Genomic DNA, 288,358 nt, shown 5'->3' on the forward strand with positions numbered 1-288,358 from the left:
TTTCTTTGGATCTAGTTCACATCTGTGTGTTTTCTTTGGATCCAGTTCACATCTGTGCGTTTTCTTTAGATCTAGTTCACATCTGTGCGTTTTCTTTGGATCTAGTTCACATCTGTGCGTTTTCTTTGGATCTAGTTCACATCTGTGCGTTTTCAAGTCCCAACATATCTCCTGGGATCTGACGAAAGAACCTCATATGCCAAAGGTGTGAGCCTAGGTTCACACCTGAGCGTTTTCCGGTTTGCAGAAACTATAGTCTGTTTAACATGGTTTTCTTTGGATCTAGTTCACATCTGTGCGTTTTCTTTAGATCTAGTTCACATCTGTGCGTTTTCTTTGGATCTAGTTCACATCTGTGCGTTTTCTTTGGATCTAGTTCACATCTGTGCGTTTTCTTTAGATCTAGTTCACATCTGTGCGTTTTCTTTGGATCTAGTTCACATCTGTGCGTTTTCTTTGGATCTAGTTCACATCTGTGCGTTTTCTTTGGATCTAGTTCACATCTGTGCGTTTTCTTTGGATCTAGTTCACATCTGTGCGTTTTCTTTAGATCTAGTTCACATCTGTGCGTTTTCTTTGGATCCAGTTCACATCTGTGCGTTTTCTTTGGATCTAGTTCACATCTGTGTGTTTTCTTTGGATCCAGTTCACATCTGTGCGTTTTCTTTAGATCTAGTTCACATCTGTGCGTTTTCTTTGGATCTAGTTCACATCTGTGCGTTTTCTTTGGATCTAGTTCACATCTGTGCGTTTTCAAGTCCCAACATATCTCCTGGGATCTGACGAAAGAACCTCATATGCCAAAGGTGTGAGCCTAGGTTCACACCTGAGCGTTTTCCGGTTTGCAGAAACTATAGTCTGTTTAACATGGTTTTCTTTGGATCTAGTTCACATCTGTGCGTTTTCTTTGGATCTAGTTCACATCTGTGCGTTTTCTTTGGATCTAGTTCACATCTGTGCATTTTCTTTGGATCTAGTTCACATCTGTGCGTTTTCTTTAGATCTAGTTCACATCTGTGCATTTTCTTTGGATCTAGTTCACATCTGTGCGTTTTCTTTGGATCTAGTTCACATCTGTGCGTTTTCTTTGGATCTAGTTCACATCTGTGCGTTTTCTTTGGATCTAGTTCACATCTGTGCGTTTTCTTTGGATCCAGTTCACATCTGTGCGTTTTCTTTGGATCTAGTTCACATCTGTGTGTTTTCTTTGGATCCAGTTCACATCTGTGCGTTTTCTTTAGATCTAGTTCACATCTGTGCGTTTTCTTTGGATCTAGTTCATTTCTGTGCGTTTTCTTTGGATCTAGTTCACATCTGTGCGTTTTCAAGTCCCAACATATCTCCTGGGATCTGACGAAAGAACCTCATATGCCAAAGGTGTGAGCCTAGGTTCACACCTGAGCGTTTTCCGGTTTGCAGAAACTATAGTCTGTTTAACATGGTTTTCTTTGGATCTAGTTCACATCTGTGCGTTTTCTTTGGATCTAGTTCACATCTGTGCGTTTTCTTTGGATCTAGTTCACATCTGTGCGTTTTCTTTGGATCTAGTTCACATCTGTGCGTTTTCTTTGGATCTAGTTCACATCTGTGCGTTTTCTTTGGATCCAGTTCACATCTGTGCGTTTTCTTTGGATCTAGTTCACATCTGTGTGTTTTCTTTGGATCCAGTTCACATCTGTGCGTTTTCTTTAGATCTAGTTCACATCTGTGCGTTTTCTTTGGATCTAGTTCACATCTGTGCGTTTTCTTTGGATCTAGTTCACATCTGTGCGTTTTCAAGTCCCAACATATCTCCTGGGATCTGACGAAAGAACCTCATATGCCAAAGGTGTGAGCCTAGGTTCACACCTGAGCGTTTTCCGGTTTGCAGAAACTATAGTCTGTTTAACATGGTTTTCTTTGGATCTAGTTCACATCTGTGCGTTTTCTTTGGATCTAGTTCACATCTGTGCGTTTTCTTTGGATCTAGTTCACATCTGTGCATTTTCTTTGGATCTAGTTCACATCTGTGCGTTTTCTTTAGATCTAGTTCACATCTGTGCGTTTTCTTTGGATCTAGTTCACATCTGTGCGTTTTCTTTGGATCTAGTTCACATCTGTGCGTTTTCTTTGGATCTAGTTCACATCTGTGTGTTTTCTTTGGATCCAGTTCACATCTGTGCGTTTTCTTTAGATCTAGTTCACATCTGTGCGTTTTCTTTGGATCTAGTTCACATCTGTGCGTTTTCTTTGGATCTAGTTCACATCTGTGCGTTTTCAAGTCCCAACATATCTCCTGGGATCTGACGAAAGAACCTCATATGCCAAAGGTGTGAGCCTAGGTTCACACCTGAGCGTTTTCCGGTTTGCAGAAACTATAGTCTGTTTAACATGGTTTTCTTTGGATCTAGTTCACATCTGTGCGTTTTCTTTGGATCTAGTTCACATCTGTGCGTTTTCTTTGGATCTAGTTCACATCTGTGCATTTTCTTTGGATCTAGTTCACATCTGTGCGTTTTCTTTAGATCTAGTTCACATCTGTGCGTTTTCTTTGGATCTAGTTCACATCTGTGCGTTTTCTTTGGATCTAGTTCACATCTGTGCGTTTTCTTTGGATCTAGTTCACATCTGTGCGTTTTCTTTGGATCTAGTTCACATCTGTGCGTTTTCTTTGGATCCAGTTCACATCTGTGCGTTTTCTTTGGATCTAGTTCACATCTGTGTGTTTTCTTTGGATCCAGTTCACATCTGTGCGTTTTCTTTAGATCTAGTTCACATCTGTGCGTTTTCTTTGGATCTAGTTCACATCTGTGCGTTTTCTTTGGATCTAGTTCACATCTGTGCGTTTTCAAGTCCCAACATATCTCCTGGGATCTGACGAAAGAACCTCATATGCCAAAGGTGTGAGCCTAGGTTCACACCTGAGCGTTTTCCGGTTTGCAGAAACTATAGTCTGTTTAACATGGTTTTCTTTGGATCTAGTTCACATCTGTGTGTTACAAAGTATTTATGAATGAAGTCTGCAGACAGTGATTGCAGGCTTTATTCAGAAAGATGCCAGCTACCAGTAAAAATTAGATGGATGGCAAACCCTGTTGTCGGAGTTGCAACCAATTCCCTGTTCAGCTACAGGTCAAGGTGCGGAGCTCCTGCAAAATCCTAGATTTGCCATAAACATGCATTTATTAAAAGTAACTGTATGTTACGTATAACATAAATATTTGTATGAACTATGGGTCAGCTGGCTAAAAATGTATTTTTTTGTGAAAAATGGGCACGTGCAGAGGAGCTTTGTGGTATTTTGTACTATCGTAATGTTTACAGAGCAGTTAAGACTTGTACAGGTTTATTATCAGAAATGGTTGCTAGGAAACTAGGTGGATGGAAATGTGCTGCTTGTGATGCAGAGAAATCAGCTGATAGGATCTGAGAAACATCAAACACCAAATATCTCATTGGTACCTGGGAGCGCCGGCACAGATGCCTGAATTGCCTCTGTTCTATCTAGTGGAGCTGAGTACTAGGGAACGTTGGCTTGTGATTGCCTCAATCAAGCTCTGATCTGCACCTGCTAGACAACTAAATAATTGTAGTACATGGAAATTCCAATGGTTTGGTAATGGATACAAGCACACAAATGAACATTTATAAAACAGTGAATGAGACTTTCACCAAGCATGAATCAATCACCCATTAACCACTTGCCCTCCAGAGGATTTAGCCCCCTTCCTGACCAGGCCATTTTTTGCGATACAGCACTGCGTTAATTTAACTGACAATTGCACAGTCATGCAATGCTGCACCCAAATGAAATGTACATCCTTTTTTTCCCACAAATGGAGATTTCTTTCAGTGGTATTTGATCACCTGTGCGTTTTTTATTTTTTGCGTTATAAGCAAAAAAAGACCGACAATTTTGAAAAGAAAACAATATTTTTAAATTTTTGCTATAAAACATATTCAGTAAAAAAATTTAAAAAAATCTAATTTCGTCATAAATTTAGGCCAAAATGTATTCTGCTACATGTCTTTGCTAAAAAGAAATCTCAATATGCGTGAATTAATTGGTTTACGTGAAAGTTATAGCGTCTACAAATGGCGGTATAGATACTGGAATTTTTTTTTATACTAGTAAAGACAACGATCAACGACTTATAGCGGGACTGCGGTGGTCATTCTGACACCGGGGGGAAACTGACTAATTGCCGCTGACATCCCCAGTGACACTAATACAGTGATCAGTGCTAATAATAAGCACTGACACTGTACTAATGACACTGGGAAGGAAGGGGTTAACATCTGGGGTAATAAAAGGGGTTAACTGTGTGCTGTTTTACTGTGTGTGCTGTGTGTGTTTTACTGTGTAAGCATGCTGCTTTGTATTGCTCTGCTATGCAGAGCAATACAAAGCAGCATGCTGGTGCTGACAGGGGTGAGATCTGTATTGTGCCGGCTGGGGTGATTGACAGCTGTAGCTGCCAATGGCGGTGCGGGTAGGACGGCATGCGCGCGCCCCCTACACGGAAATGCAAAATCTTGTGTATATATACGTGATTTTGCACAGCTCTGCCACATTGTAGCAGTAGTTCTGCTATTTGGTGGTTAGGAAGCAGTTACATTGACTCTGTTAAAAATAGTAAAGCTAGCTAGTATAAAGTGAAGTTATACCTTCACGGCCGGTTCATACCATGAATCACACGGGAAAACGCGATACATTCCTGTGCAATTCACTTGGTTCTGTGCAGTGCGATTTAAACTCATTCATTTTGAATGGGTTCAAATCGCACTGCAGCACACTGCACCAAATGTAGGGCGTGCACAAAAAGTACCATGTGATACGGGGCGGGCAGGTGCAGGCAAGCGCACTGCGTTTGTGACTTACATTTGGGGTGTTGTTAACTTTGTATTGATATACAGAGTGTTCCTGTGCAATTCATGTGTGGGCATGGTGTGAACCGGCCCATGAGAGCTTTCATTGCCCCCTGTACACTTGAATGTCAGTTGTTCAGGTGGGGCACTTTCTGTGCTTCCTCATCTTCCACAAATTCATGCTGACCAGTAGGGCAGCCCATCACATTGGTGGGCCAACAAAAATCTTGGGGGGCAATTAGGTGATTGCATGTTATATCTGCTATGATAGTATCTGGATCTGAATCTAGTGTCTCTGTTGTGTCTGGCAATGGCTCTTCCTACTGAGTCACTTAAAGTTCTAGATAGCTCCCTCTTTGATCTCTTGATCGCTCCTCATTAGTACTTAGTTTTTGACTGAATGCTGAACTTATTGTTCCTCCCCTGAACTTTCTATTCAAGCCATGTGCTGTTGCAAGGCATACAAAGCATTACAGATATACTGTACATACAACACATGCTCAAGCTACCTAACATCCTTGCAAATGAGCATGAACTATGGTCTGTATACAATCAAAATAAAGTAAAAAGTCACATAGCCCAGGGTATAGTGGCTTCATGGTTTCTGTAGGCAACCAATGCTCCAGGCTATGCAATTAGAGAAAACAGGCTCTCTTGTTGTGTAGCTTTTGTGTAATCCTCACGTGAATTCCCTTCTTTGTTCATCTAGTGGTTACAGAGAACCCCTTGCAGCCTTTGCTGCTAGCCTTTTATTTGGGAAGTTTGGGTAGCCATTCCCATATGGGTGTACCCTTTTCTGCATCAGTTTCTATGAGGAAAACTTTTCCAAACTCAAACTCTAGATGGCACTGTTGTATCATACATGTCATAGGTCAATAATGTCAAAAGTGCAAGCTATCAGTGACCCTTATTGACATAGCTTTGGACCCAGTGTTTGACATGATGTTCTCTAAAACAATGGAAGCAGATAAAATGTGCATATTGCCCAATCAACTCATTAACATTTGACCAGTCAGCTCATTAACATTTGCCTAATGTACAATAATAGCATCTGTTTTCCAATCAGGGGCGGACTGACAACTCATGGGGTCCCCTGGCAATAGGGGATCATGGGGCCCCTGTGTCCTTGCCCAAACTCAAAAAAGCCTATGAAAAAGGTACCAGGCAGTGCCCTAGTTTCCAAATGGTCAGTCCGCCCCTGTTTCCAATTGTATTAGAGCAGGGGTCTCCAAACTTTCTAAACAAAGGGCCAGTTTATTGCCCTTCAGATTTTAGACGGGCCGGATTGTGGTCAGTGGAAAGAGAAAATGACCTGGGGTTAGTGGGAGAAACAATGCTTCAGCCTTAGGAGTAAAAAATTACATAGCACCTGTGGTCAGTAGGAGGAGGAACAGTGCCTCATCATTGGGGAAGGCACTATGCAGAGCAATACAAAGCAGCATGTTGGTGCCGACAGGGGAGAGATCTGTATTGTTTACATACAGACCTCTCTCCTGTCAGTGTTCCACGGCGATCGCCGGGTGTCGGCGAGGAATTTCCAGGCGGGACCAGGTGATCGACAGCTGTAGCCGCTAATGACCATAAACCAGAAATGCAAAATCATATATATTCGTGATTTTGTGCAACCCTGCCACCCTGTAGCAGTAGTTATGCTATAGGGCGGTGGGAAAGCGGTTAATATGTGACTGGCAGCATAGGATTAGAAGCTCCACCCTCCAATGCATGAAGAGAAGGAATATTGTAAATGTAGTGGGACCCCTGTAAGAGCCAGCTGTTAGGTCCCTTGGGTCTTTTCCTGTATTCTGCCCTGCAGCCAAGTACACAAACAAGTAACTTGGATCGGGATTAGGGGAGGGTGGGATGCTCCATCTGCAGCACTTTAAGCACAGTCCTTGCAGGGGTCAGTCCTTGCAGCTCCCCTGCTGTGTATTTCTCTGCACATACAACACATGGACAGCAGAGAAGTACACAGCAGCATGTCTCCCTAGTAAAACACCCACAGCACATCATGTAAAACAGCTCACAGCACACTTTTAACCCTTTGATTGCCCCAGATGGTAATCCTTTCCTGCCCAGTGTCATTAGCACAGTGTCAGTGCTTTTTATTAGCACTGATCACTGTATTAGTGTCATTTGGATGTCAGTGGCAGTTAGTCAGTTCCCACCCAGTGTCAGAATGCCCACTGGGTTGCTGATCGCTGTCATTACTAGTATAGAAAAAATAAAAATTCCAATATATATCACCATTTTTTTGGTGCTAGAACCTTCACATAAACCAATTCATTTACACATATTGGGATTTGTTTTAGCAAAGACATGTAGCAGAATACATTTTGGCCTAAATTTATGAAGAAATTTGATTTTAAAATTTTTTTATTGGATATGTTTTATAGCAAAAAGCCATAAATATTGTTGTTTTTTTTTCAAAATTGTCGGTTCTTTTTTGTTTATAGCGCAAAAAATAAAAAACGCACAGGTGATTAAATACCACCAAAAAAAGGCTCAATTTGTGGGGGAAAAAAAGACATAAATTGTTTGGGTATAGCATTGCATGACTGCACAATTACCAGTTGAAATAGCACAGCACCAAATAGCAAAAAATGGATGGGCCAGGAAGGTGGGGTAAATTAATATCACTTCTGCTTTTGCTTACTCCTACACCACCTGTTTGTGTCCCAAACCTGGCCTGTTAATAAACACAAAGTAGCCTGCTGGACTCTGAGCTTAATCCTAGATTGTGACATGCTAACAGGTTTTCTGAGTCAAATTGAAAATGTTTTATTTATTTATTTCAGGTAGTTATATAGCGCCATCAATTTACGTAGTACTTTACATATAGGCGGCACAGTGGCTAGCACTTCCGCCTGGCAGTACTAGAATCGTTGGTTCGTAGCCCAACCACAGCACCACCTGCCTGGAGTTTGCATGTTCTCCCTGTGCCTGCGTGGGTTTCCTCCGGGTACTTCGGTTTCCTCTCATACTCCAAAGACATGCAGGTAGGTTAATTGGATCCTGTCTAAATTGTCCCTAGTATATGTATGTATGAATGTGAGTTAGGGAACTTAGATTGTACACCCCTTGAGGGTTAGGGACTGATGTGAATATACAATATATATATATATATATATATATATATATATATATATATATATATATATATGTAAAGCACTGCGTAAAATTGATGGCGCTATATAAGTACCTGAAATAATAATAATAATATATATTCTGTACATTCACATCAGTCCCTAACTCTCAAGGGGTGTACAATCTAAGGTCCCTAACTTACATTCATACATACATATACTAGGGCCATATTAGACAGGATGCAATTAACCTCTACCAGCATGTCTTTGGAGCGTGGGAGGAAACCGGAGTACCCGACGGAAACCCACACAGGCACAGGGAGAACATGCAAACTCCAGGCAGGTGGTGCCATGGCTGGGATTTGAACCAATGGCCCTAGTACTGTCAGGCAGAAATGCTAACCATTTAGCCACTGTGCTGCCCAGTTATAACAAATCTTTGTCTATACTGTAGCAATCTGTCAGAATTACAGTGTAATTTTCTGACTTGAACTGCAGACATGTCAGCTGGATGCTATTTGCAACAAGAGAGACATTTTTCCTATAAAATACTTTCCAAAGAGAATTTTTCACTTCCATAGCCTTTTCCTTTTCTTCAAGGGAGAGGAAAGCTTTGTGGGATATGCAAGCATAGGTAATGTTTGCATAAGATGAATCCTTCCCATAGAACACTGAATTTTACATATTTTCTCTGGCTGAAAAGTATCATCTTGATCAGTTTAGTTGTAAATGTTTAACTGTTTAAACTAGTAAGAAATTCAGTTACTATGTGATGCACAAGCATCATTAAATAAACAAACACTTCCTTTTGCTTGTGCACAAATAAAAGTTCTTGGAACAATAACTATATTTTATTGCACTTGCATGCATTAAAAAAGTTTTAAGTTTCATAAAAAGGAATCTTTGTTCCTGTATCCTGGAAAGTTTATTTGGTGCCCTATCTGAAGGAAGGACTGACAACTCAAATGAACAACAACCTTGTTGACAGAGAAAGTGAGGTCAAACCAGACAACAGCGCCTTCGTTAAGCTTTTTTTTGCCTTTGCTGTCTGCTGTCACCTCTTCTCTCCTGAGACCTGTTCACTCATCTGAGTCAAGGAGTCTTTATCCGAACTGACACTCCTTGCTATGTGAAAATTTCAAGTACATAAAAACATGCTGGGACATTTCAGGTACTAGAAAGATGTAATACACATACAAAATGTAACTCTTTAACTTTCACATAATACCCTGGTTGCCCTATCTTTCAGAATTTTACATATATTACACATATTACACGTAAGCAGGTATCATTTTGGTCTTGTATGCTGATTGTAATGAAGGGGCCTGGGCAAGTTCAACATCATTTTCTGCGTCAGTTGACCTCAAGAACATAGTAGTGTCAACTGTTAGAGAAATGTTAAAGGCTTGCAATTCCCTAAGCTGCCCAGGAAAAAGTTCAGTAGGAGATAAGACAGGGGAGTCTTATGCCATGACACAAAAAAAGGATTCTTTGATCACAATATACAGTAGATCCTTAGGTGTAGCATCCAGAGTCCTGCTAATAACTGACAACTTCCAAAGAGTTCGTATTCTACTCACAGCAATTACATTTGTAAAGTGTTATTGCTCTGTGTATTTAAAAGGTCTTTTTAATTTTTTTTTAAAGTTACGTTTTGTATTGCAGTTACAAAAAACGAAGAAAATGCAAACATCACAGGGTAGTTACACCTACAGTACTTGTGACAGCTAAACCTGTTGTGCTCCACTCCTAAATCTCTCGCCACTCAGAACTCTTCATATTGTTTGTGGTAGTAATATAGGGAAATCAGATGACTAGGACTATGTAAGATATTGAATTATATTTATCACAAAGTTATACTAAACGCAGATTACACAACTCAAAGGAACAAATATACAACCAGCAGCGGATTTGCCGGGAATGATCTTAACAGTTTTGTTTAGGGAAGGTGCTCATTAGTAGGGGGGAGCATCCCATACTTCTACTGCCTAGTATTATTGCACAGTTAAATTGGAGACTAATGGTGCTCCTCACAGCAGGGAACCTTAGCTCAATGTCACAGTGCCTGAGGACTCCAGCCATTGGGACCATATCTTTTAAAATTTGGCTAAGTAACCTTTGCTTTTATATGTGGCTCTGTATGGGGGAGAGTAGAGATAATCAAGAATCTGTCCTAACTGCCCAGGGTGTACTATGCACAGAGGAGACTTTATCCATATGATTTGGTGTTGCCCAAAATTAACCAAATATTGGACTGAGATCCTGTTTTATATAGCTCAGGATCCCTTAATCTGCTTGCTGGGCCCTCTAGACCAGGAATTGTTTCAACCTGGGGCTTATATTATAGCTTCCAGATTGTTCTATCTTGCTAGAAAATTCCCACCCCTTGGACCAGAAAACAATGGGAAGACTATGTCTATTCTTTATTGTTCAGGGAAAGACTCACATACCAACACTGTAATGCCCACCATAAATTTCAGACAGTCCGGCAAGGCTGACTGGATGTTCCTGGGCTTGCTCCGTCTCAATAAGTCATGGAAAAGCTGTTGCAAGTGTAAAGTCTTATCTACAAGTGTGTACCAAAGTGCGCCTCTACTTCAGAAGTAGTGTTGACCTACTGAATTGTTGTATAGTTGACCCGTTTAATGTGTCATTGTTTCGGATACCATGTTGAAAATCGTATCCACTGGATGATGTTTTAATTTTTCTGTTACCATTGTGTTGCATAGTGTCTTGTACATTCTACATGTAATGCTTCTACTTTTATAACAATAAAAGTTGTTTGGATTAAAAAAAAATCAAGAATTTGTCCAGAGTTGGAGGAGTTGGATGAGTTTGGAGGAGGTTTCCAGAGAAGTACAATTTATTTCCTGACATAAAATAAAATAAATGAATGCCAAGGGTTCCGCTAGGCCCATTAGACAAACCTGGGGGATCAAGTTAAATTAGTTTGATCAAAGAAGTAATATAGGTCCAGTAGGCACTTATTTCAATCATATTCCCAAGAAATGTGAATAAATCAACTCTTGCACAAGGCCATCTCCAGAAAATGCTAGAGGAATTGGATGAAATAATTCCCAATCTTGCTTGTGTAAGGTAAAAACGATGTATAAATTTCAATTTTATTTTCATAAGCCTGTCTTTGATTGAAATAATTGTTAGAACTGGTAATCCCAAATATCGTCCCAGTCAGCATTAGCTACAGTCATGACATCTTGTGACCATTTTTCTCTGCACTAATATATTTGAATGGACTTGTGGTAAAGACTCAACTTGAAGGGATTCCAGCCTTATGGTGGTAAGCCTTACAATTGTGAGGTCAAATTGAGAAGTGCAGTTGGATATGACAGAACAAGTACCAGTTGGGAAGAGAATATTGATATTTCTGTTCAGCTAAGGAGAGAAGCTTACCATTGACAAGCAGTAACCACAGGACCTTTATTCATTTTGACACCCAAATGACAGGTGCCGGTATCTTAAGTAGGTGGGGAAGGTTAGGATTATTCTACAATGGAGTATGAGGCGGCCATTAGTTAACAGAGGATTTGTGCAAAATGTGGGTTCTATTCCACACTTTAATTGCCGTTCTCATAGGTAAGGTGATATGGTGCATGGAAATCTCTACACAAAAGGTGCTGAAGGGTCTCATATTATTATTATTATTACATCGAGTTTATATAGTGCCAAAGGGTTTGCTCAGCGATGTACAATAGAGGGGGGGGACAATACATGAAACAGTATAGCAACAACAAACAGCACACGAGGGGTTAGAGGGCCCTACTCTTTCAAGCTTACAATCTAGGAGGGAGGGGGTAGTGGTACAGGAGGAAGTGGCTGTGAGGGATGGAGTGGTAGGAGGAATGAAGGAGGATGGCTGTTAGGTAAGGGTGGGGTAGGCTTCCCTGAAGAGGTGGGTTTTCAGGGAGCGCCTGAAGGTGAGGAGGGAAGGCAACAATCTGATGGATTGGGGTAGTGAGTTCCAGAGGATAGAGGAGGACCTGGAGAAGTCTTGCAGTCGTGAGTGGGAGGAGGAGACCAGGGAGCAAGACAGAAGGAGGTACTGTGAGGAGCGAAGGGTACGGGTAGGGTGGTACTTGGGAATCAGGTTGATGAGGTAGTTAGGGGCAGTGTTGTGAATGGCTTTGTAGGTCAGAGTTAGCAGTTTGAATTTGATGCGTTGGGCAACCAGGAGCCAGTGGAGGGATAGGCAGAGGGGGGTGGCAGAGGTGGAGCGGTTGGTGAGGTGGATGAGTCTAGCCGCTGAGTTCAGGATGGTCTAAAGCGGGGAGAGCCTGTGCTGGGGCAGGCCGGTGAGAAGGGAGTTGCAGTAGTCAAGGCACGAGACAATCAGGGAGTGCATGAGTAGCTTAGTGGTGTCTGGGGTAAAGAAGGAGCGTATCTTGGCGATGTTGCGGAGGTGGAGCCTGCATGTGATTGTAAGTGATTTGACATGAGGTTGGAAGGAAAGGTTTGAGTCCAAAGTGACGCCAAGGACTTTGGCTTGCTGGGCGGGATTGATGGTGGTGTTGTTGGTAGTGATGGACAGGATGGGGGGGGGCGTGGGCAGGGGAAAAGATGAGGAGCTCGGTTTTGGAGAGGTTAAGCTTGAGGAAATGGAGCGACATCCAGTCTGAGATGTCGTTTAGGAGGTGAGTGATGTGGGCGGAGACTGTGGGGGTGAGGGGGGGAGAGGTAGATTTGAGTGTCATCAGCGTAGAGGTGATAGTTGAAGCCGTGGGAGTGTATGAGTTTGCCAAGGGAGGAGGTGTAGATGGAGAAGAGAAGGGGTCCGAGGACAGAGCCTTGGGGGACCCCAACAGAGAGGGGGAGGGGAGGTGGCACCGTTGTAGGAAATGCTGAAGGAGCGTTAGGATAGATAGGAGGAGAACCAGGAGAGAGCGGTGTCTCTGATGCCAAGGGAGAGTAGTTTATTAAGGAGGAGGGGGTGGTCAACAGTGTCGAAGGCCACGGAGAGGTCCAGGAGAAGGAGGACAGAGCAGTCGCCTTTGGCTTTGGCGGTTAGTAGGTCGTTAGTGATTTTGAGGAGGGCGGTTTCGGTGGAGTGTTGGGGACGGAAGCCGGACTGTAGTGGGTCAAGGAGGTTGTTGTCAGTTAGGTGGGCGCTCAGGTGATCGTAGACTAAGCGCTCAAGGAGCTTGGAAGTGAGTGGCAGCAGGGAGATGGGTCTCAGGTTGTTTGGGTCTGTGGGGTCCAGGGAGGGCTTTTTGAGTATGGGGGTGATGTGCGCATGCTTTAGGGGGGAGGAGAATGCGCCAGTAGAGAGGGAGAGATTGAAGATGTGGGTGAGGGAGCGGATGAGGGAGGAGGGGGGTGACCGGAGGAGATGAGAGGGGATAGGGTCCAGGGGGCACGTAGTGAGGCGGGCTTCTGAGAAGACCCTGGTGACTTCCTCAGTGGTAGCAGGGCTGAAGGAGTACAGTGCTGGGGGGGTTACGGTAAGCGGGGCCTTGGGTGTGGTGGGGGGCAGTGCGGTTGCAAGGTCAGAGGAGGGGAGAGATGGGGGGGTGATGGGGGGGAGGCTAGGTGGGAAGGTAGATTGCGAGTTGACTATGTCCTTGCGGATTGCGTCAATCTTGTTGTGAAAATGGGTGGCAATCTCGTGGGCGGTGAGTGAGGTACTGGGTGGAGGAGGGGGGGAAGCGAGCAGGGAGTTGAAGGTGGAGAAGAGTCGGCGAGGGCAGGTGGAGAAGGGGTTGATCAGGTTTACGAAGTAGGTCTGCTTGGCGGCGTGGAGGGAAGAGGTAGAAGTGAAGAAGGCAGATTTGTAGAGGGAGAACGCACGAGGGGACCTGGTTTTGCGCCATAGTCTCTCCAGCACACGACTGCGACGTTTGAGGTGTTTAGTATGGTCATTCATATAAGCCCAGTCATGTTGTTCCACTACAACTGAAGCATTTTCTCTCTTAATGGTAAGTCATTTATGTGCATGTTTTCCTGCCAGAAAGTACTGGAAGAATTTGGGGACAGCCATTCCCCAAATTGCTGTGATTGTCTTAATACAGCTAGACAAAGGCAGCCTGTACATTAATCATTTTTTTTGTTCAACCAGTAAGAGAAACTAAAAAAAATTACCCGATTCCCTCTTCCACATACTCAATGTGGATGGGGGAATGCTTCCTGTTGAGTTATTGTATTCTGACAGTGGGGACACTTCCCCTCAGTAAAAATACACTGATGAGATGCTGGCTATAGCTGGTGGCACTGATTTATCAGGAAAAAACCCAACAGGGTGATTGTACAGAAGCTGATTGGTAAATCAACTTCTGTAAACCAAACTGCCCATACATAGATTGAAATTCTGCCAGTCCCTGCTGAACTGGCCACATTTTGATATTTTTTTTATAACATAGAGATATTAGAAAAGACCTTCACATTTGAAAGTTAGCATTTAGGGCAGCACAGTGGCTAAATGGTTAGCACTTCCACCTGGCAGTACTAGGGTCGTTGGTTCGAATCCCAACTACGGCACCACCTGCCTGGAGTTTGCATGTTGTGCCTGTGTGGGTTTCCTCTGGGTACGCCAGTTTCCTCCCACACTCCAAAGGCATGCTGGTAGGTGAATTGGATCCTGTCTAAATTGGCCCTAGTATATGTATGTATGAATGTGAGTTAGGGACCTTAGATTGTATGCCCCTTGAGGGTTAGGGACTGATGTGAATGTACAATATATATGTAAAGCGCTGTGTAAATTGACAGCACTATACAAGTACCTGAAATAAATAAATAACAAATAAATTAGTGAGATTTAGAAAAGGTAAATTCAGTTATATAGTCAGCCACATTATTTGTCACTTGCATGCCAAAATTTATTTTTGTCAACAACTGAAGGGGCAGGGTCATATTTTGTGCTGCACTTGAGATGGACTGAATAGGGAGAATTAGTGATTTCCCAAATTTAATTTGAGGACGGAGAAAACAGAGAATTCCTTCAGTATTAATATGGCAGACATCAGTGATGAGCCCAGATTTTGTAAAAGCAGAAGAATATTGTTTATGCACCTGGAGACCTCTGACTTTGGAGTTGGTTCAGAGTGCTACTGTTATAGTCTCCATCATTAAAATAGTAGCTTAGTTATTAATATTTTGGCTTTGCAGCACTGGTATCCCTGGTACAAATTTGTGCATGTTCTTTAATTTCCTGCCTGATTTTCTTCCCAAAAACATGCTGGGTGAATTGGCCTTACTATGTATACATAAGGTAGGGACCTATGATTGTAAGTATACTGTATGTAAAGTGCAGTGTCAATTGTCAGCATTATATAAATACTTGTAATAAATAAAATAATTCTGTGGAGACCAGCACTGATTAGTTTTTTTCTGGTCAGTCCAGAAAAAAGGCTGGGTACCCAAGGAGACTTACTCTGGAAACTTACAAACTCATCTGTTAAATGAAATGCTATAATTGATACTGCTTCTTGATTTATTAGTGATGTGCCAGGCAATGATTCATCACTGAGTCTAATGATGTCTATAATGTTTAAAAATTAAGATTGAAGATCTCATTGGCAATGTCGGCATTACTCGTTTGTTTTAGAGCATTCTGTAGTGTCTGCAACTGGGCCTCCTTGCCAGAAGTATTCCTCCATGTCTGCAGCATGTCTAGGATCTAGGAGTCAGAGCAAAGTGCTTTGTTAGATAAATCAGGGACATCAATAAAAATAATTAACTTATTCATATGTAAATGTAAATACGTATATAAGTAAACTCTTAGGTTCATTTAAAAGCTTGCTTATTTACTCAGTCTTGTACTACAAACATAGAAGGCGTATTGTATTTGATCTGTATGTATCATTACTCTTTTAAAGAAGACCATGTTTGCTAACCAGATCAGCTCACCCCTAGTGTCTGGTCCCAAATGAGGTCCCCAGATTGCCACATAGTGTATGCAGTACATTATATTAAGAATATACTTTATTTGGTTCACCTTCAGCAAGATTTTCCAAAACTCCCTCTATGCAATTCCATATCTTCTGGATAGTATATACTAGCATTCCTCCTGCTTCAAATGCTGCACATTCTCCCTTTTACATGCAGGTGTAGGGGGGCCTTTCCATAAAAACCGCTGGCCCCTTGTTCCCCCTCTATCCTGCTATTTGCAGGGCGGACTAGACATTACGATTGTGCGCACCCTATTATCCACTCCGGGCTGTGCAAACTGTGTGTGTGCACCATGCGCTCTCTCTTACTCTAGCTGAACCCAGTAGAGTGCACAGCATATGCGCAGTATAAAATAAATAGGGGATTTTTGACAAATCTTGCTGAAGGTGAATTTGCACTTTAAAGTATACCTTTTTTGTACATTTAAGATAGATAAAAAGACTTGCTCAGTCTTGTACTACAAACATCAAAGGCCTCCTGTATATAGTTAGGTCCATATATATTTGGACACAGGCACAATTTTAGTTTTTCAGGTACAGTATTTACCAAAACATATTCAAGCTATAGTTATATGATGGATATAGGCTGAAAGTGTACACTCAGGTTTAATTTGAGGGTATGTACATCCAAATTGAAGGAAGGGTTTAGGAATTACAGCTCTTAAGAGTAGCCATCCCCCTTTTTTCAAGGGACCAAAAGTCAATTGAATCAAATTCTGTTTCATGGCCAGGTGTGGGCTACTCCTTTGTTATTTCTTTATCAATTAAGCAGCTAAAAGGTCTGGAGTTGATTCTAAGTGTGGTATTTGCATTTGGAATCTATTGCTGTGAACCTACATCATGTGTTCAAAAGAGCTGTCCATGCAAGAAAAACAGGCCATTGTAAGGCTTCAAAAACGAAACAAATCCATCAGAGATAGCAGCAACATTAGGAGTGGCCAAATCAACAGTTTGGTACATTCTGAGGAAAGAAGAACGCACTGGTGAGCTCAGCAACATAAAAAGGCATGGACGTCCTGGAAGACAACAGTGGTGGATGATCGCAGGATCCTCTCTATGGAAAAGAAAAATGCATTCACAACATCCAAGCAAATAAGGGACACTCTCCAGGAGGTGGGCGTATCAATGTCAAAGTCAACAATCAAGACTTCATGAGAGCAAATACAGAGGGTTCAACACAAGGTGCAAACCATTCATAAGCCTGAAGAATAGAAAAGCCAGATTAGACTTTCCCAAAAAACATCTAAAAAAGCCAGACCAGTTTTGGAAAAACATTCTTTGGATGGATGAAACTAAGATTAATCTGTACCAGAATGATGGAAATAATAAAATGTAGAGAAGGCTTGGAACAGCTCATGATCCAAAGCACACAACATCATCTGTAAAACATGGTGGAAGCAGTATGATGGCATGGGCATGAATGGCTTCCAGTGGCACTGGGTCATTGGTGTTTATTGATGATGTGATAGAAGACAGAAGCAGCCGGATGAATACTGCAGTGTTTAGAGATATACTGTCAGCCCAGATGCAGCCAAATGCAGCAAAGTTGATTGGATGGCGCTTCACAGTACAGATGGACAGTGATCCAAAACACACTGCAAAAGCAACCCAGGAACTTTTGAAGGAAAAGAAGTGGAATATTCTGCAATGGTCTAGTCAATCAGCTGATCTCAACCCAACTGAGCATGCTTTTCACTTGCTGAAGGCAAAACTAAAGGCAGAAACAAAGAACAACTGAAGACAGCTGCAGTTAGAACCTGGCAAAGCATCAGAAAGGAGGAAACCCAGTCTTTGGTAATGTCCATGGGTTCCAGACTTCAGGCAGTCATTGCCAGTAAAGGATTCTCAACAAAATATTAAAAATGAACATTTTAATTATGATTATATTTATTTGTCCAATTACATTTGAGCCCCTGAAAATGGAGGGACTGTGTAGAAAAATGGTTGCAGTTCCTAAAATTTGTACTTGATATTTATGTTCAACCCCTTAAACTAAAGCTGAAAGTCTGCACTTTAAATTCATTTGCATTGTTTCATTTTAATTTATTCTGGTGGCATACAGAGCCAAAAGTATGAAAATTGTGCCTGTGTCCAAATATATATGGACCTACTGTAACTCTATATCATTACTTTTTAAAGAGGACAATTACTGTTACAAGACAAGCTGCGGCTTAGGGTCTGGACCCCAACTAAGGTCCCCAGATTGCCACATATGCAGTACATTGCCTAGGAGACCACACATTCCAAATCATTTACTAAATATTGCACTTTTAGTCCCAGAGCAAAGGTGCACTAACAATTAAGGTCAGAACTTTTCAGAGATTGAGAACCATCACATTAATAAATCAGAGCTTACACAGAAGAATTTTTAAGCAATTTTAACCACAATCAATCAGTGTTTAGTAGTAAAAATAGCTATATGGATCACTGCAACCTATTGAAACTAAAATAATTAAACTTATTGAAGTTCATGCCTTCTTATAACCTGGCTAACTATGTAACAATTGGTGGAAGTTTGCCTTGATCATCTCAGTCATTTTTGCAGTTGAATGCAAGATAAAAGTAGTTGGAATTGCCTACAAATGTCTGTGTTTATTACTTGACATATGTGGATTAATGTGCCTCCGAAGATGGTGGAGGTAGGGAGACATCTCCTATCTTTGATCTTGCTGATACTTCCTGCAGTTTAACTTTGGATTCAGCCAGCAATATTTTCTTTACATCAATAGCCTGCTATAGATGTGTTTCAGAATTCCTCTCCTGCATCATGAGCAAGGGTTCCTAAATCACCAGACTAATAATGGAAAAGAGAAGGAAATGCTGCGGGTGACACTGATTGAAGGAACCTTGTGATTTGTGAAAGTGATTTTTTTCATTTAAAGGTTACTTTTTTGGTTTGTTTTGGCTAGTGTAAATCTTTGAATGCATTTGTGCATTTGCTATAAGTAAAATGGAGGGTATCATGGGAGAAATAAATTCATACTTATTTTAGCAGTTTCTTAAGTTATTTATACTGTGCAATATATTTATTTATTTATTAGCTATAACTTCATTACCTTTTCTCTGAGTTCAGAATGGTTCTGCTCAAAGGAAATAGAGTCTTTTTCTAGGAAGCCCAAGTTGTTTGCTAGGAGTCTCCAGTCTCTTCTTCTTTTAGCCATTAAGAAGGCAACCTGCCGAAGCTGCTCATCACGTACTCCCCACTTGTCATCCAAATCTGTGCTTGGCTAGCAGATGGAACATATCAAGAACTACTGTAATAGCTGTAATACTGGCTATACACATAACCTGTGATCAATCATAGATTTAGGTGTTTCAAGTGATCTTTAATTTGGAAAACTTTATCTGATGTAGCAAAAACGATATTGCTTGGTTACAATTTAATTGGAGTACCACCAGGACTGACTGAACCACTGATTTAGTGCAACTGATTTCTGAAGGATGTAATTGTTTAATAGAAAATCAACAGATTTAATCATTATGCGTATGACCAGCAGTCTATGAAATATATCCACTATGGTTCACCCTGTGGATTTTTTTTTTAAACATTTTGATGGCCAATTCACCTAACATGCACCTGAAATTCTTTAGGAAATGTGCACTTAATTTATAAAGCAAATTTAGTGGACATTCAACCAGAAAACAAAAATTCATTATTTAGTTAGCAACCTCTGTTCTTCAATAGGAGAAAAAAGATGCAGTCCTCCTTATCCATCTGAGACTCTCTCAACCTGCTTGTCAATAATATGCATCTGATTGAGCTATGAAATTATTGCATTTGTTTACTGAAAAACGTTTTAACATGTGTGCAGCAATTCTTGGGTTAAATGTAATATTTTTTAAGGTAAAATAATAAATACCTAGTATTGCCCTGGCCCCACCTTCCCAAAGCTAAACAGACTGGCACGCCAGGTATGCAGGATGATGCACACTTTTAGGCTTAATATGCTTCTACAGATTAAATGGGCCACTTTTTAATGTAACATAGGCTGCCTGTATGCAGCTCCGGGCGATTCCACCTGCATAAACAACTATGCATTCATGCTGTATGGGCCACAACGTCCATGTGAATGAGGTCTAAGTATAACTTTGCATTCACATTTTAAACAATAAACAATGTACATAGTTTAAGTTTAGGGCATTATCCTCTACTGTGTATTTAGCATTACTTACAGATATATAGGGTAAGGCTCTCTCTGCAGAAGGTGTTCTATCTGGTGGTAATATTGGGAATTGTAGTACTAAAGACACTTGAGATTGAGGCATACTTTGGACCCAGGAAACAAATTGGTCTTCATCAATTGCTCGTCCTTGCCATGTAGAAACGAAAGAGATAAGATATGTCAAAATAAGATTTTATTTATAAAAATAAACAATAAGTAAACATATGGGATTTTATTTACTAAAGGCAAATAGATGGTTCACTTTGCAAGGGAAGTTGCGCATTGCAAGGACATTTTCTCCAGAACTTAGTACATGAAGCCATCATTCAATCAAGCAAAAATGTGGTTTTATTTTTCCATGCACATAATTGGATATTCTCTGCGAAGTGTGATTTGTAAACAGATGATAGGGTCTGTGATGCAGCACGGGCTGTGTCAGAGCGCAGGCAGAAACAGTGTGCTTTCTGAGGCACAGGTAAATTTTCACAGCAGACAGTACAGAGTGTATGGTAGGATATTGAATTCTGCTCTTTCACTGTGTATTTCAAATTCTGCTTTATGCAATTGAACATACATTATATTGCCAAAAGTACTGGGGCACCTGCCTTTACATGCACATGAACTTTATTGGCATCCCAGTCTTAGTCCGTTGGGTTCAATATTGAGTTGGCCCACCCTTTGCAGATATAACAGCTTTAACTCTTCTGGGAAGGCTATCCACAAGGTTTAGAAGTGTGTCTATGGGAATGTTTGACCATTTTTCCAGAAGCGCATTTGTGAGGTCAGGCACTGAAGTCGGGCGAGAAGGCCTGGCTCGCAATCTCCACTCTAATTCATCCCAAAGGTGTTCTATCGGGTTGAGGTCAGGACTCTGTGTAGGGTAGTTAAGTTCCTCCACCCCAAACTCGCTCATCCATGTCTTTATGGATCTTGCTTTGTGCACTGATTCACAGTCATGCTGGAACAGGAAGGGGCCATCCCCAAATTGTTCCCACAAAGTTGGGAGCATGAAATTGTCCAAAATGCCTTGGAATGCTGACACCTTAAGAGTTCCCTTCACTGGATCTTAGGGGCCAAGCCCGATGCGTGAAAAACAACCCCACACCATAATCCTACCTCCACCAAATTTTACACTTGGCACAATGCAGTCAGGCTAGTACCATTCTCCTGGATCATAAGATTGCCAGAAAGAAAAGCGTGATTTGTCACTCCAGAGAACACGTCTACACTACTCTAGAGTCCATTGGCAGCGTTCTTTACACCACTGCATCCGACACTTTGCATTGCACTTGGTGATGTAAGGCTTGGATGCAGCTGCTCGGCCATGGAAACCCATTCCATGAAGCTCTCTATGCATTGTTGATTTGATAATCTGCAGGCCATGTAAACTTTGGAGGTCTTTAGCTGTTGACTCTGCAGACAGTTGGCGACTTATGTGCACTGTGCGCTTCAGCGTGCGTTGACCCTGCTCTGTTATTTAAAATTTTCAAAAGCCAATTGTCGCAGGGACAGAAAGTGAGGTGAAATCCTCTGAACATGGGCACAGACAGCAAAACAAACATTACAGGGGTGTTAACCTTTCCCTATGACATCCCAAAAAAAAAAAAAAATAATGTTTTTGGCTAGAGCTACACTTAAAAAAAAATGTGCCTGTTCCAACTTACATACAAATTCAACTTAAACACAAACCTACAGACCCTATCATGTTCGTAACCCGGGGACTGCCTGTACTTTAAAACTGGAGTTAAATGGAGCTAGCACAGGTCACTTATTATCTGCAAACACTGATGCAAAATGAACTGTCCTAACCTGCACTAATTGACTTGCTTATTCCTAATCAAAGTTAATTATAGATGTAATAAACAAGCTAAATGCAACATGTAAAGTACAATTATCCATAATCATCTTTATTTATGTTTCATTCACATAACTTGAATAAACATAAACAATAATTATTGATGTGCATAACTATATTTTGAATCTCCATACTGTTTTGCATTGCCTTATAAAAGACACCTGTTTATGTGCTCTTAGTTTTTCGATTAGTATCTTTGAATACTGGTACCTCAGTGTATGTTAATCAAATACCTGCCTTTACTTGTCTCACGTATATATATATCTTCTAGCTTTATTTAAAGCCAAAGATTAGGTATAAAACTTTTTAAATAGTTATAATGGGCCAGCTTAGGCCATAATTATGTACAGAATGTGCCACACCTGTGTGATACCTCTAGAAGCTGAAAATCACCATAGTACACACTGCTACTTCAGTGATCTCCACTAGTTTCCGGGTCCCTTGTTATGCAGATGCACTGCTGGATTGTGAACACAGGAGATTGCCTGTTCAGCATGGGCTCCTTTCAGGTACACTTTGCATTTTCTCAATTATTTCAAAACATTCTCTGATTGGCATTTGACTTTGCATTCAATGAGAAAATGCAAAGGGGTCTCTAAATGGCACCTGTGTCGAGCGGGCTACCTACTGCGTTCTGTAAGCAGTATGGCAGCCACTCGCCATGGGACCCAGAAGCTAGAACAGATCATTATAATAGTGTCTAATAAAGTGATTTACAGCTTCCACAGGGATTCCCTAGGTATGAAACATATATTCTTACTTTGGCCCAAACTGGACCAATGTACATAACTATGGAAAAATTTAACTTCCCTTATATGATTACATTTAAAACATCAAATTAGCCTTCAAACTTTTGAACCAGGTACATCTTGATAGGTATGAGCTCCATATGACTGCCGTGCCATAAATGGGGCTATATGTGAACTTCGAATGCTATGATCTGCACATAGTCTTGACTTTACCATTGAAAGAAATTGTAGCTATGCTTTCTTTATACAGATAAAGGAATATCAGGGGGGTGATGTTGGAATTAAGCAAAAAATGTTTGTTGTGGGCAGTTCTACCATTCATTACTCTGTGAATGTTTGATCCAAGTGTAGCGTTACCCTCGTGAGGGCCGCTGTATTGTGGGTATCCCTAAGCTTCCCACTACACAGCCAGACAACAGGTATTTTTGACACAGACTTGCATCCAAAGACAGTGACCAATCCATGAATTTGATTTTGTTGTTTTATTAGGATATTTCAACTTGGATAGGGAAATAGGGATTATGGGATGCCCAAATTGACATGAAACAATGGAAGAGGGACACTTCCCTCCTATGTACAAAGCAGATCCTGGACTGTTCTTTTCCTGAAAGCCGTCAGTCATTGCTGATCAGCAGCAGCTGCCCCTTACGGAAGAAGAACTAGCAGCCCCTCAAAAATCACTTCACTTCTCGTAGCGTAGTCTTCTCTCCCCCTACAGACCTGCTCCCAGCTCCATAGCCTGCAAGCACGGCTTCTCGGAAGATCTCCCGGGTCAAGGATAAAGATTTTAGCTCAATGGTGTCCTTGGAAAGCTTGCTACAGTTGGCAGTCTTTCCCCTTGAAGATCCCAAAGTGTGCTGCTGTACTGACACTTTCCTCTTTGCTCCCTGCTGCTCCAGGCCTTGATCCCAAGCATGCCTCTCCGTAGAATGTATCCTGCTGAGCCAGCCCAAGCCTAGCCTAAAGGCCAGCTTCCCCCAGATCTCAGCACTCCATCTTCCACCCGACTCCCGTCAGGCTGACTCTCCCATATTTATAGGCCAGTCCACCAGGGCCTCCAAACCTGGGATTTGTTGAACCCCCCATGAATATGCAGATTAGGCCTCCACCCCTTCCTTCTTACCGACCCTGGAAGGTTCTATGGTCCTCCAGAGTCAAGAGGAGGCGATAGAGCCACAACCTTGAGTCATCCAGCTGACCTGCAATAACCCAACCTTAATTACATGACCCACACAACTACCATGAGTCACACAATGATTTTGCCTATAATACACTACTCTATTTTAGTAGCACACTAGAGAGTGCTACACAAGGGTTTATGATCTCCTATGTAGGATCACTGTGAGAAACTGAGTCCACTAAATCATCTTACCACATACATGTGGATGTCCCAAGGACCTATGGAAGTTCTTTATATTGTTTGAATTTGGAAATTGTAATTGCGTACGCTTCTTTACTGTGGCTGCAGTTCTCATTTACATGACTGATACCTATCTTCCAGAGATCCCCCACGGCATCCATTTCCTTTATGCTTTTGTCCACAATTTATCCTGCTCTCTCAATGTATTCCTTTGTAACAATCTATTCAGATGCCCTGAGAGCAGAGAGTGTAAATGATGGTGAGAGTCAAAAAGCACATGCCAAGCAAACCTTAGATGAGCATGTTCCTCCCTGCTGGACACTGGATGGTACAGACATGCTAATCAGTTGCTTGATTACTATTTTAGAAGTGCATCTGATTTAAAAAAATCAAGACACTGCTGAGCAGACTACATAACCAAATTCTGCACCATCCAGTGGCCAGCTCCCTCCCTGGAACATGCTGAAACAGTCTGCAGAAATACTGGTTGCAGGATGTTAAATGGCCACAAAAAGGCAGCATTCTGCAGTCCAGCTATACAGACTCTGCCAAAAAAAAGCTTTGTGGGACTTGTAGGCTGATAGCAGGACTTCACCATTTAAATCTCCCACAAGAGTTGGCTGATGGGCGAGGGCAGATAAATACAAAAGCTCATGAACCCGAGAGGAAAGTGGACAGTGAGAGCTTGAGGGGGAAGGTGTTCGAGAGGAGAGCTGTGTGGGACTCAGGAGGTCCAGGCTGGGTCAGAACTGCAGAAGGTGTAGGAGTGAGAAAGAGTTGATGACCGCTGACTGCTGGCAAGCTGGACTGGCAACCTCATGAGCAGGTGGTCCAGGTGCTGTCATCTGGAGTGATTTGTGTCGGAGGGCTCCGGAGAACAAGGGGCCCCCTTCTGCAGAGAGACTATCCGCTACCTGACCGCAGCCACAAATCAGGTGAGAGAGCTCCATACTTCAAATTATGGAAGTGACAAAGGACATTGCTAAACTCAGTTATACCTTTCTCAGCTTAGTGTCCTCCATCCTACAAGTTACACGTTACAGACTAGATTGGCCCATCTTACCTTGCGCCAATTAATCATTACACACTCTCAAGATACTAAATCACAAGAGCCTACTGCAATATCTGCACTCTGCGTACTAAGCTGCCTTGGTACCTCAGTCTCAGTTTGCACCACTCACCAGAGAACCTTCCCATTCAAGTACAGAAGTGTGGTCTGCTCCTCCCCCTTTTTTTCTCATTCTCAGCCTAATTTCATGTTTTCACCCCGGGAAGGCTAAAGGGACACAATCCTGGTTCAGCATCACTTAAGGGAACTGCTTTCCTCACTTTATGTTCACCTTCTTTGCAGAACTCCTACCCTTGAATCAAGAGAGATTGAAGTCTTTACGTGCACCAACTAGGGCCCTATCAAGCACACAGAAGATTGAACTTTGAAGTTTAAAAGGACATTGATCCATTCTTTTACAGAACTCTTCCTCTTTCAGAATCAGACCAAGGCAATAATACCTGAGGGCCCAACGTGCGTTAGTCTATCAATTTGATTGCTTCCCGTTCTGCTCACTTGGGAGAAAACATCTCAGGGCTGAGGCTATTATTTGCATTCTGACTTGCACAACAACAAAAACTGATTTGAATGTGCTGTGTTGCAACCCTTGTTTGAGTTTATTAAGAGTTTTAACTGTCATTTCATGCATATATTTTCTTGTCAACTTATTGTGCCTAATTTTACTGTGCTTATCATTTGACCTCGATATAATCAGTGTCAGTTCAGTCTAACCTGTGTGTGAGTCTACTTTATGGTAAACCAGAGGGTTCTTCTGGCCACAGGTTTAAGGTGGTGTCAGCAGGGGTTTGGCTCCCAAGGCGGGATCAGGACAGACAGGGAACCCAAAAACAACTCCGCAACCCTCAAGGGGGTAGTGATGCAATGCACATCAAAATGGTGCCCTGTGATGTGTTCTTTTACTTCTGCAATCTGCAGAATGTTGATGTATCATTCCTCCCTGCTGCGTGGTATGAAAAGCCGAAAAAACAACAGCTGCAGCTACAGGGACTGAGGATGTTCATAAATTTTCAAACTAAGAAAAAATATTTTTGTAATACTACAATTTGTGTTAGTGATTAATGCCCTTTATTAATTGTTAATGGACTGAGTGTGACTTTAGTATCTCATTAACAGAGTCAAATGAGTGATGGCTGTTGTCTTTTATGAATTTTTCCATGGTTTTTAATTGTGTGTGTCTTTTTATACAATGATCCATTATGTGGGAGATGGGAAGCAATTTCAGGCTTCTTTATTAGAACAATAATGAAAAATCTCTTTGGATATATCTATAACCTTTAAAGCTTTGTGCAGTCCACATAACAGGTTTTGTATGTGAGTTGCCTGTATCAACTTTAATTTGTATCAGCACAGATGGCTCTCCAATTGGCCAGTCCTCTGCCAATCACTATCTGTCAGCTGGCCCCACCCCTTAATAGCCTAATATATGTCCCCTGAGGAAGAACCTGAGACACTGGGAAGGTGAGCAGCTGGTCATACACAGTCTGTCATTGAGAACCATCAAGTTCAGCTGCACTGCACAGTAAAGTTCTTTTTTTTTAAATCTTTTTTTAATTTTAAACATATGAAAAACATACAGACAACAGACACCCACGCAGGGGCAGGGTCAAAGCCCAACAAAGTGTACATAAAACAACAACAGTGCAAAACAACCAAGAGAGAAACAAATAGAAGGGAGGGCGGGAGGGGGTGGAACACACATAATAGTCAAGGCCTAATCATGTATAGACAATATAACAGGACCATAACATATAGAAGGGAACCCAGCTCACAACAGAAAAGGCAAGGCACCTGGGTGACTATCAATCAATCAATTCCCCACATCAGCTGCCCCAGTAGCGGTAGATACATCATCAAGCCAGCATAACCAAATTTTATAAAATTTGTGGGGGAATCCTCTGTTAAAATAGGTAGTCTGATAAAGGGGTAAGTTAGAATTCACCAGCTCTTTCCAGTAGGTCATGGCAGGGGGGGACCTTTTTTTCCAGTGTAGAGTAATCGTTTTGCGAGCATAAAACAACAGGACCATTAGTAAGGTGCGCTGAGCTACTGCAGGAGCCAGCAATTCTATCAGCCCCAATAAACAGAATTTCAGGTCAAGGGGAACACTAATATGTACTACTTTTTCAATTGTATGTAATACCTGCTGCCAAAAAGACATTATAACAGGACAGGTCCAAAAAATGTGAAAAAACTTTCCGTCTACATGAGAGCAACGTCAGCATACTGGAGAAAAAGAGGGGTTCATTCTATTGCAGTAAAGTTCTTTACATTAGTAGCAGTCTATGCAAAGTCGCAGCTGAGAAGTGACCCTACTGAGGCTGAGCTATGTAGCATCAAGGGGAAGGGGGGCAGGCTTGGCATGAGCCATATGACTAGCCTTGCTACTTTCCTCTGATTCAGATAGTGTGAAGCGAAGGTGATGCCTCCCAATTTGACAGTCATGTGGGTGTGGGTGCATGCGGGTCCTCAAAGTACACAGTGTGCATTTGGGGACCCGTACTTGCACGCACCAGCTGTGTCCCAACTGACATGAATCAGACTGCACAGAATGCCTGGAACACCAGTGCAACCCCGTGGGGACAAACACAGTGACCCTACTGAGGCTGAGCTATGTAGCATCAAGGGGAAGGGGGGCAAGCTTGGCATGAGCCACATAACTAGCCTTGCTCCTGTCCTCTGATTCAGATTGTGTGAAGCCAAAGTGATGCCTCTCAATTTGACAGCCATGTGGGTGCGGGTGCATGCGGGTCCCCAAAAGTAGACAGTGTGCATTTGGGGACCCGTACTTGCACACACCAGCTGTCTCCCAACTGACATGAATCGGACTGCACAGAATGCATGGAACACCAGTGCAACCCCGTGGGGACAAACACAGTGACCCTACTGAGGCTGAGCTATGTAGCATCAAGGGGAAGGGGGGCAGGCTTGGCATGAGCCACATAACTAGCCTTGCTACTTTCCTCTGATTCAGATTGTGTGAAGCCAAAGTGATGCCTCTCAATTTGACAGCCATGTGGGTGCGGGTGCATGCGGGTCCCCAAAAGTAGACAGTGTGCATTTGGGGACCCGTACTTGCACACACCAGCTGTGTCCCAACTGACATGAATCGGACTGCACAGAATGCATGGAACACCAGTGCAACCCCGTGGGGACAAACACGGCCCTTGCACAGGTATATGCTTAAGTACACCTGTGTAAATGAGGCCAGTCTATATTTTTTTTTTTGTGTAATGCAACACTGACAAATAAACTCCATCTGGAAGCACTTAAAAGCACTCTAGCGTCTGGATTGCCTCTCTGCAAGCTCTCTAATTATTGTTTGCAAATGTATGGAAACGTCTGTTTTTTATTAAAAGGTTAAGTTAACTGGGTGCCTATCACTACCCAGCAGGTCTTAATGCTGGGACACTTTTGTATTTGGCATTTATTTAAAGTGGAACTTCACTCAGTCAACATTGGCTATTTTTAATCCTTAGGTTGCTAGTATTAGTAAATAGATAGGAAAGTCTATCATATTTACTTGTTTTCAATTTTTTTTTACATTTCTTTAGTTACTTCCTGGTTTCCATGCCTAGGCAAATGATGTCATGCATCCCAGGAGTCTTCAGGAGTTGAGGAGGGGTTTTCTCAGATAAGCACACCCTCCTGCCTGCAGGCCTAAGCTAAGGGCAGATGGATTCCAGGAAGTAAATGCTACATGAATCATCTGCCCTTACTTAAGATGGCCATTGCCAGAAATGCTAGGAGATGTTTTTCAAAGTGATTTCTCAGCTAAATAAAGCATGGAGACATGGATGGATGGATGAGTTTGCTTTAAATATTAAAAATGAATTAAATAGCGTTTTTATTTTGTGGTGCTCACATGCAGTGTAGTTCTGCTTTAATAGCCTCTCCCAATCTGTACCTTCTGAGTAGCATAGTGTTCTTTTAGACCACCACCAGGATGGATACATTGTGAACTTTATTAATCGCTTTCCTCTTTATGCCACTCTAATTACTATAATAAATGTGTTATTTTCCCATCATTTTTTGGCAACATCCTTCTAGCTCCTGTGGTGTAACAAGCACCGTGGGTGGCAAAAAGCATCTATATTTGAATTTTATCTAGAGAACGCTGAAGGTAGACATAAATCTGCATTATATTTTCTTGACAGGCCTCATCTTTAGCCTTCCTCTATTATACACAACTTCTGGGAAATGGACACAGAGCTGCCAGGAACAGTGTATGATGTATGGCCCAGGCTCATCTAAATACAGTAAGACATTCCCGGGAACTGGGTGTTAAACGCATTAGGAGTGGTGTTCAGTTTAATTATGCCTCATTTTTCCATTCTGCTAAACCAAAGTTAAATTGTAAAAAACGTACTCACCTTTATTCTCCTTATCAATTTCTGACAACATAAGATGGCACAGGTCACTGATCACTTTTGGTTCTTTATCAGGGTATAAATCAGAAATCAGAATCTGTAGATACTCATAAGTCAGTGTACTTGAGGTCAAAGTTTGGTAGAACCCTGTGTAAGTAAAACATAACATAATACATACGGCTACTAGTATATAGAAATGTGTTCATTAGTAGAGACATAAAAAGTAGAGTAAAAAAAAAAAATACAACAGGACTTGTCCAAAATTGTCAGTAAAGTCCATTTCTGATTCTATTGTTGATGCTTTGCAGCTATTTTAATTACTGTATTTACCAGAGGATTATCCTGATTCTTTCCCAACTCAAAGACATGTTTTATGGTCCTATGAAATGCACAGTAAGCCCCATAGCTTTGTGGGAAGTAAGTGACTCACAATTGCAGCACATTATAGTGACAGAGAACCAAGTAACAAAAGCACCCTCTCCGCATGCACTTGTTTTGCTAGTCACAAATGCCAGTGCTCCTAAGTTTAGCACACTGGACAGAATTTAACATCCTTATCATAGATGCAGAGGCTGCTTAATGAAATTTTTGTCCAGACACCCTCTGGTTCTACCAGGTGGCTTCATATAGAGTCACCTAATGGGAATCTGGGAATGGCAATCTAAATGGGGGAGATGCTCTGTAGCTCAAAAAGAGAACTGGGAGCAATGCCAACTGATAACAGTCAACAGATGTTTTCAGCTCTCTTGGCATCAGGCAGGATCAACAGGTATTTTTTTCATTTATTAAACAGATGTACAAAACACCTATTCCATAGTATATTTTACGGGCCAAAAGGGAGTAAATAAGACAAACTTATTGTAAGGGTTTACATTAACTTTAATAATAACATTTTTGCTGGAGCGTGCAGGATATGTTATTATGGTGGGAAGTGGAATGGCTTAAAGGTGGAGGGTAAATTGTTTTATTCATTTTATTTAAAAAAATAATAATAACAATAATGACAGAATATATAACACACTTAATTTAAAAAAAAAAAAAAAAAAAAAAAAAGGACACTAGAAACAAACATAAATCTTTAGGGTGCATTCACACCTGCGAACACACACGCACTGTGATTAGCTGCAGGAGACAGAGCCACTGAAAGCAATAGGAGGCTGTCAACTCCTGCAGCAAATCATGGCCACATGCATGTAATCACTCATGCAGGGATCACTTGTGAGTGATCGGCCCTGGACACAGACTGCCTGCATCCAGGGCCGATCACTTGCGTGTGATTGCTGCATGAGAGATTACATGCTGTGATTAGTTTTGGGAGCCAGCAGCCTTCCATTGCTTTCAGTAGGGGTGTCTCCCACTGCTAATTGAAACTCAAGAACCCCTGTTGGGGTTCTTGCTTCTAATCACAATGCGCGAGCATTCACAGGTGTGAATGCACCCTTAAAGTTTGTATTTGCCTACTGTAATACACATACAGTACAAAATGGAAGCCATTCACATGACTTAAACTACATCCCAGATAACTAGTATTTCGGCTTCATGTTTTTACTTGTTCTGCTTAATCTCTCTAGATCAGTAGTCTCCAAATTGTTGCCGGGGGGCTGACAATTGGGCATAATTCCCCCCACTAACACCAACAAAGGGGCACAATTCCTCCCAACACCACCAACGATGAGGCTCAGTTCCTGCCATTGTTTCCAAAGATGGGGCATGATTCTTCCAACTCATTGACACCAATATTGGGGTACAAGTCCTCTCACTGACACCAAAGATAGGGCATTGTTTACTCCCACTGATGTCAGGACATTTTCTTCTTCCAGTGGCCACAGTCCAGCCCCCCTAAAGTCTGCAGGATAGTAAACTGACCCCTGGTCTAGATGATCCTATCTCTTCAGGCTTTACACTTGTGTTCATGTTATGCAGGGCTGAGGACTCACTCCCTATCCCCTTGTGACAGTGCTGTTAAACCACCTAGCATCTGCACTTGTCAAATGGCAACAAGTGGAATGGGTTTGATGCTCTCCCATACCTGTTAGTACCAGGTATTTTTCTTCCCTACTGGCAGCAGATCACAGAAGTGGGGGAAAGAAAAAAAAAAGGTATGTGCTGCTGGTGGGACATTGAAGTGAACCTGTTGCTTTGTCCTCAATTAGAAAAGCACAAGTCCCATCCTATGATTCTTACATTACTACTGTATCCAATATTCACATTGGGATTGGGGGAAGGAACCACAGCAAACCACAGGACAAAGGCAGCTGACAATCCCAGAAGTGGCAAATGCTGAAGAATCTGACAGAGGCTGCAGGGCTGGAGGGGAGGAAAATTAGGAGAAGCAGAATGCCAGAGAGATAAGTGTAATACCACTTCTATTGCAGGAAATATTCGTTAGCATTTTTTAATTGCTGCTTACAATTATTATTATTATTATACAGTATTTATATAGCGCCAAAGGGTTTGCTCAGCACTGTACAATAGTGGGGGAGGGCAGAACATGAGACAAAACAGTACAATACAATACATGAGGGGTTTGAGGGCCCTGCTCTTACGAGCTTACAATCTAACTTTAAAGCAGACCCACATGGAAGAAAAATATATTTGAAATATATTTTAAAAATTATTCTTCCCAAATATATTGCCATATATTTGAAATGCTACAATTTTGGCCATATTCAATATATTTCAATAAAAAAATAAAATAAAATAAATAAATATATATATATATATATACTGCATGTTGAAATGCGTTTTTATTACACAATATATATGAAAAATATTTTTAAAAATACATTTCAAATATACTGTATGTCTTTAAAAATACAAGTCTACATTTTTGGAATGCATTTACAAATATATGTAAAAATATATGTTAAAATTACTTTTTTATATGTTAACATTTTTTTAAAATATATTCTTCAGATATTTTTTAACATATAAATAAGTCATTTTAACATATATTTTTACATACAGTCATGGCCGAAATTGTTGGCACCCTTGATATTTTTCCTGAAAATCAAGTATTTCACACAAAAAAGGTATTGCATTAACACATGTTTTGCTATACACATGTTTATTCCCTTTGTATGTATTGGAACAAATATAAAACAGAGGCAGAAAAGCAAATATGACATAATGTCACACAAAACCCCAAAAATGGGCTGGACAAAAGTATTGGCACCCTTAACTTAATATTTGGTTGCACACCCTTTGGAAAACATAACTGAAATCAGTCGCTTCCTATAACCATCAATAAGCTTCTGACACCTCTCACCCGGAATTTTGGACCACTCTTCCTTTGCAAACAGCTCCAGGTCTCTCTTATTGGAAGGACACCTTTTCCCAACAGCAATTTTAAGATCTCTCCACAGGTGTTCAATGGGATTTAGATCTGGGCTCATTGCTGGCCACTTCAGAACTCTCCAGCGCTTCTTTGCCATCCATTTCTGAGTGCTTTTTGACGTATGTTTGGGGTCATTGTCCTGCTGGAAGACCCAGGATCTTGGACGCAAACCCAGCTTTCTGACACTGGGCCCTACAGTGCGACCCAAAATCCTTTGGTAATCCTCAGATTTCATGATGCCTTGCACACAGTCAAGGCACCCAGTGCCAGAGGCAGCAAAACAACCCCAAAACATCATTGAACCTCCACCATATTTTACCGTAGGTACTGTGTTTTGTTCTTTGTAGGCCTCATTCCGTTTTCGGTAAACAGTAGAATGATGTGCTTTACCGAAAAGCTCTATCTTGGTCTCATCTGTCCACAAGACGTTTTCCCAGAAGGCTTTTGGCTTACTCAAGTACATTTTGGCAAACTGTAGTCTTGCTTTTTTATGTCTCTGTGTCAGCAGTGGGGTCCTCCTGGGTCTCCTGCCATAGCGTTTCATTTCATTTAAATGTCGACGGATAGTTCGCGCTGACACTGATGCTCCCTGAGCCTGCAGGACAGCTTGAATGTCTTTGGAACATGTTTGGGGCTGCTTATCCACCATCCGGACTATTCTGCGTTGCAATCTTTCATCAATTTTCCTCATCCGTCCACGACCAGGGAGATTAGCTACAGTGCCATGGGTTGCAAACTTCTTGATAATGTTGCGCACTGTGGACAAAGGCAAATCTAGTTCTCTGGAGATGGACTTGTAACCTTGAGATTGTTGATATTTTGCCACAATTTTGGTTCTCAGGTCCTCAGACAGTTCTCGTCTCCTCTTTCTGTTGTCCATGCTTAGTGTGGCACAGACAGACACACAATGCAAAGGTTAAGTGAACGTCTCTCCTTTTTATCTGCTTTCAGGTGTGATTTCTATATTGCCCACACCTGTTACTTGCCCCAGGTGAGTTTACAGGAGCATCACATGCTTGTAACATTCTTATTTATCCGCAGTTGTGAAAGGGTGCCAATACTTTTGTCCAGCCCATTTTTGGAGGTTTGTGTGACATTATGTCGAATTTGCTTTCTTTCCTCCCTTTTTTTGTTTTGTCCCAATACACACAAAGGGAATAAACATGTGTATAGCAAAACATGTGTTAATGCAATACGTTTCGTGAGAAATACATGATTTCCTGGAGAAATATCAAGGGTGCCAACAATTTCGGCCATGACTGTATATTTGTAAGTGCATTCCAAAAATGTAGATTTGTATTTTTAAAGAAATACAGTATATTTGAAATGTATTTTTAAAAATATATTTCATATATTTTGTAATACAAATGCATTTCAGCATGCAGTATATATATATATATATATATATATATTTATTTAAATATATTTCAAAATATATTGAATATGGCCAAAATTGTAGTATTTCAACTATATTGCAATATATTTGAGAAGAATATTTTTAAAATATATTTCAAATATATTTTTCTTCCATATGGGGAGTGCCACCCAAAAGGTGAAGTTCTGCTTTAAGGCCTCTTCCTTCACTCCATGTTAAGGATTAGCGCCTTTGGGGAGCGGGTACCCAATTTTGGTACCCTCTCCCACTTTCACTGCAATCCACTAGGCGATCGGAAGTGGAAGTTTCCCTCCCTCTGTAGTCTTCTGACACACGTGACAGGTCCCAGTAGACTACAGGGTCATTCAGAATGTGAATGTGCTAATCACACATGCGCAGTGGGCACCTGGCTGTGAAGCCACAAGTTGTCAAAGCCCCACTGAAGATGCTGGCGCCAGGTACAGAGGACTGTCAGTAAACCAAGCTACGGTGTGGACACCACGAGATCAAGGGACAGGTGAGTGGTAGCTGCTGACTGTTATATTTTATATGGTGACTGGAGCTTCGCTTAAAGGTTTCATAAATGAACACAAGTTGTATTGGTGCGTGTTGACATGTTTAAAAAAACAACAAAAAAAAGATATAAAATAGTGAAGTACAGGTTGGTGCATCCAAATTGTAATTAGGAGGTTTTTTTTTTTTATCAATGCAGTGCAACCCACTAAAATTAAACCCTATTACAAGCCATATATTTTCTCATATCTATTTACCTGCATTGGAAAATGCTTGATAGGTTCTGAGAGACTGTTACAGTTGCTGAAAAGAGATGTCGCAGCTAACTGATGAACCATTCTTTTTTATTATTATTATTTATTTATGTTTAATTACAATTTTTTTTAATTATCCAGGACATTTTTTAATGTAGTATGACAAGCTTACCACTAGGTGGCAGAGACATTTTAGCATCAGAGATAAAACCACATTTCCATAACTAATCTAAAGTATTAACTATGCTAAATTCAACTCCTTTTTAAATATAGCTATGATAAAATATTGTAAGAACCCATTTTAAAAAAAGAGAGATAATAAAAGATACATGTTGTCTTTGAAGGCATAAAACTTCCTTTTGAAGCAGTATTTGCATTAAATTGGTTCCAAAGCCTGAAGGTTATTTACTTTCATGCATTCTATGCATGAAGGTTAAAAACCTTCAGTGTGCAGCGCCCCCTCTGCCCCCCAAATACTTACCTGAGTCCGATCCAGATCCAGTGATGTGCACAAGAGCTCTCGGGTCTCTCCCTCCTCATTGGCTGAGACACAGCAGTGGGAGCCATTGGCTGTGAATCACAGCCAGTGATGGGGAAGCAGGGACAAGGTCAAGCCGTGCTCTGTGTGTCTCATAGACACACAGAGCCGGCTCGGGAGCGAGCATGCCTGAGTGCCCCCAGAGCAAGGTCCTTGCAAAACCACTGCACAGAGCAGGAACAACTACAAATGCTTTAACTTAAACAAGGACATATCTTTACCTGGAGGTCCCAAGTGCATGCATTGTGGTGGACAGCAGCCCAGGGAACCCAGTATATAAAGATAATAGTTGAATTAATCAAAGCATCAGGGTTTGGCACAAGTCTCAAAGTTATAAACCTTGATAAAACTTGTAGGATCCTTCCAGGGGCGGACTGACCATTTGGAAACTCAGGCACTGCCCGAGCGCCCGGGGGCAGTAAGGGGCCCCATGAGATGCCCCTGGTACCTTTTCCATTGGCTTTTTTGAGTTTGGGCAAGGACACAGGGGCCCCATGATCCCCTATTGAGGGCCCGGGGTCAGTAGGGGGCCCCATGAGATGCCCCTGGTACCTTTTTCATAGGCTTTTTTGAGTTTGGGCAAGGACAGAGGGGCCCCATGATCCACTATTGCCCGGGGGCCCCATGAGTTGTCAGTCCGCTCCTGGATCTTTCCTATGATTTTACTGTGAGACCAATTATTTATAGTTACAGCTAGAAAGATAAACTACTGCAGTTTAGAGATTTTATACATTAACATTTTAACTCTGGCTACAAAAAGAAATAAAATTGCCTTCTCTTCTCATCAAGAATCAATTGCTTGTTTCTGCATGGGAATAGGCTAGCACACGGTACTACTCTTATAATTCCAGGTTCTGAGATCTTCCATCCTCCCACTTTTGGTTGGGACAACATGTATACAAAAGTTGCTCATCATTCTGGTTTCCAACCAGCTTTATTGCCATCCTTCTAGCCATCTACTATAGTTGATTCCTCTAACCCAGTGGTCTCCAAATTGTGGTCCAGTTGCAGGATACGGCCCTTTGCTTGCCTTTAGCTGGTAATTGGGGCACTATTCCTCCCACTGACATTAACCCCTTCATGCCCAAGGGTAAAACAAATCTTAATGCCTAAGTAAAATTTTGCAACTTTGACACGTGTTAGTAAAATCATACCAATCATCATAACTACTTTGTGTATCCAGGTGGATTATATTTTGTTTTTTTTTCAGGATATTTGGTGGTAAATGGTAATGGATAGCTCCTGATTTTTTTTATTATCAAAGGAAAACTGGCCCAAAATAGTAAACAAAATAATTTTTTTAAATTTAGCTGTGTGTTTCTTGTTACTACCTTAACCTACCACCAAACAGGTTAACAATAGGGTATACTTCCTGCCACTGATACCAACAGTGGAGCACTATTCCTTCCACTGACACCAATTATGGGGCACTATTCCTCCCACTGACACCAGCGATGTGGCACTATTCCTCCCAATTACACCAATGATGGAGCATTATTACAAATACTAGGCCATTTTCTACTCCCACTGACCACAATCTGGCCAGCTCTAAAGTCTGAAGGATAGTAAACTGGCCCTTTGTTTAGAAAGTTTGGAGAACCCTGCTCTAACCCTTATGTCACTACTACTGTTTGTCCTGTAGTGACATAGGGGAGGGAGCAAATGTTTTTAAGCCGTTAGAAACCAACCTAAGGCTTGGTTCACACTATTGAGGACCGTGTGGCCTGCATTTGTGCAAGCACGGCAGTGCATAAATTTGAATAGGCTGCTGTGCCCGTGTTTCACGCAAGGAAAAGATGCAAGCACCGTTTCCAAAATGCATCCACATGGAATCTGCATGGTCTTTTTGACCATGCAGTTTCTGTGCAGTTCCCACACCCATGATCGCTCCAAAATCACGCTGCGGAATGAGATGTGTAAGAGTGCCATTCAGAATAAATGGCACCCCCCAGCACCTTGCAACAGAAATGCAATGCAGCTGTGGGTGGTTGCTGGAACAGATGTAATTCCTGCACCCACAACCAGCCTGCAGCCGCAGTTATAGTGTGAACCAGGGGTCAAGTGATATTAAACCAAAAAGACATTTTATTACAGCTTATCAATAATTAGATGTGGTGGCTGCATTAGGTTTCTTTTCTCTGTTTTTTTCCCCTCTGTTTTCTCCTGGTGATCTGGCCAGTAACATACATACCTCCAGTATTAGTGAGACGCCACTGTGGAGGACTGAGCTCAAGACACAGTATACAGCAGCACTGTTAGTCTGGGGGGGAGTGTTCAGTGTATTAGCAGATTTGAATATAATAGCAAATTGAATTTTTTTCATTTTGGGATAAAGGTTTTACATATAGGTGAAACTCGAAAAATTTGAATATCGTGCAAAAGTTAATTTATTTCAGTAATGCAACTTAAAAGGTGAAACTAATATATGAGATAGACTCATTACATGCAAAGCAAGATAGTTCAAGCCGTGATTTGTCATAATTGTGATGATTATGGCTTACAGCTCATGAAAACCCCAAATCCACAATCTCAGAAAATTAGAATATTACATGCAATCAATAAAACAAGGATTGTACATAGAACAATATCGGCCCTCTGAAAAGTATAAGCATGCATATGTACTCAGTACTTGGTTTGGGCCCCTTTTTGCGGCAATTACTGCCTCAATGCGGCGTGGCATGGAAGCTATCAGCCTGTGGCACTGCTGAGGTGTTATGAAAGACCAGGATGCTGCAATAGCGGCCTTCAGCTCCTCTGCAATGTTCGGTCTCATGTCTCTCATCTTTCTCTTGGCAATGCCCCATAGATTCTCTATGGGGTTCAGGTCAGGCGAGTTTGCTGGCCAATCAAGCACAGTAATCCCACGGTCATTGAACCAGGTTTTGGTGCTTTTGGCAGTGTGGGCAGGTGCTAAGTCCTGCTGGAAAATGAAGTTAGCATCCCCATAAAGCTCATCTGCGGAAGGAAGCATGAAGTGCTCCAAAATCTCCTGGTAGACAGCTGCGTTGACCCTGGACTTAATGAAGCACAGTGGACCAACACCAGCAGATGACATGGCTCCACAAATCAACAAAGACTGTGGAAACTTCACACTGGACTTCAAGCATCTTGCAGTGTGTGCCTCTCTATTCTTCCTCCATACTCTGTGTCCTTGGTTTCCAAATGAGATGCAAAAGTTGCTCTCATCAGAAAAGAGGACTTTGGACCACTGAGCAACAGACCAGGTCTGTTTTTCTTTAGCCCAGGTAGGACGCTTCTGACGTTGTTTGTTGTTCAGGAGCGGCTTGACAAGAGGAATACGATATTTGAAGCCCATGTCCAGGATCCGTCTGTGTGTGGTGGCTCTTGATGCACTGACTCCAGCCTCAGTCCACTCCTTGTGAAAGTCCCCAACACTTTTGAATGGCCTTTTCCTGACAATCCTCTCCAGGCTGCGGTCATCCCTGCTGCTTGTGCACCTTTTTCTTCCACACTTTTCCCTTCCACATAACTTTCTATTAATGTGCTTTGATACAGTACTTTGGGAACAGCCAACGTCTTTTGCAATTACCTTTTGAGACTTTCCCTCCTTATGGAGGGTGTCAATGATGGTTTTCTTCACAACTGTCAGGTCAGCAGTCTTTCCCATGTTTGTGATTCCTATTGAACCAGACTGAGAGACCATTTAAAGGTTCAGGAACCCTTTGCAGGTGTTATGGCTTAATTAGCTGATTAGAGTGGGACACTTTGAGCCTGGAATATTGCACCTTTTCACAATATTCTAATTTTCTGAGATTGTGGATTTGGGGTTTTCATGAGCTGTAAGCCATAATCATCACAATTATGACAAATCACGGCTTGAACTATCTTGCTTTGCATGTAATGAGTCTACCTCATATATTACTTTCACCTTTTAAGTTGCATTACTGAAATAAATTAACTTTTGCACGATATTCTAATTTTTCGAGTTTCACCTGTAAATAAATAAAAAACTGATCATTTTAATCAGCCCACAAATGGGTTGTCTCATCCATGTAAACTGATACATTCTTCTGGAGTGTTTGAGCTTATGAAACACAGCAGACTTGTTGCCTGCATGAAAGATGAAAATAGAAGAAAGAAAGCCTAAAAAAGGAAACTAATACAGCCATACCATCTAAGAATTGGTAAGCTAAAATATAATAAATGTTTGCTTTTGGGTTTAATAATGCTAAAGGTCAAGTTACAGTCTCTGTATTGATCTGTGAGGATCCTAAAGAACAGGGGTGTTGCTAACAGCTGGTGTGGCCAAACTTCAAAAGAAAGTGATAAATGCCTAAAGGGACATACAGTGAAGGAAATAAGTATTTGATCCCCTGCTGATTTTTAATGTTTGCCCACTCAAAAAGAAATGATAAGTCTAAAAATTGAATGGTAGGTGCATTGTAATACTGAGAGGCAGAATAGCAACAAAAAATTCAAAAGAAATGTAAGTCTAACAAATTATGCACTGATTTGCATGTTCATGAGGGAAATAAGTATTTGATCCCCTTCACAAAACATGACTTAGTACTTGGTGGCAAATCCCTTGTTGGCAATCACAGAGGTCAGACATTTCCTGTAGTTGGCCACCAGGTTTGCACACATCTCAGGAGGGATTTTGACCCACTCCTCTTGGCAGATCCTCTCCAAGTCATTAAGGTTTGGTGGCTGATGTTTGGCAACTTGAACTTTCAGCTCCCTCCACAGATTTTCAATCGTATTAAGGTCTGGAGACTGGTTATCCTGTTCCCTTAGCAGAAGAACACCCCCAAAGCAGAATGTTTCCACCACCAAGTTTGACAGTTGGGATGGAGTTCTTGGGGTCATAGGCAGCATTCCTTCTCCTCCTCCAAACACGGCAAGTTGAGTTGATGCCAAAGAGCTCAATTTTGGTCTCATCGACCACAACACTTTCAACCAGTCCTCCTCTGCATCATTCAGATGTATAGTGGCAAACTTCAGACGGTCCTGGACATATGCTTTCTTGAGCAGAGGGACCTTGAGGGCACTGCAGGATTTCAATCCTTGTCGGCGTAGTGTGTTACCACTTGTTTTCTTGATGACTGTGGTCCCAGCTGGCTGGAGATCATTGACAAGATCCTCACGTGTAGTTCTGGGATGATTCTTCACTGTTCTCATGATCATTGACACTCCACGAGGTGAGATCTTGCATGGTGCACCAGACCTAGGGAGACTGACAGTTGTTTTGTGTTTCTTCCATTTGCAAATGATTGGACCAACTGTTGTCACCTTCTCACCAAGCTGCTTGGCGATAGTTTGTTAGCCCAGTCCAGCCTTGTGTAGGTCTACAATCTTGTCCCTGACATCCTTGGACAGCTCTTTGGTCTTTGCCATAGTGGAGAGTTTGGAATCTGATTGTTTGATTGCTCCTGTGGACAGGTGTCTTTTATACAGATAACAAAATGAGATTAGCAGACCTCCCTTTAAGAGACTGCTTCTAATCTCAGCTTGTTACCTGTATGAAAAACACCTGGTAGCCAGAAATGCTGCTGAATGATAGGGGATCAAATACTTATTTCCCTCATGAACATGCAAATCAGTGCATAATTTGTTAGACATGCATTTCTTTTGAATTTTTTGTTGCTATTCTGTCTCTCAGTGTTACAATGCACCTACCATTCGCTTTTTAGACTGATAATTGCTTTTTGAGTGGGCAAACATTCAAAATCAGCAGGGGATCAAATACTTATTTCCTTCACTGTAGTTAAATAAAATGAGAGCCCACACATTGTATGCTCACAGCACATATATTGCACAGTCCTTCTTGTGATGAGCATGCGGGTATATTCATACTGCACTGCCACGTCTCTCAACTGTACCCTGCCCAAAGTTTTTCTAGCTCGTGGGACTGCAATCTGGGTGTCAGTAGACTAAGAGTTATTGACACTGGTTTTAATTAACGGAAAGGGATCAATGAAAGTACTTAACAAAGTCCTGTTTTTTTTTGAGTTCTGGTAAAGTTTAGTCAATGGTAATAAATTGGATCAGAATGTTGGCTCTCATAAAAGAGACTCTTAGTCTTTGCTGATGTTCTTCATTAGGTGGTAAAGGAAAGCTCAGCTATTTATATACTATGGTTTATTTGAATACACTATCTCATGCAGCGTGCCATAAATGAATATCTTAGAATACTATAACACATGCATAATTAATTTAGAAGAAGTATTTGATAATAATACTTCAGAATATGCAGAGACGAGAGGTGTTTTTATGCAGCTCAAAAACATTCTAGTAGCTGAGATGCATGCACCATGGGATATTTTTTTTTTTAGAATGATACATAGCTGAGAGGATGATACTTGGGAGTCTAAGGCGGAATATTTTTCCTGATAAAGGAGATGATAAGCTAGCAGAATGGTTTCAATATTTCAATGACGTGGGTATTGGTTTTTTGGAATTTCTGCTAACCAAGAGAAAGTAAAAAGGTCACTAAATTAAAGAAGGAAATCAATGAAATTAGGGAGAAGCTAGCTCCTTATAGTAAGGAGGAATCATATCTTCTATACAGTAAGAAGCTTAACAAACGTCTTGTAGGTGAGGAAGAAGAGCAGAGAATTAAAAAAATGGAAGAAGTACCTGAGGGATGTAAAAGATAAGTCCAAATGTGTTTTTAAATGGCAGGAAGGTTTGGAAATAGTACTTATAATACCCAATCGGTTGCAAATCTTGGTACATCTGAGGCATCCCTACAAATAATACTACCACACTTAGGGAGGGGGGTGGAAACCCTCATAGGAATCATTTTGGGCATCACCTCTACTCCAAACAGCCCCAGCGATTTTGGAAGTGGGGGGGGGGGGGGTGAACATACACCTTGGCATCATTATGGAGGGGGTGGTGGTAAACCGTACCCTATGAGACCTAGGGAGGAGTCTTATGGTCATGGGTATGATGGATACAGTCGTGGCCAGAATCATTATCCATTGTCTCCTTATATGAACAGAGAGCCATGAGGAGGGATCACTTTGATTACATGGAAAGATATGGGGGTCCATCTAATAGTCAGAGGACCTCAAATGTCCCCTTATATAACCGATTTGATCCACTTTATGACTTTAGAGAAGACTATAACTAAAGGGGTGGTTTACCTTTTAAGTTGTTCATGTGGTCTCTAATATGTGGGGAGCACCACAAGGTCACTGAACATTCACATTGGTGAACATTTGGCTAATATCAGGAAAGACTTTCCTGCTGATAGTCTTTCCAAATATTTTGCTTTACACCATGGCAGAGATTCTTCTTCCCTGCAGGTCATAGGAATTGAAAAATACACCCCACACTGTAGAGGTAGTAATCTGAAGAGGGAAATTTCTCGCCATGAAACGTGGTGGATTTTTGACCTCAAGACTTATCAACCGTGGGGACTCATTATGGAGTGAGATGCTAAATCTCTTATTAATAAGAATTAAAGGATATCTTGGCACTGTATTTTTATGTGTTAGGACACATTTTCTTTCTCTTCTTGCCAGTACTTTTTATCTAAGTGAGTTTTTTTTATGATTTTATTATAATATTTTCCATGTATTCTTATTCATAGTAAATTTTATTCTTTCGAATACATATATTTCTTCTGAGGTACATATTATTTGATAATTTGCTAATATAATGTTTGTGGTATAATTCATATTTTTAGATAGTATTTAATTTTTTTTATATACTATCCTATTTTTACTTTTATTTTCTAATGATTTTGTTAGTTACATTATGTTTTCTGTATTCTGGGTATGTATATTTTGTGTATATCATTTTGTCTCAGGTAGTACACATATACAGCCACAAGGTGGAACTATTTTCATCTGACCTTGTTGTTCATCAATGCGGAACATTAGCTCCAATACTAGATTATTATTATTATTATACAGGATTTATATAGCGCCAACAGTTTGCTCAGTGCTTTACAATATAAAGGGAGACAATACAGCAACAATACAGTTCAATACAAGAGGGATAGGAGGACCTGATCCTGGGAGCTTACAATCTAAGATTATTATTATTATTATTTATATAGCGCCAACAGTTTGCTCAGCGCTTTACAGTATAAAGGGAGACAATACAGCAACAATACAGTTCAATACAAGAGGGATAGGAGGGCCCTGCTCCTTGGAGCTTACAATCTAGGAGGGAGGGGCTAGTGGTACAAAAGGTAGTAACTGTGTGGTACGGATTGGTAGGAGGAGTAGATGTTTATTAATCATAATATTTGCTATTTATTGCCACAATATGAATAATTTGGAACGTGTATGAGAGGAGGTTCAGTCCCTGCTTTCAATTGGCTGGTCGCAAGTCTCTGGTTGCAAGTGCATAAGAACTTCTTTTGGTGTCTGTCTCTCTTTAAATGGTGGTTGCTGATGGCACAAACTGATCTCCAATCCCAGAGGATGCCAGTTTTGGGGAAACATGGCAGGTGGAGTCTGAGTGTGACGTCATTATGTCCTGGTGCGCCGGCTGGGCATTTTTGTGATATACTGGTCATGTATACCTCCCTGAGGTAGGTGCATAATTTTTATTAATAAATGGAAGCTTGATTTTACTGTACTATGAGGCTTCTCCTTATTTATGCTTTACATACAGTATGTGATTGCAGTGAAAGACATTTGAGGTTAAAGACTTCTATTGGCTTCATCTTTTCACTCCATCCATTTGGTTATTCATTCGGCTGATGGTTTGACAGTGAGAGTGCCAGCCTGAAGCTCCGACTCACGTGCTTTTGATCTATGTAGTTTGAGATCACCTACATTTGGTAAGAAGCCTCTTTATTCTTTAAGGAGCACATTTTTGAGCACAGGGCCACTTTTTGTGAAGAAGTTTACAAGCACGGAGCACATTTGTCAGTTTTCTGGACTATATATGATATGAACTTTTCTTTTCAGATATTTATTATATATGAATTGTGTTGTTATTGTTTTATATAGAGTTTATTTTGCACTATTGATGAATTATATAGTGTCGGTTCACATTTATGCAGAGTGGATGCCATTTGAACAGCATCAAATCTGCATGACATGTGAAATAACATTGCTTCCTATGGTGCCTGTTCACATATGTCCGGTGCACTGGAGGTGCATATTCAGTACAAATTTAAAAAGAGTCATGTATGATTTCTGAGCAGTACCTTCAGGTTCAGGTATGGATTACAGGCTATTGACTTCTATGGGAACCGTTTCTAAACCGCATATGTGTGAACAGGATATAATCCTGACCTGATCCTGTCCTGATGTAAACCTGACCTGAACTGCTGAACAACTACTGTATAAATTAGCTGTGAAACCTGAGCTTCAATCTGCACTGCACATGTATGAATCAGCTCTTAATCATTTGTTTATTCATGATTTAAAGGGACAACACACTTTTTTGTTTTGCATTTATCACTTGCATCTTGTATTCAGGATGTCCAAGTTACAGCAGTTCCTAAGGAGCGCAGGGAACTATTTATATACAAAGGAGAGCTCCAGACTGTTGATGCAGCCCCACTCCCTTCTGGTCCTTGCGGAAGGTGTTGACAGAAACGACCTGACCAAACAATAGGTCTGAGGATTGTCCAAGGGGATTCCAAAATGACTATAATCTTGCAGCTTCCCCTCTCTCAGATACACTTTTCTAAATGTATTCATATTTTCAGATGCCTACAAGTTACATTCTGGTAACTAGTATATTATTGTTCAGAATTGGGATTACCTTTTGAATGAATGCAGATACAATATGGTAGACATCAGATACCTTGATCATCTAGGAGGTTGAATGTGCCTAACCTACCTTTGGTACCTTTAGGGTACACAGCTTGAGCACAGCACTGAGAGCTCCTCTTCCCTATCTGATTCCCTTACACACAGCTAAGATCTTCACAGTTCATAGCTGGCTATTTCAACTGAGCTGCCGTTCCGTCCATGAAATTTCACAGGTCTGAACTGTAAAACAGTAGCCAGTTATACACTGTGTGGACCATGTCAGGCAATCGGATTTCAGCTCCAGTTTGTGCTGTGTGAGGAGAAGGAGATCTTAGTATATTGAAGAGATGGGAGAATGAGCTCTGCCTAGTGCACTGCAATCAGTGACCCCCTGCACTGTGCCACCCTGCCCACCCTGTGCTGTGCCCTCCTGCATTATGCCCTGCTGCCCACTCTTTGCTGTGCCCTTCTATGCTGTGCCCTCCTGCCTGCCCTGTGCCCTCCTGCGTTTTGTTCCCTCCTGCCCACCCTGCGCTGTGCTCTCCTGCCCACCCTGTGCTGTGCCCTCCTGCGTTGTTCCCTCCTGCCCACCCTGTGCTGTGCCTTCTGCCCTCCTGTGCTTTGCCCTCCTGCTCGCCCTGCGCTGTGCCCTCCTGCCCACCCTGTGCTGTGCTTTCCAGCCCGCCCTGTGCTGTGCCTTAATGCCCACCCTGCGCTGTGCCTTCCTGCCCACCCTGTGCTGTGCCTTCCTGTCCGCCCTGTGCTGTGCCCTCTTGCCCAATCTGTGCCCATCTTCCCACCCTGTGCTGTGCCCTCCTGCCCGCCGTGTTCTTCTTCCCACTCTGTGCTGTGCCCTCCTGCTCCCCTGTACTTTGTCCTCCTGCCCCCCTGTACTGTATCCTCCTGCACCCTGTACTGTGTACAAACATGCATATATATATATATATATATATATATATATATATACACAGGCCACTGATAGGCTGGGTGAGGCATTTATGACAGGGGGGCAGTGTGTACATGGAGGGGGATAGAAAAAAAAGGAGTGGCAGCAGTGTGTACAGGGGAAAAGAAGGTCAGCGTATAATAGAGGGTCAGTGTATACAGGCTGGCTGTGTCTAGAGAGGGTGGGACAGTGTGTACAGGGATGAATTTAATTTGGGATAATTCCCTAGTTCTGTTTGTTGTTTCTAGTTAGACTAAAAAGCTATGCCACATACGTAGCACAATTTAGCCACACACCCTTTTTGCGTGCCGCATAAAACCATCTCCCTGGTGGGGGCCCCAGAGCATTACGTTGCCCAGGGGCCCATGATGCTATTAAGATAACACTGTCAGGAGTGCACAATGCCCAGGATGCAGGGGTCAAGGGATGTGAATAAGACAGAGTGCAGGGGCCAAGAGTATGTAATGCACAAAATGCAGGGGACAGGGATACATAACATGCAGAGCATTGGGGTCAAGGCAGTGCAAAATTCACCCTGCAAGTAATACTCTCCCTAACTTTCTCCTCTCAGCAAAAATTCTTCCACTAAAAATCTTTGTCCTGCTTCCAAGTCTTCACCCCCACCCACAAAAAAATCTCTCTTCCCAGCACAAGTCTTCATCCTCCCCAAAACTATCTTTCAAGTACAAGTATCCCCCCCCCAAAGTCTCAGTGTAAATCTACATACCTCTCCAACCCCAAGTCATTATGGCCCCCCAGAGCAATTCCCACTTTCCTCCCTCAATTCAGCAGACCTCAGATGCAGTAAGAAATGCTGGCTGCTGCAGTAGCATGTGATTGCGGTGTCAGGAACCGAGGCACCTAGCCAGAGATGTGGGCCACGTGCTCCTGGTGCATAGCACTAACAATGCCCCTGTTAGAGAATGACTAACTTCACATTAAAAGCAGTTAGAGTGGTCAGGAATGATTTGTTGTAATGTTCTTTTACTGCTTGCCAAGAATATGTAATTAGTTTAGTGTTTATGGTCTGGGCACAGGTCCATTTAAAGCAGAAGTAAACCACCAAGGAAAATTGACAACTTTGAGCCTACAGGGAGATGTTTGTGATAATGTGCAAGTATGCACAGAAAATATGCACATTATGGCAGATTTACCAAGTAAAATGATCTCCTCCAACTGCAATGTCCATGCTCCCCTCTGTCTCTGGTACTTCCATCTTCACTGGGTCTTCTTCTGGGTTTGGAGTTTTTGGCCAACTTGATTGGCTGGTCCAGGGCGATGTAACCCCTGCACAAGTGCAGAAGAGTTACTTTGTCCCAGCAAAGAATTATGCTGAGACTTTTCCCCTGAACTACCCATACGCGGCTCAGTGTGCACAAACAAAAAAAAGAGCGACAGATAGGTAGGACCATCTATGTCACTATAGAGACACACAGTCTCTTCTGCCAGTTTGCCAGTCAGGGGTGCCTTTAAGGAGGGGCAAAAGGGGCAGCTGCCCTGGGCCCAGTCATTGTTATGGGGCCCAAAGCAGTTGCTCCATACTTTCCATCTGTCCCAGTTTACATTCCCTTGTCCCTTGAAGTCTTCTTCCCGCACTGTATCCTGATATCTCAGTGTGAAGTGCTGCCATTTATGCTGCCCAGCTGTACCCTATTGTCATGACTCACATGCAGACAGTGTCATTATTCACATGAAAATAGAGGTGGGCCAGCAGCATTGTATGTAAATAGCCGGGAGCATTCATATGTAAATAGCAACGGCATTCATATGTATATTATGACCCCCTGAGGTTCCAGCCACCATCACCTCTGCTAAATGTTTCCCACTGGGGAGGTAAACAGAGGCATGCTTGAACGTCCTGCCTGCAACTGCAGGTTGAGAGCAAAATTGCATGGGGGTCCATGAAAATGTCTGCCCAGAGTCCAATCAATATTAAAGGTGGCCCTGTTGCCAGCACTGTCTATAATCCAACTTTATTTCTACTTTAAGAGCCTGTTCAGACTGATGCGGTGTTGGAAACTGCATGTAATTTGGACATGAATCGCACCGCATCTCTGTTCAAATCACATGCGATTCTTTTGCAGTGTGATTTGAGCCATTCATTTTGTATAGCTCAAATCGCACAACGCACCTGCAAGAAACTTGCAGGACCATGTTTTTTTCTGCAGTGGATCCAATTCAGCCAATTGCACATTGTTTTGTGAACCATTTTTGGGGTGTCGTTAACACTGACACCCACAGCGGTTTGTATGAACAGAGTGTGGTTGTGATGCGTTGTAGGAAACACACAGGAACCAGCAATTAAATATAACAGTAAATACATTTATTACATTGTTAATATATGTATCACCCAAGTAACTTGAGAAAATCTATATCTCCTTCTATGGAAAAAATTGTTATTGTTTATATGGGTTTCCCATAACAGGCAAACACACATAACAGATTTAAAAAAAATAGGGGCTGTGCAAGGCCACTTTTCTTTGGCAGGCTGTAGATGTCAATGGAAGAGATGTGTAGACACAGCATGCCTCCCATACACTCCATTGAATGTAAAGTGATATTAAAGGCAAATAATTTTTTTTATAAATAACAAACATGTTATACTTACCTGCTCTGTGCAGTGGTTTTGCACAGAGGAGCCCTGATTCTCCTCTTCTCTGGTCCCCTCTTGGCCCTTCCCTACTGCCCAGTGCCCCCAGAGCAAGCAGCTTGCTATGAGCGCACCCAAGCAGGCTTGCTCCCGAGCCAGTGCTCTGCATGTCCCTTCACACACAGAGCTATGGCTTGGCTCCACCCCCTACTCCTCATTGGCTCACTGGCTGTGATTGACAGCCAATAAAGAGGGAGAGTCCCCGGAGAGCCGAGGCTCTCTTGCACATCGCTGGATCACGATGGGGCTCAGGTAAGTATTAGGGGGGCTGGTGCACACAGAAGGTTTTTTACCTTCATGCATAGAATGAATGAAGGTGAAAAAACCTTGAGCCTTTACAACATCTTTCAAGTGGATAGTGAAAAGTATACCTTATGACGCAGCTTCATGCTATGGATGGAAGGAAAAGGATCACCCCACCGGAAAGTGAGAAGAAGGGAGCATGAGTCCAAGCAATTCCAGTGCCAGCCAATACAATTGAAAGGATGGACGCTGCTCAACTGACCCCAGGAGTCCAAAGTTGAGGAATGGCCTCAGCCTCGGTACTGGCCACGCCCTCTGACGTGTTTCACCCCGCCCACTGGGGGCTAGGTCCTCTAAAGGTAGCTCCCCTCCAGCCATAAGCTCCCTTACCACCGCTGAAATCTTTATATGCTCTTCCTCTGGGATCTGTATTTTAAGCCATCTTGTTTGGCTAGCCTTGATTGACATTTATCCTAGCAAAAAGGCATGATGAGAATGTACAGGTGAAATTCAAAAAATTTGAATATCGTGCAAAATTTCATTTATTTCAGTAATGCAACTTAAAAGGTGAAACCAATATATGAGATAGACTCATTACGTGCAAAGCAAGATAGTTCAAGCCGTGATTTGTCATAATTGTGATGATTATGGCTTACAGCTCATGAAAACCCCAAATCCACAATCTCAGAAAATTAGAATATTGTGAAAAGGTGCAATATTCTCGGCTCAAAGTGTCCCACTCTAATCAGCTAATTAAGCCATAACACCTGCAAAGGGTTCCTGAGCCTTTAAATGGTCTCTCAGTCTGGTTCAGTAGGAATCACAATCATGGGAAAGACTGCTGACCTGACAGTTGTGCAGAAAACCATCATTGACACCCTCCATAAGGAGGGAAAGCCTCAAAAGTAATTGCAAATGAAGTTGGATGTTCCCAAAGTGCTGTATCAAAGCACATTAATAGAAAGTTATGTGGAAGAAAAAGGTGCACAAGCAGCAGGGATGACCGCAGCCTGGAAAGGATTGTCAGGAAAAGGCCATTCAAAAGTAGGGACTTTCACAAGGAGTGGACTGAGGCTGGAGTCAGTGCATCAAAAGCCACCACACACAGATGGATCCTGGACATGGGCTTCAAATGTCGTATTCCTCTTGTCAAGCCGCTCCTGAACAACAAACGTCAGAAGCGTCTTACTTGGGCTATAGAAAAACAGACCTGGTCTGTTGCTCAGTGGTCCAAAGTCCTCTTTTCTGATAAGAACAACTTTTGCATCTCATTTGGAAACCAAGGACACAGAGTATGGAGGAAGAATGGAGAGGCACACACTGCAAGATGCTTGAAGTCCAGTGTGAAGTTTCCACAGTCTGTGTTGATTTGGGGAGCCATGTCATCTGCTGGTGTTAGTCCACTGTGCTTCATTAAGTCCAGGGTCAACGCAGCCGTCTACCAGGAGATTTTGGAGCACTTCATGCTTCCTTCTGCAGACAAGCTTTATGGGGATGCTGACTTCATTTTCCAGCAGGACTTGGCACCTCACACTGCCAAATGCACCAAAACCTGGTTCAATGACCGTGGGATTACTGTGCTTGATGTGCCAGCAAACTCGCCTGACCTGAACCCCATAGAGAATCTATGGGGCATTGCCAAGAGAAAGATGAGAGACATGAGACCGAACAATGCAGAAGAGCTGAAGGTCGCTATTGAAGCATCCTGGTCTTCCATAACACCTCAGCAGTGCCACAGGCTGATAGCTTCCATGCCATGCCCCATTGAGGCAGTAATTGCTGCAAAAGGGGCCCAAACCAAGTACTGAGTACATATGCATGCTTATACTTTTCAGAGGTCCGATATTGTTCTATGTACAATCCTTGTTTTGTTGATTGCATGTAATATTCTAATTTTCTGAGATTGTGGATTTGGGGTTTTCATGAGCTGTAAGCCATAATCATCACAATTATGACAAATCACGGCTTGAACTATCTTGCTTTGCACGTAATGAGTCTATCTCATATATTAGTTTCACCTTTTAAGTTGCATTACTGAAATAAATGAACTTTTGCATGATATTTTTCGAGTTTCACCTGTATACTGAGCTGGAGGAAGGGGAACATTTTAATATTAGAGATATCCAGTCACTTTTGCAAATAAAAGCCTACCTGCAAGTATTTTTTCTGAGCAAGGTTATGGTCCAGGTTTTAAATGGTACAGATACAAACATTAACATACAGTGATGAGCAGTGTGAATGTGCGATATGTGAACATGTAGCAGAACATGCAGCAGAACACCGATTGCTGTATGGGACCTCTGTGTGAGGTCTGGATTCATGTGATCACTGATTGGCCAATCAGTGATCACATGAACAGTAGTAAACAAGATGTCACTTACTGACATCATTGCTTACTACTTGTGATATCTGTGAATGATCACAGAGGTCACATGGTACAAGGCTATTCACAACAGCCTTGTACCATGTGACAAGCTGTGACCAATCACAGCTCTCACAGTATTTCTCAATGGCTGCAAGAATGCAGCCAGAAAGAAGGAGAAATAATTGCTTTTACAGCCTTTATGGGTGTAAAAGCAATCAGTGTAAAAAAAAAAAACCTTCATCACCCCCCACAAGTAGTACAGTGTCACTATGGTGACACTGTACTGCTAGGGTGACAATATGTTAAAAAAACCCATAAATAATAATATAAAAATGTAAAACAAATTTTGAAAAATTATAATTTTTGGTTAAAAACTAATTTGGGTTATTTTATTTTACTAAAAAGATAGATGAATATAATTTGTCCAAGATTTATGAAAAAAGATTATTTATTTGCAGAATTTGCAAACTTTTTTTTTAATTTTTTGGACTTTTTCATTTATATAGCAAAAAAATTAAAATCCCAGTGGTGAATAAATACAACCAAAATAAAGTTTTATCTGTCTCAAAAAAATGCTAAAAAATTAATATGGGTACAGTGTTGCATGACCGCACAATTGTCATTCAAAGTGTGATAGCTGAAAGCTGAAAATTGGCCTGGACTAGAAGAGGGTGAAAGTGTCCGGACTTGAAATGGTTAATATAGGGTGAACACAATGGAAAAGTGCTGCCCCCTTAGGTGATATTACTTTTAAATAGTACCCGTTTGGCACATATGGGGTGAGATGTAAAATTTGGCAGGAAGTGGAAATGGGCAAATCACACTTCTGTGGAAATGAGTTCTTCCTTGGGCCACAGTGGCAAGCTGCAGCAATGCAGGGGCTCCTTGGTGAATGGGCACACTGTAATGGGAGCAGTAATACAGCTGGGCCTGCAGTGGGCTGATAGTGCAGTAGGCCTTTGTGATTGGATATGCTGGGACTGTAATACCTAGTAGGCTGAACAACCCTAAACTCGTGTAACTTGAGAAACTATAGTAATTAAGCTGAGTAGAAAATAACTGGATTTGTTAATGTCATGTGCAATTTAGATGGCTTGAGTATGGAATTCTCTCACCCAATCCATGGTCTCGGTCAGGTGGTGGAAAGTCTCTCTGTAGACAGGGGCCCCTGTTTCCCTGTGGTTCTTCCTCAGAGATCACTCTGGACAGCAGCACTCCAGCTCACCTGCTTGCAGGGATGTCCCCTAGGGTTGTCAGCAGTATCAATGGTCAGCACCTCTCCCTCTCTCCTCAACTTTCTGTGGTCTGGCCCAGCTGGGACCTCCGGCATCCCACACAGTCTTCTACTTAGGGCTCATGTACACTGCAGCTGATAAACGCACGTTTAGGAGCTGTTCAGCGTTTTTTACAGCAGCCCCTGAACTCTACCTAATGTTTTCCTATGTGTCCATGTACACTATGTCGTTTGCAGTCATTTACAGGCAGTTGAGTTTACAGTCATTTTTTGAACACAGAAAACTTGCGTTCAGCAGTAGATTTTATCAACGTTTCAAATGCCAAACACTTGCAAACGTGGCTAACCGTGTTTATAAGTGTTTGCGTTTAAATTTTTTTTTTAACTCTTCCATTTCCAGATGCTGTCCAGAGCCTTTTTTCATCATGAAAAATGCTTGCAAAGAGTTTTCCCGGTACTCAAATGGACCTGGTACACCATACTTTGAGGTTTTGCATGAAAGAAAAGATGTTAGACACAGCTGCAATGATTTCTACACAGAAATGAGCTGGAACACATCCAAACACCACAAAAAAAAATAAAAATAAAAAGACAGCTAATCTCAACACATACTGCTCTCTCTGCTTCTGCTCTCTCTATTTCTTTCAAAATGTCTGAAATAGTTAATTTTTTACTGTTTTTCAGTGCATTCTGGGCATTTTGGAAGGTCTCCTGAGGTTATCTCTAAAAAACGCACAGACATTTTTTAATCTACGTTTTCCAGAAGTAAGTTTCCATTGTTCAGCAGTGTACATGGAGCCTTACACTTGCTCTCCAGCTCTCTCTCTGTCCACTTCCTGTCCTTCATTCCTGGGCTTTTGTATTTATCTGCCTCCGCCCATCCGCCAGCTCTTCTGGGAAATGTAGTTTTTTAGCTCCATGTCAGACAGTGAAGTCCTGCAATCAGCCTACGAATCCCACAAATCTTTTCAACAGAGTCTGTATAAATGGGCTGCAGGACACTGCCATCTTGTGTCCATTTACCATCCTGCAAACAGTGTGTTGCACCCACTTGAAGGAGGCCTTAGGCCTTGTTTAGATTTGCAGTTGAGGGGCAGCATATATGCACAGTTGAGCTGCAAAAGGCAGTGCAGAGGGGTATTTACATGCTTCGCGCCCACTAGCCCAACTAGTAGCAATCAGTGGGCAGGAAACCCGCTGAACACTACACATTCAAGTAAATGGGGAAGCACCGCAAATGCCCTGACACAGCGTACAGTGCACATGGTTGTGCCACATTTGTCGGCATAAATGGGTTTAAAATACAGGCGGTGAGGGGGCATCACATCGATTCCTCACCGCCTGTCAGTAGCCTGTGGAGCGCAATCCGAACGCAGATCAGATAAAGGACATTTATCTAAGAGAAATCTATCCTTACCATGTTTTATTTTCAATTTTATTTTATTTTTTGACAGGTACAATTTTATTTTTTATATCTTTTGGGGAGGGGGAGGGCTTTGGTGAGATTTCAGGGGTCTAAACAAGCCACTAATGCCTATTTTTTGAGATAAAGAAAGGGACTGGAGAGAGCAGCTGCAGCTAGCGGGAGGGGAGCCTGTCAGTAGCCTCTGGAGCATTTATCTAAGGGACATTTATCTAAGGGAAATCTATTCTTACCATGTTTTTTTTCAAGTTTATTTTATTTTTTGACATGTACAATTTTATTTTTTATATCTTTTGGGGAGGGGGAGGGCTTTGGTGAGATTTCAGGGGTCTAAACAAGCCACTAATGCCTATTTTTTGAGATAAAGAAAGGGACTGGAGACAGCAGCTGCAGCTAGCGGGAGGGGAGCCTGTCAGTAGCCTCTGGAGCATTTATTTAAGCAACATTTATCTAAGGGAAATCTATCCTTACCATGTTTTTTTTTCAGTTTTATTTTATTTTTTGACAGGTACCATTTTATTTTTTATCTTTTTGGGGAGGGGCAGGACTTTGGTGAGATTTCAGGGGTCTAAGCAAGCCACTAATGCCTCTTTTTTTGAGATAAAGAAAGGGACTGGAGACAGCAACTGCAGCTGGCGTGAGGGGGTGGAAGGAAAACCAGTCTGCAGTGCTGTGGGGAGGGATGTCAGGGCAGGAGCCGAGGAACGGACAGGCAGGCCTAACAATGTAATGCACTGGCTGACGACAACCACCACCCACAGACCGAAGTCCCTCAGGGCGCGGAGTCTAAGTCCCAGGCTGCCCTTCACCAGGGCCCCTGATGGTGGGGATGGACTTGACGCAGCCAGGAACCAGGTCGCGGCCCCTGAGACACCTCAGCTGCGGTAATGGCCGCCGCCAATGGGGTGTGGCTGGTGGAAGAGACAAAAGAGTAGTCAGACAGGCTGGGGTCAACAACATCAGGACAAAACACTACAGGACAGCAGACGAGAATCACAGGTCACGAGCCGGGTTCAGCAACAGAGGGTCAGATCAAAGGAGAATACAAAGAATAGTCAAGTCACAAGCCGAATCAGAATACCAGGAGAGCCACGAGAGTCAGAACAGAGTAATAGTAACACAAAGACACAAGACACAAGTGCAAAGAGCATGTGCGGGCCACAGGCTTATATGTCATCAGCCACGCCCCTCTGGGTGGTGGACCTCAGAGACCTGAAGGCATAAAAAGGATTCCCACCATGCACAGCAGAATCCAAGATGGACGCCAGCACATGGAGTAACATAACCTCAGGGAAAAGGTAGGACCTTGACAAGGGGGCACCAGTGATTGTGAAGGGGGGGGCACTACAGGGTGGGGTTGTAGTGTCGGGGAAATGTATTTTCATATTTTTATTCCATGTGGCTGTAAGCCGTGTACCGGGGTGGGCTCCCCAGGATACAGTGAAGTCACGAACGAGGAAAGCAACCCCAACACCAGCTTTTGCCACAACAGAATTTCACTTAGATGTGGCAAAGAAACACAACCACAAAAGCTGAAAACATACAATAAATTTACATACACCCACCCCAAAGGCTGAGACCCTTGTGCTGCACAGCACGGCACCTCCTGATGGATGAAGGTAGAAGGTGTAGTAATTTACCTACTGGCGGGCACAACTAAGCTGCCACACCTTACCTGTTATTACCCTAAAATAGCAGGAATCAGTGTATGGGTGTACGGTATAGGCTAGCCTGCGGTGCAGCACAACAGCTTACAATCTTACACAAATCTACAGTATTCCCCCTCCCATAACTGGTCCTGTAGCACGTGCCACAGTATTCCTTCTGAGCAAAATGCCAGTCTGGCTTGAGTTTGTAGGATTTTATCAGCTCTCCAATGTTAAATGTCACTTTAAGTTGTGGAGTCCTTCCAATAATCAGTAACAACACTTGTGGCCTGACACAAACAGAGACCCTAACTAACTAACTATAGGCCTGGACTCAGTCTATAGGCGCCAACACTGAAATGAGGTGCGTGCACGATCTTACCGACCCGGGTCTGCTTTGTGTCCGCTGCTGACTCTGAACAGAACAACTGTCTCTCCAACAAGCATGCGGTCTTGCAGTATATGTTGCTTAGTTCCTCTGCTCTCATCAGCCTTCCTGGCAGCAATCTCATCAGCATTCCTGGCAGCAATCTCATCAGCATTCCTGGCAGCAATCTCTGGTTACTGAGGGATGCATTCACACCTGGATGTCATTGGATTCTCAGCTCACACAGCCCCTTCATTCAGCATCATCCCAAAACATGGCTGCAGTCTCCTCTTCCTGTTTACTAAACTCTAATTCTGAGTGCAAAACCCCACCTCTTCATGAATATATAAATATCTATGCAGTCTGAGCCTGTTTTAGAAAAACAGTGACATCTTGTGGCTAAACCGCAGAATGTCAGTCAAAACATTAATTCACTTCCACACAGTGTTCAAACAATGAGAGCTGTTTCCCCATCTCACATGGCTCCCCTGCAACACCAGAAGCTGGCAGGGAGGGCAGAGGAGGGAACCAGCAATTGCATGGGAGCCACGGGAGATCAGTGTTGGTCAGGGACGGGGAGGCCGTGCTAGGGAGAGAATTGATGCAGAAGGACAGTGACGCAGCGGAGGATGGGGACAATAGGGGGGAGCATTTTAGCAGCCAGTGGAAGGGATGTGTGTGGGGGGGGGGGGCAGCATGAATCAAGGGGAGAGAGGAAGAAAAGCAGATGGCAGGTGGGGGGGTGTCATATTTTAGGTAAATAGCTCATATCAGTGGCTTGTCAATCACTAATCAGAGCTATTGGATTGTCCAGCAGAGTCTACTGAACAGTTTTGGTATAAGCTCATGGGTAATGAAGTAGCAGAAGAAGGAATGGCAGGACCATGCAGCGTTCAGACCTGGCCAGCTGAAAGCAGTGGTGTAGGTCTGTAAGCTGTATGGACTTGGCAGCGAAATCTGTTAATCAATCTTTGGGATTCATAAAATATTTTATTGTGGGCTTATAACATGCCTTGCAATGCCCACAACAACAAAAAAACCCTTCAGTTGTGCAGGTAGCAAACTCTATATAATTTTCTTCTCTTTTCTTCTTGCTTCAAGATGACTATTAAGGATGAGCAAATCTGCCTGGCTTACAGCAGAGAGAGCGTCCTTTTGATGTGACTTAGAGGATGTGACTTAAGCTGTATGTGGTGTGATGGAACAGTACAACTTTCAGTGACAGCACCAGTGACACTGTATTCTGGTATTACACATTTTAGATGCTTAATTGATTTTTTAACTTTTAGATTTAGCTTGGATTTAATACACCAGCAGCACCTCAATCATGACCGTAGATTGTACGCCCCTTGAGGGTTAGGTACTGATGTGAATGAACAATATATATTGTCACGATCGCAAGATTTCCGCTACCAACATGCGACAATCCCACGATTGGGATGTCTAATATGTCACGATCGCGGCGTCACACCCCAGACCTTCTCACCAAACTCATGACTGAAGGACTAGCCAATCTAAAACTGCGATGTGACGTGCGTAACAATGCCACACCCAGCTGCACCCTGCACAACGATTTTCCAGCTAGCAGACCACAATCGATGTACTGGCAGCCTGGGCGATTGTTACTGGGTCAGGTTAATTACGCAACTAACCCTCCACACTGCCACCACCTCCTTTTTGTACAGAGAAAGAGGAAACTCGTGTTATCAGTTATAACACTATAATGATTGAAATAATCGTCTGTATAAAACAGTCCACAGACCGGTTATACAGAGGTTTAAACAAACAGTAACGTCTCTTAGAGGCAGGAATTCGTGAGTTGCAATACAGAGCTATAGAAACAGTTCAACACTTTCAGAAAGAAAGATTTTTTTACTAAAAGGTCAAACGGGTGCAAAAAAATATTTACAGAAAAGATGTAACTAAGATATATATATAAAAATACAAAGAACCATAGCACAGCAAAGAGATATCAGAGAGAGGTGAAAGGGTTAAAGTACTTGCCAAAGTCCTGGGTTAGCAGATTCAAGTTTCAGAGCAAAAGGGCACGAGTCTCTCCAGGTGGTATTGATGTTAAAATAGGAGACGTCTTCAACTTACTTCTCTTAGGCCTGACAGCCTGTTTTTTAACCACTTGCCTACCAGGCACTTATACCCCCTTCCTTACCAGGCCAATTTTCAGCTTTCAGCGCTGCCGCACTTTGATTGACAATTGCGCGGTCATGCAACATTGTACCCATATGAAATTTTGATCATTTTTTTCTCACAAATAGAGCTTTCTTTTGGTGGTATTTAATCGCCACTGGGCGCTTTACTTTTTGCGCTGTAAATTAAAAAAAGTGCAAAAAATTTGAAAAAAAAAAAAAAAGTTTATTTGTTTCTTTTATAAAATTTTTCAAACAGGTATTTTTTCTCCTTCACTGATTTTCGTTGATGAGGCGGCACTGATGGGCACTGATAGGCGGCACTGATGGGCACTGATAGGCAGCACTAAAGGGCACTGATAGGCAGTACTAATGAGGTGGCACGGATAGGCGGCACTGATAGACAGCACTAATTAGGGGTCACGGATAGGCGGCACTGATATGCAGCACTGATAGGCGGCACTGATAGGTGACACTGATGATGGGTACTGATAGACGGCACTGACTGGCATCACTTCTGGGCACTGACTGGCGGCACTGGCTGGCACAACCCCTGGGCACTGACTGGTGGCACTGACTGGCAGCACTGCTGGGCTGCACTGGTGGGTGGCACTGGTGGGCAGCACTGGTGGGTGGGCACAGGTGGGTGGCACTGGTGGGCACAGGTGGGTGGCACTGGTGGGCACAGGTGGGTGGGCACAGGTGGGTGGCACTGCTGGGCACATGTAGGTGGCACTTCTGGGCACAGGTAGGTGGCACTGCAGAGTGGCACAGGTGGGGGCACTGCTGGGCACAGGTGGGGGCACTGCTGGGCACAGGTGGGGGCACTGCTGGGAACGGGTGGGCGGGGCTAGTGGGCGCACTGCTGGGCGGAACTTGCGGGTGTCACTGCTGGGCACCGATCATCAGGGCACTGATCATCAGTGCCCTGATGATCGGTGCCGATCCCCGCTCTGACAACTGCCGGTTCTCGGCAGTACTTTCCTCACGATCTGACAGCGTGAGGAAAGTGCAGCCGAGAACCGGCACTGGCATTTCCCTGTGATCAGCGTGTCATTGGACACCGCTGATCACGTGGTAAAAGGCCGGTGGGATCGGCCTTTCACCACATCTCGTGATCAGCTGTGTCCGTAGGACACAGCGATCACGGAGATCGCCGGGTGCGCGCCCCCTGGGGCGCGCAGGAGAGCGTGTTCTGGGAGGACGTCATATGACGTCCACTCAGAACTGGCCGGCCGCGGTGAAGCCGTCATTCGGCTATGCGCGGTCGGCAAGAGGTTAAAGTCCCCAGCAGGGGGTGTCTCTGATGTAGGCGTGGAGGTCTGGGTGTCGACCTAAACTAAGCCAAAATCTTGTGTAGTTCATATTTGGGCTCATAACTTTTCCTATGCACAAGTGACATCCCACCCGCTGGTAGCTTATTAAGCAGACAAGTTTAAGGATTGATTAGATATGAATTATGAAAGTGTAGGCTAAACGGTTGACAAGATCTATTTTTCTGCTTTCCTGTGTGTCTGAGACAAGGCGAGTGACCCACCAAAATGTTTGGCTCCTCTTAGCCCATCTGGCGATATGCCTGGTTTTTATGTAAGTCTCTCATATTCCAAGATATGAGACATAGGGGAAAACATGGTTTTAACAGAGGTTATCTGATTCTATCAACTATGCTGAGCTAGGTTTATGAGGTCGGAATCTATTTCAACTCTTGAGAAAGCTTGCCTTATCTCTTAGGAGGTGTGAGATGGCACAGGGTCTTGGGACAGTGAGGCACCTCATGGCTCCCTGCTGGGATCTGGCCTGTGACACTTTTAAAACACACACATCTGTCACTGTGCCTCTCAGAGTGAGAGGGGGGGAAGAATGAGGGAATAACATGGCTACTCTTAACAAAATGGCAGACTGCGTCAGTCTCTGGTGCGCATGTTTGCGACATATGTAAAATGCTGCGTAAATTGACGGCGCTATATAAGTACCTGAAATAAATAAATAAAATAATTAAATAATGATCATAGATTTTAGTTTTGGCCTGTGTAATAAAGAATCAAAATGTTTGTGTTCGGGAAGGAAATAGGAATCACATGAGCATAATTTATTGATTCAAACGTATTAATGTTGCTAAAAACAGGAGATTGTAAAGGAATTGCAAAGCCCAAAGGAGAACTGAGCCAAAATGAAAGCCGTAATGCTTGTTATTATCAGGCACAAGTTACTCTGTGGCAGTAGGAATATAGAAAGCATTCCAATGAAATTGTTAAACTGTTTAGCCTTAAGGTTTGGAAAGAACCTGAGAAGTAAAACTATTCTCATGTATGTCATCTAAAACTCAGCTGTCAACAATTCTTTTCTGAATCTCCAAAAATGTGCTATAATTTGCATGAAGAGTAACAAAGTTCCTTGTGGGCTTTTAAAATTCGAACAAAGCTTCACATATTGCTTATAGCAGAAAGATTCCCTGCACACCATATCTCTCAGATTACTGCATATTCATTTTAAGCTGAGCCTATTTGAGTTCTTGTTGCCTTGAGACACCACTTTAAATTGTGACAGCAAAATATGCCAAGAAACAGGTACCCTGAGTGAAAAATATTATATAAGTAGACCAATTTCATGCACCTAATCTCTATGATACTATCAATGGGCTCTGGCAGAAAATGCAGATTGTAAGGAATATGTAAATAGTGAGATTGATTTACTAAAGGCAAATACACTGTACACTTTGCAAGTGCAGTTGCGCTCATTGTCAATAGGAAATGTAATGTGGTAAAGCTTCACTTTGCAAAGAATACCCAATCAGGTGCAGGAAAAAAAAATGCATTTTTGATTATACATGATTAGATGCTGAAAATCAGCAGAACTTTGCAACATTTACTGAGCTCTGGGGAAAATCAGTGCAACTGCATTTGCTAAGTGCACGGTCTATTTGCCTTTAGTAAATATGCCACTGGAAAAGAGTACACACATATGTGGGATATATGTAGAATAGCAAGTATAGAAGCTTCTCAGATCAATTGAAAACTAGTAAAAACGTAATGGTTTATATGGGCAGTGCAATATATAATGTATTACAAAAATTCCCCAGCATGCACCCCAGCGCAAAAAAACTAATTAAACTGTTGCAATGTCTACAGAAGTGTTTGCTGCATACATTTGAATACATGTCCACAATGCCTTCTCAAGGCACCACTGAAAATTGTGGTCCCTAACTAAAAACCAATCCCAGTTCTACCTATTATACTTACTAGCAAAAATGTGCCTGGGCAAGGTTAGGGGTGCTGAAAGCATGTAAGTTGCAGATGTGGAGGGAGATTTACTAAAACTTGTGCACTCAGAATCTGGTGCAGCTATGCATGGTAGCTAATCAGCTTCTAACTTCAGTTTATTCAATTAAGCATTGGTAATAAGACCTGAAAGCTGATTGGTTTCTATGCAGAGTTGCACCAGATTTTGCACTCTCCAGTTTTAGTATATTATTAATTTATTATAGGTACTTATATAGCATCATCAATTACGCAGTGCTTTACATATACGCTATATTGCCAAAAGTATTGGGATGCCTGCCTTTACACACACATGAACTTTAATGGCATCCCAGTCTTGGTCCGAAGGGTTCAATATTGAGTTGGCCCATCCTTTGCTGCTATAACAGCTTCAACTCTTCTGGGAAGGCTGTCCACAAGGTTTAGGAGTGTGTCTATGAGAGCGTTTGACCATTGTTCCAGAAGCACATTTGTGAGATCAGGCACTGATGTCGGACGAGAAGGCCTGGCTCGCAGTCTCAGCTCTAATACATCCCAAAGGTGTTCTATCGGGTTGAGGTCAGGACTCTGTACAAGCCAGTCCAGTTCCTCCACCCCAAGCTCGCTCATTCATATCTTTATGGGCCTTGCTTTGTGCACTGGTGCGCAGTCATGTTGGAATAGAAAGGGGCCATCCCCAAACTGGTCCCACAAAGTTGGGAACATGAAATTGTTCATGAAATTCACTTCACTGTAACTAAGGGGCCAAACCCAACCCCTGAAAAACAACCCCACACCATAATCCATCCCTCCACCAAACTTTACACTTGGCACAATGCAGTCAGGCAAGTACCGTTCTCCTGGCAACCGCCAAACCCAGACACATCCATCGGATTGCCAGACAGAGAAGTGTGATTCGTTACTCCAGAGAACACATCTTCACTGCTCTAGAGTCCAGTGGCGGCGTGCTTTACACCACTGCATCCAACACTTTGCATTGCACTTGGTGATGTAAGGTTTGGATGGAGCTACACGGCCATGGAAACCCATTCCGCTGACCCCGCTCTGTTATTTTACGTGGCCTATCACTTCATGGCTGAGTTGCTGTTGTTCCCAGTTGCTTCCACCTTGTTATAATACCACTAACAGTTAATGATGGCATACTTAGTAGCAAGGAAATTTTACAGATGGACTTATTGCACAGGTGACAACCTATCACGTTACACTCTTGAATTCACTGAGCTCCTGAGAGCGACCCATTCTTTCACAAATGTTTGCAGAAGCAGTCTGCATGCCTAGGTGCTTCATTTTATACACCTATGGCCATGGAGGTGATCGGAACACCTGAATCCAATGATTTGGAAGGGTGTCCCAATACTTTTGGCAATGTAGTGTGTGTGTGTGTATATGTATGTATGTGTATATGTGTATATGTGTATATATATATATATATATATATATATATATATATATATATATATTTATGTTGTACATTTGCATCAGTCCCTAACTCTCAAGGAGCGTACAATCTAAGGTCCCTAACTCACATTCATACATACAGGTGAAACTCGAAAAATTTGAATATCGTGCAAAAGTTCATTTATTTCAGTAATGCAACTTAAAAGGTAAAACTAATATATGAGATAGATTCATTACGTGCAAAGCAAGATAGTTTAAGCTGTGATTTGTCATAATTGTGATGATTATGGCTTACAGCTCATGAAAACTCCAAATCCACAATCTCAGAAAATTAGAATATTACATGCAATCAATAATACAAGGATTGTACATAGAACAATATCGGACCTCTGAAAAGTATAAGCATGCATATGTACTGAGTACTTGGTTTGGGCCCCTTTTGCAGTAATTACTGCCTCAATGCGGTGTGGCATGGAAGCTATCAGCCTGTGTTCACTGCTGAGGTGTTATGGAAGACCAGGATGCTTCAATAGCAGCCTTCAGCTCTTCTGCATTGTTCGGTCTCATGTCTCTCATCTTTCTCTTGGCAGTGCCCCATAGGTTCTCTATGGGGTTCAGGTCAGGTGAGTTTGCTGGCCAATCAAGCACAGTAATCCCACGGTCATTGAACCAGGTTTTGGTGCTTTTGGCAGTGTGGGCAGGTGCCAAGTCCTGCTGGAAAATGAAGCTTGTCTGTGGAAGGAAGCATGAAGTACTCCAAAATCTCCTGGTAGACGGCTGCATTGACCCTGGACTTAATGAAGCACAGTGGACCAACACCAGCAGATGACATGGCTCCCCAAATTAACACAGACTTTGGAAACTTCACACTGGACTTCAGGCATCTTGCAGTGTGTGCCTCTCCATTCTTCCTCCATACTCTGTGTCCTTGGTTTCCAAATGAGATGCAATAGTTGCTCTCATCAGAAAAGAGGACTTTGGACCACTGAGCAACAGACCAGCTCTGTTTTTCTTTAGCCCAGGTAAGACGCTTCTGACATTGTTTGTTGTTCAGGCTTGACAAGAGGAATACAACATTTGAAGCCCATGTCCAGGATCCGTCTGTGTGTGGTGGTCTTGATGCACTGACTCCAGCCTCAGTCAACTCCTTGTGAAAGTCCCCAACACTTTTGAATGGCATTTTCCTGACAATCCTCTCCAGGCTGCGGTCATCCCTTCTGCTTTTGCACCTTTTTCTTCCACACTTTTCCCTTCCACATAACTTTCTATTAATGTGCTTTGATACAACTTCTTTTGCAATTACCTTTTGAGGCTTTCCCTCCTTATGGAGGGTGTCAATGATGGTTTTCTGCACAACTGTCAGGTCAGCAGTCTTTCCCATGATTGGGATTCCTACTGAACCAGACTGAGAGACCATTTAAAGGCTCAGGAACCCTTTGCAGGTGTTATGGCTTAATTAGCTGATGAGAGTGGGACACTTTGAGCCTAGAATATTGCACCTTTTCACAATATTCAAATTTTCTGAGATTGTGAATTTGGGGTTTTCATGAGCTGTAAGCCATAATCTTCACAATTATGACAAATTACGGCTTGAACTATCTTGCTTTGCACGTAATGAGTCTATCTCATATATTAGTTTCACCTTTTAAGTTGCATTATTGAAATAAATGAACGTTTGCACGATATTCTAATTTTTTGAGCTTCACCTGTACACATACTATGGTCAATGTACATAGGAGCCAATTACCCTACCATTATGTCTTTGAAGTGTGGGAGGAAACCCTCACAGCCACAGGGAGACCATGCAAACTACAGGCAGGTGGTGCCATGGTTGGAATTCAAACCAATGACCCTAGTGCTGCCAGGTGGAAGTGCCAACCATTTAGCCACTGTGCTGCTCCCAAGGTTTTAAGAGCTGAAAGGGAAGACTGTGGCTAAGAGCCACTTGATGTCAAGGAGGAGTGTGCTGCTTGCAGACATGGGGTGACAGCAGGATAAGGGGGGACAACCTGGGTGGAAGAGGGGCACAGGCACAGTGAAGGTATGGGGGCACAGCTGCTGAGCACATGACTAGGGGGTTTGAGACGATGCATGGGGGAGACACTTTTTGCAATTTTGGGGTAAAAGATGGGTCTGCGGGTGGTGGTAGCGGAGGTGCAGGCATGTTGATGAGTGTGGAGCCATCTCATCCTCCAGCCGCTACTGTCTGAGGAATTACAGAGTACCCAAAAGCTTCTTTGCAGTCGTCTCCTTCTCAGACTCTTGTCTGAGGCCTGATAGGTTGCACAGTATAGTCAGGACTTGGAAAACAATGGGGAGGAGACAACTGTGGCAGTCTGTCACCCTGATGATACCATGATCTGAATGCAGTTTAGGTAAGTGGAGGCGATGGGGAGCCGGGAATGAGTGTTGGGGCAAGCTGCTGAGCTGGGTAATGTCAAGTAACAGAAGCTGAGGAGCTGGTCAATTGGAGGGGGTATTCAGGGCAGATGTGGGCAGTCGTCAGTGGTCAGAGCTGAAATAGAGTTCAGGGAGTTGCACTGTCCATTGGGTGTGTCAGAACACAGAGGAAGGAGTTAATGTTAAAGTGTATCAATAATCAAAATGTAAAATCATATGTTCATTCCTGTATTGTATTTTAGTTATTCCCAGCCTACCATTAATCTGAACAATCTTTGTTCGTTTGTCAACTTACCTTGTGAAGATCCCCACACATTTACTTCCTTGAATTCTGTGACATGTATTCACTATGAGTAGGCACTGCTGTGTCACACATTTCACAGAGCCTGCCTTCTAAGCTACAGAGGTGCAGAGAGGAGGAGTTTCAGGAGTCAGTACAGGAATCACTGCTTGTAGGCAGCAAAGTACCATTGGATATGTAGTCCTTAGATATGGAAAGTAAACAGCAGTGGAAAAGCTGCAAAGCATGCAGGGAATCCAAGACGTTTTGGAAAGAGATGAGCAGTAGACAGGCAGAATGCACAACATGAGAGGGGGAGTTTCAGAAGGTAGAGCCAGTACAGGAATCACTGTTTGCAGGCAGCAAGGTACCATGGAATATGTAGTCTTTAGAAATGGAAAACAAACAGCAGATGAGAAACTGCATGCTGGGAATCCATGAAGTTGTGGAAACATATATCCAGTAGACAGGCAGAACTCACAACATAAAAAGAGATTTTTCAAGTAAGAATATATTGGATTGTCACAAATAACTACAGTATAGTTTGTACTGTTATTACAATGATGTTATAAAAGTAAAATGTATTTTGTGTCCATAGCATTCCTTTGTTTTGTAATTCCTGTAGTGAAAGTTTGAGATATTATTCTTTCACTGGCAAAGCAGAATATTTTTTTATTATTATTGAAGAAAAACTATAGGCAAAACTCTTTGTTTTATTTTGGATAGAATAAGGGAGTGATATAAACCCTGTCAATTTTTTTTTTGTCATCTGTGTCCCATTGCGGAGATTTCCCTTCACTTCCTGTCTCATAGCCAAACAGGAAATGATAAAAAAAATCGCTGGAAATTAAGAATTCCTTGGGGACTCAGTGGACCAGAACTAGTGTTCCCATTGGAAGATTTCCCAACAACAACCAAAAATTTGGGATTTTTTAACTTTCACTTTTAATGATAATGGTAAACAGGACACACAGAGAGGGTAAACCTCCTTAACGGGGGCACAGACAGCAATAAAAACTGACAGGTGTTCTAATACCTCTGCACTCTATCTGCAACTAAAAAAAAGTTTTGTCTTTAGTTATACTTTAAGGCATAGCTCCCAACTGTCCCTGATTTTGAGGGACTGTCCCTGATTTGGAACAAAGTCCCTATGTCCCTCACACCTCCTCATTTGTCCCTTATTTTGGTATGATCCATATAGTTGTATATAAAATTCACTTTTTATCTTTCAAAAAGTGTTTTCCAATGCTAAATCTTTCATCCAATTTCTAAATTGCAATTTTAAAGGAATAGTAGTGGTAAAAAAAATGCTTGTGGATTTAACTAACTATTTTTTCTTGAAGAAATTTCCTTTGAGGGGGCTTGGCAGGGTGTGTGTCCTATGCCAACTTTTTTTGCTAATAGGTGTCCCTCATTCCCATCTCAAAAAGTTGGGAGGTATGTTTAACCCCTTTGCGCCGATGCCTACCGACCCTTTAGGAGTTTCAGAAGCTGGGAGGAGGGGTGGAGTTTTTGGGTCATGTGACCTCCGTGATTCGCTGTCACGTCAGTCACATGATCGAAAATGTCCCACTTGCAAAGGGAGATCGGGACCTTTCCGTGAGTCACGGATATATGTGCTGGGAGTGTGCAGGGCGCGCGCTCTCAGCACAATTTTGTAATTTCAAATGGTACGTAAATATGCGGCCGCTCGGCGTCAAGACCCAGATGCCAAGAGGCCTCATATTTGCATGCGCTCAGCATCTAGGGGTTAAGGATGTAGCAAAGCATTGATTAAGAACAGGTTAATAGAAGGCAGCCCTCTCCTCCTAAATGGTACAAAAAACAAATCAGAAGCCCACTACTGTTCAGAGCAGCTCAAATCCAACAAAGCAAGAATTACATCTCTGTTTAGTTTAATGTATGCAACACAAAAACTGGTTTTCACTTGAGATGAGTCATTCACTGTTTGTGCCGATTAGCTGAAGAGTGTCCTGGAAAATTGTTGTAATGCATGTGGCATACATACAGGTCCCCAGTAATTTGGAAATTGTAAGCCCAGATTTATTTTTTTAATTTATACTTTGTAACAACAAGTGATGCTCCAGAGCTCAGATCCTGAGTTACTAGCAGGGGTCAGAACTAACCACACAGATGATGAAAATGAGACGACTCTAGTGACATCTGTACAGAACACTACAATTTGGAAAATCCACCATGATGCCCGAGTGATGACTGGATCAGACACCAAAGCACATTGCAGCGAAAGGACAGCCTTGAAGGATCCAAGTTCCAACTGCACTCAGAGAATTAGTATCTCTGTGTTCTGTAATATGTTCATATGGGGGTTGGGTCTAATCATAAAAATTCTCATTATTGGTTGTTGAAAGATCAGGTAAATGAGAGAATAGGAGGTTATACATGACAGCAAAGGAGAGTCAATGGAACATCTGCAGGTGATAACAAATTATGCAAACATTTTAAATGAGCCAACTCCCTTCCTGTAGGATCCTGGTTCTTGCCAATCAGTTTTTCATCTCCACACCCATGTACACATAAATGTATTGTGTTTTCCAGTTATGGAGATTACTCCTTTTGCCTGCAGATATGATTTCCAGTATTATATGATTGGATATAAATGCTATATTCTCTGCCACTAAGGAGTGAGATATAATTTATCCATGAGAACTGCCGATTTATAATACATTTAGCGGACAAATCTCATCAAATTATATGCCAGTAATATTTACAGAATGTATGCACACTTAATGTAACCATCTGGGAGATTGTTATATATAATAAAAAACTATTCTTGTTGTTCCATTACTCTATGCCTTAGTGTTCTTTGGAGAACTAAAGAATTGAAATGGATAGCTATAATATTCAAAGTCATAATCTCAACCACTTGACATGAAAGAAAGAGGTATATTACAGGCAAATGGCTTTATTAGCGATTGGACTGATCCACCAGCAGGTGGCTACATACAGTGTATATATATATATATATATATATATATATATACAGTATATATATAAGACAGTAAGACTGACTTTATTTACATGATAAAATTTGTATATGTAAATATTTTTACATATACAAAGGGAAACTCTTGTAAGGGGAACACTGTGGACCGTGATGTAAAGGGGAATTCTGATGTAAGGTGATCTCTGGTCACCAAAAACCCCCTTACATCACAGCCAGCAGTGTTCCCCTTTACATCAGGGTCTGCAGAAGTCACCTGGCAATGTGGGGCGCTAATGTGAAAGGGGGGGGGAGAGAGAGAGAGTGAGAAAGAGATTGTACAATTCTCCCACCAGCAGAAATGAATTGGAGGAAATGTCCCTGGCTGTGCATGTCTTAACTCTTTTTCCATTGATTTTAATGAAAAAGAATAGGACCAAAGTGTGAAGCCAAAACCTGTGTGCCACATAATCTGCTATAGTGGTAAGGGTTACAGCACATGCTGTTGCGGTTGGCTCCTCCAGCTCCTTGACATCCACTCAGGGCTTTCAGTTGCCTGGAATGCTGCAGCTCTGGCCAGCAGAAAAGTCTACATAGCAGCAGGTGAGGAGGGGACCTGCTCCGGGTTGCTCCCTGGACTCCACCTCCAGCAGGGCACACAGAGTTTGTTCCTTCAGATATTTCAGCACACCCGACACATCAGACTGCAGTTCAGGGCACCTGCCTGGTGGCTTGAACAGACAGCAGCAAGACACTCCCCCATCGCCGCCGACCGACTCCTCCACAGGTGCTGAACCAGCCTGTTGGGTTTGGACTTGAACATGTGGTGCCCCCAGGATGGGCCTGGGTCAGAGAGAGAAAGATCCTGCTCATACAGACAGGTGCCCCTCTAGGAAGGACACCTGTAGGCACATGACTACAGTGCCTAAAGGGAAATCTGGCCCTATATATACTGTAGATGATCCATAGATGTGTCATGTATTTATAGGCTATAGATTATATGTAGGCTACCTTCGAGTGATTGGACACTGACAACAAAAATTTGCTAGGGCCGTGCATGTGAAGGCTGACTGTGCTTACTAAAGACTGGAAGTCACATATAGCAACATATGAGCAACATTATGAATGCAGGAGTGTCAGCAAATCAGTTCCTGCAGGCATTCCCATATGGAAGAAAATATATAAAATATATTTTAAAAATATTCTTCTCAAATATATTGACATATATTTGAAATGCCACAATTGTGGCCATATTCAATATATTTCAATATATATATATATATATATATATATATATATATATATACTGTATCTTAAAATGCCTTTTTATTAAAAAAATATTTTTAAAAATACATTTCAAATGTAATGCAATTACAAGTATATGTAAAAGTATATGTTAAAATGAATTTTTTATATGTTAAAAAAAATCTGAAGAATATATTTTAAATAAAATATATTTATTTTTTGTCACACCAAAAGCAAAACATACTAAGGGGAAATGAACACTGGTTTGAAGCATTAACTCTTGGTCCTGTTTTACTGAATAGCAATGCAAACAAAATTACTTGGATCAGCTTTCAACAAAAAGACGCTGATTGGGTTCTAGGGCTAAAATGCCTGAAATGATTCCACCTGGGCATCCTTTAGCTCAGAAGAGGACCAGAACTGGATCACAGAGTAGTGTGCCTGCAGGGGCAGCACTGGGGAGAAGGTAAATACTTCAGTGAAAGCTGCCTTTAATTTATTTTTACAATTTTACTATGTTGTGCAACAGATTAAAAAAATAAATAAAACTGAAGCAATTGTCAAAATAAAAAATGACATGCATATTTGATGGAGTGTATGACTAGCATTAGAGTAAACTATGACCTCCCATTAAAAACTCTATAATTAATACACAGGCGTACCTCGGTTTACGAATGCCTTGGTTAACGTAATCTTCAGTTTACGAATGAAAATCCATTGAAAATAATGCCTCGGTTTACAAATTTGTCTCGCAGTACGAATGGATTAATTGGTTTTCAATGCATTTAGAAATTTTTCTTTAACCTCTTGCCGACCGCGCATAGCCGAATGACGGCTTCACCGCGGCCGGCCAGTTCTGAGTGGACGTCATATGACGTCCTCCCAGAACGCGCTCTCCTGCGCGTCCCAGGGGGCGCGCACCCGGCGATCTCCGTGATCACTGTGTCCTACGGACACAGCTGATCACGTGATGTGGTGAAAGGCCGATACCACCGGCCTTTTACCACGTGATCAGCGGTGTCCAATGACACGCTGATCACAGGGAAATGCAAGTGCCGGTTCTCGGCTGCACTTTCCTCACGCTGTCAGATCGTGAGGAAAGTACTGCCGAGAACCGGCAGTTGTCAGAGCGGGGATCGGCACCGATCATCAGGGCACTGATGATCAGTGCCCTGATGATCGGTGCCCAGCAGTGACACCCGCAAGTTCCGCCCAGCAGTGCGCCCACTAGCCCCGCCCACCCGTTCCCAGCAGTGCCCCCACCTGTGCCCAGCAGTGCCCCCACCTGTGCCCAGCAGTGCACCCACCTGTGCCACTCTGCAGTGCCACCTACCTGTGCCCAGAAGTGCCACCTACATGTGCCCAGCAGTGCCACCCACCTGTGCCCACCCACCTGTGCCCACCAGTGCCACCCACCTGTGCCCACCAGTGCCACCCACCTGTGCCCACCCACCAGTGCTGCCCACCAGTGCCACCCACCAGTGCAGCCCAGCAGTGCTGCCAGTCAGTGCCACCAGTCAGTGCCCAGGGGTTGTGCCAGTCAGTGCCGCCAGTCAGTGCCCAGAAGTGATGCCAGTCAGTGCCGTCTATCAGTGCCCATCATCAGTGTCACCTATCAGTGCTGCATATCAGTACCGCCTATCCGTGACCCCTAATTAGTGCTGTCTATCAGTGCCGCCTATCCGTGCCACCTCATTAGTACTGCCTATCAGTGCCCTTTAGTGCTGCCTATCAGTGCCCATCAGTGCCGCCTATCAGTGCCCATCAGTGCCGCCTCATCAACGCAAATCAGTGAAGGAGAAAAAATACCTGTTTGAAAAATTTTATAAAAGAAACAAATTAACTTTTTTTTTTTTTTCAAATTTTTTGCACTTTTTTTAATTTATAGCGCAAAAAGTAAAGCGCCCAGTGGCGATTAAATACCACCAAAAGAAAGCTCTATTTGTGAGAAAAAAATGATCAAAATTTCATATGGGTACAATGTTGCATGACCGCGCAATTGTCAATCAAAGTGCGGCAGCGCTGAAAGCTGAAAATTGGCCTGGTAAGGAAGGGGGTATAAGTGCCTGGTAGGCAAGTGGTTAATCATGTTCCTATACAGTACTCTGCCTTTAAAGTGCACTTTATAAAGAGTTTTGAACAGATAAGATGTTTTTTTTTTACTTTTTTCTGACCTCTGGAATGGATTAATTGGTTTTTCAATGCATTTACAAATTTTTTTTTAATCATGTCCCTTTATGCCTTTAAAGTGCACTTCGTAAAGAGTTTTGAACAGATAAAACTTTTTTTGACTTTTTTTCTGACCTCTGGAACGGATTAATTGGTTTTCAATGCGTTTCCAAATTAATTTTTAATCATGTCCCTGTACAGTATTTATGCCTTTAAAGTGCACTTTATGAAGAGTTTTGAACAGATAAAAGACTTATTGTTTACTTTTTTCTGACATCTGAAGTGGATTAATTGGTTTTCAATGCATTCCTAGGGGAAACTGCGTTTCCTGCCGATCGAATTAAATTCGTAAACGGAGGTACGCCTGTATACATAAAGTACCAGGATATCATGTAACTTAAAGTGCTACAACACTATTTGTGATATGACAAACTGAGCGTACATGCTCATACACTATGCAAGAAACTGAAAATATATTGTCATACAACATGCAACATATAATGGTTAAAATGCAATAGTGCCACCAATTAACTCATGAACCAATAATTCACAAATGTCTAATCAAAATGTGCAACAGAAAAACTCCAATATAGTGTCCATTTAAAATAAAGTGCCAACTCTTCACTGCCTCTGTTAACTGAATGCACATGATCATGAGTGCCCCTTTAAAATGCTCAATTGCTGGTTTATATTGACCTCTTAAAATAAGAATGTCTGTGTGCGCTTGTGATAAAATCAGGTCTTAGGTGTCCGTTTATGACACAGAGAATAGCTGCGATTCAACAGATCTCAGCTATTCTCTGGTCATTCACAGTTTATGACACTCAGGAGATCATGTCAGCCCTTCTCTGGAGATCTGTGTTCTCCCTCCAGATTCTCCAGCCCAGAGCTGGAGAATCAGAGGGACCGAAAACTAAGCAGAGATAATTTACCTCTGTTTAGTAAACTGATCTTTTACTATAATCTTGAGAGATTATAGAAAAATGAGCCGTGTTCCAGAGTTTGTAGACCGTTCTCCAGCGTTTGTAGACCGTTCTCCTTTCGTTTGGAGAACTGCTTCATAAACTGCATTCACAGGAGAACTGTGTTCTCCGAGAATGCCGGAGAATTGAGCAGCGATCTATTACTGCTGGTCCATAAACGGACACCTTATTCCACATTGGAAAAGGTCAGCTCAATTATGTTTACCACACCATCTTCTCCAAATAGATCACCAGAGCACTATCGGAATGAGCATCTGCAACCTCAAACCATATTCATCATATTCATACATATTCAAGCATGGGAGACTTCACTGTTTACCACTTTATTTAAAATAGCTCACACATAAAATCAAAAAATGCATTCACATATGAAGATGCCACTCCAGCACCCATGATAACTAGCCTGCTAAATGATATAGGAAGACACAGCTGCTCCACTATACTTTGAAGCCAGTGTGTGTTCCACCGAGCAGAAATGATGTAAAAAATGAGAAATCCTGCCCCTACATGTTTTGTCTTCAGAAAGCCTGATGTGAAGAAACGCATATGTGTGGGACATCCATTTTGTGACATAATTTCCACTTGGTGGAATGCACACGTATTATACTTTTTTAAATTTGTACAATTTTGTTCCAATTCCTGTTCCTGTTATGATATAAAGTACTTATGGATGCCTAAACTTATTAAAAAAACAATCTAAAAACTACACTGCCTGCTAGACTACAGGACATAAGAGGCGGTCTTATGTGGATTTGGTTTTAGATAAACTTTAAGCATCTGACAAACTTATTACAGCCTTACTCCAAGTAACACGTTTTAAGCAGGTACACCAACAACTTTTTTCTTTTGGAAAATAAACAATTAACTTCTTGCCAACCGCAGATAGCCTAATGACAGCTACACTGCGGCCGGCTAGTTCTGGGAGAGCGTCATATGACGTCCTCCCAGAACGCGCTCTCCTGCGTGCCCCCGGCAACGCGCACCCGGCGATCTCCATGATCGCTGTGTCCTACAGACACAGCTGATCATGTGATGTGGAAAAAGGCCAATCACAGTGGCCTTTTACCACATGATCAGCCATGTCCAATGACATGCTGATCACCGGTAAATGCAATTGCCAGTTCTCGGCTGCACTTTCCTGACGCTGTCAGAGCGCGAGGAAAGTACTGCCAAGAACCGGCATTTGTCAGAGTAGGGATCGGCACCGATCATCAGTGCCTTGATGATCAGTGTCCTGATGATTGGTGCCCAGCAGTGCCACCCACCAGTTCCGCCCACCTGTGCCCAGCAGTGCCGCCCACCAGTGCCCAGTGGTGCCACCCACCAGTGCCCAGCAGTGCCACCCAGCAGTGCACCCACCTGTGCCCAGCAGTGCCACCTACCTGTGCCCAGAAGTGCCACCTACCTGTGCCCAGCAGTGCCACCCACTTCTGCCCACCCACCTGTGCTCACCAGTGCCACCCACCTGTGCCCACCAGAGCCACCCACCAGTGCCCATCAATGCAGTGCTGCCAGTCAGTGCCTAGTGGTTGCGCCAGTCAGTGCCCATCAGTTGCACCAGTCAATACCTAGCAGTGCCGCCAGTCAGTGCCCAGCAGTGATGCCAGTCTGTGCCACCTCTCGGTGCTGTCTATCAGTACCCATCATCAGTGCCGCCTATCAGTGCCTCCTATCAGTGCTGCCTATCAGTGCCGCCTATCCGTGACACCTCATTAGTGCTGCCTATCAGTGCCGCCTATCCGTGCCACCTCATTAGTGCTGCATATCAGTGCCCATCAGTGCTGCCCTATCAACGCACATCAGTGAAGGAGAAAAATTACCTGTTTGAAAAATTTTATAAAAAATTTTGTTATTATCTGGAAATGGCAAAATCAGAAATGACACACTAAAGATGATTAATATTAGGAATGAAGTTTGGGTTTGCCGCCACCATTGGTTTGAGGCGAATCTTGTGGGTTCAAGATTTGTTATCCTGGCAGATTCATCTATAAGAATTTTTTTTAACCATTCTGCACTGCTAGGCCTTTGAACTATGGCCAGCAGGCTTCAAGGGGTCATTAAGTGTTCTTTTGGATAAGACAGTCTCTTCACTATAAAATGGAGGACACAAAGAAGCCATAGTGTCAGTAAATTCAAAGCTGTTGTAGGGTAAGAAAAAGTGCACAGAAAGCGCTTAGGGTCAGTTTGGAAACTGTAATTTATTTCTGAGTTCTTTGGGAAATCAATCCCATTTCTGTTTTTTTTTTTGTTCTACTATAAGTGTTTTTTTCTGTCTATTATTTTGTGGTTGATTTGAGGTCAGTGGTCACTTTTAGCTAGTGTAAAAAAACTTCTTTTGCTGCAAGATTCCCTTTAAAAAAATAGGCTTTTGTTTCAGTAGTAGTACTTTTGGGGCTTCATTTAGTTTGGGGTTATATTGATTTGATTTTATGTAGATAGTGCCTTTATTTTAGGTTAAACTGCTTTTTATTCGCTGCAAGTCTTCCATTTAAAAAAGCAGGCTTTTGCTTGAGGGGTGGTAATTTGAGGCTTTAATTTCTTTTGAGGATTTCTTGATTTTTATTTTATGGGGACATGGTGATTTTTAAGTTTGGGGTGCACAGTTTGTGACATTTATCTGTTATTCACCATGTGTTCCTGGAGCATCCTTTTGTTCACACCATGCAGCTGCTGTGTTTGATCCAACATGCCCTCTATCCATATAGGTTAAATAAAGGTTAGGCATACACAAGTTAGGCCTATTATTGCTGCTGAAAACTGTTCTACGGCTGCCCAATTTTACAGTGCTGTATCCTCTACAATCCCTGTAGTTATATCCCAGCCTGTGCTCTTTAACTCTTAATAATTTTTGGTTTAGCCTGCTGTGGTCTCTTAATTCATGTAGTAAAACATTTCCTGCTATTGGAGAACTTTACACTGCTGTATCATTTGTGAAGTTTGAGATCTTGATAGAAATTGGGCAGTAGCAGGACAGTTTTGCAGCAGTGGGAACAAGGGCCTCCACAGCAAACTATTGTATCTATCCGCCAACCAAACCTGGCCTATTAGCATTTTTGAAAAATAATGTGTTGTTGCTAAAGCTACCTGAGCTGAGACTGTCCAGGAAAAATGCACAGTTTTATAACACCAGGTACAGTTTTAGGGTGTCCACAAGCATGTTATTTGAAGGCTTTTGCATTTTCATTGTTGCCCTCAAGCTGCATGAAATGAATCCCTCCCCACTGTATTGTATTTATTTTCATTTTTTTCGTGCTTGGTACATGTCCCCCATAACAATGCTCAGATTTCTATGTGTGTATTCTCCTATTAGCCCCCAAACCAACAAGAATGTAACAAGACCTCCCCCCCATATCCATGGACTTCAATGAGATACAGTGAAGGAAAAAAGTATTTGATCCCCTGCTGATTTTGAATCTTTGCCCACTCACAAAGAAATGATCAGCCTAAAAATTGAATGGTAGGTGTATTGTAACACTGAGAGACAGAATAGCAACAAAAAATAAAAAAATGCATGTCTAACAAATTTTGCACTGATTTGCATGTTCATGAGGGAAATACGTATTTGATCCCCTATCATTCAGCAGGAGTTCTAACTACCAGGTGTCTTTCATACAGGTAATAAGCTGAGATTAGAAGCAGTCTCTTAAAGGGAGTGCTGCTCATCTCATTTTGTTACCTGTATAAAAGACACCTGTCCACAGGAGCAATCAAACAATCAGATTCCAAACTCTGCACCATGGCAAAGACCAAAGAGCTGTCCAAGAATGTCAGGGACAATATTGTAGACCTACACAAGGCTGGGCTGGGCTACCAAACTGTCGCCAAGCAGCTTGGTGAGGAGGTGACAACAGTTGGTGCAATCATTTGCAAATGGAAGAAACACAAAACAACTGATCATTAGACTGATCATTTCTTTGTGAGTAGGCAAACATTCAAAATCAACAGGGGAACAAATACTTATTTCCTTCACTGTACTTCTATAAGCTTTGCAAAATGTCAAACAAGATTTGCTGAAAGCTTGGTGAATCAAACCTGGGCAGATTCACCCATGACTAATTGATATAGATTATTTCATTTTTTGGAGGTCTGTGGTCCACCATTATCTGCAAGCAAGCTACCTGGAATGTACAGATGCAAGTCAGAAGATATCAGCATGTGCTTACCTCTGAGTTTGCTTTCTTCAGGGGCATTTGCCAGCCATGACACAGCACTGCAATATGCCTGAAATGTTATCATCTCATCTCCATCTATCGGAATTTGCTGCAGCAGCTGAAAAAAAGAGCATTTTTGTCAGACATTCTGTATTTCTATTTAGTTTCTCTAAATATGACTATTTATTTAGCCAATTTCATAAATAAAACATTTCCATTCCTGGCATTCCAGGCACACTGCCCTGTCAGATTAATGTATGATGTCTTGAATACATCTTGGTAAAATAAATAAAAATCTAAATGGATTGCTGTCTTTACTTTACTTACAGCTCTGTAGATGTTTGAAAGTATAAGAAGCTTTTAAAAGAAAGAAAAACTGTCCTATTTTATCACACACTATGCATGCAATCAACACCTTTTTACTGAGCTTCAACTACATTGTATGCATGCTTAACCGCTTCCTGATCAGAACTACTGCTATTGGGCGGTAAGGCTGCGTAAAATCACATATATATATATGATTTTTTACTTCTGGGGAGGAGACGCGTTCGCAACCTACCTGCACCGCTATTGGCAGTTACAGCTGTTGATCACCGGATCCCAGCCGGTGATTCCCCACCAGTACCCGGCGATTGCCGAGTATCACTGACGGGAGAGAGGTCTGTATGTAAACAATACAGATATCTCCCCTACCAGCTCCAGCATGCTGCTTTGTATTGTTCTGCATAGCAGAGCAATACAAAGCACCATGCTTACACAGAAAAAAAACAGCACACAGTAAAACAGCACACAGCACACAGTTAAGTATTTGATCGCCCCAGATGTTAACCCCTTCCTGCCCAGTAGTGAGAGTAGAGTTCAAGTGTGTCTTTTGGTGAGGAGGATGTAGGGGCAATAGTTTGTAAAAGAAGGGGGTGCAGGTGCACTAGGTGGTGGGAGAAAGAGGGATTGTAGATATGGTGGGTGGTAAGAGAAGGAGATTGCAGGTGTGATGGTTACCAAAATAAGAGGGGAGTGGCTGCTGAGAGAGGTGGAAATTGTGATGTCGCTGTCCCACCACTTCGTTTTATCCAATAAGAGAACACATATTGCATTCATTGAGAAAAATGCACTCAGTTCCCTGAATGAGTTCTGGGATGCTGCTTAAGTTACGGCTTTGTTTTATATGTGAATTGATAACTACATGAGTTAGAATTATGGCAGTCATTTACAGACTTAAAGTGTTACTAAACCCGGGACCCAGCATTCACTCTATCTGGTCTCCCACAGTGCACACAACATGGAAGTGCAATTATTTTAGTAAATATAAACTGCAAAATATCTTTTCTCATCAGCAGTTAGAGCAGTCTTGTGACTTCTATCAGTGTCCAGCCCAGCACTAGTTAAAACTTGTGGGAAGAGTTTTCTTTGTGCTCTAGTAGGATGGAAATCCTATGACCTGTCTGGACAGTGCTGATTGGCCCTGTGCTGATCACATGCATTAAACCTCTCTAGAAATACACACCAAATTGAGCATGTGCATGCCTACGGTTCAATCTGGAGATAAGAGGTTGTCGCTTGAAAAAGGGGAGGAACAGAAAAGGCTACGTACAGTTTATACAGCACGCCTAGCGAGATGACCTATTAGTGTAAGAAGTAGTTTGTTTGGGCCAACTTGGCACAAAAAAACTAGTTAAAGTGATACTAAACCCAGGACCCTGCATTCACTATATCTGGTATCCCACAGTACACAGAACATGGAAATGTAATTATTTTAGTAAATATAAACTGCTAAATACATTTTCCCATCAGCAGTTAGAGTAGTCTTGTGACTTCTACAGAGCACTGGTTAAAGCTTGTAGGAGGAGTTTTCTTTCTGCTCTAGGAGGATGCAGAACCCCTGACATCTGTCTGGAGAGTGCTGATTTAGCCCTGTGCTGATCACATGCACCCTCCCAAAGAAAAAATAAAACTTCTCTAGCAATACACTCTAAACTGAGCATGCACATGTGGCTACGGGTTCCGTCTGTCTTATCAGGCAATAAGACTTGGACATTTGCACAAGAGGAGGAGCAGAGAAGACAGGATCAAACAGCCTTTTTACACAATGCAGAGGATTAACCCCTCAGGTTCTACAGTTAGTATAACAAGCATGCTTTACTGCATATACAGACTGATTTTACTGTTGTGAGTTTAGTAACACTTTAATAAAAAGATTGTTATTGGTGTCCCTTTGAAGTGAATGTTCTGGAACTGGGCAATTATTTTCTCATAAAACAGTAACTGTTTTACTATTGTTTGAATAAAACAGGTTTTCCTATGGGGTGGAGTTCCAGAGGTCTTTATTGATTTATTCATTTTATAATTATTGGATAATATGTACACATTCAGCTGTAGAAGTCCAAAAGCATGTTGTTTTACAAAAATCCTCCTATGCTATTCCCTGTCCCATAAATAGTACATACTAGTGTCCCCCATTTTAAAATGCTGCTCCTGCTTTCTTTTCATATGCAGCCATGGAGAAGGGGGAGAGGTCTCTCTACAGAAACTGCCACAACTCAGTCCTCTGTCCTGCTGTCCTCCTTCTGCAGTTGCAGCAGCTGAGCTGTTTATAGAATCTGGAGTTGTTTAGGGGGAGTTTTATAAAAAAGTGAACATGCAATTTACGCATAAATAATAATAAACGAGCGCTGGGTAAAAAAGAAAGAGAAAACCTGCTGGCATAAAATATGAAACCTTTAAAACCTTCTCATAAAATCATAATATATATATATATATATATATATATATATATGTATGTATATATATACATATATGCAGTGTTGAAGAAAATGATGATCAATAAATATATATCAGCTCATAACTATTATCATAAACAATAAAAGGTATAAAAGTGCACTCCAAGGGGCTGAAAACAGTGATGTGAAACAACGTCCCAACTTGACGTCATAAAGTGCATACAGTATAGGGATATAGAATAATTCCAAATTCAAATAGCAATATAAAGGTGAAATTCTGTGACTGCAGTGGCTGTAAATTGAGTGTAGATTGCACTAACCGGAGAGCTCAATCTAATGCGCATTTGAGAAAATCAAAACCAACTCCTGGTCATCTGGATCTGGGAAAATGGAACAGTGGGGGTCATCTGGCAAGCGTCAGCAAGGCAGGTAACACACCGTATGGATATCCAGGCTCCAGAGACACAATCTCCAAACAGCAGGGGGAACCATTCGTGTAGGTACATGCAGAGTCACAAGGATTCACCTTAGGGGGGGGGCTCGTAACAAACAAGCCAGAGAAAAGAATCTCCAATAGTGTAGTACTTTATTATAACATAAGGATAGTATAACAGGAGATTTTACACTCACATCTGGTATTGACAGGAACCAAAATGGCCACCGGCTGTCCACGTGGGTCGTGTGGAGTGACGTCACCTGGTATGGCACCTCCCTAACGTGTTTCGTGCCCGTGTACGTTATCAAAGGGAGCTTGTTTGTTACGAGCCCCCCCCTAAGGTGAATCCTTGTGACTCTGCATGTACCTACACGAATGGTTCCCCCTGCTGTTTGGAGACTGTGTCTCTGGAGCCTGGATATCCATATGATGTGTTACCTGCCTTGCTGATGCTTGCCAGATGACCCCCAGTGTTCCATTTTCCCAGATCCAGATGACCAGGAGTTGGTTTTGATTTACTCAAATGCGCATTAGATTGCGCTCTCTGGTTAGTGCAATCTACACTCCTTTTACAGCCACTGCAGTCATGGAATTTCACCTTTATATTGCTATTTGAACTTGGAATTATTCTATATCCCTATACTGTATGCACTGTATGACGTCAAGTTGGGACGTTGTTTCACATCACTGTTTTTAGCCCCTTGGAGTGCACTTTTATACCTTTTATTGTTTATGATAATAGTTATCAGCTGATATATATTTATTGATCATCATTTTCTTATATATATATATTATGCAATTGAAGCAGTATAACACATTGTATGTTACTAGGAAGAGGAGAAAGGACACCGCTCTAACCACCTGTATAATCCTATGTATGGGGGATAGCCTCAGCCGTCACACCTGCTACGTCCACTGATGCGTTTCACCCCGCCCACCGGGGGCTTGATCACAGAGGAGTCACTCTTGATCAAGCCCCAGAGGGCTGGGCGAAACGCATCAGTGGGCGTGGCCGGCATGATGGCTGAGGCCATCCCCCATACATAGGATTACAGGGGTGGTTAGAACAGTGTTCTTTCTCCTCTTCCTATCGCAAGATACTGGACTTTGATGCGGGCGCCTTTCCCCTGCATATGCATGTGAGATGAATTTTGATAACGCATCTGAGCGGCGCCAAGACACTTTACACACTGTATGCTACTATTACTGTATCTGTTTTGTGTAAAGACAGCTCATTCACTTGAATGGGCTGCCTAATGTACCAGAATTTACAAAAAAAAAAAAGGTGCATATAAAAAAATGCAGTTCACCATAATACATTGCCAGATGCAAGAGCATTAGGAGGGTGCATTGGGGAGCTGAGTGGGATTTTTTACCTGCCAAAGGACTTGTATTTTTGTCCATTAATTTCTGACATTTACACAGTACCCTTACATAGCACAACCAGGTAAATGCCACCACTGACAGGAATGTAGAGGTGTCCAGACAGTGAAAGAGCAGCAAGAGGCTGATGAGACCATACTTATGTTCACTTAGCTCTCTCCTCCTTTATTGGCATGCAGCTTACCTGATTGGCTGGTAGTTCCGCCCCTCCCTCTCCCAGTCTTGGTGCTGATGAAGGGGAAGGGGATTGCAAGAGGCTGATACTCAGCCAAATTCAGGTACTCACACTAAACAAACCCCTTTTACTGAATACAGTGCCTTATTCATTTGTGTCTTTTATATCTGCCCAGAGTTCAGATTTAATGCCATATTAAACCCCAAACCAAATTGTGATATATTGTAGCTTACCAATCATTAGATGTAGTTTTCTTTTTTAAGCCTCTTTTCCCTCTGTTTTTACCTGGTGATCTGCCAGTAACACACCTCCCGTATTAGCGTGGCAACACTCTGGATGAAGGAGCACAGGGACACCTTTGGACAGCAGCATTGTCAGTCTGGAGGGAGGGGAGTGTTACATTTACCAGCAGATTGAGATACACTAACAAACTGAAGCCAACTCCTGCTCGCATACTTTAAGCAGGCGAAGCAAATGGTTTTTTTCTTTTTGAGATAAAGGTTTTACATAAATAAAAGCTGATCGTTGTAAGCTCCCCTGCCAGTGTTAAATGGTTTGTCTGATCCCTGTAATCACAAAAGAGCTTGCTTTTTTGAAAAACAACAGACTTAGGCTGGCCATACACTATACAAGTTTTATACAATTTTCTGTCCAATTTCTGCCCAATATCCTTTAGATTTACCTTCAACTATGTAATACAAGGGCCTGCCTAATTGGATACAATTGAAAGTGTTGTTTAGGTTTGACCTCATATTATATGATTTATGGTAAATCTAAAGAAAAATTCTCAAGAAAATTGTATAATGTATGGCTAGCCTTAGGCTGGCCATACATTATACCATTTTCTTGAGTTTTTTTTTGAGTCAAACCTAAACAACACTTTCAATTGTATCCAATTATTCAGGCCCTTGCACTACATAGTTGAAGGTAAATCTAAAGGAAATGGGAGAAATTGGACTGAAAATTGTAAGAAAATTGTATAGCGTATGGCCAGTCTAATTAGATACAATTGAAAGTGTTGTTTAGGTTTCACCTCATATTAAATGGTTTTTGGTAAATCTAAAGCAAAAATCTCAGGAAAATGATATAATGCATGGCCAGCCATTGGGCAGAAATTGGGCAGAAAACTAAGAAAATTGAATAGTATATGGCCAGCCTTAGGCTGGCCATACATTATACAATTTTCAGTCCAATTTCTGTCCAATTTCCTTTAGATTTACCTTCAACTATGTAGTGCAAGAGCCTGCCTAATTGGATACAATTGAAAGTTTTGTTAGGGTTGACCTCATATTATATGATTTTTGGTAAATCTAAACCAAAAATCTTGAGAAAATTGTATAATGTATGGCCAGCCTTAGGCTGGCCATTCACTATACAATTTTCAGTCCAATTTCTGTCCAATTTCCTTTAGATTTACCTTCAACTATGTAGTGCAAGGGCCTGCCTAATTGGATACAGTTGAAAGTGTTGTTAGGGTTGACCTCATATTATATGATTTTTGGTAAATCTAAACCACAAATCTCAAGAAAATTGAATAATGTATGGCCAGCCTTAAATTTTCTTACAATTTTCTGTCCAATTTCTTCCATTTTCTTTAGATTTACCGTCAACTATGTAGTGCAAAGGCCTGCCTAATTGGATACAATTGAAAGTGTTGTTTAGGTTTAAATCAAGAAAATCTCAAGAAAATGGTATAATGTATGGCCAGCCTAAGGCTGACCATACATTATAAATAAATATAGATGGCGCCACAGAAAGGATATTAGTCTCCCTAAACCAATCACAGAAAAATAAAAATATAAATTCTGTGTTCTACCAGCTGCAAAATCCGCCCTATAACCATAAGGTGTACAAACAATAAAACAAACAATTTGCGCTAGTAAATTAAATCACCAAAATATATAAGAAAAGAAAAAATGTAAAAAAAATTTGAAAAAAATGTCCCATAAATCATATAAAGTCCCATAAAGTAACTTTAGGAAAAAAAGTATTTCAAACAAAATCCACCGAAAAAACTGTGTCAATTCACCACCAAATAAACGAAATACACTCAACAGAGCCATATGCTGATAATGTTATAAATCAGCATAAAGTGCTTTTTGCTCTGGGAGCGATGGTCAGCAGACTGATGAGACAATACTTGGCTTTAAGCTCGATATCCAGGGTGCAATACTCTGCAATAGCCAATACTTGGCTTGAAAATCGATATCCAGGGAGCAATACTCTGCAGTAGGATGTGTCACTAGATAGATGCACTTCTTATAGACACCATCATCTCCATAGGGTATTAGACCAGCCACTCAGGAAAAGAACAAAAGCTCATGGTGCAGTACCTTTTAAAATCATCTCTTTTAATACACATACATTGCACTTACAAGAAATGGTGTCCCAGCCCACACCAGCATCAACAGCATATCAGGTAAAACAAAAACGAACCCAGCCGCCTTGCACATGCGCCATACGGACCACTGGGAACGTAATGACGTCACATCAATCAAGCCCCGCCCTGATTTATAACATTATCAGCATATAGCTCCGGTGAGTTTATTTAGTTTATTTGGTGGTGGATTGACACCGTTTTTTTGGTGAATTTTGTTTGAAAAACTTTTTTCCCTAAAGTTACTTTATGGGACTTTATATGATTTATGGGACTTTTTTTACGCATTTCTTTACATTTTTTCTTTTCTTATATATTTTGGTGATTTCATTTACTAGCACAAATTGTTTGTTTTATTGACCATACATTATACAATTTTCTTGAAAATTTGTCTTTAGATTTACCATAAATCATATAATATGAGGTCAACCCTAAACAACACTTTCAATTGTATCCAACTAGGCAGGCCCTTGCACTACATAGTTGAAGGTAAATCTAAAGGAAATTGGGCAGAAATTGTATAGAAAATTGTATAGTGTATGGCCAGTCTAAGGCCCCTTTCACAAGAAAGGTCTGATAAGGTCCACCTGTCAGTTTTTCAGGTGGACCTGATTATACCCTCTATTCATCCCTATGGACCAGAATGTGCAAATAGACTTGTGCCCATTTACACCTACTTATCTCCAATCCTATCCATTCCGCTCTGTTCTGATCAGCAGGGGATAAGTGCACAGATCATCTGCTGGTCATAATGGAGTCCACCCCATGTGAAAGGGGCCTTACTAGCAGGATCACCAAATGAAAATAGAAGAGAGAAAGCCTAAATAAGAAAATGAATGCAACCATTGCATCTAAGAATTGGTAATCTGCATTAAAATAAATGTTTGCATTTGGGTTTATTACCACTTTAACTGATAAATCTTGCTATTCATTCGGTAAAATAATAATTAGCATAGCTTCACATATTCTTTGTAGATTTACGCCTTGTTGTTTGTGTAGCCTCAGACTTCAGAGCTCCTAGCAGCCAAATTAGAACAGGGACTGTCTCTTTCGTGAACTGTAACATCTACAAAAATATGGCTGACAGTAAATAAAGGAAGAATTAATTAGCAAAGGAATCCTATAAAGCTTCCATAAACAAGTCGAAGTTAGCTAGGAAACGCATTTCCAGATGATGGGATATATCTTCAAGGCCATATAATATGAGAAAGGAATTTCTTACTACTGGATTATGTTGCTGTCAATGCTGCAATTAGCAGATGCTTTGTTCTTGTAACTGTCTATAGACACCTCTTTTTCTTCATTTGTTTAGTGACGCTGAAGCCACAGATCTCTCTGCTATTGAAGAAGTCATGCTCTTGTTGCTGAGGGAAATGTACTGATTAAATCTGACTTCATTAATCTAGACACATATAACATTTATTTGTCCTTGGAGAATTGTTTTGCCAGGAGGTGAAAAATTATTGCTTTTTTGCTCAGTTCACAGCTACCCAGGATTAATAAAATGGGATTTTACACTTGGCAATGAGTGGTTGCAGGGCATATGTCTGCTGTTGAAGGATAAATGCTGTGATATAACAAGTGCACTTATTGCTCTTCTGTTTCAGAAAGTTACAAAATATGAATTAAAACACATCCTTAATAATACAAAAAATGTTGGACTTCTGTCATGTCAATGGGGGAATTACAAAATATTTAATCCTTCTCCTGTTCTGAAACTGCCACCATAGAGTGCAACTCCAGGAACTCTGGCCTCTCCCTCTGTCCTCCAACAGTGCAAACACCTGCCTTGAACCCCCTCTATTGACCAGCCAATATACTTGTTGCTCCCCTTCTCTCAATTCTTCAGCTCTTACACCACCCCCATTCTCTCACCACCTTCCACCTCTGCAATCCTCCACTTTTAGCACAATCTGCTCAATCCACTTGGCATGAACCCATTTTAGCTCATTGCTAATTGCACCTGCAACCCTTCCCCTGTCTTTCAGTTCCCAAATATCTGCAACCTCTTCTTTCACACAGCACTCAATGTATCTGCATCCTCACTTTTTTCTATACCTATACCTGCAACCCCCCATTCTCTCAGCACCAACCACACCTACAGCCCCTTCACTCAATACCCATTGTACCTTCATTCCCCTTTATTTCACCACCCATTGTGCCTGCAGCCCTTCTTCTTTAAGCTGAGCTTCATGATCACCATGAGTATGAACGGAACCTACATCAAGTAGATAAAATTTAATAAAATATTTCCTTAGCAATCCCATAGGCATACAGTATATTATAAACACTCCTATTATAATGATATATGCACTTGAATGGTAAAACACAGTAACCATTGTAACAGTCACAAAAGTATCTGGTAGTGCTGCACATAAATAAATGTATCAAACTCACTCACGTTCTGATGTACATTTCTTGATCACTTACTATGATGAGTATACTATGGTATTATTAATCTTCATTGCGCAGCCAAGTAGAATTCACAAAAGCTATTGCAGGGTAGGAATCCATGAGCTAAAGAGCAACCTGACAGAGCTCCAGCCTCTGGTGTTCTAACAGGTGTAACATAAGGATGAGAGATGAAATTTAACAATGCAGAGCTGCTCTCTGTGTTCCCCAGCTTCACTTTCAACTAGTTTCTTATGAGCTGTCAGTCTTTTTCAAACCCACCTCTATCTGCTGCACCCACAAGTCCATCATTTAGTGGTAATACTACGACAGCTAAATGACAGTTTCCTGCCTGCTGGCTTGTTTCACATTGTAAATGAGCTAGTAAGGATCCTGGGATTGTCACAGACCATACACGATTTGTTGTTATTCGGCATCTGGAAGGGGAGCTGTCATTTGCAAGTATAGTATGAATGGAGAAGATTGCAATGGTGAAGGCCATCTTTCATTATGATTGATGGATTGATGTTGGATCTACATCACTGGATGATGTGACTGATGTTGGATTTACATTGTAGTACATTGCTTACATTTATTTTAAACAAATGAGTTTTACTATGGTGTAGTTTATTTGGTATTGACTTTTTAGTGAAGATGTAACAACAGATACTTATACATGGGGAAGAGGGGGAGTAGGTGAATATCTGGAGGACTCCATATTCTAAAGAAGGCTTCAGATACTGATAAGTCATAGCTCTCCCCCTGCAGACTCCCACATCCACTAAGCCAGGAATGTGTGATTCAGGCCCTTTTCTCCATCAAAATAGGGGCAAGGAATCCTCCCAATGTTGAGAACATGTGCTTTGTATCCGGTGTGGATTTTTAGGGGAACCGAATGCTGTAATTCTTTTTTTTTTTGCATAGGGTCTCGAATAAAAATCCAAACAAAACCTTTAACTAGTATTAGGGTCTAATATGGATTTTGAAGGTGACCTCAAATCTCTTCTGTTTGTTTATTTCTTCTGCAGGGCATGTGACCTGATATGTTTCAGGAGGGGAGGGAGTCAAACACTGCCCTCCCTTTCCTGGCTACCCAGGCTGCATGTCAGTATAAGAGTCTAGCATGGAATTTGAAGGAGGACACATGCAAAACAAAAAAGGGACAAGGATTCCCCAAAAAATCCATATCAGACCCTTATTTGTGATAGAAGTTCCCCCAAAATCTATGGCAGACTCTCATACAAACATTCAGTCTGGATGGACATAGGTGGCAGCAAGCATGCACCCACATAAACCATACCAGGCCACATGTTGCTTGCCGAGGGCAGGGACTCTGTAAGCCCCTTTTATTTAGGTACCCCTTGTCACTAATTCACAAAAAAAATGTCAAACATGTACACCACAGTAAAAGTCCTTTATGTAAAGAAAAAAAACATCTTATGAAGTAAATCCATCAATCATGTCATCCATCGAAGTAGATCCAAAGATTGACAACCCACTGACATGGTGACCTGCCACTACTCTGAAAGACAACATCATTCATCCATCATGACTGATGTTTGATTTGCATGACTGGGCAACATGGTTGGATCCACATTGGGGGACATTTTTTTTGTTTTTTTTTAAAAAGGACTTTTTCACTGTGTCTATTTGCTTTCCTTTTACTCAAAATGAGGACAAAGTGCCTTTCCAATGTTTAGGGTATGTGGCCTGGTATGGTTCAGGAGAGGGAAGGGGGGGGGGGACCAACCAAGCTACCTTCTTAGATAAGGGTCTGGCATACATTTTTTTTGGGGGGGGGCCCATCTGGAGTCCTGTAAAAGGCCAGTAAAAATGACATGATTAGTCTTTGAAAGGCTTCAGCTGGGTTCCATGCTAGCTTCAGGATTGGTGGTTTTCCCACTGCTCCTCCCTTCTCAACACCTGTTGTGCAGCCTACTTCCTTCAACACCCATTGTTCCTGAAGCTCCACTTTTCTCATCAACCAAAAAGGGCAAAAACACTCTTTCCTTTAGCACCCACCACAATTTCAGCCCCCCTTCTCTTACCATCCACCATGCCTGCACTCCCTCAAACCTTACCTGCATACCTGCACCGCACTACTTTCTCTCCAATGCACCTGTGCTTGCTGCCATGCCTGCATTTTGACCCCCCCCCCCAGCTCCCTGCCAATTAGATTGAATGCCTGCAGCACTCCCTCCGGCATCATGGCTCCTACTCTTGTGCCTGTGCACATTTCTTCCCACTCCCACTCCATGGTTCCTTCTTCTGTTGTCATCCCATGTCTGCAGTAAATGCACACTCAGTACCCTTCACCTTCATTTTCATTAATAATTGATGAAGTGTGTGAAATTTGTTTACTTTATATGATTGTCAACTCTGTCTAGTGGCCAAAAGGTAGTGGCCATCAGTATTTTCCTGAAATGCTTAAATCAGTAAAATCCTGTATTATGGCCACTATTTGGAGATGATAATCATGGAAATAACCATATTATACACATTACAGCGAATATTCGTGATGGCTGTACGAATACTCAAGGCCTTTACACAGTGATTTTTTTTTACAATTAGACATCTAAATATTTGTAGTAATGAAGTACTATGTCATTATATTTGTAGTAATGAGTTACTATTGTCATGTTTTACTTCTTTTAATTTTTGTTAATGGTCTACATTTATAAATACTGTTTAAGAGCAAGTGAATCTAGCCTGCCTACATTCACCTACCAATGGCCAGTGAATAAGTCAAGCATTATAGGCGTGAAATCCTCATTTGGTGGGTGTGTGTGTGTGTGTGTGTGTGTGTGTGTGTGTGTGTGTCGGTGTGGCAAAGGAAGAGGAGAGAAGTGGTCAGGTACAAACATGAGAGGTACTCCATAGACAGCAATGGATGAATTATTAATAAAATGAAGGATTTTTCCTTTCTCAGCAGTGATCATCAAAAAGAGGAACTTACCCTGTTTGACCCTGAGGCTATAACATTTGCCTGTTATGAACAGAGAATGGAGGATTTAAATGTTGGGTATGGCAGCCCAATACAGTAAACATGTCGATACCCTATAGGTGTAATGTTATTAAAATGAAAGCATAGATACATTGAATACATTGTTTAGAACAGAGAAGAAAAACGCTTGATTAATTTATTGTTTTATCTTTTGTAGCTAATTTTCTGTTAGAATAAAATTACAAATTTATTTTTGAGCACATTATCAACTTGGCATGATTGCTACACTTAATAGCATTTATTATCTGATCATCTCTCTTCCACACTGCACTTCTTTGACTAACCACAGGATGGGGAACTAGATCACGCATTATTCTGTCCTACAAGGAAATCAACATATTATCTCTCACAGTCTGTTTCTGTTTTCATTTGGTTGATACAGATTGATGTACTTGTCCAAATTTATCATTGCTGACCAGTCTTTTTTAAGAAAATTAGTTTTATTTGTGTATATCTTTTTTAGTCTATTGCTATTCACATGGGAATGATTAGCTTAATCAACCTTGTCTACTGGGGCAATTTTTTTAATTATTTACACATGCTTAAATAAAATATCAAACGTTTTATATATATATATATATATATATATATATATATATATATAGTTTTTTTTTTTAAGCAGAGGCCCTGTAGAATAAAACAGTGGCAATTGCAATGTTTTATGGACAAAATTCTTCACAAAAATATTTATCAAATTAATGCTTTTAGGAAAAAGTACACTAAAATTAATTTTGGCACACAAACACAATTTAATACCCATTTTTTGTTAAATTAAAAAAGATGGGGTTGCATCAAGTAAATATATAACAAACATGTCAAGCTTTAAAATTGTGTGTGTCCATGAAATGGCAAAAAAACTACTGTACCCAAAATTGTCCATCGCCTACACTTTAAAAACCTTTACAGGTTATCAGTTCTTTATTATTTATTTATTTACCTTTATTGCTATCACAAGGGGGCTATGTGATAGCATGGGCAGGTGATAGGTATTCTTTTTTGAGACATCAGGGGTCTAGTAGACCCGACCCCAATGTCTCCCATGTCCACCACTGCAGCTAATTAGGCACTGAGTGTGCTTGATTAGCTTCTTCGTCGGCTACAGTAGAATGACAGCTCTGAACCTGGAAGTGACATAATACATGTTTCTTCCAGATTCATTCAGTGCACAGGGGTTCAGGGAAGAGATGTGCCATGGGGCATTTTCCACAGCGGAATGGGAGAGCCCAGGAACCACTATGGGTGGTATTAGAGGGGGGCAGCACCTTCTTGGTAATGTAGAAGTGATTGGCTAGCACTAGACCTGCCCGCATTACGTTTACATGGAAGCTGATTGCCAGCCTACAAAAACAATACCAAGATCACAGCTGCAGTAACAGCTGTGAGCATGTCTACCAGGATATTTCTAAACATACCTTGATAGACAAGATAAGTGAACCTATTATATGTATATGTAATCTGATTCAATCCCGTGTCTACCACAAATAACACATTTCCCAATATGGCCTACAGAAAAACTACACAAATTGCATTACGTTTAAAAATGTGCTGGCTTATAAGTGGCCACGTCCAAAGAGGTGTAAGCCACCTCCTTGACTTATCACTTTCACTTACAATTTACACTTTTACAGAGCACCAGGAATAAAGCTATCGCTATATTTGTGGCACTCTGACAGCAGATGCTACACAAGCAGCTGCTCTACCTGCCTCTCCAAAAGAGATAAGTCCATGAAGAGGCATACACCTTATTGGACTTAACCACGTATAATCCAGCACATTTAAAAAAAACATATAGACTCTAGGGTAACCACCACAGTTTATGTATGAGGTAAATGGCCAGGTGCTTATACATCAAGAAATCCATACAAATCCAAAACAGGTATACAGATTCTCACTAGGGTTGCTACCTCATCCCTTTAAACCCAAACGCTTATTCATTACACAGGTTCTGAGGCTAATTTAATGCAGATAAGGCATTAAGTGAGTTTAATTACCACCTTAATTAGCCACAGAACCTGTGCAATTCATATGTGTTTGGTTTTATATGGATGAGGTGGCAACCCTAGTTCTCATGGGTCTTGCAGTGGAAATAAATCAAAGCAACAATGTTTTATTGTCAAGATTTTGATGGAGCTTAGTCCATCTTCCTCAAGACAGTGAACAGATGAATAACGCCATAATAAGTGATAATTATGGCGTGGTGATGAATAACGCCAAATAAGTGATGGAAGTGAACAGACGAATAACGCCAAAGTTCCACCCACCAACAGCACCCCCTAGTGATGACATCACACAGTACAAGAGCAAAAAGACACATACAGGGTAGAGGTCAAGGAAAGTCCATCAAAAAAGAAAAATATACAACATCCAAGCTTACATAAAGCTATACAGATAATGACTCCTGCATAAAAGATGGTCAATGCAGAGAATGTGGAAAAAAACAAAGCATTAAAAAAATGACCGGCAGTCCACACGGTAAACACCAGGCAAGAAACAACAAGTGATTTTCTAGGACAATATAGCAATAAATAAAAAACTACAAAAGAACCACAAACAACACTACACACATGAAAACACAAACAGTGTGCTGATTTAACTATGTACAATTTTGTGTGTTCTTTTCTTTGTGCACTGTCCGAGTTTTCTGTGGATCTAGGGTCTTTATCCTGTGTACGGTGCTCCTTCACACTTTTACACTTGTTTATTTTTGGCACATGTGGAGCATTTCGTCTTGTACCTACACACAGACAAATGGTATATTTGAAGGACTGGTTCACACTATAGAAATGCAGTCCAGATGCATTCCGGATGCGTTTCTGCATGTACGTTTTTGGCGCATTTTGGCACATTTTCTATGCATTCTGATGTGTTTTTATGCATTTTTGACGCATTTTTAGGGGGGGGGGTCATTTCAACTGGAAAATCTTTATTTCCATTAGGACAATGCTTCCGGGTCACTTTTGCTGTCAGATCGGTTCTTTTCTATCCCTTGGAAGTGACATTTGTGTGCAGTGTGCTGATGTGTACAGAAGATGTCTGCATTTGCAAGCTTGTTCACGGTTATTGCCATAGCACTCCTGAAACTGCATGCTCGAAAGAGAAGGCGTTACTGGGTACATCCACTGTTGATGGATCGGAAAAGCAAGGGCCAATTTTGGACACAATATGTAGACCTTCAATAACATTCAGACAGGTTTTTTAAATTCACACGGATGTCAATTGAAAGGTATGTAATGCAAATAAAATATTTTGAAGGGAAATTTATGTAAAATATGGAATAGGAAACTTTTAATATGTCCAGACGACAGTTATACTAAAATTTCTGGAGTGCAGGAGAAAGGGAACAGTACCTATGAGGTAGAGTACAGAGACAAGCAAGTGTGGAGATATTTAGCAAAATGATTAGCTTGTTGCTGAACCCCTGTAGCCTGGAACTATATTAATTTTTTTCTGTAGGAGGGGGGTTCCAGAAAAATTTTTTTGTGTGTTTGTTTTTTTTGTGATAAAAGAATTAGTACTTTGATTACCAAAGTCCCCAAGATCTCAGTGTTTGTACTGACAAATCCAAGGACAGAATGGCAGCCTCCTTCCAATCTTCCAAGCAACTCTCTCTCCAGTGATACCAGACAAATCTTTGACAGACAGCTCTCCATAGTCCGCTTACTGTAGAGCCAGGGTCACTTAAATCCCCGTTATTCCCCATTCTGATGCTGGGTGTGAACTTCACCAAGGTGTTGTCACCATGTCTTTTAAGTGACTTTGGCATGGTTGTTAGTGCTAGATGGGCTGGTCTGAGTATTTCAATAACTTCTGATCTACTGGGATTTTCACGCACAACCATCTCAAGGCTTTACAGAGAATGGTCCAAAAACAGTTGTGTGGACGAAAATGCCTTGATCCCAAAGGTCAGAGGAGAATGTGCAGACTGGTTCAGCTACAACATTCAGATGGTAGGGTCAGAATTTGGCATAAACAGCATGAAAGCATTCATCCTGCCTTGTATCAACGGTTCAGACTGGTGGTGGAGGTGTAATGGTGTGGGGCTGATTTTCTTGGCACTAGCAAGGCGTACCTAATAAAGTGGCAATTGAGTACATATTCATAGACCTATATGCAAGAATGTATACTGTTTTTTACCTTACAGCTTTGATCATCTATTGAATATCCTAACACCTTCTGAAAGTCCATGAACGTCTGCTAGTGACGCTGTGGTAAGTAAATACGTTTATTTCCTGTCCCTTTCCCTATACCAATAATCACCAAAACACATGAAAATGCAGACAAAATAATTTTATAAAATCTTTGTTTTATTAATAGCCCATAGGGCCTAAACGCTTTGTTAAATTTTCTAACAAAAGGCCAACTACATTTTTTGCCCATGAGGGCCGACACAATTTGTATTAAACATTTTTTTCTCAAACACAATAGTGTCCAAAAATTGTATGAACAACTACATAGGCCAATACTGGCCAAACATAACATAAACCACTGCACTCATGTGTGGTGCATATGTAATGCAGACTCTTGCACAAGCTACATAACAACTTGAGAGAGGGCACAGTGACCCTTTGCTTGCTTTTATCCGGTCCTTGGAGCACTATTTTCATCAACTGATACCAACAATGAGGCATAACCCCCCCCACACACACACTGACACCAATGAAGAGGTAGAAATACTCCCAATGACACCAAAGATAGTATAAAATTCCTCCCGATAACACCAACAATGAGGCCCAGTGACACCAACAATAGTGCGCTTTTCCTTCCACTAATACCAAAGATGCTGCATTTTTTATTTCCACTAACATCAGGACCTTTTCTTCTCCCAATGCCCACAGTCCGACCCCCCTTAAGTCTAAAGAACAGTAAACTGGCCCTTTGTTTAGAAAGTTTGGAGACCTCTGTTCTAGAAGAATGGAAAAAAGATAGATGTTGCAATATATCATCAACTTCTTCATTTCATGATGCCTCCAAGCCTTGGTTAAAAGGGCTATATGAGGACAAGGTCTGATTACCTTAAATAACAAGGGAATGTGACTATTTGGACAAGCCAAGCCAGACCACTGCTCTCCTTTTTGTTTGCATGGGGGTGTGAGTTGTCAATTGGTTGTCTCAACCTAGAGTATGTGTTAAGCATGCCTCTATTCTGATCATCGGCCACACCATATAATAGAGGGACCCATGGCGGAAACAGCATCTTTAGTTAAGTATTCTTGTTATATTTTTTTATCTTTATCTGTATCTGTCATTACTTGTAATAAATGTTTTACTTATAAGTATTTGTGTTATCTCTCTTTGCACATATCAAATACAACTCCAGAACCCTAACAAAACACTGTCCTTACAAATTATTGAGGTCATACAAAATACTAGATGTAATAGTTTTTGTTGTGGGGCATATTCATTTTTGCATCAACTAATTTTAGTAAAACTGAAGATTTTGTAATCTAAGTTATATCATTAACCTTATTGTCATGTAATGAGCAAAACAAATATTCTATAAAACTCAGTTTTGTCAAATTTATGGAAATTGTTCTTATGTTCAGTGAGATATTGAATAAAATTGTACTTTTCAAAAGGGGTGTACTCATTTATGCTAAGCACTGTATATAATTTTAAAGAGAGATGTGGTATTGCATGAGGTTGGTGCACCCTCTCTCTTGTTATTCAACAGTGACCCAAATCTTTTTTTTTCAAAATGTAATAAACTCAGAAAACATTCAAGAAAAAATATTTGTAGAGACTGACAAACTGAGTCATCCTACTCCTCCAGGGCCTATAGCATCCCTTCTGCAATCAGCTGTATTAACACAAGGCATGCATGGGCTATCCAAAATTTCTCGTGGGGGCCTAAAACCACCAAAGTGAGGAGATCCATGAGATGGTGGTGGTGGAGGGGGTGCAAATCCCCCATAATTCGGAGCTACATGTGTGGGTTCTAATGTTGAGTTTGCAAATCCCCCATAATGTGGTGCTCTGTGTGAGGGGTGTGTTGGAGTATTTGCAACTCCCCCATAATGTGGTGCTCTGTGGGAGGGTGGTAGAGGTGGTACAATTCCACCATAGTATGGTGCTCCTTGTGGGGGTGCTACATGGGGTGCACGGTTAATGTATTGGTTACTGAATAGATTGCTAGGGACAATTGCCATGTTGTCAGATATTTGAACATTTGGCTGTGGGGGAATTACATTTTGATGTGTCCTAATTACATTGAGAAGGCCATTGTAAATGACCCCAAGTTGTTCTGCTGCCACCTTTTCATCTTCTGGAAGCAGGCTTAGAAGGAAGTGAACTCTTGGACCCATCTCATTCCTAATTTACCGCAGAAAATCTTGCAGCGTGTCCATCATATCACCGGTGACAGATATAGTTCCCCTATTCTGTGCACCCCTAGCCTACAGAACTCATGCTCCTCTTCTGCGCTCTCTATTTTGTTGTCTAGAGGCTTGGCTGGGGCTGTGGCAAGCTTGGGCTTGGCTACTAAGTGTAGATGGGCCAGGTCTGTCCTCAATCTCAGATCCTGCCCATGTCCGAGACTGATGGTGTTTCAGTGTTTTGAGCCAGGGATGGCGTTCCCTCTTCTATTGGAGAGGCAGGGCTTTCTGCAAAAATGGCCTCACCACCTTCAGAATTGTCTCCATCTTCATCACAGTTGTTCTCTGTGCTGTTGATAGATAAAAAGCTTGTTTATAATGAATGCTGTTAGTATACAAAACTCTTTTTGATATACACCAGAAAGCTATACTTACCGACGAAGTTCAACAATAGGGCGTAGGAAATCCAGCTTTGCAAAGTGAACATATGTTTGTCTACGCTTAGATGCTGAGCCACTCCTCTGTTCCGCGCCTGGTGCACAGTACCTTTCCATAAAAGTCTTTCATACTCCTCCATTTGGTTTTCACACGATGTACTGAAACAAAAAATAGATTTTTTTAATAATTATTGTCTTTATTTACAGGTTCCTGGCTACTGGTAATTCCTATGCATCTATGTATTTTCAATATTGTATGGGCAAATCAACCATCTACTACATTGTTCATGGAACGTGCAAGGCAATATGGCACATTCTGCATAACGATATGATGCCAGCTCCTTTTGTGGAACAGTGGTTCAAATTGCTGATTTATTTTGGTCCATATGTAATTTTCCAAACTGCTTGGGTGCATTAGATAGGAAGCATATCAGAATACGCATGCCACCAATGAGTGGTAGCAAGAATTATAACTACAAAAATTACTTTCAAAGAGTACTTTTGGATGCCGTGGATGCAGATGATAAATTCACATATATTGATGTTGGGTCTTACGGCAGGTGTAGTGATTCAGCTGTATTTAGACATTCAAAATTAGGAAAGAAATTGAGGATGAATGAGTTAAACATTCCACATGACAAACCATGGCCAGATACCACAGAACCATCCTACCCATACGTGTTTGTTGCTGACGAAGCATTTGGGTTGAGTGAACACATAATATGGCTCTACTTACAATGTGGCCTAGACCATGTCAAAAGAATATTTAATTACAGGCTAACATGTGCCAGAAGAATGGTTGAATGTACATTTGGGTTCCTAGTCAATAAATACGTTGCACACCACTATGCAACAGACCCCTGAAAATGCGATAAATATTGTAAAGGCTTGTTGTGTGCTTCACAATTACGTTAAATAACAAGATGGCTATAATTTTGAAGACTCCTTACACAATGCCCTTGAGTAGGCTGAATGGAGCCATGCTAGAGGGAATATGACTGCCCTTGACAAACGTGATAAATTGGAGGAGTATTTTATGTCACCTGCGGGTGCACTTGACTGGCAGGAACGTATGATCTAGTTGTACATTTGTTAACGCATGCATTATTTCTTCATAATTTTTGCATTATTTGCAATTGCTGACATACATACTGTACATTTTGGGAATCATGCCATATTTGTTCATTTTTGTTGGATTTTTTCACAATTGGGGAGCTGTTAAATACATCCTATACAGATGTTAACACATGTAATTTTTGTTCATGATTTTTATATTTTTTATAATTTGTGACATGTTCATACATGTTGTACAGTTATAAACATAAAAGAGATGTGACTATTGTTGGAAAATGAAATAAATACTTTATGCATGCAAAAGCATGCAAGCTTGTTTTCTTATCTTTGCACAAATTGCTGACGTGACGTTAGTGAATAAAAAAAGCTTATTCAACAGCGTAATTTTGTTTGTCTGTATATGCCTTTGGCAGAGAAATGGCAAATGGGAATCTAGGTTGTTTTTTTGGAGAGAAAAGGCACAATGATTGGAAGGCATTGTTCCCAACAGTCTGGAAATGCCTGGAATGTTCACAAATTCTTAGCAGCTGTCACAAAATGTTCTTGTCCCAAAAATCCCCATTTGTCATTGACAGCTGTGGGGCTGATTGCACCTAGAGAAAACTTCATGAAGTGGCACACACTACTGGGCACACAAATCTGATCCCTTCCCCAGCCGTACCTCCTACCTCAGCAGCAGCTGAACAGCTCAGACAGCTCCAGAATTCAGGGCTCACCAATGCGAGGTGTCAGGTGCAGCTTGCCTCTCAGTGATTTGGTGATATTAGGAGAGTATCATCGTCCTCGGAGGGGTGAAGATGAATATTCCAGCCCACCTTGAGCCGCAACACGTGTGAGACTGGAGTGGACCCGAGCAACGGTACGTTCCATGCTGCAATTTGGGCACTCTGCATCTCCATCTCTAGGGAAAGATTGTGATGGCTGGTCTCTATCTTTTTTTTTTTTTCTTTTGGGGGGGGATCAAGAAGCAGCACCCCTTTGGGGTCTCTATCTGGTGGGGATGAGTGTCAATCATCCCCATCATGCTTGTACACACACAGTCTTATCCATCGTGCACACACACCCACAGCCATCTCCATCCTCCCTCATTCTGCATTGTACAATCCCTATTTAACATTACCACATTCTGCATTATGTACAGTAAGTCATCTCAAACTATTTAACCACACCCCCTGTAAGCCGCACCCAATATTTAACATATTTATAACCACGCCCACTTTTCGCTGCAGCGTGCTTGCATGCGGCACTATTGCTCCTACCACACTTATAATGTCCCGCCCCTGATTAAAGCAATGCCCCGCCTACAGAGGCTTTCTCACCACACAGAAAAAAGCATCCCTAAAAACTTTTTTCAAATGTTGTCAACTATGGGAAAGCTTACAGTAGTGTCCTTATCAGAGTACAGACTTCTACCATTCCAGGAGCAGAAAGGAATGTAGCAACCTGACAGAGTAGGCAGATTATAATGTGTGAAGGGTTAGCAAGGGGACATACCTTTCTCCATTCTGCAAGCAACTCACAGATTTCTGGGGAGGAAAAACTACAGTGAAATCACAGAGAGATAATAATGAAAAGTCACTTACCAAGATTAGTCCACTTATCTTTAGAATAACAAGCAAGATCAGGGAAAAAAACTGGCTGTAATTTCTCTCCATAACCTTGCTTTCCTGGCATTGTCTTTATACATGGCTTCTTGAGGATCATAGAACTTTGGATGATCCATAACTCTCAAAATTAGACCTTCTGAGACTATGTACAGTCTTCCTTCCTCCATCTTGCTGAGGTGTGCATGGGAGCAGCAATCATGGGAAGATCATGGGAGGAGATAAAATACATTTTTCTTCCTCTTGCTGTTTTTTTTCCATTGTGCTGGGGTCTGTTGCATTTTTGGTGAGTGTTTGATGCATTGTACAGTGTTCCAGTACAGTTGAGTGCAGGAAAAATGCAGCCTGTTGTACTTTTTTTTTATGCACCCAGAACACACTGGAACTGCAAGCACTGATGTGAACTATGACATTGAAAACCATATAACCTACTTTCTCTGCAATTTAGATGCAGAAAAAAATGCAACTGAAACGTATATAGTGTGAACTGGCCCTAACAGTGCCCTCTTCAGCATCTTGGACTTACAGTTGTGTCCAAAATTATTCAACCCCCAATGCTGTAAAGGGGTTTAGGGACTATAGTGTACATTTGGAATTGTATTCAGAATCAAATCCTACAAGGACGTTGTAACTACCCAAATGCAACTAAAATGACATCAATTGTTTATGTAATACAGTAGTAAATGGTTCTTATGTGGTTTCTTCATTGCCACAATTATTCAACCCCTTAAAGACTACCACTCTGAAGAACAGAGGTTCATACAGGTGCTTTCCATCAGGTATTGAAAACACCTGTGGATGTCACCGAGCAGCAATCAAGCATAATAAGCACCAATTAGGCAGCTTTAAAATGACTGTGATACTCAGCTCCTTCTAGACATTTACTGGTGTGGTTACAAACATGGTGAAGGCAAGAGAATGGTCCAGGAAGACAAGAGAAGAGGTGATTTCTCTTCACAGGAAGGGCAATGGCTATAAGAAGATTGCAAAGATGTTAAACATACCAAGAGACACCTTAGGAAGCATCATTCGCAAATTCAAGGCAAAGGGCACTGTTGAAACGCTACCTGGTCGTGGCAGAAAGAAGATGCTGACTTCGACTGCTGTGCGCTACCTGAAGCGTAGAGTGGAGAGAAGTCCCCGTGTGACTGCTGAGGAACTGAGAAAAGATTTGTCAGATGTGGGTACAGAAGTTTCAGCCCAGACAATAAGACGCACACTGCGTAATGAAGGCCTCCGTGCCAGAACTCCCAGGCGTACCCCCTTGCTGTCTCCAAAGAATAAGAAGAGTCGACTGCAGTATGCCAAAAGCCATGTGGACAAACCACAAAAGTTGTGGGATAGTGTTCTGTGGACTGATGAAACAAAATTAGAACTGTTTGGGCCCATGGATCAACGCTATGTTTGGAGGAGGAAGAACAAGGCCTATGATGAAAAGAACACCTTGCCTACTGTGAAGCATGGTGGAGGGTCAATCATGCTTTGGGGCTGTTTTGCTTCTGCAGGTACAGGGAAGCTTCAGCGTGTGCAAGGTACCATGAATTCTCTTCAGTACCAGGAGATATTGGATGGAAACGTGATGCAGTCCGTCACACACCTGAGGCTTGGGAGACGTTGGACCTTTCAACAGGACAATGATCCCAAGCATACCTCCAAGTCCACTAGAGCATGGTTGCAGAGGAAAGGCTGGAACATTTTGGAGTGGCCATCGCAGTCACCAGACTTAAATCCGATTGAGAACCTCTGGTGGGACTTAAAGAAAGCAGTTGCAGTGCGCAAGCCTAAGAATGTGACTGAACTGGAGGCCTTTGCCCATGAAGAATGGGCGAAGATACCCGTAGATCGCTGCAAGACACTTGTGTCAAGCTATGCTTCACGTTTAAAAGCTGTTATAACTGTAAAAGGATGCTGTACTAAGTACTAAGATTGAATGTCACTTGGGGGTTGAATAAAACTGATAATGCTGTGAGCACAGAAAAGACATTTGTGGTTATTTCATTATAACTGTTATGTTATATTTGTCTGACCTACAAGTGCCTCTTTAATGTAAATGTAAGCAAGATGACTGAATGATCAAAAGCAATGTCAAACTGGCCAAAACACTCAATTTCAGTGGGGGTTGAATAATTTTGGACACAACTGTAATAGGGTGTTGATGACAGTTTTAAAGAAAATGAGAGGCTTTTGCATTAGCAATAATACATTCAGCTATAGGGTATAGAATAAAATAGTAAGCAAGAATGACTAGATTGCGTGGCTTAGTCAGAGAAGATTGAATATGGCATGACCACCCTTGCATATGAAAAGGATTTTGGGAACGTCAAGGAAAAAAAGGATAGCTGAAGGATAAAAAAAGAGAAAAAATGGTGACTGAGCCTGGAGTACATCTAAGGACAACTGGACAAGTGTGGCAACCATCAGCAGATGATTCATGAAAGGCATTAAAAAAATTACTGTGTTTAGGTATGACAATCCACAACATCAGAGAATAATTTTAGCCATGGAGGAAACAAAAGAGTTTTTTTTTTAATACAGAGACAGTCTTAAAATTGAAAGCAGATGTTGCAAATAGTTTATCGTGATAATGCTTCATAATGCTGTTTGTGTTGATATGTTCTCTAACAATCTCTAGGGCTTTCTAAAAACATGCATTTTTAATTTGAGTTCAGGTGAAACTTTAAATACACCCAGGTGGACTCCATTTAACTAATTATGTGATTTCTGAAGGCGACTGGTTGCACCAAGAGGATTTAGGAATCTCACAGCATAGTAAATGCAATCAGGATTCTGGTGTTTAACTGCAAATACCTTGGAAAACTATGTTGGTTTTTTTCACCCCACAAACCACAGGAGTATTGCCCTTTTGTCTGTAAAGGGCCTTATGGCAAAAAAAAAAGGTGGTGGATGGTCCTACATGCATGTACAGACTTTCCTTCATTATAATATGTTTTAATTTAACTAATAAACAGAGGACCTCTAATGTACTGTTAATAACCTACTCTTTTGTAAATGTATTATTATGTTATTACTCTTATTTCATATACTAAGTGCACACGACTGATGTAACACTTATCCAGTATTCACTAACCTATATATAAATAATGTACAGGCATACCTTGGTTTCCGAACGCCTCAGTTAATGTAATTTTCGGTTTACGAATGAAAATCCATTGAAATAATGGCTCGGTTTACAAATTCTTTTGCTATATGAACGGATTAATTGGTTTTCAATACATTTACAAATTTCTTTGTAATCATGTCCCTGTACAGTACAATGCCTTTAAAGTGCACTTTATAAAGAGTTTTGAACAGATAAAACTTTTTTTTTTACCTTTTTCTGACCTCCAGAATAAATTAATTGGTTTTCAATGCATTTACAAATTTGTTTTTTTTAATCATGTCCCTTTATGCCTTTAAAGTGCACTTTAAAAAGAGTTTTGAGCAGATAAAACTTTTTTTTACTTTTTTCTGACCTCCAGAACGGATTAATTGGTTTTCTATTTCAATGGTTTTTATTAAATTTTTTAAACAGTATAAACAGAGGCAATAGCAGGGGCTATCAATTGCACAGATAAACAAAATGCAAAATAAAAAAAAAAGGGGGAAAAACAATGCTCTAATGCCAACAGGGCAAAAGGTACGCCCACGCAGGGGCTATCAATGGCACATAAGTTACAAAACATTAATGTAACTGATTATAACAACTAAATGCAGCTGTCCTAGTCACACCAAAAACAGAGAGAGAGAGAAAAAGAAAAAGAAAAAAAAAGAAAAAAAGGGGGGGCAAAGAGCAGGGATTCAAGAGCGCCAATACCGAACGCCATTACATCCCTAGACTAGCCGGGGGGAGTGAGGGAAGGGCATATTGCAACCACGGCTCCCATATTTTCAAAAATTTACGTTGGGAGTCGTTGCGGATACTCGACATCTGTTCGTTGAGCATCATAGTGGTCATACGATCCCGCACCCCCTGAAGAGGGACAAACGGACTCTTCCAGGCCTGGGCAATTGTTCTAGTGGCGGATAAAAACAGATAGGAAGCCAACTTCTGCTGGTGAGCCAAGAGGCCCGGTATGGGGCAATGAAGCAAAGCATACCGAATATCCCGGCGTGTGGAGAGATGGAACAAGGTGAAAAGGAGGCCAAATACACGAGACCAAAAATGAAACAGTCTCGGGCATGACCACCAGATATGCAATACATCACCACGATGACCACAACCCCGAAAACATTGATCACTACAGGCAGGGTTAGCCCGGGCCAACCGAGCCGGAACCCAGTACCAACGAAACAATACCTTATAGGCTGCCTCCAGTGTGGTCGTATTAAATGAGCATTTAGCTATGAGTGACCAGGCCTTATTCCAGTCCTCCGGATCCACAGCCACTCCCAGGTCGCGCTCCCACTGAACAACATATGAAAGAGAAGTATGCGACGAGCGTCTGTTCAGAGCTGCATAAAAAAGGGATATAAGGCCCGGAGCACCTGGACGCTGTTGGCAAAGCTGTTCAAAGGCAGATTTCTGGTACAGGAACGCAGAAGTACCCCGCAGCGAGAGCAGCCAGTGTCGCAATTGAAGATATCGAAAAAATTCCGCTGGGGGGATATTCCGGGATTCCCGAAGAGAGTCCCAGGTGGGAAAGGACCGAAAAATCAAAAAGTGTCGCACCTGCGAAAAACCATTAGTCACCCACCAAGAAAACGCCCCTGGGTGATCCAAACCCGGCGGGAAAAGAGGGTTGTTGATAATTGGGAGCAAAGGCAGAAAAGGTGACATCAGACCACCAGAATAACGTACCGAGTCCCAAACTTGTAGGCCATGAAGTAACATCTTATACAAAAAAAACTTATTCCTGCGCCAAAACTTTCAGAATAACACTCTAAAACTGCTGCTGTGCAAATCGTGAAAACACAAACAATATAAATATAAATAAACAGCGCAAAATTATATTATTAATCACTCATATAGTAAATAAAATAAAATAGGTGCATAGATTAATAGTGCTTATCCTTACTCTTAAACAAAACACCCAAAAGTCCATGTGCTGAAAACATAATTAAATTGTTGAAATAAAAGTGCGAACTTCTTTTCTTCAATCTTTCTTTAAAAATACTTTCACCTTCCACCCGTGCACAAACCAACATCAAATACACTCACCAAAACTTGGTGAGTAAAAGACCTTTAAGGAATTTTAGGGATCCTAAACCCTCTTTGGTGCCACGCTAGGGAAAATCTTCACCCTCCGAATAGACTCCACCATTCAACCAAAAGGAAAAAAACTTACATAGCATAATATTGTCACACAATAGTAACTTTTTTCAAACGGAGATTAAGGCCACTCACATGTTAAACACTTGATAAAGGCATGTTTATTATATATAATAGGCTTCAGTTCCAGCAAGTATACAAACTTTTCCTTCTAGGGCTCTCACATCCACAGTAGAACAAAGACAGGACTCCTCTTAGACCAAACAGTGAACCAAGATGGCCGCTGGAACGCACCGCTCAGCGTGCGTTCCACTCACCGGAAATGACGTCAGGCGCACGGAGTGTGGACCGTAAATGCGTCAACGCGTTTCGCCCCTCCCATAGGGCGTTATCAAGACCACTATGTGGATTTTATGACTGACCACTTTCTTCCCTGGTACAGAAGGAAGAACTATGCTTTCTGTAATAAAATCATCTTCATGCATGACAATGCACCATCTCATGCTGCAAAGAATACCTATGCATCAATGGCTGCTATGGGGATAAAAGGAGAGAAAGTCATGGTGTGGCCTCCATCCTCCCCCTGACCTCAATCCTATTGAGAACCTTTGGAGCATCCTCAAGCAAAAGATCTATGAGGGTGGGAGGCAGTTTACATCCAAACAGCAGCTCTGGGAGGCTATTCTGACAAATTCAAGCAGAAACTGTCCAAAAACTCACAAATTCAATGGATGCAAGACTTGTGAAGCTGCTATCAAATAAGGGGTCCTATGTTAAAATGTAACGTGACCTGTTAAAATGTTTAAAAAGTTAAAATGTTTAACATTTGATTGAAATAGCTTTTGATTTCAGTAAATATGCTGCAAACACAACAAATGACAATTTTCAGTTCTTTACAACCTATAAAGTGTTTTGAAACTTACTGTGCGTAATAATTTGGAACAGTGCATTGTAAGTTTTTTTTGTTTAAAAAAAATAATGTTATCATTATGAGGTCTGTTCAATAAAATGTGAATTGTACTCTTAATAGTTGATAACATGAGAATTATGTTGACTGGTATTTACATCAATTATTTAGGTAAATGAGAAAAATATCATTTGCATAATAATTTGGAACAGGGTGTAGGCAAGGTGAATTATGAACTCCACAAATTTTAGAGATGGATATACTGTGTGTGTCCCAAACTTCATATCCCACCATCACAAGCCTTTTGAGTGTTATAACTCTACCCAGGGTTGGACTGACCATTTGGAAACTCGGGCACTGCCCAAGGGCCTGGGGTCAGTAGGGGGCCCCATGAGATGCCCCTGGTACCTTTTTCATTGGCTTTTTTCAGTTTGGGCAAGGACACAGGGGCCCCATGCTCCCCTATTGCCTGGGGGCCCCATGAGTTGTCAGTCCACCGCTGATGCTACCTGTACTATTCATAATTACCACGTCCAGTGGTCTGTGCAGCCCTCCTCCATTTAAAGTGCTGCTTTCTGCAACATTTCACTGAAACATATACAATACAAAAGACACAGAACAGCACAAATTCATGATCTAAAAAAATTACAAAAAATAAAGAATAAGCTGTAACAAGATGTCAGGATAGCATAAATCCAAAGCAGACTGAAAATGAGTTTAAGACAAACCCCCTAAAACAATTTAGATCTAATAATAGTAAAAAGACTAGTTGTGAGCATGTAGGCCCTTAACCAGATAACTCAGAGTTGGTTATGTGACAAAAAGAAGGAAAATCTATTAAATACTTTCTTCAGTTGTGTGCAATGTAAACCCATGGAACTCAAATTCAAAATGGTGATGGTGTTAACACATCCTTAAGCAAACCACAATTACTCAAAATCGATATGGTCCAGAAACAGACAATATAAAGATGAATACAGCACATTAAAAAAAAAAGGCTTAGGCTTATTTTAAAACCATTATTTATATTAGTAGAGACTCTAACCACTTAAAGACTGGACTATTCCACCCCCTTCCTGCCCAGAGAAATGTTTAAATTTTCAGCGCTGTCACTCATTGAATGACAATTACTCAGCCATTCAACACTCTACACTCTACTGGGTTTTTAATTTTTTTGCTATATAAATTAAATAAGACTAAATATAAAAAAAAATGTATTTTAGTTTCTGGTAAACTTTCTGAATAAAGACTTTCTTTGTACTTTTGAGCACATTGTATTCTGCTACATTCCTTTGGTAAAAAAAATAAAAAAAAACAATAAACAAATCAGTGTATTAGATATTATTTAGTCTGTGTAAGAGTTATAAAGTCTACAATCTATGGTATATATATATATTTGAAATTTTATTAGTCCTTATGTACTGACTGCCTATGTCATTTCTTGAGGCTCTAAAATGCTGGGGCAGTACAAATACCCCCCAAATTACCACTTTTTGAAAAGCAGACAGTCCAAAGGTATTTAAGCATGGGCATGGGGAGTTTTTTGAAGCTGTAATTTTTTGGAAAATGTAGAAATCAAATAAAATGTGTTTTTTTTTACAATGATGTAATTTTACCAAGTTATTTCTCACACATAGTGAATGCATACTTACAATTACACCCTAAAGCACATACTGCTACTCCTATGGTATGGTGATACCACATGTGTGAGATATTTTTCACAGCCTAGATGCATAGAGGTGCCCATATCCAAAGAGCGCCTTTGGGCTTTTAAGGAGCATAAATTATGTGTCTAATTTCCTGACTACCTATCATACTGTCTTTCTTGAGTCCCCGAAGTGCCAGGATGGGAGAACACCCACAAATGACCATATTTTGGAAAGCAAACACTCTAAGGTATTTTCTGAAAGGCACAGTGAGTCTTGAAAATGTCAGTTTTTGGAAAATGCAGAAAAGAAAATGAAAATGTATTTTTTGCCCACAAATTTATCAGTTAAAAGGATATTTCTAACACACAGCATAGGCATACTTAGAATTACACCCCAAAACACATTCTGCTCCACCTCCCAAGTATGTGTGAGACTTTTGTACACTCTAGCCACATAACATCCAAGGAAATGCTTCAGGCGTTCCAGGGCATAAATTACACTACTGCTCTAAATCACATATAATTTCCTGACTACTTGCCCTGAATTACATCTATTTCAGGCGTTCCAGGGACAAACTCCATCTAATTTCCTGACTACTTGAAGAAAGCACTAGGACAATGGAAACACCCACAAAATGACAACATTTTGGAAAGAAAACACTCCAAGGTATTTTCTAAGAAGCAAAGTGAGTCTTTTGAAGACTTCATTTTTTTTGCCACAAGTTTTTGGAAAATGCAGAATGAAAATGAAATGTATTTTATTTTACACAAAGTTGTCAATTAATATGATACGACTTCTAACACACAGCATGTGCATAACTTAGAATTGCACCCCAAAACAGATTCTAATACTCTTCCCAAGAATAAGGATACCATGTGTGAGACTTTTTCATAGCCTGACCACATAGAGAGGCACAAAATCCGAAGAGTACAATCAGGCTCTCCAGGGGCATAAATTACACATCTAATTTCTTGACTATGTATCACATTTTTGAAGGCCTTGGAGCACCAGGACAGTATAAATACCCACAAAATGACCACATTTTGGACAGTAAATATCCTAAAGTATGTTTAAAAGGCATGGTGAGTCTTTTTTTTAATCCAAATTCTCTTTATTAATGACAAAGAGTGAAAAAGTACAGTACACTAAAATCTTCATAAGAACATAGGCTAGGAAAGGTGATAAGAGGTAAATACCTTACTGCACAATACACACATAACACATAAAACAGAGTAAAGAAATATTTTCTCTCTCAAATGTTCTCATCTCACAAATGTTATTTTGCAATTACATATAATGACCATACCAACATAAAACAGGTGGGTACATTTGCATCAATATGCCCTAGCAGAAACCATTAGTCCTTAAACATGAAGAAGCCTATCCATGACTAACTGTGGTGAAGCTAAGCCTGGAATGACTAGCCATCCCTGCCATATCGTGCCAAACTTATGAAGAACATTACGGTGACGGTAAGTAAGCTGCTCCTGTAGAAGAAATAATTTAACATGGTTTATCCATTGTTTTGTAGTTGGAGAGGCAGATGACATCCAATATCTAACAATGAGTTTTCTAGCTAGATACAACAGCTGGGAAACCATGATATAAACTCCCTGTTGATACAATGCAGCATCTAGTGCATCCAATAAGTACACTAAGGGATCCATAGGTATGGGGACTTAGGTAGCTAATGAGATAGTTTGCAAAACCTCAGACCAGTATCTTGAACAGTTTGGGCATCTCCAGATCATATGGATGAAATCCTCTCTATGCAAATTACATTATGGTGACTCTTTTGAAAACTTTTTTGCAACAGGTTTTTGGTAAATTTGGAAACAAAATGAAAATTAATTTTGTTATACAAAGTTGTCAGTTTAACCGTTTAAGGACAACCCTATAACAGATACATTGCTACAGGGCGGCACCTGTGAGCAGAATCACGTATATATATGTAATTTTGCATTTCCGGGTAGGAGGCGCCCTACCTGCACTGCCATTCGCAGCTGCGGATGTCAGTCACTGGGTCCCGGCCAGTAATTACCCACTGGCGCCCAAGGATTACCGAGCATCTCTGATGGGGAGGAAGATTGTTTTGTTTACAAACAATCTTTCTCCCTGTCAGCTCGAGCACACTGCTCAGGATGGCTGTGCACAGTACAGCCATCCTGATCAGTGTGCTTACAGTGAAGAACACACACCCCCGCCCCTCCCAGCACACTGTTAACCCTTTGATGGCACCTCACATTAACCCCTTCCTGCCCAGTGCCATTAGTACAGTGTCAGTGTTTTTTATTTTAGCATTGATCACTGTATTGGTGTCACTGGGTTGTCAGTAACAAGTTATTTCTCCCTGTCAGCTCAAGCACACTGCTCAGGATGGCTGTGCACAGTACAGCCATCCCGATCAGTGTGCTTACAGTGAAGAACACCCCCCGCCCCTCCCAGCACACAGTTAACCCTTTGATGGCACCTCACATTAACCCCTTCCTGCCCAGTGCCATTAGTACAGTGTCAGTGTTTTTTATTTTAGCATTGATCACTGTATTGGTGTCACTGGGTTGTCAGTGACACCAAGTTAGTTCCCCCACAGTGTCAGAATGTCTGCTGCAGTCCTGCTAAAAGTCGCTGATCACCACCATTACTAGTAAAACATCAAAAAATCCTTTTATCTATACCGCCATTTTTAAACGCTATAACTTTCCTGTAAACCAATTAATTTACACATATTGGGTTTTTTTTTTTTTTAGCAAAGACATATAGCAGAATACATTTTGGCCTAAATTTATGATGAAATTTGATTTTTTAAATTTTTTTACTGGACATGTTTATTAGCAAAAAGTCCAAAATATTGTTTTTTTTTTCAAACATGTCGGGTTTTTTTTGCTTATAGTGCAAAAAATAAAAAACCTACAGGCAATCAAATTCCACAGAAAGAAAGCCCAATTCATGGGAAAAAAAGGACATACATTTAATTTGGGTGCTGCATTGCATGACTGCGCAATTGTCAGTTAATGTAACGCAGCGCCATAGCGCAAAAAATGGCCTGGTCATGAAGGGGGGTAAATCCTCAGGAGGGCAAGTGGTTAATAAAATATTTCACACACACAACTTGGACATGCTTAGAATTACAACCCAAAATGCATTCTACTACTCCTCCCAAGTATGGAGATACCACATGTTTAAGATTTTTTCAATGTTTGGACTCAGTATGTACTGGACAATGTATCTTGTGTATCACACAAATCAACCAATTGCATCAATAAGAGAGTACTGTAATGGTCACCTCTGTATGAGTGGTTAGAGAATATAGCTTAGCGTGGCATCACCTATAGTAGTCCCTGTTCCTGTAAGCCAAGCAAGTCTTGCCCACTGGTACATGGCAGCCCCCTGGAATTCCATGTTCACTGTCCAGGAAGTATAGGAGACTGAAGAAAGGAAGAACAATAGATTTCCTGTGATTCCAGAAGTGCAGTTGTCTACAGGGGATGGCAGGGAATGGTGTCTCACAGGAACCTAAATATTGGGATGAGCAGTTGGGTCAATTCAGGTGGCAGGCAGAGACATAACCAGCAAACTGGCAAAGGATCAACACAGGCAGAAACATGGTCAATAAACAAGCCAGCATCAGTACAGGCAGCAGCCAGAGGCAACACTGCATTAGTGTGGCAGTAATCAAGAACACTGTTGCTGGCTGCACTGGTCTGGTGACACTGAGAGGGGTGTGGGGGTGATCAGGAATACTGTTGCTGGCTTACATTGGTCTGGTGATACTAAGACTGGTGTGGCAGTGACAAGGAACACTGATGTGTCATACATTGGTCTAGTGACACTGGGACGGGTGGTGATCAGGAAAACCGTTGCTGGCTGCACTGGCCTGGTGTTGCAGTAATCAGGAACACTGTTTCTATCTACACTGGTCAGGGGACACTGTATTTGGTTGGTGGTGATCGGAGACACTGTGACTGACTGTACTATTAGGGATTGTTCACACGAGATTTTACCACTCCCAGCCACTACCCCCTTTAGCTGCAGAATCAGTGGCCAGGAGTGTCCACAAACCACTACTGCATTCTCCAGTCCAAAGGGTCAATGATAGAGAAGAATCTGGGTGTTCTGGTAGATCATAGACTTAATAACAGCATAAAGAGAAAAGGTGAGGTTTCTAAACTAAGATGATTAAAAGAGGTTGAAAACTTTAGGAAGGGAGAGATGGAGACATCATTGTGCTCCGGTATAAGGTATTAGTAAGACCTCATCCTGAATATGCACTGCAGTATAGTTTTGGACTACAGTTCACAAAAATTATGTTACAGGACATAAGAGTGCAAAAGGCAACGAAACTAATAAGGAATTCTCCCTTATGTTTCAAGTGTCAGGCCCATTCTGGAGATCTACTCTACATGCTATGGAAATGCCCTAAAGTGGTGAGATATTGGCATATTATGGTATTGACTGTTAATCAAATATATCAAGTCCAACTTACATTGACCTGCCTATTGGGAAGCTTAGATGAGGAACTATACTCTGCCCCTACATATACAGCTATCATAAGGCTGCTATACTTAGCTAGAAAATCGTTTGCACGCTACTGGTTTAGAGTGCTGCCACAACTGCCAGAGGAATTGTTCGGAATACAAAGGGAAATCCATAGGTAACCACAAGAAAAATACAGGCTGCTCTGGAAAAAGACAGTGTGGTTGTTTTGAAGGAGCACAATATGATGACACTTGAACAAAAATGAGCTGCATGGTCGAGGTGCCAGAAAGAAGCCTTTACTGCATCAATGACACAAAAAGGCCTGGTTAGGCATGTCAAGGTGTTGTCAGGCATATTGTAACTGGGCTTTTTTGTGGCATTGGTGCAGTAAAAGCTTCTTTCTGGCACCTTGACCAAACAGCTCAGTTTTGTTCTAGTATCACTGTATTGTACTCCTTAAAAACAACCACACCATATTTTTTCTAGAGCAGCCTATATTTCTTTTGAGGTTGTCTGTGGGTTTTTCTTTGAATTCCGGACAATTCTTCTGTCAGTTATGGCTGCAATCTTTCTTGGTCTATCTGACCTTGACTTGGTATCAAGAGATCCCCCAACTTTCCACTTCTTAATAGGTGATTTAAAAGTACTGATTGGCATATTCAAGGCTTTGGACATCTTTTTATGTCCTTTTCTATCTATATAAAGTTCGAATACCTTATTACGCAGGACTTTTGACAGTTTTTTCTGATCCCCATGGCTCAGTATCTAGCCTAGTCAGTGCTTCCACGTAGAAGAGCTAACAAACTCATTGGCTATTTATACACGGACACTAATTGCAATTTAAAAAGCCACAGATGTGGGACATTAACCTCTAATTGGCATTTTAACCCGTGTGTGTCACCTTGTGTGTCTGTACCAAGGCCAAACATTCCAGGGTATGTAAACTTTTGATCATGGCCATTTGGGTGATTTCTGTTATCATTATGATTTAATCATCCTTCAATAAAAGCATTTTTCAGCATGATCAGTCATATTTTCAATATCAATGCCAAAATTTCACAATTTCTGCCAGGGTATGCAAACTTTTGAGCACAAATATATATATATATATATATATATATATATATATATATATATATATATATATATATATACACTGTACAGTATAAATATAATTTATATACAATTTTTTTTATGTTTTTTATTTTTATCGTTTTTTACAATTTTTTTCACATGCTGTCACCAGAGTAGTGCAATATCACCATAGTGACACTATACTGCTCTGGGAAGGTGATCTGGGTTTTTTTTACACTGTGATTGCTTATTTCATTGATGATCAATGTAACAGCAATCATTTTACTTTTCATGAATGGCTCTTCTTGTCTTTTGATTTACTCTTTTGTTACTATTGTGATGCTGTGATTGGCCATAATTATCACATGGTACAGGCATGTGCTCATTGACCAAACACTGCATCACAATAGTAAATAATTAATAATGGATGGCTGCCATTCATGATAGTTGTTTACTTAATGAGCATGTGATTGTTGTTATTGTTCTACCTGCAATAGGAAAGCTCCCACCCAGCCTGTAGTAAAACAAAGTAGTTAAAGTGAACTTTTCCGGGACAGACTAAAACATTTAATGTGAAAATGGCCTAATGTAGCTTAACGTGCAATAAACTGTCTAAATCTTAACCAATTGACTTGAAACTTTGCACAGCCCAAGTTCTCAACATCCCAAACATGTCCTAGAAGTTTCATAGATTTTGGACTTCCACAAAGAAAATGGGGGACATTAAGCTTGTTTTTTGGGGAGCTTAATGTAGCTTAACGTACAAAAAAGAGCTTAGATGTTGACCAATCTCCCCCAAACTTCACACATTAGAAGACCCTATCTATGGCAACATATTCTGAAAATTGCAGGTCATTTGGTAAATCACACCAAAAGTTATTCACATTAAGCTATATTTTACAGTGCTAAAACATTTAATGTGAACAGCTTAATGTAAAAAGAGCTTAACGTACCATAATGTGCCTAAACCAAAATCAATTGACTTGAAACTTTGCACAGCCCAAGTTCTTAATGTCCCAAACATGTCCTAGAAGTTTCATAGATTTCTGCCTTCCACAAAGAAAATGGGGGACATTAAGCTTGTTTTTTGGGGAGCTTAATGTAGCTTAATGTACAAAAAAGAGCTTAGATGTTGACCAATGTCCCCCAAACTTTATGCATTAGAAGACCCTATCTATGGAAACATATTCTGAAAATTTCAGGTCATTTGGTAAATCACACCAAAAGTTATTCACATTAAGCTATATTTTACAGTGCTAAAACATTTAATGTGAACAGCTTAATGTAAAAAGAGCTTAACGTACCATAATGTGCCTAAACCTCAATCAATTGAATTGAAACTTTGCACAGCCCAAGTTCTCAACATCCCAAACATGTCCTAGAAGTTTCATAGATTTTGGACTTCCACAAAGAAAATGGGGGACATTAAGCTTGTTTTTTGGAGAGCTTAATGTAGCTTAACGTACAAAAAAGAGCTTAGATGTTGACCAATTTCCCCCAAACTTCACACAGTAGAAGACTCTATCTATGGCAACATATTCTGAAAATTTCAGATCATTTGGTAAATCACACCAAAAGTTATTCACATTAAACTATATTTTACAGTGCTAAAACATTTAATGTGAACAGCTTAATGTAAAAAGAGCTTAACGTGTAATAAACTGTCTAAATCTTAATCAATTGACTTGAAACTTTGCACAGCCCAAGTTCTCAACGTCCCAAACATGTCCTAGAAGTGTCATAGATTTCAGCCTTCCACAAAGAAAATGGGGGACATTAAGCTTGTTTTTTGGGGAGCTTAATGTAGCTTAACGTACAAAAAAGAGCTTAGATGTTGACCAATCTCCCCCAAACTTCACACATTGGAAGACCCTCTCTATGGCAACATATTCTGAAAATTTAAGGTCATTTGGTAAATCACACCAAAAGTTATTCACATTAAGCTATATTTTACAGTGCTAAAACATTTAATGTGAAGAGCTTAATGTAAAAAGAGCTTAACGTACCATAATGTGCCTGAACCTCAATCAATTGACTTGAAACTTTGCACAGCCCAAGTTCTCAACAACCCCAACAGGTCCTAGAAGTTTCATAGATTTTGGACTTCCGCAAAGAAAATGGGGGACATTAAGCTTGTTTTTTGGGGGGCTTAATGTGGCTTAACGTCCAAAAAAGAGCTTAGATGTTTACCAATCTCTCCCAAACTTTACAAAATACAAGAATCTACATCACGGGTACTGAATTAAAATTCATGGAGGTCCAGTTTTTAATCCTTTTTTTCTGCAGAGTTCCGAATCTCATTTTTATTCTATGACTCAGGTCATTAACATCAGCCCCTTTTCAATTAATTGCCTCAGTCCCCCTTTTCCAATCACACCCCTCTATATATCACAACTGCCTTTCACATCAGAGCCCCCAACATTACAGCCACACTTAAATCACATCCCCTTGCAATCATAGACCCCTCCGTCACATCACAGTCACCTTTGCAATCACAACCCCCCACATAACAGCTCACCCCTTCTTGACATCACAGCCCTCCTCCTCACATCACAAACCTTTCATATCACAGCCCCCCTTTCACATTACAGCCACCCACATCACATCACAGCCCACCCATAATACAGCTCCCCCATCTTACATCACAGCCCGGCTTATCACAGCTCCCCCTCCCGCATCACAGCTTCCCCTTCTCACATCACAGCCCCCCATACCACAGCTTCTCCCTCTCACATTATTGCCCCACTCTCACAAAACTTTATATTACAGCACTCCCCCCATTCTCATCACAGCCCCTTATATCACAGCTCCCCATTCTCACATCACAGTCCCCTATATAACATCACAGCCCCCATATCACAGATTCTCCCTATCACATCACAGCTCCCCAAGTATTACAATTCCCCTCTCTCACAGCCACTCATATCAGAGCTCACCCCTCACAGCTTCCTCCTCTCACTTCCCAGCCCCCCATATCACAGCTCCCTCTCTGACATCACAGACCCCCCCATGATCTCCCCCTAGCTTAACTCAGTGTTGTGGAGGGCTGGGAGAGTGGCAAGTTAGACTCCTCTTCTGGGTGCGCACACCTGCTGCTGCCACTAGGCTCCGTGCCTCCTGCCCTACTCCTTACTGTGGGTTCAGTGGTGGATGAGTGCATTGGGGGGAAGAGGTTGGGCATACTCCTGTACACCTTACTTTCCTCCAACCCACTCTGCTGTGACTTCAACAGCGGTGGCAGGTGAGTGAATGTGGGGGGAGGGGATTCAGGTCCTCCTTACTGTGGGTTCAGTGGTGGACGAGTGCATTGGGGGGAAGAGGTTGGGCATACTCCTGTACACCTTACTTTCCTCCAACCCACTCTGCTGTGACTTCAACAGCGGTGGCAGGTGAGTGAATGTGGGGGGAGGGGATTCAGGTTCTCCTTGCTGTGGGTTCAGTGGCGACAAGTGTATTCAGGGGGAGGGGTTGGGCAACTGCTGCTCCCCCTGTAGACCTTCCATTCCTTCCACCCGCTCTGCTGCGGTGGGCGGGTGCATGGGGGGTCCAGGTCCCCATCCACCTTGCCATTTCTCCTACCCTCTGCAGGACAGTAATCCTTAACATCTGCAGTGGTGGGAGTAAATGAGTCCGCTCAGGCTGCTAGGTGGTACGGCTGAGGTCCAGACTGAACTATCACTTGTGAAACCTGCTCTACATGTACCAACAAATTGTGAAAATTTCAGGTTGTTTCATAAAACATGCCAAAAGTTATTCATAGAGGGAGGAAGAGGGAGAGAGAAAGAAGGGGGGGGGCGAGACTCTCAATGCCACTGCATATCAAGGCTTGACTGGCTCCAATTGCTCAGCTCACAGCACAAGGAGACGAAGCAAAGTGATCACTAAAGCCCGTCAGCCTTTCCCGTACTCTCAGTTGTCAGTAAAGGCAGAGAAGGGCTGTTGGTGCAGAACAGCAGTGGAGGCAGAATTTTCACGGAGGATATTGCAGGTCTGCCAGTGTAGGATGTTCAGCTGCTTTCTCCAGCTGCTTGCTCTGCCCCCCCCCCCACCCATCTCTAGTTACACTCTCTTGTTCCTCCAGCACAGAATGCCATCCTCTGTCTCTCTATTCCTGGCTCCCCTAATCACAGCTCTCAGACTCTTCCATAGTCATGGTAAGCAGGGCAGACAATGGAGGAGGTGGAGCAGCTCAATAGAATAAAGTTGGAGCCTCCTGGCTGTGAATTCTGTGGCTTTGCATATACATCACTGGTTGCTAGATACCAGGCGGTCCTAGCAACCAGTGATTTCACTGGGGGACATTGGGCAGCGGCTACCAGAACCAGAAAGCTGGTCTTCCGAAAGCTGGTCTTTGGATGGTACAGCAAACAGAGGATTTTGAGCCAGCTGTGATGCTACCCCAATGTGCAGGCAGCAAGGGTTACAGACTCCCTTGGATGCAGCCTTCAGAGCAGCCCAGGGGGGCTGTCATTCCTAGGACACCACCTCCATGGACGGTACATACCGGCGGTCTGTGTATCCTGGTCCGCCTACTGCAATAAGCAGGGATGGAAATACATCCCTGCTTGCTGGAGAACAGAACTACAGATGGGATGTACCAAGACCGGTGTCTGTGGGAATAGGAGGCATAGCAGTGATCGGTCTTACTAGAACAACTACTCAGATAACAAGAATATGGATTACATATTCAGGGAAGGCAGGAGATAAGCAACAAGAACATGTAAAAAAAAGATTTTGCCCAGGTTCTCCTTTAAATGTTAATAATCTTTAGTCTGTTTTACCAAACAACCTGAGATTTTTATAATATGTTGGCATAGATAGAGTCTTCTATTGTATACATTTTGAGGAAATTGGATAACATCCAAGCTCTCTTTTGTACTTTAAGCCACAATTAGTTCCCCTAAAAATAAGTACAGCACCCCCTTGACCCCCAGAGGCGTAGCGTGGACCCTCAAAGGCAGGGAAGGATGACATCTTGTTTTCGTGCAGATCCTAGGCCTGTGAAGGGATGTGCGATCAAAGAAAAGTTAGGCGCCAGTCAGTTTAAGTACATCTTTGAATTCTTTATTGGGGAACTCCATAACTGGGAGATAGGACATAGGGTTTAGAACATTCATGTCAAAACTATATTAGAAAAGAACTTCAGACTCACCAGACCCTTTCAGTATTTCACAGTGCAGAATCAATAGGAGCACAAGCCGGCACTGGTTATTAGAGGAACAGCTAAATATGGATAGTCATGTGATCTTCAATAGGTCAGACAGACTTGCCCCTTAGGTCCATTCTAGTACCAGGTACCTCCAGTAGCCATCCAACGTCTCTCATTCTCCTCCTCAATCAGCATGTGAGGCCCCTTCTAGGCTTGAGGCCTAGTCAAACCTTTCCCGCACATAAGCATTACCTCCCCAGGCCAAGCCTGGAGGTAGACTGTACTAAGATTGAGCACATAGCAATTCTCATGAATATATACAGTGGATATAAAAAGTCAACATACCACTATTAAAAAAGTCAGGTTTCTGTGATGTAAGAAAATAAGAAGACAAAGAAAAATAATTTCAGAAAAATTTCTACCTTTAATGTGACCTATACACTGTACAACTCAGTTGAAAAACATATTGAAATCTTTTTGGAGGAGGGAAGTAAAAATAAAAGACTAAAATAATATGGTTGCATAAGTGTGCACCCCCTTAAACTAATACTTTGTTGAAGCACCTTTTCGTGTTATTACATCACTCTGTCTTTTTGGGTATGAGTCTATCAGCATGACACATCTTGACTTTGCAATATTTGTCCGCTCTTCCTTGCAAAAACTCTTCAACTCTGTCAGATTGCGAAGGCATCTCCTGTGCACAGCCCTTTTCAGATCACCCCACAGATTTTCAATCAGATTCAGGTCTGGGCTCTGGCTGGGCCATTCTAAAACTTTAATCATCTTCTGGTGAAGCCATTCATTTGTTGATTTGGATGTATGCTTGGGTCGTTGTCATGCTGAAAGATGAAGTTCCTCTTCATGTTCAGCTTTCTAGCAGAAGCCTAAAGGTTTTGTGCCAATATTGACTGGTATTTGGAACTTGGAAGAATGCACTTCCCAAGCATGCACCACAAGCCAGAAATCCCCAGTGATTGGCTGGTGAGCTACAAACACACACTCATAATATTCCCCCATTGGCTGTCCCACGCTACGGCCACTACACAAGGTAGTAGGGGCTACACAAGTTTAATGTCACTCACTTGCTTTGTGGAAGTTCAAAATCTATGAAACTTCTATGAAAAATTTGGGAAGTTGAGAACTTGGGATGTGCAAAGTTTCAAGTCAATTGATTGAGGTAAATTTTCAGAATTTGTTGCCATAGATAGGGTCTTCTAATGTGTGAAGTTTGGGGGGAGATTGATGAACATCTAAGCTCTTTTTTGTATGTTAAGCTACGTTAAGCTCCCCAAAAAACAAGCTTATTGTCCCCCATTTTCTTTCTGGAAGGCTGAAATCTATGACACTTCTAGGACATGTTTGGGACATTGAGCACTTGGGCTGTGCTAAGTGTCAAGTCAATTGATTGAGGTTTAGGCACATTATGGTACGTTAAGCTCTTTTTACATTAAGCTCTTCACATTAAATGTTTTAGCACTGTAAAATATAGCTGAATGCGAATAACTTTTGGTGTGATTTACCAAATGACCTGAAATTTTCAGAATATGTTTCCATAGATCGAGTCTTCTACTGTGTGAAGTTTGGGGGAGATTGGTAAACATCTAAGCTGTTTTTTGTACGTTAAGCTACATTAAGCTCCCCAAAAAAACAAGCTTAATGTCCCCCATTTTCTTTGTGGAAGTTCAACATCTATGAATCTTCTAGGACATGTGTGGGACGTTGAGAACTTGGGCTGTGCAAAGTTTTAAGTCAATTGATTGAGGTTTAGGCACATTATGGTACGTTAGGCTCTTTTTACATTAAGCTGTTCACATTAAATGTTTTAGCACTGTAAAATATAGCTTAATGTGAATAACTTTTGGTGTGATTTACCAAATGACCTGAAATTTTCAGAATATGTTGCCATAGATAGGATCTTCTAATGCATAAAGTTTGGGGGAGATGGGTAAACATCTAAGCTCTTTTTTGTACGTTAAGCTACATTAAGCTCCCCAAAAAACAAGCTTAATGTTCCCCATTTTCTTTGTGGGGGGCAGAAATCTATGAAACTTCTAGGACATGTTTGGGACATTGAGAACTTGGGCAGTGCAAAGTTTCAAGTCAATTGATTGAGGTTTAGGCACATTATGGTACGTTAAGCTCTTTTTACATTAAGCTCTTCACATTAAATGTTTTAGCACTGTAAAATATAGCTTAATGTGAATAAGTTTTGGTATGATTTACCAAATGACCTGAAATTTTCAGAATATGTTGACATATATAGAGTCTCGTATTGTTGGAAGTTTGGGGGAAATTGGTCAACATCTAAGCTGTTTTTTGTACGTTAAGCTACATTAAGCTCCCCAAAAAACAAGCTTAATGTCCCCCATTTTCTTTGTGGAAGTCCAAAATCTATGAAACTTCTAGGACATGTTTGGGACGTTGAGAACTTGGGCTGTGCAAAGTTTCAAGTCAATTGATTAAGATTTAGACAGTTTATTGCACGTTAAGCTAAATTAAGCCATTTTCACATTAAATGTTTTAGTCTGTCCCAACTTTTCCATTCCCCAAGCATGTAACACAGTGATACTTTCATAATCTGCTCCATGCTGGTGCCCAACAGGGTAATAACTAGGTCTTGGAGGACAGACTAGAGCAGAGTTTTTGTTTGCGGATTAGTTATTTAAAATCCGAAAAGTTCACATTTGGCAATGGTTTTTGGAAACACTGGCAAAAGAATGGGTGCTTTAAATATTGGAGGAAAATCTATAACAGTTTGCTTTACTCTGGAATTGTTGCATAAACAATTTTTACTTCCACATGTGTTCTATGTTTGTATCACACTAACCAAAGACATAGTGAAAAATCATATACCGTGTTTAACTTAGCCTGGACACTCAAAGTTATTAGACAAGTATAAACTTGCAATGCTGTTGCCCAGTAAACTGGCTTGTGTTTGTAGAGATTGTTTTTTGGCTACAAAGACAGTTTTTTGGATTTTTTTAACAAGTAAAGTATTTTTTTGTGATGACTTCTATAATGTATGATATGAGGTGGGCTTGGGTGTCCTCTTTGCATCATTTTAAAGGTGTTTATGGTACATTTGGAGCCCTTTTTCTACTTTAATAAATACTGTATAATGATGTCACTGATAAACCATCACTTTAAAGTGTTCATATCCAAATGAACCAAAACATTTTCTTAACAGAATGCTGCAATAATGTAAAAGCCAGATGCGTGCAGACACCACAGAGACAGACCCATACTTAGCATCTAGGAGTGTGAACTGATAAGCATATTGGCAGAAATCTCTAATGTAACACATTTACAATGTAGACATGTACACTGCAGTGTAGATATGATTGGAGAGAAAGTAGAAAATACAATTCCAAATATATTACATATATGATGCATACTAGCTATGGGTCTGGTATTTTAAAAGTAAAGCAGGGATGAACATGAGTACAAATGTGTTACCAGGGTGGAATTTATCAATTTACACACCATGATTGTTTCTATGGGCACCACATTCAGTATAATGCTAGGACAAAGGACCCTAAATCCTCAACTGCAACTTTCCATCTTTGATAGATTTCTTGTTAGGGTTCAGTTATTTCACAACAGCATGGTCTCTGTCTACTATGGATTTGAAAGCCATTTAAGTCACGTGGCAGTTCAGTACAGTACCAGAGTCTCTAATGTTTGCCTTCACAGCAGCTGTGGCAGTGGTCTACAGTGGTCAGATATCCTACCTTCCAACATTTTATAGTTAAAGATGAACAGCAAACATATAAAAACAAAACTGATTGCAGCTATATACACTATATTGCCAAAAGTATTGGGACACCCCTCCAAATCATTGGATTCAGGTGTTTCCATCACCTCCATGGCCACAGGTGTATAAAATCAATCATCTAGGCATGTAGACTGCTTCTACAAACATTTGTGAAAGAATAGGTCACTCTCAGCTCAGTGAATTCAAGCGTGATACCGTGATAGGTTGCCATCTGTGCAATAAGTCCAGCTGTGAAATTTCTTTGCTACTAAATATTGCACGGTCAATTGTTAGTGGTATTATAACAAAGTGGAAACAACTGGGAACAACAGCAACTCAGCCACGAAGTGGTAGGCCACGTAAAATGACAGAGTGGGGTCAGCTCATGCTGAAGCGCACAATGCGCAGAAGTCGCCAACTGTCAGAAGAGTCAATAGCTAAAGACCTCCAAACTTCGTGTGGCCTTCAGATTAGCACAACAACAGTGCATAGAGAGCTTCATAGAATAGGTTTTCATGGCCTGAGCAGCTGCATTCAAGCCTTAAATCACCAAGTGCAATGAAAAGCGTTGGTTACAGTAGTGTAAAGCACGCCACCACTGGACTCTAGAGCAGTGGAGACGAGTTCTCTGGAGTGACAAATCATGCTTCTCTGTCTGGCAATCCGATGGACGTGTCTAGGTTTGGTGCTTGCCAGGAGAATGGTATTTGCCTGACTGCATTGTGTCCATAAAGATGTGGATGAGCAAGCTTGGAGTGGAGGAACTTGACTGGCCTGCACAGAGTCCTGTCCTCAACCTGATAAAACACCTTTGGGATGAATTAGAGCAGAGCCTGCAAGCCAGGCCTTCTCGTTCAACATCAGTGACTGATTTCACAAATTCGCTTCTGGAAGAATGGTCAAACTTTCCCATAGACACTCCTAAACCTTGTGGACAGCCTTCCCAGAAGAGTTGAATCTGTTATAGCTGTAAAGGGTGGGCCAGCTCAATATTGAACCCTACAGACTAAGACTGGGATGCCATTAAAGTGCGTGTAAAGGCAAGCATCCGAATACTTTTTGGAAAATTAAGTGTATTTTGTTTTTTAAATGATGGTATTTTTAAATGTAATTAGTGTAAATCCTCAAAGCTGTCTTTACATTAAGCTGACCTTAAAGTCAATTCACAGAAGGAAATAAATAATTAAATGCATGCAGTCGAGGCATACGGTATGTACTGGTTGTTAAAGAGTGTCCTTCCAGTAAAGCAGAAATCCAGGAACATTTTTTTTTGCCTGTGCAGTGGGGTTGTGCCAGCACTGCATGGGTTAAATGCTCGTATTGTTCTAGGGGAGAGGGCACCGAAGATAAACTCACATGACCCGCCGATCCTCCCTGCACAAGATCAGTCCTTTCGGTTCCTACCCCCCAGCGGTTTCATAAATGGACCATTCCTGACGTCAGTGCGGCCCACAGACAGGAACAGTCCACCGCTGGACTGTGGGAGAGCGCCGTTTTCCGTAGGATCGGTGGGTCAGGTATGAACGAGCTTTGTTCTCAACCTTAGAAAAAAGCTGATCCATGCAGTGGGGGTACAGCCCCACTGCATGGTAAAAGAAACATTTTAACTGTAGTTCTGCTTTAAAAACCAATGAGCAATCAGCTGTCAGCAGGGTTTCCCACTGGCAGCTGAATGTAAAAAAAAATTATTTCCTGCAATTAAAAATTAAAAAAAAAAAAACGGTCTGTGGTCCCCCTCAAAATCCATAGCATACGCTTACCTGAGCATGCAGTCCAGCAGGTCAGTAAAGGGAGGGGGGGACTAATGAGTGCCCCTCCCCTCCAGAACCATACCAGGCCGCATGCCCTGAACATGGGGGGTGCTTTAGAGCAGGGGGCCTCCCATGTGAATGAGTAGGGGGTACCCCTACTCATTCACCTCAAAAAAGTGTAAAAAAACACAGGAAGCAGTATTTGACAAGTCCTTTAATAAAAAAACTAACAAAAAAAAATATGTCCCCTGTTGTAGATCCATCATCAATCACAATACCTGCCGCTACCTCTGACCCAGAAAAAAAAAAAAAATAGATTCCGCCGTTTGACAGCTCTGGTGCCTGACAGTTCCTAAATAACTAAGGGGTGGTCTCCCGGTGACGTCGTTGGATGACTCCAACCCTTAGTTATTCAAGAACTGTCAGGTGGCGGAGCTCTCAGACGGTGGGAGCCTTCGTCGAGAGCAAAGTCTCTTATTTTTCTGTGGGGGGGGGGGGGGGGGTCGGGAATGGCAGTGGACATCATGATTCATGATGGATATATTTGGGGGGACTTTGTTTTATTTTTTATAAAAGACTTGTCATAAACTGCCTCCTATGTTTTTTTACACTACACTTTTTTTCAGTCAATGAGTAGGGGTATCATGTACCCCATACTTATTCACATGGAGCGGCTTCCAGATTCCAAAAAACCCTCAGCCCGCAGGCCCCCACAACCCTGTTTATGGGAAGGTCCTTGTTTCCATCGACATGGGGATAAGATGCTTTGGAGGGGAAAAGCCCCCCTGCCCTAAAGCACTTCCCCAAGTTGAGGTCATGTGGCTTGGTATGGTTCAGGAGTTGGGGGGGCACTGGCTCCCCCCTCCCCCTTTCCTGACCTGCTGGTCTGTATGTTCGGAGAAGGGACTGGTATGGATACTGGTGGGGGGAACCACACGCTATTTTTTTATTATTTTGGCATGAGGATTCCCCTCAAAATCCATACCAGACCTGAAAGGTTTGGTATGGATTGAGGGGGGAGCCAATGCATTTCTTTTCTGTAATTTTTAATTGCGGGGAACCTGCTCACAGCTGATGACTTAAATTACTGCATGCTTTCACTACTACAATACTGCATGACTAACTTACTGTATGCAGTATTTTAGTAGTGTTTTTTAGTGAATGCCGACTTTTTTTTAAAAAGCACTGTGCGGTAAGATACTGCTTTGCGAATTGTCCCCAAAGTCCTTAAAATATATAGAAAAAAGTAGAAAAATCTTGTTTATTTAACCTTTAGTACAAACCAAACTTTTAGAGATCCCATAATATTCTCATTCTTTTAGACTTTTGAAAAACTATTCCTAATGACCAGTTAAAGCATTAAGTTTGGTACTAGTGGTATCAAGTAAACAAAGCAGCTGTTAGGCAGAAAGCTCAATCAACTCAACAAGGTTTCTAATCCTCCCAATTAAATATAAAACAAGAAAAAAGCTTTTGTCCTGACATACTGTTTAAGTATAATCTCCTACAGTAGGCACCACTAAATGGCAGGCTGTGGTGTGGACTGCCACTGTTGCGTCATTTAGGAGCCACTTCTTTCCCCAGCCTCCACCACTGTCATTGTAACAGCAAAATGGAGAATGGCAGGTGGATTGGTTGCTAGAATGCTGGGCGGTCCTAGCAACCAATCACCAGCTTGTTAATATGAAAATGTAAAGCTTTACTAAACCCACAACAGTAAAATCAGTCAGTATATGCAGTAAAGCATGCTTGTTTTACTCACTGTGGAACCTAAGGGTTTAGTCCTACACATTGTATAAAACGACTGTTTGATCCTGTGTTCTCTGATCCTCCCCTTCTTCTACAGTCCCTAATCCATGTGCTGATAGCACAGAGCCCTAATAGTAGATAATACAGAGGTACTCTGCACATGCTCCGTTTGGTGTGTATTGCCAGAGAGTTTTTTTGGGGGGGAGGTGCATGTGATCAGCACAGGGCCAATCAGTACTGTCCAGACAGAGGTCAAGGGTTCTGCATCCTCCTATAGCACAAAGAAAACTCCTCCTACAAGCTTTTACCAGTGTTCAGTTAGATGCTGATAAAAGTCATAAGACTGCTATATACTGCTGATGAGAAAAGATATTAAGCAGTTTATATTTACTTAAACAATTGCATTTCCATGTTCTGTGACCTGTGGGAGATCAGATATAGAGAATGCAGGGTCGTGAGTTCAGTAACACTTTAACCTTGGCAGCTCCTGCTCCCACCCTCCATCCAGTGCTGTTGTTCCTCCTGCCCTCAGTTTAGAATGGTCCTGCCTTCAGCTCTCTACTCTGTGTAAGGTAGGAGAGTGAATGGAGCAGAGGACATGGCTGTGAAGGATATGGGATGTGAAGGGGGCAGCGCTGTGGGGGGAGAAATAAAGGGGGGACAGTGCTGGAGGGGGGGTGATGTGAAGGGGACAGAGGACACTGCTGTGGCTGTGGTTGTTGTGAGGGGGGCAATGCTGTGGGGGGTAGGTTGATGTGAAAGGAGCAGAGGACACCACTGTGGAGGTGGGGGGGAAAGTTTGTAGGGGGGGGGGGGTGAAAACACTGCTGTGACTATAGGGAGTGTGATGTGAAGGGGGCTCAGAACACTAATGTGAAGGGGGTGGGGGTGATGTGAAGAAGGCTTGCGAACACTACTGTGGAGGGAAAACTGTGGTGAGAAGTGGGAGACTGTGATGTGCTGGGGACTGAGGACATGGATGTAAGAACAGGATTGTGATATAGAAGGAGAGGGCTGTGATGTACAATAATGCCATTTTACTGATCTGACCTCTGTGAATTTTAATTTAATACCCCTGCCCTACAGCATAAAGGCATAGCTTCATACAAGTCATGAGAGTGTAATTCCTAAATGCTGTGATGTGTAAATTTCTGTTTCTTGCATTATGAGTCAGCCAATTAAGGAATCAATCTGATTAATGGCTGTGAGTAACTGACATTTTTGTGAACTGCATGAAAAGCTGAACTACTCAGCAGTCTATGGTTCCCTGTATGCATTTGAGTGAAGAGTTGATCTTCAATTTTGACTGGAGTATACCCTTAAAGCTGCTCCTTCCTGCTGTTATCTGGACATTTTCTATCCCTGTCAGTGTATCACCCCCTACCTACCTGGGAGCAGTTATGGTTCCCTAGTGATTGGGTGGGCTGACATTTCACCAAGAGCCCTTAACTTATAATGGGGTTGTGAACAGATGGGCACCAGTCACTTTTAGAGTCAAACTTATTTGCCGCCATACACTCAGGGAAGAGAGGGCTAGGACAGACACCCGAAGAACATGGCAGTCTCCAAGAAAAAAAGCATGCTCACTGCCTTCACAAGTAAAAGGACCTTTAAGCCAGACTGGCATGCTGTGATTCTGGAACACTCATATGTGTGGCACTTTAAGGACTCCCTGAGGAAGATACCAAACTATGTGTCCAAGTTAAATTCCAGTAATCTGAGTAGCTCCAGTAGAAGTTCCTCAATGGAGCTCCTTCCCAGGTTTAGCTCCACTCATTCTGGGAAAACCACCTCTAGTAGGCCATGAGATACTACTCCCCAGACTCAGGCCATTTCTCATGAGCAAATGAGTGCACTCCATAGGCAGCAGGTGCTAAGGGGACTAGATTTCCAGCACGCACACTCCAGGCAAAAACCTGGGGGAAGTAATCTGCACAAGATCACTCGCAAATATTCATACCCTCTCCTAGCCTGCACCATTGGCAATAAACCCCAAAGTGGTTGACTAGGAAGATAAACATTTTTGTAACCCAGCATTATTGTATCTTGCTCTAATGCCAGGGAGGCATTCCAAAAGCAGGCAGAAGCAATAACACTAGGCTTAGAGCATACCATATGCATACAGAACCATCAATTCAGCTTAGGTTGATTACAGCCTAGCAGCACTAAATTAGTCATTCCTGTTAAGGGTAGGGTGGCTACACCTGAAATAGTGGCTTTATTTATTGGATGACAAAAAGTGGAATAACTAAGTGAAATGTGTAATAAATTATAACAACCAATCAGCTCAACAAAAAAACAAAAACGTAGTAGTTACTTCACTTTGCACATAGTTATTGTACTTTGCATTGGCTTATTAAATAAATAAACCTAATGGTAATCTACCTGCTGAAAGTACATTTCTGAATGAATGTAAAAAGATACTGGACTACACGTATCTTTGGAAACTTGAATTAATAAAATCCACAGTGACATTCTTGACAGATGATGACGATCAGTAATTCTTGGCAAGACAGAGCTGTCCACTAGGATTTTGTGGTTTTGAAAGTTCACTTCTAGAAACAGCATTACACATACCGGTAATTGTCTTGCCTTTTAAGCTTTTATTGCTTTATTAACATTACAATGCAGTTAGTATATAGACTATAATAATTGCTTTTATCAGAAAATTATAAGGGTCTGCTGAAATATACTCTTATGAATGAAACTAAATGAAATTGTAGATTTGTTTATTTTTCTCTGTGAAAGGTTGAATAATTTGTGTATTGTGTGCTGCCAGACTGAGTGGGTGGCTGGAAAGTTGGATGCAGCACTAGTCCTGGCTCATTATTCCTCATGTCATGGGGGTTTACTGGTTTTCTTTATCACATAATGTAAGAATACATTTTTATTGTGATAAAAGGGCACACTGAGCAGTAAGTCTACCAGAATGTGCAAGTATGCTATGTATGTTATGGCTACTCTATATCCCAGTAGCTGGAAACCCATACCTTTGGGTGCATTGTACAATGGAGTACAACTTGATCACATTTCAGCCTAATTTGCACTGTGCAGGAGATTGTGAGGAAACAATATTATAATATATTTCAGGCATTAATGCTGGAAGTATTTTAAAACATATTTAACTTCTTGAAAATGCAATTGGACTAAAGGATTTTTTATGTTGTCTAGAGTTCTGCATTAAGGGGCATTACTCCTGAGATATCCTGCTATGAGCATGTAGTGAATATTCATCATTCAAAATAAATATACTGCATGGATAACCTTACTAATTATTTTGAGTGTGAACAGCAGTTCTTGTAACAGATGCTCAGGGGAGGGCAAGAGACCTTTGGTCTGGAGGGGCAAATACAACCAAGTGACCCTTCCACAAATTTGTGTGGGCTAATGTGCCATGGTACTGCAGTGATGGGAGGGCATGCTAAAGAATGAATGGATGGTCCCAAACAACCTACTTTATGCCACTCTCACATGAAGAGTCAAATCAGGTCCGCCTGATCTGATCTGACAGTCCATTCACCCCTATGGACCAGCGGGGGTAAATGGACTTGTGTCCATTTACACCTGCCTATACTTCGGTCTGATTCCATCCACTAAACAAAAAGCAAAAGAGGGTCTGTCCTCCTCCATCTATGTGGATTGGAGGGCATTCAGGTAAACAGACAGCAGAGTCCTTTTACTCCTGGATGCTCATAGAGCAGAGCAGGCTCTGTCCATGTTCTCTCTGCAAAAACTGAGCAGACATGCATGTGTCATCTGCATGCTCTGCTCCGATCAGCAGGGGATCAGCTCACGGATCCCCTACTCATCTCAATAGAGTCATGGAGTCAATGTAGTCTTTGGGCATTATTGTGAACCACATTATTACATCTTCCAGCATCCACTTTTATGTTGCTTTTGGCAATCAGTTACATGCCATCTCAGACAAAGGAAGTCAATGCTGGAAAACTTCATTCTGACAGACGCTGTGATCATAGGTCTGAATGGGGAGCATATAACCCTCACCATGTGTCACAGAGTCTATCCAAATCTAATAGATTGACTGAATAGTACTGTATCTCCATTCAATGCTACCTGCTAAATACACTACTCAAATACATTAAAGGAATACTTTTTAATCAAAGTATAGCATCAAGTCAATTACACTCCTGGGATAGATATTTATTCTGGTCAGTTAAGTAGCAGAAGGGGTTGTTAATTGGTTTCAGCTGCTTTGGTGTTAATGAAATTAACAACAGGTGAACTAGATGGGCAACAATGAAATGACCTCCAAAAGAGGAATGGTTTTACAGGTGAAAGCCACTGACATTTTTTTCCCTGCTCTTCTTTTCTGACTTTTTCACTAGGATTGCATATGGCTAGGGTCAGTGTCACTACTGGTAGCATGAGATGATACACATTTTGAACACACTAATCAGCATTCCCAGACATTGGCTGCGAACACTGATCAGATGCTGGCCTTCCAGCATATCCCTGCAGCAAAATCCAGTTTATAGACCAACTTCTGTCAGAAGGACAGCTATACACATGGTCCGAATGTCGGCCGGTTCCTGCTGAACCAGCTGATATTTGGAACGTATGTATCCAGCTTTAGGAACTATGTCAACTATTGTTAGGTCCAATGAACAAAGACAGTGGGTGTATATTAAACCTAGCCATACAGGAGTCTTTATTTTTTACGATCAGTCAGAGGGTTGAATGAAAGAAAGTTATTTGATTTCCCCATCCACACACACAGTGTAGATGGGGGAATCCCTCCTGCTGTGCTACTCTATACTGATAGTGGGGAGACTTGCCATCAGAAAACACTGATTAGCACCGCTGGCTATAGCTAGCAGCGCTGATCAAGTGGAAATTTTTCAACAGGCTGGTTGTACACAAGTCAATCGACAGATCAATTTGTGTACAACCAGCCTGCCCCCCATACATAGAACAAAATTCAGCCGGTCTTTGCTGGAGAGGCCAAATTTCTATCCATGGATGGCCGGCTTAACTGTTGGCATGCTAAATGAAGGACATATTAAAATCAGTAATACAGAGGTCACTGGTACCAAAGTAGCAAATTCTAACATATAATATCTATTTCTAATAAGGTATTGAGGATGACAGAAGAGAAAATTTAGTCTGTTGCTACTTGAGGGATAAGGGTTCATATACACTGTAGCTGATAAACTCCATCAGGAGCATTTCTGCGTTTTTTTTCAGCAGCCCCTGAACTCTCCCTAATGTTTTCCTATGTTTCCATGTACACTAGGTAATTTACAGTGATTTACAAACAGTTGAGTTTATAGTCGTGTTTTTGAACGCACCAAACTTGCTTTCAGGAGTAGATTTTATCAGCGTTTCAAACGCCAAACACTTGTAAAAGCATGTAAACGCATGTAAACATGGCTAACCGAGTTTATAAGCCTTTGCGTTTAGAAGCGTTTTTTAACAGTTCCATATCCAGAGCCTTTTTTTCATCATCAGAAATGCATGCAAAGCATTTTCCAGGTACTCAAATGGACCTAGCACACCAGCGCAGTCAGATCCAGGTTTCACGTGCAGGAAAAAATGGTAGAACGTGCTGCATTATGCTCATGATGAGATCCATAGTGAATACAACCAGAAAAGACAGGTCATCTCAACACATACTGCTCTCTCTGCTTCTGTTCTCTCTATTTCTCTCAAAATGTCTGAAATAGTTAATTTTTTACTGTTTTTCAGTGCATTCTGGGCATTTTGGAAGGTCTCCTGATGTTATCTTTAAAAAATGCTTCTAAACGCAAACACTCATAAACACACATAAACGCGGCTAAACAAAAGTTTTTTAACGTACATTTTCAGCAGTCAGTTTGCATCATTCAGAAGTATTTTCCAAATGTCCCGTGTACATGGAGCCTAAGAGGTTTTTATTGCTGCAAATATGTGTAAACACCTTCAAATTTATTTAGTGAGGCATGCAACATAAATACAAAGGGATTTTGCAGTGATAGAGTTAGGAAGTACTGTAATGCAGACATCCTAGGTCTATACCCTTCTTATTTCTGTACCTAGCGCAAATAAAGCTACTTTGTAGTCATACTGACAGCACATCAGAACTTGTACTGGCAAGTCAGGTACGGGAGGAGTATAAACTGCTCATGTGGTTATAAAAATGGAAGAAAGGATGGTTTTGGTTCATGTAATAATGTAACAGGTGGAAATGATTACCTGTCTAAATAAAAGAGAGGGCAGATGGAGGGTCCTGGAAAGCTCTGAAGCGAAGAGGCTTGGCTGGATGACATTTCTGGCCCAATTATAATCTATTTATGTTACTCAGATTACGGTGTAGTTGCTGTGTTACAGAACACCATACTCGGAAGGACTATATACTAGACTGTGTTAAGGTATACCTTAACCACTTGCCGCCCAGCCACTGTAGATATACGGCGGCAGGGCGGCACTGGCAGGTAAAACCACGTTTTAAAACGTGTGTTTTGTAAACACATAGGGGGCGCGCGTGAGGTGTGCCGCCGCCCTATCTGTCCCGCCGATCACCGCCGCAGATGTGAGTCGCTGGGTCACAGCCGGTCCTTAGCGGCTATCTCCCGGCGATCAGCGGCAAACAGTGACAGACAGCACAGCTGCAGTAGCTGTGCTGTCTGTCACTTCCCTGTCAGCTCGAGGATGAGCTGATCGAGAAATAACAGTTTCTCTTTCTCGATCAGCCTTGTCCCGTCCAGTACACTCCCCCACCCCCTAGTAAAACACTCCCCTCACTCCTATAACCCTTCCCTGTAAAATAAAGTTAACTCCTTCCTCCCCATTGCCATTAGTACAGTGTGAGTGGTTTTTTTTTTAGCACTGATCACTGTATTAGTGTTTTTGGGGATGTCAGTGACCCCAAGTCAGTACCCCCCAATGTCAGAATGTCCGCCGCAGTCCCGCCATAAGTCGCTGGTCGCTGCCATAAGTCCCTGATTGCCGCCATAATTCGCTGATCGCCGCCATTATTAGTATAAAAAAAAAAACTACAAATCCCAGGATCTTTCCCGCCATTTGTTAACGCTATAACTTTCACGTAAACCAATTAATTTACACGTATTGGGTTTTTTTTTTTAGAAAAGACATGTCGCAGAATGCATTTTGGCAGAAATTTATGACTAAATTTGATTTTTGCATTTTTTTTTTACTGGACATGTTTTAGAGCAAAAAGTCCAAAATATTGTTTTTTTTTTCTCAGCCTTTTTTTTATAGCGCAAAAAAATAAAAACCGCACAGGCAATCAAATACCACCAAAAGAAAGCTCAATTTGTGGGGAAAAAAAAGGATGTAAATTTCATTTATGTACCATATTGCATGACCGCGAAATTGTCCGTTAAACTAGCGCAGCGCTGTATAGCAGAAAAATGGCGTAAATTGCAGTATCTATACCATAGTTTGTAGACACTATAACTTTCACACAAAGCAATCAATATACACTTATTGGGATTTTTTTACCAAAAACATGTAGCAGAATATATTTTGGCCTAAATTTATAACCAACTTTGAGTTTACTATATATTTTTTATAGCTGAAAGTAAAAAATATTGTTTTTCTTCAAAATTTTTGGCCTTTTTTTGTTTATAGCGTGAAGAATAAAAAGCGCACAGGTGATCAAATTACACTGAAAGAAAGCTCTATTTGTGTGAAAAAAAAGGACATAAATTTCGTTTGGGTGCAGCATTGCATGACCGCGCAATTATCAGTTGAATTAGTGCAGCGCCGAGTAGCAAAAAGAGGCCTGGTCATTGAGGGGGGTAAATCCTCTGGAGGTCAAGTGGTTAAAGCCAAATCTTTATCACAACTCACACTTTCACATCTGTTGAGACATTTTAGTGGACTATCCCAAAGAGTAAAAGAGTACCTTAAAATCATTATTACAGAGAATTTCTAGAGAACAAGTGAAACCAATCAGTTACCTGTTAAAGCTAGCCAGCAAACACTGCAGCTGTGCTAACATTAGAAAATCCAGGATTTTCTGCAACAAGAATCAGGCTTCACTTCACAAGGGAGATATATGAGTCTGCTTCCTAAAATTAATCAGATTTAAACTTAATATGTAGGTTTGAATGTTATTGTGGTTGTCAGAAACTTCTGAAGTATCAGTGTCACTTATAAGGATATCTGAATGTGAAAAACAAAAATGAGCCTACAGTAGCTGTGTCTAAAACAAATCTAGTGTAACAGGTAAGTAAAAGGGATTCCAAGATCACTAGATTATAGACACACTACAAACTACAGAGACCACAGCAGACTGGTGGATTACTGCAATACCTGGATGAAGAATTGAAACAAGGAGCAGGTATGTGGTGCTTCCTCTATGCAAGGTGAGGTTTAATACTCTGTCCTGTTTCTTGAAGTGGAAACTATAATGACTTAGGGACATTTTTGTACTAATGGAAAAAATGTAAACTATACCCATATGGAAGAAAAAAATGTATTTGAAATATATTTGAAATGCTACAATTTTGGTCATATTCAATATATTTCAAAATATATTTTAATAAATAAATATATATATATATATGTAGAGATGTGCTGGTTGCTTTAAATTTTAAACAGCAGTTGCAAAGCATTTTTTTTTCTTTTCCCTCGTTGTGAGTGATAGACAGGAAAAGCAGGACTGTGCTCTGATTGGTGGTTGCTACAGCTGAGAAGGATCCACCCATAGCAGCACTGTTACAGCTGAACTTATGATTGGCTGTGGAGGGGAGGATAGAGGAAAAAGGAAGAAGAAGCACATGTGGGGAAGGAAACATTTTCAGGGGACCGCATGGAGCAAGGGCTCCTGGTGTAAAGTCACAGAGTCTCACTCTCTGTGCTGCTAGAGCCCATACGCTGGGCTGGGAGTGTGTAACAGAGAAATTGTTGCGGGAGGATAGTGTGCAAACCAAGGATTGTCCTGCCTGACACTCAGGATTACAGCCACTCAAGTGCATGTGTCTCTCAAAGTCTGGAGCTGCTGAAAGAGAGAGGATTTCTACTACTGTTTAATGCTATCTAGAGGACAATCCAGAAACAGTAAGTACTCTGTGATGAAAGGGGATTTTGATATTGCTGCATTTGTTGTTCATCTCTGGAGAATGGTCATGAGAAAGCCTGCTCTCTAATTCTCAGAGTGACACAGATCTTGGAAAGCCCAAGCTGTTTAGAATTAGCTATTCCTGCTGCTGATTGATGAGAGAACTGTCTCTGTATATTACTGGGTTGTCTGCTCAAGACTTGTGCTGTGGCTGAAGAGTGTGTTTAGTTCCAAGTCCCCACAGAAGCTTGCTGCTCTGAATATACTGAGCAAGTGTCAGTATATCAGGATTTCAACTGTATGGTAAGGATTTTGTTGAAGTGTTGTTTTTTTCTATTGCAATGTTCACTGGAAGATTCTGCTTAAATGAGACTGTGCTATCCTGCTACCCATGGATTACAAATACTCTCCCATGCAGAGAGTGAGCGCTCTTCCATTGATTAAAGGGCCCCAACGTTGAGAGACTTTAAGTTTCATCCCACTGGCCAGTGGTTAGGTAGGCTATTTCTGCTCTAGATAGTACTACTTTAACAAAGGTCAATAAGCTGCTAAACCTCATTAACAATCATTGTTTCATGTGTCAATGTCACTCTCATATGTCACCCTAGTCAGTGTGATACTAGTCAGTTTTTGGAGTCTTTGGCAAGTGAATTGTGACTTCTTACTGTGTTATGCAAAGTGGAATCTGTGTTTTATGTACATTACCTGTGTTAAATCAGCTAGTTCTTTTTCAGGGTTTGTCTTCTTCAATAAAACCCATACAAAATATTCTCAGAGTATCGAAGTGTTCTCTCTCTCTCTCTCTCTCTCTAGAGAATGTTGAAATGCGTTTTTATTACAAAATATATGAAAAATATTTTTTTAAATACATTTCAAATATATGTCTTAAAAATAGAAATCTACATTTTTGGAATGCATTTACAAATATATGAAAAAATATATGTTAAAATGACTTTTTTCATATGTTCAAAAAAATCTGAAGAATATATTTAAAAAATATGTATTTTTAAAAATATATTTTTTTAAAATATATTTTTCAGGTTTTTTTAACATATAAAAAGTCATTTTAACATATTTTACATATATTTGTAAAGGCATTCCAAAAATGTAGATTTGTATTTTTAAAGACATACAGTGTAACGGGAGTCACTTTGGGTGGGTGGCCCATGGAACACAGCTCACTTTGGAGAGGTAGGAAGACCCCTGTTTCAGCTCCCTACCTGTTAGGGGTACAGGGTGATCTGTCCTAATATTGTGTAGACGTGTATAGGTGGGGTGGGGGTTGTGGATTGTTTGGTGTTATGTGGTTGCATCCAATTGTTCTATTGTGTGTCATGCTTGGGATCAAACTATTATGGGATGTATGGGTTTATGTGTATTGGCTTGGTGGGGGGGGGGTGTCTCCAGCAGCCCTCCCTCCAGAGGGGACTGTCTGCTGGTGTGTCTCTTGTTACTAAATGTAGATTGCTCCGCCCTGTGTCATTATGCAGGGAGGGGGGATTGTTCCCTTGAATGTATATATCTTGTATCTGTGTTAAAATGTGCTAGTCTACTTCCTGTTTACTTCAAGATTGGTGTCGTCTAGTCTTGTATGGTCTGCTGTGGTGTCTGTTGTCGGTGTTGTAATAAAAATGCATTTCAACAAGCAGTAAATATACAGTTGCAAGAAAAAGTATGTGAACCCCTTGGGATTACGTGGAGTTTTGCATGAATTGGGCATAAAATGTGCTCTGAACGTCATCTAAGTTACAACAATAGAAGAACACAGTCTGCTGAACATAATACTACACAAACATTAGATGTTGCCATGGTTTAATTGCACATAATATGTAAACATTCACAGTGCAGGGAGGAAAAAGTATGTGAGGCCCTAGCTTAATGACTTCTCCCAGAGCTAATTGGAGCCAGGAGTGAGCCAACCTTGACTCCAATCAGTGTGATGATATTGGATGTGTTGCTGACAGCTGTCCTGCCCTTAAAAAACGCACACCTGTTTTGGGTTTACTGGTTTCAAGAAGCACTGTCTGATGTGAACCATGCCTCGCAGAAAAGAGCTCTCAGAAGACCTACGATCAAGAATTGTTGACTTGCATGAAGCTGGAAAGGGTTACAAAAGTATCTCCAAAAGCCTTGATGTTCATGTGTCCACGGTAAGACAGACTGTCTACAAATGGAGAAAGTTTAGCACTGTTGCTACTCTCCCTAGGCGTGGTCGTCCTGTAAAAATGACTGCAAGAGCACAGCGCAGAATGCTGCATGAGGTAAAGAAGAATCCCAGAGTGTCAGCTAAAGACCTACAGAAATCTCTGGCACATGCTAACATTTTTGTTAACACATCTACAATAAGGAAAACATTAAACAAGAATGGAGTACATGGGAGGACACCACGGAGGAAGCCTTTGCTGTCCAAAAAGAATATTGCAGCACGTTTGAAGTTTGCAAAAGAGCACCTGGAAACATCTAATGTTTGTGTAGTATTATGTTCAGCAGACTGTGTTCTTCTATTGTTGTGACTTAGATGACGTTCAGAGCACATTTTATGCCCAATTCATGCAAAACTCCACGTAATCCCAAGGGGTTCACATACTTTTTCTTGCAACTGTATATATATATATTAATTATTTATTTATTGAAATATATTGAATATGGCAAAATTGTAGCGTTTCAAATATATGTCAATATATTTGGGAAGAATAGTTTTAAAATATATTTCAAATATATTTTTCTTCCATGCGGGTATGTTTGTAATACACATGTATAGTTACTAGACGATGCACCCATGACACTGCAGAAGTTGTTTCCTTTGAGGCTCTCTGTCCCTGACTGAAACTTTATGCACACTGTCTGAAAGGAGGGATTTGTCAATGGTTTGACTCATTCTCTTGTATGGGTACATTTATTTATTTCAGGTACTTATATAGCGCTGTCAATTTACGCAGCGCTTTAAATATATATTGTACATTCACATCAGTACCTAACCCTCAAGGGGTGTACAATCTAAGGTCCTTAACTCACATTCATACATACACATACTAGGGCCAGCACATGTCTTTTTGAGTGTGGGAGGAAACCCACAGAGGCACAGAGAGAACAGGCAAACTCCAGGCAGGTGGTGCTGTGGCTTGGATTCAAACCAATAACTCTAGCACTGCCAGGCGGAAGTGCTAACCATTTAGCCACTGTGCTGCCCATTTCAGCTTAAACTATTGAGCCCTGTAAATCTTTTCCACAGAGGAAAATTAAAAAGAACGGCATCTGATGCAAACACATTCTTATGAAAGCTTCCCTATATACTTTAATAAAATTATTTGTATTTTTAGTCCTGACCATAATAATAACAATAATGCATAAAATATACAAAACCAAAATCTATTCCGTTTATGTCTGTAAATCCACATCTGTGGAAGACACTTCATTTCTAAATGAGTTAACCCTCCTTCACATATCCCATATCACATATGTACAATCTTCCTGTACAACAACTGCAATAAAGTTTGTGCTACAGGAATGAAAATGCTAATTCTGGAAAATTCTTACATTTTACACATGGGAACACACATTTCAGATGAATGATAGTCTAAAGTGTATTTCTACATTGAACACCAGTGAGGTAACCTGACCTTACAGAGAAGCAGTGCTGGAGCAATCTGCGTCACACCAAAGCTGTACATGATGTCTGAGATTTACCCTCTTTTCAAATGTGCCATATATCAGAAATTTATGAATCAGCACTAATGAGCAATGCACAACATTATGAAACACTGCATGTTCCAGAACATCTGGCTGCCCCCTGTCCCAGTTATGGCTACAAACCAATTGACTAAACATCTGCAAATCCACTTACAGTCTAAAATTGGAGCACTTCATTTAAGTAATGGTATTGAAGGATGTGAAAACACAGGAGTGCATTACTGCTGATTATTTTATAGCATTGTGTTCACAGAGCTACTGATAAATTACCAGTAGCTATTGACAAATCTTTAAATTTTGTTTCTATTTTCTGCAACATGGCAAAATATACAGAAAAACTGTAGAATCATATAGTCTGTGCCACAGATGTATAGAAGTTATAATTGATTACTTTTTTAGGCTTGTTCAGCTGCTCTTTTGGAAGGCTGTCAATTAGCATTAGTATACCCATGTTGTATATGAAGACATTTGCTAAACTGAACCTAATGTGATACATGTTAACTCGAAAGAAGGTAGAACAAAAGACTAGAGACTTAGGTGTATTTTAGTTATTAAATCCAAAATTCCAAAAATATGCAGGTACAATATCCCAAAACTCTGGTTCTAACATGTATCACTGTCTGGAGAAGGGGCTTCTCTTGCAGGTCTTGCCCAACACCCATGGTAGTGATGGCAGGAGGTGTGAGAACAAAGAGTGGCATGAGGGCCTGTGTAACAGGCAAGCACCAGCTGATGATTGCAGGAAGCAGATGACTCTATATCACCAAACAAGGACCAAAAACTGCAACATGGTGACACTTGATAAACAGACAGGAGCGTAGCCGGGTACAATCTTGTCTATATTACCATCACACACTTTCCTAGAAACAGGGCTTATCAGTAGTGAGTGCTGCAGCGACCACCAGCTTGGTAATTGAAACATCACAGATCAATGCACATATTCACTAGAACTCCAAGGATCTTCAAATGTTGTCCCAAAATGTTGTCACCAAGCAAGAACCAAGAACTGCAACATGGTGACACTTGATCAACAGACAGGAGCGAAGCCAGATACAATCTTGTCTACATTCCCATCACACACTTTCCTAGAAACAGGGCTCATCAGTAGTGGGTGCTGCAGCAACCAGCAGCTTGGTAATTGAAACATCACAGATCAATTCACATATTCACTAGAACTCCAAGGATCTTCAAATGTTGTCCCAAACTTTTATTGCAGAAAGATCACATCGCAAAAGTGCAACATTTCAGAGCCGTGCAGGACTCCTTCGTCAGCACATGCCTGATGAAGGGGTCCTGCGCAGCTCCGAAACTTTGCACTTTCGTGATGTGATCTTACTGCAATAAAAGTTTGGGACAACATTTGAAGATCCTTGGTGTGCTGGTGAATATGTGCATTAATAGGAGCGTAGCCGGGACACAAGACAAAAGGTAATCAACGCTCAGACAGTGAGGTACAAGAACATCAGGCAGAGTCAAGATACAAGCCAGGATCAGTACACAGCAGGGCAGTGAGGTACAGGGACACAAGATAAGAACTGAGTGAGAGAACAAGCAAAGGACACAACAGGCAGGAACAAATCCAGAGACAGGTTAGGGGCAGGCCAAGTCGTGCACAGGTAGGCAGATATAGCAGGTCAAAACTCAGGTAAAGCGGGAACTAGCTGAAGACCACTCAGCTACCTGTTCATGTTCTAGTCCAGCTTAAATAGGGCATTCATGCCATTGTTCAGCTTAAATAGGCCGTTTGATGCCAGTGCCAGCATCGGGTGTGTGGGTGCACATGAGCATGAGCATTGGCATGCAATAGGCCTCTAATTCCAACACGTACTGAGCTGCTCTTACAATCACTGTGTAGCCCAACTCCAGCTAAAACCTTTTATTCTGTTTTAGAATTATGGGAATGCAGGGTATTGTTACTTGATCTTTTATACCTGAAGGTGCCAGCTATTTTTCTGGGCTCGCCTCCAGCAGTACATTAGTGTGGAATGGGAGCAAGTGGAAATAGAATAAAGCCTCACAAAGGTCTCCACAATAAAGTAAACCTGGTACTGTGCCCAATATTGCAAAGATTTACTTTAAAAGTAACCTTTTAGATCTAGAACAGGAGCTCTGAATACAGTTCTAAGCAGTAGTGCTTTAAAAAGCTCTTTGTAGGTATGATCTGGTGCAGTGTCAAAGCTTGAAACCAACCAAAAGCTTGTTTAGGGATAGGCCTTCACTGATTATTTTAATATTTTTCCACTGAGAGAGTTAACCACTTGTTGATAGTCATCACATTAGAAGAAGTTAATATGCACATGTTAGGTCAGGTAGTTGGCAGGACAGCAATTTTTGGATTTCAGATGACCTTTGACCCTTTGTTTTCCTGAGCAATGACAGTACCCATATTCTACCCTGACAAATTACTTTTAAGGATTTAATAAATCTACTTGATGTTTGTAAAATACTTTGCAATAGATCTTGCTAACTTCATGAAGTTTAATAGCACAGAGAGCACACAGAAATTTCCAAGAAAAACAATGTCTTAATACTGGGACATACAGAGGTTTGGCAGTTTTAGATCATTTAGTTAATGATACATTCATTTTAAAAAAAAATAGCTGCATTTTACTAGGTCAAAAAGCACATAACTACAGTCTTTTAAAACAGAACCAAGTAGACTTCATGATGTAATTTTAGGCACTGATAATCAAATCAGTACACTCATTCATTTGCAAAATGCTCAAATGATTATCTTAATTGATTATCTTGATTTTTAAATCATCATATATTTACTATGCAGTGTGTATTTATTATATCACTCAATAACAGTTCATATTCCAATATTCTTTCAAGTACAACAAATGTTTAGCTAATGAAACTTAGGAGGTCACACATGGTGTTGCATTTTGGACTGCAAGCTTATATGTAAAGGCTTTAAATATTTGAAAGCAGGACGCTTAATAGGATATATAGAGGTTTAAGTAAAAATAACGCAAGGAAATCAAGATACAATAATGAGCTTTAAAAATATAAATAATAATCATGGATCCTACAGCACTTTTTCTCCCTGGGAACTCAAAGCACTGGTCAAATTGGTGTTGGGATCTTCAAAGAGAAAGATTTGTCAGGCTTTGCTATAAACCTGGGTGAATATATTTGAGTTGACTCTCCTTTTGAAAACATCCAGAGAGGATGGACAATAGATGGCAGTGAATTCCATATTGTGGTTACTGCATGAGAGCCAAAAGATGTAAAGGTGACTCTGGGTGCACGTAATATTGTTTTCTCTGAGGACCAGTGGTGTACCTAGCACATATAAGGCATCTGGGGCTGGTATTCTTTTTTTGCACCCCCCACCCCCCAAAAAATGGGATGAAATAATATGATAGCAGTGTGTGCAGCATGCCATGGCAAGTTGTGGGTGTGGTCAAATGACATCAATAGTGGGAAGCATTAAGTGGCTTAAGGAGGCATATGCTTTACACTGCCTCCTAGGCCAGGGATTCTCCACACCCCCACCCCAGTCTAGGTATTCTCCATACCCCTTCTAGTCCAGGGATTCTCCACACTGCCCCCTCCTAATCCAACCCCCCTCCATCTTCTAGTCCAGTGCTTGCAGGGAGGCTCTCCCTTTATAAGCCGATCTTATACAGTATGTACAAGTATAAGAATGCTAGACTATCAGTAATAATTCTCACGATCACGGCGTCAGACCCCAGACCTTCTCACCAAACTCGTGACCGAAGGGCTAACCGATCTACAACCGCTATGTGACATGCGTAACAATGCCACACCCAGCTGCACCCTGCACAACGATTTTCCAGCTAATGGGTACCGATCGATGGGCCAGCAGCCTGAATCAATTGTTACTGGGTCAGGTTAATTACGCAATTAACCCCTTCACACTGCCACCACCTCCTTTTTGTTCAGAGAAAGAGGAAACTCGCAATATCGCTATAACACTATAATAATTGAAATAATTGTCCGCATAAACCGGTCATTGACACAGGCCGGTTATACAGAGAGTTAAACCAACAGTAGCGTCTCTTTAAAGGCAGGGATTCATAAATTGCAATTAAGAGCTATAGGAACAGTTCAACACTTTCAGAAAAAAGATTTATTACTAAAAGGGTCAAACAGGTGCAATAAAATATTTACAAAGAGGATGTAACTAAGATATTTATGTATACATAGAAAACAGCACAGCAAAGAGATAACAGGGAGAAGTTAAAGGGTTAAGTTACTTGCCCCTAAACCTTGGATGGAAGCAGATCACATTTCAGAGCGAAAGGCACAGGTCTCCCCAGGTGGTATATTGATGTTAAGCATTGGGACTTTTCAACTAAAACTTCCTTAGGCTTGGCAGCCTGTTTTAAAGTTTCCCAGCAGGGGGTGGTACTGAAGTGAAAGACCAATCCCCTGTTTAGGGAGGGATCGTCAGGTGGAACCCTAAACTGGAACCAACATCTTTCATAATTCATAATCTGGTCTATAACTTTCCATCTGCACAAGCGACAGTCCTCCCGCGGGCATATTATTATGCAGACAAGTCTGAGGATTATTTAGATATGAATTATGAAATTATATATTGCACGGTTCACGAGTTCTATGTTTCGGCTCCCCTGATGGTTCCGAGATAAGCAAGTGACCCGTCAAACTGTTCGCCTGCTCATTGGTCGGTGTCCAGTTTCTATGTAAGTCTCTCATATTCCAAGACATGAGACATAGGAGAGAAATTGATTTGAGAAGTGTTCATCTAATTCTGTCACCTACGCTGAGCTAGGTTTATTAGCTCAGAGTCCCTTCAACTCCTGGGAAGGCTCCTTATCTTGTTACGAGGTGTGAAATTACACAGGTACTTTGGCCAGTGAGACTCCAGCTCTCTTGGGAAAACTGGTCCTATCTCTTCCTAGGTGAGAAAGGATACAGCTTTCACAGACAGCTCAGCACCAGCTAGAAATGCCTTGCCCAGCCAGTGACCCATAAACAGTACACATTACCACACTGGCCAGATGTCTCCTCTCAGTGAGAGGGAGGGGTGGAAAGATGAGGGGAGAAAATGGAGATGCCTAACAAAATGGTTGAACCGCGTCCATCTCTGAGGCGCACATTTGTGATAACAATACCTTATGCCTGCATAAAATGATCTGGTTATATTAAAAGGATGACTGAAGTTCTTATGCCAAAGGTAATCTAGGATGCATGCCTAGGTGAAAAAAAAACATATCAACTGACCCCAAGCACGTTGGCTTGATTAAATTAATAAGGAAGTAAAAAATGTCGGAATCAGAAGTCCTTCGGCTAAGGGCGAAGAAGAAAGGAGGACTATTCTCCAGGAAGACATGACTTGGCATGTTATTGTACTAATGATGAGGGTGTCCATAACAAACCAAAACTTTCTGTGGACCAAACAGATGTCTATGCTGCTGAGGAAGGATATTTTACATAGTATATGCAGAAAGAAATTTTTATACATATTCTATTCCCAGTTTTATTCAACAATGACTCCAGATGACATTTGCTTTTACTACACGAACGTCAAATGCTCACATACTGTAAGCAAACACAAATTCATTCAGAAATGTAAGTGAATGCAAACTAATGAAAATGTTCCCATTGTGCCAATTTCCATTCTCACCAACTCGATTGAATCCTATACTAATGTCATGTAAAGCAATTTTTTTGCCTGTGTGCATTGCAATGTAGCGAGCTTCATGGAATGGGTTTCCAAGCCTTACAACACCAAGTGCAACGCAAAGCATCAGATGCAGTGATGTAAAGCACGCCATCACTGGACTCTAGAGCAGTGCAGACATGTTCTCTGGAGTGATAAAGACCATAAATGTTTACTCTGAGCTCTAAAAATCACACTTATGTGATTACATTTGATTAGACTTTATTGCTTATATTTTGGGGTAAATATCTGGGGGTGTTCAAATTATGTGAAAGTTGCACTGGAAAAAATTACAGGAAAATGTATTTTTACAAATATTTAATTATTTCTTCCAGATAAAGACATAGCAAGTAGAAATATGTATTTTAATCTGCTACAAATGAAATTCCTAGCTGTCTTTAATAAAACAATATTTCTTATCATGGGGCAGCACAGTGGATTAGTACTTAGCACGTCTGCCTTGTAGCCTGGGACTCCTTCAAATCCTTCTAAAGACATGCTTGTAAGTTGAGGCTTCATTTGCATGAGTGTTTAGACAAGCTTTGAATTTCAGCAGAAAAAAATCTACTGATTCCTGCCACTAGGATTGACACCTGCACAGGGGCGGACTGACTATTTGGAAACTCGGGCACTGCCCGACGGCCCGGGGTCAGTAGGGGGCCCCATGAGATGCCCCTGGTACCTTTTTCATAGGCTTTTTTGAGTTTGGGCAAGGACACAGGGGCCCCATGGTCCCCTATTGCCCGGGGGTCCCATCAGTTGTCAGTCCGCCCCTGCACCTGCGTACGGACAGCTGTGGCCACTGAACCTGTACACTGCAATAACAGGTTGTCAGCAGTAGCTTGCACAGTCATGAAAAGTTACAGCCTCTGACAGTCTGTCATTGCACTGTACGGGTTGGTGGCTGCAGCTTTCTGCATGCAGCTGTCAATCCCAGCCACAGAATTCAGTAGATTCTTGTCACTGGGATGTGCAGCACTAAACGCCTTTACGTATCGAGCCTAACTGGCTTCTTTCAAAATTAAAAAGAAAAAAGAGCTTGATGGATTTAGGGAAAAATATGCAGCCTGTTATGTGGAAAAACAAGCCAAATAATTTATAAAGATTCTTCAAATATATCAATTTACAATTTTCATATATGTGGCTCATATAAGTGACTCCTGGTTCTTAACTCTCCTTTTATATACAGTAATAATGGTCCCAGGAGTTTCTTCCAACCATTCATATCACCACAATGCCATCCAAAGGATCACTTGTAAGGTATTCATAGCTTGGTCCAAGCCTAACTGTCTTGCTCTGTTGACACCCAAAGATCACTAGTCCCTAGACAGCTTAGGCCCCTCCAAGAACAAAACTGTTACTGCAATGGGTTGGCTTTGCTGCAAAACATCTCAGAGGGATGATTCTGATTAAACATAATCTTTAGAAAGTACATCAAAATGCAGAATAGCCTACAATGAGAGGGATCTTTACAATGCCCAAACAAGGCATTTATTATGTTTACTCATAAACGTTAATTTTTATTGAATACACTGAGAAGTTGGCTGCATCACTTAGGTACTCATTTGACGTAAAAGGATACATAAACTATTACTACTAGGAAGAAACCTGTAATGCAGCGAAAGTAAGTGGTTTGTTTTCTTTCTTGGATACAAAATTGCTGTTATTAAACCACTAGTCAGCTCTCACAGGAGTCTTCATTATAAACATTGCTGGAAACACTGGTGTGTAGAAAAAAAAAGTAAAAATATAGAGTCCAAAGGTGAAGCAGAAATGTACAAATGCAACTTCAGGGCTTCCCACAGCTGCCTTCCACTATATAGAGCCCAGATTTAAAACAAATAAAGTGTTTTAGATACATACAGTATCTTGGGTACATTGACCCACATGTGGCTAAATCAGAATGATGACCTGTTTATTTTTTTCATTAGAATACACTGGAGTTTACTGTTTTTATGTTTGGTGATTTTATTTTTTTTTATTTTAGCTAGATTTCCTCCAGTTATCTTTAGGTGAGATTTTTTGTTCACTTAAGCATCTTTCATGTGAAGACTTGACGATTAATAATGAGGGCTGGGATTCTAGGAACACCTCAAACTGTTGCCTTTGCTACTTTGTCTCTCTCTCTCTCCCTCTCTCTCTTTATATACACTATATTGCCAAAAGTATTGGGACACCTGCTTTACACACACCTGAACTTCAATGGCATCCCAGTCTTAGTCCGTAGGGTTCGATATTGAGTTAGCTCAAGCTTTGCAGCTATAACAGCTTCAACTCTTCTGGGAAGTCTGTCTGCAAGGTTTAGGAGTGTGTCTATGGGAATGTTTGACCATTCTTCCAGAAGCACATTTGTGAGGTCAGGCACTGATGTCGGACGAGAAGGCCTGACTAGCGGTCTTTGCTTTTATTCATCCCAAAGGTGTTCTATCAGGTTGAGGTCAGGACTCTGTGAAGGCCAGTCAAGTTCCTCCACCCCAAACTTGCTCATCCATGTATTTATGGACCTTGCTTTGTGCGCTGGTGGAGCATGAAATTGTCCAAAATATCTTGATATGCTGACGCTTTAGGAGTTCACTGGAACTAAGGGGCCAAGCCCAACCCCTGAAAAACAATCCTACACCATAATCCCTCCTCCACCAAACGCTACACTTGGCACAACTCAGTTAGGCAAGTATCGTTCTCCTGGCAATCACCAAACCCAGACACATCCATTGGATTGCCAGACAGAGAAGCATGATTCATCACTCTAGAGAACACGTCTCTACTGCTCTAGAGTCCAGTGATGGCGTGCTTTACACCACTGTATCTGATGCTTTGCATTGCACTTGGTGTTGTAAGGCTTGGAAATCCATTCCATGAAGCTCTCTATGCACTGTTGTTGTGCTAATATGAAGGCCACATGAAGTTTGGAGGTCTTTAGCTATGGACTGTGCGCTTCAGCATGTGCTGACCCCGCTCTGTCATTTTATGTGGCCTACCACATCATGGCTGAGTTGCTGTTGTTCCCAGTTGCTTCCACTTTGTTATAATACCACTAACAGTTGACCATGGAATATTTAGTAGCAAGGGAATTTCACAGATGGACTTATTGTACAGATGGCAACCTATCACGGTACCACGCTTGAATTCCCTGAGCTCCTGAGAGCGACCCATTCTTTCACAATTGTAGAAGCTGTCTGCATGCCTAGGTGCTTGATTTTATACACCTGTGGCCATGGAGGTGATTGGGACACCTGAATCCAATGATTTGGAGGGGTGTAATAATACTTTTGGCAATATAGTGTGTGTGTATATATATATATATATATATATATATATATATATATATATATGAAAAGGTTCACATTTGTAAGCTAGTGTTGCTAGGGCTTTAATTGCAAAAGGTTGGTGACTAGGCCACTAGCCCCTGCTGCCGAGGCAGTATTTCAGTAGTACATTAGATGGATGCATGATCAGAGCTGTCTGTGTTGTTTTAGCTACAGTATGAGACTGTTGCCAAATGAAAAAATTGTGTAATGGTTCTTCCTATTGCCTTGCAGTCTGGAGGATGAAGCTGACCTAAACTTATCCTTGTCTGGTGAGCCCTGTGTTGTTTAGCATATACCTAAACTAAACAGAAACTGTTTAAAGTTTCTGTATGCATTTGTGCTCAAATAAAAGATATTTTTATGTTAAAGAATCATTTATGCTGTGTGCTTGTAGTTATCCTGATTGCCTCTAAGTATCGCTACTAGTGGAAGATGAACGCAAAAGTACTGCAAAAAAGCATATTAGTGGACATCGCTCACATGTGTGGTTATTGCCATGTTAAACCACGTATAGTGGTAATCAATAAATACTATACCAACAATCATGGCAGAGCCGCTGGCTCAGGAGTGGAGACCCAGTGCCCAGGCTTTGTGAGTTATATAGACAGGATATCCTTCCAGTTACAATCATAAGATACTAAAGCACTTGGGCTTTTAAGGCACCAGGTACAGAATTTTATATTTACATATTATAAAAAGATTGTACATAAAACACATTAAAAAAGAAGGGACAAAAATCCTTAATCATTAATATAAGTGTACCTAAAACAAATATCCACCCCTCTACAAGCTTATTATAATTGTAAGCCAAGATAACCAACTAACTTCCAGGTGAAAAGAAGATGTAAAACATCAAATAATTAGTAGAGTGAAGGGAAGGTCTACAAGCCATGTTCCTTCTTATTTACTAATTGCTGGGTACACTGTTTCAGAGGCATGCATGAGGAGATGTAATACCATATAATCAGGGCTTTTTTCTCAGAGAATAGGTGCAGGAACTCGTCCTTTCTGAATCACCCCTTGTCACCCTTTGTTCCACTCCCTACCCAACTTCCAGCACTGTCCATATTAGAGAATACAGAACCAAATATAATGTTGTGATGCTAAGTAATTTGTATGGAATTTGTTAATGATAACAAGAAAAGCAGTAAAAATAGATGCCCTGCAGCCAGCAACAATAGACCCCCCCCAGCAACAATAGTCCCGTCCACAACAATAGACCCCGGCCACAGTAACAATGGATCCCCTGCAACCCCAGTAACAATATACTCCCAGCAGCAACAACAGATCTCCCAGCAGCTAGCATCAATAGACCTCTCCTTCAACACTAGATCCCCCCAGCAACAATTGATCCCTTAGCAGCATAACATCCCCCCCCCACCACAAATAGATTCCCCACCATCAACAATAGACCACCGTGCAAAAATAGATCCAGTGACAATAGATTCCCCAGCAGTCAGTATTAACAGACCCTTCAGCACACCCCTGCACTCCTTGCTATTTCATAATTCAGTGCTGGAGGTGCTGGAATTGCATTCCCCCACGTTCCAGCTAAAAATATGCCCTGCATATATTCAATAAAAAGTAATGACAAAATACATAGAAACATAAAGATTGAGCAATCATTTATCGTCACAAGAATGACTTCTGAAATCCATACATAATTACTATAGCTTCAAGCCCTTTCACTGACATGGCCATGACAAAATTCATTTTACAGTCAAGATACTCTCAAAATTATTTTTATCTGCAAGTAGAGCACACTCATGCAGCTCAAAATTCAGGAAAGTGACAGTAAACTCTGTGCCAATTTTGTATTTTTTTTAATCTTTGCAATTAATGTGTTTGTTGGCAAGGTATAGTATGTTTATCATCAAAGGGTTTTTTTTTTTTTATAAATAACATAATTCTGGCTGTTTTTATTTTTTTTCACCACTTTGGTATTGTCAAACTGGCACAGGATTCTTTGATTTTTCTAAAACCTGTTAACTTAAACTATGTGCTATTTTGACAATAGCAAAGTGGTGAAAATAATAAAAACAGACATAAACAAGCCCTATGGTGACAAACTTACGCAATAATAGTTATAATAATAATAGTTACAATGTCTTTATTGTGAATTTGAGTAAATGGGAGTGTACCAGAAAAATAGAGACAGCTAGCAGATGTGCAAAGTACTGTATGTTGACCTTCATCTAAGTACTCACCTTTAAAATGCAGTGTAACTAAAGCTGATCCTACATGTTCCAATCTAATTGTGCAAGCTTTGTTTATATCCGCCAGCAATTGTAATTGGTGCAATTGTTTGCTGCCTGATTTTTTTAAAAAGTGAATGAATTGTTTAGAAAAGCATTAGATATCTAAAATCTAGAAAAAAAAGTACCATGTATGTCAAGGCGAAAATGCATTGAATTAGTGCCTTTATTAAACGGACAAGTTGGTGGAAGTTGCATCTTCTACTGTCCAATGCTGCGCCGAAGCTGCCATATTCTTCAAATTACAGATTTCCTTGGCTTAGCATATGTAGTGGTCCAGACTATCAATCAGATATTGGGGGGGTGGGCAGGAAGGGAAAAGAAGTCATGGGGAACTTAGTTCCTCTATGGTTTTTCATGTTCACCTGGGAGCGGCTGTTTGATTGGACTCTGGGCCCCATGTGATCTCAGTGGCCATCTTGGGTGAGGACAGAGATTATTTAAGCCTCTGGCCCCCTGATTTGGTATGCATTATGTGAGTGGCTAGTGTAGGGACAGGTTCTCCGCCTGTTAGGGACAGCACTTAGCGATAAGGAAAGATACCAGAGGAGTAGGGAAAGTCTTTCTCAATGAAGAAGCCTCCTAGTTGGGTTGGATCAGCCAGACCACACTCCTACTCCTCGTTGCAGAAGCTGTCAGCAAGCTACAGAATCGCTGATGTGTGTTGTAAGTGGCCCTGGTCAGCTGTGCTCACCTGCCAGGCCTGTTTGTTACTTGTTGAACATTTACAGTATACAGTTGACCTTACTTTGCCTCTGTGTGTTCTCTGCAGCTGATACACCATAGTGCACCCTGCTCATAATCTTTCTAGGTGAAAAGATACCCTAGAGGCCAAGACTTTTCTAGTCATGTTGTAACACATCAATTAATTAGTAGAGTGAGGGGAAAGTCTAGTTCCACTTTAACATCATGGGCCCCTGGGCAGAGTAATTGATTTAGATTTTGTTTTTAGAAAAACATTAGATCTCTAAAAAAAATGTAACATGTATGTCAAGCAGGGCCATATTTAAGGAGGGGCAAAAGGGGCAGCTTCCTTGGGCTCAGTCATTGTTGTGGGGCCCAAAGCAGCTGTCCCATACTTGCCAACTGTACTAGTTTACATTCCCTTGTCCCTGGGAGTCTTTGTCCAAGGCTGTGTCTGATATCTCAGTGTGAAGTGCTGTTACTTATGCTGCCCAGCTCTGTCCTATTGCCATGCAGAGATGACTCAGGTGTGCAGACCCTGTCAGTATTCACATGTAAATTACAACAGCATTCATATGTAAATAGCGGCCTTAATATGGCATTTGTAAATAGTGGCAGCAATGTGGCATTCATATGTAAATAGCAGTGACATTTATATGTATATTATGTCCCCCCCAAGGTTCCAGCCACCAACACCTCTGCTGGTGGTCAGTGTAAGTTCACCCATACATTGATGGCCAGTGTAGAAACGCATTGGTTGTTGGGGAATTTGCACTGACACCCAATGTAATGGGGGATTTTACACAATTACATTGGTCATCAGTTTTAATCCCCCAGAACAATGGTGATCAATGTAGAAATGTCACCTCCCATGCCGATCCAGCACAGCCACTGATCCCATCCACCCCAAGCACTGCCATTGATCCCATCCCCCAAGCACTGCCACGGCAGGTGAGTCCCACCACCAGTGCTGAGTCCATTCCTGACAGAACCATAATGTGTGCTGTAACCTTTAGCAACCAGTCAGTGAGCGGTAAGGATATGCTGTAACCCCTTCCTTTATTAACCCTTTTGTTGCCATGTCTGTATGCTGTATGGACCTGACAGCAGGGATTTATACACAATCCAGTGTATAACCAGGATTGTGTATAAAACTTACAGGCAGACTCCTGTCTGTCAGGTGGAAGCAGCCTACGCATGAGAATGTCGATTGTGATGCACGTTACATATCACCGGAGTGAGAGCAATAATTCTAGCACCAAACCTCCTCCATAACCCAAAACTGAAGACCTATAGGGGCTTTTGAAGCGTCGTCTATAGAAAATATAGGGTACTAAAGTTTGAAGCAATTTCATAGGCACACACAAATTTTATGGTTTGGCATGTTGGGTATCTATTTACTCGGCACAACCTCGTCTTTTAAATTTTACTAATAATTTGGGTAATTTATTGCATTTGTTTTCCCTACAATTCACTTTAGTGTGATTTTTACTGAAATTTTGCGTTTCCTAGACCTTTACAATAATATCGTGTGACACAAAACATTGGGGCTACCACTATTTTATTCTCTAGGGTGTCTACTTTCAGAAAATATATAATGTTTTGGGGGATTTGTGTAATCTTTAGGCCTAAAATGATTTTTTTAAACATGCGTGCAAAAAAATGCAAAACTGGCTCTGGCAGCAAAATGGTTAAACACACCAGTTTGTGGAAGTAGTATCTCTACTGTCCTATGTTGTACCAAAGCTGCCATATTCTTCAAATTATAGATTTCCTTGCTTTATATGTGTAGTTGTCCAGGCTGTCAATCAGATACTGGAGGTGGATAGGTGCACAATATAGTTGTTGACAGGGATGTCACTTGATAAATGTAATGTAAATAGTGAAGCAGTGCCTCCACTTAACACTTTAGAATTAAAGGTCTTCTTGTCTGGAAGTTTGGGGAAGAGGCATTGTGGGACCTCATGCTGTGATTAGCAAATTGTGTAAGTGTTTGGGCACACATACAAGTAAAAAATATACTGTGGAATGTTGTACTGTTTGATTGTAAAGCATTTTAAATGTGTTGTAATACACATTAAAAAACACTGCAACACTGCATCCAAACTAAATTTTTTTCATTTTGTTCACACAACTAGAGCTTTCTTTTGGTGGTATTTGATCACCACCGGGTTTTTCATTTTTTGCTAAATTAACAAAAAAAATCAAACATTTTGAAAAAAGGTTTTTCTTTATTTCTGTTATAAAATATTGCAAATAAATAATTGTTCTTCATAATTTTAGGCCAAAACGTATTCTGCTACATTTCTTTGGTGAAAATAATCCAAATCAGTGTATATTATTTAGTCTGTAGGAAAGTTATAGAGTTCACAAACTATGGTATATACATCTATAATTCGATCAATCCTGCTGTACTGACGGCCTATCTCACTTCTTGCGGCCCAAAAATGTCAGGACAGTACAGATATCCCTCAAATTACCCCTTTTTGGAAAGTAGACAGTCTGAGGCATAGCGAGTAGGAGGCATAGTGAGTTTTTTAAGGTGTAATTTTTTGTCATAATTTTGTGGAAAATTACAAAATTAAAAAAAAAGTTTCTACTATTTTTTTTGCATACTGTCGCCAGTGCACTGCAGCATCATCATATAACTGGTGTGGCAGTGATCAGGGACATTGACTGGTATTATTTATTTATACTTTTTATGGAATTGTATTTATCCACAGACCCTAGTGTGGGGGATATAAAGCAAGGAAGATTTATTAAAATGTGGAATGCATGATATCCTACCTTGTTGCCCTCCGGATCTCGTAAGGCCTTCTTTTTGCCTTTTTTTTCCACCTCCCTCTTTTAATCTATTAGGTAGGTGTATACTCTTGGACATAATTAGGAACCATTATTCATTTATATATATATATATATATATATATATATATATATATATATACACACACATTTCTTTATAGGGCCTACAATTTACTTTTTTTTGGGAATTCTCTTCATCCCCCCCTTTCCAATCAAGGAGAGGTATAGGGATATGGAGATATATGGCCACATTGAGTCCGATAACCCTCTCTCACTCCGATGTTGCTGTGAGTATCATAATATTTCAGCTGTATTGATATTATGCGAGAAAAGTGTTTTTTCTTTTTTATGTATAATGTAAAAAATGTATATTCTTAATTTTGCTACAGATCTTATAGTATTGTATGCAGAGTTATCCCTGAAGAAGGAGTGTTGCCACCGAAACGGGTCGGTACTCGGTCTAGAGTCTCTGCTTGCATAATACAATGTTGTACATCAGTTTCCTGTAACAATTGACTGATGTGGAAATAATTATGTGTTATCTTTTAAATATTATGCAATAAAAGTTATTTTTAATTGTTTTTTAAGAAAAACTTTGTCCTTATATTGCCTAAAAAAATCTCAATCCCAGGGGGAGTGTTTGCCATAAGCGAAGCTTATATGTATAGATACAGCTAGATAAATAATTCTTGCAAATGTATTTAATGCCTTTTAATTATTTTGATTAGTGGAGTTATTTTTTTTGTTGGGCTGTTTTTGGAAATTCTACTTGGCAACCTTTCTGGTGTAGCATTTCATAATCCTTCCATAAAACCGATCTTCTGATTTGAGTTTAACTTCTCCATCAGAGCCACTTCTTTATTTAGCCAGGTAGAAAGGGAATAGATTTCCAAGGTAAAGACAAATACCTTAAACGACTCATATAAATATTGATTTCCTTCTTTTCAGTTGGACAAATAGAATGTACATACAAACTGTTTTACATGCATTTTATTTGCTTATGTAGAATGAACAAGAAACATTGTAGATATAATTAATTCTGGACTGGAAATGCAAACATCAAACCTTTATACCATAATTTATTTCATGTGCAGCCAAAACGAATCAGAATTATTAGTGAGGCATAACTTTGCTCACTGCTGACAGTAATAATAAATATGGTGTCAGATAAATATTTCTTTTATGAGAATAATTCCTATTTTGGAATTGCCATTCATATATTCATAGTTTGAGTTAAAAAGGATAACAAAACAAATGGATTTCTAAAATAATGGGATTGATTTACTCAAGACAAATAGGCTGTTAATTTTGCAAGGGCAGTTGGACTTTACAGAGGAATTTTCTCTAGAGCTTAGTCAATGTGATAAAGTTTTACTTTATAAATAATACCCAATCGCAAGCAACAAAAATAAAAAAACAGCAATTTTGCTTGCATATGATTGGATGATGAATAGAGTCAATAGAGCTTCACCACATTCATGAAGCTCTTGAGAAAAACCCCTACAAAGTACAACAATAAACAGTCTATTTGCCTTTATCCTAGGTTCACACCTAAGCATTTTCTTTTTGCGTTTTGCAGAAATGCAGTACAGTCTATTTAACATGATTTCCTATGGGACATGTTCACATCTGCACATTTTCACCTGGTGTGTTTTTTGGAAAGGGTGTTTTTTGAATACAAATTTGTGTTTTTGGTTCTGTAGACTTCAATGGAAAACACTGCAGAAAAGCATGTATTGCATTTTTGCTGCGGTTTTGAGTTTTAAATCTGCCTAGCAACAAGAAAAATAAAAAAAATGAATAAAAAAAAAACGCGGCAAAAACGTGTAAAAAATGCAGGTGCAAAAACACAAAATACAACACAAAACGCAATGCAGAAACAGTTCAAACGTAAGCTGCATAGGTGTGAACCTAGCTTTAGTAAATCTATTCCAATATTTCAGGTAGCTTAGTCTCTCTTATTTCAAATCTTGTTAGATTAAACAGTACCTTTTCACTATATGGATCCTTCACGAAAAATCGACTTTTTTTAACATTGCCATTGGAATCTGGGTCAAGCATAAGGAATCTACTCCAACATCTCATAACCTCTGGAACAGACACTGTAATAAAATAGAAAAGTATGGTAGAACTAAAGCTCAAGTTAACACCAGCATCACATTATAATTAGAGATTAAGTTCAAGTAATGCAGGCCATACATGGGTCAAAATTCCAAACAAATTTCCTTTAGAAAATCGGAAATTTCGTGAGTTTTGTTATTCGATGGTGCCACCATTGATTTTGAAATTCAACCAACCAAGCCTTCAGTTTCACTTCATGTTGCTACAGAAAAAAATTTTCATGGCCAAGAATTTTACTTTTCTTTCCAGGTCACAGCTCATACGCAGCTCATACGCATTTATATTGTTTACATTGTTTATATTTCTCGCACAATTCTCCCATCATTGTTTCAAAATTCGTTTGTTTTTCAAAAAATTTCCAACATGCCGATCACCCAAATTCAATGGTCACACGAAAATCGGCCATTTCTCTGGCCCATAAATGGTTCAAAATTCGAAAGAAAATTCTTTCAGAATTCGACCCATGTAAGGCTGGCTGTAGACACTACCCTGCATTTGCAGTCAATTCACGGGATTTGCAAAGTTTGTGAATCCCAAACTTCTGGCAAAAAGTTTCCAGATTTGCAGCAGAAATAAGGAACAACCTATAATATAGTGCATAACCCTTGACCCTAATCAATAGAGTCACAAGGGTCAATGATTTAAAGGAATAAATAACCTAGGGGTGGGCTCACAACACCCCTTTTTAACAATTTCTGCTCCCCATAGACTATTGGGATTCACCACAAAGTTTGCCAACTTTGAGCAAAATTTGTGAAACTGTTCATTAACTGAACCCAGAGAGATTCACTCTTTCCTAATTTGATGTGTTTATATATGTTCTTGGGCCAGAATGCACTATGGGTCAATTTTTGGGCTTGATTCACTACATTTCCATTAGGCAATAAAACCATTGTTTCCCGGCTTTATTCAACTTACTCTTTTATTATAGTCAAGAGATCCCCGAGTGCTGACTTTTAATGTAAAACTAGAGGCAAATCTTTTTTCCTGACGCCAACATGGCAGCATACATGTGATATAGCTCCGCCCCTATATCCACCCACAGGACCTGTGTAAATCTATAAAAGTCTGACTGAGAGTAACCTCCCCCAGAGTGAATACAGAGGGTTCACCACAGGATGTAAACCATTGGTGAGCCTCAAAAACAGGAAGGCCAGATTAGAGTTTGCCAAACGACATCTAAAAAAGCCTTCACAGTTCTGGAACAACATCCTATGGACAGATGAGACCAAGATCAACTTGTACCAGAGTGATGGGAAGAGAAGAGTATGGAGAAGGAAAGCAACTGCTCATGATCCTAAGCATAACACCTCATCAGTGAAGCTTGAACGGTGGTAGTGTCATGACGTGGGCATGTATGGCTGCCAATGAAATTGGTTCTCTTGTATTTATTGATGATGTGACTGCTGACAAAAGCAGCAGGATGAATTCTGAAGTGTTTCGGGCAATATTATCTGCTCATATTCAGCCGAACGCTTCAGAACTCATTGGACGCCGCTTCACAGTGCAGATGGACAATGACCCAAAGCATACTGCAAAAGCAACCAAAGAGTTTTTTAAGGGAAAGAAGTGGAATGTTATGCAATGGCCAAGTCAATCACCTGACCTGAATCCGATTGAGCATGCATTTCACTTGCTGAAGACAAAACTGAAGGAAAAATGCCCCAAGAACAAGCAGGAACTGAAGACAGTTGCAGTAGAGGCCTGGCAGAGCATCACCAGGGATGAAACCCAGCGTCTGGTGATGTCTATGCGTTCCAGACTTCAGGCTGTAATTGACTGTAAAGGATTTGCAACCAAGTATTAAAAAGTGAAAGTTTGATTTATGATTACTATTCTGTCCCATTACTTTTGGTCCCTTAACAAGTGGGAGGCACATATGAAAACTGTTGTAATTCCTACACAGTTCACCTGATTTGGATGTAAATACCCTCAAATTAAATCTGACAGTCTGCAGTTAAAGGAGATCTTGTTTGTTTCATTTCAAATACATTGTGGTGGTGTATATAGCTAAAAATGTTAGAATTGTGTCGATGTCCCAATATTTATGGACCTGACTGTATACGTGACTTTGCATTTCGGTTAGAGGTGCACGGCCGCAGGTGTCAATCACTGGGTCCCGGGAGGTGATTACCCGCCGGAGCCCCGCGATTACCGGCAAACACTGACAGGGAGGACAGCTGCTCTGTTTACAATGCAGTTCTCCTGCCTGTCAGTTTGAGCACACTGATACGGATGGATGAGCTCATCCTTCCAGGATCAGTGTGCTTACAGTGAAGCACACCCCATCCCCTAGTGAAACACTCCCCTCACATAGTTAACCCTTTGATTGCCTTCTAATATTAACCCCTTTCTCCCCAGTGCCATTAGTACAGTGTCAGTGGTTTTGTTTTGCACTGATCACTGTATTGGTGTCACTGGGGATGTCAGTGACCCCAAGTCAGTTCCACCCCAGTGTCAGAATGTCCACCGCAGTCCCATAAGTTGCTGATCGCTGCCATAAGTCGTTGATCACCGCCATTATTAGTATAAAAAAAAATTCCAGTATATATACCGCCATTTGTAAATGCTATAACTTTCACATAAACCAATTAATTTACACGTCTTGGGTTTTTTTTTAGCAAAGACATGTCGCAGAATACATTTTTGCTTAAATTTATGACGAAATTTTATTTTTATTTTTTTTACTTGACATGTTTTATAGCAAAAAGTCCAAAATATAGTTTTTTTTCTCAAAATTGTTGGTCTTTTTTTTATAGCGCAAAAAATAAAAACGCACAGGCGATCAAATACCACCGAAAGAAAGCTCAATTTGTGGGGAAAAAAAGGACATAAATTTCATTTTGGTGCAGTGTTGCATGACAGCACAATTTTCAAAGTAATGCAGCGCTGTAACACAAGCAACTTCTGTAACCGCTTCATGACCGCCCTATAGCAGAAATACTGCTACAGGGCACCACGGGTGCGCACAATCACATATTTATACGTGATTCGCGCTCCTGTGGTTTTCACGCCCCTCCCAGATAGCGTCAGATTGCCTCTCAGTACACCAGTAATCACACATAACCCCTTGATTGCCAGGAACACACTCATACACAATAAACCTCCATTGCTAGTATAGTGTCTGAACGGATCAATATCTTTGATCAGATCTGCACTATACCAGCGTTCACGTTTGTATAACGTCCCCAGGGATCAGCCTCGTTACCTGCCAGCACCTGCGTTTAGCTCCTACGCTGACCCCCCCCCTTCTCCCCCAGCAAGTGAAGTGCCAGTAGGTCACTGTCACTTGATACATTGCACACAAAATCTCAGTGTTGGCAGAATCAGGCCTGATCTCTGTTAGCACTTGCCGGTAAATTTTGATGACTCTCATATGCAGCAGAGTGCCGGGTACTAGTGCCGCTCTACCTTTTGGTGAACTGGCGAGCACCAGCAGTCTAGTACATCCTGGTCTTTCACATACCAGCACTGCAGTATCACTTGGTGATGTGGCGAGTCCCATAAGTGCAGTACAAGCTGTTGCGGTGGATAACACAAGTATTGTCCTGCAACCACCAAGAATTCGCACACAGGCCCATAGAGCCTATAGTATCATTCCAGATAGGTTTGCAAATCCCGATTGGCAGCCCACAAATTCTGCAGCACCCATACTTCCCCCATTCACTGCCCAACCCGGAATTCAGGTGGAAACAGTGGAAACATACTCGGGATAAGTAGCAGAATGTATTTTGGGGAGTAATTCCACATATACCCATGGGATGTGTGAGCAATAAATCATTTAAGTGGCAATTTTGTGTAAAATATGTAGTGGTAAAAAAATAAATTCTTCTATTGACTCAACATGCCCCTCAGCAAATAGTGTGGGGTGTCTACTTTCCAAAACCGGGTTGTTTTTGGGGTGGGTGGGAATTTTATGCCCAGAATTAGAAGTTTATGCCACGCATCACTCACTATTCTAACCACCTGAAGACCAAGCCTTTTCTGACACTTTTTGTTCACATGAAAAACATCTGTATTTTTTGCTAGGAAATTACTTTCAATCCGCAAATTTATATATTTTATAAAGCAGACACCTTGGTGAATAAAATGGTGGGTGCTGCAATTTTTTGTCACATAGTACTCGTGCAGCAATTTTTCAAATGAAAATTTAAAAAAAAAAAAATACACTTTACTTTTAATGCACAAAAACACAATATATTGGCCAATTATTTGGTAAAATAAAAAAGATGATGGTATGCTGAATAAATAGATACCAAACATGATGCTATGCAGAGCCATACAAAGCAGTGTGCATGAGCTGACAGGGGAGAGATCTGTATTGTTTACATACAGGTCTCTCCCCCTGTCGGTGATACACGGCGATCACCGGGTACCGGCAGGGACCCAGTGATCAACAGGTGAGGCCAACAATGGCCGCACCTGCGCCCCCTACCCAGAAATCCAAAATCACATATGTATATGTGATTTTGCACACCCCTGCTGCCCTGTAGTAGTATTTCTGCTATAGGGCGGAGGGAAAGTGGATAATGAGTTGATTCATTATTTCTGTTGATTACTTATATACTCAGAGTCATCCCTGCTAGTCCAATCCACAAAGAGAAGTGGAATGAACTGATTGGACACTATCAAATGGAGTCGCTTAAATCTGAAAGTAACGAATGGACAAATTTCAAATTTATTTGTTATATTAGGATTCAGAGATTCTGATGGATCCACCTCCATCCAACCCAAACACAGTAAGTAGGAATCATATTATATCACTTATATACCTTGCTGAATTTATTTCAATATGTTACTATTTCATATGTAGTTTATTTTTAATAATAATAAAAAATGTTAATGCAAAATAAAAACAAAAAGGAATCAATTTGGATAATTTGTTATGTTGTTACCTTATTTCGAATGCTTCAAACACTAACAAAAGGCCCAAAATATCACATCATGTCATCCCAATGAATATGAATGAATTAGTTGTTTCGTTATCATTTATTTCAGATTCATTGAAATTCTTACATCCGAATCTCCGAATAACAAAAACTTTGTCTGCATTTTGATTCGTAACGAAACAAGTCTCACATATCTAGCAGTTAAGCGAACCTGCTGCTTTGCACTGCATGGGCAAAAGAAACATTTACTGTAAGACTATTCCTTCTGTAAAATTAGTTTTGGTATTAATCCTGTAAAGTACCACTTTAGGAAAAAGTAATAATCCAATAATCCAACGCAATAACCCAACTGATAGGTTGCCAATTCCATGCCAGTTCCAAGTGAGAAAACCTTTGAGAAACTTTCCAACATGCAATGGGGAAGGTCGTCTCTTGACAGCTATCAAAATATCTCTTATCCTCTATGTTGCATATAGACAGCTGATTGATGTGTGAAAAGATCAGTTTCCAAAAAGGTAGCTTCAACTGTGCCCAACTTCCCTCCAGCCTATAGCAAAATGATGGCCAGGCGGGACTTACTTTCATCGTTCTGGGTAAACATCATATAACATCCTGCCGGAACGAGCCTCGGTGTGGGCACACTGCAGGTGCGATCTGTCTCCGCCTGCCGCTGCCGATGCCATGTGATCACTGTGACCAATCACACCAGATCACATGACAATTATAAACAGGGAATGGCTACAATTCATGCCATTCATTGTGTACAATTGTGTTGATAGCTATGATTGGTCACAGTGATCACATGGTACAGACAAGGCCAATCACAGCCCATTTGTACCATGTAATTAGTTGTGGCCAATCATGGCTAATCACAACAAAACACACTGAATAAATTGATTTCATTCAATAAAATGCTTGCTTATAGCAGTGAAACTCATATTTAAATCATAATGTGTAAAAAAAAAATCTTGATTACCTCCTCAGAGTAGAACAATGTTACTATAAAAAATTGTAAAGAAAAATTAAAAAATGAAATAAAAAAGAAGAAAAATTGGAAAAAATTATTAAATTTTTTTTTACTGTACTGTTACAGTATTAGTCAGTGTTCCTGATCAATGCCATGCCAACACCAAAATAAATTAAAAGTATATTTTAAAAATTGAATATAAAATTATTTAAAAATTATTTTTGAGTTATACTGTCACCACTGAGTATCTTTGTTCACTGCCACACCAATCATATGATGTTTGATGAATTGTGAAATTTTTATTTGTAATTTCTTCATTTTCCAAAATTTATGACAAAAAAATGTACAACTTCAAAAAAATCCCCATGCCTCTTGCTAAATACCTTTGACTGTCTACTTTCCAAAAAGGGGTCATTTGGGGGATATCTGTACTATCACGACAATTCTGGGCCTCAAGAAATGAGAGAGGCCGTACATTAGGATTGATCGATTTTCAGATATATACTATAGTTTGTGGACTCTATAATTTTCCTACAGACTAAATAATAAACACTGATTTGGGTTATATTCACCAAAGAAATGTAGCAGAATAAAATTTGGCCTAAATGTATCAAGAACAATTACACACAATTTGCACAGTTTTCTAACAGAAATGAAGAATAACACATTTGTTCAAAATGTTCAGTCTTTTTTCATTTATTTAGCTAAAAAACCCAGTGGTGATTAAATACCACAAAAAGAAAGTTATATTTATGTGAAAAAACAAATGATAAAAAAATGATAGTTTGGTGTATAGTTTTGCATGACTGCTCAATTGTCAAAGTGCGACAGCACTGAAAGCTGAAAATTGGCCTGGGCAGGAAGAGGGAAAAAGTGCCCAATATTGATGTGATTAAAACTGAACTCCAGCTTTACCTTTAGTTTTGCATGGTTGTACAGGCTCTTCAGAATGACCTTGATGGGAGGGGGGATAGGAGCTGCCTGTGTGTGAAGAAACTCAACAGCCTGGATGGCATGGGTGAGGAGGGGGGAGTGTGAGAAAAGCTGAAAGTGTTACCAAACCCAGGACCCTGCATTCACTATATCTGGTCTCCCACAGTACACACAACATGGAAATGCAATTATTTTAATAAATATAAACTGCTAAATACCTTTTCTCATCAGCAGTATATAGCAGTCTTGTGACTTCTATCAGTGTCCAGCAAAACACTGGTTAAAGCTTGTAGTTTTCTCTTTCTTCTCTAGGAGGATGCAGAACCCCTGACCTCTGTCTGGACAGTGCTGATAGGCCCTGTGCTGATCACATGCACTCTCCTAAGAAAAAAAAACCCTCTCTAGCAATATACACCAAACCGAACATGTGCAGAGTGACTCCACACGATATGTCTTATCAGGAGATAAGAGGGGGACACTGGAAGAAGGGGAGGATCAGAGAAGTCAAGATCAAACAGCGTTTTTATACAATGCATAGGATTAACCCCTTAGGTTCCACAGTGAGTATATCAAGCATGCTTTACTGCATAGACAGACTGTACTGTTGTGAGTTTAGTAACACTTTAACCTGAGTTCTCTGCGCATTGTGAGCCATTGTGATCTTCAGCAAAAGAGAGTCCATCTCATTTAACGGCTAGAGGACATCCAGCATTATCTAGCCAATTCCTCCCCAAGCCTACTGTTTCTTGCCTGACCCTTTCATTAACTGAACTTCAGTCATGGAGGCTGAGCATCATATGTAGAAATTAGGTAGGGCAACTTGCATGTAACTACAGCTTGCCTAGGAATGCCCACTCCTCCAGACTGGCATCCACCTATCAAGGCATTTCGATATTTACATAACATCTCCCATTGCCAGTCAATTGCTTGCATTAGGACCGAGTGTTTTGGAGAGGAGAAATGAGGCAGGGCGCTGTGATATTTTCAGGAATCTAAATACAGCATCCTGCAACCAGCCATGATTTACTTGCATTACATGGAGAAGCACTGGACACAGCACTGAGACCACTGGTTTTTACCACTTAAGCACCTGTAGATTTTACCTCCTTCATGACCAGGCCAGTTTTTGTGATTCAACACTGCTACTTTAACTGGCAATTGCACGGTCATGCAACAAAAAAGATACGACCAGAAGGTCAGAATACCCCATGGGACACTTTGTTTTACCTTTGGGTGCAGGCAGTGGTGGCTCAAAGAATTTCATTGGCAGAGTTATTCTTTCACTGGCGGAGTGATTATCCCTTCCTCTGCCAAGAAGGTGAGGCTGTAGCCCGGTGGTGGGAGGTGATTCAACAGACAGGTGGCTGAGGGCTCAGGCAGCAATGGAAACCCAGTGCACAGGAAAGCTCACAATTTCTGTTTTTTGAGGCACAGACAGAGATGCAGCCATATGCTGTATACAGACAAACATACAGCACCTTCTGTACTCTGTAATCATCATCATGATAATAATGACGATCACATAAGCACATTGAAATGGTTCCTGTTAGTTCTTTTTTACGCATGTGTTTGAGGGACATTAAAAATATACGGCTGAGCAACACTTTTACCATCCTTTAACCACGATCAATTGTGCTGTAAAGGCACTGCAATGGTATGGCAATAGCAGTGGGGTGCTGTGTAAAGCCCCTGCTGCCGTACTATGGTGGCAATGCCTTTGCAGCATAATGGGGAGTGGTTTATGGGACAATAAAAGTGTGGCTCAGCCATACATTTTTAATGTCCCTCAAACACAAGTAAAAAAGAACAAACAGGAAGCATCTCATTGAGTGTGTGTAAATTTGACAAATGATCCAATAGCTGTGCAGCCACCAGATCGCTTCCACAACCCACCATGTGCCCTGCCATGATTCCCAGGCTCTGCGCTCAGATCAACAGACCTTAGACCTGCCACCGGTAGAAGGAAGGGAGATCATTGAACATCTGTTCATTATTTTCTTCCTCCTGTTAATGACCTGGAAGCAACATGTAAAACTTCAGGGTCCTGGTGTCACCATTCCCAGATAGGATTGGATGATGATAGCTGGGACGAAGCCATCTCCTGCAAACTTTAGCTAATCCGTGAACAAGAGGTACCCAGCCAATGAGGTGCTGCCCCAGTCGTGCAACGTCACTTCTTCCCAGCTCCCCAGTCAGTCTCCATGTGGAGCTAATGTTGTCAAGGAGGTGAGAAAGCGTCCCAGCACAGGCTAAAAATTCTGAAGTTTTATTCTTTTTTTGGGGGGTGGAGGTGCCAGTATCTGGTACTGCCTAGGGCGCAAAATAGCCTAGCACCAACCCTGGTTATAGCGTCTACAAACTATGGTATAAATATTTGAAAATTGTCAGTTCTGATCTACTGAGGGCTGATCTCATTTCTTGCGGCCCTTAAAAAGCCAAGACAGTACAAATACCCCAAAATGACCCCTCTCAGAATGTACAGTCTGAGGTGTTTAGTAAGAGTTTGAAGGTGTTTGCCATTGCAATTTTTTGTCATAATTCTTTGTAAGATGAAGAAATTAGTTTTTTTTAGTTATTTTTTTTTTTACATACTGACAATGCAGTACAGCGTCATCATATGATTGGTGTGGCGGTGAACAGGGATACTCACTGGTGACAGTATATTTAAAAAAAAAACTAAAAAATAATTTTGAAATCATTTTATATTCAATTTTTTAAATATATTTTTAAAACTTTTTTTTTAAATATTTTTTCTCACGTTCATCTGAGTAGTGCAGTGTCACCATAGTAACACTGTAGTACTCTGGAGGAAGCGGGGGGGGATGAAGGTGGTCAGGGATTTTTTTCTTTATTTTTGTTTTTACATTTTGACTGCTGTTACAATGAAGTTCATTGTACCACAAATGCTTTGAAGTGTCATGGATGAGTTGCAATCATGACAGCATTGATTACTGCTGATCTATAATTGGCTACAGCTAATCACATGGTACAAGGTGCTGTGATTGGCCCAGATACCATGTGATAGCTTTTGTTCACAGCTCACTAGTATAGCAAGCAGAGCTGTTATGAATGAGATTCACTGATAACAGCTTTATTGACATTGTGGTCATGTGATTGCATCATGGTGTGGATGGCCGACAAGTGGTTAAAATTAAGTGAAAACATTTAAAACCTTCATTGGCATGTTGAGGAGGTGCAATGGAGAAAATGGAAGGCAGAATATAAGCAAATGAAACTTCTAGACTTTAACCATACCTTTTGATATACAGTTAGGTCCATATATATTTGGACACAGGCACAATTTTAGTTTTTTTCAGGTATGGACCAAAACATATTCAAGCTATAGTTATATAATGGATATGGGCTGAATTTTAATTTGCGGGTATGTACATCCAAATTGGAGGAAGGGTTTAGCCATCCCACTTTTTTCAAGGGGCCAAAAGTAATTGGACAATTGAATCAAAAGCTGTTTCATGGCTAGATGTGGGCTATTCCTTCATTATTTCTTCATCAATTAAGCAGGTAAAAGGTCTGGAGTTGATTCTAACTGTGGTATTTGCATTTGGAATCTATTGCTGTAAACCTACATCATGTGATCAAAGAAGCTGTCCATGCAAGTGGAACAGGCCATTGTAAGGCTTCAAAAACTAAACAAATCCATCAGAGAGATAGCAGCAACATTAGGAGTGGCCAAATCAACAGTTTGGTACATTCTAAGGAAAGAAGAACACACTGGTGAGCTCAGCAACATAAAGAGGCATGGACGTCCACGGTAGACAACAGTGGTGGATGATCACAGGATCCTCTCTATGGTAAAGAAAAACCCATTCACAACATCCAGACAAGTGAAGGACACTCTCCAGGAGGTGGGCGTATCATTGTCAAAGTCTACAATCAAGAGAAGACTTCAGGAGAGCAAATACAGAGGGTTCACCACAAGGTGCAAACCATTCATAAGCCTGAAGAATAGAAAAGGCAGATTAGACTTTGACAAAAAGCATCTGAAAAGCCAGACCAGTTCTGGAAAAGCATTCACTGGATGGATGAAACTAAGATTAATCTGTACCAGAATGATGGGAATAAAAAAGTGTGGAGAAGGCTTGAAACAGCTCATGATCCAAAGCACACAAGGTCATCTGTAAAACATGGTGGAGGCAGTGTGATGGCATGGGCATGCATGGCTTCCAGTGGCACTGGATCATTGGTGTTTATTGATGGTGTGACAGAAGACAGAAGCAGCCGGATGAATTCTGCAGTGTTTACAGATATACTGTCAGCCCAGATTCAGCCAAATTCAGCAAAGTTGATTGGACGGCACTTCACAGTACAGATGGACAATGATCCAAAACACACTGCAAAAGCAACCCAGGAGCTTTTGAAGGAAAAGAAGTGGAATATTCTGCAATGGCCGAGTCAATCACCCAGTTGAGCCTGCATTTCACTTGCTGAAGGCAAAACTAAAGGCAGAAAGACCCACAAACAAAGAACTGAATACAGCTGCAGTTAGAGCCTGGCAAAGCATCAGAAAGGAGGAAACCCAGTCTTTGGTAATGTCCATAGGTTCCAGACTTCAGGCAGTAATTGCCAGTAAGGAATTCTCAACAAAATATTACAAATTAACATTTTATTTATGATTATATTAATTTGTCCAATTACTTTTGGTCCCTTGAAAAAGAGGGGATGGCTACTCTTAAGAGCTGTAATTCCTAAACCCTTCCTCCAATTTGGATGTACAAACCCTCAAATTAATGAGAGTGTGCACTTTTAGCCCATATCCATTATATAACTATAGCTTGAATATGTGTTGGTAAATATCTGAAAAACTAAAATTGTGCCAAATATATATGGACCTAACTGTATATATATATATAATATTTCATGCCATACCTTTTGATACATATTTTATATTTCATTCTATTAACTATGGAGGCATTTTCTTTTATAACTTTCACCCAATGCACTTCATTCAATAAAAGCCCACACATCTTAGGTTGTAAATGAATGAGTTAATTTCTACTTTAGGTAAATGTGCCAGCAAAATTACTTCTCCCATTGCCCATGAGCTGCTGTTCCAGATCCTCTTCTGAACTTTCTTAGGAGACCAAAATTTCCAGGAGTGTAAATTTCCTGTGTCCCCCACTGAATTTAGTGATTCTTCCTGATGACCTCCATGTAATTACGCTTGAATGCAGCATTGTTCAGTAGTACAGGTAATAGGGGTGGAACGTATTTGTTATCTGGTGCCAGATTGGTACAGACAAACTCCAATGTCCAAGTCCAGGAAACAATATTTGTGTTGGTTTTAGATAGCTGTTGAGTTTTTCCTTTACTTTTTTCTCTAGTGATACAGGCATGCCCTGATGTGCAGCAGGGTTGATTTACTAAAGGAGTGGAGGCTGGTCACTTAAATTTGAAAAGTGTATAATCACTTTGTAAAATTAATGATAATAAATAGGGTCAACTTGTGTCCACCATAAAGAGGAATTCTAAAGGTATTCCAAGCTGGTCTATTGAAACTATATACAAATATCCATACCTGGAATTCCTCTCTAAATACTCAATCATGTGCAACAGAAAATTAAACACAGCTTTTTTGCTAGCACACGATTAGTTAATTGAAAGGAACACACCTTCATTGTATTTACAAAGCTCAGTGAACATGTACTTTACAAAATAAGCATTCAGTTTCTATCCCTTTTGGTAAATTAACTTTACAGTATAACCTGGATAAAAGCTATGCAGAAATCTTCCTAGCAGGTCAGCAATTGAAATGAGACAATGGTTATATGCAACCACTCTGTCTCTAAAACTATGAAACGTTTGTGCTGGCATTGGGTTTTGAGGCTTAAACCACTTGTCATCATCATCATCGGGTGCTTGAAGTTCCTGTTTGATGGCTTACTTATAGCATTAGTGTGTATAAGAACTTTTATTGCCCTGCAATTGTCCTGAATCCCAGAAAACACCATCCATATTGTCAATATGCAATTCATTACAAAATGCCTGATTGCCTGAGTATACTTGGTAGAAATCATTTTCCAAATGTGTTCAATAGGGACAATGCAATAAAGAAAAGATTTTCCAATGAGAAAGATCTATTATGTTTTCTCAGGCCAATACATTTTGGGTCTGATCCATTAGCAGCTGTAGTTATTGCTACAATGGAAGTTTTTAGCTGATATTTAATGACTCCCATGAGTACATGCAGATACGACATCCAAGAAACTAAACATGCTTTTTTCTCTTCAAAATATATATGTAACACTGCACAGTTATGGAGTGTTCTGGACACTGGCCCAGAAACCCTGATGATGTCATGTGGAATGTTAACCTTTTAAAGGTAGTGATTAGGTTTTAAAAGAAATGAAAACAGTATTCCAAAGTAATGTAAATGAAGTCATCTTTCAGGTCTATTGACTACACATTTTTCCTAGCTATGGTTGAATCTTTTAATATAAGGTAAATAACTCAGATTTTCATGCTATTACCAGACTTAAATGGGGTTATATTCTCTTTTATAAAATTTTTAAGATTGTAAGTGTATAGCATGATTCCTGAGAACCTTAAAGAGCACAAATGTGTCAATCTGCTGATGTGATCTAAAGCTACAATCAAGTAATGTGCTGGATAGGGGCGGACTGACCATTTGGAAACTCGGGCATTGCCCGAGAGCCCGGGGTCAGTAGGGGGCCCCATGAGATGCCCCTGATACCTTTTTCATCGGCTTTTTTGAGTTTGGGCAAGGGCACAGGGGCCCCATGATCCCCTATTGCCCAAGGGCCCCATGAGTTGTCAGTCTGCCCCTGGTACTGGATAGGAGTAAGGACCTCATATGCTGCTGAATAAAGAAAATCACATGAATCAAATTTGACCAGAAAGGGGAAATACCACTTTATGTCCTCCTCCCCTTCTCCTCTGCCACATTCGGCACAATACATTTTTTGGGGGGAATGAGCAGCTTTTATTGATAGGCAATCAAATAGGAAGTTTGTCCTTCTCCCTTCTCTTTGCTTACAGCATTCTGGGACTTGTCACAGGTGATACCAGGCTGCGCAACCATTCACAAATTGCAGCATGGCTTGCACATACGCAATGTGAAGCTGGCTGTGAAGCTGCAAGGAGTCACAGCCAGCTCCCCTTAATAAATATGCTGGCACCAGGGACCCACATATATCGGTGAAGAACCGGCCTGCGTGATGACAGCACTGGATCCCTGGGCAGGTAGGTGTCCCTATACTAAAGGCCAGCAGCTACAGTATTTGTAGCTGCGGATTTTTAGGCCCCTTTCACATGGGATGGACTTCATTTTACTCAGCAGGGGATATGTCTGCTGATCAGAGCAGAGTGGGTGGACGACAGGTCTGTGTCTTCTTGGTTTATGCAGAGTAGACAACAGAGCCCGCTCTGTTCTATGGATCAGACCAGCTGTAAGTTTACACCCGTCTGCCCTCCAATCTAATCCACCTAGATGGAGGAGGATGGATCCACCCATTTTTTAGCAGACCAGATCAGATTGGAGGTAGGCAGGTGTAAATGGATACAAGTCTGTTTACACCCGCCAGTCCATAGGATACATGTACCATCCAATCAGGTTTGCCTGAAAAACTGACAGGTGGACCTGATTGGATTGCCCATGTTAAAGGGTCCTTAATCTTTTCTTATAGGGTGAAGATCCTCTTTAAGGGCTACAGATATAAATAATAAATAGATGTGTAGTTTTTATGTTGCTTAATATGTTTAGTTATCAATATGCAATATTGTTGGTTACATTTTTATATTGAATGAAAGTAGGTGAACAAGTTAAAGTGTCCTTTTTTATGATTAAAAAAAAACAAAACTAAAAAAACAATGACGTTCACCCATACAGGCAGTTAGATCTTTTGGGGTATGAAAAGCTAAAAGAAACAGTAAAAAAGTTCCATCCCTGTATTATTTACATTGTGTAATTTTAGTTGATGCAACTGCAAATCTATAGTAATTTGATTTTACTACCCATGTTTCTCAAGAGAGATCTCAACAAGATTACTGTAACATAACAATGCATATCATATAAAATCTAATTCTTTTGAGATCTGTCATAGAATAGCCTATTTTGGAAATGTGTTGTGCACTGTGACTAGGTAAAGACTAATTTATCAATAGTATACAGGATTTATATAACATGAAAAATTTGTGTAGCACTTATCAAAATGGAGGGAGACAGTATAGCCACAATAGAATTCAAAGAAAAAGGGACTGGCTTACTTGCTGTGTGGCCCCATTGATTTCAATGTGTGAGTTTTGACAGGCGTTGCCTCCTGTTAAACTGGGCAGTCTGAGTTAAAATTGCAAAGCATTGTGTCCACTGCATGTGTACAGCCCTGTCAGGCTATAGTGTTAGAATTTTGGTGGGTGGCTATAGAGGTTGTAAAACCACAATTCAGCCACCTGTTTTACCGCCCCCTGGCAGCCAGTGTGAAAGAGACCTTGAAGCTTTTGGAACCTAACACATGCTGTTTTTGAGTCAAAGATAATACTGCTCGGAAATTTGTATTAACATTTTAACTTCCACTAGTCCAGTGGTCGGCAAGCCGCGGCTCGCGAGCCACATGCGGCTCTTTACACGCTTTAATGCGGCTCTTGTGTGCCGGGCGCCCGCTCCCCTCCCTCCTCTCGGGCGGCAGGGACTCTGCAGCGTGATCCAAAAAAAAACAGCCAGGGCAGCGCGCTCAAATGCAATGATTGGCCAGTCTCGCTGCCACTCACATCCTGATAGCCAGTGATTGGCTGTCAGGATGTGTGTAGGCGGGGCAGCGTGACGAACTTGAGAGGAGCTAGGCTCCTCTCACAGTCCGCCCTGAAGACCGGAACGGCGTGGGAACATGGCGAGAGGAACGCGCGGAGCAAAGGTAAGTGAATTGACACAGGGGGGACTTGGCTTACTACTTGCTACTTACTTACTACTACTATATGAGGGATGAATTAATATGGGGGATGAATTACTATAGGGAGGATGAATTACTATGGGGGATGAATTACTATAGGGGGGATGAATTACTATATGGGGGATGCATTACTATAGGGGGGATGAATTACTATAGGGGGATGAATTACTATATGGGGGATGAATTACTATATGGGGGATGAATTACTATATGGGGGATGAATTACTATGGGGGATGAATTACTATATGGGGGATGAATTACTATGGGGGATGAATTACTATATGGGGGATGAATTACTATGGGGGATGAATTACTATGGGGGATGAATTACTATATGGGGGATGAATTACTATGGGGGATGAATTACTATGGGGGATGAATTACTATATGGGGGATGAATTACTATGGGGGATGAATTACTATGGGGGATGAATTACTATAAAAACTTAATGAAACTAAAAACAGTGTACCATCCTATGTATTTTCAGTTTTAAAAATGTGGCTCTCAAAATAAATTTCAATCGTGGTTTTGGCGAGATTTGGCTCAGTTGAAAAAAAAGGTTGCCCACCACTGCACTAGTCTAAGCCTACAGTCACACACCTGGTGTACAGAATACAGAGGAAACTCTTTGTCAAAGCTACTCCTCCCTGTGCTCAGTAAGGATCAGCTGTTAGCTAAGGAATACGAAAGCTTATCATAGAACTTACAATCTGACCATAGTGTTCTCTAAATTTACAACAGCTTTGTAATATGAGGACCTACTTATACTATCCACTGAATTTGTATCCAGTCAGGTAGGTTCTTGTACTTTATATGTCAAAAAAAGAGAAAAGAAAGTTCCCAGCTCAACTTGCCAGCCAGCTTACTAACAACCGAATTAACCTGTCTAACAGTATGCATTAAAAATAGTTAGCACACATTTACAAATACATACATAAGCCACAGAGCCACATCACGGCACCCCGATATTCCGTGGTCCTAACTCTACAAATTTTGAGAGCCCCCATAGTAGAGGCACATGCATTTAATGGATAGACCAAGGGCAGGTGAACCTGAGGGAGCCCACCCCTCCTTAAAGGTACAGGAGCCCACCCCTGCACTGGACACCTTAGCTGCCATTGTGCTACATGCAGGGTGTCCAGTGCACTCCTGTACCTTTAAGGAGGGGTGGGCTCCCTCAGGTTCACCTGCCCTTGGTCTATCCATTAAATACATGTGCCTCTATTATGGGGGCTCTCAACATTTGTAGAGTTAGGACCACAGAATATCGGGGTACCGTGACGTGGCTAACGTATGTATTTGTAAATGTGTGCTAACTAAACCCCTATTTTTAACACATACTGTTAGACAGGTTAATTCGGTTGTTAGTAAGCTGGCTGGCAAGTTGAGCTGGGAACTTTCTTTTCACTTTTTTTGGCATGCGTTGCCCGTCCATGTGTTCCTTGCTGTAAAAGCCAGTTATAGAACGGGGCAGTAGCCATTTTTTGTACTCTTGTACTTTATAGTTGTGGATAGAAATATAGGAAATTAAACAACTAGATAGTAATTTCTGTGGTTAGCCTAAGAACCTAAAGCCTCATACACACAATGAAAATATCAGACAAATGATCGTCATATAAAAAATGTAGATGTTACTAAAGTTACGAATATTCTCGTACGACAGAATACAACTTTGAAAGGGATGGAATGTATTGTATTGTATTGTACTGTATTCTCTTGTTTCCAAGCATGTCTAGTCTTGGTCCCTTGATTTTTTTTGGACGAATACTGTAATGATTAAATGAAAATTGTTCGTTCTGGTATTGTATGAGAAAAATGTTTGGGTTTGTCCCTTCGGATACTTTTACATAAACTGTCATGATCAGCTCTCGAATGCTGTTTACTCAGAAAGCAGTATTTTTAATCAGATTTTCTCATTGTGTGTACTAGGCTTAGCACTTATTGGGTATTCTATCTCTTTTCTTCTGCTACAACACTACAAAAGAAAAAACATCCCATGACTGGGCTGCATTCATTAAAGATCTAAGAAATTAACTGAAGCTTCTAAAGGACACGTTAAATGCTTTCTTTCAACCAGACAGTTCTTTTTTTTGGACCATTTCAATTGCATTTTACAAGGCCCAACTGATTGGAGGAACTTAAAGAGAAGATCACAAAAGCCCCCATTCTTAGATACTAGCAGAGGCTGTCTTTATTTGCTACAAAGGTACAGAAATTCTAGTAGTATTTCCGTCTGTGATAACAATATGGCTACATACATGAAAGCTGCATTATACCACATCAACCAAACACATTGCTGATTTCCTAGGTTGAGGCTGAAGGTGGGTTCCAGTACCAGCTCCCAGTTATACTGCATGCAATCCAGGTTTTTTTAAAAAAAACATTTATGGGTATTCTATTTCTTTTCTGCTACAATACTACAAAAGAAAAAACAACCAATGACAGCTCCATTCATTAAAGATCTATGAAGTTAAAGCAGAGTTCCACTCACTCTATAAAAAAATAAAAGTCAGCAGCTACAAAAACTGTAGCTGCTGACTTTTAAAAAAACAGCCACTCACCTGTCCCACGATCCCGCATTGCCCCCGCCGCAACCAGTTTAACCGGCCGTCCTGTATTCCAGGTGCCGGCATCTTCAGTGTGGGCAGCTGGCTGTGACAGCTTGCGGCTTCACAGCCGGGTGCCCACTGCGCATGCGAGTAGCGCTGCGCTTCCTGAATGGCCATGTCATCTTCTGGGACCTGTCATGTGTCCCACAAGATGTCGGGGACCCATAGGTGCCAATCCTTAATGGGGAGTGGATGACCAATCTTTAAAGCGGAACTTCCCCTTTTTGGGCGGAACTCCGCTTTAAATGAAACTTTCAAAGGACTAGGTACATGCTTTATTTTAATCGGCTATCTCAATTGCATTTACAAGGCCCAACTGGTTGGAGGAACTTAAAGAGAAGATCACAGAAGCCCCCATTCCTCGAAAGCAGCAGAGGCTCAGTTTTTAGTTACTACAAAGTTGCAGAAATTGTAGTAGTCACCTAAAATTATTTAGTCTCTTATAACAATATAGCTACATTTATTCAAGCTGCATATTCAAGCTATATGATACCAATGACCAGATTGCTGGTTTCCTAGGTTGAGGTTCAAGGTGGGTTTCTATACAAGTTTCTAACTACGCTGCATTCAATAATCCATGCCCTTAAAAAAATCATTTATGTGTGCATATCCACACCATACTCATATTTTTCAAACATTCACTGCAATTACTAGAATGTTAACTGTAGATATCCTCCATGCTCATGCACAATCATGCATACTAAACAGCACAATATTGCAATCATTTTGCATTAACTGATTTGTAGTTGTATCCATGTATGGGAAACTAATGTGTCATGGATATTGAGTTTTATGGTTTTAGGCTGTAATTAAATCTGTAAAATATTAATTGAGCTATTTCCTACATCTATTCATTCTTGGCTGCATCCATGTTTTATAAGTTGGCTTATGCAGTCTATTGGTTTCTATTTAAATGGGGTCAGACAAGACAGCATACACTATGGCAAAAAAGCTGTTCATTTTGCAAGGGAGTTTTCCCCAGAGTTTACTGAATGCGGTGAAACTTCACTTTGCAAAGAAAACCCAATCACATACAAGGAAAACAAAAAACATCACTTGTGATCGCACATGATTGAATAAGGAAAGTCAGCAAAGCTTCATCTCAATTACTAACTTCTAGGGAAAATCCCGATGAAAAGTTTAACTTCTCTTGCAAAGTGAACAGTCTATTTGCCTTTAGTAAATCAATCCTTTTGTTTCAAATATTTATATAGTAAATTATTCGCTAGAAGAAACTGCATGGATTTTAGCTGTTACAAAATGTAGACTTTTTAAAAAATGCTCATAGTAATGAAATGTTTCAAACAATAAAAATGTACTTCAACTTCAACAATGTGGTAGATCTATTGAAGGAGTAAAGTCTGTTCACCAAGAAAACAATGTTCTTTTTGCAAAGTGAATAGTTGTCAATGAGACAAAGCTACAGTATGTTCATTTTGAATACCCGAACATGTGAGGGAAATGATAAAAACATAATTTTATCTTGCATATGGGCTTATTCACTAAGTGAACATGCCCTTTGCTATTTGAACAGACTCTAATCCTTTTGTAAATCAACCCACTAGTGTAATGTTAGCACAATGACAACACAGGTCAAATGAAGACATAAAATAATTATAATAATTTTAGCCTCTCTGAATTTTGCATTTGATGAAAGGCCTGTTTCCCTACTTTCCCTTTCCTTAACAACTTTGCTTTATTTTCCTGTACTGTTGACATAAAAAAAAGACAAAATAGCATAGGCATGAAAAGCCAATATCTGTGAATAATGACTTTTGCTGAGACCTATTTATTGAAGGAACGATAACTGATTTTATCCTCAGTGTTACAATAAGATACCTAATAAAAAAGGAACTTATTTGAAACTGAAGACAGAAAATAAACTAATAAATTCAGCATTATTTTAATAAAATGTTGGCGATATTTTTATTACTAGCTACAAACTACAAAGAAAACCTAGTATTAGTTCTTTCTGTGATATAAATGGTCAATCCATCTGAAACTGACATTTCAGTCTTGGCTAAATGTCCACAAATTAAATCACCAACTAGCTTTTCATATGTCTTCTAGTGTGGAGACCTGAATTACTATTTCCAGGGGTCCCTCATTGAATTTTCCATTTAATGTATGTCATGGGGAATCCGGCATAAAAGGAGAGACTTTTAATACTTCAGCGAATAGAGTTAAACTCTATGGCAGGATAAAGAAGAATCGGTAAGGCTGGGTGAAAGATTCAACCTGATAGCACCTAATAATAGGGCACTATTCTATTAAAAAATTAAGATACTTTATTATATTAAAATTTTTAAAGCAACTCTGCTGCTTCCATTAAAAACTTTGCCCAAAAAGCTGCCTGGAAAATAAAAGCATAACTCTAGCCTCCGATATTGCACTCCCTTTTAATTCCTTTTCATGTGAATATTATAGAAGCAACTTTTACTTCTCCACTTACTCTTTTACATGCTGTTATGTAACAGCAGTTTGTGTGTATCCTCTAACGCTTACCCCATTTTGAGGTCGAATGATGCCAATTGTCATCTATCCCTGTCTCTCTACCCTGGATGTTACAGATACACATCTTGTAGTCCTCTGGACTACATCATTTTCATCAGCATGCCTCGGAAACCGATTGTGGGCACACATTAATGTCAGCAGAGATAATGAAATACTTTTCTTTTGCTTATTTTGCAAAGATGGCTGAAATGCTATTTGCTGTCTGCTGTCTGATGCTATTTGCCTTAAAGTAAAGGCAAACTTTTTTCTTAGTTTTGGACAGAGTGGAGAGAGATTAGAAAAGTTATTAGGTTTTTATTGCAGTCTGTCAGTGGCGTAGCTATGGGGATGCGGGGGACCGCACCGGGGTGGAACCCGCCCAAGGGGTGACACTGGTCAACAGGGACACTTATCCAGATCTCTGCCTCACACAGCAGAGGGGACCAAAACTGCCTCCCCCTCCTCAGTTGTTTATATGTACACAGGAGAAGGAGGAGGGGGGAGGACAAAGAGGATGTCCCATGCAGATCTGAGGTCTGTTCTAAGTTTATTATATTGTTCCTTGACAGAGGAGGGGGACAGAGAGACCTGGGGGGGGAGGTTAAGAGGATATGTGCTGAGGAGGACTTTGGGAGGGGAGAGGACCTATGCTAAAAGTAGGGGTTGGTTTTGAAATCTGACCCACCCATAAGAGCACAAGCCTCTCCATTTCCAAAGCACCCCCCAGCACATATACTGAGGGACGGGGGTCTATACTTAGTGGAAAGGAGGGTCTTTACTGAGGGAAGAGGTGGGTCTGTACTGAGGAAGGGGGATCTATACTGAGGGGGGACTATACTTGGTGGAGGGGGGTGACACCATTTTTTATGGTACCCGGTAGCACTAACCCTAGTAATGCCACTGCAGTCTGTGCCCCTGTTGTGATCGAAAGTGAAAGTAAAATAAAGCCTCAAATTTTGGGTTGTCCCCAGAAAAGTAATAGAGAGGACGTTTTCCAATGGGGACACTGGATCTGGTGACCTTGGGGGCCCAAGGGATTCCCTTTACAGGGTTTTCTCTCACTTTCTGTTTTGTCTGTGGGACAGGAAGTGAAGGCACATCTCCCCAATGGGACACAGATGGCAAAAAAATAAACATTTCCGGGGTTATAAACTTCTATTACTCTACCCAAAATGAAAAAAAAAAGTTTTGGATATAGTTCAACTTTAAGGTTGCAAATTGTCCCTATTTTCAGGGGACAGTCTCCATTTTGAGGGGGAAAACAAGCATCCATGGCTATGTCCCCAGTGGCAATGGCGTACCTAGGTGGCCATCCTGGAGTCCTCCATCCCCAAGACCCCCCCTACTCATCCCTCTATGACTAGCAGGGAAAGGAAATGTCTGGGTGGAGCACACAGGGGTTTATTTAATAAAGTTGGTTCACTTAGAATCTCATGCACCTGTGCATGGTAGCCAATCAGCTTCTAACCTCAGCTTATTCAATTAGGCTTTAGCAATAAAACCTGCAAGCTGAATGGTTTCTATGCAGAAGTGCACAAGATTCTAAGTGAACCAGCTTTAGTAAATAAACCCCAGTGTGTGCAAATTTGGAAGATCAGCTGTGAGATGGTATTCCATGGGAATTTGCATCAGATGGGGGCCCCTGATGACTTTGGGTCACAGCACCAGCATTTATCATTTCCAGCTGGAGAGGAGCAGCCTTGCTGAGGGGAGCTGTGCAAACCAGGGAGAGGTGACAGTCTAGATGGGCTTTTGTTGCTACTATATAATTGGAGAAGCAGCAGCACTGGGGACAACAAGCAGCAGCACAAGCCCAGCTAAGTCCAAGAGTCACATCGGCCTCCAGTACACCAGCAGCAACATCCACTGCAGAAGGGATATGACAAACTGCACTTGGAGTAGAAACAGGTAGAAAAGAAGACCAAAATAAGTCAGCAAGGGCATCGATTGGGTGCTAACAAAGAGAAAAGAAAATACAAGCAGATACAGACTGATTTTGCTAGGTAAAAGAAGTTACTTTGGTAGATTTTTACATTTCTGCAGCTAGCTGGGATGTTTAAAAATACTTTTTACCAACAGAGTGTGTCTGCTTTATGTTGCCTTTGAGCTTGATTGACCTGCATCTTGTGCATCTCCTTTTTCTATACCCTCTATTATACTGAAGCACCCATACAGTGATTTGTTCTGTAGAAGATTAGCCTACTCCTGGTGATATAATAAACCAAGGGATGGAAGTGCATATAGCTGTTTATTAACTATTGTATGTATTATTTTATCTGATAGGAAATGACTTTCATGTGAATTGTATTAGAACATATGTGTGCTTGCGTATGTGCTTAGTGTATGTATGCGTTAGTGTATATGTATGTGGTTGAGGGGAGGGGTTGGGGGTGGGGGGAAAGGGCCATCAGGTAGGCTGTACAGGGCCCATGCATTCTAAGATCAGCACTGAATGCAAGTGGTACTTGGTAATGGGGGATGCAGAATGTGGATGATGCAGGGGCTGCTGAGTATTGGGGTATTAGGGATATATGAGGTGCAGAGCGTTGAGGTAGTGGGGATACAGGGGGTACAGAATTCTGGGCTCTTTTTACTTCCACACTACATGCTATACATCGGGAAGCGACAATTACATTATTGGCAACCATCTAGTTGTTCGGTGGGCTGCACTCTACGAGCAGCAAATTATTCAGCACACGGGGTACTGAGCATGCACCATTTTTCTTCTTGATACTTTTAAGATGTTCCTCCTATTAACACAGGATTCTCTTTGCTCATCTTATTTCAAACCTTTTTATTTATTTAAAAATATTCACGTAAAAAGTGTAACGCAACAAAAGATAAAATATAAAACTGTTCCTTCATAAACTCAATGAATCGCTTATCAACTGTATCTATGCATGTAGATATATACCATAAAAGCAGCAACTTCATAACTAGAGATGAGCGAATCGAACTAGGCGAACCGGAATTCGAGTCGAATTTCAGGAAATATTCGATTCGTGTCGAAACCGAAATTTTGCCTACTTCGGGTGCGCGAATCGAACATTTCCCGATCAGCCGGCAAAAGTGTCCCTGCAGTGAGCTCCGCTATTTCTGACAGTTCTCTGACAGAAGGAACACATGTTTAGCGGTTGAAACATTGTATCTATTAGTTTACATTTAGGATACAGATGTTTCAACCACTGTACATGTGAAGAAGTTGTGAGAGAACTGTCAGAAATAGAGGAACTCTGCACATACACTTTTTGCCGGCTTGGAATTATTCTTCTTTTCATCCTACTTCTTCTTCTTCTTCATCCTCAGAAGAAGAGGATGAGGATGAGGATGAAGAAGAAGAAGAAGAAGAAGAAGAAGAAGAAGAAGAAGTAGGATGAAAAGAAGAATAATTCCAAGCCGGCAAAAAGTGTATGTGCAGAGTTCCTCTATTTCTGACAGTTCTCTCACAGCTTCTTCACATGTACAGCGGTTGAAACATCTGTATCCTAAATGGAAACTAATAGATACAATTTGTATCTATTAGTTTCCATTTAGGATACAGATATTTCAACCGCTGTACATGTGAAGAAGCTGTGAGAGAACTGTCAGAAATAGAGGAACTCTGCACATACACTTTTTGCCGGCTTGGAATTATTCTTCTTTTCATTCTTCTTCTTCTTCCTCATCCTCATCCTCATCCTCATCCTCTTCTTCTGAGGATGAGGATGAAGAAGAAGAAGAAGAAGAAGTAGGATGAAAAGAAGAATAATTCCAAGCCGGCAAAAAGTGTATGTGCAGAGTTCCTCTATTCTGCAGATACACTTAGAGGAGCTCTGCAGATACACTTAGAGGAGCTCTGCACATACACTTTTTGCCGGCTTGGAATTAATCTTATTTTCATCCTACTTCTTCTTCTTCTTCTTCTTCTTCTTCATCCTCATCCTCAGAAGAAGAAGAGGATGAGGATGAGGATGAAGAAGAAGAAGAAGAAGTAGGATGAAAATAAGAATAATTCCAAACCGGAAAAAAGTGTATGTGCAGAGCTCCTCTAAGTGTATCTGCAGAGCTCCTCTAAGTGTATCTGCAGAATAGAGGAACTCTGCACATACACTTTTTGCCGGAAACCGCTGTATGGAGTGAATGTCCCAGAACTGTCAGAAATAGACTATTTATGACAGTTCTGGGACATTCACTGCATACAGCTGTTTTAACCGCTGTATGGAGGGAATGTCATGGAACTGTCAGAAATAGACTATTAATGACAGTTCTGGGACTGTCCTTCAATGCAGCGGTTGAAACATTGTATGTATTTGTTTCCATAAATGGATCCATTTATGGAAACAAATACATACAATGTTTCAACCGCTGCATGGAAGGACAGTCCCAGAACTGTCATTAATAGTCTATTTCTGACAGTTCCATGACATTCCCTCCATACAGCGGTTAAAACAGCTGTATGGAGTGAATGTCCCAGATCTATCAGAAATAGACTATTTATGACAGTTCTGGGACATTCACTGCATACAGCTGTTTTAACCGCTGTATGGAGGGAATGTCATGGAACTGTCAGAAATAGACTATTAATGACAGTTCTGGGACTGTCCTTCCATGCAGCGGTTGAAACATTGTATGTATTTGTTTCCATAAATGGATCCATTTATGGAAACAAATACATACAATGTTTCAACCGCTGTATGGAAGGACAGTCCCACAACTGTCATTAATAGTCTATTTCTGACAGTTCCATGACATTCCCTCCATACAGCGGTTAAAACAGCTGTATGGAGTGAATGTCCCAGATCTATCAGAAATAGACTATTTATGACAGTTCTGGGACATTCACTGCATACAGCTGTTTTAACCGCTGTATGGAGGGAATGTCATGGAACTGTCAGAAATAGACTATTAATGACAGTTCTGGGACTGTCCTTCAATGCAGCGGTTGAAACATTGTATGTATTTGTTTCCATAAATGGATCCATTTATGGAAACAAATACATACAATGTTTCAACCGCTGCATGGAAGGACAGTCCCAGAACTGTCATTAATAGTCTATTTCTGACAGTTCCATGACATTCCCTCCATACAGCGGTTAAAACAGCTGTATGCAGTGAATGTCCCAGATCTATCAGAAATAGACTATTTATGACAGTTCTGGGACATTCACTGCATACAGCTGTTTTAACCGCTGTATGGAGGGAATGTCATGGAACTGTCAGAAATAGACTATTAATGACAGTTCTGGGACTGTCCTTCAATGCAGCGGTTGAAACATTGTATGTATTTGTTTCCATAAATGGATCCATTTATGGAAACAAATACATACAATGTTTCAACCGCTGCATGGAAGGACAGTCCCAGAACTGTCATTAATAGTCTATTTCTGACAGTTCCATGACATTCCCTCCATACAGCGGTTAAAACAGCTGTATGGAGTGAATGTCCCAGATCTATCAGAAATAGACTATTTATGACAGTTCTGGGACATTCACTGCATACAGCTGTTTTAACCGCTGTATGGAGGGAATGTCATGGAACTGTCAGAAATAGACTATTAATGACAGTTCTGGGACTGTCCTTCCATGCAGCGGTTGAAACATTGTATGTATTTGTTTCCATAAATGGATCCATTTATGGAAACAAATACATACAATGTTTCAACCGCTGCATGGAAGGACAGTCCCAGAACTGTCATTAATAGTCTATTTCTGACAGTTCCATGACATTCCCTCCATACAGCGGTTAAAACAGCTGTATGGAGTGAATGTCCCAGATCTATCAGAAATAGACTATTTATGACAGTTCTGGGACATTCACTGCATACAGCTGTTTTAACCGCTGTATGGAGGGAATGTCATGGAACTGTCAGAAATAGACTATTAATGACAGTTCTGGGACTGTCCTTCCATGCAGCGGTTGAAACATTGTATGTATTTGTTTCCATAAATGGATCCATTTATGGAAACAAATACATACAATGTTTCAACCGCTGCATGGAAGGACAGTCCCAGAACTGTCATTAATAGTCTATTTCTGACAGTTCCATGACATTCCCTCCATACAGCGGTTGAAACCGCTGTATGGAGTGAATGTCCCAGAACTGTCAGAAATAGACAGAAACTGTCACAGAACTGTCCTTCTTCTCATCCTTCTCCTTCTTCTCATCCTTCTTCTCATCCTTCTTCTCATCCTTCTCCTTCTTCTCATCCTTCTCCTTCTGCTCATCCTTCTTCTCATCCTTCTCCTTCTTCTCATCCTTCTCCTTCTCCTTCTTCTCATCCTTCTCCTTCTCCTTCTTCTCATCCTTCTCCTTCTCATCCTTCTCCTTCTCCTTCTCATCCTTCTCCTTCTTCTCATCCTTCTCCTTCTTCTCATCCTTCTCCTTCTCCTTCTTCTCATCCTTCTCCTTCTCCTTCTCATCCTTCTCCTTCTTCTCATCCTTCTCCTTCTCCTCATCCTTTTTCTTCTCATCCTTCTCCTTCTCCTTCTTCTCATCCTTCTCCTTCTTCTCATCCTTCTCCTTCTTCTCATCCTTCTCCTTCTTCTCATCCTTCTCCTTCTTCTCCTTCTTCTCATCATTCTCCTTCTTCTCATCCTTCTCCTTCTTCTCATCCTTCTCATCCTTCTTCTCATCCTTCTTCTTCTCATCCTTCTCCTTCTTCTCATCCTTCTCCTTCTCCTTCTTCTCATCCTTCTCCTTCTTCTCATCCTTCTCCTTCTTCTCATCCTTCTCCTTCTCATCCTTCTCCTTCTCCTTCTTCTCTTCCTTCTCCTTCTTCTCATCCTTCTCCTTCTTCTCATCCTTCTTCTTCTCATCCTTCTCCTCCTTCTTCTCATCCTTCTTCTCATCCTTCTTCTTCTCATCCTTCTCCTTCTTCTCATCCTTCTCCTTCTCCTTCTTCTCATCCTTCTCCTTCTTCTCATCCTTCTCCTTCTTCTCATCCTTCTCCTTCTTCTCATCCTTCTCCTTCTTCTCATCCTTCTCCTTCTCCTTCTTCTCTTCCTTCTCCTTCTTATCATCCTTCTCCTTCTTCTCATCATTCTCCTTCTTCTCATCCTTCTCCTTCTTCTCATCCTTCTTCTTCTCATCCTTTTCCTTCTTCTCATCCTTCTTCTTCTCATCCTTCTTCTTCTCATCCTTCTCCTTCTCATCCTTCTCTTTCTTCTCATCCTTCTCCTTCTCCTTCTTCTCATCCTTCTCCTTCTTCTCATCCTTCTCCTTCTCCTTCTTCTCATCCTTCTCCTTATTCTCAGCCTTCTTCTTCTCATCCTTCTCCTTCTCATCCTTCTCCTTCTCATCCTTCTCCTTCTTCTCATCCTTCTCCTTCTTCTCATCCTTCTCCTTCTCCTTCTTCTCATCCTTCTCCTTCTCCTTCTTCTCATCCTTCTCCTTCTCCTTCTTCTCATCCTTCTCCTTCTTCTCATCCTTCTCCTTCTTCTCATCCTTCTCCTTCTCCTTCTTCTCATCCTTCTCCTTCTCCTCATCCTTTTTCTTCTCATCCTTCTCCTTCTCCTTCTTCTCATCCTTCTCCTTCTTCTCATCCTTCTCCTTCTTCTCATCCTTCTCCTTCTTCTCATCCTTCTCCTTCTTCTCATCCTTCTCCTTCTCCTTCTTCTCTTCCTTCTCCTTCTTATCATCCTTCTCCTTCTTCTCATCATTCTCCTTCTTCTCATCCTTCTTCTTCTTCTCATCCTTCTTCTTCTCATCCTTTTCCTTCTTCTCATCCTTCTTCTTCTCATCCTTCTTCTTCTCATCCTTCTCCTTCTCATCCTTCTCTTTCTTCTCATCCTTCTCCTTCTCCTTCTTCTCATCCTTCTCCTTCTTCTCATCCTTCTCCTTCTTCTCATCCTTCTCCTTATTCTCAGCCTTCTTCTTCTCATCCTTCTCCTTCTCATCCTTCTCCTTCTCATCCTTCTCCTTCTTCTCATCCTTCTCCTTCTTCTCATCCTTCTCCTTCTCCTTCTTCTCATCCTTCTCCTTCTCCTTCTTCTCATCCTTCTCCTTCTCCTTCTTCTCATCCTTCTCCTTCTTCTCATCCTTCTCCTTCTTCTCATCCTTCTCCTTCTCCTTCTTCTCATCCTTCTCCTTCTCCTCATCCTTTTTCTTCTCATCCTTCTCCTTCTCCTTCTTCTCATCCTTCTCCTTCTTCTCATCCTTCTCCTTCTTCTCATCCTTCTCCTTCTTCTCATCCTTCTCCTTCTTCTCCTTCTTCTCATCATTCTCCTTCTTCTCATCCTTCTCCTTCTTCTCATCCTTCTCATCCTTCTTCTCATCCTTCTTCTTCTCATCCTTCTCCTTCTTCTCATCCTTCTCCTTCTCCTTCTTCTCATCCTTCTCCTTCTTCTCATCCTTCTCCTTCTCATCCTTCTCCTTCTCCTTCTTCTCTTCCTTCTCCTTCTTCTCATCCTTCTCCTTCTTCTCATCCTTCTTCTTCTCATCCTTCTCCTCCTTCTTCTCATCCTTCTTCTCATCCTTCTTCTTCTCATCCTTCTCCTTCTTCTCATCCTTCTCCTTCTCCTTCTTCTCATCCTTCTCCTTCTTCTCATCCTTCTCCTTCTTCTCATCCTTCTCCTTCTTCTCATCCTTCTCCTTCTTCTCATCCTTCTCCTTCTCCTTCTTCTCTTCCTTGTCCTTCTTATCATCCTTCTCCTTCTTCTCATCATTCTCCTTCTTCTCATCCTTCTCCTTCTTCTCATCCTTCTTCTTCTCATCCTTTTCCTTCTTCTCATCCTTCTTCTTCTCATCCTTCTTCTTCTCATCCTTCTCCTTCTCATCCTTCTCTTTCTTCTCATCCTTCTCCTTCTCCTTCTTCTCATCCTTCTCCTTCTTCTCATCCTTCTCCTTCTCCTTCTTCTCATCCTTCTCCTTATTCTCAGCCTTCTTCTTATCATCCTTCTCCTTCTTCTCATCATTCTCCTTCTTCTCATCCTTCTCCTTCTTCTCATCCTTCTCCTTCTTCTCATCCTTCTCCTTCTCCTTCTTCTCATCCTTCTCCTTCTCCTTCTTCTCATCCTTCTCCTTCTCCTTCTTCTCATCCTTCTCCTTCTTCTCATCCTTCTCCTTCTTCTCACCCTTCTCCTTCTCCTTCTTCTCATCCTTCTCCTTCTCCTTCTTCTCATCCTTCTCCTTCTCCTTCTCCTTCCTCATCTCCAAGGGCATTTAAATTAAAGGTACAGTGTTCTGCACTAATTTAAAGGCTCTCTGAAGCCTAGAAACCCTTTAAATAAGTCATCTTCGTAGCGGAGAAATTCGCATCGAATCGAATTTCACACTGGAATTCGCCGAATCAGCCGAATCGAATTTTTCATTTCTTCGCTCATCTCTATTCATAACACAAAAAAACACATAACATAATATTGTATTGCACTTTTTACGTCTTATATGAAGTTGGTATTTTTTATATTATACTGTATATCTATATGCGCAGATATATAAGTGATTTGTTGAGATTAAGAAGGAATAGTTTTATATATTTTTTTTCTTGCGTTGTACTTTTAACATGGGTATTGTTGATAGATGTGGGAACACACTTCAGTGATTAGTGGCAACAATACACATTGTACACATATTTTATTTAGTATTTATTTCATGGTCACTTTTTATATATAATTTTAGAATAGGTTCAACTTTTTTTTGAGATTTCATTTGTTTTTTCACTCTTCTATGACCAGATTTAGTCTGCTGAGCTCTGATGGCATTCAGGGTATTGAAGTTCCAGAGTGTCTGCCCATATCACAAATCAGTGCTGTTCCACCCCTTTTACAGTCAGCACAGCAAGGATAACTGGAATGGATCAGGTCAAGGATTTTATGTATGAGAAGAGGGGAAAAAATTAAGGACCTCATACTCAGAGTGCCAAAGAGAGCTGAAAATGACTTATTATGATGAATGATCATTACAGCAAATAACACATGTATGATAGCTTAGTGAATTAAGCCATGCCCAAAACAGCATGCTGTTAAGCCGCACCACATCAATTATAGTAACTATCCCTATAGTCAGACCCAGGTGTAAATCTACCCTAAAATCGAGTGGACTGAAATAACTTTATATCTTACTATATACATCTGTTTTGAGAACAACCCTCAGTAATTACATTGTTCTCTTGAGCTATGGCTATATATTATTTTTAAGTAAGTTAAAAACATATGTCCATCAGGTTCAGCCTTTCCCTCATTATTGCTGTAGAGGAAGGTAAAACAGAAATCACTGTGTCACTGATGCTGTTTGCTTCACATCAAGATAAGTAAATCACTCTTGATCTCCTAAATAGCAATCAAATTAGTTCCCTGGATCAAGGCATTCCCCATACTATTCTACAGTAATTCTACTATTATCTTAATTGTAAGAAAAGCATGCAGTCCATTTTGAAAGTATTAGGTTTTTTATTAATATCACATGTTATACGTCCAGGTAACCAGCGGCCCGTGTACCCCAGCAGGTACTTCTCATAGGCTCAAGGGTTACTCCTGCTTGTTAAATTGCTTGTCATAACAATTTAGAGTTTTAACAGACTATACATCGCAATTGGATCTGAAGAAGTGTTTTAGTTACATTATTTGTATGTAGACTCCCCTCCACAATATTGAATTCAGGTGTTTGCAGAGAAGTATACTGTTAATGCTACAGCATACAAAGACATTTTAGGCAAATATATTCTTCCAATCTTGTGGCAACAGTTTGGAGAAGGATGTTTCTTGTTCTAGCATCATTTTGACCCTGTGCACAAAGCTAGATCTATAAAGACATGGTTTTCTGAGTTTAGTATGGAGAAAATAGGGTGGACTGCTCAGAGCCCTGCCCTCAACCATACTGAGCTCCTTTGGGATGAAATGGAATTCAAATTGCGAGCCAGAATTCCTTGTACAACATTGGTACTGTACATAGCCTTACAAATGCTCTAATTGGTGAGTGGGCACTAGTGATGAGCAACCCAAGCAATGTTCATTTCAAAGGAAATTCGACACAAAATTGCTAGAAGCAAGAAGAAGAAGTTTTTTTTGGCAGAAGAGACATTGCAAGTCATGTCTGCCAAATAACTTTAACTTCTAGAACTTTTTACTTGTTTTCAATACAATTCCACCGTAAAAATGAAAGTGATTTACAACGCACGATATCCAACATGTTGGCATGTGAATTAGTGATGGCCGGTGCTTGGTTCACAGTAGAATTTATGCCCGAACTCAAGGTTGAACTGAAGCCGAAGCTTATCCCTAGTGTGCACATATTCCCACAGGTTATTATTGATGCAAATGAGGCCAACCCTATGTTAATTCTCATAGTTTTAAAATGTGATACCAAACAAACTCATAAAGACATGTTGATCAGGTGTCCACAAACTCTTGGCTATATAATGTCAATACAGTTTCCTCTCCATGACACAATGATCAGTGTGGCGCTCTGCCAGGATCTAGAGAGATGTTATGACCCAGGATTCTTAACCAGGCTTTTTGAGGGGCTCCAGGGAACTTGTGTCATGGAGAGGAAACTGGTTTTTCAGTGTCCTCAATGTTTCATTAAGTTAGTTTTGGGACCTGGAGCCTGGAGATTTCAGTGATCTGGGAGGGATGAAATCTCCAATCCTGCATCCAGAGTTTGTGAACAGCCAGCACACAATGATTGCACAGGTGTGTTCAGGTCTTTTTGTAGAGACCTGACCATGGTTCTGGGCTCCACTCTGGCAGACAAGAGGTCTTTACCCAGAAGTCAGGAGAGCTCCACCTAGGAGAGAGATGGGAGCCACAGCAGCAAGGGGCTGCAAGCAACTTGGACAGTTTTGGTGAGAAAACAGTCTGTAGGAGACAGACGAGAGCCTGGAGTGGAAGGCCAGAGCAGCAGTGTTGTCTGTATAAGCCAGGAGGCTGAATGTCTATTTCTTTGCAAGAGTGAAATGCTTACAATTCCTGTCAGGGAAACCTATGATTTTGATATTTCTGGAACCTTGAACTTTCTTTTAATAAATTTGGGCCAGAAAAGCCCTTAAGAAGAAGAAAGTGAGTGGTGGTATCCTTCTAAAGTTCTACCATTTGATACTAGTTTTCACAGTATTTAAAGGCAGACCTACAAATTTGGATTTTTTACATGTTTGGAGCTTTTTGATATATTTATAAGTCTTGATATAAAGTGATACATGCTAAGGGTTACCTGGGCGATATATACTTTCAAAGAAGATAAACTTTTGCTTAACCAGTCTTACTGTAAAGACCCAAAAGGAGCTTCTTTGTTACATTTGTCACATGTAGGGCAGCCGATTCAAATGAATGGGCTGCACTTTGTGTTTTGTATGAAAACACACAATGTAGCAGGGTGAATGGGGCCTAATGCATCAATTTTCAAACTGAACATGCTTAGTTTCTTTAGCCTATTTTTTGTTAAAAGAGAAACCATCATTTTTTATTAGATACAGCTAAATACACTTTGAAGTGCATAAAAAATGTGAACATCCGTATTTGCTAAAGAATTCTTTCCAGCTACTTTTTGATTCATACACCTCTGCCAGACAGGACAGCCAGGAAGATGACACCACTTTATCTGTAATAGTTAAACTGGAAGAAAACTCTAACTATCCTAAAAATGTTCCCTCCCACCCCCTCCAATCTATCCTGCCTAACTTGTATATATATACACTGTAAATAAAAAAAAACAAAATCTGTGTACTTACCTATTTTCAATCCACTCTGGTCTGGTTTCATGATCTTGCAGCTCCATGTAAGGAAGCGTTCAACAATGACTGTGAATTCCAGGAACCATGATATTACCCATAGGCTTCCATGGCCAAGGCAGTCGTGGCACTCTCTCCTCTTCCATCTCTCCCCTGAAGCAGCGTTTAACTGACACAGGGAAGCCGGAGCTGCTGGATCACACATCTTTTTTCATACAGTTTAGGCAGGAAAAGTAGGAGGAGGAGGAAGGAACATTTTTAAGAATAGTTATTGTTAGGCTTTTCTCCCACTTTAAGGAAAGCTGCTGATTTGAAAATTTGAAAAAGAGGAGCTTTCGTTGATTTGTAAAAAAATTAAAAGTCAGCAGCTACAAATACTATAACTGCTGACTTTTAATAAACAGACGCTTACAAGCACATGGAATGCAGCGCTGTCTTCACCAGAGCCGATTCTTCTCCGGGCTTTGGATCCCTGGTACTGTAGGTAAAATAGGATCAGGTACCTGTAATTAAAAGGTATCTACTCCCATAAAAAACAATCATTAATGTTATAGGAGGGGGAGGCAAATGAGCCAGGGCCATTTTTTTTGCAAAGGCACTCCTCGGCACAGCCCAGGGGCCCCAGGTGCATGCAGTCCCCTCTCCCCAATGTGGGGGTCATGTATGGATAGAATGGGTGATTAGTACAGTGGATGGGAGAAATAAATGAGACGACTATAATGTGGCTCTCACTGCAGCAGCTTGAAAGCCTACACCTCCTGCTGCAGCTGCTGCAGTGAAAGTCACAAAAATCAGTTCCAGTTATTTCACTCACCTACTGCACTGATCCAGATTTCACTCGATGCCTAGACCCCCCTATGTGGCTCCCTTGCAGCACTGATGACTTCTCTCCTATCCTCTCCTGCCGGCAGCAGCTGCATGCACACAGGGGGTTGTTCAGGATGGAGAGCAGGGAAGAGGCCGGTAAATATGTCATTTAACATCTCTTCCTTTTCTATGTGTGCATAGTGAGTGATTGGTACTGATCACTCACTGTATTCCGTCATAACTGAAGCATAGTAAACTGTGTTTACTATGCTTCCATTTATAAATGGACAGGCTCCTGTTCATTTATCTATAGTGCAGCTGAGGATGTAGAGAAAGGACTGGGGAATGTGTCCTCAGTACCTTTCTTTGTCTCAAAAGTGAGAATTCATGGGGTTTTTTTAGACCTCTGATATCTCAACAAGGCCTACCCCCCAACAACATTGTAAAAAAGATGTAAAAAAAACTGTTACATTTAAATTAATTAAAAATTAAATGTGTAAAATATTAGACTAAAAGTTTTAATCAGACTAAAAAGCCACGCCCCATATGTGGGATAATTTAGCCACACCCACTGTGTGCCGCAACATGTGAGAGAGGTTTGAATTAGAGAAAGAGCTTGCTCCTGTGATATGAAGATGAACAGTAACAGCGAGGCGTCTCTTAGCAATGTCCTAAGAGTTTTTCAATCAGGCTTCATGAGGATCACAAATGGCCTACAGCAGGCATGTCCAAAGTCCGGCCCGCGGGCCATTTACGGCCCAGGGGTCGGTTTAATACGGCCCTCCAACAGCTCTCCCTGCTCTGTGTAATGTGGCCCTCCCACGACCCTCCCTTCTATGGCAGACAGTCTTCTGCTTGAGAGCAGAGGGCAGTGCGCATGCCTGACTGCGGCGCGTTCTCCCTGGTCTGTGTAAATGCGGCTGTCGCACGGCCCTCCCTTCTGTGGCAGACAGTCTTCTGCTTGAGAGCAGTGCGCATGCGTGACTGCGCCGCGCTGGGAGTGACAGAGGGCAGTGACGTCAGGGCCGGGCTTCCAGCGTGAAGTGTGTTTCTCTTCCCCTCCCGGCTGCCGAGCAGAGACTTCAGCTCCAGCTACCTTTTTCACCCTTCACATTAGTGCAGGTAAGTTTTTTTAAAATTTATTTTCAATACATTGTGAAAACTCAGCTGTCAGTTGATCTTAATGTCATGAAATGAAAAGTATGTCGTTTGCAATTAACTTGGCATAAAATAATTTATTTGCATTTAATTGTAATGGTTCAAAGAATGTTCGGAAAAATGTTCGACCCTCCACTATGTTCACTTCATCCAATCTGGCCCTCTTTGAAAAAAGTTTGGACACCCCTGGCCTACAGCTATAGCAAGGGCATCATTGAAAGCTGCACAGTTTGTTTTATATCTACAAATGTCCCTTATCTGCATATGCAGTTATTTTGTAAAGGAGAAATAAGCCTTTATCTATTTTTAAAGAATAATTGATTTATTTCTTTTATATATATTTTGAGTCATTTGCAGACGTATTAAACCTTCTTTGGTTTTCCTATTTCCTACTTACAATGTGGTTTCAAACCTGAACAGCATAACTAATATGTGACCTTTACGTAATTTATTCTAGGGTAAAAACTACAGTTCCCTAAGTTATTATCTCTGCTTTCATATATCCCTTGTTTTCTTTGCTTTTTTCAGTCTTTACATGTTATTAAATGGTGCTGCTGCTTAGCTTATTGTTTGCCAGTATTCCAATATCAGCCAGACATCTTCTGCCAAGCTGTATCTGATCCTATGGGGTTGATTTACTACAAGAGTTAAAAATGTTCTCGTAGTAAAGTGAATGTCCACTTGCAGTAGTGATTAAGTATTCAAATACGCAGTCATGAACAGAGAAAGTTTAACACTTTTTTTTGCCTTTCATGATTTTTCAGTTTATTCACTATGTGAAAGGATAATTCTTTGTTCCTTTAGTAAATCAACCCCAGTGTCTAAAGGGCAAAGCAATATACTTTTGTCTAAGTGCTTAATCTTACATGTATCATTTACATTTAATATAAAGTTCTATTATTTAACTGCTTATGTTGCTATTTCGTCAAGATCCTTTTGTTATATGCCAATAAAATGCTGAGTTTTAAAAGAATTCCAGATAATTTTGTCTCATCAGCAAAAATGACAACATTACTGTTGTTTCCAGGCATTAGCTATTAAGAAAAAGAATGAAAAGAACTAGCATTAATGCCAATTCTACACTGCTATTTTTAGTCCAGCTTAACTATGTCTCAATTGCAAATACACTTTGGTTTCTGTTCTTTAATCAAGGTTTTTTTTTTTTTTTTTTATTGCCACTGGACATTCTCCCTAGTTCTTGCCCAGTTCCTATGGAGCAACATGTTTTTTTTAAATGTTTTATTTTTTTATTATGAAGCAACTTGCTTTAATGAAGGACATTTTCAAATATATTTGCAGAATCCAGATGTATCACATCAGTGGAATTTCTATTATCCAGATTTGAAGGTAAAGCCTTGTGAAACCTGATCTTGTTAGACAAGACTTCTCTTTTATGAAACTAGTGAAACTATGCAATTAGATTATTCCTTACTGTATATTTTACAAACCAATCATTGATGACCTCTGAATTCATTTTTTGATAACAGATCCCAAGTTACGTGAAAAGCTTGCTGAAGAATGGTTAGCATCCAACACATTTCCGGGCATGTTGTATGCCTGGTCTTTCACTGTGCCCTAATGTTTGTTCTGTTAGACTCTGTCACTATTGTATCTTGCAGTGACTGAGGGGATGGTGGATTAAACCACATAGTGCAGCGTGGGCACTGGCATTAGACAATATTTTTTTTTTTTTTTAATGCAGAGAAATCATCTATAAACATTTTTGCTTATGTATAACTGTATATCTTTCATGCTTGTGACACAACTGGCTATAATTTTATAAAACAGCCAGTAAATCAAAGTGTTGCCAGCATATAAACTAGAGGCATTCCTTATTCTGTTTAAAATTCCCCCAGAAGTCTCTTACCGCTAAGTGATTGGCTTTTCAAGTCTTTCTTGAAGTCAAACTACAGACCACCACTTTCAAACTAAATTGATACAGAGGCTTCAGTTTATTTGTGTCTATGCAGGCAGTAGGATTTATCATTTATTAATTTCAAGTACTTATATAATGCTGTCAATTTATGCAGCGCTTTACACACAGATATATATATATATATATATATATATATATATATATATATATTGTACATTCACATCAGTCCCTAACCCTCAAGAGATGTACAGTCTAAGGTCCCTAACTTAGATTCATACACATACTAGGGCCAATTTAGACAGGAGACAATTAACCTACTAGAATGTCTCTGGAGGGTGAGAGGAAACCAGAGTACCAGGAGGAAACCCACGCAGGCACAGAACATGCAAACTCCAGGCAGCTGGTGCCATGGTTGGGATTTGAACCAGTGACCCTAGTACTGCCAGGCACAAGTGCTAACCATTTAGCCACTGTGCTGTCCAGGATAGCAAATCATCCTAGTAAGCAGTCCCTTAATTAAAATGGGACGAATAAACCGCATATGCAAGCATGGCTTAGAAGGGTTCTAGGGGCAAAGAAAGCTTCAATAAAAGTGTCACTGCACCAAGTTTTATAGTTACTTTAACCTCCCTGGCGGTCTAACTAATCAATATTTTTGAATGTCAAAGCGGTACATTGTTTTGCATGAACATTTGTTGTTTTATATTGTAGGCCTCTAATTCTTAGGAATAACTCACTTAAATCAGTCCAAACAAGAGTCTAGTAAACATCCCGGTAATGATAAAGTTTGAAACATGAAATCATAAATTCGAATATAATAAATATTTATAAAAAAAAAATATAATAATAAATTTAATTCAATAATGTAATCATACCAAAAACACTGAAATTTGAAATAGAGCACCAAGTTCGCACATCACTGAGCTCAGTCGCAGAATCGTTTTCAGTGTCTGATGACGAATTTCCCCACGAATCACTATAGCTCAATTCTGCAAGTGATTCTAATTCACAATCGCTGTTTTCTAGCTGGTCTAAAACCGCTTTTGACCTAAAGGGACACTTTTTGGATGCCATGAAATATCTCAAGTTTCCAGGCATAAAGAACAGTAAAAGTGCAGGCAGGGCACTGGACAAAGCACTAGGGACAAAATGTAGGTGAAATGATTTGATACAGTAATGGAATCCTAACAGATTACAATGTATTGTGTGTATGTCATATTTTTACTTTTTTTAATCTCCCACCGGTTCCGTCCCCCTTGCGTCCTGACGCTAGCAGGGAACGGAACCCGGAAGACGAATGCCAGCATCGGCCAGAGGACATGGCCGGAGGACACAGAGGGAGACATCGTGGGATTGCAGGACAAGGTAAGGATTGGAGGATCACAGGAGAAGCACTATAGTGTAATCCCGAGTGTTGCTCGGGGTTACCTCTTTTGGTACTGTAAATTAACCCCGAGTCACACTACCGCTAGGGAGGGTAAAGCAGATCTTCACCCATAAATCGAAAGTGCCTCCTGTTCACTCCTCCGCTCTGCTACCTGTAAACTGGCTTTTTTTGTTTACCCTTTGTTCAGAAAAAGGGGTTGGTCCTGCCTCCTATACATGTCATTCACTTAGGTGAATGACGTGTAGTGTGCCTGCTGTGCCTCCTGAAATATCCGCTTGCTGACCACCTCAGTTAGAAGTACCATGCAAAAAGCGCCAGCTTCCCCTGGCTGTGCTGTGATTAGTTTCAGCACGAGATGATCAGAGGGTCCCGGCCAATGATTAATGCCCTCGATCCACTGATTAGTGAAGAGGATGATAGGACAGAGCTCTGTGATTGTAAACAGCACATAGCTCTGTCCTGACAGCAGGGATTTGCCATTTTTTATCTCCCTGCACAGCAGGGAATAAAAACTGGCACGTCCTTTAGTAAAATCAGCACACTGCAAACTTACCAAGCACTGTTAGGCACACAGTTAACCTTTTAATTGCCCCTAGAGGTTATCCCCTTCTCAGCCAGTCATTATTACAGTGTTAGTGTATATTATTAGCACTGATAACTGTATTAGTGTCATTGGACATATCAGTGGCAGTTAGTCAGTTCCCACAAAGTATCAGTTAACGTCAGATTGCCCACTGTACGATCACAGTCCCGCTATAAGTTGCTGATTGCCGCAATTACTAGAACTAGCAAAAAAAAAAATACAAATTCCAGTATAAATACCATAGTTTGTAGGCTCTATAGCTTACACTCAAACCAATTAATATACGCTTATTGGGATTTTTTTTTAACCAAAAATATGTACCAGAATACATTTTGTCCTAAATTTATGAAGAAATTAGATTTTTAAAATTTTATTTGATATGTTTTATCACAGAAAGTAAAAAATATTGTTTTGTTTTCAAAATGTTCTGTCTTTTTTCCTTTATATATTAAAAAAATAAAAAACCAGTGATGAACAAATAACACTAAAAGAAAGCTCAGTGCCGAATAGCAAAAAATTGCCTGGTCAGAAAGGGGATACAACTTTCTGGAATGCAAGTGGACATGTACTCTATGTCACATATCCCAGGAGGCCTAACTGTTGAATTCACAGAGTAGGAGGGAGCTGTCCTTTGACATGTTATTGAGAGGCCCACCCGCTGAACCTGGAGTAGCCGGCTGGCCTCTTCATGACATCAGAAACAACATGTCGGCGCGGGAAAGATTGGTGGCAGAACATAAGAGGATTTCAGAAGGACAATCTGGATCTGCTGGATGGGTGAGTATCTGAAACATGCAGATCCTACCTTCTGGTAAGCGGGAGTAAAAAGAAAAAAGCATTGGGGGGGATCTGCTTTAATATAAATATCACTTTAATATTTCTTTAATGTGCCTGTCGTAGAACATTTAAGCTTCAATATACTTTCCCTACTAGTAAACAGTACATAACAAAACTCAAACTATTATTGCTAGTGTTAGTTTTATGCTTTTTATTCTGGTGAAACAGGAGTTAAGACCCTTTGTTCTGCTGTTCTACTCTGCATTTGTTGGACTATAAAGCAGAGCAGGTGGCATTTCACGGGGGTGACTGCACAAGGAAATTAATGTTCATTTATCTGTTTTGAACTCGTAGACATGCAGTTTTTTTTTTCGTCTACAGCCTTTTTCTGTTTTATAACAAATATGTTGCGGTTATATCTTCTTACTTGTTTATAAGCTGCATTTGCTGGTGTCTGCTTTTAAAACAAACATTTCCGCTCTTTAGAAGTTATAGGCAAGTTCAGAAGTTGCAAGCAATATTTTTTATTGTAATAAATCCCATTTATTAGTAATAAAGACCATGGCCCCAATTTACTGTCAGATTTGAGTCATTTGGCCTGCATTGGTATTTAGTATCTCAGTATGAAAGCTTCCAAAATGATTTGGGAATTGCCAGCTATGAAATGAGATCAAGGCAGTTGGCCAAATATTTGAATGACCTTGATTCTCCTAGTAAAGTATCATTCTACAGGGGAAACAATGTGGATGTCATAGTTGGCATTGTGAACCTGGAAACAAAGTGTGAGCCCAGTTTTTATGTAAGTGGCCATGCTATTTTGATCACATATTAATGTCTAGTATTACTCTCTGCTGTGGAAGTGCCACTTCATTTCCTACATTTTTAAGGTGGCTAAGTTACAACATCTATACATGTGTTTAACAAACCACCTGTGGCTGCACAGTGGCTGTGGGTCACAAATGACCACCTTCCCTCTTCTGCTGTGCATGGAGGCCTAAATCTGCTGGACCTGCACGCTGGTCACAACTGACAGGCTTTAAGGAGAGGCCAGTTAATTTAGTGCTTACTTGATTAACAGTGTTTGTTGACCACCACCCACAGATTCTGCTTCTACCTGCTCTGACCATATATTTGAATTACATCTGTCACCTGCCTTGATTTCCAGTCTATCTCTGATTTTTGCCTCTTTGTGCTATGCTTGGTTCTGCCTGCAATTTGGCTGTCTGGGCTTCCTGACTGTTGTACCCTGGTGTGTCAGCAGTGTAAATTTACACCATCAGTGACTGTGGTGAAGACCCAACACACTAGGGCTTCATTTAGGTAAGAGTTTTGGACACTCTGCTGACAACACAGACAGACCACGATGATAATAATGCCGATCATACACAGAGCAATAATTCTTTCCTGCAACCACGGACTGGGGGAAGACAGCGATTATTGCTGTTGGCTATACCAGCCACTAGCGATAATTGTATGTAAAATCTGGCAGGCTAGTTGTACTCAATTGAGTTCTGACGAAGTCTGCGGTGATTGGCGGACGAAACGCGTCAACGTGATGACATCATTACGCTCGGTGTCTCCATAGGGCGCAGTGCCCACGAGGAAGAAAGAAGCGGTTTGCTTCAGCTCCACACTGGAAGAGCAGGAGACATTCTAATTATGATGAGGACATCATCTAAAGCAGCCCGCACATGGCAACCTTGAATCACAGCCTACTTCCACCGGTGGCAAGTGTATAGCCGTTAGGCTTTATTAGGCTTTAGTGCTATCAATATTTATGGGTTATATATTCCCACTTTTTTGGTAACCCTGTGCCTATTTACCTCAATTAGGGGGAATTTTTTGAACTCCTATTGGAGAAATATTTGTATACTACGATATATATGTGCTGTGGCATGCTTCTACAGTCTCAAATATATTTCTAAGGAACCGCATTGCTTTCTCATTATTGAGCAATTTTTGTAAACCCAGATCTGGGTCTATATATTCATATATACATAGACTGTATCAATCAGTCTGGACTTTATATATTGACTACCTGGCTGCCTACCCCCATATTCACTTTTTCATCCAGACCTGATCTTACTTCAAGTGAGGAGGAGTCCCCTTGATCTTCTGTATGGTAATATTCTTTAGATTTTTTTACCCCAATTTTTGCTTTATTCAGGTCTGCTGGTAGCTTTATATTTATGTCTCACATTTATATACCTTTAGAATCACTTACTATTGTGGATACATTTCCATTTGGGGTGGATATCCAGGAAGGCCATATATCCATCTTTACATGACGGTCAAGTTTATGAGAAGGTAATGGAATACCATATATACCTGTTATGGGGTTGTTTTGTTATTGCATATGGTCAGCATACATTTCCTATTATTTGTTCCCTCTACTATGATCTTCTTATTTTTTTCTGGTTTTCCATTTTCAGGAGGTCATTCTATTCAAGGTGGTGGTCACCAAAACAGTTTTTGAAGAATGTTCCCCCTATGCAGACATTATATGGAAAATATGGAAATCCTTTGATCTAGTAGTTAGGAACCTTATTGCCTTATGTGGATTCCTAATTGCCGGATATTATTTTTGGAGACGCCGAATGTTTTTAATTCAGTGATTTTATAAAGATTTGTTTACCATGTCTCTGTCTAACCTCAATACGATCCATGTGATCAAATAAAACTTGTTTGTTAAATATTTAAATTACATTACTCCGCTTGGATTTTCTAATAACCACTCTTTGTGAGCTGTGTTGCACTTGTCATGCTGCTATGTTTTATGTAGTTGTACTCAAGTTGATCCATTGATCAACTTGGGTACATTCAGCCTGCCCATAGATGGTTCAAATCTCGTCCGGTTCCTGCTGGCCTAAGCCTATGGTCAGAAATAGAAAACATTAGTGAAATTAAATGTACAAATGTTTAGAGGTGAGTGGTAAGATGAACTTGCAATTTTAATTTAAAAGTGAATAACACGTCATAGTTATTAAAAAAAGTAAGTTCAAAATGGAAAACTTCTTAAAACATTCTATTCATTTTAGGCAGGCATAAGCTGCTACATCATTTAAGCCCTTAGGGATTTTTCTCTTCATAGCACATTTGTTTTTCTACATATCAGAGCTCATTTGCTACTTTTAAACAAGGTAACTGATGGGAAAAGCAGTTTAGGTATTCTTCCCTACTCTTGAAATAAGGAAATTGCCTCTGCTAAGATTTCTTTTGATACCTGACCACCACTATGGTTTGACCTACAGTAAATGGACAGATTTTCATTATATGGAACAAGATAGTCATTCTTTGCCCTCAATGACTGCAGTAGTCAGCTTTTAAGTCAAACCTGTACAACCTTTTACAGATTTCTATATAAGCTTTCTACTGAAGTGCGCATAAGAAAATAATGACTTAAATTTTCATCATTCTGGATATTTATTGGTGTAGTAACATAGTAGATTCACAAAATTTATTCTATTGATGCAGAAAAAGATAGAAGCAAAGACAGAGAAGACCCTTTACTTTCATAGTAGGAGAAACGTTGCTTTTATACCCTGTAAGTAGCATTCAGAATTATTTTATTCAATTTATCACCCACCAATATATTCTACTAACTATAGCTGAAGATGCCTGTTTAGTAAGCGAGGCATTATTTCCCTATTGAAATGAATTTATTCTGCCTCTCATCACCTTATGGTTTGAAGAAAAGTCCAGAGTTTTACTACACCTACAATTTAGAACTGATTAAGTGCCTCCATTCCCTGGTGTTTGGAGTCAATGGGAGTGAAATAGGTAACATTCAATGGTTACTTGTTTGAGACAAAGGACACTCTATATCCTACACTATTGACTTTACTAATGATGAAGTTGGTTATCAGAACTATACAGGCTCTGTCACTCCACTGAAGAATGTTTGCATAGAGGTGGAAGACCCTGGGCACCTTGCAGGTGGACTGAGGCAAATAGAGGAGACCCTTGGCAACCTAAGCCTTATGGCAGCCATAGATGGATTGAATCTCGGCTGGTTCAACAGGGGCCGGGCAAGATTCGATCCATCTATGGGCAGGCTGGTTGTACTGAAGTCAATCCATTGATCGACTTCAGTACAACCAGCTTGTCAGATTTTTTGCAAGTTATTACTTCCGGCGGCAGTGATCATTGTGTTCTGCTGGCAGGGAAGGCTGAACACTATACAGCTGCGGGAGGAATTCCACCATCAATACTGACTATGTTAATGGGGGAATCAACCAATTTTCGTTTCTGTAACTTGTAGTTGTAAAAAAGAAAATTTCATCATCTATGACTTGCTTAACACACATAACAATGAATCATCTGCACTTTGGGCATCATTTCAAAATAAACCTGTCACGATTGTTAATGATTGTGTATCTGTGGACTGTATCCATTTTCTGTGTCTTCTATTTTGCAAAATGCATTAAAATAGAATTTAAGAAAAAAAAGTTAGCTCGTCATGGAGAAATCATAAAAGAATGCATTGCTCACTTGCTTCTAGAAATGCTAGTTGCCTGACTCTTATGTTGACTATCTGACCTTAATACTTTGAGTCACTAACCAAGAATATTATGCAGTTATTGAAGGTTAAAGAACGGTCATTGGTCCTTACTACATACTTGCTCTGGGTCTATACCTCAAAGTACTGAAGTAAGAGGGTCAGTATGACAGCCTGTGAACTATTATTTGCGGGAGAGGTCAGCAATTGCATCCTTTGTTTTTCTTTCATCACAGGTTTCCTTTAGTTTACCTAATACGACACAGAAGTAAGTTTATTTTTATTATGCTGTACTGGTGTATTCACTCACCAGCCACTTTATTAGGTACCCCTGTTCAATTGATTGATAACACAAATTGCTAATCAGCCAATCACATGCCAGCAACTCAAAGCATTTAGGAATCTAGACGTGGTGAAGACAACTTGCTGAAGTTCAAACTGAGCATCGGAATGGGGAAGAAAGGGGATTTAAGTGACTTTGAAGGTGGCATGGTTGTTGGTGCCAAACTGGCTTTTTTGAGTATTTTAAAAACTGTTGATCTACTGGGATTTTCATGCACAACCATCTCTAGGGCTTACAGAGAATGGCCCAATAAAGAGAAAATACCCAGTGAGTGGCAGTTGTATGGATGAAAATGCCTTGTTGATGTCAGAGGTCAGAGGAGAATGGAAAGACTGGTTTGAGATGATAGAAAGGCAACAGTAATGTCAATATGGACCAAAATCTCTGAGGAATGTTTCCATCACCTTGTTGAATCTATGCCATGAAGAATTAAGGCAGTTCTGAAGGCAAAAGGGGGTCCAACCCGGTACTAGAAAGCTATACCTAATAAAGTGGCCAGTGAGTGTATAGCCATGATTAAGACTTGAAAAACATTTTCTTTCCAAGTTTTACTGCATTCAAAGAGCTGACATTGAATGTGTTCTCTACCAGCAGATCTTTCTTAATATGAATTCTATTGTTGTATGCTTTAAATCATAACTGGATAGATTTTATGCCTAGTATGGGCACTTTGTACCTAAAATGTACATGGGTCCTAGAAAGTCATTATTTTATTGCTGTATAAGGGTTTCTTTTATTTATGTAGGCTAAAAAATAATACAGAGTTGCATTTATACAATTTATATTTAGAATAGGGAACAAACCAAATAACATAGTCATACAAATGTGGAAAATGTATATTAAATTAATACTATTGTCAGTCTAACTGATATCTGATTGATGTTATCAATCTTCTCACTGCTGTTAAAATAACTTAAAAATAAGACCTGAAGTCATATCATTATACATTTATTGTGAAGGTGTTAGCACCTTTACACAAATAAAAGCAATAAAGGCTAATAAATGCAAAGAGGGATTTCAAAAGGATATTCTCGGATATGATCACTTCTGTATTTCCTATGCTCATCTCCATCCCTAAGCAGTAACTGTTCACAAGCACATAAATAATCCAGTTTTCAAACTTGTAATTCCTAACAGTTGAGTTAATTTGACTTGATCAAACTGACTACAGTGGATGCTTGCTTTAAAGTGGAAATTTATGCTGGGAATGAAAATGGGCAGACAGGCAGGTTTTTTAATACAGAAGAAACATGCTTTGTCTCTTATGCATTAAAGCTACTTACCTGTCTTTCCAACCCTGTACAGTGAGCTGCGCAGGCGCAACTTACTGCACAACTTTGGAATTGTCAAAGCTAAGGGATGACTTCATCTCTGCCCAGCCAATGACAACAACTGGCGATCGAGGCCCCTGGTGGGCAGTTCTGGGACGGCACATTGCTGGGTTGCAGGTGAGTATAGTTCCATTTTAATGACTAGACCAGTGCTGAAGACTTCATGAGATTGACGTCTGGGAAAATTACTGACATACAGTATTCAGTAAGGTAGCATAATCTGCATTGTTAAGGCCTCATTCAGACTAATGTCAAACACAGATCATTGAAGTCCACAAAACAGACATTCGTAAAGCATTCTATGGTCTTCTGTGTACAAATGTACAGTAGATATTTATAAGAGCTTACAAGCTCAATGCTTGGATATGTTTACTAAATCAATAATAAATTAGCATTCATGGTACGTTTAATGTTGCCCTCCTGAGGATTTAACCCCCTTCCTGACCAGGCCATTTTTTGCGTTATGGCGCTGCATTACTTTAACTGACAATTGCGCGGTCATGCAACTCTGCACCCAAATGAAATTTATGTCCCTTTTTTCCCCAGAAATTGAGCTTTCTTTCAGTGGTATGTTATTGCCTGTGCGTGTTTTATTTTTTGTGCTATAAAAAAAAGACCGACAATTTTGAGAAAAAAACAATATTTTTGACATTTTGCTATTAAACATGTCCAGTACAAAACATTTTAAAATTTCATCATTAATTTACACCAAAATGTATTCTGCTACATGTCTTTGGTAAAATAAAAATCCCAATACGTGTAAATTAGTTGGTTTACGTGAAACTGATAGCGTTTACAAATGGCGGTATATATACTGGGATTTTTAAAAAAGTTTTATTTTTACTAGTAATGGCAATGATCAGCAACTTATAGTGGGACTGTGGCGGACATTCTGACACTGGGGGGGGAACTGACTTGGTGACAATGACATCCCCAGTGACACCAATACAGTGATCATTGCTAAAAAAAGCACTGACACTGTATAATGGCACTGGGCAGGAAGGGGTTAACATGAGGGGCAATCAATAGGTTAACTGTGTGCAGGAAGTGCTTCACTGTAATCACACTACTCTGTGCACAGCCATCCAAAGCAGTGTGACCAAGCTGACAGGAAGCAGAACTGTTAGTAAACAAAACAGTCCTCCTCCCTGTGGGAGATCTTCGGAAATCACCGGGCGCCGGCGAGTACTTACCGGCCGGGACACGGTGATTGACATCCGCGGCCGGGAATGGCGGTGCGGGTAGGCCGCGTGCGCAGCTTGCATGTACCCCCTACCCGGAGATGCAAAATCACGTATATATATACACACGTGATTTTGCTCACCTGTGCCGCCCTGTAGCAGTATTTCTGCTATAGGACGTATGGGAAGCGGTTAATATATCTGAATGGATGTAAACATGTCTAAACCTGTTTTAAAGTAGGAACATCTACAGTACAGTGCTCAGCATAAATGAGTACGCACCTTTTGAAAAGTAAGGTTTTAATCAATATCACAATGAACACAAGAACAATTTCCATAATTTTGACAAAACTGAGTTTTATAGAACATTTGTTTAGCTCATTACATGAAAGTAAGGTTAATAAAATAACAGATTACAAAATCCTCAGTTTTCTCAAATTAGTTGATGCAAATATGAATACACCCCACAACAAAAACTACTCCATCTAGTATTTTGTATGACCTCCATGATTTGTAAGGACAGCACCAAGTCTTCAAGGCATAGAATAAAAAAGTTGGCGACATATTGCAACATCTATTTTTTTCCATTCTTCAAGAACGACCTGTTTTAGAGAGTGATACTCAACTTGTTTCTTCGGAATTCCCCATAGGTGTTCAATTGGGTTAAGATCAGGAGACTTACTTGGACATTGAATCACTTTCACCCTGTTCTTCTTCAGAAATGCAACAATGGCCTTAGAAATGTGTTGTGGATACCATCAATGCAATGCAGCTCCCCGACACCAGCAGCACTCATGCAGCCCAACAGAAGGGCACTGCCACCACCATGTTTCACTGTAGGCACCATGCATTTTTCTTTGTATTCCTCACTTTTGCGACACCATACAGTTTTGAAGCCATCAGTTCCAAAAACATTTATCTTGGTCTGATCACTCCAGAGTAGAGTCCCAGCAGTCGTCTTTTTTTTCAGCATGAGCCCTGGCAAATTCTAGGCGGGCTTTTTTGTGCATGGGGTTTAGGAGAGGCTTCTTTTGTGGGTGCCATTCCTCTTCAGTATGCCCTGTATTGTGTCACAGGAAACAATCACCCCAGTGTGGCTTTCTACTTCTTTAGCTAACTGCAAGTTCACGTGGCTATTTTCTTCAACCCTACTCATCATAAAATGCTGTCAGGAAACTAGTGCAACTGATGCTAATTCTTCTGCAGCTCATGAGAATTCTTCTTCAGCTAATGCTAATTCCCATGCAGCTAATGCTCATGCATGTGTACCAGCACACAGACAAGCCCAGGCTAATATCCAGCATGCACTGAGACATAGGCACATTTCCATGCAGCATCACGCATCAGCGCACACGTCTTCCCGCATTGGCACCAAGCTGCCTATTTAAAGGAGACTCTGCTGTGTACTAATAATTAATATAGTAGACTTGAATAAATAAATAAATACAGTCAAAACAAAGTCCAAAAATAGAGTCCAAAATACTTGAAACAAATCCAAAAGGCTCGGATCCTCAAAAGAGTCGATGATGGATTCCAGATATTCTTCATATACCTCAAACAGAATAAAACCTCAACATAGTGTGTTATCTTAAAATCTCATAAATGTGCCACACGTGTTGCATGCAAAAAACTTGAGTGCCACAACAATCGTGAAAAATCTAAATCTAAATAAAAGTAAATATAAATCCACTGCACACAATAAAGTAAGAGTGCATAATTACCCTAAGGTAAATAAAACCAGCATAGAATCCATAGTAGGAATGGAGCTTCATCCAAATGACCTTCTCTGAATACTTCCCACAGACCTTTACGAATCTGTCTACACCACACCGACAGCCCGAGAGCAGATCAGCGACTGACAGAGACTTCCGGGTGCACCCGGAAGTCTCTGTCAGTCGCTGAGCTGCTCTCGGGCTGTCGGTGTGTATGACCCTGGCTCACCTTGACTACATCCCTGACAGTGGCAGTCACCTGCTATCAAGCGATCAGCACTCGTGCTTCTTTGAGCCTTGTACCTCTGTCACCACATTCAGGGGTGCTCAGACCAGAGCTGCAAGGAAAGCCCTCTTGTCAACTTGGCCTTCAACCAAGGTACATGTCAGATGTTCCTGTTGAGGTGTTAATGTCCGTGGATGGCCCGGACGTCTCTATGAGATGGTTGCAGTTCCATCTTTGTTAAATTTTTGTATCACTTTTGCTACAGTATTTTGACTGATAAGTAAAGCTTTTCTCTCAGGCCTTGTGACATTTCTCTTCCATGTGGTGCCATTACTGACAGCATTAAATAGGAAGGGATTTTCTTTGTTAAGTAAATCCCTTTCATAATCAACTGTCTGCTGGACACCTGTTTAATTAATTATTAGACTCCCCTGTAGTTGAATTCTTGTTAATTAGGATTTTGTTGTCTAAAATTGAACTTTTCTCCTAAGACTCTCATTGGGGTGTATTCATTTTTGCAATATGGTCTTGAATGAATTTGTTAGGAAAAATACTTTTTTGTGTTTGCAAATTAACAAATCTTGTTTGCAATCAATGGCCCACTTTTGTGGGAGTATTTTGTAGTATAGTGTCCCATAGAAAATGTTGATTCTGAGAAGAAAGTAAAGGTTTTCTGACAAATCTGTTGGGGTGTACTCATTTATATACTGAGCACTGTAAACGCAGGAACAAGTGATCTGGGAGCCAAAAAATTTGTTTACACTTCATAGATATTTTCTTCTGCATTTAGAAAGGCTAAACACAGGAGTGCTAGTGTGCATGAGACCCATGCAGGTTGCAGCATCCACAAAAGCTCATTGTTTGCTTAAAGAATTGTCAGAAACAGATATAAGACTGGTATTGTGGAATCCAGTGTTTGCATATCGTATACACATATTCTCAGGTAATGCATGCTTGTAGCCAAAATATATGTACAGAAAATTCATATTTATACAAAGCAAACAAAATAAGGAAATATGTAGGCCAACTCAAATATAGATATGTTTAATGCTGGTATATTGGTTTTAGGGGCAGTGATATGAATTGCTCTGAATTGAAGTTAACCCTTCCTGCTGAACCTTTAAACTTTATCTAACCCTATAATTAGCCTTTCGTACTTAATCTCACCAACACGTAAATGTTACCCTTCAATTAACCTGACTCCCATGCTACCCAAGTATATCTATTAAAGTTTTTGCCTCTATTCATTTTCTGGAGACAACTCAATAATTTGGATTTAAAGACACTTTTACATATACCCAGTGAAGCGATTAGCCTCAAATGATACACAGAAATTAAACAAATCCTCCTACATAGGTTGTACCTGTTTATCTGCAGTACTCTCTCCTCCACATCAGTTCAAAATCCAGAATTCATAAAGCATTTCTGAGATTCCAGAGGCAGAAGGTGAGGACCTGATGTCACACATTGCATAGCTCAGAGAGCAAAGCTGAGTGTAAACTGAGACCTGAGTGGAGGGAATGGGCACACCCTCCTCTACACAATGTCATAGGGAAACATGCACAATTGAGGCTGTCAATCACATAGTGTATGCTGGAGCTCCTCCCATCTGCCTCCAACCCTCACAGGACAAATAGAGAAATTGAATTTCTTTGACAGGGAGGCAGCCAGGAAAAAAAAAAAAGGACAGAAGTTTTAATCCCTCATCCCTGTATCCAACACAAAAATACTGGCTTTAAATGTAATCTTTAAACAGTTTGTTGATATACTTACCTCTCTGATGTTGCTGCAGCATGGAAGCTGAGAAAAAGGTAATTATATCAACAGCACCCCCTCCTTAAATATACTAAATATAACCGCAGGTAATAAATCAGGCCAGGGCAAAGGACAATCATTGTGGCAAGGTAATCTGAATGTTATCTACGCCCTTTCCCCTCTTGCTGTGGGTAAAATGATACCAATAAAAACACACAACATTGCTTGCCTGAAGGCATGAGTCCTTCGAGTCATCTCTTACCAAATGCGCTGCTTTGAAAAGAGTAAAATGTGTTACTATTTTAAAGACAGGAAGGTATGTAATTTAAACTGTACAGTCCATGTATTTTACTGAAAGAAAACTGTCCTCATCAAAACTATAATATAATATAATAAAAATAATCTTCCCTAAACAGAGGTGGGGGTGCTCTGAAAAAGTCACTTTGAATAATCAGTTAAAAGATAATAATAATTATTATTATTAATAATACTACTACTAATAATTTTAGCTGCATTTGATTTACATTTAGGGCCAGTTCACACCATAGAAATGCAGTCCAGATACGTTCTGGATGCGTTTCTGCCTGTGCATTTTCAACGCATTCCATTTAGTTTTTTATGCTTTTTTATGCTTTCCAGTTCATTTTTCCCCTCTCTTTTTCTTCAATCTAAATAGGGACATGTTCTTTCCAGTGCATTTTTGGTGCGTTCCAGTGCATTCCAGTGCATATTTTATGCGTTTTACTGCGTTCCAGTACAGCTCTGTGCAGGAAAATTTCAGCCTGTTTTTTTTTTCTGCAACCGAAACGCACTGGAACTGCAAGCACTGATGTGAACATTGACAACTATATAACCTACTTTCTGTGCATTTTGGATGCAGAAAAAAACTGAAAAGCATGTAGTATGAAGTAGCCCTTAAAATTGAAGATAAATGCTAAAACAACTTACGTTTAAGATGTTGCCCCCCTCCACTGATCTGGATACAGACATAGCTACGAATCCTCTGTATAATTGTGTGAACCGACAATGGGGCATGTCATGATGTCACCCATTGGCTTTCTACTGCTCTAGCCATTCTCTCCCATCAGCTGCAGAAATCACTCATTTACACTGAGAAATCAGAGCTTTGCAGTAACATGACCACCGAGAACCTGATTAATAAGGGATATTTGCATTTATATTTTTTTTGCAAATTATATGCAGCATGTATAAGAGAAGTTGTGATGCAACTTTTATGCTTAGGTTATTTCAGCATTTCCTTATCTTTTAAAGTGTATTTAAAGCCAGTTTTTTTACATTTGGACAGTGTAGAGAATGACTAAAACCACTTTTTTATTTAGTTATTTTTGTGTGGTCTGTGCACCATTGGGGAGATTTCCTTTCATAACAGGAAGGGAGAGGAGATCTCTCCAAAGTGATGAAAAATTACATTTTACAGGAACGGGTTCACACTGTCAAATTTTCCATCTATTCCTTTTTTCGTGAAAATTTACCCCTTTATATGTCCTGGTAACCACTGTCGCTGAGACAGAAAGTGATGGGGAAGTCTATATTTTACAGTTTTCACCATAAAAGGGAAAAGAGGTAAAATATTCTACTGGGAACACCTGTTCCCCTCACTTTGGAGAGATTCCCATAAACTTTGTGTTACTTCCCCAAGCCTGTAAGTGAAGGGATATCAACCAAATGGGACACAAAAAGCAATAAAAACATGATAGATGTTCTAACCCTTTCCCACTTTATCCAAAACTAAAAAAACGTTTAACTAAAAATATGCTTTAAACTATTACTAAATTAAACGCCTTAAAATTATATACTTACTATACTGTATATTTGTCTTATTAACATAATGCACCTAATATTTACAGTCTCTGCACTATATACTGAAGAGCATAAGAAAGAAAGAAATCATTTCTACACAGCTCCTTTATGACTTAGGAAATACAGTACATGTGAAGAACCACACATTTCAACAGCTAAAGCATCCTCTTACTAAACTCCAATAAGTTGAAATAAAATTAGATCAACTGCAACATCTAAATGTACTCTGTAAAACTGAGATTAATGTTAAATTTTCTGTGCATCTCAACTCTAGGTCACAAAAAAGCAGGTCCAAAGTCAGTGAGGATAGATATGTACACGTTTTTATTCTGCAACTTGCAAAGTTGATGGGATAATATGGAACCAAAGGAAAGCATTGAACCATATAAAACTTGATCTTCACCACCACTACCTGCAGGTTCAGAAGAACAGCTATACAGTATGCTACCTAATTCACTCAAAGCAAACTGAACAACACAGCAACAAATTCATATGAAAAGAAACATGTATTTACTTTACAATTCCATACTACAAAAATACTTTATATTTCCATACTAAAAAAAAAAGTTAAAAAATTGCCAATTAGAAAAAAAAATATATATATTTAAAAAAATATGCATATCCTGAACATATGTATGCTGTAAAACCTACCTGACCTTAACCCATAGAAACAATGAAAAAAATATTCCAAATGCAATACAAACCCCTCACATCGTTTCCAGCAATAAAAAAAATTAAATTTTTGATTCTGATTCTAATAGATACAAACAAAAATGTAATAGTAATTGGATAATTTTAACATGGTATAAGGCAGCTGGACAAACCCTCATTGCATTGATCATATATCAGATGATGGACAGAGAAAAAAAATTCCTTTTAGGTGTTCAAACAAATGAACACCATATTGGTAACGACCTGGGTTCAAAATAAAAAATAAAAATAACACAAGATACCTCATAAAATGTATATCATTTGTATGGAGTGAAAATAGAAAAATAAAACATGAAGGTGAATGTGATATTGCATAACAATAGGTAAAGAAAGAATATATATTGCATTGATAGGAAAACTACCAAGCAAACTATTGTCAGGAACTATGAACCAGGCAGAGACAAAAAGTGCAGCTAAAATCACACCTTTAATGAAATAGCAAATATAACATAGATCAGGAATGTAGTCAAAACAGAAGCCAGAGTTTGGATGCCAGAGCAGGTAATCAGAGGAACTAGAGTCAGGAAACCAGAAGTCAGCGTAGTCAGGAGCCAAAAATTAGGAACAGGAATTGGAAGAGAAGTCAGCCAGACCAAGTTGTACACAGGAACACAGGCAGGAACACACTGGAGATCATAGACCACACAAGTGCAAGGAGGAAATGAGCCAAGCTACTAAAATAGCAAAAAGGACTGGCTGTAAGCTGGACTAATGAGGCAGGTAATAGTATCCAGGTGGGTCACTGTGGAGACAAAGAGCAGCTTCTGAGCACTGAAAGAAAAGAGCTGCTTGTTAAGTAGCAAGAGCCCAGCCCTGACAACTATCTAATCTATATACCCTAAACTATTCTGATGGAAGATGTAAAAATTAAGTAAAGGTGGTTACTGGGATTTTCTATTACCCGTAACCACAACCCACATGCCCAAAAAAAGGAGGGAAGGGGTTAGAGGGATGCTCAATGCATATCATTACAATTAGCCACTTTTTCAGAAGTATGCAGCATGATGCACTTACACTTATACATATATTTGCACTTGTCTTTATAAATGCATACATTCTTGAGTTACCAGCTATCCAAAAGTGCAACTACTAGTGCACCATGCTTTGGAAATGACATGTAGAGGTATATGCAATCACTAGCAGATGTGAATGCACTATGTTCCAAGGCATTAGCCAGTTGCCTTATGTCAAGGATCACACACAATCTCCAAATAATAAGGTCATAATTAGAGATAAGAAGTAAGGAAACAGAGAGCGAATAAACTGAACAAGTAAGGGCTCATGCACACAAGATGTTTGGAAAACTCTTCTGACTGCGGGAAACTGACTGCTGGAAAACCTAGGATAAAAAACGTCAGTTTAGCCACGTTTGCATACCACGTTTGTGCGTGTTTAGCCGCGTTTAGCCGCGTTTGTGGTTAGAAGCATTTTTAAAAGATAACCTCAGGAGACCCTCCCAAATGCCCAGAATGCACTGAAAAATAGTAAATAATTAACTATTTCAGACATCTTGAGAGAAATAGAGAGAGCAGAAGCAGAGAGATCAGTATGTGTTGAGATTACCTGTATTTTCTGGTTGTATTTACTATGGATCCCATCATGAGTATAATGCAGCACGTTCTACCATTTTTTCCATCACGCAAAACCTGGAACTGACTGCACTGGTGTACTAGGTCCATTTGAATACATGGAAAATGCTTTGCATGCATTTTTGATGAAGAAAAAAGGCTCTGGACAGCATCTGGATATGAACCTGTCAAAAAACGTGTATAAATGCAAACGCTTGTACACACGGTTAACCGCATTTACAAACGTTTACAAGCATTTGGCGTTTGAAACGCCAGTAAAATCTATTCCTGAACGCAATTTTGGTGCATTCAAGAAAACTACTGTAAACTCAACTGCCTGTAAACAACTGTAAAAGACTACAGTTGCAAGAAAAAGTATGTGAACCCCTTGGGATTACGTGGAGTTTTGCATGAATTGGGCATAAAATGTGCTCTGAACGTCATCTAAGTCACAATAATAGAAGAACACAGTCTGCTGAACATAATACTACACAAACATTAGATGTTGCCATGGTTTAATTGCACATAACATGTAAACATTCACAGTGCAGGGAGGAAAAAGTATGTGAGGCCCTAGCTTAATGACTTCTCCCAGAGCTAATTGAAGCCAGGAGTGAGCCAACCTTGACTCCAATCAGTGTGATGATATTGGATGTGTTGCTGACAGCTGTCCTGCCCTTAAAAACACACAACTGTTTTGGGTTTACTGGATTCAAGAAGCACTGTCTGATGTGAACCATGCCTCGCAGAAAAGAACTCTCAGAAGACCTACGATCAAGAATTGTTGACTTGCATGAAGCTGGAAAGGGTTACAAAAGTATCTCCAAAAGCCTTGATGTTCATGTGTCCATGGTAAGACAGACTGTCTACAAATGGAGAAAGTTTAGCACTGTTGCTACTCTCCCTAGGCATGGTCGTCCTGTAAAAATGACTGCAAAAGCACAGCGCAGAATGCTGCATGAGGTAAAGAAGAATCCCAGAGTGTCAGCTAAAGACCTACAGAAATCTCTGGCACATGCTAACATTTTTGTTGACACATCTACAATAAGGAAAACATTAAACAAGAATGGAGTACATGGGAGGACACCATGGAGGAAGCCATTGCTGTCCAAAAAGAATATTGCAGCACGTTTGAAGTTTTCAAAAGAGCACCTGGATGTTCCACAGCACTACTGGCAAAATATACTGTGGACAGATGAAACCAAGATTGAGTTGTTTGGGAAGAACACACAACACTATGTTTGGAGAAAAAAAGGCACAGCACACCAACATCAAAACCTCATCCCCACTGTAAAACATGGCGGAGGGAGCATCATGGTTTGGGGCTGCTTTGCTGCCTCAGGGCCTGGACGGATTGTTGTCATTGATGGGAAAAGGAATTCCAGAGTTTATCAAGACATTTTGCAGGAAAACGTACGACCATCTGTCCGCCAACTGAAGCTCCGCAGAGGATGGGTGATGCAACAGGACAATGACAAAGCATACAAGTAATTCAACAAAACAATGGCTGCAACAGCACAGAATACGCCTTCTGGGTGGCCCAGTCAGAGTCCTGACCTCAACCCGATTGAAATGCTGTGGCATGACCTTAAGAGAGCGATTCACACAAGACATCCCAAGAATATTGCTACACTGAAACAGTTTTGTGAAGAGGAGTGGTCCAAAATTACTCCAGATTGTTGTGCAGGTCTGATCTGCAACTACAGGAAACGTTTGGTTGAGGTTATTGCTGCCAAAGGAGGGTCAAGCAGTTATTAAGTCCAAAGGTTCCTCCCTGCAATGTGAATGTTTACATGTTATGTGCAATTAAACCATGGCAACATCTAATGTTTGTGTAGTATTATGTTCAGCAGACTGTGTTCTTCTATTGTTGTGACTTAGATGACGTTCAGAGCACATTTTATGCCCAATTCATGCAAAACTCCACGTAATCCCAAGGGGTTCACATACTTTTTCTTGCAACTGTATGTGTACATGGACACATAGGAAAACACAAAGGAGAGTTCAGGGGCTGCTGAAAAAAACGCTCAACAGCTCCTGAATGTCAGTTTAGCAGCTGCAGTGTACATGAGCTCTAAATCAGTTGACAAACAATACCTTATAAGCTGCAATATCCAACACTATAACACCAAAGATCAGCAGTGACAGAGCAGAGAAAACAATAACCCACATAAACTATGAAATATGTGGCAGATCAGTTTTATGTATCTAAAAATCCAGGTGGCCATAGATCAAAGATCTTATATAAGCAGGTACATAATTACCTCTCGCAGAGTCATAAAATGTCACACCAATATAGTGTATGTCTTGATATGTAACTTGAGGAGTAATTAACACAAAAGTACCATTGAGGATCTTGGTATAAAGCCATAAATGAATCTTCACACGTCAAATTACTCTATGCATTTGTTCAATATTAAATAGGACTCTCGGAAAACTTCCTATCAATTATATTCATTGTGATTTAATGTTATCATATTCATGCCATATGATAACATTTGTGGCTATGTAGAGCTCTCTCACAGTTTGCTCAGTTTGTAATCATATGGCGCCCAAATATACCATTTAGGACAGCAGTCGGGCAAAGCAATATGAGATTCTTAAATGTAATAATTATTGCACATGAGGTTCAATTTGCCCACGTGGTAAGAAATATGTTGGTCAAAGAATACACAAATGCACTGATACAACAACATACCTTAGCAATTATTCTAGCAGCATCTAGAAACAATTGTCTGGGTAAATCTTTAACAACTGTAACAAATCACTTTTGGAATAAGACACTAATTATAGGTAAAGGAAGATACAGAAGAAAAAAAAGCAGGAGCCTGAAAGGAACAGACAGAAGAAAAAAAGCAGAAGCATGACTTTGTTCAGTAAGAGATAAAAAAAAATCACCATTGTACATTCTGCCACAGATGCTTTCAGAATGTAGCTGTCAGGGAGATATTCAGAACAAACATGGGAATGTGCTGAGAAGAAAGCAGAACAAAAATGTGCATGTGCTGAGGAAAAGACCTGGCGTAGTTGCCAATACTCTACATGGCCGTGCTCGTTTGCACAGAAATGCACAAAAGTGCGCACACCTGCTGCCAGAACTGGTGCCAAACACCCTGTATAAGGACAATTTTTGCACATAGAGTTTGTTGGATGATCTTCAGCTACCAGTACTCCTTGTTCCTGTGTATCCTGTATTCCTAGGACCTCCTGTTACCGACCCGACTTTTTTCTGGACCTTCTCGCTGTTTGACCCCTGGTTTTGAACCCGGCTTGCTTTAAAGGACTCTCCCTCTCCTGCATTACCGTGTATGACTCTGGTCCATTTCCTGACTACTCTTCTGCCTGCTCCAACTGATTCCTGTGTATGACCTTGGCTACTGTTCCTGACCACACAATAGTCCTCTCTCTGGCTTGCCTCTGTGTGTATGACCTTAGCTATAATCTTGACTGTGCTTCCTCAGCCTGGCCTGCCAGTCTGACCACGCTTCTACCTCAGGTGCCATCTTGCTTGTGGCCACTGTATTGGTCCTGCTGCATCTCCAAGGGCAACAGAGGTCCCGCCATTAGTCCTGCCAGTCCAGCATTCTCCAGCACAGCTACGTAAAAGGCACCCATGCTTCTTTGAGCTTTGCACTCCCTGTTCTCACCTCCAGGGATGCTCGGCGCTCAGCCGCAAGGGAAGCCTTCTTATCATATCGGCATCAAACCAAGTACATGTCAGTAACAATAAGGTCCATGTAACACTGTCCAGGCGAAGTGTTGCCAGCAGCAGAATCATTGGGGTGCTGTTGCCCTTTACCTAAAAGTAGTTGTTCCCTTACTGGCCAAATTGCTACATAATTTTGATTATTAGCAAGCAGTAGTAGAGCTACACAGGGGTTGGAACCTTCAGAATCTGACACTTTTAGGTGTAGTTTTGTAGGGTGGACTGAACCACAAAGTGCAGAGGGGGACTAGGCATTCCCAAAAGTGTGAGCTGGTAAAGATTATTCAGCATGATTTAGCTCTGCAACAGAGGGAGGATCAGTGGAGTGTGTGGTGGATAGGTAAGTATGAAATATTTTCTTTAATAGGTGGGATGATTTACAAGTTCTTATTTTAGCAACAGAGTCACTTTAACTGATTTCTCCTCTTCTTCCATTGTGTAAATTATGTATATACTGATATACACTGTATTGCTGTAAATGTGCCTGTTAATTGGGCAGCCAATTCAGCATAATGCAGGTTATTTAAATGGTAATTACAGTAATTATGTTGCATATATAGTGGTTTGAAATACATCAGATCCATGGAAAGTGACATCATGACAATGTGGCTATATCATGATCACTTTTAATGAGCTAATTCTATGGCCCCCGAATAACCTTACAAACAGATTATTTACGGTGATCATCTAGACAGCAATATATAGCTGTGTTAACACACAGTTTATCTAAGATGGCTGTATGAGTTAAGCAATGAATACAACAGTGTCACTTTAAACTCCTCCACCTTCTGTACTATTACCTATAATAATTTGACTTAATTATGTGTCATTGACCCAAGAATTCAAATAAAAAGGAAACAACAAAAGGGATCTGAATTCACAATGCATGTTCTTGTTCTCAAGTTCCTGTTAAATGCATTACTAAGTTGCTTAGATACAAAGGTAGAAAAAATAAAGACAAAAGTCTATCAAGTTCCAAATGTAACCACTTTGGGAGAAACAAAACCTTCCTGAAATCATATATGGCAATCAGATTCATTCCATGAGTAAATCAGTCCAGTAAAGCTGTCAACTAATTACAGCAACAGAAACCATTTCCTAAAGGAGCATTATATCATGTTTTTTTTTTAATTTAACAAACCCATAATGATGATAGACTGTTCATTTTAGCCTAGTGGTGGAAACAATGAAAACCAGAAATACTGTCCATGTTTTTCAAGATGCTCTCCCCATTCATAATAGGTTTAATCAGCTTAAAAGTTACATCTTCATTGTAGCAATACCACACTTAGAGCCCACCGCACATGGGGTCCTAAGTGGGATAAGTCTTTCAGAGTTTCAGAATACTATACAATGTGCAGTAGCCCCTCGGAAATTTGCAAATAGCACACCACTTCAGATAATGCAGCATATGTTGCACCACATTTTGCTTTGTATATTTGTATAAAAGTTAGAAATAAATAGCAAACCATGGTACATGGCATCATTCTGGAGGCCCATGTTCCTTCCCCTGTTCTGGTTTCCTCTGAGTAGATTTTACAAGTACAGTACTATACTTGCTGGGCAAGTGTACTACTTGTAAAACAGTAAGAAGATCATCTCAAACTCTTATATTGATCTTAAAGGTGTCAGTTTTCACCATTTCCCTATAGAATAGGGATTGATTAAAGTGATTGTAAACCCCGAACATGAAATATGAACAGAGCTTTGTTGGGCAACAAACTGTGCATTGTTATGTTCTGAGCGTGTTATCGGCATAATACTTTATAACTTTTTGTTCTAATTTTGGATATGTCATTGATATCATTCTTGGTTGGTTATATGTACTGTATATGTTGATTGCTGTATCCAGTCGGCATAATTTTGACATGTATGTGATGGTATTTTTGCTAATGTCACAATTGCTCAATGTTTTGTTATTGTTTTTGAAATTTTTTTTATTAAAAACGAATTTAAAGAAATATGAACAAAGCATATCCTTCTACAGTGTGAACTTGTCTCAATAATGATCACTAAGTGTCATTTCTGTCTGCTGCCTCGTTCCTCTGCTATCAGCTTGAGTCAATTTTGAAGATTTTTCCTGACACCAAGAGAAAAATGATGTCAGGGGAGGGCACAGCATTTGACTGACATCCTCAGTTCTGTTCCTATGTGCTATGTGAAAGGGGAAGGGGGTGTCTTTTTCCTCCAATCAGCTCTCAGAGCTCTTGTACAGTGTGCGACTGCAGCTCCCCACCCCCTGATTTTCAGAGCTGAGAGATCCTGTGTAAATTCTGCATGTTGAATGGCTGTAGGGGACAGAGGGGTGTAGCTGGACAGGTACAACTTATGTAGGAGGATGTGTTTTATCTCTGTGTATCACCTGAGGCCAATTACTTCACTGGGTATATGTCAGGGTTTACAACCACTTTAAGACCCCTATCAGGTTTTTTTTTGCAGTTTGTCTCGTAGAGGAGTTTTTACTATAACTTCCTAAATGGAATACAGTATTTCCCCTCTTTTACTGTTCCTGGGACATTATCATGACATATATCATAGGCTTGTAATATATGTTGGAATATAGGAAGGAAAATAGATAGAAAATAGATTCTTTTATGAAGAATGAATACATCTTGGAAATTTAACAATACGTATATATTTTGTGCATTGGTACTAAAAAGTACCAAAGTCTTTGGAATTTGGTACCTTCCCTATAAAGGCATGCTACCCTCTGAAGGTTCCTTCATTTACTGTTCTTGTGACAACTTATAAATGTTGGGTTTCCCATGACTTTGGCATCAGTTAACATCAGTTTGAGACATTTCTCAGATCATTCAGAAATCATTGACAGGTGCATTTGACCTGCAATTGACCTCCTTCTGGCCTGCATTTGACTTGCTTCAAGTATGATTTTCATTAACATAAACTTCCTGAAATGAGCAACAGCATGTCAGTTGGTTTTGGTGTTCATTGCCTCCATTGCCCATTAGCTAAAGGAGACAATGAACACCAGGACCATCCGAGAGAATAAATCTCCTCAGTACGGGAACAAATGGCAAAACAAAGGTAATAACCCTTGCACATTCTATCCATACTACTTAGTTACTAGTTGTATTTTTCACAGCCATTCTTCTAGCTTAACTACTTGCCCTCCAGAGGATTTACCCCCTTCCTGACCTGGCCATTTTTTGCAGTACGGTGCTATGTTCCTTTAACTGACAATGGCGTGGTCATGCAACGCTACACATGTCTACCAGTTTGCATTAAAACAGAGGGTTTTGTTGGACACATTTGCAAATATGTCACGTGCATCCCCATACCTTTAAGGAGGGATGGGCTGCTCCATGCATACCTGCCCTTAACCTATCCATTGATATATGTGCTCCTACTATGGAGGCTCTGGAAATTTTAGAGTTAGGTCCACAGTATACAGAGGGCCCTTGATGCTGGACTGTGGCTTACGCATGTATTCGCAAATGTGTGCAAACAAAACGCTCTGTTTTTAACGCAAACTGTTAGAGCCAAATTGGTTGTTTTGCAGGCTGGTTGGTAAGTGTTCCTGGGAAATCCTTTGTTTGTTTATGATGTGCATTGCCCTTCTATGTGCACCTTACTGCTAAGGCTGGTATTTTTTGTCAACTCCTACAAATTTTAACCAGTGCTCAGCCAGACACTGATAGAAGTCACAAAACTGCTATATACTGCTGGTGAGAAGTTATTTAGAAGTTTATATTTACTAAAATAATTGCATGTTCTGTGTACTGTGGGAGGCCAGATATAGTGAATGCAGGTTCCTGGGTTTAGTAACACTTTAAATGTACAGGAATGTATAATGCCTATGTTTTTTGGAGGCTGTTAGAATCAGGTGTGAAGAATAGAAAAAGGTGATTAAAAAGCAGCTTGAAGAAAGCATGAAGTACAAAGGAAATATCTGGCTCCCTGGGCTGGGGTTTGACATTTAGGTTAACACAAGATGTTTATGGGAGGGATGAAGGGCAGGCAGTGAAAGAAAAGATATGTGTGAAATATAAATCTTGTCCAGCATTGCCTTCTGAGATCTACAGATTTCCCTTTTAGAGCCACTGCCTTGTCTGCTTCCTTCCTGCTGTGACAGTAACAGCCAATATCCTAAATTTGATGCTGGAAAAACATTTATTATATTTTAAAGGTTAATAAAAAAAGATGTTGCCTACAAGTACATTGTATCTAATGTTACAATATATATCCTGTACTGGTTCCAAATTTGTATTTTTTAGGCTAATGTATACATTATTATATTACAACTGTGTAGAGCAGTCTCTCAACCTTTTCAACACAGAGGAACCCTTGAAATAACTTTCCAATCTCAAGGAACCCAGCTAAAAATGACTATATCTATAACTCATGATACATTAGTAAAATAGTCAGTGGGAAGAATGCTCCTTACAGTTGTGGTCACTGGGAAGAATTACCCCCTTACAGATAACTAAAAAGATCAATGGTGTCAGTGGGAACTTTTGTGAGAGGTAAAAATTGCTCTTTACTCAAAGAACCCCTGGCAACCTCTGGAGGAACTGTGAAGTGAAACAACAAGAAGCGCACCAACCTTGTGCATTACCTCAGTAACCAAAATTTATTTAATGAAGGAATGGTACTCACAAACAGCGGATAAAAACAGGCATGTAAGTTCACCAAGGGACTTCAAACGCAAGAGACCAGTGCGAATCCCATCATGGGTGTAGGTACTCAGTCCAGCTGACGCGTTTATAAATGCAATAGCAAGAGTTAAAAATTAAAAATTAGGACATTAGTTGATATTAGCATTATACTGATCGTGTCCTAATTTTTAATTTTTAACTCTTGCTATTGCATTTATAAGCTGCACTTTCTAATGCATTATTTTTTATGTGTATACATTTTATTTTTATTTTAAATTCTATGATTTATATTGCTCTATATTCATCTGGATGACTATTGACTATTTACTGTACTCTGTTGATATCCGGGCCCCTCCCCCCAGCCCAGGAGAGCCCAACCCATTTTTGGAGGGTTCCATTTCAGTCTGTGGGTATAAATGGGAGCATACACTCTCAGTCCAGTCAGCTCTGAGGAAGAAGGCTTGACCTTCGAAACGCGTCAGTTGGACTGAGTACCTACACCCATGATGGGATTCGTGCTGGTCTCTTGCGTTTGAAGTCCCTTGGTGGACTTACATGCCTGTTTTTATCCGCTGTTTGTGAGTACCATTCCTTCATTAAATAAATTTTGGTTACTGAGGTAATGCACAAGGTTGGTGCGCTTCTTGTTGTTTCACTTCACAGTTTGTTCGGGCTTCCCCAGCCTTGGTTTGGAGCTGCACGACTTTGGATACTCCGGTGGTTGCCTCTCTGGAGTGTTTTCCATCTACTCACCACCGGCCTGGGTCCCGGAGCGCAGGAGAAATCGTTTTTGATTTAACCTCTGGAGGAACCCTAGGGTTCCACAGAACTCTGCTTGAGAAACCCTGGTGTAGAGAAATAATTTGAGATCTGGAAGTTAGCAACTACTTAGAATAAAAATTCAGTCTTTAATGTGTATCTGAAGGCAAAGTTTTTTTTTTAAGTTTTAGTGTTAGATTAGAACCCCTGTGTCATTTTTTATGGCCGCCTGTGTGCCCATTAGGGAGATTCATCCTCTCTATATGTCCTGGTGATCATTATCACCAGAAAAAAAACAAAAAAAGTGGTCACAAGAATAAGCATAGAGGGGAAATCTCCAACGGGACACTAGTTCTGGTGACAGCAAGGGATTTGCTTCTGACGTCCTGTTGTGACTATGAGACAGGAAGTAAAGGGAAATCTCTCCAAAAGAGCACAGATGACAAAAACCTGACGGGCGTAAAACCCACCCCATGTTATTTAAAATTGAAAAAAATGTTTTGCCTTCAGTTCTGCTTTAAGCCCTGGTTCACATCTGTGCAGTTGTGCGGGTCACAATTTGCTCAAGTACGAGAGCCCATTTATTTGAATGGACTCCCATGCCCCAGGACACGCAGGGAAGAAGTCCCTGCACTACTTTGGTAATCGCAGCCCATGCAGGAACCAAGGTTCCCAGTATGATTGCAATTTAGCAGTGTGTGAGGTGTGCCATTAAAATTAATGGCACCTGCCCGCGGGTCCCGCATTCCTCAGAGTGGGTGGTGCAGCTGCAGGCATTTGTGCGGGTTGCGCAGCGGCACCACCTGCACAGATGTGAACCGAGGGTAACAAGTTTGTGAATAGGTTGGCAGCCATTGGTTTAAAATATCATTTCACCTTTTGAACATGTTACATGTTACACCTGTATTTAGGGAGGAGCTTGTAACATGTTCCAGCACATATTCCCATCCAGTACATATCCAGTACTGATAATGAACCCTGTTAATGTATATTAAAATACTTTACAAAGCATGTTCCTAAAAATATGTTTTCCATCGTACATTTGCCCATATTTTTCTTCAAATAATTAAATCACTAATAATTAGATTGTATCCTAAACAATAGCATTTTGTTTCAAACTTCTAACAACTTTTCTCATATTCAGTGCCTCTAGATTTTTTATTTATTTATTTATTTTTTTCTTAGAAACTGTGATGAGTAAGCATTTTTACCAAAAAACTGCACACTTTGTGGTAAAAGCCTACTGCAGCACTTTTGCTTCTTCTGTGTATGTGTGTGTGTGTGTACACATTGATTTAAAGGTACTTCTTACTTCTGTGGTTGTAGCTAATGATTCTGGACATTAAAGGTGCTTGATAAAGTGTTGACTTTTCCCCACTTTGTAACTGATGTTCCAGAGCTATACAGGACCTTCATTCCCCTTCACAGTTTATTGGTTTAGAGAGACGTCTAATTTGATATCAGTGAAGTGCATCACCAGAAAGAGAAGGATTTTGTCTATAAAAGCACTAGTTTACAACTTAGCACATGAATACAATTGCAATTTTTCCTTTTGAACTCGTGTTATTGGACAGTTAAACAGAGAGGAACAGGTTTCTCTGGAAAATGTTCACATTTATCACTTTTTTAATGTCCCCTTGTTACTTGGTAATTAAGCATTTGATTAGTCATTCCTCTCTCAAAGTGATAAATGTGAAGCTGCAAAACCTTCTTTGCTAAGTGCATCCTCATTCACTGTCAAATCATTATTTATCGCAGGGAATCAGCTAGAGCAATGTTTGATGCTATAGCTCCATTTGGAAGAATGTCTAAATTTCTGTCAAATAACGCACAAGGTTATTTGTCAGAAAGGACAGAGGGCCATGCCAACATATAAGGGCAGCCTGAACATTATTACTTCATATGTTCATACGTAAAATTTGTGCAGAGTATGTTATTTTTTAACATGGACACAATTTACAAAAATTCCTGGGAAAAGTTATATCAAAATTGTAGTAGTAGAGTTTTATACTATAATAGCCATCAATGGAGTTGAAGTACAATCTTAAATCCTAAACCTTAACGTAGATATAAATCCTAATTGAATGGCATTTAGTTTACCAAAGCATGGGGGGAGATTTACTAAAAATGGTGCACTCAGAATCTGGTGCAGTTGTGCATGGAAGCCAATCAGCTTCTAACTTCAGCTTGTTCAATTAAACGTTGACAATAAAACCTGGACGCTGATTTGTTTCTATGCAGCGCTGCACCAGATTTTTCACTGTCCAGTTTAAGTAAATAACCCTCACAGTGTATTATAAACAATTCCCATAAAAAATACTTGTCTTTACCTGTCATCCCTTCTAGCATTGTAGGGCTGCTGAGCCCTCGAGCCCTTTTGCATCCACCTCCTGTATACAGGTATGCATTCCAGCATTGGCTGTATGGGATTTTTCATTGATGGTTTCTTACTGATTGCAACAATGGACCATAAAATGTGTGTTAAAACAGTAACTTGTAACGTGTACTTTATCAGAGGTCTCTGAGACATGGTGACAAGGCGGGAACACAACTAGAAGAGAGTGAAAGAACTGGCACCATATAACATGAAGTGCCTAAACAGGGAGCTAAATCCGGTGTTTTTGTAATGGAAGCAGTAGCGTTTTACAATGCTGTTTTTAAAGGTATATTAACTTGGACACAGCAGGATTCAACGGACGTGTTTTAACTCCACTGTGCACCACCCGGACAACTAACTCCCCTATGGGGCAATATTCACCTTGGATATTGACCCAACAATATCCTGCTATACCATTAGCCCCATGGGCATTGTTGGGTAGCCATGGGACCATCAGGTAAACCCAAATAGAAGTTTCCCATTGTTCCAAAAACACCAACAGCATAATCCAAAATAGCTCCAAACCCAACCTGACAAGGAAAGTATGTGACTCTTCAATAGTACATTGGACATCCACAATCTCTTCCAGTCTTCCATCTTCTGCAGTTTACACAGGGCTTCATGACTATTCTGCTTAAGAGTATTTTTGGGCTTCTGACAGAATTGTCTGCTCTTTTCCATGCCCTCATACTGTAGTTGCTTTACCACTGAATCTACAGCCAGCTACATAGAAAAATATATACAGTTCTGCTATATTTGACATTTGGCTGTAGCTCTTAATGTGCTCAGTGCTTTCTCATAACCTATACTATCTACATCCTTGGACAGTTTTACCCTCTTCCTATCAATTTGGGCCATCTAAGTCTACCTAATAAATTGTACAACTTAATAGGCAAAGACCCAATTGTGTTGTGTAACCCATGCAACTATTTGTTCCGTTAGTCTGTCTAATCAGTTACAGTTTCCTTGTTGATTGTTACCCCTTCTGAGTGTGGGTGGCCCCACACATGCTATATCACAGCTACTATGAATCCTGTGGGTTGTTATACTCTTTATTATGATGATTGCTTAATCTTGATTTTATCCCCCATTGATGTACCCTAACTCTCGCAGCCTGGAATGTAGCTATCGCATGGAGACACAAACCTGATTATCTACTGTACTGGTTTGCTTAGATTCAGTGTGACCAATAACTCCTCCTCTTTCTTCCTCTGTACTATATTTTTTAATACTCTGAGGTTATTTACTACCACTTTCTCGCAAAATTAGGCGTGAAAAATATCCATGAGAGGATTTCCACTCTTTTAGGAACAATTGATAAGTATATCTACTGTGTATGCTGCAATATGCTTTTGCACTGTAATTGCAACTCAACCTTTAAGAAAGCCTATGACATGATACATACTGCTTCCTTAAAAGTATTGCAATGTTCTTGTATTCTATAAATACCCACAGCTGGGGCCCTCCTAAAGTAAATTTGTAAAATTGTCTGTAAGCATAGCAATTACTGTACCATTTGGAGCTTGCGGCATGAACATCTAATCTGTTGCATCTTTCAAGGCTTTGCTGCCTTTCAATGGTGCTGTAATCACTTTGATGTCACTGGGTATGACCGCTACATGATGAAAGTCATGGAGTTTATATAAGATTGTAATAATTTTTCTAAGCAGACCTTTTATTAAAGGGAGGTCTTGATTTAACTCTTTAGGAGGGTTGTATTCCAGGAGGTGTTTGAGCAGTGCCAATGGGAGTCACAGGATTTCAGCTTGTGGGCTTTGTTGCCATGGCTTATGTCCCAGACTTGGGGCTGCAGGAGAACCATGGTCCGGAGAACTCTGTATTTTATTGTGTTTTCAAGTTATCCAGAAAGAACTATCATTGTAACATATGGCTTCCTATGTATAAAGTATTCCTATGTAGGCACCAGACTCTCTGGGGTGGGCATTGTCTATGGTAATGTGATTAGCTCTTATCTGATGGTTTTCTTTATAAATTCAGTGTGTTTATCTAATAAAGCAGTTCTTCTTGTTTACTGCTTGGGAAGCAGCTTCTTAGTGGAGATACCCAGTCAGAGTGTCAGGAGTCCATCACAGCTTAAACAGAGAATGTCTGTCTCTCTGTGTACCCATCTACTAGTAGGGTAAAGGTATCTGTTCACAGGATAGCATCACAATTTATTCCTAATGTGCTACATATGGTTGGCAAAGAGCTGTTTACCTTACTGCTACCAAAGTTGGGTTTTTGTTGTATACTATTCTCCTGTGGCTTCTAAATAACTTTGTATAGACCACGTCACTAATGTCTTGCACAATCTTTAAATCCTTTTGTGCACAATATGCAGATACCTATTATATTGCTTTTTTTACTCCATTTTGCATACATATCTAACCCATCTCATAGTAAGACTCATAAATATCACTTTCATTATGTTCTCAGTACTTATATAACATTAAGGGGGCTCCTTACCCAGGCTGTTACATGTTTACCTATCTACTGGTTAGTCTTTGGTCATACAGGCCAGTTAAAGACACAACAGCTCAAAATCTGGTCTCATGACTCTTTTATCCTTCCATAATTTTCCTGTTCCTACCATCCTCCTCCTTACTTGCGATGAGCAAAACTGTCCTGGGTTTGGTTGGAGAAGGGTTTGACGAATTTCAAAGACATTCAGATGCTGAACGTCAACCCCATTGAAATCAATGAAAAATAGCATGGGGGGGCAGGCACTGCCCTGGGGAACAAATAACAAATGAACAGCGCTCTTAGTTACCCACCAAACATTACTTTTGAAAGATTTCTACAGACGCATGCCCTGAAGGAAGGAATATAGACTATATTGCCAAAAGTATTGGGACACCCCTCCAAATATTTGGATACAAGTGTTGCAATCACCTCCATGGCCACAGGTGTATAAAATCATGCACTTAGGCATGCAGACTGCTTCTACAAACATTTGTGAAAGAACGGGTCACTCTCAGGAGCTCAGTGAATTCAAGCGTGGTACTGTGATAGATTGCCACCTGTGCAATAAGTCCATCTGTGAAATTTCCTTGCTAATAAATATTCCATGGTCAACTGTAAGAGGAATAACAAAGTGAAAGCACCTGGGAACAACAGCAACTCAGCCACAAAGTGGTAGGCCACCTCAAATGACAGAGTGGCGTAAGCTCATGCTGTGAACAGAAGTCGACAACTGTCTACAGAGCCAATAGCTAAAGACCTCCAAACTTCATGCAACCTTCAGACTAGCACAACAACAGAGCATAGAGAGCTTCATGAAATGGGTTTCCATGGCCAAGCAGCTGCATCCAAGCCTTACATCACCAAGTGCGATGCAAAGTGTCGGATGCAGTGGAGTAAAGCATGCTGCCACTGGACTCTAGAGCAGTGGAGACGTGTTCTCTGGAGTGATGAATCACGCTTTTCTGTCTGGCAATCCAATGGATGTGTCTGGGTTTGGCGGTTGTTGGGAGAACGGTACTTGCCTGACTGCATTGTGCCAAGTGTAAAGTTTGGTGGAGGGGGGATTATGGTGTGGGGTTGTTTTTCAGGGGTTGGCCTTAGCCCCTTAATCCCAGTAAAGGGAACTGTTAAGGCGTCGGCATACCAAGACATTTTGGACAATTTCATGCCTACCAACTTTGTGGGAATAGTTTGAGGATGGCCCCTTCCTGTTCCAACATGACTGCAAAGCAAGGTCCATAAAGATATGGATGAGTCATTACCTTCGATATGCTGCGCGTGTTATTTGATGTTCCTCTTCGTGAGTACCTTCGTTATAGACAGATTAGGCACTCTTTTAATGCGCACTTTGGCCTTACCCCATCTTCTCCGACCTCCTTTTTTGAACGTATCAGCCGTGACTCTCCCAGAGGTAGGGGTCTTATTTCAGATCTTTATCACCAATTTTTGATCTGTCTTTTTCATGCTTCCCCTTTGTACAGACAAAAATGGGAGGAGGATTGTGGTATCACTTTTTCGGATAAGGATTGGGATTCCATGGTGGATAATATATGCAAGAGTTCTAGATCTCTTTCGGTTCGTGAGATGGCCCTTAAAGTTTTAACCAGATGGTATTATACCCTGTCAAGACTACATGTATTGTTTCCACAAACGTCCCCTTTATGTTTATGGGGCTGTGGCCGCACAGGTACTTTGGTTCATATATTTTGGGATTGCCTGAACATATCTTTGATCTGGCGTAAGATATCTGAGGTGGCCACCTCACTATCGGGCACCCCGATACGATTGTCCATACAGACCTGTTTATTGGGGGCTCATATCCCAGGGGTCTCCGATACCAATCTGAGATTGATACATACATTATGTATTGCCACTTTATGGTCTATTGCTTTACATTGGAGGTCCAATGCTGTACCCTTGGACTCCGTTTTACACAGAATTGATACTGTAATGCTCATGGACCGCATTCATTATACCTTACTGGATAAGATGCACTTATACGATAAAAAATGGGAGTCATGGAGAGATTGTAGACATTTATTGCATGCGTAACAACATTCCCAGTAGAAGATGGCTGACATATACTGTTGATAGATGTATCACTCAATCTACTTTATCGTTTATGTATTTCATGCACTCATAACTTCCTCTTTTCCTCTATCTTCTTTTTTATGTTAATATACTTTTATGTATTGTACTTTTCAAATATGCCTTGTTTTTGTTGACAATATCACTTTCAAAATGTGCTGTTGTTTTACTGTCTACTCATGTACAATAAAATCGTTTGTAAACAAAAAAAGATATGGATGAGCATGTTTTGGGTGGAAGAACTTGACTGACCTACACAGAGTCCTGACTTCAACCTGATAGAACAACTCTGAGATGAATTAGAGTGGAGACTGCGAGCCAGGGCTTCCTTTTCCGACATCAGTGCCTGACCTCACAAATGCACTTCTGGAAGAATGGTCAAACATTCCCATAGACACACTCCTAAACATTGTGGACAGCCTTCTCAGAAGAGTTGAAGCTGTTATAGCTGCAAAGGGTGGGCCAACTCAATATTGAACCCTACGGACTAAAACTGGAATGCCATTAAAGTTCATGGGCGTGTAAAGGCAGGCATCCCAATACTTTTGGCAATATAGTGTATATTTACATTTTAACTACATTTAGCCTTTGCCAAGTGCTTTCAGACCGAATATGTATACCTTTATATTCTGAAATTGAGCATGTTACTGATTTTTGTATGTTCTATGGTATGTGTATCTGTTGTGTAAGCTGCTGATTATGTTAACGTACTGTAAGTAACTCAGCATGTAAGCTTTTGAAAATATTACATTTCTTCATCAGGTGTATATACTTTTCTTCATCATATTATACTGCCTGACAAATGTTACCTATTTTAAAAACTTGTTTTTTAATAAATTACAGTTTGCCCATAAAGGTTATCACTTTGACTCCAATTTTTTTTCTTTAAAGGAAGGCATGAAGGAAAGGTAAAATGAAAAAAGGTAAATATCACAGCTGCGATCTACATATTACTTGAGAGCTGTGAAAGAGCAGTGAAGAGCTTTCAATGCAAATACTGCACTGTTAGATGGGATAGCAGGAGGATTACCATGGTTTAAATGTAATCTGAGCGGCAGCTTTGAGAAAATAATAACAGATATTAGTAGGAACAATTTTATACATAGGGCCAATGTAATTTAAAGCTGAAATCTGGTATAAGCAAGTATTCTCTAAATATTAGAAGCATGTGTATTCTTAGTTGAATCTTGATGTGGTGTGCGTACTGCTTTCATATCTGTGCAGTAGTTCAGTGTAAAAAACATTGTCTCTTACAGGAATTTCCCATAATAAAGACCGGTCACTGCTACTCCCTCTTCTTGTTCAGGGTAACTGGTCTTGTACCAGCCCCCCTGTCGTTTTCTGCAGGCATCCTAAAAAGTAGTGGGCCTGCTAGGTCCCATTCATAGCAGTACTCTCTGCACATGTTATATTTAGCACAGTGATTTTTGTCGCTTCTACTTTTATATGGTATCTGGATTTGCAAAGGTGTTTGCTGGACACAAAATGGATTTATATCTTTTGTGGCTTTTAAAGAATATATTTTGATGTAATTTGTTTTAATGCCTGGAGGGCAGCTTTAGGCTTCTTATAGGCAGACAGCTCTCATTTTAATTAACCTCTTCCCATCTGCACAAAGGCAGATGGTAAACTTTGCCGATGCGGGCTAACGTACCTGTATGCCAGCCCGCATCAATGGCTCCTGCACGGCTCACAGAGTGCCACCCCGAAGCCCGGCGATTGGTGCGTTGTCCGGACACAGCGGATCACATTACCGCTGTGTCCGAGCGATCACATTGTGTTTTACCATATGACTGCTGTGACCAATCACAGCACTCACATAGTAAACAATGGAAAGTGAAAGTAAATATTGCTTCTCTCTGGTCTCAGTGTGGGAGCAGAGAGAAGCGATCCTGCAGTGTGCAAGTGTACGGCAGCCTGTCCGGCTGCTTGTACACTCACAGACTGCTATTTCAGCCACTCCAGTGTCCCTGATCAGTGCCCCTGTGTCTCTAAACACTGCCACAGTATATACATAATAAAACATGCAGCCAACCCCTGTCACCTGTCCCAGTGCACACAAAAACACCCACATACACCACACCAATATCCTGATCACCACCATACCAGTGTCCTGATCACCGCCATACCCCAAACTAACACACTGATCACTGACATATGCCATACCAGCATCCTTATCACCGCCATACCAGCACCCTCATCACCTCCATACACCATACTACGCCCTGATCACCACCATACACCATACCAGCTCCCAGACCACTGGCATACTACATACCAGCATCCTGATCACTGCCATACCCCATACCAGCATCCTGATCACAGCCATGTCCCATAACAACATCCTGATAGCCCCATATGCCATACCAGCGTCCTGATCACCGCCATACCTCATGCTAGCATCCTGATAGTCGTATATGCCATACCAGCGTCCTGATCACCCCCATACCTCACGCTAGCATCCTGATCACTGTCATACCACATACCAGAGTCCTGATCACTGCCACACGCCATACCAGCATCTGGCATTTTAGGGTCTCAACTGATTAATTTTCAAATATATATCCCATAGTTTGTAGACTCTATAGCTTTCATACAGACTAAATCATTGACACTGTTTTGGGTTATTGTTACTCCAAAAATGTAGCAGAATATATTTGGGCCTAAATTTATGAAGAAAAATTATTTGCAAAAATTTTAAACAAAAACTAAGCAAAAAAATAGTTTTTCCAAATGTTAAAAATGTTTTTTCAATTATATAGCAAAAAATAAAAAACCCAATGGTGATCAAATACCACCAAAAGAAAACGTTCATATGTGTACAGTGTTGCCTGACTGAGTAATTGTCACTCAAAGTGTGACAGTGCTGAAAGCTGAAAATTGGACTGGATGGGGTTTAAAGTGTCTGTACTCGAAGTGGTTAATAGCACCGATAGTCAAACTTGACTACCTCAAACTAAAATTAAAGTGGATCTTGATCAATGATAAGCTAACATCTACCCTTCATAATAATCAAGCTAAGTTGGATAAAACCTGGCAACCATGGATACAATACTTCTTGATTGATGACTGAGACAGGAGGCGGAGATACCCCAACCGCTTTTGCTCTTTTCTTTTCCCACTCTATGTTTGTTTTCTTTTTTTTTTTTTACAACGTGCTCAGGTCTGGAGCTGCTTGCTCTTTGGTTTTCTACATTCTTAATAGTTCATTGTACAAGGTTATGCAGGGTGGTTGACCATTACTCTATGTACTTTAATAATTAAATGTTTTGTTCATATTATTATGGGAAAAAAATGTTTTATTCACTGTCCTGCCTGATGAGTATTACACCACATCTAGAATTCAGTTGCATTACAGGTGTCATCCCATCATTATCTTTTTTATTTGAACGGTTCTTTTTCTGTAATATATCTGATCACTACCATTATAGACATGTTATTCGAAAATGTGCACAATGCTACCTGAAAATAACTATTACCCTTCTAGTTTGGGGAGGTCTGGAGTTCTTATGTTTTTGTAACAAATAACTTTATGTAACAAATAACTTTGTTATTTATGGAAAAATTAAGAAACATATTGAAATCTAAGTTAATAGCAGATGGACAATCTACATGTCCTCTTCACACAGGTAGGCAATTTTCAAATAGACTGTGAAAATAAGACATAGGGGGCTTATTTACTAAAGCTGGAGAGTGCAAAATCAGGCTCACTTCTGCATAGAAACCAATCAGCTTCTAACCTCAGCTTGTTCAATTAAGCTTTGGCAATAAAATCTGGAAGCTGATTGGTTTCAATGCAGAAGTGAGCCTAATTTTGCACTCTCTATCTTTAGTAAATAACCCCCAGGGTGTTTGACCACTATTAGTTTATAGCAGTCGTCACTGAATGGCGGACCATGTTCCGAACCCAGACCAAATGACAGTCCTATCCAAACCGCGGCTCAGCCACCCAGAAGCCTGGGTGTCCTCTCCCAGCTGAAATCCTCCATCCCCCTGCCATCGCCTCAGCCTTCATCCCTGGCAGGCAGAAGGTGCGGCACCGTCCAAGTTCACAAGCTGCAGACTTACTGCCAGGACATGGGGCGGTCCCAGCAATCAGCCGCCCACCAACAGGAAAAACTAAGAAGTCCTGCCCCCCATCCAGACAAGCTACGCCACCTGCCCACCAACCGCTGTGCAAGGTAGGATTAGAAGGGTTATAGAGAGACTGTAATTGGAAGGGGGAAATAAAACGAAAGTTAGAAGGCTTTCATATAAATTGGACTGGGGGATGTAAAAAAGGGGGGATTTGAAAGGAACTTGGAAACAAGAAATCGAGTTTGTGAAGGAACTGGTATACAAGAAAGGGAGGAGAGCTGTGAAGGGAACTTGGATACAAGAAAAAGGGGTCTGTGAGGGGGACTGGGGTGCAGGTATGGGGGGGTTGCTGTGAAGAGGACTTGGATACAAGAAAGGGCGGCTGTGAGGGGGACTGGGGTGCAGGGATGGGGCATCACTGTACCCATATTAATTTTTTTAGCATTTTGTGAGACAGATAAAGCTTTATTTTGGTGGTATTTATTCACCACTTTTTTTTTGCTATGTAAATGAAAAAGTCCAAAAATTTTGAAAAAAAGTGTTTTTCTTATAAAATTTTGCAAATAAATAATATTTCATCATAAATCTTGGCCAGAATTTATTCTGTTATCTTTTTAGTAAAAACAAAATAACCCAAATTAGTTTATAACCAAAAATTATAATTTTTAAACTTTTTTTACATTTTTATTTATGTTTTTTTTTTTTACATACTGTTACCCTAGCAATAGTGTCACCATGGTGACACTGTACTAATTGTGGGGGGTGATGAAGATTTTTTTTTTTTTACACTGATTGCTTTTACACCCATAAAGGCTGTAAAAGCAATCATTTCTCCTTCTCTCTGGCTGCATTCTTGCAGCCATTGAGAACTACTGTGTGAGCTGTGATTGGTCACAGCTTGTCACATGGTACAAGGCTGTTGTGAATAGCCTTGTACCATGTGACCTCTGTGATCATTTACAGATTTCACTCATTGTAAGCAATGATGTCAGAAGTGACATCTTGCTTACTACTCTGCATGTGATCACTGATTGGCCAGAGGTCCCCCAGAGGTCCCATACGATGATCGGTGTTCCACTGTGTCTGGAGGACACAGCGGGCACCGGATCGCAATGCTGCGCGCTCCCAGGGAGTGCGCACAAGCAGGGGGCGGGGAGGCCGTTTATAAACGACCACCCGACCCTGCACTGCCACCGTTTATATACAACGGCCAGACGGGAAGTGGTTAAAATCTGACTTGGCGTGAGTTTTATTTAAAAGGTTGCAAGCATCATAAACAAAAACAAAACAGAAAATAAACCCTCGCCATCCAGGCACTAACTAAACATAGGAGATTCCTCTCTCAACGGTGAAGGGATTCTCCCTGTCACCAACAAAATGAAAACAGTATGCAAACCTTCTTCTTTCTTGTACAATGCAAACTTTCATCCACAGCTCACTCAAATATGACTCCCTGAATCCCAGGCCAAGAGAAACTTCTTGTTCCAGCCCTGCCTTATTTATACCACCAGCTGGTGGTCATCAGTGGACCACAAAAACTGGTCCAGAACCACCTCTGCCATAGTGGCCTGGAAAACCCGGACTGGACTCCACCTTAATGTCCTAGATATGACCGTATGCGAGGTGACACATAGCATCCATCGATCACCTCGCCTCTCAAAATGTCACAATATATATATATACATGCTACTCACTTTTGCAGGTTTCAGCATGTGCAGTAATCCATTTGGGCTGGGAAGGATCAATTTCCTCCAAGAGAACTTTACCGCCACTCTTGTGAAAGTTACTGGCATATGCACCCATAGTGTGTCTTATTTTTACTGAAAACCTGAAATAAAGGACAAACACTGGCATTGAATATGAGTAACTATGCTATATATAGGATGAACGTGTGGGTGGATAAATTATTGACAAATGTTGATTTGAACCTCTCAACCCATAACATTGTACATAACATAGCACTTGACTTTAGAAGTCATTGTATGGACATTTTCAGAAGGAGCAATAGCAGCCTACACATGACCAACATACAGTATTTTTTTAAAGCAATTGTGTCACTGGCTGAAAATCATTTAGAAAGTCCTGCCTGTAAAGAAAAGACGTAATATTCATCTGTCGTGTTGCCTGCACCATTGATCATAACTCTTCTGTAGAGTTTTAGTACAGAATAATCTTTTGCATCATTTTTGGATACTTGATGACATAGAGGTGGGTGAATGAAACATACAGAACAGCAGGAAACCAGGAATCGGACTCTTTCAGAAGTGTGTTGGATGTGGACAAATGTGGAACTTTCGCGAAGCGATGTATAAGGCCTGCTCACCCTAGTGTCAAGGTTGGGACACACAGCTTCTCAATTTACAGAGGTCTCTTTAGTTACAAATGCCAAAGGCCTACTCTTGAAACTCACGAAACACACTTTCAACACAGGCGCTGTAACTAGAGAAGAGCTCCTTCCCATGGGCTGGCTTCCTCCAGTTCCCTCTACAAACAACTTTTTTTTTATCATAGTAGAAACACAGTACATAATAAATAGCAATTTTATTCTTTCTTAGAGCATTAAAGTACAGTATATGTGAACCCTTACCTTGTAAAGCAATCTATACAGTTGACAATAGAAATGAAAGGCAAACATTTGTGTATAAATATAAAAAACATTATAAATACAATTTTTTTCTTTTTTCTGTAAGTGATCACATAATCGCTGTTCTCAATTGCATAAGGAGCTCAGAGTGGTGGGGGTGGGGATACAGCAGTACGATGACCTTTCCAGTGAATGGCTGTGCAGCTGAGTCATGTCAGGACAAGTACTGGTCATTGGAGGACAGGCAGGCTCAGGGGCGGACTGACAAGTCATGGGGCCCCCGGGAAATAGGGGATCATGGGCCTCTGTGTCCTTGCCCAAACTCAAAAAAGCCTATGAAAAAGGTAGCAGGGGCATCTCATGGGGCCCCCTACTGACCCCGGGCCCTCGGGCAGTGCCCGAGTTTCCAAATGGTCAGTCCGCCCCTGGGCAGGCTATTCTCCCACCACAGCCATGAAACTGACCACACTGGGATTTATATGCTCTCATGCCTAGAGTGGTCAATTTGAGAAATGAAAGCAGGGGGACTGGCAGGTTCACCAGGTATTTCACACAAAGTAAGCAATACAAAGAGATCATTATACATTTTAACACTTTCATGTGCATGTTGTACCATTTTAAGTAAATGGTACAACAGGCACATATCAGGAATGTGAATTGATGGGGTAGCATATTCTTTAACCACTCCGGAAGGTTTTACCCCCTTTGTGACCAGGCTATTTTTTGCTATTCAGCACTGGGCTATTTTAACTGGCAGTTGCACAGTAATTCAACGCTGTACCCAAATGAAACTTGTATCATTTTTTTACACAAATAGAGCTTTCTTTTGGTGGTTTTGACCACTGGGGTTCTTTATTTTTTCCTATATGGATGAAAAATTATCAAAAATTTGGGAAAATAAAACCCAATATATTCTACTTACCTGCTGTGTTATAAAACATATTAAAAAAAAAAAAATCGAATTTCTTCATAAATTTAGGCCAAAATATATTCCGCTACATGTCTTTGGTTTTGTTTTTTGTTTTTTATAAACGTTTGTGTGAAAGTTAAAACTATAGACTATGGTATATTTATACACTATATTGCCAAAAGTATCGGGACACCTGCCTTTACACGCACATGAACTTTAATGATGATCACTGTAACATCAATGTTTTGAATTGTCATGAGTGGGTTACATTCATAACAGCTGAAATTACTATTGTGTGCTGTGATTGGCCGATAGCTATCACATGGTACAGGGTGCTGTGATTGTCCCAGGTATTATGTGTTAGCTGTGAGCCAATCACAGCATCACAATGCGAAGCACAACTGTTATGAATGAAACCCATTCATCGCAGCTGTGTTGATACTGAGATCATGTGATCGCATAGCAACCACACGACATCCCAGATGCTCAAATCAGTCGGTTTACCACAATCCGCAATGCCCCTCAGATGGATGACATACATGTATGTGATTCCAGCCTGCCCATGCCACCCGCCTGCAGTAAATGTACTGTTGACAGCAATTAGTTAAGGTGCTAAAATACATTCTCTTCAGTCCCATAAATAGGACACTTATCCTTTTTGTCTCTTCCCAAGCAAAAAGGGTGTTTTCTCCAAAAGGGGTACTCATGAACCATTTTGCATTTCCAAATGCATCCAATATTATGAGAACCCCCTGTCTGCTCACTCCACGGGCCAAACCCTTCTGCCTTGAGAGAAGTAGAGCTCCCCCCCATTTATACTTACCTAGGTGGATGCAGCATCGGCTCTAAGGTGAGAACCCAGTGATCACATGATTGCTGGTCGAGTTTTCAGTGCTTCACTGAGAGGCTGAGCAAGGTGCTGCTACAGACTCTGAGGTGGATCCTGACTTTGAAGTTGGGATCTTTCCTTAGCCTGGACCAGCCAATGTCAGCCAACAGCAGACTGTCAGCTGAAAATGGGTCACAGGAGTGCAGAACAAACTGCACTTCTGTGAGCCACAGTAGAAGTACAGCTAAAAAAGCTTTGGCTGTACTTCTCCTTCAACTCCGCTAACATTATCCATCCTTAATGGCCTAAATTTACAGGCCCAATAAACAGCAACTTGAAGGTGAGACCTCCTTTTAGGGGATCCTAACACCCCATTAAAACTGTAGCTCTGCAGAAGATGAAGATAGGCGATATGGGAAGCGGGAAGGGGTGAAGTGGTGGCAGTATGAGTGCTAAAGTGATATTAAATTCTCAGTTTTTTTAAACACTTCCAGCAGCTGATTTAATAACTGAATATGCAGCTTTTTCATCTTTTAATCCCTGCCTCTATTCCAGTTTAAACTGGTGCCATGACCACTGCCCCGGGTTTCCTGTTTCAGGGAGGATCCTTTCTTCTGTAGCATCCTATGGAGCCACCCTTGCATGAAGGGACTAGAGCTGTCTCCCTACACTGTGTGCATCAATAGAAACACACAGTTTAGGATGGCAAGGCATGTCTCTACTCCTCCCTTTCTTCTGCATTGCCCTCAATATTCTCTGAAAACCAGAAGTTCAGGGAAGCAGCACTCATTGAAAAGTGTAAACTGCAAGTGATAGGGTAAGAGTTTTAACAAATTGTTCAGTGTGGAATATTTATTGTATTGTGCTCAATATGTTAAGCTAAAAAATGCTGAGGTGTAATACTACTTTAAAAGAGAAATATGGGTTTCCTTTATTATCTTACTCCTATTCCCTATGAGCTGCTAATACATAAAGTCTTTTCAAGCCAAGCATGAAGTATACTCTTTTTAAAATCAAGGTAATTACTTGTGGGAGGAGCTACAGTCTTCTCTGAATTTTTATGCCGACAATCTTGTCGGGATCCACACTCTTTCTTTTCCTCTGTTTGATTGATGTCATCTCTGAGCCATCTGCTTTCTCCCAAGACTTCAGACAAACAGCTCCTCTCCTCCTCACACACCGCATACAACTCAGATCAATTATCTTACAGACAGCCTCTATCTGCACGCTGTGTAGCTGGATGATATGCTGCACAGCCATTCTTATTTGGGGACTTCACAGGTCAGAACTACAGCATAGCAGGCAGCTAATCAGTGTGTAGATAGGAGCTGTCTGTAAGAGAATTATTGTGAGCTGTATGTCATGTGAGAGTGGGAGGGAGGGGTAGAGGACCTTTGCTGCCTGTATTCAGTCAGTGTGCAGTGCAGGGATGTAAGAAGGAGCTCAGCAGTCACAGCATCCATGGAGGAAAGGGGGCACAACTGAAATCTGTCTATACCATCTATGTATTTTTCACTATTATGCAGAGGGATACCACAGTGCCTGAACTTGTTTACTGTTCAGGTGTTTGCCTGTTCAGTAGGTGGGGCCACATCTCCCAGTGAAGGGGGGACAGAAAGAGGGGATGGATTGCTGAAGTTGTAACTGTCCGCTCTAAATTTTCAAACAACAAATGAACTATTACTGGGACTTATATGACAGATGAAGAGCCACTGCTGGAAAAACAAAAGGAGGGAGGAAAGGAATAACAGCTGATTCATAATTATGAAATCATCACCAACTTGGTCTCAAAATATTAGCCAAACCGCTCTCTTCGATCCTCCCAAGACCTTCTGATTTCTAGTTCCCGTGTCACCTCCTAAGCTCTCCTCCAGGATTCCTCCCAAGCTTCTCCAATCCTATGGGACTCTCTACCCCAATCTGTCCAGCTATCTCCTAATCAATCCATCTTTAGACGATCCCTGAAAACCTTACTCTTTAAAGAAGCCTATCCTGCTTCTATCTAGTAAACTGCCATTTATTTCCTCCATCAGCTCATCCCCCCACAGCTATTACCTTTTGTTTCACTCAACCCTTCCTCTTAGATTGTAAGCTCTAACGAGCAGGGCCCTCTGTTTCCTCTTGTACCAAATTGTATTGTAACTGTAATGTCTGCCTTCATTGTGTAAAGCGCTCTGCAAACTGTTGGCGCTATATAAATCCTGTATAATAATAATAATAATTATTTAACCTATTTCATATTTCTCCATTAAATCTTTACTTTAAAAGCAACACTTTTCATCTAGAGACAGGCTCTCTTTAAAACACCTATGATTCTGTGAGCACAGTAGTTTGAAATATCAGTGCAGCAGTGTTCTTTATTTGTCATATGCTATTTTTTAGAAAAGTGTCTGAAGTTCGTCATACCATTGGTTGCTGTTTAACATATTCTATGTTGCCTATTCTGCCTTAGAGATTTATACCAACAACAGCCAGGCATCATGGGAGATGTAGTTTAGCAACTGCCAGAGGATCAAAGCTTGTCCATCTCTGCCAAGGGATGAAAGACAAAAAAAAATGTTGTTTTCATATTTTTCTTTATAGCAGAAAACAAAGAGAATTAGCATTACATAATTGTTTGCTTTTGCATCTTTCATTTTGCCTAAAAGGATAGTTCTTTGTTATTAAAGGTTATTTTCAGTTTCTTTGTTTCTGTTGATGGAAAGTATTTTTCCAAAATACAAGCAAACAGTTGAACTAATCCCAAGAGAAATATCACTGGATCTGAGCAACTGGTAAAATCCCTAAAGCTGAAATTAATTAGGTTTAGCAGATTCTACAAGCTGTTTCTGTTTAGGACTGAAAGAGCATTTTGCATTATTTATACCTCCAAATAACAAATGTTATGAAACAGTGGGGTTTTGTTGTAGTCACTTGGTGGCCAAGCATATACAATACGGCACAACAATGATTCAAGCAATACATTTTTGTTTTACATTTATTCTGTAATGAAAATTGAGGGTCATTAGTATGCATAGAGTTGCTGATAAACTGATTGGATTTTATGCACAATTTAAATGAAATGACCAATTTGCTAGATGGAGGCAAACACTGCTCTAGTTTATAGTTGTAAATTGTTTATTATTATAGAAGAGGACTTGCCAGCTATGGTACATGTAGGTGCCACTGAAGATGGGTATTCCTGAATGTAAAATGGGTATTTGTTAGCAGTCATCAAATAGCAGCCATACTTTGTGTATAGTAGTCTATTAGACAGAGGAGTATTTGATGTTTGATGATTAACCCGATAGTGGGAGACACAGGGCAAATTTATCAAACACCACTGTCACAAAATCAAGTGCAAAATCAGTGCAGAACTAGCACCACAAAATTCTTACTTCTTGCACACTAACTCATACATCTGCAATTATGAGAAGTAGCAGTTCTGCATCATTTCTACATTTGAATGACTAAAGTGTAGATTCCTAGTTGCTTGAACTTTTTTTCAATAAAAATTGGCACAAACAAATAAAACCTATCCAGGGTATATTAAACATCCAGAAGCCGTTAAATATAGACCAGATTAGCTGATTTTAATGAAGATTGCTTTTTTAATGTGAAGAACTTTGGGTTGAGTTACTAATGGAAAATAGACTGTTCACTTTGGAAGAGAATTTGGCCCAAAACATAGTGAATAAGGTGAAGCTCTGCTGACTTCCATTATTCAATCATGAGCAAGAAAAAAATACTTTTCTTTATTGTTCTTGCATGTGATTGGGTATTTTTTGCAAAGTAAACCTCACCACCTTCAGTAAGCACTGGGGAAAATTTTCTTGCAAAGTAAACAGCCTATCTGCCTCTAGTAAATCGACAACCTTGAGTCATAAATCAAATGTTAATTCATTTGCATTAATATTTTGTAGTTGGTAATTTTGGTAGTTCTGATAACTTTTTACTTAGAAAAAATATTGATAAGATAAGGGTGACCCACCTGGCAAAGCACCTTGTTCCCATGTTGATGAGGACAAGGGCCTCTTTCCCAGAACCCTGGCAAAATAGTTGTGAGGGTCTGTAGCCAGGGGGTTTATTGAAATCTGGAAGCCCCCATAAACAATAAGATACTACTACCCCCATGTGAATAAATAAGGGGTACATTGTATCCCTACTCATTCACAAAAAAATGTAAAGTGTAAATAAACACAGACACACTTTTTGACAAGTGATTAAAAAAAAAAGAAGAAAACCTAATGGCCCATTGTCAACCACGTCATCGGGAATAAAGCTTCGGCACCAGACATGTCAGTAGTCAGTGAGTTTTGGGCATCATGATGTGAATCTTCATTGCTGGATGATATGATTGATTATGGATGTATATTGTGGGGGCTTTCAAAATCCAGGGTTGTGGAGAAGAGGTCCTTGTCCTCATCAACATGAGTATGGATCAGGATGAAGTATGCATGCTTGCCCCCTCCCCCCTTCCTTGCCAGGCTTCATAAAGGTCAGATGTGGATTTTTGCAGGTTCCTCACACTTTCTTTTCTTAACATTTGCATTTGCATTCTGTTGGGGTCCCTCAAGGCTCTATCCTCGGGCCCCTTCTCTTCTCCATCTACACCTCCTCCCTTGACCAACTCATACACTCTCACGGCTTCAACTACCACCTCTATGCCGACGACACACAAATCTATCTCTCAACCCCCCACCTCACCTCCTCGTTCTCCGCCCGAATCACACACCTACTGAGCAACATATCAGACTGGATGTCGATCCACTTCCTTAAACTGAACCTCTCCAAAACCGAGTTTCTTGTCTTCCCCCCAGCCCGGACACCACCCCCCATTGACTTCTCCGTCACATCCAACAACGCCACCATCAAACACGCCCCGCAGGCCAGAGTAGTTGGTGTCATTCTGGACTCCAACCTATCCTTCCAGCCCCAAGTCCAATCTTTAACAAACTTGTGCAGACTCCACCTCCGCAACATCGCTAAAATACGCACGTTCCTAACCCCAGAAACCACTAAACAGCTCATCCACTCCCTCATCATATCACGACTCGACTACTGCAACTCCCTCCTCACTGGCCTGCCTCGCCGCTGGCTATCCCCGCTTCAGTCGATCCTGAATACTGCTGCTAGACTCATTCACCTTTCCAACCGCTCCATCTCCGCCACCCCCCTCTGCCAATCCCTCCACTGGCTTCTGATTGCGCAACTGATCAAATTCAAAATCCTAACACTGACGTACAAAGCTGTCCACCATACTGCCCCGAACTACATCACTGACCTAATATCCAAGTACCACCCAACACGCACACTCCACTCCTCACAAGACCTCCTTCTCTCTAGTTCCCTGGTCTCCTCCTCCCATGCCCACCTCCAGGACTTCTCCAGGGTGTCACCCATCCTCTGGAACTCCCTGCCCCAACCCATCAGATTATCACCTACTCTCCTCTCCTTTAGGCGCACCCTGAAAACCCATCTCTTCAGGGAAGCCTACCCCAACCCCTGCTAACCTGCCGACCTCCTCCACTCTTCCTACCACTCCATCCCCCACAGCTATCTCCTCCTGTACCACTATCCCCTCCCTCCTAGATTGTAAGCTTGAAAGAGCAGGGCCCTCAATCCTCTCATGTTTTGCATTGTATTGGTATTGTTCTGTCACATGTTCTGTCCCCCTTTGTAATGTACAGTGCTGAGTGAGCCATTGGCGCTTTATAAATACTGTATAATAATAATAATAATAATTTATGGTGTTAAAGTGTTACTAAACACAGGACCCTGCATTCACTATATCTGGTCTCCCACAGTACACAGAACATGAAAATGCAATTATTTTAGTATATATAAACTGCTAAATACCTTTTCTCATCAGCAGTATATAGCAGTCTTGTGACTTCTATCAGTGTCCAGCAGAGCACTGGTTAAAGCTTGTAGGAGTTTTCATTCTCCTCCAGGAGGATGTAGGAACCCTGACCTCTGTCTGGAGAGTGCTGATTGGCTCTGTGCTGATCACAAGCATTCTCTCAAGAAAAAAGCAATACACACCAAACTGAGCATGTACAGCTTGCCCGCGAGCCTCTGTTCTATCAGGAGATATTTAAGAGACACTGAAAGAAGGGGAGGATCAGAGAAGACAGGATCAAACATCCTTTTTACACAATGTGGAGGATTAACTCATTAGGTACCACAATAAGTATAATAAGTGCGCTTAACTGCATATAGACTGATTTTGCTGTTGTGGGTTTAGTAACACTTTAAGCTAGAAATGGAGCACATATGGCAACTATTGAAGCAAAAATGACAGGTAACGATTGTTCACAGGGACACTACACTGCTAAGTCCAAGAACAATGAGCTGCTGTGCCAGGGATGGAGGCCCAGAGCCATTTCTAGAGGCACTGTACTGCTGAGCTTAGGTAAGGTAATATTTGGAAGGAACTGCTGATTTCCAGGTACAATATGCTTCTAAATTAGGTTTGGTTACTCAGAAAGACATTTATGGACACCATGTTGCAGAATGGCAATATGTATAAGAAAGGTGACTAGAAAATAAAAAACATTGTATACTGTAGGTGTTTTTTTTTACCATACAAAAGGACACTTCTGTCACTCTTCTACTCTTTTAATATTCCAGATGTGAGTACAGCTCTGATCAGAGTTTATCTATAGGACAAATTGACCTGTCCTTTAAACATTGAACAGCCAAGAGATAATTTGTCAGAATTGTACTGAGGAATGTGAAAGTGTGCAATCTGCTCTTTCAATGAGAATTCGCATAATTTGTGAGAATTCACATAGTAAAATGCATTAGCCATATGTAGCACTCACCTCCAAGGGAGCCACTGAGGACAACAGACCCTCCTAGCCTGTCTAGAGTTGAAAGGTCCCACAGCTGCCCCACAGCACTCGCCAACACATGTATAGCAACTGATTAGGTGAATTTAATCCCTGAAATCTTGGCTTGCGAGAATTTGCACAGGATTGAGGGAAGGGAGGGTTATGGCAAAGGATAACCCAAAATAAAACAATTAGTCATAGACTCCAGATTCTATTCACAGTCCATATAAATGAGGACTTTTAGGCCTAGAATGGCACTCTGTATTCTTCAGATCCAAGCATGAGAGCAGATGCAATGCGTAATGCTACCAACTTCCAATTTTATTTCACCTTATTCCACCTCCAGCAACTGAAGTTCCCCCCGACCTTCTGTTCCAGGATTTAACTTCTGTTCTTCTGTGGTAACTCCACCAGTAAGGGAGAGTAATTTTCAGGCCTAAAACCCAGGCCTTGTTACTTGTGCATGTGTGGCTGGAGGCTTCAGAGGTCAGAAAGGAGCTTCACACACATCCCCCCTTCCCCCAGGCAAAGCCTGGGAGGCAAGAGCAAGCTCACAATATATCCTCAAATATTTAAATCCTCCGCAACCTCAACCTGACAATAAACCTCCTTGTGGCTGGCCAGGGAGACATACAGTAAATAGTCAAAGCTCACCATTATTTGGGGTAATATAATAAAGCAATAATAACACTTTTCTGGCCTTATGGCACCTTTAACATGCCATTTTTGCTGCTTGCTAAAAAGCAAAATGGCCATAATTAGGACCAACTCTGAGTAAAGGGAGACACAAGTGCTCAGAGTTGGGCATACAGTATATGCTGGGTAGCTGTCATTAATGTTGCGGCTCCCTGCACAGGGTTCATGCATTGCTAGGATGCTGTTAGCTGTCGGCACCCTAGCAACCAGTGACACATCCCCTACCCTATTCAACTGTCAACTAGGAGATTTTCCTGCCAACTGCTGAATGTAAACAAAGGGCGGCGATGAGGTGGGAATTTTGTCTGACTTCATTGTTAAAATATGATCAGGGGAGCGGAATGGGGCCAGGGATCATTGCTGGGATGATATCAGCTGCTGGGCCATCAGTGTCCATGGTTGGACACTCCAACCTCAGTACGGCCCTCCTCCTTGCAAGAAAGTCATGTACCGGTTCCTGAAGGTTGCATGAATCTGTCACCCGAACAATTATTTGTAACTTGGAAGATTGAAGGAATCTTAAGGCATATCTATGCTACTCTTAGGGATGAGCTGAACATATTGGGATTTGGTTTGAAACAGGTTTGCAGAACTTGAGTAAAATTTGAATTCTGAAACAGAACCCATGGAAAGTGTTAGAAAAACATGTCTCCACCTGGCAAAGCGCCTTTTCTCTATGTTGATGGGGACAACCCTTCCTTACAACCCTGGGTAGTAGTTACGAGGGGTCCGCAGGTGGAAGGTTTATTGGTATTTGAAAACTCCCTTTAACAAAAAGCAGATAGTGCTCCCCAATTGAATGAGCAAAAGGTACATAGTACCAAAAAAAGTGAAATGTAAATTAACACACACAGTCCTTTATTTAAAAAAAGTACGACAATATAAATCCACTGTCAATCTTGTCATTCAGGGATGAAGATCCGCGCAAATCACAACGAACAATGACTGCTGAACCAGAAAAAGAAAAAAACTCACTAACATATTCATTCTGGTCACTTCACTCCCACTGAACGGCATCTCCTGGTTCCCATATTTGGCCCATAATGTTAAGGGGCTCCCGCCAGCTCATCCCTACTCTGCGAATTCCACTCTTTTTATCTTCTTGCACTGTTGCCAGAGACACTCCCTAGCAGCAGTCAGATGTAAAGAATAACACTGGGCTTATCAATTAATCTGTTAATTACAGCCCAACTAAATTTAAAGAGTCACTCCTGCTTAGAGCAGACTTATGTCTATACCAAAAAAGTATTTGACAAAATATCCTAAACAAATTGTGCATCAAAGTTACAGAATTATTAGAAATTCAACTTTATTTTGTAGAAAAACTGTGTGAAATTGCTTTCATGAAGGCAGTTATGAATATTCATAATTGCATGAACAGCTCATTTACCAGCAATAACAGTCACTGCACGCATGGATTACCAGTAAGAACTCCAAAATAGCTGTGAATAGTCATATGCAGCTCATTAGTTTATGTCAGGGCAGGGAAATTGGGAGAATTTTACAGTGTTACATGCGCCATTAACTATACACTGCAGTAACAGACAGACACACTTAGGAAAATCCCTGATTCAAATACATAGTTTTAATGTATTTAGATTTGTTGTAAACCTAATGTTTTGTATTTACCACTGGGACATTGAATAAAGGAGCACACATATAGAGAATGTTACTGCGTACCTCTAAACATGAACCTAAAACCTAAGTTTAGTTAAGACAAATATTACAAATCAGCACAGAAGATATTACTTACCTTATATGCGGTGTCCTCTGTGCTGCTCTTACCTGATTTAGTAGAAATCTTCATTCTCTGATGCCCCCCTCCACCCCTGCTTCCATAATCTTCTGGTGTGACAGGGATTAATAAAGCCAATGGAGTTGTGATAGGCACTCATCAAGAATGCCTGGCTATGCTTGCCTTTTCCACATAGCTCCTCCACTCATAGAAGCTGTATTATAGTTTCTGTGAATGAAACTCAATCTATGGATGGAGGTGGTAGACCTTTCAATCATCTGCCTGTCCTCCATTCAAAGATCATGTTTCATTCATAGCATCTGTAGTTGTGGGTTCTATGAATGGAGGAACTAGGTGGAAAGAATGTCATAGTTTGGCACTCTTGGTGCTGTTTTAAATGTTTTTGTTTTAATAAACGTAGGCATTAAACATGAGTAAATGTATGCTTTTAAAGTACATTTGTGTGTATTTATTTTGGTGTCTTTATTTGTAAGGGGGTGGGACATGTGCTTTCACTTATCAGGAACCTTTCACTAATGTCATTCTTATGCTCTCACTAACAATTGGGGCTCTATACCTACCTGCTTCCACAAGGCAGACACCTGGGATAATGCAGAAAGTGCTAATTAAGCACTTCTGTGTCAAAGGTAGTGGACCAAATTTCACAGGATTTTGGCATCCAATAGTATATGCCTGCCTCCCCAAGATGGCCACCTGGACCCCTTAATAGGGGACAATGTAGTCTCCAATGGGTTCTGCAAGCCAGAAAAAGTAATACAGTGCCATATTAAGATAGGTGGATTAACTACAACACAACACCTGCCTACACGGTGTCAGACCTTGATGTCCAAAGTGTAAACTCTGTGGTAGTCATGACCTAAAGCCCATATAGCAACCTAGAATTTAATAATTCTCAATATACTATCGACTGCAAAGTCTATAGTGAGGCGAATTTTGATAATCAATTCTGACCATTTCAAGGGTAGTCAACTGAGTGTCAAAATACCATGCACTGGAAAGAGGGCCATCCTTCCTATTGCAATTTCAAGGGAGAATATGGAGGAAAAACAATGCTTTAAACGATATGCTTGAGAGAGGCCTTTCAGATGTATATTGTGTTACAGAACACTCCTAATGATCTGCCAAGCCTCTACTATCAAGATCTACCACTTTCAGCCAACAACTTATTAAGTCTATGCCAATGTTGAAGCTTTTTAAATTCAGATGGTCTTTGCCCAAAAGAAAGCAGAGCCCCTGAAACTGCATACATAGAAGCACAGATGAAAGCAGAGGTAAAAGCAAAAGCTGCATACAAGGACAGCAGAGATAGAATCTTTGGAGAAACAATGTGAGCATGACACAGATATGACAAGGTTAAAGGTTTTAGAACAAGCTGCTAGTGAAAGTGAAGGACGTAACAGCATCATACACTCAGTTGCATTGTATGCATCATATTCCTCGCACTCTCTCCCAAAACTCTAGCTCCCAGCCATGGGGGCTGTATCCCTCAATCAAGGTCAGTAAATCATGCCTACCACTTTTCAAAACAATTTGCCTACTCATCCCTCAGTACACCAGACTTTGCACTGCAGCAAACTGTAGACACCAATATGAAGATAATAGACATCTTGAGGCTAGTCAACTACCTCCTACCAAGCACACTGCTCCACAGCTGCAACCCAACATGACAATCAACTCTAAATCAGTTTCAGGTATGAATGCCTTTGCACCACCATATTTCCCAAAGTTACTCAATCTCAGCACACCAGTCAATGTAACTAACTTTGTTTGGCTTGCAGCTGTGCATCCTAAGTTCAAAAACACAGAATGTCACAGTTTGCTAGATACAAGTTCTGCAAAGCTCACCAAGACAGGTCTCACTAAGTTCGATGACAAACCTGAAAACTACAGAGGCTGGAAATACACCTTCAAAGCCACAATCAGTAAAGTAGTTGTCACAACTACAGAAGAACTACATTTGCTTATCAGGAAGCTAGGTCCTTAATCTGCAGGTCTTATTGCTGCTTGGGACAGACTTGAGCGTAGCTTCGCCAACCCAGAAGCCACTGAGGAAGCTTTATTTAAAGGGTTGCAAAGCTTCTAAAAAAACATCTAGCAGAGACTGCAACTTAATCTATGGTATACAGGAAAAATGGGCATCACTTGAATCAAGGTACAAAGAGGAAATAACATTTTCTGTCTTCCTTTTTATTTCTGTGCGTTCATTAGGAAAACTGCAGATACTAAGAATGATCCAAGTTACTCCTTTGGAGAGTCCAACTTTCTCTGTCCATCTTTTCCAAGACCTGGAAGCTCACACATTTCAAGTAGAGACTACAAAGGTCCAGTGTCTGTGGAAAAGATTGATATTCTACCTGAACCTACTCCAGTGCCTGAGAAGAACCAGAACAAGAAAACCAAGAACCTAAATCACCTATGTCCCATACATAAGAAACCAAAACTGCTTAGGAAATGTATTGCTTTCAGAAAGAAACCCTAGCAAGGATGCAAAGATTTTTTAAAGAAGGGCTTGCATCAAATGCTATGCTTCCATGGAATACCATGCTAAGGCTGTAAGGCTACTATTAATGCATAGAATGCCACAGTGATGATCACGTGCAAGCGCTTCATCCATTTCAAGACAGCCCCACTCTGTCTACAGGTTATCTTCCCATGGCAAGGCATGATGGGGAGAGCACAGACCAAATAGTACCTCATATGCAAGTTTTCCCTACATGTACAGATGTCTCTGCAGATGGACTCTGGGACAAATCCTGTTCCAAAATATGTTTAATTTGTGTATACTCCAAGGGTCAACCTGAAAAAGCTGTAAGACTGTCTACTATTCTAGATGATCAGAGTTACAGATCTCTTGCTTGATCAAAGCTTTTTGACTTATTAAACATAACAGGAGATGGCTTAACAAATACCTTGGGTACCTGTGCTGGCATTACCAAAGTTTCAGGCAGGACAGCCATTCATCTTTCAGTAGCTCCCCTGAATGGCAGTGTAGAAATACCACTTTCATTGAGTGCAACCAAATTCCAACCAACAGAGAGGAGATCCCTACTCCTGCAGCTGCCTTTCGCCATTTTCACTTGAAAAGCATTGATGACCACATACCAGCACATGAACATGCTGATGGTTATTTGATTCTTAGCAGAGACATCCCAAGGGTACACAAGGCTTGCCAACAAATTTACAGGCCTCATGACACATCATATGCTCATCATTTGGACCTAGCCAATGTCTGTCTGGATAATGTCATGAGGTCTTCCATGTGTCCTGCCAGATTTTGACTTGGTAAGGTCAAGCTGACCCCAAAACCAGTACATACCATTCCAAGGATTGAATACTGTGCTGCTGTGTTATCCATTGAAATTGCTTAGCTTATAAAATGTGAAATAGACTGTGAAAAAGACTCTCTTCACTTTTTCAGAGACAGCAAGATAGTATTAGGCTTCATACACAACCAAACAAAACAGTTCTACTGTATGTGTATGCCAGTAACATAATATAATTCATCAGAAGGTGCTACAATCCTGGTCAATGGTATTATGTGCCTATGGACCTCAACCCAGCTGATCACAGCACCCGTGCCTTACCAGCTGCTGCATATCTGGCGTTTTATGGTCAACCCCACCTGACTTTTTTAATGATGACCCCATCAAAATTCACACCAATTGTACACTTGAACTGGTTGATTCTGAGTCTGACAAGCAAATCAGAGCTAATACAACATTCAACACCTCTGTGAAGTCAAATGCAAGGCTGAATTCTAACCGTTTTGAATGCTTCTTGAAGTGGTCTTCTGTTGTACGAGCTACTGCATGATTTATCCATATTTCTGCCTTCCCCTCTGAAGATCTTGATTCAAAGAGAGGTAAGAAAGACTAGTACATGTTGTTGCCTTCCTCTCTGAAGAACTTGATTCAAAGGGAGGCAAGATGGACTGGTGCATGTTGTTGCCTTCGCCTCTGAAGAACTTGATTCGAAGGGAGGTAAGATGTTACTGCCTTCCTCTCTGGAGACAGACTCATGGACTGCTTTTGGTGCCATTTTAAGAACACCAGTAATGACTAAACAAATACAGTATTATAGAATGTTAATGGTTGTATTATTATTCTTATTCTCCTCTCATAGATTTCAACTGGGAGTAACCTGTTACACAAACATTGTCTATTTGTTTGCCTTTGATAATTATGTCCCTGCCTCACTCCATAACTAAGGGAAGCTCTGTGTAGTTAGTTCCACTCTTCTTTATGCTTTAGCCTCCATTTACCACATGTACTATATTCTGCTGGGGCTGGACACACTATGATTTATTTACTTAGGATCTGCACAAATTGCTTTCTAGAATCTGCAAGATGTCATATGGATAAGTCACTATCTGCCAAGCTACTGAGACTGTAAGTTAAAGCTGTCACCACAACTGCATCAGTTATAGACATCACACTTTCAATGCTTAGATTGCGTAAGCAGAAGAGGTTCTATGAACCTCAAAGAAGTTCGGATGCCAAACCCATACCCCATTAAAATCATTAAATTGTTGATTTTCTGGGCTAATAGGCAAGGAGGTGTCAAAAATTGCTTGGGGGTGGGAACTGCCCTGGAGAAAATATATCGGGGGGGGGGGGGGTGTCCTAATCTTGCTTGTGAAGTGTCACAGCAGCACTAACATTTACAATGGAAAAAAAGTTGTAAAATTGCCAGCAAATGACTTTGACAGCTGTCATTGTCAAATAGAAAAAAGGTGCTCTCTCCTTCTGAACCGTACCAAGTCTTCAACGTAGGGGAGGGGTCCTTGGCAAAGCATCTTGTCCCGATGTTGATGGGTACAAGAGCCTCTTCCTCACAACCCTTGCCCAGTGGTTGTGGGGGGTCTGTTGGGGGATTATTGGAATCTGGAATACTTTAATAATAAGAGATACCACCCTTCCATGTGAATGGGCAGCACAGTGGCTAAACGGTTAGTACTTCTGCCTTGCAGTACTAGGGTAATTGGTTCAAATCCCAACCACAGCACCACCCGCCTGGCGTTTGCAAGTTCTCCCTGTGCCTGCATGGGTTTTCTCCAGGTACTCCGGTTTCCTCCCATACTTCAGAGACATGCTGGTAGGTTAATTGGCTCCTGTCTAAATTGGCCCTAGTATGTGTATGTATGAATATAAGTTAGGGACTTTAGATTGTACACCCTTTGAGGGTTAGAGACTGATGTCAATGTACAATATATATATAAAAGGCTGCGTAAACTGATGGTGCTATATAAGTGCCTGTAATAAATAAATGAGTATGGGGTACATACAGTGAAAAACAAAAACAGATGACCTGGTGCACATGACCGATTCTGACAGTGACACTAGCTATATAATGGAAGGGGCAGGGATAGTGGTGATATCACTAACCAAATATGGCAATGCCATTGCCCAAAGATGGACAGTGGCCTTTTTTCGGCAGTGAAGTCACTGCTATCTTGCCCCTTTACTTAAAAAAACACAGAGATTCCCTTCAACATCCATGGTTCTTAGGGATGCCTTAGGTGCAAGCACCCAGAGCTTCCTTAGAAAACAGTGACAGTAGGAAACTGTCATACTGTATAGAAACAGTAGAAATGCCGTATACGATGTGAGGCTCCAACCTAGCAGTGGCTCAAATGGGCTACAGTTTGGGCCTTTGTCCAAACACCTGAATACCCTAAGTTCAGTCTGAACAGTCAGTTCATCTCTAATCCTAGTATCAGTTCATACACCTTTTATGAATTGCACATTTTCAAATTCCATTTTTCCCTTCCAGAATTCGTGTCAAAAGCTCCTTCCTCTTTCTATCCTTTTTCTCTGTGTACATGTACAGTGCAGTGCACACTCTCAGCATCGGTAGGAGCAACATGGAAGTTGCAACATTGGTGGAAGATGCTGATGCAGAAGAAGCAGTGGAGAAGCAACATCAAAGGAGCAGAGAGGGAGAGCATGAAGGTATCAGCATTGGAGATGGACAAACTGAGAAGTAAGTCTACCAACATGTGCATGTACACCATTCACACATTAGGCTACTTTCACACTGACTACACCAAAAATGCTTCTCAGAGGCATTTTGAGGCATTTTTCAGGGGTTTTTCAACCGTTTTCCATTGATTTCAATGAGAAGAGGCGTTTTGGGGCTTTTTTAAACTCACCAAACATGCCCCAAAGCAAGAGTTTTTACAATGCACCGCAAGCGCAACGCTTCAGTGTGAAAACATACATAGACATACATTTGCATAACATAGGGAAGCATTTTTCTTGAGCTCTCCAGGCACTTTTTTTTAACACAAAAACGCTTCAAAAACTCCTCATTGTGAAAGTAGCCTTATAGAAAATGCTCCTGCTGCCGACCCCACCCCAGTTTAGTTTCACTTAAGTTTCCATTGACATTTTCTTTATTTTTTTCAGGATTTTTAAAAATGTATTATATATGTTTTATTAATATTCTAGGCATTTTAGTAGGCCTAACTAATGTGTGGTATTGCACAACATATAGTGAATGCAGAAATAATTAAATGCAACCTGCACTGCATAAAAACTGTAGCTACATTTTTCTGCAGAAAAACACACATAAGGGTTTTATTTTTACTAAAGGAATGGAGAATTGTATTTGCAAAGTGAACGTTTACATAGCTTAGTAAATTAGGTGAAATCCTGTTCACTCCAATTATCCATTCATTTGCAACCAAAAAACAATTTCCTTTCCCTTGCATATAACTGGGTATTGAAAGTAGACACGCTAGTGCACTTTCACCTTACAAATAACTATTTTCTTCCCTTTTAGTAAATCAACCCCATTGACCATGGACAAACAAATACATGTGAATGGGTTCTTACTGCTGTCTCCAGGATAAAAATTTACATTATGCACGTGTCTCAGGTAGACGACCTGGAATCACAGCTATACAACTCTTAAGATTTTCTTCCCTTTTAGTAAATCAACCCCATTGACCATGGACAAACAAATACATGTGAATGGGTTCTTACTGCTGTCTCCAGGATAAAAATTCACATTATGCACGTGTCTCAGGTAGATGACCTGGAATCACAGCTATACAACTCTAAGATTAATAAATGCCACAGTTCAAATAAATTATTTTAGTTTCATTATTTTATGTTTATTATAAGGATCTTGAATAAATGACCAGTAAATAATGACAGAAAAATGAAGCTTACCTGTGCCTGCCTATCTATGTGTTTGTACTGTTGTCTCTAGGAAGAACAAGCTGACTATGTCAGTATTGGTTTGGGTTGCTAAGCTCAGGTTACTTTCTGAGGAAGAAGGAGAAGCTGACCTCTGAGGTGTGGCTCACAAAACAAGCGTAAGGCATAAAATAACAAAACAAGGAATCGGATAAAGTACATGTAATACTTCATTCATAAAGCAAGATGTGTAACAAAAAAGTGTTTGTGGAATATAAGTGTTTTTTAATTGTAAATGTTTACGTTTATGGCAAAATAATACACACATGTTTATTTTACTACAAATTTGTGATTAAACAGAATTTTCAGAATCAAATGCCTTCAAAGTAGTATAATGAACATGTATAGAACTTAAAGTAAATGTAAACCTTAGCTAATTTTTTTGAAAAAATGCATGAGCTTCTTTTTGGGTCAGAGTCCTGTGTTTTGATCCAATAGACTTCAACGGGAGTATGTTGTAAAATAAAAAAAACAAGTACAGCACTATCCAAAAAACTTTCAATACATAAAGTGTAAATGGCAAACATTAATAATATGTGACATCTAAATATAAACTTGCAATTAGAAAAAGCACATGAAAAATGTGCTGTGCAACAATAAAAACAGAAAATGCAATGTGTAAAAAAAAAAAACACACTCTGCAGTCCAAACCAAAAATTAAGACTAACTTCCCAGATCCTACAGTGGATTTAAAAAGTCTATCCTGTTATTATTTACAATTACAAAGAGAACATCTGCATGTTTAACCTTCTTATATGTGTTGTAGATTGCACTCTAAGTGGCTGTAATAAATATTAGCAGTGAGCACTGTTATGTGGTTTTGGTCTTGTCCATGAACAGTTTACAACTGGGAGTATTTTGAGATTACCCCTTTATTACCATATTGGTTACTACATCTTAGCCTGGCTGTGAAAATTGTTAACCTTTTATACATCAAGCGATATTAGACCTACAACTTAAGGGCTCCGTGTTAAGGGGAGCAGTTTGATTGGCGGTGAAGTTGGGAGAGCACTTGTTTTGAGGACAGCATGAGTGCTGTCATTATACTTATATACATTGGATATAAAAAGTCTACACACCCCTGTTAAAATGTCAGATTTCTGTGATGTAAAAAAATGGGACAAAGATAAATCATTCCAGAACTTTTCCACCTTTACTGTAACCTATAAACTGTACAACTCAATTTAAAAACAAACAGAAGTCTTTTAGGTGGAGGAAAGTAAAAATAAAAAACTAAAATAATAATGTTGCATAAGTGTGCACACCCTTAAACTAATACTTTGTTGAAGCAGCTATTGATTTTATTACAGCACTCAGTCTTTTTGGGTATGAGTATATCAGCATGGCACAACTTAACTTGGCAATATTTGCCCACTCTTCCTTGCAAAAACACTCCAAATCTGTCAGATTGTGAGGGCATGTCCTCTGCACAGTCCTCTTCAGATCACCCCACAGATTTTCGATCGGACTCAGGTCTGGGCTCTGGCTGGGCCATTTGTTGCTGTTGTTGTCGTCATGATGAAAAATGAAGTTCCTGGACAGCACTGATGGGAGGCACTGCTGGGCACTGATGGGTGGCACTGCTGGGCACTGGTGGGAGGCACTGCTGGGCACTGATGTGCACTGGTGGGTGGCACTGCTGGGCACTGATCATCAGGTCACTGATCATCAGTGCCCTGATGATCAGTGCCGATCTGTTCTATGACAATTGCCGTTTATTGGCAGTACTTTCCTCACGCTGTGACAGAGTGAGGAAAGTACTGCCGACAACTGGCAACTGTATTTACTCGGTGATCTGCTGTGTCATTGGACACAGCTGATCATGTGGTAAAAGGCCGTTGTGATTGGCCTTTACCTCATCATGTGATCAGCTGTATCCGTAGGACACAGCAATCATGGAGTTTGCCGGGTGCACGCCACTGGGGGTGCGTGGGAGGGCGCGTTGTGGGAGGACGTCATATGATGCCCTCCCAGAACTGGGCAACCATGCTGTAGCCATCATTCGGCCATAGCGCGGTTGGCAAGAGTTTAATGTTGATGTAGGCCTCTTGGCAGCCTCCCAGGCCAGTTTTCTTCTCATCTTTTCATCAATTTTTGGAGAGACATCCAGTTCTTGGTAATGTCACTGTTGCGCCATATTTTCTCCACTTGATGATGACTGTCTTCACTGTGTTCCATGGTAAATCTAATGCCTTGGAAATTCTTTTGTACCCTTCTCCTGACTGATACCTTTTAACAGTGAGATCCCTCTGATGCTTTGGAAGCTCTCTGCGCACCATGGCTTTTGCTGTAGGATGCGACTAAGAAAATGTCAGGAAAGACCTACTAGAACAGCTGAACTTTATTTGGGGTTAATCAGAGTCACTTTAAATAATGGCAGGTGTGTACTGACTCCTATTTAACACAATTTTGAATGTGATTGCTTAATTGTGAACACAGCTACATCCCCAGTTATAAGAGGGTGTGCACACTTATGCACAGGGGCGGACTGACCATTTGGAAACTCGGGCACTGCTCGAGGGCCCGGGGTCAGTAGGTGGCCCCATGAGTTGCCCCTGGTACCTTTTTCATAGACTTTTTTGAGTTTGGGCAAGGACACAGGGGCCCCATGATCCCCTATTGCCCGGGGGCCCCATGAGTTGTCAGTCCGCCCCAGCTTATGCATCCACATTATTTTAGTTTTTTCTGTTTACTTCCTCCCCTAAAAGATTTCAGTTTGTTTTTCAATTGAGTTGTACACTTTATACAAGAGAAAAACCATGTAACAGTGCTCACTGCTAATATTTATTACAGGCACTTAGAGAGCCATCTACAACACATACAAGAAGGTAAAACATGCAGATGTTCTGTTTGTAATTGCAAGTAATTGCATGCGATGTTCTCTTTGTAATTGAAAGTTTGTATTCAAATGTCACTTACTCGGGGGTTAAAATTTCGAGTCCAGACCTACTAGCCAGTCACAAAACTTACTCTCCACCAGTTGCCCCACCCAACCTTGCCCAGGTCTGCCCCTAACCCCACCCCCGGCCCCCAACCACGCCCCTTAAAGCTTATGAAATTACATTTTTCTTTACAATAAAGAATCCAAAATATAAAACTGTACACAGTAATGTATATCCCACCTCCCCTGTACTCCATTATAGTGATATGACATGTATACAGTAATGTATATCCCAGTTCCCCTGTACTCCATTATAGTGATATGACATGTATACAGTAATGTATATCCCAGTTCCCCTGTACTCCATTATAGTGATGACATGTACACAGTAATGTATATCCCAGCTCCCCTGTACTCCATTATAGTGATATGACATGTACACAGTAATGTATATCCGAGCTCCCCTGTACTCCATTATAGTGATGACATGTATACAGTAATGTATATCCCAGCTCCCCTGTACTCCATTATAGTGATATGACATGTACACAGTAATGTATATCCGAGCTCCCTTGTACTCCATTATAGTGATGACATGTATACAGTAATGTATATCCCAGCTCCCCTGTACTCCATTATAGTGATATGACATGTATACAGTAATGTATATCCCAGCTCCTCTGTACTCCATTATAGTGATATGACATGTACACAGTAATGTATATCCGAGCTCCCCTGTACTCCATTATAGTGATGACATGTATACAGTAATGTATATCCCAGCTCCCCTGTACTCCATTATAGTGATATGACATGTACACAGTAATGTATATCCGAGCTCCCTTGTACTCCATTATAGTGATGACATGTATACAGTAATGTATATCCCAGCTCCCCTGTACTCCATTATAGTGATATGACATGTATACAGTAATGTATATCCCAGCTCCCTTGTACTCCATTATAGTGATGACATGTATACAGTAATGTATATCCCAGCTCCCCTGTACTCCATTATAGTGATATGACATGTACACAGTAATGTATATCCGAGCTCCCTTGTACTCCATTATAGTGATATCACATGTATACAGTAATGTATATCCCAGCTCCCCTGTACTCCATTATAGTGATATGACACGTATACAGTAATGTATATCCCAGCTCCCCTGTACTCCATTATAGTGATATGACATGTATACAGTAATGTATATCCGAGCTCCCTTGTACTCCATTATAGTGATGACTTGTATACAGTAATCATTTTCAAGCCCTGACTTACTGTATTAGTAATCTTTGCTAGGTACACTTTATTTCTTGAGATATTTTTGGACAGCTCTTGTTTTGTTTTTTTATTTTATATCTTTGGGTGTGAATCACTTGTGTCAGCTGGCTGTCCATATACACTCATATTTTGGTTGTGCAGACAGTAATCTTCTTTATATACTTTTTTTTTAATTTTAACTTCAATGGGAGCGCTTGGAAAAAGGTGCAAAAAAATCTGTGTATCATATGTTTTTTGCACGTTATCTTGCCCAGTAACTTGCTTAATATTGACTAAAAATAAAAGAAAAAAAATCGTTTAAACCTGGAGATGTACAAAAATGCTTGTACAAATGCGCAAAAAAAGTCTCAAAGGCTTTAAAAGTTTAAATGGAGCCTGAGTGATATTTAGCCTGATAAGATACTATGTAGCATTAACAATTGCGATTGTTGTTTAAATAAACTATACTGCTTACCAATCTAGCGCTGGATGCATTTCTCAAGGATGCGTTTGCAATGATGACAGCTACATGTAGTCTTCAGCAACAGCTGAATTATTATTATTTTAACAACTAAAAATATTGAAAATTACATATAAAATTACATAAGTATGTTAGAGCTTGTGTAAAAAATATAGTTTACAGAAACATTTTTACTGCCTATTGATATTTTGCAGGCTCCCCTATGTTTCCTATTACTACATTACAAAACAACAAAGAAAGGACACACAAATGTAGCGCACTACTGCTGTACAATTTTATTGAATAAGTAAAACAAGTGATACACTTATAAATGCATGACAATGACAGGCATATCATAACATACAGATAAAACTGCCTTCAGACCCACACCACTCGACTGGTGACATGGTAAGACCTTTCAGAATCCAATGCAGCTTAAGCATTTCGAGGGGCGAGCCCTCTTCTTCAGAGCGTCTGAAGAGGGCTTACCCCTTAAAACACAAAAGCCGCATTGAACGCTGAAAGGTCTTACCACACCAGTTGAGTGGTGTGGATCCAAAGGCAGTTTTATCTGTATTTTATGATATGCCTGTCATTGTCATGCATTTATGAGTATATCACTTGTTGTTTAAATAAGCTATTTGCTTACCAGTCTAGCAGGGGATGCATTTCTCAGGATGGGTTTGCAATGGTGACAGCCACATGCAGTCTTCAGCAAAAGTCAGTATTATTTTAATAAAAGCTAAAAATATTGAAAATTACATAAAAAATTACATGAATATGTTAGAGCTTGTGCAATAATATAGTTTACAGAAACATTTGGTGCCATTTTTACTGCCTAAAGATGTTTTGCAGGCTCCCCCATGCTTTCTATTACTACATTACAGAACAACAAAGAAAGGCCGCACAAACTTAGCGCATTACCGCTATACAATTTTAAGTAAAACAAGTGATACACTCACAAACGCATGATAATGGCAGGCATATCATAAAATACAGATGAGACTGCCTTCAGACCCACACTGCTCAACTGGTGACATTTTAGGACCCTCAGCCCTGACCTACAATAACCTGGATAACTCATCCCAGGCTGCTACTTAGCCTCTACCTAAAAAACTAACTAGCTCCCCCTAGCTAACCTTGGGGGGTGGTACAAACATTGTCCCTTTTTTTTCTGTATGTGGATGATGACACTGTAATTATTTTTATAACAATAACAACTCTTTTTTTTGTATTTTTGATAATTTTCACAATAATCACAATAATTATACTCAAGATATTTTTTAAATCAATGTAAAAAATATAGGCTCTATACACTCACCAGCCACTTGTTTAAGTACACCTGTTCAATTACTTAGTAACACAAATTGCTAATCAGCCAATGGCAGCAACTCAATGCCTTTAGGCATCTAGACGACTTGCTGAAGTTCAAACCAAGCATCAGAATGGAGAAGAAAGGGGATTTAAGTGACTTTGAATGAGCAATGGTTGCTAGTGTTAGACAGGCTAGTCTGAGTATTTAAAAAACTGCTGATCAACTGGGATTTTCACACACAACCATCTATAGGGTTTACAGAGAATGGTCCAGTGAAAATATCCAGTGAGCTCCAGTTGTGTGGATGAAAATGCCTTGTTGACGTCAGAGGTCAGAGGAGAATAGGCAGACTGGTTTGAGATGATAGAAAGGCATGCTATCATGTCAATATGGGCCAAAATCTCTGAGGAATGTTTCCAACACCTTGTTTAATCTATGCCATGAAGAATTAAGTCAGTAATGAAAGCAAAAGGGGATCCAACTCGGTGCAAGTAAGGTGCACCTAATATAGTGGCCGGTGAGTATATGTGCTAAGAACACAATGCAAAGCTGTTGAAACGTTATTGTTGAGTAAACTGCTCCATGCCAAAATTTCAAAATTTGATCTGGTTACAAAAGTTTTTTTTAAGATCCCCTGGACTTGTTAAAGTTAAGCAAGCAGCAGACTTTAGAATGCTTTCAACAAATTGTAAAAAGATATTTTAAAGAAAACAAGCATTTTAAAGTAAGCTGTCATTTAAAGGTAATTATTTTACATGTATGACATGACAATAAAGAAAACCACCACAAAATGCACTGAACTGAATATTCTGATTATTGGGATATTATTGGGATTTCTATTTTTATTATATGGTGCTTGCAGTGACCCACTGATGCCAAAACATCAAAACTCTTAAAAAAACACTACAAAAAAATACAATAATGAGAAAAGCAGACACCCCACAATTCTTAAGAGACACTGTCACTTTGCTTATTCAGGGCAGTATCTACCCATACCTCACAGTGCTGGGCTTACATCTCAAGGCTGACAGTTAAGGTAAATCTGGTGTAGTAGGCCCCACCTTGAAACAGGTCACTGCCCAACACATGTACCCAACCATTGTCATGTCATTGTCATGATCAATTGAATGTAACAACTGGTCCAGAGGTACCGTGGATTAGATCAGCAAGAGGAATTAAAGTGGAACTTAAAGCGGAACTCCACCCAAAGGACAAAGCTCCTCTTTTCTGCCTCCTGCCCCCCTCTGCTTCCATGTTTGGCACCTTTTTGGGGGAGGGGGAGCGGGTACCTGGTTTGACAGGTACCTGCTCCCACTTCCAGCTCAGTTCACCAAAGCAAACTGACGTGGACACTTCACAGGTCTCAGAAGACTGCAGCTCATTCACAAAGTCACAAGGCTTCACTGTCAGCTTCCCTTAGTAAAGATGGCAGCTTCAGCACCTGATACCTAATTGAAGAATTGGCTTGGGTGAGGACACCACTGGGTGCTTGGACAGGTAAGTGCCCTAATATTAAAAGTCAGCAACTACAATATTTGTAGCTGCTGACTTTTAATTTTTTTTTTAGGGGGGGAGGCAGAACTCCTCTTTAATAGTATCCGAGCACCACAAATGAAAAAGTATATTTCATTTTTAATATTCAAGGTGAACTTACCTATCTGTCTTGATTCTTTATTTTGTTGAGAAATCACTTTCAACCCCCCACCTAGCATTTCTAACAGTAGCCATCTTAGATTGTAAGCTCCAAGGAGCAGGGCCCTCCTAACCCTCTTGTATTGAACTGTATTGTTGCTGTATTGTCTCCCGTTATATTGTAAAGTGCTGAGCAAACTGTTGGTGCTAAATAAATCCTGTATAATAATAATAATAATCTTGAGTAAAGGCAGATGATTCATGTAGCATTTACTTTCTGGAATCCATCTGTCCATAGCCCAGGCATGCAGGCAGGAGGGTGTACTTAGCTAAGAAAGCCCCTCCTCCAGATGAAAGAAAAACAATGTTCATGAAGACTTCTGGGATGTATGACATTATTCTGGCCTAGGCCAAAAACCAGGAAGCAGCTGAAGAAATGTAAGAAAACATTTAAAACAAATACATACATTATACCTTCCTATCTTTTTACTAAGACTAGCAGCATAGGTATTAAAAATAGTTATTGTTGATTGCGAGAGTTTGGTTCCACTTTACCTTTTAAGCTAGAGCACCCATATATCTGCTATAGCCTTAGCAATTTTATACATTTTTGCGATAGGCCTAATGATTCTACAATAATGTATGTGTTACTTAAGAGAACACAGTAATACATGTATTGTATTTTTCTGAAAAAAATATTTTGGTAATATTCATTTTCAAAAGTTACTTTATTTTATATGCAATCTATAGACACAAGTGTAGAAAAATGAAAAAAAAAATACACTTTTTGTAATTTAACCAGTGTTAATTATAAAATAATTAGTGTTATTGTAGATAGAATGTACAAAGTATATTCTATAATTTATAATGACCTTAAAATTATATTCCTGGTACAGAGCATGGGAAGTGCATTCATTAATGAAATAATTGGCTATAAAAATTTTTAGTTTTTTGTTGTGTTGCAACGAAAAATAATAAGCAAAATAAATGAAAAAAAAATGTAAACATGAGTGATGAAAATGTAAATAAAAGGAAAACTGGGCAGATAAGTCTTAGCAGAGGGTAGAAGGTGATGAAGAAGTTAATAAGGGTTTTTTAAGGTTAATTAAGGGTTAAGCGGTTACATATTTACTAAATTTTATTAATGAAAATAAAAACTTTTTTACTTTTGCCAGGTTGTTTTAATTCACATGTGCAGATCAAATAAAAATCCTTTGATCTGCTCATAAAGTAACTAATTAAAAAAAACACATTGTGCCAGTGATATTGTTAAGTAAAATACAGTGCTTTCCCTTAATCCAAAAAAGTGAGTTCAAATAAAACAATAAAACCATCCCTCCAGATAAAACCATGTTTACTGCAGGTAGTTTTGCAAGGACTCTCCTTACATATGTCTATACTTGTCTTTGTTTTGAAGAAATGGATGCTTACATTACCATGGTATTTCTCTCAATGATTTCTTAAAAAAATGGTCTCCTTTTATTAATACCACCACTAAATGACATCTTCTAACTGCCCACCAGCTTGTTTCAAACCACAAACAAGCCGGCAGGCAACCCAGGTGATGTCATTGACCAAATATGACCATGATCGTATTTGGCCAATGACATCATCCAGAATCCACGGCTAGCTTGTTGACATTCAGCAAGTGGTTGGGGAGCTGTCATTTGTGACAAGATTACATGATTGATATTGGATTTACATGGGGGACAATGTTTAAATAATTTTCTTTATCCCCTTCCTGCCCCTTCCTGGTGATCCTGTGACTTGGCTTAAGTGCCAAGAGGAGGGACTGATTTCACAATCATGAGTTCATTGTGATTGGCACACAGTAGTGACAACAGTACAAGCCGCACAGTCCAGTAGTAGCTACCACTCTCACCATCCAGCCTGTGTCTCTGCAACATGTACTTCACCTCCAGCTACCAGCCTCACAGTCCAGGAGTAGCTACGTGCCACAAAATCCAGCCTGCGTCTCTAACGTGTGTTCCTCACCTCCAGCTACCAGCCTCACAGTCATTCCTGTGTCTCTATAGTGTGTTCCTCACCTCCAGCTACCAGCCTCACAGTCCTGCCTGTGTCTCTATAGTGTGTTCCTCACCTCCAGCTACCACCCTCACAGTCCAGCCTGTGTCTTTGCAGTGTGTTCCTCACCTCCAGCTACCAGCCTCACAGTCCTGCCTGTGTCTCTATAGTGTGTTCCTCACCTCCAGCTACCGGCCTCAGAGTCCAGCCTGTGTCTCTGTAGCATGTGTCTCACCTCCAGCTACCGGCCTCACAGTCCAGCCTTTGTCTCTGTAGTGTGTTCCTCACCTCCAGCTACCAGAGTCACAGTCCAGCCTATGTCTCTATAGTGTGCTCCTCACCTCCAGCTACCAGAGTCACAGTCCAGCCTATGTCTCTATAGTGTGTTCCTCACCTCCAGCTACCACCCTCACAGTCCAGCCTGTGTCTTTGCAGTGTGTTCCTCACCTCCAGCTACCAGCCTCACAGTCCAGCCTGTGTCTCTATAGTGTGTTCCTCACCTCCAGCTACCGGCCTCAAAGTCCAGCCTGTGTCTCTGTAGTGTGTTCCTCACCTCCAGCTACCAGCCTCACAGTCCAGCCTGTGTCTCTGTAGTGTGTTCCTCACATCCAGCTACCGGCCTCACATTCCAGCCTGTGTCTCTGTAGTGTGTTCCTCACATCCAGCTACCACCCTCACAGTCCTGCCTGTGTCTCTGTAGTGTGTTCCTCACCTCCAGCTACCAGCCTCACAGTCCTGCCTGTGTCTCTATAGTGTGTTCCTCACCTCCAGCTACCACCCTCACAGTCCAGCCTGTGTCTTTGCAGTGTGTTCCTCACCTCCAGCTACCAGCCTCACAGTCCTGCCTGTGTCTCTATAGTGTGTTCCTCACCTCCAGCTACCGGCCTCACAGTCCAGCCTGTGTCTCTGTAGCATGTGTCTCACCTCCAGCTACCGGCCTCACAGTCCAGCCTTTGTCTCTGTAGTGTGTTCCTCACCTCCAGCTACCAGAGTCACAGTCTTGCCTGTGTCTCTGTAGTGTGTTCCTCACCTCCAGCTACCAGAGTCACAGTCCAGCCTATGTCTCTATAGTGTGCTCCTCACCTCCAGCTACCAGAGTCACAGTCCAGCCTATGTCTCTATAGTGTGTTCCTCACCTCCAGCTACCACCCTCACAGTCCAGCCTGTGTCTTTGCAGTGTGTTCCTCACCTCCAGCTACCAGCCTCACAGTCCAGCCTGTGTCTCTATAGTGTGTTCCTCACCTCCAGCTACCGGCCTCAAAGTCCAGCCTGTGTCTCTGTAGTGTGTTCCTCACCTCCAGCTACCAGCCTCACAGTCCAGCCTGTGTCTCTGTAGTGTGTTCCTCACATCCAGCTACCGGCCTCACATTCCAGCCTGTGTCTCTGTAGTGTGTTCCTCACATCCAGCTACCACCCTCACAGTCCTGCCTGTGTCTCTGTAGTGTGTTCGTCACCTCCAGCTACCAGCCTCACAGTCCTGCCTGTGTCTCTATAGTGTGTTCCTCACCTCCAGCTACCAGCCTCACAGTCCAGCCTGTGTCTCTGTAGTGTGTGTCTCACCTCCAGCTACCGGCCTCACAGTCCTGCCTGTGTCTCTGTAGTATGTGTCTCACCTCCAGCTACCAGCCTCACAGTCCAGCCTGTGTCTCTGTAGTATGTGTCTCACCTCCAGCTACCAGCCTCACAGTCCAGCCTGTGTCTCTGTAGTGTGTTCCTCACCTTCAGCTACCAGCCTCACAGTCCAGCCTGTGTCTCTGTAGTGTGTTCCTCACATCCAGCTACCGGCCTCACATTCCAGCCTGTGTCTCTGTAGTGTGTTCCTCACATCCAGCTACCACCCTCACAGTCCTGCCTGTGTTTCTGTAGTGTGTTCGTCACCTCCAGCTACCAGCCTCACAGTCCTGCCTGTGTCTCTATAGTGTGTTCCTCACCTCCAGCTACCAGCCTCACAGTCCAGCCTATGTCTCTATAGTGTGTGTCTCACCTCCAGCTACCGGCCTCACAGTCCTGCCTGTGTCTCTGTAGCATGTGTCTCACCTCCAGCTACCAGCCTCACAGTCCAGCCTGTGTCTCTGTAGTGTGTTCCTCACCTCCAGCTACCGGCCTCACAGTCCAGCCTGTGTCTCTGTAGCATGTGTCTCACCTCCAGCTACCAGCCTCACAATCCAGCCTGTGTCTCTATAGTGTGTTCCTCGCCTCCAGCTACCGGCCTCACAGTCCAGCCTGTGTCTCTATAGTGTGTTCCTCGCCTCCAGCTACCGGCCTCACAGTCCAGCCTGTGTCTCTGTAGCATGTGTCTCACCTCCAGCTACCAGCCTCACAGTCCAGCCTGCGTCTCTGCAGTGCATGCCTCATTAGTTCTGGATCTCGCTGACAATGATGTGGACCTATAAGTTGCTCATATGGTACGTTATAGCCTGCACTGTCCTGTGCATTTTATTCAACCCTGTGCTGGATCCACATACTATTAACCCTGTGCTGGATCCACATACTGTGCATTTTATTTGATCTATCAACAGCGATAATCCAATATACAGCTGCTGAGCTCCTGTACAGTTCCACCCAAGGGCGGACTGACCATTTGGAAACTTGGGCACTACCCGGGGTCAGTAGGGGGCCCCATGAGATACCCCTGGTACCTTTTTCATAGGCTTTTTTGAGTTTGGGCAAGGACACAGGGGCCCCATGATCCCCTATTGCCCGGGACCCCATGAGTTGTCAGTCCGCCCCTCGTTCCACCTGTTCATCCCACCTCCTACATTGTCGATACTATGACATCGCTCATCCAGACTGTTGGAAATATTTCTATATGGATCCCACCGTGTATCCTGACGTAGCTTCAACATTAATGACTCCAACCCCATTCTCTCCATCTGGTCATCAACTTGCCATCTTTCAAGAAATCCCAGATGTGGAGTTGATCAGTGTTTTGGCCAGCCTAACCAGGTTAGCAAATGTCCATGTCAAACACCAGCACAGCCTTGTCAACTTCAGTCTGTTTAACATTCGCTGTTTTACAAGCAAGGGTCCTCTAATCCAGAATATCTTGACTGATCATAAGTTTGATATTTTGTGTTTGACAGAAACATGACAATAACTTAATGACTTCTCTCAGCTGAATGAATCCACTCCTCATGGGTTTGTTTACACCTGTCAAACTTGTGTATCCAGCAGAGGGGGTGGTGGAAAAGCTCACCCATCTCTCTGCTGGCTCACGTTTCATTTGAATTTCTCGCCCCGCAACTGCATGGACCTACTCCTACTATTGTGGCCATAGTCTATCATCCACCTAAACTCAATAATGACTTTATAAATGTGTTTTCTGCTCTGATCACCAATCTTTGATCCATCTCCCATAACATAATTCTGCTGGGAGATTTTAATATACCCATGGACAATATCAACAATGCTCTCACAAATTACATTACATTTTGCCTTGATAGATTTGGTTTACATCAATATGCTAATTTTCCTACCCATTCCAAAGGTCACGTCCTAGAGTTCCTCTGCTGTTCTGGTGGTGCTCCATCTGATGTTACTGCAGATGATCTGCCTGTTTCAGATCACGAGTTGCTATCAATTAAGGTTAACCTTTCATTATTCAAAATCACTCCGCCACGGGTCATTTCATTTCAGAATAATAAGGACATTGATTCTATTGCTCTCTCCATTGGTATCAATTGCCTCCCCAGCATAAACTCTTTATCCACTCTTGATGAACTGGTTTCCCATCACAATGATGGCCTCCACAGTCTCCTAAATACCCTAACACCCTTAAAATCCCAAATTGTCTTTTTAACCCACACAGCACCATGGTTCACAGCAGAACTACGTCAACTAAAAGTAAAAGGCAGTCAGTTGGACCACCAGTACAAGAAAACTGGATTTACTATTCACAAATAACTGTATGATAACAATGTTCTTAACTCTAAGGACATGTTGCAGAAAAATCCTCCTACTTTACAGAATTAAACAGTTCAGGTGAAGGTGGCACTGAGGCCTTGCTTTCTGTAGTGAATAGCATATTTATGCCTCCAGACTCTTTTCCATCTTATCTCTATACAACTTTTTTTTAACTCTCTAATAATATTTTTCAACACTAAATTGAAAATATTCACCAACAATTGACTGAATTCCTCCCTCTGTCTCTTTTCTACAGCTCTCTCTGCACCTCTCTCTTGTTCTTTCTCAAACTTCAAACTTACATCTGTCACTGAAATAACTAACTTTATTCAGAAAACCAAGCCCTCTACGTGTCAGTTACATCATCTCCCTACTGTACTGGTTAAAGCCTATCTCTCCTCTTTGTCCTCCTTAATAACTGATATCATACATTCCCACATACTGTAATAACCCCCATGCTTAAAAAAACAGGTGCAGACCCCAGTGACTTTAGTAACCTACGGCCCATCTCCAACCTTCCTTTTCTATCCAAAATCCTTGAAAAAACAGTTGCTTCTCAGATCTATACTTACCTCTCTGACTCAATCACTTTCAGTCTGGTTTCCATCCCCTGCATAGCAGAGAAACTGCCTTGGTAAAAATATCCTTATAGCAGCTGACTCTGATCTCATAACTATCCTCACCCTCCTCGATCTGAGTGCGACCTTGGATACCATTTCTCATAACATCCTCCTTTACAGATTAACCTCCATTGGATTTACTGATACACCCCTGAATTTGTTTAAATTTTTTCTCTCTGGCTGTATTCAATTCATCCAACTCAAATCTTTCAAATCACAACCATCTTCACTGTCTACTGATGTGCCCCTGGGTCCTGTCCTAAGGGCTATTTCTGTTCATGATCTATCTTCTTCCTCTTAGCCTTATATTTAATAAATTTAACATCCACTTCCATTAATACGTGGATGGCACCCAGCTCTACTTGTCCACTAAACCTACTACCACTCTCCCACCCAAATCCTTTACCAATTGTTTACCGGAAATCAAATCTTGGCTCTCTTCCAATGTTCTCAAATTAAACAGTGGTAAAACTGATGTTCTTCTCATTGGCACAAAATCCACCCTGACAAAGCTTAATAGTTTTTTTTATTTAATATTAATAACTCCACAGTCATTCCCTCCCCTTGGGTAAAGAGTCTGGGTGTCATCCTCAACAGCACACTATCTGTCAGGGATCCCGGGTCCTCGGTGGCGCGCGCATGCACAGACCGCCGATCCGTCCCAGCCGGCGAGCGCAGAGTCCTCGGCGATCGCGGCGGCCACGCATGCGCAGTAGCGATCGCGGCCGCACCAATGGGAGAGCAGGGCGCTCTATTTAAAGCTGCCCTGTGCATCTCCAAGTTGCCGCAAGGTCTTGTTCCTGTCCTGTAAGTACGCTTCCTTGTTGACAAACTCTGCCTGTTCTGTTTATGCTGAGCTTCTCCTGCTCTGACCCCGGCTCGTTCCTGACCATCCCTCTGCCTGACCCTCTGTACCACGCTGCCCGCTACCTGCTGAACCTGGCTTGTGACCCCGACCATTCTCCGCTTACTTTCCCTGTACCACGCTGCCCGCACAATACCGACCCGACTAGTCTGACCTCGCCTACTCCTGACAGTCGCCCATCCATCCCGCTCGGATCGGGATCTGTCATCCCATCCATCCCGCTCGGATCGGGATCTGTCGTCCCCTTCACAGCAGGCTCAACCCGGGCACATACCCTCCGCACCGCCGGGGGTGCCCAGGAACGCGACCTGGTTTCAGTCTTGCACCAAGTCCATCCCCACCATCAGGGGCCCTGGTGAAAAGGCAGACTGGGACTTAGACTCCGCGTCCTGGGAAACCCCGTGCCGTGGACCACGGCCATGACTGAGCCTGGAAGGGGAACTTCCCCTCTGGACGACATCTGCCAACAGATGGAGACCCTTACACTGGGAATTAGGGGCCTACAGGAAGGTTATACGGTATTGGACAGTTGCATGCAGACCTTAGCTACCTCTACCAGGGGGTCTGGGGAACCCACTCCGGGGTTGTTACCCGCACCAGAACCCCGTGTCCCCACACCGGAACATTTTTCCGGAGACCGAAGTAGATTCAGGGCCTTTCGTAACTCCTGTCAGCTATACTTTGACCTCCAGCCTCGGACCTTTTCCTCCGAATCGGTGAGGGTAGGGTTCATTATTTCCCTACTACAGGGGGGACCCCAAGACTGGGCCCACCGGCTCCGAGAGAATCGAGACCCACTGTTGAAGTCAGTGACGGTATTTTTTGAGGCTATGGCCCTCTTGTATGACGACCCGCTGCGCACCGCAACGGCCGAGAGGGCCCTATATACACTCAGGCAGGGTCACCGGACAGTGGAGGACTATGCCGCCGAAATCAGGCGTTGGCATAGTGACAGCCAATGGAACGAGGTGGCTCTGCACCACCAGTTCCGCGTAGGGTTAGCTGAATCCCTGAAGGACGAATTGGCCCGAATAGACATACCTAGCACTTTGGAGGCCTTGATAGCTTTGACTATTCGAATTGACCGCCGGTTGCGAGAGCGCAGGCAGGAAAGGTGCAACCAAGGACAAGGACCAACTGGAACACCCCCTCAGGCCTCAACCCAGTTACAGCCGGCAAGCCAGAATCAGGATGCTATGGATACACCCGAGACCGGGCCATCGGGAAGGATCCGGCCGACACTTACGCCTGAGGAACGCCAGAGCGTCTTACCAACCATCTCTGCCTCTACTGTGGGGGAGCAGTCCATGTGGTACATACCTGTCCAGCCAAGAGGGGTAAGTGTTCCGCTGTTTTCTCTACGGTCACTTCTAACAGTGTGGGCAACACTAGTTATCTAGCGGTACCTGTGTCACTTCAGCTGCCGGGGAGAACAGTGGTGACCACGGCTATTGTGGATTCTGGGGCGTGTAGTTGCTTCATAGATTTAGACTTTGCAGTTCAGCAACAAATTCCCCTACAAACCAAGGAGGTGGGATTGAATATTTTTCTAGCAGATGGATCATGTATTAAGTCAGGGGTGGTGGACCACGAGACCCCACCTATCCGTACTACCGTATCGAGCCATCATGAAGAACTCCTTCGGTTGGACGCCATAGCATCCCCACTATTTCCAATTATTTTGGGGCTCCTGTGGTTACGAGCCCATAATCCCCAGGTGGACTGGAAGGCGGGTTCTATGCAGTTCCTCTCCCCATACTGCCAGCAGCATTGCCTCCCTAAGATCTCCCCGATTCCACCGACTTTGTTGTGTCTAGAGACAGATGCGGAGCTGGCGCAAGTCATTCCGTCAGTCTACCATAGTTTTCTGGATGTGTTTAGCAAGCGGGGGGTGGACACTCTCCCCCCGCACCGAGCTTATGACTGCCCAATTGATCTCCTCCCAGGGTCGGAAATCCCATTTGGGTGGATATTCCCCTTATCCGAGCGGGAGTTAGGGGTACTAAAAGAATATATCGATGAAAACCTCCATAAGGGGTTTATTAGAGCCTCCACGTCACCAGCCGGGGCGGGCATTTTCTTTGTGGAAAAAAAGGACAAGTCCCTCTGGCCCTGCGTAGATTACCGGGACTTGAATAAGGTCACAGTAAAGAACCGTTACCCGCTACCACTAGTCCCCGAGCTTTTTCAGAGGCTGAAGTCAGCATCTGTCTTCACTAAACTAGACTTGAGAGGTGCCTATAATTTAGTTTGTATCAGAGAGGGGGACGAGTGGAAGACAGCATTCCGTACCAGATTCGGACACTTTGAATATTTGGTTATGCCCTTCGACCTATGCAACGCCCCTGCCACCTTCCAGCATTTCATAAACGATGTGTTCAGGGACTACCTAGATATCTTCGTCATTGTATACCTGGACGATATCCTTGTCTTTTCCCCAACCTTGGAGGACCATAGAGGTCACGTGAGGCGCGTGTTAGAACGGCTCCACCAACACAGCTTATATGCCAAGGCAGACAAGTGCTGCTTTGAACAGAGTAGCATTTCGTTTCTGGGTCTAACCATCTCTCCCACGGGAATAGCCATGGATCCCCAAAAGGTTTCGGCCATTTTAGACTGGCCATCCCCCACCGATAAGAAAGCGGTCCAACGCTTCATCGGCTTCGCGAACTTCTACAGAAAGTTCATTAAGAACTTTTCGGGCCTAGTGTCCCCTATCACCCAGCTGACCAGGCAGGGGGTTCGCTTCCAATGGACACCTGAGGCACAGAGGGCTTTCGAAGCCTTAAAGGAATTGTTTACGGCAGCTCCTATTCTGAGCCACCCTGATTCGTCCTTGCCATATATCTTGGAGGTGGACGCATCCAAGAATGCGGTCGGGGCGATCCTGTCCCAGAGGAAGGGCATCAAAGAACTCATGCACCCGGTGGCTTTCTTCTCCAGGAAACTAACTCCTGCGGAAAGGAATTATGATATCGGGGATCGGGAGCTCTTGGCGATTAAGGTGGCACTAGAGGAATGGAGATACTTGTTAGAGGGGGCGGTACACCCAATATTGATTTTTACGGATCATAAGAACCTAGAATATCTGAGGACAGCTAAACGTCTGAGGCCACGTCAAGCCAGGTGGGCGCTGTTCTTTTCACGGTTCTTTTTCCATATAACCTATAGGCCAGGGTCTAAGAACACAAAACCAGATGCGCTCTCCCGCATGTTTGGGGATCCCGAAGAGAATCCCAAGCCAGACACTATCCTGTCCCCAGGAAATTTCTTAGTTCTCCAATCGGAGCTCCATTCTCAACTGCAGACCGCGTCCGTAGGAATGCAAGGTCCACCCGGTGTCCCCTTACTAAATAGGGAAGGACTTTTTTGGAAGGAGGATCAGATTGTGGTCCCTGAGGAGGCCCGTACATTGGTATTAGAATACTGCCACGATCACCCGCTGGCTGGGCACTTTGGGGTACGTAAGACCTTGGAGCTGCTGCAGCGTACTTTCTGGTGGCCTAATATGGCCAGAGAGTGCGAAACCTACATAAAGACCTGTCCCATTTGTCAGAGAAACAAACCCACTAGGAATAAAGCTTGGGGTCTCTTGCGCCCATTACCCATACCCGACAGGCCATGGACCATGATTTCCATTGACTTTATCGTGGAACTTCCACCCTCTCAGGACCACACAGCAATCTTCGTGATTGTAGACCGCCTGTCCAAGATGGCCCATTTTGTACCTCTAAAGGACACACCTACGGCCCTTGAGACAGCACGTGTGTTTATTAAGGAAGTGGTAAGACTCCACGGAATTCCCAGGGACATTGTATCTGACAGAGGGGTTCAGTTTACGTCCAGGTTCTGGAAAGCTCTATGTGAAACCCTGGGAATTAAGTTATCGTTCTCCTCAGCTTATCACCCACAGACCAATGGCCAGACGGAGCATACAAACCAGACCCTAGAGCAGTACCTCAGGTGCTATACCAATTCCTCCAAGATGACTGGGTTACTCTCCTGCCGCTTGCGGAATTCGCATATAATAATGCAAGTCACTCTGCTACTAGACAGTCCCCGTTTTTCACGAACTATGGGTTCCACCCTGTATTCCTGCCAGATCTAATCCCGGAGGTCGCAGTCCCAGCCACGCAGGATATGTTGACCTTTCTGTCAACCAATAGCAAGGTATTGCAGGAAGCAATGGCAAAGGCCCAGGATGACAATAAGAGGGCATTTGATAGGAAAAGAAGAGGGGAATTGAGTTTGCGGCCAGAGGACCAGGTTTGGTTGTCCACCGCAAATTTAAAAATGTCCTGCCCTTCGAATAAATTGGCTCCCAAGTTCTTGGGGCCTTTCCGGGTCAAACGTAAGATCAACGAGGTGGCATACAAACTGGCACTGCCCGAATCTATGAAGGTTCATCCGGTCTTCCATGTGTCCCTGTTGAAACCAGCAACTCCAGACCCCTTCCCAGATCGAAGGTCTAAACCACCGGAGGCAGTAGACGTGGACGGGGAGGAGGAATTTGAAGTTGAAGCTATCTTAGATTGCAGGAAGAGGGGAGGCCAAACTCAGTTTCTGGTTAAATGGAAAGGATATGGGGCGGAGGAAAATTCATGGGAGCCGGCCCAAAATGTGCACGCCCCAAGGCTTGTGCGGGAATTTTTTCAGAACCGGCCGTTGAGTAGGGGTCGGTTGGGCATCCGGAGGTTGCCCGTAGGGGGGGGCAATGTCAGGGATCCCGGGTCCTCGGCGGCGCGTGCATGCGCAGACCGCCGATCCGTCCCAGCCGGCGAGCGCAGAGTCCTCAGCGATCGCGGCGGCCGCGCATGCGCAGTAGCGATCGCGGCCGCACCAATGGGAGAGCAGGGCGCTCTATTTAAAGCTGCCCTGTGCATCTCCAAGTTGCCGCAAGGTCTTGTTCCTGTCCTGTAAGTACGCTTCCTTGTTGACAAACTCTGCCTGTTCTGTTTATGCTGAGCTTCTCCTGCTCTGACCCCGGCTCGTTCCTGACCATCCCTCTGCCTGACCCTCTGTACCACGCTGCCCGCTACCTGCTGAACCTGGCTTGTGACCCCGACCATTCTCCGCTTACTCCCCCTGTACCACGCTGCCCGCACAATACCGACCCGGCTAGTCTGACCTCGCCTACTCCTGACAGTCGCCCATCCATCCCGCTCGGATCGGGATCTGTCATCCCATCCATCCCGCTCGGATCGGGATCTGTCGTCCCCTTCACAGCAGGCTCAACCCGGGCACATACCCTCAGCGGGACCCCTCTGCCGCCGCCGGGGGTGCCCAGGAACGCGACCTGGTTTCAGTCTTGCACCAAGTCCATCCCCACCATCAAGGGCCCTGGTGAAAAGGCAGACTGGGACTTAGACTCCGCATCCTGGGAAACCCCGTGCCGTGGACCACTAGAGATCCCGTTGGGCGGAGCCTGACACTATCTTTCCAAGCCCACATCAGTAATGTCACTTGGTCAGCATATTTCCATCTACATAAAATGAATTGCCTCTGTCCGCTTTGCACAACCAAAAGCACTTTCATTCTCATTCACAATCTGGTCACTTACCCCATATATTATTGCAGTTCACCTCTTTTTGGTCTCTCTTTCAAATCCTTCCATAAACTGCAACTGGTTCAGAACTATGTTGCTCGCATCATCACCAGAACCCCCTCGTTTAATCACATCACTCCTGTCCTTCAGCACCTCCACTGGCTTCTGATCAAATATCGCATTAATTTAAGATTAAATTACTTATCTTTAAGTTCATCCACAACCTTGCTCCTCCGTACCTCTCTGAACTCTTGCATATCAACAGACCCTTTCTTCTACCATCCACCTCAATGTTTCATCTGCCCTCCTGACCACTATGGGACTGAGAGACTTTGGAACACCCTGCCACCTGACATCCGCAACATTGACTTCCTACCAATCTTCAAATCACGTCTCAAAACTCAACTCTTTAATTTAGCATACTCTGTTTGACTTAATTGATTTGTTTTGAAATTAATGTTTTATGTAATGTATATTTCTATCAGCACAGAAACCTCAGCAGCCATTGACACATATGTGTGGCATGTGGATGTTCAGACTCACCCTCCCCACTGCTGCCATTACGTGGTCAGCAGCAGGTTAATAAGGAACCGTTACAACAATATCCTTGTGTGTATTTACTATTTTTTTTTATTTTGTGAATGAGCAACAAGGCATACTAGAGATGTGCCTGACGAAAACATGTGTTTAGTTTCATTTTGGAATCATTAATTAAGTCAATCCTTTTGTTTCATCAAATTTGTTGCGTTAGAATGATTAATTTTTTAAATCTGTTTTGTATATTCTTTGTTCTGAATCAATTTGTATTTTCAGAGGTTATTTTGGAAGACTTGGATTCATTACTTATGTTTCCAGTGCGATTTTGTATTGCGACTTTGATGCAATTTGCTTGCAACTTCGTTGAGACTTGGATATTTGCAACTTGCTTGCAATTTTGATGGGACTTGCTTGCAACTTTGATGTTTTGCGACTGTGGCTTTGGCCAATCATAACAATACAGAGTGTGACACATATTATTGAACTTACAAAACCCTCTGAAGTCCCACCTATACCGCCCCACAAGCAATGGACAAAGTGTGGCTGAGGCACCTGTTGTGACGCACGTGGTGCCCGACCCCTGCCCTTCTCACCAACTTGTAACAAAGGACTGGCCAATCTCACATCTAGCTGTCACTTACTGTATGCAACATCGCCACTCTCAGTTGTACCCTGCACAAAGATTTTCCAGCTTGCTGGACCACAGTCTAGGTGCCAGCAGCCTGAAAGCGATTGTCACTTGGTTAACTTATCAAGGGTAAGGGTCTGGTATATATTTTGGAGGGACCTTATTCCTTTTTTTTTGGTCTTGGATCCCCCTCTAAATCTAGACCCCTATCAAGGATATTTTGTAAACAATGTGAACTGTCCCTTGGGCTGGAATACATTGTACAGATGTGCCACCTAAAGTTTAAGGCATCCTCCAAGAATTTAATTGAAGGGAATTGTATATTTTAATGTTGCCCTTTGGGTTTTATTAAAAGACCACCTCCAAGCTGAACAGTATTTAAAAAAAATACTGAACATTTTCCCTTGTCAGTACAAAACTACTCATTGCCTTTTTAACCAAACGTTTGCAAATTTACCTTGATAAAGGTCAGAAAATAATAATAAAATTCTGCTTGCATGGGTTCCAATTAGGTTCAAGAGTTATGTTTAGGGTTTTCGGACTTCAGGCTTGGTTTGCAGTTTTTCTGACAAACCGATGTAGTGCCCCTCTAGTTAGCCTAAGGGGAGCTAGCTAGTTTTTTTAGTTAGAGGCTGGATAGCAGTCTTGTATGAGTCAGCCTGGGGATAAATCAGCCAAGTAACTTTATTTCAGGGCTGAGGGATCTACAGGTCAGTTCCCTGATACCTCCCCCTGCTCTAGAAGCTTAAAATGTTTCTAGAAGGCAGTGGGTGGGGGTGAGGAGCTGCTGATCTGCATACTCAGGGGACTCTGACCTATCTCCAAGCAAGAGGTTTGGCATGGGGTCAGGGCAGCTCTTAAGTATAGGAGAGACTTGGAGGAGTCAGTCAGTGTAGGTGGAATATGATGTGAGAATGCTGGAGTGTGGTGGCTGAGAGAGGGCCCAGGGAGGGGCCCACCTGCAAGCAGGATCTTGGAAGGAGGATCTTTCAGCCTCATCTGTCCCCTGAGAGAGGACAGCCTGGGAAGCAGGGAAGAAGCCAGCCCAGAGTAAGGTCTGAATTCAGCCATCAGCCCACATGCTTACAGGAGAGGACTGAGTGAATAATCCTGCACCCCCATGGCCAGATAAGGGGAGAGTGCAGTCAGGTAGAAAACCCAGCTAGCTCCTCTGGGGCTGCTCTACTACAGTGGCAGTTTCTAGGTCCTCTTTCTCAGGGATTCCCTCAGGCAGCTGGATGAAGAGGAGGATTCATCTGAGGTCTGGGGAGGTACACAAGAAGGACTGGAGAGCTCTTCAAAGACTATTTTTCTATGGACTTGTACATAGTTGCTAAGGAGCTTTGTCTTCAAGTTCATAGTTCCTTGGATATCCTGTACCTCTCAACCCCATACAAGTACAATACCGCTTAATAAAATCACAAGAAACAAGCTGAAGGACTGCCTACTGTCTCCAGTGTGCAAGTGTTAAGGACAATGCATGTTGCCTGGCTGTGCAGGACTATAGGGGGACCCAAAACTCAGTGACTCCTAAGGAGTTAGTGCTACACTGAACTCAGGAAAGTTCATTTGTTACTAATTTACACCATAAGGTATTGAATAATGTGCATTCCTAGTCATGTTTTTATTTCTAAAGTGGAACTAAACTGAGGAAATAAAAATTGCTAGAAAGTAGATTTTTTAGAAATGAGACATTCAAACCACCAAAAAAACTGCTTTTTCTTGCTTGTAGCAAATATGTCATGGCCGTGTTATTGAGATAGTTGCACCAGTTCCCCCCATCAAATCCTTAGGCTGCCTAGTGAGGTGTGGGCATTTATCAGCAAAACAGTCATCCAAACCATTATTATACTCTAATGAGAACTTGGCAACAAAAGCCACAATATCAAGATGGGTTAGAGAATGCCGTTATTCAAGGAACCTGGAAAAACAATGCAACTTGTAAGCTCTATTTCTGTGCATTTCCTCTTGTAGCCATTCTAAAATATCACAAAACATTATTTGAAAATTGTCTTTTTTAATTTGTGTTAATCATTTTTTTTTTAATATATTAATATTCAACATTGTCATATGTGTTGCTGCATAGTGATGAAAACAGGGTTGAGAAACATAGAAAAAAAACATTTAAAAAAAAGAAATAATAATAATGATTAAAAAAAATAAAAAAAACCCACAAGTCCAGCAATTACAAGACACAGTGGGAGAGATCCCTGTCTGTATGACTAATAGCCTAGCAGTACAAATTGTAGAAACAAAAGGTAAAGAACTGAGTTAGCTGTATGTAAGGTGATAGGGGAGAAGATAAAAGACTGGGTTGGCGACTAAAGAGAATTTGGTAGGTCAAATTATATGCTTGCCTGGAATGATTTTAAGGGTGTGTTTGAAAATCTCAAGGAGTGAGAGTATAGCACAATGTGTGAAAGAGAAATCCAGAGAAGTGGTGCCCTTCATAAGAAGTCCTGAAGGTCACAGTGTGAAAAAATGACTAGGGTAGAGAAGAGGAGCGAGTCAGGCACTAAGCAAAGGTTGTGCTTGTAATGATATCTGGAAATTAGCAATTAGATGTCTGATAGGGCAAGGCTAGAGAGAACGATATAGGTTACATATAAATGTTTGAACTGTATTATCTGTGTAATTGGCAGCCAGCTGCGTGCCTTCAGAAAGGCAAGGAAAAAATTATATATTTCAGGCTGAAGATGGCTAATGAATGACTGTTAGGATTAAATGAAAGAATTAATAAAAAATTTACTCCACACCAACAATGAGTTTATTGGGGTCTTATCAACATTAATTGTTATTTGAGACAGAGAGATAGATTGAGATATTGAGATGATAGAGGAGGAAATATGAGATGGTAGAGGAGGAAATATGAGACAACCAGAAGCACAAGAGAGACTGGTACTAAGAAAAAACTAAAGCACATGCACAAAAAAGCAAAATGGGGAATTCTGAAGAGACAAGTTAAGCATCACTCTCCATCCAGCATCCAGGCTCTAAAAGAGTTCATTCTTGAAGAATGGAAAAAGATAGATGTTGCAATATGTCGCCAACTTGTTCATTCCATGCCTTGAAGACTTGGTGCTGTCCTTACAAATAATGGAGGTCATTCAAAATGCTAGATGTAGTAGTTTTAGTTGTAGGGTGTATTCATCTGTGCATCAACGAATTTGAGTAAAACTGAGGATTTTGTAATCTAAATAATATTATTAACCCTAATTTCATGTAATGAGCCAAACAAATGTTCTATAAAACTCAGTTTTATCAAAATTTTGGAAATTGTTCTTGAGATTATTGAGATATTGATTAAAATATTACTTTTAAAAAGGAGTGACTAATTTATGCTGAGCACTGTATATATATATATATATATATATATATATATATATATATATATATATAAACAGTTGCAAGAAAAAGTATGTGAACTCCTTGGGATTCCGTGGAGTTTTGCATGAATTGGGCATAAAATGTGCTCTGAACGTCATCTAAGTCACAACAATAGAAGAACACAGTCTGCTGAACATAATACTACACAAACATTAGATGTTGTCATGGTTTAATTGCACATAACATGTAAATATTCACAGTGCAGGGAGGCAAAAGTATATGAACCTTTGGACTTAATAACTGGTTGACCCTCCTTTGGCAGCAATAACCTCAACCAAACATTTCCTGTAGTTGCAGATCAGACCTGCACAACGATCTGGAGTAATTTTGGACTACTCCTCTTCACAAAACTGTTTCAGTGTAGCAATATTGTTGGGATGTCTGGTGTGAATCGCTCTCTTAAGGTCATGCCACAGCATTTCAATCAGGTTGAGGTCAGGACTTTGACTGGGCTACTCCAGAAGGCATATTCTGTGCTGTTGCAGCCATTGTTTTGTTGAATTACTTGTATGCTTTGTGTCATTGTCCTGTTGCATCACCCATCCTCTGCGGAGCTTCAGTTGGCGGACAGATGGTCGTACGTTTTCCTGCAAAATGTCTTGATAAACTCTGGAATTCATTTTCCCATCATTGACAACAATCCGTCCAGGCCCTGAGGCAGCAAAGCAGCCCCAAACCATGATGCTCCCTCCGCCATGTTTTACAGCGGGGATGAGGTTTTGATGTTGGTGTGCTGTGCCTTTTTTTCTCCACACATAGTGTTGTGTGTTCTTCCCAAACAACTCAATCTCGGTATCATCTGTCCACAGTATATTTTGCCAGTAGTGCTGTGGAACATCCAGGTGCTCTTTTGCAAACTTCAAACGTGCTGCAATATTCTTTTTGGACACCAATGGCTTCCTCCGTGGTGTCCTCCCATGTACTCCATTCTTGTTTAATGTTTTCCTTATTGTAGATGTGTCAAAAAAAATGTTAGCATGACACTCTGGGAATCTTCTTTACCTCATGCAGCATTCTGCGCTGTGCTCTTCCAGTCATTTTACAGGATGACCACGCCTAGGGAGAGTAGCAACAGTGCTAAACTTTCTCCATTTGTAGACAGTCTGTCTTACCCTGGACACATGAACATCAAGGCTTTTGGAGATACTTTTGTAACCCTTTCCAGCTTCATGCAAGTCAACAATTCTTGATTGTAGGTCTTCTGAGAGCTCTTTTCTGTGAGGCATGGTTCACATCAGACAGTGCTTCTTGAAACCAGTAAACCCAAAACAGGTGTGTGTTTTTTAAGGGCAGGACAGCTGTCAGCAACACATCCAATATCATCACACTGATTGGAGTCAAGGTTGGCTCACTCCTGGCTCCAATTAGCTCTGGGAGAAGTCATTAAGCTAAGGCCTCACATACTTTTTCCTCCCTGCACTGTGAATGTGTATATGTTATGTGCCATTAAACCATAGCATCATCTAATGTTTGTGTAGTATTATGTTCAGCAGACTGTGTTCTTCTATTGTTGTGACTTAGATGATGTTCAGAGCACATTTTATGCCCAATTCATGCAATACTCCACATAATCCCAAGGGGTTCACATACTTTTTCTTGCAATTGTATATATACATACACACACAGTATGACCATGAAATGCCAAAGGGTATTGCATAAATCAACAAACACAATGGGTATATAGAAAATGGGAAAGGGAAAAGGAGGGGGAAGGAAGGGGGAAGAGGAAACAGAGGGGGAGAAGAAAGGATAATGTTAAAAAGAAAAAACACTAAACTAACCCTAAGTTATAAGGTGTGCATTTGAAGGTAAAGCCTTCCTGGCTAAAATCAAAACACCTGTAGGTCAATCGTGGTCACAGCTAAGGCAATCAGCACTGGTGTGTCTTAGGGAGAGGGAGAGACCCCCTTCATAATATATATCAGACGAGAGCTGTCCATGCATGTAACAGGGGCGGACTGACAACTCATGGGGCCCCCGGGCAATAGGGGATCATGGGGCCCCTGTGTCCTTGCCCACACTTAAAGCACACCCAAAAATGCCTATAAAAGGTACCAGGGGCATTTAATGGGGCCCCCTACTGACCCCGGGCCCTAGGGCAGTGCCCGAGTGCTCGAATGGTCAGTCTGCCCCTGGTAACAACTAAAAAACATAAAACAGAACCATCATATAATCCTCATTGCAATTAATCAAAACCCAAATCCAACAAAAAATCAAATCTGTACGTGCTAAGGTAACATACGTACCTCTCTTGGGATAATACAGCATGATCACTCTCCTGTGTCGGATTGCACTTACTAACCTCCATCAAAGTAACTCCCCCATAAATGTCTCTGGACCTCCCAGGGACTGCCCCCCATAGACAATGGCACCACCCCCCCCCCCCCACCCCACAGACCAAGCTAAAAAGCCCATAGGCAGTAAGGGTGAAGGGGAGGATATGTATAGGGAGCATCAATGGAGGAGGCTGTGGACTGAGAGATGTCAGCTGGAGATGGAGGAGACACTGGACAAAAGGCACGGGCATCACTTCTAGGAGTTGAAGCAAACTCTGTATGTGGAAGAGGATAGAACAGGAAGGTGCTTCTAAGTGCAGTATATCCAGAAGAATCTTTAATAATGATGGTTAGAAACACTTACAAACTTGTAGTTAAAACAGGCTCAATAAAATTATCACAGTGCAGAGGCTTAACCCACTATGCAAGAACCCACTGCTGCAGGGTGAACTGAGGTTCAGTTGTCCAAGATGGCCACCACAAGTTCCGGGATTGCTGGAACGCACGCTGGAGTGCACGCTGTCCAGGAGACCGCAACCGGAAGTGACGTAGGTTAGGAACGGGCGTAGAACAGTGATGCGTTTCGGAGCATGCGCAGAGTTCCTCCTTCAAAACCGATGCCAACGAGTGATAGGAGCCGAATACATAGGAAGAAGAGGCAGAGAGGGGGCGGCCTGAGGAGACAGAAGTCCCGAAGACCAACAATTCTTTACATCTGATGCGCAACTGTCACATTGCGGTGAGTGCTCGACGGGTGCCGACGGATCGGCAGGCATCAATTTTTAAAAACATTTTGGTAAACCAGCGTCGTCATGACAATGCTGGACACCATGATTGATGATGATTTATAACGATGGAACCATTTTTTGGGCTTATTTTTTTTTTAATGAAAGACTTGGCAAAAACAGTTGTTTTGTTTTTGTTCAATAAAGGATTTTTTCAAAAGTCTGGTGTGTTTATTTTTCCTCAATTTAACCCCTTAGTGAATGGGCAGAGGTACATGTTCCCCTTACTCATTCACATGGGTGCCCCCTTATCTAAAGGAGTACCCTGATGTTCAGGAACATCATTAAGAAAGCAAAAAAAAACAATAAAAAAACGCTGGTGACAAAGAAGGAAGAACACCTGCGACTCAGAAGGAGGAACAGCAATTATGGAGAAAATGTTTTTGCTGCTGCTGGAAGAATTCAGAAAGCCAAAAATAAAAAACAGGGGACCACAGATGACAAATAAGGAAGAACACCTGCAACGCAGAGGGGGGAACAGCAATTATTGTCAAAAACAGAACCTGATGCTGCAAGAAAAAAAAAATTTAATTTAACGAAGAAAAACAAAATAGGAATAGCGGTGATGCAGAAGTGCTGTCAAAAGCACTGACACTTCACTGACACTACTACACTGCTCTTCACAACACGACACTACATTGTCACTGACTACATTACACTGTCACTGTCTACACACCACTGGCTAACTTCACTAACACCAACACACTACACGAGGCTGCTGTGTAAGCAGCCTTATATATTGTGGGGCATGGACTTAGCCCGTGAGCCATGATTGGCCAAAGTTACCGCGAATGTGGCCAATCATGGCTCTCACAGCATATTGTGCTGTGATTGGACACAGGTGGACACAGGTGGTCAAGTGCATTGCTTTGGCTAACCATGGGTCTCAATGCACTACCGTTTGTGTGTTTTCCAAACACACGAACACCCGATGTTTGAGTTGAACTTATGTTTCAACTCACACATCTAGCCCAACACTAACTCCCAACTATCCCTATTCAAAGGGACTGTCCCTCCTTTAAGACTAAATGCCTCTGTCCATTGTGCAGCCTCAATTGTCCCTTTTTTTTTTTGGTATGATGTGTATATGTCTATACAAAATATACTTTTTTACAACCAAAAGAATTGGGCCTTATGCACACTTGAGCTTGTAAATGCTTGTTTTACAGACATTTGACTATTTTTGCTAGAAAGCTACTCAGAACCTCCAAACATTTTATATATTTTTTAAGCAGAGGCTCTAGAGAATAAAATGGTGTTGCATGTTGCATGCTGCATATTTTGATGTCACACAATATTTTCTCAGGGGTTTTTCAAACACAATTTTAAGGGAATAAAATACAAATTTAATGAGTTTTAATGCACAAAAGCAAAATATAATACCCGATTGTTTGGTAACATATAAAAGATCATGTTACACTGAGTAAATGGATACCGAACATGTCAGGCTTTAAAATTGCATATGCCCATGGAAAGCCAACAAACTATGATACCTAAAAATCATCATATATGTGATGCTTTAAAAGCCTTTACAGACTACCAGTTTAGAGTTACACAGGAGGTCTGGCTCTTGATTTACTGATTTCGCAGCAATACCTAATGTGTGTAGTGTGATCGCCGTTTACATATGTGTGTGGGACCAACACCTTAATTTGCCTTTGCGTATAAGCACGGGGGGACAGGGTCGCATAACATTTTTTCTATTATTTATTTTATTTAATTTTTTTAAACACTGTACTTCTAATTTTATCAACTTTATTGCTATCACAACAATATCCCTTGTGATAGCGATAAGCATGACAGGTCCTCTTTATGCAGATATCTGGGGTCTATTAGATTTCTCCTCTGGCCTCCAATGCAGCCGACCTGACACAGATCTGTCTGATTGGCTGCTTCATTGGCTGTTAACCAACCAGTAAACACAGAACCAAAATCGGAAGTAACTAAATCCTCATTGCTTCCGTTTTCTGATGTCACACAGTGGGAGGAACAACATCAGTGCCTTTCACTATGTGCCTGGAACCAGATACTGCTGATCACATCCTTACCGGGCTCCTTGAGGTGGCAATGGAGGGAGGGGGGTCCCCTTCTGCTACCTTTAAAAGAAATCCAGCAGCTGCTTAGCTGCTCTGATTACTTTTATTAAAAATAGAATTGATGGCTCTAAAAAATTATACTAGGATAATAACTGTAGCTGGAAACATAGGCCATTTATAAACTGATTAAGGACAGGAAGTGGATAAAGACATTTAAAAAATGGATCTACTATGTCCCAAACACTGGATAGGACCCTTGAAAAATTTAGTGACCATCTCACTCTCAAATCTTAACAGTACATCTTGTAATATGTAGCAAGGCATCTTTCCCGTCTACGTGTGAAAAAGATTGACTAGGATAAAAATACCATTTGTTTATTAAATTCTACAGGTTCTCAGTCTGAATCTCACTAGGAGCACTATATGCATGGTGTTAGTATTTTCTCATGGCTGTTCTCTGGGTGTCCTTGTGTCTTCTTTGTAACAAATTAATTTTTCTTCATATTTCTCATAGGGGTAGAAGGACTTGTGTATTTTAACTATTCACCACCAGTCTTTATAATGATAACAGCAGTTTGTAGACATTAGCAGCTTTCATGTAGTGCATGTGAAGGTATGCATTTATGTAAGAATGACGTTAACAGCGAGTCTTGGAACATGTATATAATACAATATGTAACCTCTGTTCAGTCAAAAACCTCACATATATTAAAACAATACAACATACTGTAAACAGGTATACTGTTCTTCTATGCCCCTTCATGGTTCCTTACATCAAGGATAAATTTCAATCTGTCAGGCTTTAACATTCAATGACTTTTCAGTCACTTGTTTGGGGCAGAACAAAATCATAACCGTCAATAGTTAAAGTATAACTACACTTTCATTATATTTAAAAAACATTTTACTTGTCCCAGCATCCTTTGAAAAATGCCAACATGATGGGTTACCATCATTGAAGATAAATCCTGTTTCTAGAAGCCTGACCTTATGGAATAGCCCTAGAGTAAGTGGAAGAAAAAGCTCTGGCAATTTCGTATATGTCATAGTCCAACATATAATTTCAAAATTCTGACATTATCTCAGAGGTATGATACAACTGGCTGAATTACGAAAAGAGTTGAGAATGTTCATTTAAACAGTTGGGTAAATATACACTTCAATTGTCCAGTCTTGTGAAAAGCCTCTGAACACAACGGGAACGGGAATTTGTTTTCACATAATTGCATAACTAAAGTGAATATTCACACAATTTTTTGTGTGAACATCCTCAACTACTTCAACACAGAACTGCATTGCACCATAAACCAAAAATGCTATTTATTACTGCTATTTGTTTACTTTTTAATATTCAAACTAAACTCACCGATCTATCCATGTCTCCATGCTTTATTTTGCAGAGAACTCACTTTGAACACCCCCCCCCCCCACCCCAGCATTTTTGGGTGTGGCCATCTTGAGTGAGGGCAGGTAATTCCATCATTTACTTCCTCGAATCCAGTCTTGAGCCTTTAGAACCACTTTAATTGTCTCCAATGGAATATTTCTCCTTGTCTCTGCTGCTCTCTAAAAACTTAGATTTCTCTTAACATTGTACTTTGATAACTATGGTGCCCAGGAAAATATAGTGATACATCTCCCCTATAGGGATAAATACTGCAATAAAAGCATGACATGGGGTCTTCTTACTCTTCCCTTTTCTATACAAAACTAAAAAACTCTTTTACATATACCCCAAGCATACTACATTAACACACTATTAAAAACAGATACATTCAGTTATGCCATTATTGATGAAACTCACAAGAAAAGCATGCAAAATTGGTTATGCAGTGTTCCAAATTTTACTTTCCAAGCTCTGAAAAAATCATAGAAGAATGTTAGTTTCATACATTTCAAAACTCACAAACACGAACCACCGCCCCAAAACTGATGCTCCTCACTCAGGCTGCAGGTGCCTAGGTGCTGGTTCAAGAAACTTGCCATAAGTGAACTCTGAAAAATGGAAACTGGATTCAATTGTCTGACTTAAGAAAAAGCTCTTTACTGAAGCATCAGATAATGAGGATGTACAAACACATAGTCCTCACTTGGAACCAAACTGGCTTGATCACAAGGATAGCTATTTTTGAGATCAAACCAGTTTGGTGAAACATGTTAAAGAGGAGTGGTCCCGTGTGGGGAATATGTGTGTGTGCAGCTACTCAAATAAAGAACTTTGCCTTGGAATGGACAATGGCATTGTGGTTTCCTTTTATCAGAGTTCAACCCCATATAGTTATGTTATTATAATTTTAGTATAATATTTTAACTAATGCTAACACTGTATATCACTTTATGAAGCACTTATTAATTAAAATTAATTATCATACTTTTTTGTCATCTTTTGAAAAAGAGAATTTATGTTTTTTTCCGCAAAGTATACTGCATATGTGAAACATAATTTCTAATCCTTTTTAAATTACATAGACTTATACAATACAGAATTCATTTTTGCTTATAGCAGCTGCTGGTTTGTGCCATGAATGATGAATGGAAAACAGAGAATGCCAAATACTGACCAGGCTAGGTGGATCTTGCATCATATATTGTACGATAGGGAGGGTGTGGGGAGAGGCAGACATGGGTGGTAGCTCAATAATATACTTACACTCCTGCCTTGGATTTTGATAACATCTAGTATTTGATAAATAATATAGGTACAAAATACTAATTTTGAAGTGAGAGGCATTCCTTTCCCCTACTTTTAATTCAATTTAAGAATGGTTGGCATGCAGTTTTGTGAAAGTAATATACCACTTGACTGTCATAATTTAGACTTGCTGATATGCTTGAAATTCTGTGTTTTTGACCCCTCAGCCAGTTCTGGTAAACCAAAAATGAAAATCATGAGATGAATGGCCTCCTACCGTTAGTGTCAGTACTTGGATAATTTTTACACAGATGGGCAATTGTGTATCTAGGTTTTGTGCTGCCCTAGGCAACACAAAAATCATCCGCCCTAACCTTTCCCATGGAAAGAGCCTAACACCGACCAACAAACCCCCCCCCACTTTGGAGAGAGGATAACACCGACCAATAACCCCCCCAAAGGAGAGAGCCTGACACTGACCAACACCCCACCAACCGTGGAGAGAGCATAACACCAACCAGCAACCCACCCCCCAAAAGAGAGAGACTGACACCAACCAACACCACCTCCCCCACCCCGGCCAAGAGAGCCTTCTACTACCACTGCCTCCCCCATACACCCACCGCCACCCCCCTCCCATCCCTGGGAAGAGAGAGAAATTCACAGACACTCACCTTCACAGCTCTGGACATCCTTGGAAATGAGATTCTGGCTCACCGTCAAGCAGCCCGCAGGTTCTCTTGGATCCCACCTGGTCCCCATGCGGCGTGTGTTCATTCTTCCAGGGGGAAGTGCTGTCCCCCTGAAAAATGCCGCCCTAGGCAAATGCCTTGTTTGTCTTGTGATAAATACAACCCTGCAGATGATAGTTGGGCAACTGCTTTGTAAGGGTTCAGTTTGGCTTTGACTATTTATCATGGGTTCATTTTTCTGCTAGGTTTTCTGCTAGGTTAGAAATTCTAAGCTTTAGTGTTTCAGTGTTATTTTTTTGTGCATGTTATTTAATTTAGCTAGCACCTTTTTTTTGTGGTCCATAACATGGTGACAATAACAAAGGTGTAGTGCGCACCAAAGCTCCACATATTTATTCCCCCTATTTCCATAGCTGCTATTATAGTTAGGCAATCACCTTTATTTGGTCATACATACTCCTTTCTATTTTCAGTTTTTTGTGTCTTTGTTTCTTACTGCCCTAGTGAACTGGATGAATGCCCACACTGTCAGTCATTTTGGTATGTGGATTTTCACATTTATCATGCTTTTTTAGACTAAAATCTTGCTTTGCCAAGGTTTTCTTAAGTTAGGCAAGTAAAATCCTGAACTGTCTCATTGCTTGTATGGAATGCAGAGTTTTGTATTCCTCTCTGTCTGTTCTGTATGAACTTTATTAATGAATGTACAGTAGATGTTTCATATAATTCAGTGTGACAACATCTGAATCAAATTAACATTAGTGCTGACAACCATTGTGGGCTCACGATAATATTAAAACATCCTGTTGAATTATTAAAGTTATGGAAATCCCAAATCTAATTTCCAGCTTGTTTGGCATCAAGCCTCACTGCATTCAGTTTTCTTATTTTTTATTTCCCAATTGTTTGTAAATCCCGCTCAAATTTCTTACTCAGAGATTACACAGATAATACATTGACGTACAAAGCTGTTCATAATACTGCCCCAAACTACATCACCGATCTGGTATCCAAATACCACCCAAAACATACTCTCCACTCCTCACAAGACCTCCTGCTCTCTAGTTCCCTGGTCTCCTCCTCCCGTGCCCATCTCCAGGACTTCTCCAGGGCTTCCCCCATCCTTTGGAGCTCCCTACCCCAATCCATCAGACTATCACCTACTCTCCTCACCTTTAGGCGCACTCTGAAAACCCATCTCTTCAGGGAAGCCTACCCCGCCCTCAGCTAATTACCGATCTCCTCCACTCTTCCTACCACTCCATCCCCCACAGCTATTTCCTCCTGTACCACTATCCCCTCCCTCCTAGATTGTAAGCTCCAAGGAGCGGGGCCCTTGAACCCCTCGTGTATTGAATTGTATTGTTACTGTACTGTCTCGTGTACTGTCTCCCATTATAATGTACAGCGCTGAGCAAACTGTTGGAGCTATATAAATCCTGTATAATAATAATAATAATTTTGGCAGTAACCACTTCCGGACCAACGACATACCTGTATGTCACTGGACTTCGCGTGGTTGTACCGTTTTTTTAGAGCTGGTGGTCGATTCTCTTGTACAAGCAATCCCAGAGGCTAACTAGCTACTCAATTGCTTGTACAAGCAGCCAGAGGGGACATCTCTCGAGATTTGATTGGCTCACCCTTATAGTAAATTGGAAGTGATGACCTGACATCACCTCCGGTTTACTCCTAACTAAATGGCGACTTTTTTAAAAAAAACTGATAGCATTCAAAAACACAGATCTTGATGTTTTGAATGCTTATAAGTGCAGAGGAGGGATTTGGAGTCCTATAGACCTCAGATCTCTCCATAAAGAGTACCTGTCATATATCTATTGCTGTCACAAATTAGGTAGGAGGAGTAGAAGATTCCATTATTAGCTGAGGGCAGGATAGGCTTCCCTGAAGAGATAGGTTTTCAGAGATTGCAGAGGTTTTCAGAGGTTAAGATCTGATCATGAAATTCTGAGATCAAGCACCATAGCACTACATGGCGTTTCCATCACATTCCAACAGGAACATACTGTATGTGTAGCACAAAAGTCAGCTTTAGAATAGCTTCATCAAGGAAGAGTATATAAGAGGAGAATTCTTTCACTTTCACATTTCAGAAACAGCCATCTTCTAAATGCCTAGTATCTCTCTTCCTCTGAGACATTTTTCGTATATTTCCTGACTGCTCTTACTACAGGTCTTTGAGTAGTCTGCTTCATTTCTAGGAAGGAATCATACTATGATCATACGGATGGAAGATTTCACTACCTGTGGAAGAGCTGGATATATTATTATGCGCATATAATATGCGCTTCTGGTGAGTGCATTCATACAGTATTTCCTAGCATGGAGTCACTTTCACTTACTCATCACAGAGAATATTTGGACAGTTTTTCTGTTTTTTCCATATTTTCCTGTAGTATTATATTTCATGTTAGACTGTTCACCATTGTCCCTTTAATATTTATTATTATCACTTTTCTCACTACCAAATTGCCAGACACTTATGGAATATCGTTCACGTTAGCGCTTAATTTTATGTGCCTCACTTTGTATCTGCCACTATTGTCACTTTATTCATTTATGCACTAGTGCCTTTTGTTTTATCGTATTTATAGAGCTGCATTCCACAGTATATTATACATCTAGATGCCTAAATGCATTGAGCTGCTGCCATGTGATTGGCTGATTAGCAATTTGTGTTACCAAGCAATTGAACAGGTGTACCTAATAAGGAGGTTGATGAGTGTATAGCTTCTTTTTAGTCGCAAATATAGAAACAAGTGGGCAGTACCTGTACTCTATACTCTGTGCAGGATTTGTGGCCTCATGTCATGTTGTGTTTCTGTATTTACAGTTGTGTAAAAAAGTAAGTACACCCCATGGAAATTGTTGATGTTTTCAACATATTTTAGAAGTCAAACTTTAGATTTCGTCTCACATAGTGCCGACAGATAAAGATGATATACTTGAACCAACTACACATGAAATTGATAAAAATTAACAAAAATGTAGATTTGTCTAATGGAAAAAGTAAGTTCACTCCTACATTACCACCACTTCAAATCCATGAATTTAGAATCCAGTGTTCCAGATTAGTTGGCAAGGATTAGAACTTCCTTGGGGAGGATGCAGGCAGATCTTGTCTAATTTAAAACTTAAGTATCTAGGGTTTGGTGTTTTCTTATTAATTGATGTGTGAGGGTCATCGTGCCAAGATCAACAGAGCTATCTAATTCTGCAGAAAGAAGGCTGTGGACACCTATGAGTCTGGCAGTGGTTTAAAAAAAATCGCTACATGATTGTAAAACAATAAACACGTGTGAGTCGTTTCACTACGAATTAAAATGCAGACAAAATTTATGTTCTTCAGAGATTTGGATATATCCAAATTTCTGAATCACAGTAGTAATGGTTTTCAACTAATCTGAAATAAATTATAATGAAATTAATTATCTGAATTCAATTTCATTCGAATTAAAAAAAGGAATTAATTTGAATTCAAAATGGAGACATATTGCAATAAATACAGCATGGTATAAAAGTGAAATAAGATGATGATTCCTACGTAGGCTGAAGAATAGAATAAAACAGAAAAGAATAGAATAAAAAAGAATAGAATTGAATAAAACAGAATAGAATATAAAATAAAGGAATAGAATAAAAAATAAGGAACAGAATAGAACAGAATAAAACAGAATAGAATATAAAAGAAAAGAATAGAAAAAATAGAATAGAAAACAATAGAATAGAATAGAAAAATACAATAGATTAGAATAGAATTAATATAGACATCTTCCAAAATTTTAATTTTCAAATTCAATTTTCAAATAGATTTAAAATTGGCAAATATACGAAACAAATCCAAATCTACAAAATGAATCCTGAAAATGAACCATTCTAACATAACAAATATGGCAAAACAAAATTGAATTTGGAACAAAACACATTTTTCCATTGTGCACATCACAATGGAAATCGGTAATTCCACTGTAAGGAAAAAAACCTCTAAACTAGTCCTGGACTAGCAGACACATCAAATTCAACCAAAGACCAAAGAGCTGAGCTTTTTGATGTTAAAAGAAAAAACCCCAAGATTTATTTTGAGGTGTTCAGAAAACTCTTGCAACAGTTCGGTCAAAGTACATGCATTTACTTTCAGAAAGAAATAGCACCAATTCAACCAGAATAAAAGATGTGTAAGGAACACTCCTTGATGTCCCAAAAAATATCATAACAAGGTTAAAGTTTGCCATTGAATGTATAGGCAAAGGCTAGGCTTTCCGGAACAATAAGCTGAAGACTGATCAATGAAATTTAAAGTGGTCACTTTTGGTCATAGTAGCATTAGTCATGTTTGCTGCAAACCGAAGATTATTTTATGAGAAGAGCCTTATAACAATTGTAAAGCATAGTGGTGGAAATGTTATGGTTTGGGGTTGCTTTGTTGCTTTAGGACCTGGGAAGTCAACAGTCATCAAGTCAACTATATATTATGCGGCACTTAAATGTGTTCTTGCAGAAAATGTGAGGCCATCTATCCAAGCTGAAGTTGAATCATAAACAAGTCTGTCAACAATGATCAGAAATACAGTAGAAAGTCCACTAAAGGATGGCTCAAAAACAAGAAATGGAGGACTAAGGACTGCCCTAGTCAAAGTCCTGATTTGATGCCCATTGAAATTTTGAAGGGGGATTTTGA

General features: G+C 41.0%; 1 protein-coding gene across 1 annotated transcript; it reads right to left on the reverse strand.

The window, feature by feature from the left end:
- Positions 1-15,354: 15,354 nt before the first annotated feature.
- On the reverse strand, positions 15,355-231,209 carry LOC149473569 (uncharacterized). The gene is made up of 7 exons (XM_089676260.1): positions 231,079-231,209; positions 153,974-154,086; positions 76,950-77,055; positions 29,396-29,539; positions 20,003-20,139; positions 18,886-19,056; positions 15,355-15,558 (listed from the first exon to the last, which is right to left on the reverse strand). The coding sequence occupies exons 1-7, from the start codon at positions 231,185-231,187 to the stop codon at positions 15,430-15,432; spliced, it is 909 nt and encodes a 302-aa protein (XP_089532386.1). The 5' UTR covers positions 231,188-231,209; the 3' UTR covers positions 15,355-15,429.
- Between the last annotated feature and the right edge of the window lie 57,149 nt (positions 231,210-288,358).

Source organism: Staurois parvus, unplaced genomic scaffold, assembly GCF_062004578.1.
Source record: "Staurois parvus isolate SC_StPar_1 unplaced genomic scaffold, SC_StPar_1.0 ptg000013l, whole genome shotgun sequence".
NCBI classification, from domain to species: Eukaryota; Metazoa; Chordata; class Amphibia; order Anura; family Ranidae; genus Staurois; species Staurois parvus.

Coding starts and splice junctions, on each gene's coding strand:
- LOC149473569 (XM_089676260.1), bottom strand. CDS start 231,187: ATGGGTGCATATGCCAGTAACTTTCACAAGAGTGGCGGTAAAGTTCTC. Junction 77,056..153,973: donor AGGATCCATATAGTGAAAAG/GTACTGTTTAAT, acceptor TCTTTTTTTCAG/CTGCTGCAGCAAATTCCGAT. Junction 20,140..29,395: donor AATTGATAAGGAGAATAAAG/GTGAGTACGTTT, acceptor CTACATGGCAAG/GACGAGCAATTGATGAAGAC.